The 288358-nt window shown below is 46.3% G+C and overlaps 3 protein-coding genes across 15 annotated transcripts; 2 read left to right on the top strand and 1 right to left on the bottom strand.

Annotated features, from left to right (window-relative positions):
• Nucleotides 1-34241: 34241 nt before the first annotated feature.
• MKI67 (marker of proliferation Ki-67) lies at nt 34242-62349 on the top strand. 6 transcript variants are annotated; one of them, XM_054503963.2, is made up of 15 exons: nt 34242-34583; nt 34935-35109; nt 37481-37559; nt 37655-37770; nt 41204-41270; nt 43974-44019; nt 44499-45578; nt 46929-47104; nt 48087-48399; nt 48490-48608; nt 48719-48890; nt 50235-50390; nt 51341-58179; nt 59051-59494; nt 61476-62349. In XM_054503963.2, exons 2-15 carry the CDS (start codon nt 35018-35020, stop codon nt 61539-61541), a joined length of 9765 nt encoding a protein of 3254 aa, XP_054359938.1. In that variant the 5' UTR covers nt 34242-34583; nt 34935-35017; the 3' UTR covers nt 61542-62349. The 6 variants fall into 6 exon arrangements, with proteins under 6 accessions (XP_054359938.1, XP_054359940.1, XP_063526470.1 ...); XM_054503965.2 differs by lacking the exon at nt 44499-45578 and having other exon boundaries at nt 34243-34583; XM_063670399.1 differs by lacking the exons at nt 37481-37559; nt 37655-37770 and having other exon boundaries at nt 34357-34583; nt 34935-34970.
• Nucleotides 62350-70384: 8035 nt separating this feature from the next.
• On the bottom strand, nt 70385-257644 carry PTPRE (protein tyrosine phosphatase receptor type E). Of its 7 annotated transcripts, XR_008504941.2 has the most exons (23): nt 191038-191227; nt 181624-181646; nt 121795-121910; nt 115296-115395; nt 114948-115021; nt 113122-113258; nt 105944-106034; nt 99677-99753; nt 98978-99014; nt 97502-97599; nt 94532-94651; nt 92424-92587; nt 90876-91011; nt 90275-90424; nt 89824-89917; nt 88526-88602; nt 87280-87414; nt 84007-84132; nt 82952-83118; nt 81055-81190; nt 77815-77923; nt 72488-72783; nt 70385-70486 (listed from the first exon to the last, which is right to left on the bottom strand). XR_008504941.2 is itself a non-coding variant. In XM_054503953.2 (22 exons), exons 1-21 carry the CDS (start codon nt 191071-191073, stop codon nt 77849-77851), a joined length of 2169 nt encoding a protein of 722 aa, XP_054359928.2. In that variant the 5' UTR covers nt 191074-191227; the 3' UTR covers nt 74907-76377; nt 77815-77848. The 7 variants fall into 7 exon arrangements, 6 of the variants coding, with proteins under 6 accessions (XP_054359928.2, XP_054359935.1, XP_063526467.1 ...); XM_054503953.2 differs by lacking the exons at nt 70385-70486; nt 72488-72783 and adding an exon at nt 74907-76377; XM_054503960.2 differs by lacking the exons at nt 70385-70486; nt 72488-72783; nt 191038-191227 and adding an exon at nt 257303-257644 and having other exon boundaries at nt 74907-77923.
• CLRN3 (clarin 3) lies at nt 257640-286670 on the top strand. 2 transcript variants are annotated; one of them, XM_054435818.2, is made up of 4 exons: nt 257640-260905; nt 271723-271972; nt 280659-280838; nt 286089-286670. In XM_054435818.2, the coding sequence occupies exons 2-4, from the start codon at nt 271744-271746 to the stop codon at nt 286358-286360; spliced, it is 681 nt and encodes a 226-aa protein (XP_054291793.1). In that variant the 5' UTR covers nt 257640-260905; nt 271723-271743; the 3' UTR covers nt 286361-286670. The 2 variants fall into 2 exon arrangements, with proteins under 2 accessions (XP_054291793.1, XP_054291794.1); XM_054435819.2 differs by lacking the exon at nt 257640-260905 and having other exon boundaries at nt 271588-271972.
• Nucleotides 286671-288358: the final 1688 nt, after the last annotated feature.

The raw sequence follows: 288358 nt of genomic DNA, 5'->3' as shown, positions 1-288358 counted from the left end.
TCTGACCTTACCAGTGAGACTTCCTAATACATTTATTCTTGGTTCTGCCTGGCTCAATGCTCTGTCTTCCAGATGTCTGGCTTCTTGTCACCCTTATGCCTCCTTGGCATTGACCCAAGTGTCTCTCTCTTGTCCTGCCTCCCAGCAGCTAGGTGTACACAATTGGCCTCCCTCTCACTGTTCTCCTGCACAGCCCCTGCCCCTCACCCGCTACTAGCCTTGCCTGCAAGAGTTGCTGGAGCAGCACAGCTCATGGTTCAAAGTCCCAGGGGTGGTGCCCACAAGAGGCAGGCTTTGTGATGAAATCACCAAAGGTTAAACATAAGCACACCAGGATGTGGGAAGACAGGCTGAGCATGGGGAGGGAGTAACGTTCCAGGAGAAGAGCATTATAGTCGAATTAGGAAGAAAAGGGTCATACATAAATTAAAAGCATAAATTACAGACTCAGGGTGAAATAAATGGAAAGGGCAGCAGCTTTTCATGAAGACACTAAGGCCCAAGAACTAAGAATTTGCGAAAAGTCATGCAGCTCATAAATCTAAGAGCAGGTATTAGCAACCATTGGCCTAAGGATGGGGCAGGAGCATTTCTGAACAGGTACAACTGTGAAGGATGCACATTTTCAGGCTAAAAGCAAAACAACATAAAACAAAACAAAAGGCTGGGTGTGAAAATGAGACACATGAAAGAAAAAATTATTAAGCTGGACTTTATTAAAATTAAAGAACTTCTGCTCTGCAAAAGACACTAACAAGTGAATGAGAAGACAAGCCACAGACATGGAGGAAATACTTGCAAAACGCATATCTGATAAGGAACTGGTATCCAAAATATACAAAGAACTCGTGAAACTCAACAATAAGAGAATAACAACCCAATTTAAAAAACGGGCAAAAGGCCTGAATAAACACTTCTCTAAAGAAGATTTACAAGTGAGAAATAAGTATACGAAAAGCTGCTTAACATCTTCTGTCATTAGAGAACTGAGACTTAACACAATAATGAGACAGCATACACTCTTATTAGATGGCTAAAATCCAAACACCGACAACACCAAATGCTAGTGAGGATGTGGAGCAACAGGAACTCTCATTCATGGCTGATGAGGATGCAAAATGGTACAGCCACTTTGAAGACAGTTTGGCAGTTTCTTGTAAAACAAAAACATAGTCTCCCCATACAACCCAGCAATCACAATCCTTGGTATTTCCTCAAATTAGGTGAAAAACTTATGTCCACACAAAAACCTAGAGGTGAAAATTTACAACAGCTTTATTAATAATTGCCAAAACTTGAAAGCAGCCAAGATGTCCTTCAATAGGTGAATAGATAAATACCATGGTACATCCATACAATGAAATATAAGTCAGTGATAAGAAGAAATGAGATACCAAGCCACAGGAAGACATGAAGAAATCTTAGATGCATATCGCTAAGTGAAAGAAGCAGATACGAAAACCATACAACAGGGACAGAGATTTATCAAAAGGAATATTTAGAGAGCAAAAAAGTATTCCTGAGAATTAAAAATACTATAACAGAGGTTAAAAAATCAACAAAAAGATTGGAACCAAAAAAAAAAAAAAATCAAGGCGATCTCCCAGACACCCAAAAGAAAAAGAAATTGATAATAGGAAAGAAAGGACAAGCAAATGAAAGATTCAGCCCAGGAGGTCAAATATCCAAATCACAGGAGTGTCCAGAAAGAAAGAGTAGTGAAGACCAAGAGGAGCAAATTAACTCATAAAATCATCCTAGAAAACACCCCAGATCATGAAATTCTAGCTTAAAGGGCCTCACAAGCAGCCTGAATGCAATTGATGAAAGTAGGCCCATGGAAATGCACACTATGGTGAAAACTCAGAGCTCTCAGGACAAGCAGAAGACCCCTCCAACTTCCAGAGAGGACAAAGGCAAACGAAAAACAGGCCACAGGTAAGGATCAGGGATCAGGGATCAGGCTGGCTTCAGGCCTCTTGACAACAAAACCAGGAGCCAAAAAACAAGGGACTGAAGCCTCCGAAATTCTAAAGGAAAATGATTTCCTAACTAGGAACAGAGCAGGTGTAAGGTAGAATCATGGCATTTTCCGACAAGCATGTTTTTTGTTTGTTTGTTTGTTTGTTTTTAGGCGGAGTTTCACTCTTGTTGCCTAGGCTGGAGTGCAATGGCGTGATCTCGACTCACTGCAATCTCCACCTCTTAGGCTCAAGCAATTCTCCTGTCTCAGCCTCCTAAGTAGCTGGGATCACAGGCGCCCACTACCATGCCCGGCTAATTTATTTTATTTTTAGTAGAGACAGGGTCTCGCCATATTGGCCAGGCTGGTCTCAAACTCCCGACCTCAGGTGATCCGCCTGCCTCAGCCTCCCAAAGTGCTGGGATTACAGGCATGAGCCAGTGCACCCGGCCCAGACACGCATGTTCTTTAAACTCCTTCCCATGCACTGCTTCTTAGGAGATGGCCAGTGGGGGTGCTCAATAGCAAACCAAGAAAGAAGAACACTTCTCAGGAATGCAGGCCCTCTAGGGTCAAGCACCAGAAAGAGAAGAGAATCCCAGGGCAATGGTTGGGAGAAGCCAGGCCCCAGGAGGCACAGGGTCTGGGAAGCAAAGGGTGCAGGCCGGATGCCCCATCAGAAGCTCTGGGAGAGGCTTCCTCAAGTACATATCTTGAAGGTCAAGACAAATGACTCTGTGATGAATGCATAAAACTGAGCAACGGGAAAAAAAATTAAAGAAAATTGACTCCAGGAAAAAAAAAATAAATGTTCGATCAAGTAAATGGTAAGTATCATTTACTACATGGCTTAGCTTCAAACAGCATTTACATAGCTGTAATAATGTACACTGTTGTAGTCAAAATCACAATATAAGTACATGAGAAGCATGCATGGATAGGAAGGGCGTGAGTGGGGGTTGTGGGGGGTGACAGGGAGGAACCCGGTGTGCTTTATCATCTCCCCAGTGGGAAGGGTGCTCAACAACGAGACAGCAAGAAGGACTGCACCAACGCAGAATCTGTCGCTGCACCGCTGGTTAGCTAAAAGGATCCAAAGCAGTTGCCTCTTGGGAAAGGAATAACAGCAGGTGGGCTGAACAGGGTTGCTCTGAGTTGCGGAGGTGTGTGATTTGTAACAAGCCTTCTAAACCTATTTTGTTTTTTAAATCAGTTGTATGTACAGCTTTGATTTTAAAAGAAAACAAAAGTTAAACTGTTGTTCCATGAACTCTTAGTTGGGTAACCACCAGCAAGGGGATATTTATGATACTGATTATAGACCTCTAGGAAGGAATGTTCCTTAGTTTTTAGTTTTTTTTTTTTGGTGGGGGAGAACTTTTAAGTTCAGGGGTACAAGCACAGGTTTGCTATATAGGGAAATTTGTGTCATGGGAGTTTGAGGTACAGATTATTTCATCACCCAGGTATTAAGCCTAGTACCTATTAGTTATTTCTCCCGACCCTCTGCCTCCACCCTCTGAAAGGCCCTAGTGTGTGTTTTTCCCCCTATGTGTCTGTGTGTTCTCATCATTTAGCTCCCACTTATAAGTGAGAATATGCAGGATTTGGCTTTCTGTTCCTGCATTAGTTTGCTAAGGATAATGGCTTCCAGCTCCATCCATGTCCCTGTAAAGGACATGATCTCATTCTTTTTTATGGCTAAATAGTATTCCATGGTATATATGTACCACATTTTCCTTATCCAGTCTGTCATTGATGGGCATTTAGATTGATTCCATGTCTTTGCAATGGTGAATAGTGCTGCAGTGAACATTCATGTGCATGTGTATTTATCATAGAATGATTTCTATTCCTTTGGGTATGTAGCCAGTAATGGGATTGCTGGGTCGAATGGTATTTCTGTCTTTAGGTCTTTGAGGAATCACCACACCGTCTTCCACAATGGCTGAACTCATTTACACTCCCACACCAACAGCATATAAGTGTTCCTTTTCTCCACAACCTTGCCAGCATCTGTTATTTTTTTACTTTATAGTAATACTCATTCTGACTGGTGTGAGATGGTATCTCATTGTGATTTTCATTTGCGTTTCTCTAATGATCAGTGATGTTGAGCTTTTTTTATATGATTGTTGGCCACAAATATATCCTCTTTTGAAAGTATCTGTTTGTGGTTTTCTGAAGATAAAATGAGATGATCTATGGAGTTTAGAGGTGCCTCACACATTTATTTGCACTCAATATTCTTTTTTTTTTTCCCGACAGCTTCCAGGTGGAGCAACGGCTGAGGAGGCTGCTCTGCTCAGGTCACCTCTGGGCTGCCCACGATGACTGCAGGGAACGGTGAAAGAGCCTCAGGCACATAGAGAACCCCCTCCACCCCCCATCCAGCTTAGCTCAAGCCAAGGTCACCAACTGTAAGCTCCACAACATTTTACCAACAAAAGGCCCAGAGATTTCTCCCTCCATGGACACAGCTTCACTGGGAGACGGGTATGAATTCCCTCTAAAATAAAAGGATGTAGGCTGGTTTACTAACAAAGCCGCTCCGCTGGTTCCCGATGGACCAGGAAGTCTTTGGGACGAAGCATCTCCGGAGCTTATCGCTTCTACTACAGTAAGGGCACTGCGGCTGCCTTTCAGGGCTGAGGAGCCCAGAGCAGACCTTTCTCCTTCCCCTTGGTCTTGAGCCACTTCCCAGAGCCTCTCCAGAGCCTCCCCAGGCAGAAGCCCACCATCTGGATAGGCTGAGGCAGGACAAACGAACCGAGAACAGAGAAGAGAAGAGGGAGCCCATTTCTCTCTTGTAGGAGCTACTTCCTTGGGAATTTCTGTTAAAGACTTTCCTGAAGTTTAGAAGTGACCATTGAAGCTGAAATAATTATCAAAAAAAAACTTACTAAGGGCCAGGCACAGTGGCTCATGCCTATAATCCTAGCCTTTTGGGAGGCCCAGATGGGCAGATCGCTTGAACCCAGGAGTTCAAGACCAGACTAGGCAACATGGTGAAAACTTGTCTCCAAGAAACACAAAAATTAGCTGGGTGTGGCGGAGTGCGCCCATAGTCCCAGCTGCTTGGGAGGCTGAGGTGGGAGGATCCATTGAGCCCAAGATGTTGAGGCCACAGTGACTCATGATTGTGCCACTGCACTCCAGCCTGGGAAACACAGCAAAATCCTGTCAAAAAAAAAAAAACTTAAAAAGAAATTTTATCTCCTCCCAGAAATAAATAAAATTGAGCTAAGCTTCATTTGCCCTTTTTCTTTTGCAGTTCGGAACATTTTGTTGGACTATGATATACTTAACAGGAACATGCACAAATCACAAAAACTCAGCTCAGTGAATTTCTACAAAGTGAATCCATTCTGGCGCCAGGCACCCAAACCAAGATCAGAACTTCACCCGCTGCCTCATGCCCTTCCCAGCAAACCTTCCACCCAAGGTAAACGCTTGCAAGGAGCCTCATGGATGTGTTCTTTGTATCTGACTCCTTTTCCTCAATGTTACGTCTCTACATAGTTTATTCATTCTCACCAAGTGACATTCCATTGTCTACTGTTGACATATATTTGGAGGGTTTCTTGCAGTTGGCTATGACAAATACACTGCCTTCATTTGCCTTTTGTGAATAACATTGACGGGAGAGGATTTTGAAGTAGGAGAACGGGTAAAACGGATGAAAACAGGCATGCATATTAAATGTACATGCAGGTATCAATTAGCCTCCATTTACCTACCTGGCTTAAGATGCAGAATTTGAGGGAAGAAAGGAATCACAGGCCATTATGAGAAGTAAATCAGATAAAGTTAAAAAAAAAAAAAACTATTTAAAATGGCCTTCAAAGAATGTCTAGGACATGTACACTGCATTGTCTTTTCACTAAACTGTGACTAATTAAAAATAATTATTCGAGGCCGGGAGCAGTGGCTCACGCCTGTAATCCCAGCACTTTGGGAGGCCGAGGCAGGTGGATCACGAGGTCAGGAGTTCAAGAGCAGCCTGACCAACATGGTGAAACCCCATCTCTACTAAAAACACAAAAACAAAAAAAAATTAGCCGGGCATGGTGGCACACGCCTGTAATCCCAGCTACTCAGGAGACTGAGGCAGGAGAATCGCTTGAACACAGGAGGCGGAGGTTGCAGTGAGCCGAGATCGCACCATTGCACTCCAGCCTGGGTGACAGAGTGAGACTCCATCTCAAAAAAAGAATAATAATAATAATTATTATTATTATTCAAAACACGGTGCTAGTCAAAGACATCCTCTGCGGCTTTGCAGATCCCTTTCTGTCCAGATGAAAGTAATAAATAGTCTTTGAGGCTAGTTTGGCCAGACTAGTCTGAAGAACATCATTCCCCAGCACATGGGACGGGTTTTATAAAACACTCCCGTGGTCAACTGGGCTTGGAAACATTAGGTTCACCAATGTATTCATTTACTGCAGAGCCTCTTAGAGATTCATATACAGTGCTCATGGACACTGTGTGCAAGTCTTCAGGCAGGAAATATGCTATACAGTGTTTCCCAAGTCATCTCACCTGAGGACCTCTTTTCAAATGGAGCATCTTTTTTTTTTTTTGAAGACAGAGTCTCGTTCTGTTGCCCAGGCTGGAGTGCAATTGTGTGCTCTTGGCTCACTGCAATCTCCACCTCCCAGGTTCAAGTGATTGTCATGCCTCAGCCTCCTAAGTAGCTGGGATATTACAGGCACACGCCAGCTAATTTTTGTATTTTTAGTAGAGACAGGGTTTTACCATGTTGGCCAGGGTGGTCTCAAACTCCTGGCATCATGTGATCCTCCAGACTCGGCCTCCCAAAATGTTGGAATTACAGGCATAAGTCCCCGTCCCCAGCCAAATGGAGCATCTTTTGAGACTCTATGCCACAGAACACACCCGGAGAAATAGTGTCTGGATTCACTCACTCATGCCCCAAGCTTTCAGTGCATGCTAGATACAGCCAATACCAACGTAAGCATGACACCATCCCCAATCTTAAGAAGATCATGAATTAATAAAGTCTAGGGCCTCCTAAAGGAGGACAAGAAAAGAAAAAGACATTAGAATGTCCTGAGGGCCTAATATGTACTAGGACTCAGCTAGCCATTGCATTAGTATGGTGGGACTGTCATAACAAAACACAACAGACGGGGCGGGGCGGGGGAGCTTAAACAACAGGAATTTATTTCCTCTCAGTTTTAGAGGCTGGAAGTCCTAGATCAGGGTGTTGGCAGGGCTGGTTTCTTCTAAGGCCTCTCTCCTTGGCTTGTAGATGGCCGTTCTCTGCCTGTGTCTGCACAGGTCTTCTCTCTGTATCTGCCTGTCTCCTGATCTTTTCTTATCAGGACACCACTCAGATTGGATTAGGGCCCACCCTAATAACCTCATTTTACCTTAACTACCTCTTTAAAGACCTATCTCCAAATACAGTCATATTCCGAGGTACTGGGTGTTAGGAAGTCAACATAGGAATTCTGGGGTATGAGGATGCAATTCAACCAATAACAGGAATTTTATCTCATGCAATACACAAAATCAACCCCAATGTCACTATTCCTATTGCTCTTTCATAGCTCAGAGAAGGTTAGCACCACTATGATAAGAAGGTGGAAAAGGAACATAAACGTCTCCCCAAAGCCCAATTTCTCAGCCTTCACAGCTAGTGCTCACTTGAGAAGATGCATTTCTATGCACAAAGATGATTTTATGGATGTTATGCAAAATATGAAAAAAAAACCCTGAATGCTTGTCACTTTTGTAACAATTTAGAAATAAACCCAATTCTTCACACTTCTAATTGTACAGGAGTCATTGATGGTTAACGAGTCCTTTCAAATGTCCGATCAGATAGTGTCACTTTTTAGAACACATGAAATAATTTGGTCATTATTCCTAAGTACCCAATTACAAAAGGACATTGCTGACGTCTCAAAATGAATATTTCCAAAATTTTGATAATGAGGTTACTTTAAACATCAAGCACCAAGTGAGCTGTTCCAAGCTTCTAGGAGCCCAGAACACATAAAGGACACAGCAGGCTCTCCACTGCCGCCATTTCACTGAGTCTGTTCCTGTGGACCCCACACTATGAACAGCCGCAGCAAACTTCCCAGGCTGGAGCCTCTGGCTTCTCCCCTAGTCACGCGTGTCCCTGCCAACAGCATGGGCCTCCCAGCAATGAGTTCATGTCTTCCCACACCATCCCGAACCACTGGACAACACCCCTTGAAAAGGCGTTGGTGAAGCCCCATTCAGCCATCTAAAGCAAAGAGGCAGCAGCAGCCCCTTCACTCTCAACAGACAGGTGTCTCTTTAGACACAGAGATGTCGCAGAGAGGAAGTCTGGCCAATAGAATTACAGACAAAGCTTCAGGTCCCCTGCTCTGCCGCAGACTGGCAGACTAGTCACGTGGCATGGACCAAACCACCTCCCTCTCGGAGGCTCGGATCCCCATCTGTGAATGGAGATGATTGTCAGGAAGGTTCATAAGATAGAAGACAAAGTGTAAGGAGTGTCGGGCCAGGCTCATGACAGTAGGAGACACTGCTGTGAATACCACCGTTATTAGCTAAACTGCAATGGGAAATAAAGCTTCAGTCTTTGATAACTGCCCAGAGGCAAGTGTGGTCTCGGTGGGGTGCTGAGAGAAGGGCATGAGGGCAGGCTAGTGTGTACAGCCAGCAGGGGTGCTTTAAGTGAGGACTTGCCTGCTGCAGAAGGCTTCACCTGTCAGGCTGGAAGCTCGGCCCTAAGGCAGCCATAGGGATACAGCTCCAGATCCCAACCCATCAGTCTCAGTCCAGGCAGGGACTCAGCTCACGCCATGGAGGCACCTCAGGCACCAGGCAGGCCAGCCCTGGAGCCTCCACCGCCTTGTAGCCAAGAGACCTGCCAAGAGTTGAGACATCTGCAAAATGAAACAAAGCAAAGCAAAACAAAACTTGGGCGAGTGACCGTTAAAACAAAACAAGCACCTGGGGTCTGGGGACGCCTAGAGAGGAGAGAAGAAACCGGTGACTTAGATGTTCAGAGTGAGGACTCCAGAATCAAAGCCGTCGGGTTCACAACCCGGCTCTGAAGCATCCAATCTGCCTGGCCCGGCCAAGGAAGCATTCTCACCTCTCTGACCTCTGGATTCCTCCTTGGCAAGGTGGGATCCGGACCAGGTGAGACGGGCACCTGGGGTGCAACATTTAAGGAGGCGCCCACTCTTGGGGTTGTGCGGGTGGAGAGCCAGCCCTGAGAGTGAGCGCTTCCTTAAATTCTGGACCTCAGGTTCCCTGCTAGCCTCACCCTGGTCCTGGCCTGTTTGGGAAGAGCTTGGGGCACAGGGTGGTTGAGTAGGACTAGGAGAAACCTGCAAAGCTCAGCAGAGTGCCTGAGATACGGGCTCGCCACCCATTAAGCTCCTGAAAACAGACTCCAGCCTCCTGCAGACCTCTCCCAGTCCAATCCTCTCCAGAGTTTACCTGAAGAACGTTTCTAGCAGCCCGGAACTAGAACTTCACCGAAACCGGGTTCCTTCCTCCCCACACCCGCTGTTCCATCTCCCAGGGGTGGTGGCGGAGCTCCCAAGGCGGCTGTGGACAGCGGGCGCCCCCGGGACGCGCAGGGCCACGCGCTCGAGGCCCCTCCGTGCGCCCCGCAGGCTCCGTGCCCCCGGACAACTCCAGCTGCCCGGTTCATCCTTTTCAGCACGCAGCCTGAGATCAAACGGACCAGAGATGAATGCCTAAAACACAGAGTGGCTGATTGGGCAGATATGTCTTAAGTTTCCAAATTAATAAATATATCGTTGTAGGCTAAAGTTTCCAAATAATAACAATACTAACAATAGTAAGCTAATAGAAAGGAATGGCTCAACAGGGTAACGCTGGCCCACGGGCGTCCAGAAATAGTTGAAAGGCGTTTGTCCCACAACGTTTGGTAAGCGAACACTGCACCGCACACTCGCTGGTTCTGGGCTCCCAGGTGACCGCTGTTTCCGTTCCCACCAATCCCGTCCCGCTGCGCCTCGCCTGTGCCCGCTGCGAGTGGGATTCGCCATTCCCAGACTCCAGGCAGCATCCAGGAACGCGCCGCGCGGGCCGCGTCACCATCGCCTCGGGCCCGCGCATCCTTGGGAAACGGCCTCGGGAGCGCGCTGTGGGGGGTGCAGGGTGGAGTCCCCTCCCCCTTCCCCTCCACCTTCCGGGGACGCAAGGGCGCGGGGGCCCTGATCCACCGACAGGTGGCGCTATGGGCCCAGCCACTCCGCTCCAGGGCCGCGTGGGCTCCGCTCCTGTGACCGACATGCGGGGGCGCTGCGGGGCGCGGGCTGGTGGCGCGGGCCGGGGACACAGGCTGGGGGCGCTCCAGGTGGGGCGGGCTGGGGCCGCCGCGGGGGGCGCTGCGAGGGGCGCGGGCTGGGGGCACTGCTGAGGGGTCGCTGCGGAGGGGGCACTGCGGGGACCCGGGCGGGGGGCGCGGGCTGGGGGTGCGGGCAGGAACGCGGGCCGTGGGCGCTTCGGAAGGGGCGCTTCGGAAGGGGTGCTGCGGGGACGCGGGCTGGGGCAGCTGCGGAGGGGGCGCGGGCGCCCGAGCCTCCTCTGTGGGCTCCGTCGGCGGCAGCTGACGGTGGAGTCTGGGCCTGGGAGGGTGACCTGATCCTTTGCTCTTTCAAGAGAAGCCAGAAAGCTAGATTTTTGTTTGAAATGTTGGCAATTGATGTACTTTAAATGTTAAGGGAAGTTCCTTTTCTAAGAGGGGTCGGGCTGTCACCGGAGGCGGGGTCGTCCTGTCTGTGCGGGAAGCCGGCAGGTGACACTACAACGCTGAGGCCGCCCAGAGCCAGAGGCCTTGAAGCTGTCGGGACCCAGGAACTCCCCAGGACGGGGTCCCCAGGCGTAGGGCGCGCCCTGGCCACCAGGGCCTGGCACCTCTCCCTGCCAGCTCCACCCCTGTCACAGAACCCCATGCCCGCCACGACTGACTTCCTAATGTTCTTCATGGCTGAAACACTTAATTGTAAAACCTTGTTCTGGTGCAAAATTTTAAACGTATACAGAAGTAGAAAGAATCACAAACTGGCCGGGCGTGGTGGCTCACGCCTGTAATCCCAGCACTTTGGAAGGCGGAGGCGGGCGGATTACTCGAGGTTGAAAGTTCGAGACCAGCCAACATGGTGAAACCCCGTCTCTACTAAAAATACAAAAATTAGCTGGGCGTGGTGGCACGGTCCTGCAATCCCAGCTACTGGGGAGGCGGAGGCAGGAGAATCCTTGAACCCAGGAGGCGGAGGTTGCGGTGAGCCGAGATCACGTCACTGCACCCCAGCCTAGACCACAGAGAGAGACTCCATCTCAAAAAAAAAAAAAAAAAGAAAATACACAAACCCCGTGTACCCATCAGCTAGCTTCAGAGATTGATGTTCATAGCTAGGTGTCACCTATTAACCCCCACCCCCAGGACACTTAACCACACTGTACCCCACCCCTGTGGGGTTATTTTGGAGCAAATGTGAGAAATCATCTCTCTTCCTCCATAAATATTCCAGGGTGTGTCACTAACAGATAAAGACTCTTTTTAATATAACAATGCCATTGCCACACTAATAATACAATCATCACACCAAAAAGTATTTCCTGGATGCCATCAAATTTCAATGTTCAAATTTCTCTAACTGCTTCATAAAAGTGTAGTTAACAGTTGATTTTTCCAATTCAGGTCCCAATAAGCCCCATAAATTGTATCTGGTTGTTTTTTAAAGTTTCTTTAATTAAGGTAAAAAATGTATGCATAGTAAAATGAACAGATCTGAAGTGTATGGTTCTGAGAGTTGTGGCAAATGTGAACCACCTGTGTGATCAACACATCAATCAAAATATGAAAATTTCTATCACCTCTGAAAATTCCCTCCCCTCTCCCCATGAACCCAGCCCAGAGGAAACTGCTGATCTGGTTTCCATTATCATAGAATACTTTTGCCTGTTTTGGAAATTCACATAAATAGAATCAAACAATATATTCTTTTATCTGCCACACTTCTTTCACCCCATATAATGTTTTTGAGATTCATCCACAGTGTTGCACATACCAATATTATGTGTATGTAATTTTTGTTCATTCCTTTGTAGTATTTCACCATCTGAATGTCATGCAATTTATATTGTAATTTATTCTGTTAGGAAATATCCTGTTGATGGCTATTTGGATTGTTCCCAAGTTTTGGATATAGTGAGTAAAGTTGCTTATCCAAGTCTCTTGTGGCAACATGCCTTCATTTTCTCTTCAGCAAATTCCTCATAGTGGAATTGCTGGATCAGAGGGAAGATGTCTATTTAACTTTGTAAGAAACTGCCTAGAGTTTTCACAGCACAGTTTTACCATTAATGTTCCCACCAGCCAAATATGAGAGTTCCACCCGCCCCACCTCGTCCCCATTTGCTCTTTGCCATCTATTTTGTCTGAGCCATCTAGGTGGGTGTGACTTTTCTAATTGTGGGTTTAAATGGCATTTCCCTGATGTGATGGGAATGAGTTCTGTTTTTATTTCTCTGAAAGTGCCTTTGTTTCACCCTTATTTTAACAAGACATGTTTTTTGGTGCATTTTCACGCTGTTGATAAAGACACACCTGAGACTCAGTAATTTATAAAGAAAAAGAGGTTTAATGGACTCAGTTCCACATGGCTGGAGGCCTCACAATCATGGCAGAAGGCGGAAGGCAAAAGGCACTCTTGCATGGCAGCAGGCAAGAGAGAATTGAGAACCAAGTGAAAGGGGTTTCCCCTTATAAAACCATCAGATCTGGTGAGACTTAATCACTACCACGAGAACAGTATGGAGGAAACCACCCCCATGATTCAAGTACCTCCCACCGGGTCCCTCCCACAATATGTGGGAATTATGGGAGCTACAATTCAAGATGAGATTTGGGTGGAGACACAGCCTAACCGTATCCCTTTTATATGAAAATCCAGGTGGGCAGATTTTTCTCTCAGCAGCTGTTCCCTGCAGAGTCTCCTTGCAGAGCCTTTCCTTGGACTTTCCAAATCCAGCCCTTGGCTAAGGACTGACAGCATCTCTCAGGCAGACCACTGCCTGCCCCTACCCTGTGTAGCTTCCTCCCACACAGCCTCACCCACAAACCCACCTTTCTCCACTGCCACAAGCTCCGATCTCAGCCTTCTTAGAGCGGAGAGGCCATTCCTCTCCATGTGGTCGCACCTCCCTGCACCCTAACTGAAATCTGGGAGTGAGGGGAACGTGGAGCTCAGGTCATGTGCCTCCCATCTCTCAAGGATGGCAGCCTTGCGCTGGCTGTAGCAGAATACCGGAAAAGATCTGCCTAAGGTATGTTGTCCATTTTTAAAGTTGGTGGTGGGAGGAAAGTGAGTCTAAGTCCTTTGATCTGCTTTAAAATATGTTGGTTCTTGGCCAGGCGTGGTGGCTCATGCCTGTAATCCCAACACTTTGGGAGGCCAAGGTGGGCAGATCACTTGAGGTCAGGAGTTCAAGACCAACGTGGCCAACATGGTGAAACCTCGTCTCTACTAAAAATACAAAAATTAGCTGGGCACGGTGGCAGGTGCCTGTAATCCCAGCTACTCGGGAGGTTGAGGCAGAAGGATTGCTTGAACCCAGGAGGCAGAGGTTGCAGTGAGCTGAGATTGTGCCACTGCACTCTATCCTGGGCGACAGAGCGAGACTCCATCTTAAAATAACATTAAAAAGTTGGTTCCCTTGCCCTCTTTTTTTTAATTTTTTTAATTATTATTATACTTTAAGTTTTAGGGTACATGTGCACAACGTGCAGGTTTGTTACATATGTATACATGTGCCATGCTGGTGTGCTGCACCCATTAACTCATCATTTAGCATTAGGTATATCTCCTAATGCTATCCCTCCCCCTCCTCCAACCCCACAACAGTCCCCAGAGTGTGATGTTCCCCTTCCTGTGTCCATGTGTTCTCATTGTTCAATTCCCATCTATGAGTGAGAACATGCGGTGTTTGGTTTTTTTCCTTGTGATAGTTTACTGAGAATGATGATTTCCAGTTTCATCCATGTCCCTACAAAGGACATGAACTCATTTTTTATGGCTGCATAGTATTCCATGGTGTATATGTGCCACATTTTCTTAATCCAGTCTATCATTGTTGGACATCTGGGTTGCTTCCAAGTCTTCGCGATTGTGAATAGTGCCACAATAAACATACGTGTGCATGTGTCTTTATAGCAGCATGATTTATAGTCCTTTGGGTATATACCCAGTAATGGGATGGTTGGGTCAAATGGTATTTCTAGTTCTAGATCCCTGAGAAATCGCCACACTGACTTCCACAATGGTTGAACTAGTTTACAGTCCCACCAACAGTGTAAAAGTGTTCCTATTTCTCCACATCCTCTCCAGCACCTGTTGTTTCCTGACTTTTTAATGATTGCCATTTCTAACTGGTGTGAGATGGTATCTCATTGTGGTTTTAATTTGCATTTCTCTGATGGCCAGTGATGATGAGCATTTTTTCATGTGTCTTTTGGCTGCATAAATGTCTTCTTTTGAGAAGTGTCTGCTCATATCCTTTGCCCATTTTTTGATGGGGTTGTTTGTTTTTTTCTTGTAAATTTGTTTGAGTTCATTGTAGATTCTGGGTATTAGCCCTTTGTCAGATGAGTAGGTTGAGAAAATTTTTTGTTTCCTTGCAGTGTTTTGAAGAAATCACATTCTTCATCCTGTAGAGTCACCACATTCTGGATTTTGTTTACTACACCCCACTAGTGAAGTTTCCCAGTTTCTCTCTTCCCCGTGGTTCTTGTAAACTGGCAGATCCTTCAGGGTGATTTTTTTTCCAGACTACTCAGAGGCCAAGGTGGACACTTCCTGCAGGGTGCATGCCACGCTCTGTCTCCTTTTGTGCTGTGAGCAGCCTTTGAGTTATACAATTGCCTAGATTTATTTTTTCATTAAGGCTGTACATAGTTATGATATTCTACGTCCATTTTCCTTCTCCATTCATTTACTCAATACATCTATAGAGAGAAACTCCCTGAGGATCAACTGTGTGATTACACTGGAGTCCAGTCCCAACAGCATGGGCAGATGAAAGCTTGGTCCTGTCCCTTTTTTTTTTTGCCTAAATGGCTGGTTTCCTTTTATATTAGTCCATTCTTGCATTGCTATAAAGAAATATCTGAAACTGAGTAATTTATACAGAAAAAAGGTTTAATTGACTCATGGTTCTGCTGGCTATACAGGAAGCATAGTGGCTTCTGCTTCTGGGGAGGCCTCAGGAAGCTTCCAGTCATGGCAGAAGGTAAAGGTGCAGCAAGGCAGTTCACATGGCTGAAGTAGGAAGAAGAGAGAAGGGTGAGGCCCCACGCACTGTTAAACAACCAGATTTCAGGAGGGCTCACTACGCAATGATAGCACCAAGAGGGATGGCGTTCAACCATAAGAAGCTGCCCCAAGATCCAATCACTCCCCACCAGGTGCCACCTCCAACATGGGGGATGATAATTCAACATGAGATTTGGGCGGGGACACAGATCCAAACCATATCACCTTGCATGGTTCAAAGATATTTAATGAGCTTCTCTTCCTCCCTTCTTTCTTCCATTCTTCCTTTTTGAAAAGTATAATTGTGAATTTGAGGAATTTAAACATATTTGATGTGTTTCAAATTATGACAGACATTATTTTTACTGGAGATCACAGCTTCCCAATGTTAGGCGGAGGAGGGTCTCTTCAGATTGGCTCCTGGGTCCTTCAGACATGATCACAGTAGGTTTTTATTTTTGTTTTCTTAGAGCATCCTTGCCTGTTGATGTGACAAAAAGCTCCAGGGTCATCCCGTAGGTTTCTTGCTCCAGATCTGGAATCCACCATTTCTACAAGGAAACTTAACTCCTTTTAATGGAAAATGGTTTTCAAGGTCATAATCTAGGACGTAAGGACACTCATAACTATCGGGTAAATTCAAGGCCTCTTCAGTGGATATATAAGGAAATCGGTTTTGTTTTAAATTTTGAAAGATGATACACCATGAGTTCATCCTGACATTCTCAGTACAGAATTTACTGAATGCCATGAGGAGTCAGACTCCATTTTTGATGTTTGATGTTTGATTGCTGGTGGCTTTAAAGCCTCACCCTTCCCTCTCCCCACTCCCCAACCCCACATCTGGGCAAACTGATAAGAAAGCTTCAGCTTCTTCCTCAATCCACAGAGGCCCTGCCACCAGCTCTTAACAGGCCCCAGCCCTAACCACAAGCCAGATCCTTCCCTGCTCTCTCAGGCCATTTCACACCCTCTTGGGAGGCCTGTCTGTCCCCTCAAAGAGCTCAATTATGTGAGTAATAACCCTTCCCATACCCTCTGGGTGGATGTGTGGCACCATCAGTCCTGATACCCAAACCAAATTTTGGGTGGGGACCCCCTTCTGCTTTTGCACAGTGGCCGCAAAACACAACTTTTTGACTTTATATTCCTTTTTTCTTAGGCTAAAAAAATCCTATTCCTAGTGATGTTCAAATAATCACTTATTTGCCTCATCCTATCATAATATATAGGTTCAGAAAAACATCAATATCACTACCAATACAATTCTTGGAAACTGATTAATCTTGGTTTTCAGTTCATTTTATCCTCAGAGAATGTCTATCTAGAGAAGTACCCTTACATTGGTGTGTTTAAAATAACTAAATTATTCCTCTCTACGCAGCTATATTGCTGCATGATACACAGTTGCATTTTAATTTCTACTTTTAGGGTTTCTTCTTTTTGTCTTTATTGATTTAATTGGTTTTATATTGATGTAAATATTCATAAGGCTCAAAAGTCAAGTCTATCAAAGAAGACAGTTCAGAGAAACTGGGCTTCTATCCCTATGCCCTCCCTTCTCCATATTTACATTGTATGGTTTATCTTCCTGTAGCTTCTTTTTAATAAAAGCAGATGCGCATATATACTCATAAGCCCATACTTTACGTAAATTTCGATGTCATGTTTTGTTTCAGTGCCTTTCTCTAAAGTTGGAGAGTTGAGATCTATGCCCTGGTTCCCTTTTGTCCAGGTGGTTAATCTGTGTGCGGGCAGGTGCGCTGATGCAGAACCCCCTGTGGCTGGAGCAGGTCTTCACCAGTGTCAGGGCACATCCAGGTTGATTCCTCTTCTGGAGGCTTCACAATACCTGCTCTAGGAGTGGCTCATCCAGTCACAAAGCTCACCTCCTCTCTCTCCTCCAGGAAGAATTCCAGTGTAAGAAACAGCAGAATCAACAGCCCTGAGGCACAAGGAGCTTGGAACCTTCCAGGAAGGAAGAAGCCCAGGGGGCTGAGCACAGGGACTGGATCAAGAGATCAAAAGAGGCCAGGAGGCAGGAAGGCCACGGCCTCAGAGAGCCAGGCAGGAGTTCAGATGCTATTCTAAAAGCTACTGGGATTGTGTTTTTGGCCAGGCACTGTGGCTCACACCTGTAATCCCAGCACTTTGGGAGGCCAAGGCAGGCAGATCACTTGACATCAGGAGTTTGAGACCAGCCTGGCCAACATGGTGAAACCCTGTCTCTACTAAAAAATACAAAAATTAGCCAGGTGTGGTGGCGCACACCTGTAGTCTCAGCTACTTGAGAGGCTGAGGCAGGAGAATTGCTTGAACCTGGGAGGCGGAGGTTGCAGTGAGCCGAGATTGCACCACTGCACACTGCACTCCAGGCTGGGCAACAGAGTGATACTCTGTCTCCAAAAGATGAATACATAAATAAAATAAAAGCAATTGGAAGCCTCTGAATGGAGTAAGCTTGGAAGCAACATGGCCTGGTGTGGATTTGCAGGCATTCACTGAGTCTATGCTGACTGTACAGAGGCACCTACGTTGGGGTGCCAGACATCAGTAGGACCACATCCCAGCCTCTTCAGAGGTGAGACACACAGAATGAGGAAGCACTAACAGAATTCAAGGCAGATCAAAGGTGCGGGTCCATAAGTGCTTTAAAAAATTTGCCTGGATAGAGGCAACATCCCAGACACTTGAGTCTTTCTTTCATTTATTTATTTATTTATTTTTGAGATGGAGGTTTTTTTTTGCACTCAGTCACCCAGGCTGGAGTGCAGTGGCGTGATCTCGGCTCACTGCAAGCTCTGACTCCCAAGTTCACACTATTCTCCTGCCTCAGCCTCCTGAGTAGCTAGGACTACAGGCGTGCGCCACCACACCTGGTTAATTTTTGTATTTTTAGTAGAGACAGGGTTTCACCATGTTGGCCAGGCTAGTCTCAAACTCCTGATGTCAAGTGATCTGCCCGCCTTGGCCTCCCAAAATACTGGGATTACAGGTATGAGCCACCTTGCCTGGCCAAAAACACAATTTTTAGTAGAGACGGGGTTTCATCTTGTTAGCCAGGATGGTCTGGATCTCCTGACCTCATGATCCGCCTGCCTCGGTCTCCCAAAGTGCTGGGATTACAGACGTGAGCCACACTTGAGTCTTTCAATGGAAAAAAAAATGATACTATGGTTCCTTATTGGTGAAAGAGAAAAACATAGCTTAAACATAGAAGATGGCAATTTAAGAATATACATAACAATTTTACATGTACACATCCTCTGACTTAATAGATTAACAGCTATGAGTTGACCATGCGTATTTCCCAAAGCCTGCCAGATGGCATGTACAGGGTAGTTGGTTTTGTTTTGTTTTATTTTTTTGTTTGTCTGCGTTTTTTTGTTGTTGTTTGTTTCGGTTTTGGTTTGTTTATTTTTTTAAGCACAATTTTATTAAGGTCTAATTGGAATACAGAAAGCTTTGTATGTGTTCAAAGTGTAAAATTTAATAAAGTTGAATGCTCTTGAAACCATCACCAGAATCAAGAGAGTGTTTAGGACCAAACGTAATTTTTAAAATAATGCTTATACTTACAAAGTTTTATTTCTTTTTTTTCCCCACCCTCTGTGTATGATTGTTTAAATCAAGCCAAAATTTTAAAATTGATTTGATTAAAAAAAAATCTTGGAATGGAAAAAGAAGTAGATAACTTTAAACCTAATTGGCTATAGGCGTCTTCAGAGGACAGTGTATTTACCTGAATCTCTCCTCACTGGGCACCACCGGCTACTTAGGGCTGCTATGAGAATGAAGAGAGGAGGCCTTGAATGGCTCTCAGCTCTTTGTGGAAATATGAAAATGGGAGGACAAGTCCCCCTCTTTGTGATTTGGGAAGGTTTCCTCTTCTCTTGCCTTCCTGCTTGGTGGTGGTAATAACCCTGTGTCTGTATAACAGGCACAGTTACTAACAGTGCTGCTGTCAGCCTCTTAACGCGTGTCCCTCCAGAGGCCTGAGAAGGGGTCCCCCACTGTGTGGTCTAGGCCCTGAAACCTTGCCTCATCCTCCCAACCCCATCCCCTACCTTGTTCCTCCCGCCCAAAGCATTCCAAGCTCTTGTTCACCTTGGCACTTTTACACTGTTTGAACTTCATCACTGGAAAGTTCTCCCCACCCTCCTACTTGAGTGAGTGATTTATTTCCATTCTTCAGATTTTAGTGAAATGCCACCTCACATGTGCACAGCTGTAGCCTCTACTGGAGAGGCTGAGGCTGTAGGATCCCTTGAGCCCAGAGAATTTTGAGTTCGGCCTGGGTAAAAAAACAAGATGCCATTTATAAAAATAAAATAAGGCCAGGTACGGTGTCTCATGCCTACAATCCATTCCAGCACTTTGGGAAGCTGAGGCAGGTGGATCATTCGAGGTTAGGAGTTCAAGACCAGCCTGGCCAACATGGTGAATCCCCATCTCTACTAAAAATGCAAAAATTAGCCAGGTGTCATGGCGTGTGCCTATAATCCCACCTACTTGGGAGACTGAGGCAGGAGAATCGCCTGAACCCAGGAGGCAGAGGTTGCAATGAGCCGAGATCACACCACTGCGCTCCAGCCTGGGCAACAGAGTAACATTCTGTCTCAAAAAACTAAAAACAAAAAATAGCAACAAAATGAATGTCAAATCAGATGAACCCATTAATGAAAACTTGTCTTTCTTAACATACAACATCAGGAATGAATTTTGAGTTTGTTTCTCCCACCAGACTCAGTTCCCCAAGGGCAAGGATCATCTTGTTCCTACGTATGCGGGGCCAGGTTTGGTGTTCGGCATATAAGACATGATCAGTACTCGGCATTCTGGTAACTAACTGTCCAGCAGAAATGTGAGCTGGAGACTTGGGTTTGAAACCAGTAGATGGAACTGGTTCCTAACCAAGGGCCATATTGCCCCCCAGGAGAGATTTGCAAGGACAGTAGATTTTTTTCTTTGTCAGGATGAGGTAGAGGCTGGCCACTGTCTTCAGTGAGCAGAGGTCAGGGATGCTAAGTGCCCGGCAGTGAATAAGACTCTGCCCCCCACAGTGAGGCACTGTTTGGTGGGAAATGTCAATAACGCAGAGGTTAAGAAGCACTGATGTATAATGACCCCCTGCCAAACAATTTCTCAGTTCTATTAAGACAGTCTCTCTTTTGCTGACATGTTCTGTTACCTGAAAATTAAATTATCTCCCTGGGTTTTAAAAAGCTGTTCATTTTCTCTAGCTTCCTTTCTCTTGGAAAACAACAACACATTTTGGTCTCAAATGGTAATCATTTTAGTTATTATACAGTGACACTTTTGTATATTTCTATTCAAGATTTTATAATTTAGAAACCAATTTCGAAGTGTTTGGTCAGGTGACATGGTTAGGAGGAGACATTCTTCTAATCCCAAGATTTTTATAGAGAAGAGATTATACAGTTTCCTCAAACTTTTCTTTGAGATGGAGTTTTGCTCTTGTTGCCAGGCTGGAGTGCAGTGGCATGATCTTGGCTCACTGCAACCTTCCCTCCCGGGTTCAAGCAATTCTCCTGCCTCAGCCTCCCCAGTAGCTGGGATTACAGGCACCCACCACCACACCCCACTAATTTTGTATTTTTAGTAGAGACAGGGTTTCACCATGTTGGCCAGACTGGTCTCGAACTCCTGACCTCAGGTGATCCATCCGCCTCGGCCTCCCAAAGTGCTGGGATTACAGGTGTGAGCCACTGCGCCAGCCCATCCTGTGATTTTAAAAGTTTGAGGAAACTGGCCAGGCATGGTGGCTCACACCTGTAATTCCAGCACTTTGGGAGGCCAAGGCAGGTGTATCATCTGAGGTCAGGAGTTTGAGACCAGTCTGGCCAACATGGTTAAACCCTGTCTCTACTAAAAATACAAAAAATTAGCCTGGTATGGTGGTGGGCACCTATAATCCCAGCTCCTAAGGAGGCTGATGCAGGAGAATCGTGTGAACCCAGGAGGTGGAGGTTGCAGTGAGCCAAGATCGCAGCATTACACTCAGCCCCGATGACAGTGCAAGACTCTGTCACAAAAAAAAAAAAAAAAAAAAAAAAAAAAAAAAAAAAAAAAAAAAAAAAATCACAGGATGGAACAGGAACATCAAAGATCCAAGGAATCTTACTATAAACTCTTAATGAATTTAGTGTGGTCTTAGGAATTTTCTCTTCTGGTGGAACTGCTACTGTTATCTCTTTGTGAAAGGAGGAGATTAATCTAGGTAACACTTTCTTGTACCTAACAGAATAGTAACTTAAAAGTTAGGAGACTATAGAGGCTGTCAGTGTGGGTTTAAACAACAATCGCAAGCTACCATACAAGGGCATTTACCGGGTGCCGGGACAAGAAGGACATGAATAACTCATTTATTTGAACAATATTTTGAGGCATTAATTGATCCTGTTTTTTGTAAAAGGAGATACTAAGGCACAGTTAAGTGCTAGCATAAAACACAGCACTTGTAGAGATAACTTAAACTTTAAACCCACAGTGGTTTTGAGGACAAAAGCAGAAAATATTAACAATAATTTCTCTTTCTCCACATTTACCTCAAGTACTCCTTGTCTGTCATTTAGCATAGCTGTTTTCATAAAAGGCAATTCAATTTTGTACTTTTTGTATTTTATTGTGTTTTTTTAAGTACTCTTAGTTTTTAATGTTTAAGAAGTTACTGATAAAATATTTACAAAAGTCATTTGCACAGTGAAAAATCACTTACATTGCCCAATAAGTTACTCATTTATATCATTATATTTACTGTTCAAACATACTAGTCAATGTTTTTTTTTTTTAGGCCTGGCGCAGTGGCTCATGCCTCTAATCCCAGCACTCTGGGAGGCCAAGGCAGGCGGATCACCTGAGATAAGGAGTTCTAGACTAGCTTGTCCAACATGGTGAAACCCCGTCTCTACTAAAAATACAGAAAAAAAAAAAAATCAGCCAGGCATGGTAGCGGGTGCATGTAATTCCAGCTACTCGGGAGGCTGAGACAGGAGAATCACTTGAACCCAGGAGGCAGAGGTTGTAGTAAGCCGAGATTGCGCCATTGCACTCCAGGCTGGGCGACGCAAGTGAAACTCCGTCCCAAAAAACAAAAAAAATCTAGTGAATTTTGTTTTTTTTAGTTTGAAAAATTCATGCAAGGGTAGGCGCGGTGGCTCACCCCTGTAATCCCAGCACTTTGGGAGGCCAAGGTGGGCAGATCACCTGAGGTCGGGAGTTCAAAATCAGCCTGACCAACGTGGAGAAACCCTGTCTCTACTAAAAAAATACAAAATTAGCTAGGCATGGTGGCACATGCCTGTAATCCCAGCTACTCAGGAGGCCGAGGCAGGAGAATCTCTTGAACCCTGGAGGCAGAAGTTGCAGTGAGCCAAGATCATGCCATTGCACTCCAGCCTGGGCAATAAGAGTGAAACTCCATCTTGAAAGAAAAAAAGAAAGAAAGAAAAAGAAAAATTCATGTATTTGGTTTAGAAGGTGCAATAACCAGACAAAAATCTCCATTCGTTTGAAATAAGGGGAGTGGAATGTGACATCTGCAGCCAGCTTCCCTTAGTGACACATCAACATTGCAAAATGCAGATGAAAGAGCAGGGCTTTTGAAAGCCCACTTTTAAAGCTTTTCCTTTCACTTTCCGCCTATTGATTAGTTAGCAGTTGTTCTCTTCTTTCTACTTGTAGGCCATATTATTTCATTTCCACTCCACAAATCCAACATAGTTAATTGGGTTTGATATTAATGAGCCTGTGTAGCTAAAACATGGAAATATAATAACTATTGTTGATTGATCTTTCAGGTAGGTAAAAGCTAATTTTGCAAACAATTAATGTCATATTGTGATTTATCATAAACCGTTGAAACAGTTCAACAGTGATCCATCTTTAATGTTGATGAATGTTAACAGGTTTCAGGTTGTAATTCTCAATACATTTTCCAAATGGAATGGCATATAGACCTAGAATTTGTCAGAAAGAAATAATTTTTCCTCTAGACTCTTAGAATCAGTGTTTGGAGTCTTGCAAATTAAAACGACAAAAAAAAAAAACTGGCCTGGCACTGTGGCTCACACCTGTAATCCTAGCACTTTGGGAGAAGGAGGTGGGTGGATTGCTTGAGCCCGGAAGATGGAGACCAGCCTGGGCCATATGGTGAATCCCTGTCTCTGGAAAAAAAAAAAAAGCAAAAATTAGCCCAGCATGATGGTGTGCACCTATAGTCCCAGTTACTTAGGAGGCTGAGCTTGGGCCCAGAAGGTTAAGGTTGCAGTGAGCTGAAATCTCACCACTGCACTCCACTCTGGGTGACAGAGTGAGATCCTGACTCAAAAAATAAAATAAATGACAAAAACCAGATTAACAAGAGATTAACAAGAGAAAAGACAAAGTGTATTCATTTTGTTTGTTAATATCCATTCTCAGAAGAGCACAAAGAAAGTAGCCAATAGCTGAAGATAGGGGCTTATCTGTAAACTCCATAGTCTGATAATGGGGTGAGGATAGGGCATAATTCAGACAAAGCTTCTGTCTGCATTTCTTGATTCTCAAATGTTTTCAGCTCAAAAAAATTTTATGCCACTGTGGTATAATTTGGATCCATTCAAAAAATGAGAAATTGGGCTTAAATATCAAATTCAAGGATTCGAGTACAGATAACCAGGCCAAAGAAGTGATCTGGTCCTAAAAGAACTTACTTTGTGGAGAAGGCTGAATGTAAAACTCTGCATGAGTCTTACAGTTTAATTATCAGGAAGCAAACACTCATGTAACTAAACCAAGTCATGAAATAAAACCAAGTCCAGAGGCTTCTTCCATCCTGTCTTCTAACCACGACTTCTTTCTCTCATCACAGAATCTGTCACTGTGGCTTTTATAACATGATAAAAAATACTTTGAGTTTTTTTTTGTTTTTTTTTTTTCTTTTTTTTTGAGACAGAGTCTCACTCTGTCACCCAGGCTGGAGTGCAGTGGTGCAATCTTGGCTTACTGCAAGCTCCGCCTCCCGGGTTCATGCCATTCTCCTGCCTCAGCCTCCTAGGTAGCTGGGACTACAGGTGCCCGCCACCATGCCCGGCTTTTTGTATTTTTAGTAGAGATGGGGTTTCACCGTGTTAGCCAGGATGGTCTCGATCTCCTAACCTTGTGATCCACCCATCTTGGCCTCCCAAAGTGCTGGGATTGCAGGCGTGAGCCACCACGCAGGGCCTTAACTTTTTTAAAAATTATTATTATTATTATTATTATTATTTTATTTATTTATTTATTTTTGAGTCTCACTCTGTCACCCAGGCTGGAGTGCAGTGGCATGATCTCGGCTCACTGAAACTTTCTCCTCCTGGGTTCAAGCAATTCTCCTGCCTCAGCCTTGTGGAGGAATAGTTAAATATTAAATGTGAACTCATTTGGATGTGGACAGAAACAATGGTCACCAAGTCTTGGAACAGGTTGTGTGAGCCCCTTAAGACGTTCATCCAGCACTGTTTCAGAGAAATCCCTGTTTCAATCTATTCCTATATGTTAGTTATTGAAAAACAATAGATAATTGCAAAAACAAGTTGACCTTTTTGTGTTCCTTGAGCCCCGTCACGAAGGGCCCTCGTAACTGGACCTCATGCCAAACAACTCGTTACAAAAAGAGCTAGGGTCTTAGACTGCGCAGAAGCTTCATGAGACCCCTCCTTGTCTGCATGGACGAGTGGTCGACTTTGGATCCCAAGATGTTGCTTCCCAGTTTGGTGGTGAATCCTCCACAGTCTGGTGAGTGTAAGTATCTTTTCCCTTCTCCTCTTCTCATTGCAATTTGCTTATTATAACAATATCCTTATTATATTGATTTTCTTATTCTATCATTTCCTTATTATATCTGCATTGCCATTTACATGGGGTAAAGCTTGTTTACCCTTAAAAGTATTGTGTGTGTGCCTTTTCTTCTCCCCTCATGCGTTTCCTGCACAGAACATTAGCCTCCCCAGTAGCTGGGACTACAGACGCCCGCCACCACAGCTGGCTAATTTTTGTATTTTTAGTAGAGACGAGGTTTCACCATGTTGGCCAGGCTGGTCTCAAACTCCTGACCTCAAGTGATCCTCCTGCCTCAGCCTCCCAAACTGCTGGGATTACAGATGTGAGCCACCGTGCCCAGCCTGAGTTTTATTTTTAAATATGAATCTTTGAACACTATATTTTGTCTCACATTACTAAACTTCATAAAAATTAAATAGTAAAGTATGTAATTATGTCTGATGTCTCTAGTCCTTATGAGAATCATAAAACATTGATTGTAGTTGTCATTTGTTTACATTAACTATTTGATTGAAATAATATACCTGCCAGGTGCAGTGGCTCATGCCTGTAATCCCAACACTTTGGGAGGCCAAGGATAGGAGGATCACTTGAGGCCCAGGGCTCAAGACCAGCCTGGGCAACACAGTGAGACTCCATCTCTTCAAAAAATTTAAAAATTAGCCAGTCATGATGGTGTGTATTTGTGGTCCCAGCTACTCAGAGGCTGAGGTGGGAGGATCACTTGAGCCCAGGAGTTTGAGGTTGCAGTGGGCTATGATTGTGCCAATGCACTCTGGCCTTGGCAACAGAGCAAGACCTTGTCTCTGAAAAAAAAAAAAAGAAAGAAAAATAAATAATATACATAATTATATAAAATTTTATCATTCTGGATGGACATTTCAATAGCTTCTAGTTGTTGAAATGTGTTGGCATTTGCTTTGTGATCAGATATGGCTGCAATTTTTACTAATCTGTGTGTTATGTGTTTGAAAAGAATGTGTATTCTACAACTGTTGGTTGCAGTCTTCAATCTATATATGTCCATTAGATTCAAATCTATATTAGTTTTATTTATTTATGATTTATATTTAGAAGGTACGAGTACTTTGTTTTCAACAAAATTTTTACAATGAATGTCGTTCATTTGAAAACATAACCTTTGTCTTACAAATCATAACTCTTTGTTATTTTTACTATTTGTTATTTTTACTATTTGTGACCGTGTTGCTGTGTGCTCTATCTGTCTGTCTGCTGTGAGAGGGATACTGGTATAAATAAGGCAGGCAACTTCCTGGGGTTTTAATATTCAAGGAACAGAAAGCTGGTTTGGGGTACAAGAAAAAGGCTCTGACAGTTTCTCGGGATCACATGTCCTGCATATAATAGGTATGGAAATGTCAAATGCACATCTTTACTCTGGAGAGCAGAAGATATGTAGAAACCTGGCAGCTGCCTTATGGTGAGGAAAGCTGTTGCTATTATACTTGCCTCTTTTACTGACTTTATAATAATAGATTGTCCCAGTGTTAAGTAATTGGTTTTGACCACTATTTTGTGTTGTTAAGACGTGCTTTCCTTCCAGGGGGCATAGCTGTTCCTGGAAACACTGTAAAATGGTTTTCTTAAATCATTAATAGTTGAGGAAATGTTGCCACTTGAATCTCCATCTCAGTAAAAGTGGGAATTGACATGGTGATGGTTGTACTGGATTAGAACCATGCCAGGCACCCAGGGTTTAATCTTCCTGGGTTGTATAAATAGAGCAGTTGTTTGTACTGCGATGCTTTGGGAGGCTTTTTTATTTATTTATTTATTTTTTGAGAAGCTTTGGGAGGCTTTGAGATTAAACTGCTGAAAAGGAATCTTGTTTGATTTCATGGCCGATGTTAAAATGGAAGAGTTGCTGTGTTCCTCATTGTAGCCCATGGAAGCTACTTACCAAACAGCCACATAAAGATAAACACATTTAGCTATAAAGAAAGAAAGAAAGAAAGAAAGAAAGAAAGAAAGAAAGAAAGAAAGAAAAAGGAGGTAGCAAAGTTTTTCACAGAATGTCTCATCCAGCAAAATATTTTGAGTACATATGACCTGTTATGCACATCTATTGAGGCATTCATATATGTGTAACTTTATACATTACTGTGATTATTATTACTACCATAATATCAAAGTATTTTTCAGGTAAAGTAAATGGACATTTAAATACTCAGCACATGGAACACTGAATTATTTCAAGCATTTCTTTTTTGAAGACACTTTCCTAGGAATTCAAACAATGATAACCCCTAATATAAGTAACTTTTGATACAAATACACCAATATCTGCTGAAGACTATCTGGGGTATTTAAATAAGGCCTGAAAGGCTGTGGTAGAAGAAATATTAAAAGCGAGATGGAGGCTGGGTGCGGGGGCTCACACATGTAATTTCAGCACTTTAGGAGGCCGAGGCAGGCAGATCACGAGGTCAGGAGTTCAAGACCAGCCTAGCCAACATGGTGAAACCCCATCTCTACTAAAACTACAAAAATTAGCTGGGCATGGTGGTTCACACCTGTAATCCCAGCTACTTGGGAGGCTGAAGCAGGAGAATCGCTTGAACCCAGGAGGCAGAGGTTGCAGTGAGCCAAGATCGTGCCTCTGCACTCCAGAATGGGGGACAAAGCGAGATTCCGTCTCAAAAAAAAAAAAAAAAGTGAGATGGGTAGATTGGTAGGATTGAGTGGGACCTTCACAAACAGGGATTTCCAAAAACATCTTGTAGATGGACTCCAGCTGTAGAAAGTGTTTCATCCATCCTTGTCACGATGAAAAAATAAGAACATGGATTAATATCAATGTTTCAGAAACTTAAATGTTCCACTTAAAGTTCATTATTTGGTGTTCTTTTTTTTTCTTGACATTATGTCAATACTATTTTTTTGGTGTTAAAATAGAAACATGATGATACCAGCTGTTTTTCTAATACATGTTTACTTGACAACACTAAATATGAACAGCCCTCTGTGATTTTATAAAATGCAGGAGCATTTTCTTTTTATATTAAATCCAGAACTTTAGGACCTGAGATGTTTAGAAGAGAGCCCAAGGGCACTAGGATTCTAGAACCTGGAGAGGAGGCAGGAGGTGAAGGCACCGATGGCCAAGTCCTGTCCTCCTGCCAGAGCTCCACTTGGGGATTGGTTGGTAGATGACCGAGGTCAACTGCTTTCATTTGATTTATTTTCTTTTTTTAAAATTTATTTTATTATTATTATACTTTAAGTTTTAGGGTTACATGTGCACAATGTGCAGGTTAGTTACATATGTATACATGTGCCATGCTGGTGTGCTGCACCCATTAACTCGTCATTTAGCATTAGGTATATCCCCTAATGCTATCCCTCCCCCCTCCCCCCACCCCACAACAGTCCCCAGAGTGTGATGTTCCCCTTCCTGTGTCCATGTGTTCTCATTGTTCAGTTCCCACCTATGAGTGAGAACATGCGGTGTTTGGTTTTTTGTCCTTGCGATAGTTTACTGTCATTTGATTTATTTTCAAACAGGAAAGGGAAAGATGAGAAGATATATTGTGTATCTTCTCACTGAACTCTAAAAAAATTGAGTACAATATTCATGGAATCACCTTATTTCAGGACTAGCCCAGCCAGAAATCTAGGCAGTAATCTGATGTTTATTCCCAATCATTTGGTTTTTATATGTAGGGATTGGGATGATCCTTTGCATTTACAGGCAATACGTTAATTCCTTTTCAAATATCTTCATTTAACACGGCTAACTGAAATGCTCAACACTCCAGCGAAGAAGAAACCACAAATGATGAACAAATGTCTTGTCACTCTTTCAGATTCAGAAATTTTGCTTGAAAAAAGTTTGAAGAAACTAATTTAGGAAAGAAACCTCTGCCAATAACTCTAGAGAGTTTGAATTGGTTGCCTTTACTCCTAACACTATGATGTTTTGGGGTGGGAACTAATAGATGGTATTTTTTCTTTACCATTGGTAGTATATCATTTACAACAGATGTTCCTGACTCAGGATAAAATGTAACTGGCAGCCAGTCACCCACCAGCCCCTGAGGAAAGGGCTCAACCTTGAGAACATCTGGCTGGCTTCAAAAAGATCATACAAATACAAGATGATGCTGAGGATAAGACAAGTGGTTTTGAGAGAGGAAAACCTTTAAAAATATTTGGAAGAGTCCTGAGGACCAATAAAATAAAGACACTGGAATACTTAATGGACACCAGAGAGCAATTTAACACTGAAATGAAAGCAACATGTTGCACCTGAACATTGAAAAAAGCCCATGTGTTAAGAGGAAGAAATATGCAATTCACTGCAATAAATATTGAACCTTTAAAAAAACAGAAGGAACATGAAAACTAAAGGACACTGGGCCACAGCAGATAAGGTGGTGGCAGCTATCCCATAATCATTGCATGATCTCCATGATTGTAGAATGTATATGCCACCTGAATTTATTCTTAGACCTTCTCTCAAAGATGTCTGCATTCAACACAGGCAATAACTGCAGGTAATAGTAAAGAATCCTTCAGGCATTATAGAGGAACAGACTAAGTGCGGGAAAAGGAAGAACTAGTCAAAATTGCTAATAAGGCTGGGTGCGGTGGCTCATGCCTGTAATCCCAGCACATTGGGAGGCTGAGGCAGGCCGATCACCTAAGGTCGGGATTTTGAGATCAGCCTGACCAATAGGATGAAACTCCATCTCTACCCAAAATACAAAAATTAGCTGGGCATGGTGGCATATGCCTATAGTCCCAGCTACTCAGGAGGGTGAGGCAGGAGAATTGCTTGAACCCAGGAGGTGGAGGTTGCAGTGAGCCGAGATTATGCCCGTTGCACTCCAGCCTGGGCAAAAGAGCGAGACTCCATCTCAACAGCAACAACAACAACAACAACAGAAACTGCTAATAAAAATTTTAACAAGAATATTTCAGGAAGTGAATGAGTTGTGTTCATCTTCAAATGTGTGAAAAATTATTCAGTGAAAAGATGGGCAGCTTAGTCTTATGTTGCTCTAGACACTATCACCGGGAGCATTGGGTAGAAATAGTAAAACAATCAGAGCGGTACATACAGGGAATGTGTATTCTGCAGTCAACATAATTGTTGGAGTTGTTAGAGAGGTTACTAGTGTGTGGAGAGAAGTATGACGAAAGTCCAGTAATGATGAGTTTTGTTTTGTTTTAGCAGAGATGACTAAGTGATAAGAAATTCATTTGATGCCTGTGTAATGGGGCATTTTGCTATAATGTAAGCTGTTATAATCAGATTTTTCTTGTTCATAAATTGGCAAAGCATCATATTGGATATCTTAGATTACTGACATCTTAAAAAATTAATCAGCCTAAAATTTTTAAATGCATTTCTTTTTGAGTTTACTTTTAGTTGAATTTTGAGATTTGTTTCAATCATTATTGGAATTTTGTAGGTGTCTTCTGATTTCCCTAGGGAATGCCTTTGTGTCCAAGAACAAGAAACATAACCAATAAAGAACAATACACCCCTAGTTTTCCTATATTAGTAGTAAACAATTTAAAGGAGATGAAAATGGAAAAAAGATCATGAAAAAAGCGAAACTCCGAAAATGGAGCTACAAAACCAACTTCTAGGTCCAAGATCAACGAAAGTAGAACACGGAAGTCTGGAAGGAACTATACATTGTCCCTGACTTACGTAACAGAGAATAAAGTTGGGAAGAAAAGTGTGGGCAACCTCCCCACAAGAGACCAGATTAAAAGCCAGGAAGAAGGCTGGGCACGGTGGTTCACGCCTGTAATCCCAGCACTTTGGGAGGCCGAGGCGGACGGATTGCTTGAGGTCAGGCATTCGAGACCAGCCGGGCCAACATGGTGAAAACCTGATTCTACTAAAATTACTATATATATATATATATAAAATAATATATATAGTTATGTATATAGTAATATATATAGTTATATATATAGTAATATATAGTTATATATAGTAATATATATAGTTATATATAGTAATATATATAGTTATATATAGTAATATATATAGTAATATATATAGTAATATATATAGTTATATATATAGTAATATACAGTAATTATATAGTATATATACTCTCTATATAATTGCTATATATAGTATGTATACTATATATAATTACTATATATACAGTATACTATATATATACACACACACTATATACTATATATAGAGACAGTATACTATATATATACACACACATATATACATATATATAGCGACGGTATACTTTATATATATATACACACATACATATATACACACATATTTTTTATATATATATATATATATAAAATATATTAGCCGTGCGTGGTGGCTCACTCCTGTAGTCCTAGCTACTCAGGAGGCCGAGGCAGGAGAATTGCTTGAACTTAGGAGCCAGAGGTTGCAGTGAGCCAAGATGGTGCCACTGCACTCCAGCCTGGGCAAGAGAGCGAGACTCAGTCTCAAAAAAAAAAAAAGTGAAACCTCATCTCCACTAAAAATACAAAAAAAAAAAAAAAAATAGCTGGGCTTAGCAGCGGACACCTGTAATCCCAGCTACTTGGGAGGCTGAGGCAGGAGAATCGCTTGAACCCGGGAGGCGGAGGTTGCAGTGAGCAGAGATTGCACCACTGCACTCCAGCCCCGGGGGACAGAGCAAGACTCCATCTCAAAAAAGAAAAACAACAACAACAACAGAAAAGAAGTAACTCAAAATGTTTCAAAGAAGTAACTCAAAATGTTTTTCTTTTCTTGCTTTCTTTCCTTCTTTCTTTTTCTTTCTTTCTCTTTCTTTCTTTCTTTTTCTTTTCTTTTCTTCTCTTTCTTTCTTTCCTTCATTCTTTCTTTCTGTCTCTCTCTCTTTTCTATTTTTTTTTTTGATGGAGTCTCGCTCTGTTGCCCAGGCTGAAGCGCAGTGGCGTGACCTTGGCTCACTGCAACCACTGCCTCCCGGGTTCAAGTGATTCTCCTGCCTCAGCCTCCCAAGTAGCTGGGACTACAGGCATGCGCCACTATGCCCGACTAATTTTCATATTTTTAGTAGAGATGGGGTTTCACCATATTGGTCAGTCTGGTCTTGAATTCCTGACCTCGTGATCCACCCACCTCGGCCTCCCAAAGTGCTGGGATTACAAGCATGAGCCCCTGCGCCTGGCCTAGCACCTTCTAGTTCTAATTAGGCTGCATCCATGAGGGTGGAAGAACTGTCTCTGGAAACAAGCAGTAATTAGGACGAGAAAAGTTGTATTTTATGGGGTTATGCAGTGGTGAGCTTTGTTTGATAGTTTAATGGGGGAAAACATGGAAACTCATGCCCCCTAAAACATTTATATAATAGTATCCCTGCATTGAATTTTTCTACATCAGACTTGGCCCATACAATTTAGAGTTGCTTTCCTATGCTTTTATGTTGCTTTCCCAGTTTCTCTATTTCCATCAGCAGCTGATATCTTTGTAGTTGCTCTAGAGCAGAGGGTTCAGTCTTTTCAATCTTGTGGTCCCTTTACACTCTTAAGAATTATTGAGAACCACCAGGAATTCTTGTTAATGCGGATGGGTTATATCTACTATATTTATATATTTTAAGTTAAGGCTAAGGAATTTAAAAATATTCATTTATTGATTCATTTTAAGATAGTGATGCACCTATTTCATGCTAACACCAATAACTTATTTTTATGGAAAACAACAACAACAAAATGAAAACAGCGCTTTAGTTCACATTTTTGTAAATCTCTGTAATACCTGGTTGAAACGGAGACACTGGGAGTCTCCTCACTGCTTCTGCATTTGCAGAACCACACCCCACACTCTTGGGAGCATGAGAATGAGAAGGGCAAGTAACACAGAGGGTCATTAGAGACGTGGTTTTGACCTCATGGACTCCCCTGAAAGGAATAGGAAGTTCTCAGAGGTCCCCTCCACACAGCGAGAACCCTTGCTCCTGATCAAGGGAGCCAAACTCCAAGGGTTGCTGGGGAGCTGGAGGAGGTGAGATGGGGCAGCGAGGAGGTTGTCACCAAAAGCGTGTTTAGGCTCCATTCACTTCACCCCAGGTGGCCTACTGAGCCCACATGGCCACCAGCGCAACTGAAGCAGACCCCGATAGAATCCTGTGTAGAATTATTTTAGGATTCACCCATCTTGGCATGCACAAGGCATTTCAACTGAAGAATGTTTTCTAATAACAAAACATTGTAAACCTAAATATGTGGCAATAGTAATGATTAAGTAAATTATGGTTTCCCGAAGCCCAGTACTCTGCAGCCATCAAACAGAGAGTAAAAGCGAGAATGTGTTTAGTGGAGATAGCCTCAGGATATTTAAAAGCAGAGAACACAAAGTATAGAATAGTGTTGTGTATGTTATGACCTTTCTTTCTGTGCTTTTGAAAAAGAGAATACACGTATAACAGGAAAAGACACACCAAACAACTTTATATAATTGGTTGTGTTTGTGTTTGGTAAGATGTATGCACTGAAGAGGAAGGTTTCGATTTTTTTTTTTTTTTTTTTGAGACAGGGCTTTGCTCTGTCTCCCAGACTGGAGTGCAGTGGCGCGATCTCAGCTCACTGCAGCCTCGACCGCCGGGGCTCAAGCGATCCTCCCACCTCAGCTGTCCCAGTAGCTAGAACTACAGGCGCGCCACCACGCCTGGCTAATTTTTTGTAGAGATGGGTTCTCTCCAGGTGGCCCAGGCTGGTTCTGAACTCCCGGGCTCAAGGGATCCTCCCGCTTCAGCTTCCCAAAGTGCGGGGATTACTGGCGTGAGCCACCGCGTCCCGCCTGTTTTTAATTTTTAGCAGTTTTAAATCTTCTGGCAACGAGTAACGTTATAGTGTCCCAGGTGTTTGGTCCTTTAAGAAAAGGATGGCAGGACGGGTTATCTCGGTGGGAGCGTGTTCCACTCTGCCCTCCGCCAGCCGCCCTTGCCGGGGATGCACCCAGGTATTTTCCTCCGGGTGAATGAATGGCTCGCCCGCGGACACGACAGCCCCGCCCCGGGAGCCCGGTTTCCCCGCCCACGCCCTGCGCGCCCTTCCTATTGGTCCCATGCCGCGCTTTCCCGTTCAATCGCAGCGCTTAGCGCCAGAATTTGAATCTTCGTTTTCGTTTGAATTGGGCGGGCGCGCCGGGCTGGAAGAAGGAAGTGGCGGGCTGACGCGGCGGACGGGCGGGAGGACTCGGCGGGCGCCGCTAGAGCCGGGCGCCCGGGGACGTAACCTGTAGGGCCACCGGGTCCCCGTCAGGGGCGGCGGCGGGAGCAGCGGGGACTGCAGGCCGGGGCGGAGCGAGCGCGGCCCCGCGGGCTGCGGCCCGGTGTGTGCGGGGCGTGGCGGGCGCAGCGTGGCGGGCGCAGCTTACCGGGCGGAGGTGAGCGTGGCGCCGGCTCCTCCTGCGGCGGACTTTGGGTGCGACTTGACGAGCGGTGGTTCGACAAGTGGCCTTGCGGGCCGGATCGTCCCAGGTGAGCTGCGCCCGGGACTCCTGGGAGCTGCCCGGGGTCGAGGGCTGAGGCGCGGGGACTCCCCGAGCTCTGCGGGGACGGGCAGGGGACAGACGCGCGGCCTGGGCCCGACTCCTCCTGGGCTCTGGCGAGGGCGTCTCGGTGGAAGCTCCCAGGAGGCGCAGGCGCTGGCGACAACACCCCAGCCGCGGGACTTTGGGGCGCTGGGGGCGCCGGGGGCTGCGGTCGGATTGTCCTGGGGTCCCCGCTGGCTAGCTGCGGTGTGCGCTTCTGTGGCCGGGGATAGGCGAATTGGGCACGCGGCCCTTCTTAGCTCCTTTGCTATCGGAGTAACCCGCACCTCTTTTGCAGTGGAAGAGTTGTAAATTTGCTTCTGCAAACCTTTTGGTACCTGGCCTTCCTCTACGGATTATACTCAGCTTACTGTTTAGAAAATGGGGCCCACGAGACGTCTGGTTACTATCAAAAGGAGCGGGGTCGACGGTCCCCACTTTCCCCTGAGCCTCAGCACCTGCTTGTTTGGAAGGTGAGCTTTGCGGGCGCGCGCGGACGTTTTAGCTTGAGAAAGGAAAATATCTTAGTCACAGTATATAGTCCAGAAACGCGCTCTAGGATTGGGCCCTGCCGTCACTTTTCCTTGGTGTCTCTCCGATTCGTTACTAAGTTGACATAGTTGTGTTTTGTTTGTTTTGTAAATATAAATTTGATGCTAGTTTGTATGTTTAAGTGGTTTTAAAAATCAAGCCAATTTAAAAAATCGGTTTGCTAATGTTGCGATAAAGAAAGATGTAGATGATCTTCATATGTCACTGGCTTCAGGCAGACGTCTGAAGACACTGTGCGCCCCCGGGTCCCTCCACAGTGGGCGTCACTGGCCACTGGGGACACAGAGAATGAAGGAAGGAAGCCATACACTTGCCTCGTGGCTCCTTGTGGCAATAGGAAAATGGGACAGAAAGTCTTCCTGCCTGGAATTTGAGAACGTTTCCTCTTATGTTGCTGTCCTGTTTGGTGGTGGTAATAACCCTGTCCCTGTATAACAGGTATAGTTGCTGACAGTGCCCCTATCAGCCTCTGACATGTGTCCCACTAGAGGCCTGAGAAGGGGGGTCACTTCCTGTGTGGTCTGGGCCCTGAATCCCATCCCGGCCTCACCCTGTCCTCCCAACCCCATCCCCTACCTTGCTCCTCCCGCCTAAGGCATTCCAAGCCTTTGTTCACCTTGGTACTTCTTACACACTTGGAAGTTTACGATGGGAAAGTTCTCCCCTTCCCCAAGCTTGTGTGATTTCCATCATTCAGGCATCAGGTGAAATGTCACCTCCGAGGAAGCCTTGCGTGAAAACTTGTATTTCCAACCCCACAGTTTCAGGGGTGAGTTGTGGGTTTGTCTCCCACTGGGCTGACCTCCCCAAAGGCAAAGACTGTCTTGTTACTCATGTGCACAGGGCCAGGGATGGTGTCTGGCATAGGGGGTGTGATCAATACCTAGCATTCTGGCAAGGGTCAGTAGAAACATGGGCTGGAGCCATGGATTTGCAATCTCTTGAGAGCAGTGGTTCTCACAGGAGGGTCATCTTTTCTTCCAGGAGTCATTTGAATTTCCGTGTCACAATATAGGAGGGGGGCATGCGCTGTCATTGCGGACGAGAGGTCAGGGTGGGCATCCTACCAGGCTCAGGGCAGCCCCCACAATACAGAAGCATCTGGCCCAAGATGCCAACAGTGCCAAAGCTCAGAAACACCCATCTACAGTCGTCCTCCTGCCAAACAAATTCTCAGTTGTAAGGGATAGTCTCTCCTTTGCTCAGATGTCCTGTTACCTTAAAATCAAATTATTTTACTGGGGTTAAGGAAGCTTTTCACTTTCCATAGATACCTTTCTCTTGAAAAGGAAAAATATAAACATTTCATCTCAAGTGGCAGTCCTTTTGCTTTTTATACAGTACTCCTTGCATATATTTTCATGCAAGATTTTATAATTTAGAAAATAATTCCTAAGTGTTTGGTCACATGACCTGGCTAGGAAGAGAGACTTAGACTCCAAAGGTTCGGATGGAGAACAGACAGGCCATTGCAGAGTTTGTTCAAATTTCTAAGATCACGGGCTAGAACAAGAACACTGAAGACTCCAGGAACCTACTAACAAACTCTTCTGATTATTAGTTTGTATAGGTTTAGGAATTGTCTCTTCCGCTACTTTGCCATGGTGTTAGCTTTCTGTGGAAAAACAAGTTGAATTTAGACTTTTGTGTGTGTTGCGTGCAAATTAGTATTTTTATTGTTTAGAGACTTGAATCCGTCAGTAAATTCAGTGTAGTTTTAAAACAACAATGAAAAGCTCACCCATAATGAACATTTACTATGTGCTAGGCAAATTAGTGACATGTACAACCATTTAATTGAACATCACATGATGTAGGTTCTAATGTAATCTCTTTATTGTATATGAAGAAACTGATGCACAGAAGTGCTAGCATCAAATAAGCACATTTGGGGATGATTAAACCTCTAAACATATTTAACATTACAAGCAAACGTTTTTGAAAAAGCACAGAGTATTAAAAATAGTCGTTTTCCAAAATTGATGTAAGTACTCCTTTATTTGTGTCTTTTAAGTATAGCTTTTCATATAAAAGGTAATTCAATTTGTATTCTAGTGTTTTCCCTTGTTTTCATGTACTCTCTGTTTTAAAGATCTAATAGTTACATGTTTAATACTTCCAAAAGTTCTTTGCAAAATGCAAGGTCATTTACGTTGCCCATTTTGTTTGTTACTCCTTTATGTCATATTTACAGATCAAACATTCTAGTCAAATTGTGTTTTATTTTGGGAAATTGAGGTAATGTTTTAAAAAGTTGCAACAACCAAAAAAACCTTCTTCTTTTGCATGAAGGGGTATTGAATGTGACATCCGTATCCAGCTTCCTGTTGTGTCCAAACAACATTGCAAAATTGAAATCAATGAGCAGGAGGTGAGTGGTTTTTTGGAAGATCTACTTTTAAAGCTTTTTAGTTCACTTTTAATCTGTTCATTAGTTGCATATTTTCCCCTTCTTTTCACTTGCAGGCAATATTACATAATTTCAGTTCCACAAATCCAACACAAGTAAATGGCTCTGTTATTGATGAGCCTGTACGGCTAAAACATGGAGATGTAATAACTATTATTGATCGTTCTTTCAGGTAGGTAAAAGCTGATTGGTCTAACAGTAAATGTCATCTTCTGATTAACCATAAACTAGTGTCATAGTCAACTGTCATTCTTCTTTAATGTTCATGGATGTCAAAGTATTTCAGATTTTCATTCTCAACACTAATCTTAATTTAAAAGGATATGGATCTAGGAAGATGACTAATTGGGACAAAATGTGACGGAATTCAAGGATTTGGGTGCAAATAATTATGCAGAGGGAGGTTGACCTTGTCCTAAAGGAGTTTGTTATTTTCTTCCAAGTGTTTTGAAACTGCATGAAATTTTTCTATTCTTTTTTATTTTAAAGCAAAATATACACAGAGAAAAAGGTACAAAACAAGATGGACAGGTCAATTTATCATGTGAACACCCTTTTGATCACCACCTATTATGGACTGATTTGTGCTCTCCCAAAATTCATATTTTGAATTCCTAACCCCTCGTACTTTAGGATGTAACTGTATTTGGAAAGAGGGCATTTAAAAAGGCAATGAAGGCTTTTTGAGGCCATTAGTATGGGCCCTAATCTGATGACTGGTGTCATGATAAGAGGAGATTAGGGAACATGTGAACAGAGGGAAGCCCATGAGAAGAGCGAGCGAGAAGGCAGCCATCTGCAAGTCAAGGAGAGAGGCGCAGAGAAATCCAATCCAGCTGACACCTCGTTCTTGGACTTCCAGCCTCCAGCACTGAGAAGGGCATGTCTGTCGTTCAAGGCATTCAGTCTGTGGGACTTTATTATGGTGGCCCTAGCAGACTAATACACCCTCAGCTCATGTAGAACATTTCCAGAAGCTTTTTTAAAATGCTGTTTTCTAATCACTACTTCATTCCCTCAGCAAGTAAACCACCGTTTTGGCTTTTAGGATATCGTAAACATCTCGAGTTTCACTACCTAAGCATGGATCTCTGAACACTATAGTTTTGTTTGTTCTTACAGAAGTCCTTAACAGTGATATAAGAATGTATACATTTGTGCCTGGCTTGTGCTTTTATGTGTGTGAGATTCATAGCATGTTGGACATCTCTGTAGTTAGTTTCTTCTCATGGCATAAGTATTTCACTGAAAAAAAATGTTTAATATATACAATAATATGCATAACTATACAGAATTCATTCATTCTTGATGGACGTTTGACTAATGTCAGTCTTTGAAATGTGTCAAGGTTTGCTTTATGAGCAGATATAGTTAATTATCTTACTAATCTGCCTTGCGTAAAATTGAAAACTGTGTATTCTACGGTGTCTTGTATATTATATATAATTATAATATATAATATTAATATATAATATATATTATATAGTATGTATATAATATATACTATATAATTTATAATATATATTATATATAATATATACTATATGTAATATATACTATATACTATATAATATATTATATATATATATACACACACACACATACACAGATACACACACTCCCATTAGATTCAAATCTTCTATAATCTTAGTAAATTTTCCCCTACTATTCTAAGAGATATGTTCAAATCACCTACTGGGGATTGTTTGATTTGTTTTTATCTCTATCAGTTTTTGCTTTGTGTATTTTGAGGCTGTACTATGGTGTACAAACTTAGAATGACGTCTTGTTGGTGCATGGAACTCTTTGTCATTTAGAGATGTCCTCTGTTTTTAGTAGTGCTTTCTTTTCTGCTTAACGTTTCCTTTGGATGATGAGTATGGCTAAACTAATTTCCTTTTGATTAGTGCTTGTGTAGTATAACTTTTTCCACCCCCTTAATTTTAACTTTTCATAATTGTTATGGTTTAAGTTGTCTCGGAACCTGTTGTCAGGTGAACTCTTGTGTTTAACTGGAATATCTTCTTGCTGGATTGATTCTTGTATAAAATGTCCTTTTTCTCTATGAATAACTTTTGTCTGAGATGATTTTATCTCATATTAGTACAGTACTCCAGTTCCCCTCTGCTTGCTGTTTGCGTGGTATATCTTTTCCCATGCTTTTATTTCAAAAGATTGTGTCTTTGAATCAAAATTGTGTCTCTTGTAGACAACATATTCGTTGGATCATTTAAAAATCCATTCCGCTAAATGGATCTCTGTTATTGTCTTCATTCGTATTAGCTGTTTTTTAATGCACCACTTAAATTCCCTGGTCATTTCTTTTACTGTGCTTCTTGGAAGTTTGCCTTCATTTTTAAAGAGTATTTTTATTGAATACAGACTTCTATGTAGGAAGTTTTCCTTTTTTCTTTTTTTTGTTTTTGTTTGTTTGTTTTTGAGACAGTCTTGCTCTGTCACCCAGGCTGGAGTGCAGTGGTGTGATCTTGGCTCACTGCAACCTCCGCCTTCCGGGTTCAAGTGATTCTTGTGCCTCAGCCTCCCAAGTAGCTGGGATTACAGGCACGCGCCACAACACCTGGCTAATTTTTGCAATTTTTAGTAGAGACGGCGTTTCACCATGATGGCCAGGCTGGTCTTGAACTCTTGGTCTCAAGTGATCCACCTGCTTCAGCCTCCCAAAGTGCTGAGATTACAGGCATGAGCCACTGCACCCGGCCTATAGGTAGGAAGCTTTTGATGTGTATTGGAGAGCTGAACTATTTTTCCAAAACAAGATATCCAAATTGAGATAAATTCAGATGATTAAAGACATCCAACAAAGATTAGAAAGTGAATCTTAGAAAGAGACTTGATTCCAAACTCTCTACCGTGAGAAACAGTTTCAGATATCTGACTGCTTCAGATCTTACTTAGGTTGCCTATAAATTCAAATCAGGTCATTTCACTTCGGCCAAAAAGTTTTCATTATGCATAATAAAGGATTGCTTCTATGACTTGATCACTGAGGTTTGCCAGGACAGTTATGTATCTTGCTAAATGTGATCTTCCTAAGATGTACCTATCTTGTTCAGATAAGAGTGAGTATGTGGGAAACTGAAGTGATCATAGTGTTCTAAAATATAGCTTTGTAGTTACCCTGTAGTGTAAGCGTAGCTTTTTATTTACCCTGAAGTATGTGACTTCACAACGTGAGAAAGATTCAGTTACCTACAGGCTTCCTGGCTGGCCTTCCAAGCCATCAGATGATTTCCACGGACTTAAACTGGAAGAAACTTGACTTTGCTCTCATGTGCATTAGCTTCCGTCATAGGAGGTGCTAGGGAATATTGTCAAATCATACCTGGGCTAGTTGTCAGTGATCAGAAGTTAATCTGGGTCCCCAGCCTCTGACAGTGGTGTTTCAAAACAAACTTGATGCAGCTAATCCTAGTTTTTAGTGTAAAAGCACTTTTCTAACTCTAAATTTATTTCTTTGTATAAGGTGATGTCTTGAACTAAACACAAAGTTTGTTCCTTGATCCTTGGACATTAAGTGGATATGGAGACTTCCGCCCCAGGGTATAAATTTTTAATCAGGATCTTTGTCGTTCTATAAACTGCAGGTATGAAAATGAAAGTCTTCATAATGGAAGGAAGTCAACTGAATTTCCAAGAAAAATACGTGAACAGGTGATAGAAAATATCCAAGTTTGGGCTGATTCTTTTTGATGATATGAAATCATTTATGTATGCTTTAATGATTTCTTACTTGAAATCAGTTACAAAGAGGGTGGTTACTGTTATAGTAGGAAAATGTAACTAAAGTATTAAAACAAGTTGAACTTAGACATATTAAAATAATCTAAAATGATATTTCCTCTTTATTGTTCAAAATCAGAGCACTAAGTTGGTCTTACACTTTTAGCCAAAAGTCTATTAGAGTATGTTACGAGATTTTTGCAAGCCCATGATTAGGATATCCCCAACACATAGAGCTAACATTTGGGAATTGCATTATCTGGTGGCTCATTTTGTCTCCCAGTCATTGTACTCATCCATCTTTATGTGTCTGAAATAATCATATTATGAAAATCATGAGTGCCAAAGATGCTTCTCTATTTTGATAGATAGACGACCCATGAAACAGGAAGAGGGATCCTGTGCTTTGTCTTGTGAGAGAATCCTATAGTTTGAGTGTATCAGTGTGGAACAGGTATTCTAATTGTACAGCTTATGAAAACATAATTGTCGACACGTGCTTCGAAATTTAGATAGTTTGAGTGTATCAGTGTGGAAGAGGTATTTTAGTTGTACAGCTTATTAAAACACAATTGTCGGCATGTGCTTGGAAATTTAGTGGGATTTAGGCTTAGGATAAGCCCTGAGAATTCATCTTTTTCCTACATTTTAGAGTGCTCCTAAAGCTGGTTTCAGATGAGCTCCTTGGAATATCTTGGCTTAGGAGAGTTATCTTAGGTGCACCTGAAATTAGCAGTAGGTACTCTTGAATTTCACCATTTTTGCCTTTTTTTTTTTTCCCTGAGACGGAGTCTCGCTTTGTCACCCAGGCTGGAGTGCAGTGGTGCGATCTTGGCTCACTGCAACCTCTGCCTCCCGGGTTCAAGCAATTCTCCTGCCTCAGCCTCCCGAGTAGCTGGGACTACAGGTGCATACCACCATGCCTGGCTAATTTTTGTATTTTTAGTAGAGACAGGGTTTCACCATATTGGCCAGGCTGGTCTCAAACTCCTGACCTCGTGATCTGCCCACCTGGGCCTCCCAAACTGCTGGGATTACAGGCTTGAGCCACCATGCCCAGCCCATTTCTGCCACTTAAGTACTGCTTCTTCCCTAGAGGAACAGCCTTAATGTTGAATCTGGTGGTCATCAGTTCCTGTGCTGGAAGCCAGTTTCTGAGGCATCCCACACTGTAGCCACCAGGCAACTTGCTAGTCTATGGGAGTAAATAAACCAAAAAGCCAGTTGAACTGTGGGTTAGATATGTGCCACTCAGCAGTCTAGGAACTGTTTGTTCTGTTACTGGTCTGTGATACAGTAAGTACTGAAATGGAGTATGTAGTAAATATGACAGCAATTCAACAGCAATTTTGTGGCTATTGAATATAATCATACAACAAAAGTGAGATTATATACTTTACATATTCATAATTTTATTAGTAGTTCATTTATATTGTTTAGTCATAAGATTCTTGTTCCACTTCAGATTGGAAATAACCATCCCTCATAGATAGTTTTAGAAGCAAGGTGTTATGTATCAAGAAACTTAAAATTGATTAAGGAAGTTAGATTCTTTGCCTTTGGTAATATTTTTTAGATATTTTCTTAATAATTCAGATGATAAGCTTTTCTTCCTTTGGGACATCAGACTTTTATAAAAGTTATATATGTATGTTATTCTTTAGTTCTTCCACCCTTTCGGAAACAATTCCATAAGAAGGAAAGTTAGGGTGCTGTCTCTGGGGAGCCAGGTGGGGGCGCTGCGCTTCCTCCCAGGCTGTGAGGTTGCAGAACCTGTGAATGTACCATGTGTGCCTGTGCCATGAATTTACTTAGGGTGATTCTAGGCTCTCAGATCCACCCTAAGTATCCACCAGCCAAGAGGGCACACATGCCAAGTGGAGCCTCAGTTCATCCACAGGTCCTATGGCCCATTTCTGAGAAAACTGATGACGCAGTCAGTAGTTCTGAGCTCATGGGGGGTTACAGATCTTCAGTATAGGTGATATTTAATATTGACTTTGGTTCTTCCACAATAGGATGTTAGGAAATAACTTTAAAGGAAGTTATAAAAATGCACCGAGGTTTGATTTTAGTAATTTCAAGCCTCGAGTTTGTTTCCTATTAATCACTCACTATTTTTTAACAAGTCAGCTAAGAAGTACTTTTATTCTGACCACTAGCTCCCAACTGACTTGAGCTCATTTCTCAAACAGTCTTTAAAAGTCGTATAGGAGTGGTTTGGTAAAGAAAACAATTTTTTATTGTTTTTATTTTTATTTTTTGAGACAGAGTCTCGCTTTATTGCCTAGGCTAGAGTGCAGTGGTGCAATCTCTGCTCACTGCAACCTCTGCCTCCTGGGTTCCAGCAATTCTCCTGCCTCGGCCACCTGAGCAGCTGGGACTACAGGCACCTGCCACCACATCCAGCTAATTTTTGTATTTTCAGTAGAGATGAGGTTTCATCATGTTGGCCAGGCTGTTCTCAAACTCCTGACCTCAAGTGATCTGCCCACCTTGGCCTCCCAAAGTGCTGGGATTACAGGCATGAGCCATTGAGCCCAGCCAGAAAACAATCAAGAATATTTTCACTGTTGTGACCGTCATCATTTAGAAAGGCCTGCAAATAACTGTTCTTATTTTCCCAACTTACAGGAGCCAGCACGTCGTGTCTCAAGATCTAGTTTCTCTTCTGACCCTGGTGAGTAGTGGTTGGGTTTTGTTCCAGAATCCTGAAAGATCAGGTCTTTGCAAAGCATATTGGCAAAGAAGGGGCAACAAGAATGCAAGTGCTAAATGTCTAGCCTGTCAGAAATGGAGGAGGTGTCATTTAACATGTCAACAACAGACAGATGCCTAACTTTCCCTTGGTGACTGATGGTGTGCTATGCTTAGGACAGACTCTAGATATGAGAAAATTGCCTGTTCAGCTGTCAACTCAGTTCTCAATAGTTAGCATGTGATATTTCTTACTGGTTATTGGAGCTGATATGATTTATATATTTGTATCATAATACTAGTATCATAAGACTTGCAAGTTTTAGGCATTAAATAATTTGTAGGCCAAGTAAAAGCTAGCTTATAAGACAACCTGAAACAATTAAAATATTGAATTCCACAAATGTTAATCATTGAGAAAATGTTGAACTTCTGTTTCTTATTTCATAATTCATTGCCAAGATGAGAAAGCTCAAGATTCCAAGGCCTATTCAAAAATCACTGAAGGAAAAGTTTCAGGAAGTCCTCAGGTACATATCAAGAATGTCAAAGAAGACAGTACCGCAGATGACTCAAAAGACAGTGTTGCTCAGGGAACACCTAATGTTCATTCCTCAGAACATGCTGGACGTAATAGCAGAAATACAGCTGATCCCATTTCTGGGGGTTTTAAAGAAATTTCCAGGGTTAAATTAGTGAGCCATTATGGCGAATTGAAGTCTGTTCCCACTACACAATGTCTTGACAATAGCAAAAAAAATGAATCTCCCTTTAGGAAGCTTTATGAGTCAATGAAGAAGGAGTTGGATGTAAAATCACAAAAAGAAAATGTTCTACAGTATCGTAGAAAATCTGGATTACAAACTGATTACGCAACAGAAAGAGAAAGTGCTGATGGTTTACCGGGGGAGACCCAACTGTTGGTCTCGTGTAAGTCAAGACTGAAATCTGGTGGAAGCAGCCACGCTATGGCAGAGCCTGCATCACCTGAACAAGAGCTTGACCAGAACAAGGGGAAAGGAAGAGATGTGGAGTCTGTTCAGACTCCCAGCAAGGCTGTGGGCGCCAGCTTTCCTTTCTATGAGCCGGCTAAAATGAAGACCCCTGTACAATATTCACAGCAACAAAATTCTCCACAAAAACATAAGAACAAAGACCTGTATACTGCTGGTAGAAGAGAATCTGTGAATCTGGGTAAAAGTGAAGGCTTCAAGGCTAGTGATAAAACTCTTACTCCCAGGAAGCTTTCAACTAGAAATCAAACACCAGCTAAAGTTGAAGATGCAGCTGACTCTGCCACTAAGCCAGAAAATCTCTCTTCCAAAACCAGAGGAAGTATTCCTACAGATGTGGAAGTTCTGCCTACAGAAACCGAAATTCACAATGAGCCATTTTTAACTCTGTGGCTCACTCAAGTTGAAAGGAAGATCCAAAAGGATACCCTCAACAAGCCTGAGAAATTGGGCACTACAGCTGGACAGATGTGCTCTGAGTTACCTGGTCTTAGTTCAGTTGATATCAACAACTTTGGTGATTCCATTAGTAAGTTTATTTAATTGTAAATTTATTTTTTTTAAAAGATGAACACCTTCTATGTAGCTGTGAGACCTTCATTCATTCAATAGTGATTAGCTTTGTGGAAGAGAATGTAAGCACATGAGGCATAGGGATAAGACAGACATGCACGCTGTTTTCGCTGATAGATGAATACTGAAGGCCTAGGTAATTATAACAAAGAATGACAGAGGAGATGGAGGTTGTCAGGGAAGCATGAAGCAGGGGTTATTGAAGGAGATAGGGTGGCCCCAAAAATATTTGATTCTCCTCCATCTATCACAAAATAGAAAAGAGAATAATCATAATTGCTTTTCACATGGAGTTTTATTCTGAACTGCAATCAACTGTATCATATGAGTTTGGTCATGTGGAATAAATCACTGGAAATCATTGAACATAGTGGTAGTTCTCAGGTGTTGATACTGTTTTCAGAGTGTCCTACAAACAATTTGCTGTAAACACTGGACTGTACCCATGAGTCTATATGCCAGGCAAATTTCCATGTGCTTGGCACACATGAACACTTGATCCTTGGTGCAGTAGCAGTGCCCGTGGCTAGGTTGTCTTTTTAGATCTATGTCACACATGAGGAAACGCACAACCCAAGGCCACCCAGGAAGTGGCAGAGATAGGACCTTTATAGCAGGTGTAGTAGCTCCTTGGGAGCTTCCTACACTCCTAGGGATTGGCTATTAGAAGAAAAGTTGTCCGGGCTACAGATGCAGTATTCGTACTCCAGGCTTTGTTTCTGCAGGTGGCCCATAGCGGTGGGGCATGAGGCTATCGATAAAATAAGGTTTGTAACATCAGTCTCAGTGTTCCACCAAGCCTCCTAGTGGGGAAGCATCACTTAGGCAAAGGATTTACATTAACTGGTGGCTCAGGAAAATGTGTGGCCGGGACTGGGCTCCTGTGAGTTGATTCAGAACCATCTGGAGGAGTTTTTACAGCTCATGCATTCTGGTCGCTGGGTGGCTCAGGATGAGGCCCAAGTGCATGTCTTTAGAGAGTTCTCTCTGGCTGCTGTCCCCCTACTCCAAGGTGAAAGCTGCTGCTGCGGACTCCTCCTTTCTATGTCCACACATAATGTTTCAACGTTTTAAAGAAAGCCTCTGTACTGTCCAGTGGGAACTTGACGTCTTAGTGGCCACTCCCGCAATCCTTTAGGAACTCCTAGTAGCTTAGCTTCACCAGGATTACAAGAATAGAGGCGTGCTGTAGGTAATGTGTTCGATGACTTTTCACTTGGTTCGTCTTTAATGCTAACATGAAATAAATCACTAATATTGGTATGTTTTTTCGTCACTCTTTCCACGTTTGTATTCGTTACTTTAGATGAGAGTGAGGGAATACCTTTGAAAAGAAGGCGTGTGTCCTTTGGTGGGCACCTAAGACCTGAATTATTTGATGAAAACTTGCCTCCTAATACACCTCTCAAAAGGGGAGAAGCCCCAACCAAAAGAAAGTCTCTGGTAGCGCACACTCCACCTGTCCTGAAGAAAATCATCAAGGTGAGTTGAACAAACAGCATTCCCATTCACGTCCAGTGGCTAACACACTGGGTACCTATTCCTTTCCAAATACTGACACAAGTAGAATTATGATGAAGACCTTTATTTATTGTTTAAAGAAACAAGTTTTTAAAAAGACGAAAGGAAAGCTCATTGATGTGGGCGCCAGCAAAGGAGCCCCTGGGTCCCTGACTGTGGTGCTGATGCGACCGAGTCGGGGGAGTCCTTGATGTTGTCCTTTTCGTGCAGAAGTTCCCAGACACCCACGCTTACAGCACTGCGTAATCACCTGCAGGCACCGTCAGAACAGCCAATTACAAAGATTCTGGATACATTACCACGTCGACCCATAAGGATTTTTTATTTTCTTTTAGAGTTACAAGGCTATAGTTAGGGCATTTACCTGGTGTAAAGGAAAATCAATGACACGTCTACCTTTTACACCTTCAGCTCTTTAGAACATTTGCTTACCTGTTCCTTTGCTGTGCTGTCCTTCCTGGGTTTTACACCCCTGGGAAGTCATGGCCCTATAGCTCATAACCTTCGTAATAGGGCCTGGGCGGTCTTCCTTTTCTTCTCTTCCCAACAGGAATGGAAAGTGATGTCTGGCTCCCTTTCCATTTTACACTGGATCCCAGGGGCAAGCGGTCCTCCTTCCATGTGGACTGCCGGGGGCTGGGTGCCCACGGCTGTTATTTACTGGGACTGAGATCAGACCCTGCTTGTCTTTCACTGATCAGGATGTTCCTTCCACCTTTCTACCTGAAATGACCTCACTTCAGACTTGGCTTGCTTCTCTTTCCTTTTCCTTAAATGACTGAGACAGTCTCACCTCTACCATAGTCTTCAAAGACAGTGGCTTAAGCATTTGATGCTTCAAGATTTAAACAGCTGAAATTCTTAACTGAGTAGGTTTTTATCAGTCATTCCAGAGATGTTACATCCTTGTTAAGGCTTCTTGTAAACAATTTTGTCTTGTCAGGAACAGCCTCAACCATCAGGAAAACAAGAGTCAACTTCAGAAATCCATGTGGAAGTGAAGGCAAAAAGCTTGGTTATAAGCCCTCCAGCTCCTAGTCCTAGGAGAACTCCAGTTGCCAGTGATCAACGTCGTACGTCCTGCAAAGCAGCCCCTGCTTCCAGCAGCAAATCTGAGACAGAGGTTCCCAGGAGAGGTGGGAGAAAGAGTGGCAACCTGCCTTCAAAGAGAGTGTCTATCAGCCGAAGTCAACATGATATTTTACAGATGATATGTTCCAAAAGAAGAAGTGGTGCTTCGGAAGCCAATCTGATTGGTTAGTCTGACATTAGAATACATATATTAAGGTGAATTTTTTCATGAATGCTAGTTTTTGAAAAGTTCCATCATCTTTTCCTTTTGACAGTTGCAAAATCGTGGGCAGATGTAGTAAAACTTGGTGCAAAACAAACACAAACTAAAGTCATAAAACATGGTCCTCAAAGGTCAATGAACAAAAGGCGAAGAAGACCTGCTACTCCAAAGGTAGGGGCCTCACTGAATGGCTGCTTTACACATACCGGTGTCATCGAAGCTTGCATTCAGTGTAGATTTATGCTTTAATGTCCTGTTTACCTCCTTCCTGTTTTCTACAGAAGCCTGTGGGCGAAGTTCACAGTCAATTTAGTACAGGCCATGCAAACTCTCCTTGTACCATAATAATAGGGAAAGCTCATACTGAAAAAGTACATGTACCTGCTCGACCCTACAGAATGCTCAACAACTTCGTTTCCAACCAAAAAATGGACTTTAAGGAAGATCTTTCAGGTAAAAACATAGCCTTAGATCTTATAAATCTTTTGACTCTACTGTTTTTTACTGTGTTAATGTTCGTTTTGCTAACTTTGTTTATCTGCTGTGAAAGAGATTATAAAATAAACGACTCAATCACCCTTCTGGGGTCTTAGTGTTCAGGGAAGATAAAGCTGGTTTGGCTTTCAAGGACAAGTCTCTACTAATTTTTGGGATCACATGTCCTGTATGAAATAGGTGTGGAAATATCAAATGCATGTCTTTACCCTGGAGAGCAGCGTATACATAGAAAGCTGGAAGGTGCTTTACAGTGAAGAGAGTTAACTTGTTATCTGCAGCTACACTAATAGTTTATCCCAGGTGTGGACCAGTTGTTTTTGAGCAATATTTTGCTTCTTCAGGATTTACTTTCTAGGTAGCTTAATTTTCTTTAAAGAAAGCCCTATGAGAAGATTCCCGTAAACAATTGATTGTTGAAGAAATGTTTCCACTCAATTCCCACTCTCAGTAAATTGTGGCCTGACTTGCGTAATTTAAAGTGGGGATGGCCGGCGCAGTGGCTCACGCCTGTAATCCCAACACTTCGGGAGGCTGAGGCCTCCTATCATTCCAAATGGAATGATAATGATATTAGATTTTCAAAAATATATATTATTACTTGACAGTACTAAAAATGGGCAGCTCTTTGTCATTTTCTAAAATGTGGGTACGTGTTATTTGTACTTAAAATGTAGAACTGAGCACTCAAGACTTTGAGAAGCATGAAGGCATTTGGCCTCTAGATCCTAGCAGGGAGGCCTATGGGTCTCAGGAGCCCATCACCAGCCTCTGTGCTCCAGAGCTCACGTGTGGGGTCTAGTTAGGAGGACCACAGAGGTCAGCTAACTTCATTTGTTTCCCTTCCAAGAAAAGCAAAGCAAAGAGCATAACAGATCTTCTCTTTGCTCTCTTTTTTACAAAATGAGTACATTATTAATGGAATCACCCTCTTTATGAGGCCTGTGTATCAGGAATTCAAGGGAGGAATCTACTGTTATTTCCCACCATTTGCATGTTACATGTGAAGGCTGGGATGGTTGTTTGCACGTTACATGTGAAGGCTGGGATGGTTGTTTGCACGTTACATGTGAAGGCTGGGATGGTTGTTTGCACGTTACATGTGGGCTGGGATGGTTGTTTGCACGTTACATGTGAAGGCTGGGATGGTTGTTTGCACGTTACATGTGAAGGCTGGGATGGTTGTTTGCACGTTACATGTGAAGGCTGGGATGGTTGTTTGCATGTTACATGTGAAGGCTGGGATGGTTGTTTGCACGTTAGCGATATGTCAATCACTTTTCAAATCTTTTCATTTAACAGGAATAGCTGAAATGTTCAAGACCCCAGTGAAGGAGCAACCACAGTTAACAAGCACGTGTCACGTCGCTGTTTCAAATTCAGAGAATTTGCTTGGAAAACAGTTTCAGGGAACTAATTCAGGAGAAGAACCTCTGCTCCCCACCTCAGAGAGTTTTGGTTGGTTTCCTTGTTTCCTAACACTGTGATGTTTTGGGATAGGAACATACAGTATTTTTTTTTTACAAGCAGTATGATATTACTTCTCTAAAACAAATGTTCCTGGCACAAAATACCATTTCCATCTCCTCTGTTCTAATTGAAAGGGAGATTTCAATCAGCAGTTGAACTAACATTGGCATTCATTGACTTACATAGAAAGAAAGACTCCGTTAATGTGTGTAAATGACCTGTGTACACTTTTGGTTTCTTTATTGTAAGTAACCAGGGTGACGTAGCAAAAAAATACAATGATGTCTCACCATATTTACATATAAATTACTCAAATTCAAAATTACTGCCAATTACAAAACAGAAAGATAACAGTTTGTATACTGTGCAATTATTCCTGCTAACCTTTTAGGTGGGAGCAGGCCCGGGGTAAGTGTGAGATGGGAGATGAGAATCTGTCTAATCTCTCATTTGGCACTGGTCACCGTGTTCCTGTCATAGAGGGAACAGCTTGCTCCCCTGAAGATGTTTGTGGTAGGTAAATATTTCCTGTGTAATATGGACCCTAACCACATAAAGATAATCCATGTTATTTTATTGGTGATTTAAGGCAAGAAACAGCTGTTTCTAATGTTTGAAGGAAAAAATGCCTACATTTACGTCAATGACACAGGGCATGGCAACCTTTGGAGGATCTTTCTTAAGCAATATTTTTACCTTCTGTGATCATTTCAGCATCTAACTTTGCTTAATGATGACTCCACTATAGCACCAAATAACATTATTCTTAATCGCGCATGGCTCTTATAAGACAGATTTATAGACACGTAAGTAGCCTCATGTCGTTCAGTGAATACGAAGCTAAATATTTAGTTTTTTACTATATTTTATGAGGCTGTAATACTCGATTGACATGAGACACTAATAGAATGTATTTATTGTGTATGTTTTTATTTCAGGAGTAAATGTGTTCTTCAGTGCACAGAATGCAGCAAAACAGCCATCTGATAAATGCTCTGCAAGCCCTCCCTTAAGACGGCAGTGTATTAGAGAAAATGGAAACATAGCAAAAACGCCCAGGAACACCTACAAAATTACTTCCGTGGAGACAAAAACTTCAGATACTGAGACAGAGCCTTCAAAAATAGTATCCAGTGCAAACAAGTCAAGAAGGTCTACAGAGTTCAGGAATATACAGAAGCCACCTGTGGAAAGTAAGAGTGAAGAAACAAATACAGACATTGTTGAGCGCATCCTAAAAAGAGGTCAGAAGGCAACACTGCTACAACAAAGGAGAGAAGGAGAGATGAAGGAAATAGAAAGACCTTTTGAGACATATAAGGAAAATATTGACTTAAAAGAAAATGATGAAAAGTTGAAAGCAATGAAGAGATCAAGAAGAACTTGGGGGCAGAAATGTGAACCAATGTCTGACCTGACAGACCTCAAGATCTTGCCTGATACAGAACTCACGAAAGACCCGGCACGTGGCCAGGATCTCCTCCAAACCCAAGATCATGCCAAGGCACCAAAGAGTGAGAAGGGCAAAATCACTAAAATGCCCTGCCAGTCATTACAACCAGAACCAATAAACACCCCAACACACATAAAACAACGGCTGAAGGCATCCCTGGGGAAAGCGGGTGTGAAAGAAGAGCTCCTAGCAGTCGGCAAGCTCACACAGACGTCAGGGGAAACCACGCACACGCACCGAGAGCCAGCAGGAGATGGCAAGAGCATCAGAACGTTTAAGGAGTCTCCAAAGCAGATCCTGGACCCAGCAGCCCGTGTAACTGGAATGAAGAAGTGGCCAAGAACGCCTAAGGAAGAGGCCCAGTCACTAGAAGACCTGGCTGGCTTCAAAGAGCTCTTCCAGACACCAGGTCCCGCTGAGGAATCAATGACTGATGAGAAAGCTACCAAAATAGCCTGCAAATCTCCACCACCAGAATCAGTGGACAATCCAACAAGCACAAAGCAACGGCCTAAGAGAAGTCTCAGGAAAGCAGACGTAGAGGAAGAATTCTTAGCACTCAGGAAACTAACACCATCAGCAGGGGAAGCCATGCACACGCCCAAACCAGCAGGAGGTGATGAGAAAGACATGAAAGCATTTATGGGAACTCCAGTGCAGAAACTGGACCTGGCAGGAACTTTACCTGGCAGCAAAAGACAGCTACAAACTCCTAAGGAAAAGGCCCAGGCTCTAGAAGACCTGGCTGGCTTTAAAGAGCTCTTCCAGACTCCTGGTCACACCAAGGAATTAGTGGCTGCTGGTAAAACCACTAAAATACCCTGCAAATCTCCACAGCCAGACCCAGTGGACACCCCAACAAGCACAAAGCAACGACCCAAGAGAAGTATCAGGAAAGCAGATGTAGAGGGAGAACTCTTAGCATTCAGGAAACTAACGCCATCAGCAGGCAAAGCTATGCACACGCCTACACCATCAGTAGGTGAAGAGAAAGACATCAACACATTTGTGGGAACTCCAGTGCAGAAACTGGACCTGACAGAGAACTTAACTGGCAGCAAGAGATGGCCACAAACTCCTAAGGAAAAAGCCCAGGCTCTGGAAGACCTGACTGGCTTTAAAGAGCTCTTCCAGACCCCTGGTCATACTGAGGAAGGTCATGCTGGCAAAACTACTAAAATGCCCTGCAAATCTTCTCCACCAGAATCAGCAGACACCCCAACAAGCACAAGAAGGCAGCCCAAGACACCTTTGGGGGAAAGGGATGTACAGAAAGAGCTCTCAGCCCTGAAGAAGCTCACACAGACATCAGGGGAAACCATACACACAGATAAAGTACCAGGAGGTGAGGATAAAAGCATCAGCGTGTTTAGGGAAACTGCAAAGCAGAAACTGGACCCAGCAGCAAGTATAACTGGCAGCAAGAGGCAGCCAAAAACTAAGGAAAAGACCCAACCCCTAGAAGACCTGGCCGGCTTGAAAGAGCTCTTCCAGACACCAATATGCACTGAGAAGCCCACGACTCATGAGAAAACTACCAAAATAGCCTGCATATCACAAACAGACCCAGTGGACACACCAACAAGCTCCAAGCCAAAGTCCAAGAGAAGTCTCAGGAAAGTGGATGTAGAAGAAGAATTCTTAGCACTCAGGAAACGAACACCATCAGCAGGCAAAGCCATGCACACACCCAAACCAGCAGTAAGTGGTGAGAAAAATATCTATGCATTTATGGGAACTCCAGTGCAGAAACTGGACGTGCCAGAAAACTTAACTGGCAGCAAGAGACGGCTACAAACTCCTAAGGAAAAGGCCCAGGCTCTAGAAGACCTGGCTGGCTTTAAAGAGCTCTTCCAGACACCAGGTCACACTGAGGAATCAATAACTAACGATAAAACTGCCAAAGTAGCCTGCAAATCTTCACAACCAGACCCAGACAAAAACCCAGCAAGCTCCAAGCGACGGCTCAAGACATCCCTGGGGAAAGTGGGCGTGAAAGAAGAGCTCCTAGCAGTTGGCAAGCTCACACAGACGTCAGGGGAGACTACACACACACACACACAGCCAACAGGAGATGGTAAGAGCATGGAAGCATTTACGGAGTCTCCAAAGCAGATCTTAGATTCAGCAGCAAGTCTAACTGGCAGCAAGAGGCAGCCGAGAACTCCTAAGGGAAAGTCTGAAGTCCCTGAAGACCTGGCCGGCTTCAACGAGCTCTTCCAGACACCAAGTCACACTAGGGAATCGATGACTAACGAAAAAACTACCAAAATATCCTACAGAGCTTCACAGCCAGACCCAGTGGACACCCCAACAAGCTCCAAGCCACAGCCCAAGAGAAGTCTCAGGAAAGCAGACACTGAAGAAGAATTTTTAGCATTTAGGAAACGAACGCCATCAGCAGGCAAAGCCATGCACACACCCAAACCAGCAGTAGGTGAAGAGAAAGACATCAACACATTTATGGGAACTCCAGTGCAGAAACTGGACCTGCCAGGAAATTTACCTGGCAGCAAGAGACGGCTACAAACTCGTAAGGAAAAGGCCCAGGCTCTAGAAGACCTGACTGGCTTCAGAGAGCTTTTCCAGACACCATGCACTGATAACCCCAAGACTGATGAGAAAACTACCAAAATACTCTGCAAATCTCCACAATCGGACCCAGTAGACACCCCAATAAGCACAAAGCAATGGCCCAAGAGAAGCCTCAAGAAAGCAGACATAGAGGAAGAATTTTTAGCACTCAGGAAACTAACACCATCAGCAGGCAAAGCCATGCACACGCCTAAAGCAGCAGTAGGTGAAGAGAAAGACATCAACACATTTGTGGCGACTCCAGTGCAGAAACTGGACCTGCTAGGAAATTTACCTGGCAGCAAGAGACGGCCACAAACTCCTAAAGAAAAGGCCAAGGCTCTAGAAGATCTGGCTGGCTTCAAAGAGCTCTTCCAGACACCAGGTCACACTGAGGAATCAATGACTGATGACAAAATCACAGAAGTATCCTGCAAATCTCCACAACCAGACCCAGTCAAAACCCCAACAAGCTCCAAGCGACGACTCAAGACATCCTTGGGGAAAGTAGGCGTGAAAGAAGAGGTCCTACCAGTCGGCAAGCTCACACAGACATCAGGGAAGACCACGCAGACACACAGAGAGACAGCAGGAGATGGAAAGAGCATCAAAGCGTTTAAGGAATCCGCAAAGCAGATGCCGGACCCAGCAAACTGTGGAACTGGGATGAAGAGGTGGCCAAGAACACCTAAGGAAGAGGCCCAATCACTAGAAGACCTGGCCGGCTTCAAAGAGCTCTTCCAGACACCAGACCACACTGAGGAATCAACAACTGATGACAAAACTACCAAAATAGCCTGCAAATCTCCACCACCAGAATCAATGGACACTCCAACAAGCACAAGGAGGCGGCCCAAAACGCCTTTGGGGAAAGGGGATATAGTGGAAGAGCTCTCAGCCCTGAAGAAGCTCACACAGACCACACACACAGACAAAGTACCAGGAGGTGAGGATAAAGGCATCAATGTGTTTAGGGAAACTGCAAAACAGAAACTGGACCCAGCAGCAAGTGTAACTGGTAGCAAGAGGCAGCCAAGAACTCCTAAGGGAAAAGCCCAACCCCTAGAAGACCTGGCCGGCTTGAAAGAGCTCTTCCAGACACCAATATGCACTGACAAGCCCACAACTCATGAGAAAACTACCAAAATGGCCTGCAGATCTCCACAACCAAACCCAGTGGACACCCCAACAATCTTCAAGCCACAGTCCAAGAGAAGTCTCAGGAAAGCAGACGTAGAGGAAGAAGTCTTAGCACTTAGGAAACGAACACCATCAGTAGGGAAAGCCATGGACATACCCAAACTAGCAGGAGGTGATGAGAAAAACATGAAAGCATCTATGGGAACTCCAGTGCAGAAATTGGACCTGCCGGGAAATTTACCCGGCAGCAAAAGACGGCCACAAACTCCTAAGGAAAAGGCCCAGCCTCTAGAAGACCTGACTGGCTTCAAAGAGCTCTTCCAGACACCAGGCACTGACAAGCCCACGACTGATGAGAAAACTACCAAAATAGCCTGTAAGTCTCCACAACCAGACCCAGTGGGCACCCCAGCAAGCACAAAGCAACGGCCCAAGAGAAGCCTCAGGAAAGCAGACGTAGAGGAAGAATTTTTAGCACTCAGGAAACGAACACCATCAGCAGGCAAAGCCATGGACACACCAAAACCATCAGTAAGTGATGAGAAAGATACCAACACATTTGTGGAAACTCCAGTGCAGAAACTGGACCTGCTAGGAAATTTACCTGGCAGCAAGAGACAGCCACAGACTTGTAAGGAAAAGGCTGAGGCTCTAGAGGACCTGGCTGGCTTCAAAGAACTCTTCCAGACACCAGGTCACACTGAGGAATCAATGACTGATGACAAAATCACAGAAGTATCCTGTAAATCTCCACAGCCAGAGTCATTCAAAACCTCAAGAAGCTCCAAGCAAAGGCTCAAGATATCCGTGGTGAAAGTGGACATGAAAGAAGAGCCCCTAGCAGTCAGCAAGCTCACACGGACGTCAGGGGAGACTACGCAAAAACACACAGAGTCAACAGGAGATAGTAAGAGCATCAAAGCATTTAAGGAGTCTCCAAAGCAGATCCTGGACCCAGCAGCAAGTGTAACTGGTAGCAGGAGGCAGCTGAGAACTCGTAAGGAAAAGGCCCGTGCTCTAGAAGACCTGGTTGACTTCAAAGAGCTCTTCTCAGCACCAGGTCACACTGAAGAGTCAATGACTGTTGACAAAAACACAAAAATTCCCTGCAAATCTCCCCCACCAGAACTAACAGACACTGCCACAAGCACAAAGAGATGCCCCAAGACACGTCTCAGGAAAGAAGTGAAAGAGAACCTCTCAGCAGTTGAGAGGCTCACGCAAACATCAGGGCAAAGCACACACACACACAAAGAACCAGCAAGTGGTGATGAAGACATCAAAGTATTTAAGCAACGTGCAAAGAAGAAACCGAACCCAGTAGAAGAGGAACCCAGCAGGAGAAAGCCAAGAGCGCCTAAGGAAAAGGCCCAACCCCTGGAAGACCTGGCTGGCTTCAAAGAGCTCTCTGAAACATCAGGTCACACTCGGGAATCACTGACTGCTGGCAAAGCCACTAAAATACCCTGCAAATCTCCCCCACTAGAAGTAGACACCACAGCAAGCACAAAGAGGCATCTCAGGACACGTGTGCAGAAGGTACAAGTAAAAGAAGAGCCTTCAGCAGTCAAGTTCACACAAACATCAGGGGAAACCATGGATGCAGACAAAGAACCAGCAGGTGAGGATAAAGGCATCAAAGCATTGAAGGAATCTGCAAAACAGACACCGGCTCCAGTAGCAAGTGTAACTGGCAGCAGGAGACGGCCAAGAGCACCCAGGGAAAATGCCCAAGCCATAGAAGACCTAGCTGGCTTCAAAGACCCAGCACCAGGTCACACTGAAGAATCAATGACTGATGACAAAACCACTAAAATACCCTGCAAATCATCACCAGAACTAGAAGACACCGCAACAAGCTCAAAGAGACGGCCCAGGACACGTGCCCAGAAAGTAGAAGTGAAGGAGGAGCTGTTAGCAGTCGGCAAGCTCACACAAACATCAGGGGAGACCATGCACACCGACGAAGAGCCGGTAGGTGAGGGCAAAGGCATGAAAGCATTTAAGCAACCTGCAAAGCAGAAGCTGGACGCAGAAGATGTAATTGGCAGCAGGAGACGGCCAAGAGCACCTAAGGAAAAGGCCCAACCTCTAGAAGTTCTGGCCAGCTTCCAAGAGCTCTCTCAAACACCAGGCCACACTGAGGAACTGGCAAATGGTGCTGCTGATAGCTTTACAAGCGCTCCAAAGCAAACACCCGACAGTGGAAAACCTCTAAAAATATCCAGAAGAGTTATTCGGGCCCCTAAAGTAGAACCCATGGGAGACCTGGTAAGCACCAGAGACCCTGTAAAATCACAAAGCAAAAGCAACACTTCCCTGCCCGCATTGCCCTTCAAGAGGGGAGGTGGCAAAGATGGAAGCGTCATGGGAACCAAGAGGCTGCGCTGCATGCCAGCGCCAGAGGAAATTGTGGAGGAGCTGCCAGCCAGCAAGAAGCAGAGGGCTGCTCCCAGGGCAAGAGGCAAATCACCTGAACCCGTGGTCATCATGAAGAGAAGTTTGAGGACTTCTGCAAAAAGAATTGAACCTGCAGAAGAGCTGAACAGCAACAACATGAAAACCAACAAAGAGGAACACAAATTACAAGACGTGGTCCCTGAAAATAAGGTGAGAGGAAGTATTACAGCATCACTCAATATCGTCTTGGATAGTTGTCAATTTCTGTGTTATGCTTTGCATGTAACCTGACGTTGTAAGTGGTTATGCTTTCCCCAAAGGGTTTCCTTTAACACTGAATCACTGCAGGCCATGGTAAAGAATCTTCTTGGGACCTATAGAGGGAATAGACTAATCTGGGAAAAGAACTAGTCAAACATGATTGATGCAAACTTAGAAGAGTTTCTCAAGAGCCAAATGAGTGATGTTCATCTTCAAATGTTTAAAAAATTGATCAGAGGATAGGTGGGTGGTTCAGTTCTATGTTCTGGATACTGTCACCAAGACGAGGACTGGGTAAAAATACTATCTATGTCACTATTTTAACTATCAGAACAATATCAATAAGGAATGTGTATTCTTGAGAAGGGGAAACTGTCCAGACTGTTAGACAGGCTCCCACTGCATCCACAGAAGTTTGGGGAAACTCCAGAAATGGCAATTTCCTATTCTGCCTTAGCAGTGATGGTTAAAGGAATAGGAATTCATTTACTCCCTGTAAATGAATGAAAACGGAGCTGCTTTCTATCATGTAAACTGTAAAAATTAGATTTGATATATATCTTGTTAGGCATTGTTATTGAAATTTATCCTGAATTCCTTATTTATAATTTGTCAGCAGAGACAGTCATTTCTCCATAGGAACAAAGTACCAAGGCATTACCTTGACTATCTTAGATGACAAGTCTCTTAGACAATTCATCAGTGTGTGATTTTCAAACGATTTCTCCTTTTAGTTTACTGTTGATTGTGCTCCCTGTTGAATTTTGAAGTTTGTTTTACTAATTATTGGAATTTTGTGGATGTCTTCTCATTTCTTTAGGGAATATCCCTGCGCTCCAGACGCCAAAATAAGACTGATGTAGAACAGCAAGTAACTGAGGTCTTTGTAGTAGCAGAAAGAATAGAAATAAACAGAAATGAAAAGAAGCCCATGAAGACCTCCCCAGAGATGGACATTCAGAATCCAGATGATGGAGCCCAGAAACCCATACCTAGAGACAAAGTCAGTGAGAACAAAAGGTGCTTGAGGTCTGTTAGACAGAATGAGAGCTCCCAGCCTAAGGTGGCAGAGGAGAGCAGAGGGCAGAAGAGTGTGAGGGTTCTCATGCAGAATCAGGAAGGGAAAGGAGAAGCAGGAAATTCAGACTCCATGTGTTTGAGATCAAGAAAGACAAAAAGCCAGTCTGCAGCAAGCACTTCGGAGAGCGAATCTGCACACAGAGTAACGCGGAGCGTCAAGAGGTGTGCAGAAAATCCAAAGAAGGTAAGCCATTTACTGTTTCCCTGTTTTAAAAGACACAAAATGTTTTGATGTATTTTTTGCCCAAGGTTGCAAAGGCAAACAAAAAGCATCTTCAACAGCACTCTGCCAGCTCCCAGTTACATTAATGGAAGGAGCATTATGCTAAGACATATATTTTGTCATTTTAGTTATATTTTGTGTCTGCTTTGGGAATTTCACTTCAAATAGCGAATTCACATTATGAAGACTTTCTTCAGAAAGAAAAGGAATTTGTCTAGTGGCTGATTTCTGACTGCTTATGATGTACCTCATCATACAATTGTAGGTAGATGTCTTCAGCCTTTCTGTAGTTCAAAATCACCTCTTGAAACAGGAAAATTCTTTTCCCAAAAAAAACTATTGAAACAGAAAAATTTCCAAGGAATTCTTTGGAAAGGTAGAAGGAACAGAGGTTGGGGTGTGCCTGAGACACATACTCACTATGTGAGAGTTCCTGATCAGTGGGGGTGCGTCTGCCCTCCAACCCTCCTCCGGCCAGAGACCATCTAAGCTAATGAACTTTAAGTGCTACTGAAATCACATCAAGTTTAGCCACTCATAATTACAAGCATGTGGACAAATCCATAAGAATGATTAGATTCAATTAGTGTTCTTCTGGGGAATACTTGGTTTAGCTAAAATAAAAATAGGTTGAATTGCTCCCTTTTTGTGAGTGGTATAAATTTAATTCTTAGCACACACAAAATTTGGACCTAAAACTACCATATTCTGAGTTCAGCAAACGAAACTCCTGTAGCAATAACCTCTTCAGATATAGAATTCTGGCAAGAACAGCTGTCCAGACAGACCCTCTTCGGCACAAACTAGGAAGCTTCAACTGCCAAGAAGAGGAAAGATTCCCAGGTGTCCCCAGTACCTGCTGCATAGCCAGGCAGCCAGTGGAGGGGGAGGGCTTGTGTGTCTGGATGGTGGACAGGAAGTCCTAGTGGGGAGATGCCCATAGACTGTTCCAGAGAGGGAAGAGGAGAGGCTCAAGAAGGACACTGATGCCCACACAGGTGTCCTAAGTCAGAGACTGTACTTCTGGGGCAGGCTGGAAGCAGAAGACACCTGACAGTGCCAGACAAGGTCCTAGAAACCACAGGCACACCAGGGACGCAACAGCTGATGTGGGTCAGCACATTCACCCGTCAAGTCTTAAAATAAAATGCAGGCTCCAGGCGCTTACCGAATTCACAGTCTGGAAGGTGCTGCTTCATCAGAATGAAACCAAAGAAGGGTGAAAGCGAATCTTTTAACTAGGTTGATTCCTAAACACAGAGCAACCAGGCCCAAGGCTGAGCCAGGCCTGGTGTGTTCTGCCGGGGGCGTTCCAGCCTCTTCTCACACACAAGCACCCAGGAGACGCCCAACACACACGTGCTCCTCTATTGCCGAGCTCTTCGGTGGGTGTCAGTAGTCCTAGAAAATGCATATATAAGATAGATTTTTTCCAGTAAGAAGCTTGTAGCCATGCTTTTCACCATGGTCCCTCCCCCTTAGCCAAGGGGTGAGAACTACTGCAAGAGTGAGGGCCAAGGCAGGTCCCCTGCATGTAAGTTGGGCATGGTTCTGCCTACGGGGGTTCCTTGGTTTAGGAGACCCAAAATACTTAATCCTGGTTGGATTCACTTTTTCTGAGTGACATTTTTTAGTTTGTGAAAATGTGTGCATTGATGAAGAGATTTTATTATGTATTAGCTTAAAAATGCATTAGGAACTTCTGTATGAAAAGATCACATTATTTAAGTGTAAAAAAACTGCATAATAAAAGCAGTTCAAGTCAAGAAAAACAACGTTAATGGAATATATTTTAAAACTTATTTCCAACCTCAAAATTAATTTTCTACAACTAAGGACCTGCATAATACCTAGTAAGCCTTTGGGGTTTTGCAGAGGAGGTCGATTATAAATATGGGTGTTTCAATTACTTAAGAGTTCAATTTTTTTTCTTTCCACACAGGCTGAGGACAATGTGTGCATCAAGAAAATAAGAACCAGAAGTCATAGGGACAGTGAAGATATTTAACAGAAAAATCGAACTGGGAAAAATAAAGTTAGTTTTGTGATAAGCTCTAGTGCAGTTTTTGTCATAAATTACAAGTGAATTCTGTAAGTAAGGCTGTCAGTCTGCTTAAAGGAAGAAAACTTTGGATTTGCTGGGTCTGAATCGGCTTCATAAACTCCACTGGGAGCACTGCTGGGCTCCTGGACTGAGAACAGTTGAACACTGGGGGCTTCTTGAAGGAGTTTGGGCCAAGGTTTGCCCTCAGCTTTGCAGAATGAAGCCTTGAGGTCTATCACCACCCACAGCTACCCTACAGCAGCCTTAACTGTGACCCTTGCCACACTGTGTCATTGTTTAAATGTTTGCCTATGTCCTCCAGGGCACGATGGCAGGAACAACTATCTTCATCTGTCCCAACACTGAGCAGGCACTCGGTAAACACGAATGAATGGGTGAGCGCACGGATGAATGGAGCTTACAAGATCTGTCTTTCCAATGGCCAGGGGGCATTTGGTCCCCACATTAAGGCTATTGGACATCTGCACAGGACAGTCCTATTTTTGATGTCCTTTCGTTTCTGAAGATAAAGTTGTGCTTTGGAGAATGACTTGTGAGCACATCTTTAGGGACCAAGAGTGACTTTCTGTAAGGAGTGACTCGTGGCTTGCCTTTGTCTCTTGGGAATACTTTTCTAACTAGGGTTGCTCTCACCTGAGACATTCTCCACCTGCGGAATCTCAGGGTCCCAGGCTACGGCACATCACGACCTCAAACTGGCTCCTAATCTCCAGCTTTCCTGTCATTGAAAGCTTCGGAAGTTTCTCTGCTCCCGCCTGTTTTCTTTCTGACTCTATCTGGCAGCCCGATGCCACCCAGTACAGGAAGTGACACCAGTACTCTGAAAAGCATCATCCTTGGAGAGACTGAGCACTCAGCGCCTTCAGCCACGATTTCAGGATCGCTTCTTTGTGAGCCGCTGCCTCCGAAATCTCCTTTGAAGTCCAGACATCTTTCTCCAGCTTCAGACCTGTAGACATAACTTGTTCATCTTCATTTACTTTCCACTTTGCCCCCTGTCCTCTCTGTGTTCCCCAAATCAGAGAATAGCCCACCACCCCCTCGGTCACCTGTCTGGATTCCTCCCCATTCACCCACCTTGCCAGATGCAGGTGAGAATGGTGCACCAGACAGGGTAGCTGTCCCCCAAAATGTGCCCCGTTCAGGCAGTGCCCCATCTCCACGCTTGTTTCCCCAGTGTCTGGCGGGGAGCCAGGTGACATCATAAATACTTGTTGAATGAATGCAGAAACCAGTGGTACTGACTTGTACTATATTGGCTGCCATGATAGCGTTCTAACAGCGTCATCCATGATCGTAAGGGAGAATGACATTCTGCTTGAGGGAGGGAATAGAAAGGGGCAGGGAGGGGACATCTGAGGGCTTCACATGGCTGCAAAGGGTACAGGGATTGCACCAGGGCAGAACAGGGGAGGGTGTTCAAGGAAGAGTGGCTCTTAGCAGAGGCACTGGAAGGTGTGAGGCATAAATGCTTCCTTCTAGGTAGGCCAACCTCAAAACTTTTAGTAGGAATGTTGCTATGATCAAGTTCTAACACTTTAGACTTAGTAATTATGAACCTCACAGAAAAATTTCATCCAGCCATATGCCTGTGGAGTGGAATATTCTGTTTAGTAGAAAAATCCTTTAGAGTTCAGCTCTAACCAGAAATCTTGCTGAAGTATGTCAAGCACCTTTTCTCACCCTGGTAAGTACAGTATTTCAAGAGCACGCTAAGGGTGGTTTTCATTTTACAGGGCTGTTGATGATGGATTAAAAATGTTCATTCAAGGGCTACCCCCGTGTTTAATAGATGAACACCACTTCTACACAACCCTCCTTGCTATGGGGGGAGGGAGATCTGACAAATACTGCCCATTCTCCTAGGCTGACTGGATTTGAGAACCAGTACCCACCCATTTCCACCATGTTATGGTAACTTCTCTGAGCTTCAGTTTCCAAGTGAATTTCCATGTGATAGGACATTCCCATTAGATAGAAGCTGTTTTTACTTTTTCGCCTCCCAGGGCCTGTGCAATCTGTTCCCCCAGCCTCTCCTGGGCTTTCTTACTCTAACTCTATACCTACCACCTCCTGCCTCCCTTAGGCAGGCACCTCCAACCACCACACACCCCCTGCTGTTTTCCCTGACTGGAACTTTCCCTCCTGCCCCACCAAGATCATTTCATCCAGTCCTGAGCTCAGGTTAAGGGAGGCTTCTTGCCTGTGGGCTCCCTCACCCCCATGCCTGTCCTCCAGGCCAGGGCAGATTCTTAGTTTGCCTGGAATTGTTCTTTACCTCTTTGTAGCACGTAGCATTGTGGAAACTAAGCCACTAATTTGAGTTTCTGGCTCCCCTCCTGGGGTTGTAAGTTTTGTTCATTCATGAGAGCTGACTGTATTTCCTGGTTACTGTATCCCAGTGACCCGCCACAGGAGATGTCCAACGAAGTGTGTGATGAAATGGTCTTAAAACCCATGGTATTTTTATTATAGGGAGAGTGGGGAAAGAAACTAAGTGTGGGTGGGGGAGACAGGCCAGTGTAAGAGAGACTGGTTCATTACGTTCCATTTTCATTTCTAGAAGGACTTGGCTGGATGGTCATTTTCTCTCTTGGCCAACAAGTCATTGAAGCTGCTTTGAGTTCTGCAGGAATGGCCTGCTGTATTCTGAGAATTACCTGCAACCGCAGCCGTGCCTGCTTTGTTGCAACAGAGGTGCTGAGTTGAGGGATGGGGATTTGACCCAGGGCAGCTCCAAGTCAGCAGATGAAAATACATGCCCTGACTTGCCTCTGGCAACCCTGATTTGACATGGATCCTGGGAGTGAATTTGTTGGCAAGTTCCAGGGGCAGGAGCCTGCGGTAGGTCAGTTAGTCCTGAAGAAGCCTTTCTGTCGGAGTGAGAGAAAAGTTTGCAGGTGGGTGCATCTACCATCTCGAGAGGCTGAGGAGGAAGGGAGGGAGAGCCGTGCTCAGTGGTCAGTCTGGTCAGAGAAGAGGGTTCAGGCTCCAGTCCACATCCTGGGCTGTCATCGAGAGTCAACATGGCAAACGGCGACTCCGTAAAGTAAACTGTAGCTACTTAACTAAATGATTTCATGTGGCTGGGATCCTGCTGTTTGCTGGGTTTGCTGGAAAAGTCCTCTAGATGAGCTGTAGGAATCTCCTGGCACTGTAGTTACAGCTGGAGAAACTGATTTCAGTGCTGTGCAGATGCTCCCAGACCCCCAAGGCATCTCCAGGACACAGTCACCAAACCCCCATCCTGGTATTCCTGGCATCGGGTGCCATGCAGGCACACAGCACTCCACAATTTGGGAATGTGGACTTCATTACTATTGCTCTTCATGAGGGAACAAATAATACCCATGATGTGTTGGCAGGAAACCCCTCCCGCAGTGCGCACAATGATTTCAGGAAGGAGGTTTGATCGGTTTGTTGTGTGTTGCCCTGCAAGGGCCCCAGTTAGCTTCCTGCTCATCACCCCATCTCAGGCAAGTCCCACATCTGTGATGTCAAACCCTGAGCTGGGTAATTGGACTTGGATACCTGCTTGACTCATATTTCCAGTGGAGTTCCTAAGGAGCATCCCCAACCCAACCTCCCAGGGGGAGCTCTCAACGCGACCTGAAGAACAAACAAAAACTGTGTTGACAGTACAGTCCCAGGCCTCCGTGACTGGACAGGCTCCCTGCGTGATACACCTGTGTATGTCACTACAGAAATACAGCTGGTGCAGGCCTGTCCACCTCTCTCACAGGTCAGAGTGTTCTAAAATCCATCCTGGCCCTTGTCTGTCTGCTTGGGGTTAGGACAGGTGCTCCTTTATCATTTGCAAAATGTATGTGATGTCTGGTATGCGTTCCACACCCTTGCAGAGTAAATTCCTAGACAGAGTTCAGACTTCGGAGTCAAATGCATAGGTGCAAATTCCAGCTTGTCTTATTTGCTGCTGTGTGAACTTGGACAGTCTTTTAACTTTGCTACAGTTTCCCATCTGTAAAATGAGGCTGTTCAGTACCTGAGCACATAGCATTGTTGAGAAGATTAAATGAGACAATATGTGTAAAACACTTAGCATTTTACCCAGAGCTTGGTAAGCATCAATACATGGTAATTATCATCATCATCATCAGATGAATATAATTACTAGATGCCTAAAACTCCAAGATATTTCTCTTGGCTCATAAATTCTTTATCACTAAGGATTTCTCTGTGGAGGTGAAGGAAGAATCTGGAACATAACAGGCCTGAATAACCAAGGGCAATGGCACACACCTGTAATCCCAGCACATTGGGAGGCCAAGGCTGGAGGATCGCTTGAGGCCAGGAATTCAAGATCAGCCTGGGCAACATAACGAGACCCCATCTCTACAAAAAAAAAAAAAAAGAAAAAATTAGCAGGCATTGTGGCACATACCTATAGTCCCAGCTACTTGGGAGGCTGATATGGGAGGATCGCTTGAGCTCAGGAGTTCAAGGCTGCAGTGAGTTATGACTGTATCACTGCATTCCAGCTTGGTCAACAGGGCAAGACCTTGTCTCAAAAAATAAAAATAAAAATCCTGAACAATATGTCTGCGTCTTCATCGAGCCCACATATTGAAAACTAGCCAGACTACCAACAAAGCAAAGAAACATTTAACTAAGAGTCGAGTAACCAAATTTCAGGGTTATCCAAACTGAATATGGCCTCTGCAGGAGAAAAGAATATGTGTGATGTGGCAGCTGCAATTTGATACCATATTAACAGTGTCTTTGTTTTTTTCTTTTTTTTTTATTTGAGACAGTCTCACTCTGTCGCACAGGTTGGAGTTTGGAGTGTAGTGGCACAATCTTGGCTCACTGAAACCTCTGCCTTCAAGGTTCAAGAAATTCTCCTGCCTCAGCCTCTGAGGAGCTGGGATTACAGGCATGTACCACACACATCTGGCTAATATTTGTCATTTTTTTTAGGAGAGACAGGGTTTCACCGTGTTGGCCAGGCTGGTCTTGAACTTCCGACCTCTGAGGAGCTGAGATTACAGGCATGCACCACACACACCTGGCTAATATTTGTAATTTTTTTTAGGAGAGACAGGGTTTCACCATGTTGGCCAGGCTGGTCTCCAACTCGCAACCTCAGTTGATCCACCTTGGCCTCCCAAAGTGCTGGCATTGCAGGCGTGAGCCACCATGCCCAGTCAACAGTGTCTTTAAATGACATCAGATCGCAGAACTTTGCTGAGCTCGGCCCAGACACAGGTCTGGCTAAAACAGGTGGTGCTGGGACCAGGCATGGCCAGGACATAGGGAAGCACATCCTTGGATAGAAAAGGTTCTGTGGATTTTAATCCAGGTTAGCAATTAGCAAACTTTTTCTGTCAAGGACTAGGCAGTAAATATGGCTTTGTAGGTCATACTGTCTGTTATGACTGACTCACTTCGGCTGTTAAAGCAGAGAAGCGGCTGTAAGCAACACACAAGCAAACTGGCGTGTCCAAAAAATGGCTTGTAAAAACAGGCTGTGGGTCTGGGCACGGTGGCTCACACCTGTAATCCCAGCACTTTGGGAAGCTGAGGCGGGTGGATCACTTGAGGCCAGGAGTTCAAGACCAGCCTGGCCAACATGGCAAAACCCAGTTTCTACTAAAAAAACAAAAATTATCCAGGCATGGTGGCAGGCCCCTGAAATCCCAGCAATTCAGAAGACTGAGGCAGGAGAATTGCTTGAACCTGGGAGGCGGAGGGTGCAGTCAGTCGAGATCACCCCACTGTACTCCAGCCTGGGTGACAGAGTGAGATTCCATCTCAAAACAAAACAAAACAAAACAACAACAACAACAAAAACCAGGCTGTGGGCCCATTTGGGCTGAGGACCTTAGTTTGCAAATCCCTGATCTAGAGAAATGAGTGATTTAACATATGTGCCTCCTAGGACATGTCACATTGAAATTAGCAGCCCCTTGCAATATAACGGGTCATGAGCGGAGGGTGCGTTTCACCTCGGGCTTTGGGGTCTCCCCGGACCCTGGAACCCCCACCCCCTCCCAGCCCCAGGACGGTGGAAGCTGAGAGGCCTGGCTTCCAATCCCAGCCCTGCCCCTTGCTGGCTGCATGACTTAGGCCCATTGCTTGGCCTTTCTGAGCCTCAGTTTCCCTGGCTGGGAGAGTGAAGATGGCAATTTCTTGCCTCATAGGGTTGTGAGGACAAAAGAAGAAAACTCGGGTGGATTGTGTAGCCTGGCCCCCATTCTTAGAAGGTCTCCACGTGGTGCCGTCTTCCTCTTACCCCAGCGTGGCCTCAGCTTTCGAGAGGCCTAGAACTCTGGGAAAGGAGCAGTCAGGACGGGACACGACTCCAGGCTTTTCTTGTTTCTTGTGTGGGGTCTGGGAAAGGAGAAGCGCAATTATATCCAAGGCCCCTTTTGGGCAGGGGTCTCAGATCCAGGCCAGGCTGATATGAACAGGGTGAGGCGGGTCAGGCCAGGCAGCACTGTCAATTTTGATGTTGGGAGAGAGGAGGGGCGTGATTGTGTATCAGCAAATTCCTAAATTTCCACCCTGACTCGAGAGATGCAGCTTGTGCTGAAGTGAGTCACTTTTTCCTCGGCCCCTCATCTGCCTGCTTGCTTCCATGTCCCCTAGTGCCAAAGACAACTATAGGAGCAACTTAGGGGAAAAGTTGCCTATATTTATATATAAGCATATATATTTATATATAAATATGATAACTATAGATATAATCTAATATAAATATATTATGTTTAATATAAATTAAATATATTTAATATAATGTATATAACTTAATATAAATATATTCATAACTATATAAAATATATAAATATATTAAATATTCACTAGGTTTTTGTCATTGGCAACCTAAGTTCTATATAAAAATAAATATTATTATATATGAATATGTATACATAAATATGTATATAAAATGTTATAAATATATATACATATTTATGTACAAATAATATATATATAATATATGTTTATATATATTTAGGTTGGCAATGATAAAAACTTAATGAAGAATATTTAGTGTAATAAAAACTAGTCTCGTGGTAGCTCTTTGTGTTTCAGAATCTAGCTGACTATTTGGCTCTGGGCCCGCCCTCTGTTACTCCGAGAAAGCATTGCTTTGGAAGTAACACAACACTAGGTGGCCCCTGAGGCTCCCTGAGCACAGTCTGATACCCCTCTCAGAAGCACCTCTGCCCCCTGCTCTGTACAGCCCACTTTGCTCGCCTGCCTCTTCCTTTGGATTCCAGGTTGGTTGGGGAAGCAATGGGCCATGTGAGTGCACCGTCTGTGCCTGCCTTCACCCACACGAGCCTGTTGGAAGATGAGAGCCATGCAGAAGACCGCTGAGGTACCCCGGCCCCCCAGCCCAGGCTAGTTGGGGTTACCCAACTACCAACCAGTCCCCAGACGTGAACGTGAATAAGCCCAGCCAGCATCACAGAGCTGCCTCGTCAATGTCTAGCTGACCCCAGATGCCACCTAAACAATTTGGGTTTCTCACGGCAGTTCTCTTCCTAACCTCTGTTCCCCTGGGTTCCTAAGAACTAAGGGATGTGCCCACCAATCAAAGCAAGAGGGAAACGGGCCTTGGATTTTAAGGCATTGCACTGCTGTGTCTTGAAAAGGGATATGGTTTAAAATCAGTCATTTAGGCCAGGCGCGGTGGCTCACACCTGTAATTCCAGCACTTTGGGCGGCCGAGGCAGGTGGATCATGAGGTCAGGAGATCGAGACCATCCTGGCCAACATGGTGAAACCCCATCTCTACTAAAAATATGAAAATTTGCCGGGCGTGGTGGCTGGCGCCTGTAGTCCCAGCTACTCAGGAGGCTGAGGCAGGAGAATCGCTTGGACCCGGGAGGCGGAGGTTGCAGTGAGCCGAGATCTTGCCACTGCACTCCAGCCTGGTGACTGAGCGAGACTCCATCTCAATAAATAAATAAATAAATAAATACATAAATAAATAATTAAAAATCAGTCACTTAAAGACGTATTCTAAGATGAGGCCCTCTTGCTCCATAAAACTGAAGGTCATATCCACCAAGAAGAGCAGATCTGACCTCAGCCCAGCCCTGTGACGCCACATTCCATTAGGGCACCTGGCAAGAGAGGTCGTCCCAGAATTCTAAAGAGGCAGGATGGCCCTAGTATTCAACCTTGGGCCACACAGATCTGCACGTCTTTCATCCCAGAGAGGAGAACCCAAAGTATGTCTCTCGGTTCATGATTCTGAGGATGAGGGAATTATGGAAGGCAACAAGTCCATTCATAAAACACACCACCCCCGCCCTGTCCCGGTTAATGACCGTGGGTGGTGGCTTGAGCATCAAAGTGGCCCATGATGTCTTGGTTTTGCTATCTGGTTATGCCATCTGGCTTTCTTGGTTTTCGTCCATTCATTTCCCTGGAGTCCTGGCCATGCTTTGCTTCTTACTAACCTTATGCAGAAGCCAAGGCAAGCGAGGATGAGGCATACTTGGAGTATTCCCACTGGAGTAACTTCTGCAACTAGAAGCTCTAGAGATGTGACTGCCATAGAGAGCCAAAGAAATGCAAGGTGCAGGGCAAGTGAGGGTCTTGGGAATTGCTGGAGATAATGGTGCTCTGTGCTTGTGGCAAGAGCAGTGAAGTGGTGAGACCAGTTTCTGAATGTAAACTTTTTATGACAATGGCTGTGAAGATGCCCAAAGTGGGCCGCTGTTGCCCATCACTGAGGTTTTGAGGCCGCTTTTTAGGGAGTAATGCTAGGCAATACAGCCCCTCCCTAACCAGGCTTGCAATGGATCGCATACCTGTTACATTTTGAGTGCCCAGGTTTCTGGTGGATTCTATTTTCCAGTCAGTGTTGGTTTCCAATGTGAAGCATCTTTGCTATAAATAGACTCTACTGAGAGCTGTGTGATTTGAAGAAACAATACATCATACCTGTAATTATATTATTTTACTTGAAATATTAGTAAACACAACATGAACTATGTCTATTTGAATCAATGTGGTACTGTTGAACATTCAAAACCTGAGTCTTAATACATAAAGTTAATTTCATTTATAAAATGCTCAAAAATAGGCAAAAATAAACTTGTTTAGGGATGCAAATACAGGTGGTAAAACTATTAAAAATCAAGGCTCTGTTTATAATTACAAAATGCAAGATACTGGCTATCAAGAGAATAGAAAGGTAGAGGATGTGTATTCCCCATGGGCAGTGTTGACCTCCTTGGGGGCAGGGAGTAGGTGTCCTCCGACATATTTATGCATCCTCAGAGCTTCCCCAGTGCTGAGCCTTTTCCTTAACAGGTGGATGGGTGCGTGGCACTTTTGTACTGATTCGTTTTGAATGCATACTGGCTACATGTGTAAACTTTCCTACGACAAGTGACCACAGAACTGAGAGGGTATTACTGACCTCCTCAAGCAAGAACCACACAAAAGAGACTCCTGACAGTGGGGTGGGACTGGGGTCCCTTTAACTGGAGCAATCACCTGCAGCCCTTTTTCTTGTACTACAAACCTCCGTAGCTCCATCACACCAAGCGATCGTGCTCTGTCTCCAGAGTATCAGCTCACTTGGTGTCTGGAGAGGAGGAGGATCAACATGATTCTCATGCTGAGGAAAGTTCTATTAAACTAGGAATTCTGCATCTTTGGAGTTGCCTTAAACCCACCTGCACATTTAAGTCAATTACATGGTGATTTTCTCTCTTTTTTTTTTTTTGGAAACAGAGTCTCACCCTGCCTCTCAGGCTGGAGTGACGTGGTGTGATCTCCACTCACTGCAAACTCTGCCTACCAGGTTCAAGCAATTCTCGTGCCTCAGTCTCCAGAGTAGCTGGGATTAGAAGCACTTGCAACCATGCCCGGTTAATTTTTGTATTTTTAGTAGAGACAAGGTTTTGCCATGTTTCCCAGTCTGTTCTCGAACCCCTGACCTGCCCAGCTCTGCCTTCCAAAATTCTGGGATTACAGGCGTGAGCCACTGTGCCTGGCCTTCTCAAGTATTTTTAATGTGCCACACTGTTGTTCAATAACAGCTCAAAGAAGGGCAAGGTATGCAGAGTGGCTGAATTTTGAGAGGCCACAGCAGCATAGGGGTGTCCTGGGTTGGAATTCTGTCTCTTTTACTACCTCCAACCATCTTTGGTCTAGTTTCATATCCTCCTGAAGCCTCTGTTTCTCAGCCCTTGAGGGGATGTTGTGCAGATAGTACCCATATAAAGGGCCCAGCACATAGGTGCTCATGGAACGAGAACTATTTGTGTATATGGCTTACTTTATAAGCCTAAAATACATATTTTGAAAATAAGAAAAGAGGAATGAAGTGAATATGTTGATTGTTACTACCATAGTTGTTATGGGCTAATTGTTATAATGTGCTCATTATGCTTTCATCTTCATAGTGATTACTGAAAAACCACTGGGATTTTCCATGCTTGTTCAGATATCCTCTCTAATCACAAGCATTAGTTCCCACTACACAAGGGCCCAAAGAACCAGTGTTGTGTTTGTTGGCCTCTGTTCTGAATGGCATCCGTTTGCATCTTTGAGGAAGGTTTTGCTCAGGAAAGGGTTATCAGTGAGGGCAGGATGCCCTAGGCAACCTTGGACAGGATTCAGTGGTTGGGAAAGGAGCGGCAGCCCCATACCTCAGCCACATGCTGGCCGCTCAGTGACACAAACCTCCAGGTGCACGGTCATTGGCAGACACTCCTGCAGGTGGCAATGCAGGCACCATCAGGATGACATCACTTTCATCCATGGGGTTTTCAGTTTATTTGGAAACAAAATTGCTGGCTCATAATATTACCACGGACAGAGTGGGGGTGTGTTACTTTCAGAAGGAGAGCACTGTCGTGTAACCTCAGCATCCAGAGCAGAGCCAAATGTGAAGCTCATACCTCGTTCCAGCCTCCGCCCGGGCCGCTGAGTGCTTATAGCAAAGGCTGCTGGTCCATATGCAAGAGGGAAGCAGGTCTTGGTTTCTAAGGCACAGACGGGCTCCTTTAGCCTAGAATTCTGGAGGGGAACCTGATCCTGTGAATTGTTTCTTGAAACTTTGTCTGATTCCTGGAAGAAGCCCAGAGTCTTATTTGAGATGAGACTAGTATGTTGCCACAATGTGCTGGGCGACAGGTGTCGAGGCATCACATGGTGCTGCTTCCTGGCAAGTGCATTAAATAGGCTCAGAGACACTCTGATAAAGGAACAGAAGGGGCATAGTTATAATAGGAAAAACAAAGGGTTAGTACACGCCTTTTCAAGAGATTGGCAATAAACAAAAATAATAATAATAAAAGATTGACAATAAACCAATGAGGAAAACTCAATTGGTGCAATGAGGAAAATGGATGAAATTATGAAGGATTCTTCACTGATGAAACACAAATAACCCATGTGTGAAAACATGCTCAACCCAATAGAACTCTGGGACATGCAAATTAACATGAAGTCTGATTTTTTTTTGTCTCTCAGGTGTGCAACGTCCCGGGTGAGTGACTTCTAGGGAGACAGCGCCATCATGCCATATTGGTGAGTTGGTGCCTTGGAAGGTCCTTTGGAGGTGACAATTTGATGGTTTCTACTTAAATTTAAAATGTGCCCTTTGACCTAGAAACTTCACTTCTAGGGAATTCTCCCATAGAACTAGTTTGCATGTCAGCAAACACACAAATGCAGAAGTATTCATTATACAGTTGAATTATAGAATTGCAGCATGTGGAAAGAAGTTAATGTCTGTCACTGGGGAGGTGGAGGTGACTCTCCAGACTTTGTTATATTTATACTGTGGAATGCCAAGCAGCCATTAAACAGAAGTAGGAAGCTGTGTACGTGCTGACATGTCCAGGCAGAATGTTGACCAAAGAGGGCCATCTGCAAAACTGCCCATATGTTGCAGATTTAGTCACTTCTAAGACACAGTACTTTCACATATTAACCTCCCTAACATCAGGATTATCACAAAATTGGTGGGATCTTACAGGAATAAATGGCAGTATTTTTGCTTTCTTAGCAGAACATAAAGTGATTTTGACAATGGTAGTCCTGGATTTGATGATATACCAGGAGTTTGACTGTTGTTCATAAAAGCAAACAATGTATATGTTTCTGTAACTATACAGATTTAAATCGCAGAGTGTTGTCTGTTTGGAGATGTACTCCAAAGTTATCAATGGATTGAGATGGGGAGAAGAGTTAGGAAAAGGGCTAAATGCTATTGGTGTGTTTCTGTTTGGTTTGAATGTTTGTAACAAACATGTCTCCCTATATTGCTGGTATTGCCCCGTCCTTTGAGACGAGGGGCAGTTGGCTCTGTTAGACTCAGGGCCAAGTGGGAGACCAGCTGTGGGCACTGAATGTGGAAGTGGCAATGTGAGCCCCGGCTGGGGCATGGCTGTTTTGGGCCCTGAAGCTGCCCTCCCAGCAACCCAGCAGATGGCCCAAGGGCCCCCTGGGATGCACATTGCTCCCGACTGACACACAGCTGCCACGCCCAATATGCAAGCCGTTAGAGGCCAAGCTTGGGAGCTCGGTGACCACAGCAGATGCCTTGATGTTGTGCGTCACTGTCCCTGGGTGTTCCTCTGATTTTGGCAACAGTAGGCCCACACGTGGGGCATGCATGTGCCAGGGAGCTGGCAGCCCTGGAACCAACTTTCCACCTGGTGGGCGAGAGCTGTGGGTCAGCGCTGCAGCATCCTGCTCCTTCATGCAGAAGATATGGGGAGGCCCCTCACACATCTCTGCAGAGTGGAGTTCCCAGTGTGGTCTCAGTAATGCTCCTCTGAGTGGCTGGCTGAGACACACACACTAATCGGTGCCATTGGCTACCTGCCTGTCTCTCCTGAGGTCCCTCAGCACTCAGTGTCCTATCTGTGTGTTTCTGTTGATAGGAGCTGTCTTTGAGGCTGGTCTGGCAAGTGTACTTTTGCAGACCTCAGCTCCTTCAGAGGCGTTGGGCTCAGGCAAGGCTATTTGGGTTCATTGGCCCCTGGTGGAGGCTCAGTTGGTGACTTCCTTGATGCCTCTTCCATACCCCCTTTTCCTTGGATCCCTCTACCCCTCCCCACTGTGTCCAGCTGTGCCTGCACCTTCATGTATCCAGGTCTGCTTACCCCAGGGGAAGGGCCAAGACCACATCCACAGCAGAGTGGATGCTGCTTGTCTAGGATGGAACGTTGGGACCCACAGACCCATAGAGAGAAACCAGTAACAAAAGGGCCCACAACAGCAAACACCATCTCACAGCAGGTGATTTTTTTTTTTTTTTTTTTTTTGCACAGGAATGAAATTGAGAGACTTAAAGACAAAAACACAGGCTGGTAGTCAAAGTAAAGGTTTATCCTTGCATCAGAATGGTTTAAATCTTGCAATTTGCATATACAAAGAATTCAGCAACATTCACTGGCGTTATAATCAGAGCAAGATCAAATTATAAATGTAATCAAAGAAAATATGATAGTTGAAACTGTAATAACATACATATATTATAAAGATTGCACATAAATTAAACACAACTTAGTTAAACAAACAAATGAAAAAGTATCAGTAATTATACACTTAAAAGAATAACATGGGGATGTCTCCAAATGCTGAAACACAGGTGTCAGGCTCATTTAAAAAAGTGTTTAAAAACACATAAAAATATCTTTTAAAACACTGGTATGCATTCTTCATTCATATAGCACATGGAGAGAAACCACAAAGGCAGTCACACAGTGACCAGATCACACACAGATCAGAATGGTCGTCTTCTAATCACTATTTGGCATTTGAACCCAACTGCATGCAACAAAGGAAAATGTGAAAGGAACAACCGTGTCGGCACTGGGCTGTTTGGGGCTGTTTTGTTATGTACAATGGACTTTCTTTGACTGAAGGAAAGAAGAGATGAACTTTCCAGGTTGCACAGAGAAGATTCTGAGTCCCCCAGGGATTGATTCCCCCGGCGTGAGGTGCTCCAAGGCCCAGGAGAATGTGTGAACTGGGGCCTTGGTAAAGGCCGTGAGGCTGTAATGACTTCCCCGCTAAAGGGCGAACGCTGCCCCGGACAGTGGAGGGGAGAGTCCTGCGTCCTGGGGAAAGTGGCTTCTCCTTTGTTCCTGGAATGGAAAAGGTTTGGGAACAGGCAGAACCCCTGCAGCGGACACCTGGGGTAAGTCTAAGGGGACAGGAAAAAAACATGAGCAGGGCCCTTTCCTGAGGGCACCCTGAAAAGGTCTACCTTAAAGGTACTTCTTGATACAAGAGATGCCAGTTAGACCATTAAAGGGCTTCAAGGATTCTGACAGAGGGCTCCTAGACATGAACCAAAGCCTGTGCCCCTCGACTTTGACTTCGAACTCTCAAATAAATGACCAGAGAAACGTCACCTTCATCGTAGCAAACTGGCTGTTTCTAGGGTTCAGGTGCTGAACAGAAGCTTACTTCCCTCTCTTCTCCTTCAGTCAAAAAAAGGCTTTGGGTTTGGAATTTTAATGGTGAAAACAAAAGGGACCTGGCGAGCCTCAAAAAGCTCCATTTTCCTCTTCCACCGAGATGCTGAATCATTGTACAGAGAAGCAGAGAGGAGCACATTCAGCAGTGTGCAGTCCAGGCGTGCAGCTGGCAAGGACGGCGGTCACAAAGTGTGCTTTCGTCCTTCCAGCTGGGCACCAAGTCTTGCCCTTGGATGGGGCTCAGAGCCTTGGAGTGGGCGAGAAGCTTGATTCCCTGTGAGCCTCTATCATTAGAACAATAATGTGTCCTGGGGTTGCATTTGCACACACCGTTAATGAATAGGGGACGAACGCTGCAACATGAGGGTGTGATCAGTTATCAGTGAAAATGTCAAATAAGGCCTTTATATAGCTTTTAGAAAACAAAACAAAAAGTACCAAAAATGCACGTGTTAAATGCTTTTAGTAGTAAGGTAAGCCAGATATCTTTTTGTTTATATTGTGCTCATCTGCTAGGTACCTAATGGCCATAGAAAGATAACTGCTATAAGATTCAATGTTGGTACATTCACACCCCATTCTTTTTTTTTTTTCCCCATCAGCCAATCTTATCTGGCAATGGGATCATTACTGTTATCCAGTGTCAATGGTCTCAGTAGTATTTCCATTCAAAAATAATTTAGCTTTTAGATTAAGGATTTCTCTTTTTCTTTTATTAAACATTGAAAGGTGGGACTTTAAAAAATGGTATAAATCTAGATTTTAAGGATTCTTTTCTTACAAACAATCTTAGCTTTTCACAAGAAATGTTTAAATACCAAAATGCTGCTCAGAAAATTTAAAGTTTAATTGCCTGTGGTTATTCTACTGTTTCTGTCCCAATGTGTGCTCCTCTGTACTATGTGTGTAAGACGCTCAGTTCATCTGAATGTTTGGATGGCAAGTTTTGTGTTGAGCCTCCAGGCATAGCACTGGACCAGCCCAGGCCTCTGTGGCAGAATGGGAGGGGAGAATGGGAGAGGCAGCTGGTTTGATTTTCTGAGGGTTGTCTGGGCCAAACAGACAGGCAGCTGGACAGCAAATGGTGCTTCGGGGTGCAACTCCGATGGCTGCTTTTGTTGTACCCAAGGGTCAACGGGACCACCCAGCATTTACATCTCTTCTCGTCCAGCCAAGACGGTGTAGACACAGTCTTGATGGTGTAGACACAGCATTTTAAAATATTACTTATAGTCACCAGCTACTCTAGTGTGTTTTAGACCTGGATTCAGGTTGTAAAGACTTCTTTGATCTTTAAAATGTAAAGATAAACCACATGGGCCGAAACTGAGAACTTTACAGAAGTCCCCATTTACATTGTATCATCACGAACAGTTTGCCTTTCAAAAAGCTGCTGTTCAGGGTTGTGAAATCAGTGTTAGGAAAGTGCATTTTGAACTGACTTCTGAGTCCTCAACTGTTTTCTTAACGTGAGCTTTGTGTTTAGTATCTTGCAGAGGCACACTTCGCATATTAAGATTACAACATTTAAAGGTGTGGAATGTGTGAAATTAAATGATATGAATCTAATGAAAAATTAAGATATTTACTAATATTAGCAGAAATATATATTTTATGGGATATTATTTGACCTTAATACATTATTCCAATTTTTAAAAAGCATATTTAAGATTTAACAACTTTATAGCAGGTGGCCTTTAAGGCATAACAAAATATATACAAAGAAATTAGGGAAGATATTAATGTCAACTATGAAATAAATTAACATGATTTTTACAAAATATACTGACCATTAAATTAAAAAATATTTTAAGGCAGGAATCTTCATTTGAAATTAGCATAATCAGAAAATATATCAATAAAATCTTGTACCACTTTGTAGCAGAATTCATACTGTTCCTGAAAAGACAAACAAGGACACATTAAAATGATATTCCCAAAAATATATTTGATTAATTTAATCAGGAGAAATACTCAAAAACAAGACATAAATAAGTGTGACTATTCATTAAAATACCATATACCTTTATGCACATCATAATTTAGTTTTTAGGAACATGCAGAATTCCAGATAAAGCTGTTTTCCTATGTAGAATGTGTCAGTTAGTGTACTAACATTTCAACTTAGTGTATTTAATGGGCTGAGTGAAATGTCTGCGGCTTTCACATTGAAACTGGAAAACAGCTATTTTTGAATTAAAAAAAAAAAAAAAAAAGAACCAAGCCAGGTGCAATGGCTCAATGTCTGTAACAAGAGCACTTTGAGAGGCTGAGGCAGGAGGATCACTTGAGCCCAGGAGTTCCAGACCAGCCTCGGCAATATGGTAAAACCTCATCTCTATCAAAAAAGATACAAAAATTAGCTGGGCATAGCGGTACACACCCATAGTCCCAGCTACTCAGGAAGCCAAGATGCGAGGATTCCTTGAGCCCAGGAGGCAGATTGCAGTGAGCCAAGATTGTGCCACTGCACCACTGCACTCCAGCCTAGGCGACAGAGTGAGACCCTGTCTCAAAAAAAAAAAAAAAAAAGAGAGAGAGAAAGAGAAAAAAAATCAGAGTACTAACATTGCCAGATAAATTTCATAAAGAAAGCAATCTATAAGTTAAATAAAATGCACATCTAGATTATTTTAAAGCCTACATTTACTGTATAAAAGGGACATTGTTTTATATATAGGCTGGTCCTCCCAGACCCCTGGGTGGGATATGTGAGCTTGGGGCGGGGACAGGGGCTTGGAAAGCCGGAGAGGCGAAGAGCTGTCCTCAGCACCTCCCTGGTTCTTTCCAACACATTCGACTTGGGCGCTTCTCAGCACACACTGAACAAATATCTAAATGCTTTTGGGTGGAAAGATGCCAAACAGCTAGCTTAGCCCTTCCTGAGTTCTGGTCTGGCCAGGAAGGGAAGGAGCTGAATTTTCCAGAGAAGGAAAAGGTGAGCCTGAAACTTTGCTCCTGAATTTGCATGAAGTTGTTGGAAGAGCCAAGACCAGATTGTAGGGTCCTCACTTCTGGCTACTAAGACACGCAGCTGATCACTCAGCCTTCAGAAGGAAAGGGAATTGAATTCTTAGAAGGAATTCTCAATAAATATACAGGCTGTCTTTAAAGAGGCAAACAGCTTAAAGCAGCATTGACTTCTCCAACTTAAAGCAACATCGACTGAATATCAAAGCTGGCTCAGGCTGGGATGGAAATGGAGATGATCACTAATTACTCTGCTTTCACAGCAAACACAGCAGCTAACTGCTGACCATCCCATGTAGTCTTGAGTACAAGTGATTGGGGCCAGTGATGGATGAAGTGTACTTTGGAGTGTGCTGGGATGATACAAGCCACACCTCAGGTCACAGACAGACATTTCTGGTCAAGCCACAGACTCCAGGAGAACAGATGTACTTGTGGCCTTTGAAATGTCAGTTCCAACCAAAGGCTACCTAGGATGCTGGAAGCAAGTCTTCCCTGAGTGCTCAGCAATTGGAAACTGGTTCTTGGGCCACTGTGCTCACCTGCAGGGCTAAATCAACCTGTGTGTCAGCAATCATCTCTTTTTTTTGTGCCTGTGTTTTTTTGCCAAAATCTCCCTGCCAAATGTTAGGTCTGGCAGCATAGAGTACTAGTTAAGCCCTTCCTTCTGGAATCAGATAGAGTTTGAATCTCATTCTGACACTTAATACCCGAAGATCTCAGGCAGGCTTCTCAACCGTCCTAACTGGAGGCACCTGCAGAACACTCCTTGTGAACAGAAGCAGGCACAAGGGCAAGCAGATGGTGAAGATGAAATGAGAAAGACATCTGTAAGGCACCTGGTTGCACTGCGCCCAACACCTGATGGTTATTTAGTGACTCACTTCTCCCTCATTCGTTTGCTGATTCACCACTTGCTCTGGAGCCCTCACCATGGGCTGGGCATTGGACTAGATCCTGACTCTGAAAGTCAGGCTACAAAGTGCTCTGTCAAGCTGTTACCAGGCAAGAGAGCACAGATGACAGCCACACAACATCTGAGGGCAGCTTCCCAGTCAGGGAGCATGGAGGGGCAAGCTGGGGTCAGGAAGAGCACAGCTGAGACGGGAGGATACCTGGATGCCAGATGCTCTCGAAGATAGAATATATTGGCCAGACCAGGCAGATTAATGAGAGCTGTGAGTCCCTAGAAAGACTAGGGGAGCTCTGTATGCTGCTGCTTAGAGAGATGGTCTTTGCTACAGGTCGTTGGGTGCGGATGGACAGACACACCCTCAGCTCAGGTGTCCTCACTCCTGCTGTGCCTTGCTGTGAGGGGGACGTGGAGGGGCCCCCTTCTTGCCTGTCTATGCACAGGGTGCTGTGTGAGCCAGGATTGTCAGCGTGGAGAGTGAGCAGGCAGAGAGGACAGGTCCGAAGTGGGAAGCTTTGGGGAAAAGGATGCGTTGTAACAGGCTTTAAAATTGTACTCGCTGGGTTAGCAGCAGGAGCCATAGTATTTGGTGAGGAGGAATCGCTTCTGAAAACCAGAAAGCAGGAGTCCTTGAAATGAAAGAGAATGTACGGGGAAAAGTACTAATACATTAGGGATTCCTGCAGCCCGTGGACAGTATCTTGAGGCTGAGTGAGACCCAGCCAGGGAAAACAAGCCACATGGACGAGTATAACATTGAAATGAGAAGGACCAGGATTTTAAATTTCAGTGCTGCTTTTGAACTTGATAAGAGTATGTTTTTCAGTGCACACAGGAATCTCGTAGAATAGTTCACTTTGACACAAAAGCTCCTATCCTCAGTGCGTCTCTCCAAGCGGTCTCAGACATTGAAACTGGTGGACAAGCCCCTCCTCCCAGGTCTGGCCCAGAAGACACCCATGTCAGAGACCCAAGGAAGGAGGGCTCTGCAGAGTTTTACTGTGAAACATTGCAGCTGGCTCTTTTCCTTGGGAATTTTACCTTCCCACCTCCCCCATGTACTTAAAGTCCTTTAATGAAACATATATCAAATACAACATGAAATAATTCTCCACTCTTCTGGTAACATCCTTATTCAGATTCTTACCAGGGTTTGCACCATATGTGGTCTCTGAAGTCGTAAACTCTTCACAGCTTGAAATACATCTAAAAGTCCCTCTGCTTTTACTCGTTCCAAAATGTTGCTGAGGGCTATGAATGTACCTGTTCGCCCAGCTCCGGCACTGCAGAGAAAAAGCACTTAATGCAGATCATCCAACTTGCACTTGGGGATGAGAAACAGAGAGGTGACAGCCAACCCCTGCATATCAGCACTGAAGCAACAATCGCTGAAAATGATCTGAATTTTTTTTTGATCATTTGTACATAGCACAACTTCTGAGCAAGATTTAGCAAATGTAAAATTCCTAAAACACCTCCTTAATTACAGTAGATCGATATTTTATAAAATAAGTCAGGACCAGTGACAAGTTTTTAAGCAAGTGTCACCATTTCCCCTCTTCCTGGTGTAGGGCAATGGTTCTCAAAATGTGATCCCTGGACCAGCAGCACGGTTGGCACCTGAGAACTTGTCAGAAATGCAAACTCTCCCAAGTTCAGGTCTAGGGAGGAGGTAATCCTGGCACACCCTCTCCTTACTGTGCCAGGGGTGTCTTCTGAAATGGGTGATGCTGAAAGGGAGAGGCGGTTTAAGGACATTCACAACCAGGAACAGTCAACTGACACTTCCCAGGAAGGCCGATTTGAGTCACCTCCATTTACCATGGTCATTTGCTGACAAACCCCACAAAAGCAGAGCCCAGGCCCTGGTAGGAGAGCCCAGGTGTACTGGGCTGGAGGAGGTGGGGTGGACCGGCCTCTTCCAGCAGGTCTTCTGGAGATGCCTGGCTGCCCTCCGCGCTCCATAATATCACGTGTGGGCTTATTCCAAGGCTCCTGTCCTGCCGCAATGATCAGTCCCGCATCTACCTTCCCACAAGTGGGATCTTGTTCACCTCTGCATCTCCAGTGCCCTATGGAACTCATTTCGAGTTTATCCTAAATGATTTCTTGGAAGGCGCCAGGAAAACCAAAAACCGAGGTGTGTGCTCCACCTACTGGCCAGGCCAGGAGTGCACCCCGGCGGGGTCCAGGCAGGGAGAGAGCTCTGCCAGCTATAAGGGGTGGGACAGTGGGTGGGGGTGAAAGGCAGTCACAAAGAGTGGGCGCCACCGGTGTGAGACAAGAAATGGAACTGCAGTTTTAGGAGCACATTAGCACCACCCAAGGATAGAAACGCCCCAAGCTCCTGCTTGGAAGAACCTTGCCAGGTGTCGAGGTCCCTGCCAGCAGAAGTGTGCAGCAGGATCAGAACCACAGAGGCACAGAAGGCAGGCAAGTGGGTGGCCCATGGGCTTGACCAGATTTGCATATCTGCCCCGGGCATGCTGTGTTTCACGCTTTCACCTGCGGACTAAGCAGTGTCCCACGTGCCCAGGGTGTCCCTCTGCCTTTGGGCCTGACTTGGGAGCCAGGCTGAGGCTGCAGGACCAGCGTGGCTACAATCCCAGTCGGGACTCCTCATATGGCCAGGAATCCCAGCCCAGGGGAGAGGGCGGGTGTAGGCACAGCAGCCCAGCCAGGCAGTCTCTCAAAATCCACCCAGGAACTTGAAGTCCAGGAGTGTGTTCCTCCGAGCCCCTGCCTGGCAATTTTTGATGACTTCAAAAGCACATGGAAATGTGTGTTTGAGTGGTTTCCCAACTCCTCCCTCCGAAGTGCATTCTGCATGTATGTTAAGATGACATGTATGCATCTTATGTATGAAACGATGACATGTATGTACTTAAGTCGTGTGTGCATGTGTGTAAGGAGAGGTAGAGAGGAGACTCTAGGGAATACCATGGCCAGGGGCAGCGACCAGGCTCTGCTGCCCACAGCTGCGGGTAATGGGGGTGTGCAGCCTGTGTCCACCCCACCTGGAGGGCTTCGGACTGGGGGCTCACCTGCAGTGCACGGTGATGGGGTGGTTGCCCGTCTGCTGCTGCTGCTTCTGCACGGCTGCGATGAGGTCAATCATGCCTTTGCCCTCGGCCGGGATCCCAATCTCAGGCCAGCCGTGGAAGTGAAACTGGCGCACTACTCGGACCTGCTCCTCCTGGCGGGCCTGGGGCTGCAGGCAGGAGAGGGGGTCTCAGCGCCGCCTGCCTGCCGGGGAACAGACCCCAGCCCCATCTGCCCTCTCAGGGATTGGCCAAGGCTGGGAGCCCTCCCTGAGCCTTCTGTGCTGCCAGCGTCCCCACCGAGGCAGCCTGAAGGAGAAGGCTGAAACCTGCTTGCCCTAAAGAAGAAGGCAGGTGGCTGGCTGTGCTTCCCTCTGCAAGGGAGAGCAAGCCGTCCAGAGGACATCCCCTGGATCCCTGTGAGGACCGCCCAACCCCTACGGGATCCTTGGCAGCTCTGCTGGAGAGAAGGCAATCACTTTCTCAAGAAACCAGGGCCCCGCATTTCCCTTCAGAGCTCAAGTGAGCAGCATCTGAGTCTGGTGGCCGGGGTGGCTCTGTGGCTGGCATGGAGGAGACAGTGGCAGGTGCATTTTGTGGTACTGACTGTTTGGAGCTCAGCATCAAGTCCTGTGTACAAATGAGTCATCCTACCTATGGCTGACCCCGAGTTCTCATTCTTTGCCAAGGAGAGAGGATGAGCAGAACCAAGGACTCAGTGGAAATGGGGACAGTTGGGGGGCTCTGAGAAGGCACCTGGAGGAGGGCCCCAGAGAGGCCCCTGTGGCTTCGTTAGTCCCCTTTGTTCTTCCTCCCCCAGCTAATGGCTAATATAATTCTCCTGAGAGATAAATGGGAGGTGGGCGGCCAGGGAGATGGGAATTGTACAGGAGGCCTGCCACTGTCTCTGAAACCCACTGGCCATTCATAGCCGATGGGACTAGGTGAAGGAACAGGACAGGTGCAGGGCCACATTCTGGTTCAATGACAAGCAGAACCCGGAGGGAGGGCGTGGTTCACTAAATTCACAAGCCTTTAAAGAGCTAGTTCAACAATACCTGATTGAGAGTGACCAGGAAGTCTCGTATACTGATGGCTTCTGAAAGGGTATCATTCTTTATCTCAATCGTTATTTCTCCATGAGTAACTGAGCCCTCGGTTGGCCAATACTGGTAGCATTTATCCTTAGGGGATAAAATAAAAATTTAAGTCTTGTAATAAATAATTTGCAGCTGGCGATTTTGAGTTTATAACGCAGAATTGTTCTCAAACCAGTTAATGTATTTCATCTGACCAAAAAAAAAAAAACGTGAATATGAATATAAATGCCTATTAATGCTTGTTGACCCAGGGAACAGAAGAGAGTCTAGAAACAGACACACATATATATGAAACCTTAACATATGGCAGAAAGGAGAGATTCTTCAATAAATGGGGCTGGAAAAGCTGGTTTTCTACCTGAGGAAAATGAAATTGGATCCCTGACTCATACCCTACTAGGGTTGATGTGAGTGCCCCCAGCTCTTCCTAGAACTGGGCAGTGTACACCCTGCACTTCCAAGTGTAGTGGACTTGAACCTTAATAAAAATAAACCCAGATGGATTAAGGTTTAAGGTAAAAAACAAAACTGCGAAACTCTTGGAAGAAGAAATATCTTTTCACTTTGAGGTACACAAGGATTACTAGACAAGAGCCCAAACAGCTAACCAATCATGATGCAACAATTTGAAACATTGGATTACAGTAACATTCACTTCTCTTCATCAACAAACATCATTAAAAGAGTGAAAAGACAGGCCACAGATTGCAATAAGATGTTTGCAATACATAAAACCAATAAAGAATTAGTATCAAGATTATGTAAAGAGCTCCTATAAATCAATAAGAAAGGACAAATAACCCCATAGAAAAATCAGTGAAAGGCAGCAACAGGCATTTGACACAAGAGGAAATATGTCATCCACAAATATATGAAGTGATGGGGTTGACTTTGTAGGAATCAGAACGACGCAAATCAGAGCCACAAAAAGAAAATATTTACACAATAATTACACAATGAACGATATTTTGTTAATTTTCAATTAACAATAATTAAGACACCTTGAGAATATCATGCTAGGTATGTAGATGAATGATATCTCTTATACATTGCTGATGTCCACTTTGGAAAACAATTAGGAATTATCTTGCAAATTCAAACTTCCACATACTCTTCAATAGGGCATTTTGGCTCTTTGATACGTCTTAGTCCTAGTGCAGCATAAGACATGTACAAGAATATACAGGTAGGGAGAACACAGGGACACAGGAAGGAGAACAACACACACTAGGGCCAGTTGGCAGGTGGAGGGTGAGGGGAGGGAGAGCATTAGGACAAATAGCTAATGCATACAGGGCTTAAAACCTAGATAATGGGTTGACAGGTGCAGCAAACCACCATGCACATGTATACCTATGTAACAAAACTATACATTCTGCACTTGTATCCAGAACTTCAAGTTTTAAAAAAAGAATGTACAGGTAGCACTGTTTGTAAAACAATGAAATGAAACCAACTCAAGTGCCCATGACAGGAGAAGGAATACCTGAGCTAATGCAGGATATAGTTTGTGCGGTGGAGTATAATGAAATAATGATGACGAATGAACCACAGCATAAGCATCAACATAGAAGAATATCAAAAGCACAATTCTGAGTGGAAGAAGTGTCAGAAGACAACATGCTGTAATGATGCTCTTTCTATAAAGTTCAAACACAAGTAAAACTAAACAACAGTCTCTGTAGGTATAAACAGATGTGATTTTAAAAGATTTTTTAAAAAGCAAAGAACATATCCACTAGGATGGCTTTAATCAAAAAGACAATGACAATGTTGGTGAGGACATGGAGAAATTAGAACCTTATATATTGCTGGTGGGAATTTAAAATGGGGCAGCTACCGAGGAAAACAGTCTGGCAGGTCCTCAAAAATGTTAAACAGTAAGTTTATGACATAGAGTTATGACGTGACCTAGCAATTCCCCTCCTAATATATACACTCCTAGGTGTATACCCAAGGGAAGTGAAAAAGCATGTCGGTACAAAAACTACCACCTGAATGTTCAAGCAGCATTTTTTTTTTTTTTTTTTTTTTTGAGACGGAATCTCGTTCTGTCCCCCAGGCTGGAGTGCAATGGCGTGATCTCAGCTCAATGCAACCTCTGCCTCCCAGGTTCAAGCGATTCTCCCTGCCTCAGCCTCCCAAGTAGCTGGGATTGCAGGTTCCTGCCACCATGCCCAGCTAATTTTTGTATTTTTAGTAGAGACGGGGTTTCGCCATGTTGGCCAGGCTGGCCACGAATTCCTGACCTCAGGTGATCTGCCCGCCTTGGACTCCCAAAGGGCTGGGATTACAGGTGTGAGCCACCACACCCAGCCAAGCAGCATTATTTATAATAGCTCCAAAGCGGAAACAACCTAAATGTCCATCAACTGATGAATGGATACACAGCATGTGGTATATCCACACAAGCGAATACTATTTGCCAGTAAAAAAGAATGATTTACTGATTCATGCTACAACATAGATGAACCTTGAAAGCATGATGCTAAGTGAAAGAACCCAATCACAAAAGACCACATACTGTATGATTCCATTTATAATAATGTCCAGAATAGACAAACCCATAGTCAGGAAGCAGATTAGTTGTTGCTAGGGGTTAGGGGAAGGAAGGAACGGGGAGTGACTGTTAATGGTACAAGGTTTCCTTTTGGGTTGATGAAAATGATCACAGATTAGATACTGGTGATGGTTGCACAACTTTGTGAATATACTACAATTCACTGAATTGTATCCTTTAAAAAGATGAATTGCATGAATTATAGGTGAATTATATCACAATAAAGCTGTTCCTTTTTAGAGCAAAGAAATAAAACCACAAATGCACAGCAGTAGTTATGTCTTGGGGGAGCACCCAGATAGATGTACATTGTTGGTAAACCTTGGGTTTACTGTTGTCTTCGTGTCTTGAAAAAAGTTGATAAATGTCTTTTTCTTCAACAGATTATGATCTTGGCCAATACCAAATGGCAGAATTTCAGGGCAGGTTAAATAACATGTAGGCTAAGAATAAAGGGCAGCGGGTAGCTATGGTTAAACCTCACTCCCAAAAAGGGAAAGGGTGAAATGAAACCTTTTTCATTTCCAATCTCTCTTCCTCCCTAGTGGTCCTGGCTTGGTCTCACCCATGTGTTTGCACTGATGGCAGGTGGGACATTTATAATGAACGGCGACAGTGCCTCAGGTGCACGGGCTGCCCCTGGATGGACCAGGCTGGGCGGCACTCCTCACCTGCTCTCTCTCCTGCACCTCTGTCAGCATCACAATAGTGTGGGATTTCCATTCCCAGATCATCCTCCAGAAGTCCTCAACCGTGTGTGCCAGTGGCCCCTGGGTGGCGATGAAATAGTCCTTCTGTCGGTAGCCCTTCAAATGGAGGCGCAGAGGTTAGAGCCTGACTTCCTTCCATCCTGGCTCCATTACCTGCTCCCTAAGTTTAGGACAGCCTAAGGCCTAATGAGGAAAACTCTCTCATCCTCCATGGTCTGCACCAGACCCCAGTTGGCACGAGCACTCAGGCACACACCTGACAAGCAGGTCAAGAAGCTCGCTTATCTGAAACCATAATGGCCACCGTCAGCCCCTGAGGTCATCAACAAATGGGTACTATGAACTGGTAGTTGCCTGCGGCCACCTGAACAGCACCTGGTGGCTTAGATTCTAACATGTTTCTGTGTGTTTCAGCTAGATCAGCATGGAGCCCACCAGATTCTGGTACGATTTTCTCATCTGCAAATGGCAATATTCACACATACTTGGCTGCCATTCCCCCTTTTGCCCTTCTGCGAACTCCACTGTGCATGAGGACAGCCTCTGTCTGTGTGCCCTGAACACATAATTGTATTGTCCACGTGGGTACATATTGCAGAAATCACACAAGAGAAAGAGCACAGAGGCGGTGGATATATAATTGGTGTGTAACAGATACGTAAAAGAAAAATAACAATGTATTAAAAGCAGAATGAAAAAAGAGCCAATTACTTAGCAGCGAGTCTATGTCCTTCTATTTCCGAAGTCCATTTTTTTTTTTTTTTTGAGAGGGGGTCTCGCTCTCGCTCTGTTGCCCAGGCTGGAGTACAGTGGCATGATCTCGGCTCACTGCAACCTCAGCCTCCCGGATTCAAGCAATTCTCCTGCCTCAGCTTCCCGAGTAACTGGGATTACAGGCACCTGCCACCATGCCCAGCTAATTTTTGTATTTTTAGTAGAGACGGGTTTTGCCATATTGGCCAGGCTGGTTTCAAACTCCTGACCCCAAGTGATCTGCCCGCCTTAGCTTCCCAAAGTGTTGGGATTACAGGTGTGAGCCATCGTGGCTTGCCACTTTTTTTTTAAGCAAGTAATTCTGCTAACAAAAATGGTTGAGTTTCTGGAAACATGTCAATTCTTTCTCATTGTGCAAGCAAGCTAATCAAGTCTGTGGTCACGTGTGAAGAAAACACATCTGCATAAACACAACCCAGGCCAGCATACGTACGTCTATGAAGGATGCGTTGATGTAGTCTGTGTATTCTTGACCCCTTTTCATGGAAAGGATCACTCGGTTGAAGTCATCTGCAAAGCATTATCTTCCTTTAGTTATTACAAAAAGGGTCCCACCTTGCTAACTTTAATCCACTGCTACAAGCTTGCAAAATATAGATCCTATTAATAAAATCACTAGGTAAAGCCAACTCTTTGAAAAGTTTACATTATGAAAGAGGATAATTAAAATGGCCTAGGGGTATTTTTCTTTTTGAAGGAAAACTCTGAAAACAACCCAATTATCATTTTCATTTTTCAGGAATCGATATATTACATACCAAAATACAAGCACTAAAAATATCACACTGAAGGATTAAATGGAATGTGGCCAGGCGAGCAATCTAGGGTGGCCAGCAGGACACTGGGGCCCCAGAAAACCAGGGGCCAGAGTCTGAAGATGGCAGGGCCCCTGGGAGCTCTACTTGCCTGCAGTGCTCGGGGAGACCCTGCTGCAGCAGGCCTGCTCACAGCTGTTTCCAGATGGTGTTTGTTGAGCTGTGACTCCATCGAGGACACGTCTATAATGAGGCACACCCTCCTCCCAAGCGGGGCATCTCCCACCTCCCTCCCTGATTCCTCGGATCCCTGTGGAGTCTGCTTTTGGGCCTGGTTTCTCAGGTTTCTCTGGTTTCTCTTTTTCCCACTTGGTGAGCCTCCCGACTCCCACCCCCTGCCCCCTGCATGTGGCCCTGTCTTCTTGCCAGCTTTGCCTCCACTCCTCCCACGTCTGCCAGGTCCTCCTTCCCTCTCCCATGACCTGGGTGGCAGACCAGTGTCCTGACTCCACCCCGGGCCCATTTCTTGTCCTCCTTAAGTCCACAGCCTTTTCCTAGATGGCCTCAGCTGGGTGGCTCAGGGCCCTCTGTGTAAGGGGGAGGCAGGCCTCTGCCCAGTCTTGGGGAGATAAGGAATGAGACAAGGAATCCCAAGTCATGCCTGCTGCAAATCTCCAGCTTCTGCGAAGCCCTCTCCTGCAATCCAGCCTCGGCTGCCCTCCCGCACCTGCAAGCTCATATGCCAAGCAGCTTGCCTGAGACCCATGCAGGACTGTTTGGGTCAGCTGGTGCTTCACACATGTCTTTTCTACCTGACACTTGATACAGCACACAGAAGCCCTTAGCCTGAGGCCAGAGGACACCCTGCTTTTGACCCTGGTGCACAGGGGTAAGTGGTCAATGGCTTCTCCAGGATGAAAGCCTCTGGCACCAGCCCCGCCCCAGCCCTGCCCAAGCCATGCCACGGGTGCCTTACACGGGATGATCTGGATGACCCTGGCCTTTTTCATGTTTGCCGGCAAGTTGCCCGTCCTCATGTTCTCCTTCATGATCCGGACATTTGTCAATTTCTGCAGCAAAGGACATAATGACGCAGTTAAACCTCTGATGCTCCTGAGCACATTGCTCAGCCGAGGACTAGCGCTGCTGGCAAGGACACCTGCTCAAAGGAAACATTGCTCTCCACCCCAGGAAGCCTCCTTAGCACTGGGAAATAGAAACGTGTGCCCGGCAGGGCTGCTGTGAGGCTCTGAAAGCCACATGATCCTTCTTCCCTTGTAAATCACGGCTCAGGTATTGCCCCTGCTTTTTCTGAGGTCAGTTAAGGGGCAAGTGATTGAAAGAGGCTTCCTTTAAATGGTCACCTGTTTTCCTCGTGCCCTTGGCTGCTTACACCAGGATGGAGAGGAGGGTCAGCTGTTACTTACCCTGAACTCCTCCTCCAGCCCGATCTTGTCAAAGTGGGTGGTGGTGCCGTGCATGGTCTGCAGGTGCTTCTCCAGGGAGGACACGTCCAGCTCTGTGTCCCCGTAGAGGTAGTACTCGAGTAAGGCTTGGTAGATGAACGTGTACTGCATCTGCAGAGAGGCCAGGGGTGCCCACACCCTCAACTCTGCCCTGCAGTCTTGGCCCACGTGGAGCTTGGCAGACCAAAGGGGGCGGCTCTATTCTTTTTCTCGTTTTGCCAACATAAGGAGGTGTGGGGCAAGGGTCAGAGTACCGGCCACGGATAATGACCATTTATGCCCTTGAGTAAGGAGAACGGTAGCAGCAGAGCCTCACATTGGTGAGCATGCCACGCACTGTGTACATGCGCCGTTTGGGGGAGTAGGATTGCCCCATCTCACATGAGGATACAAGGGAAAGATGAGGACAAGGGAGTCCCTGAGGTCTCACGCGTGGGCAGGGAGGGAAGCCAGGCCAGGCCTAGGCTGGTTCCCACGTGCCAGGGCCCTGCACACCTGTGTGGCGAAGGCATCAGGTTTGCTTTGGGAAGCTAGACCAGGGCAAGCGGAAGGCATGACTCACATCCGTTTGAACCATCTGAGGGCGCTGATTACGGATTCGAGACACAAATTCAAACACATCCACCTTCTGTTCCGCGTGCATCATGGCCATCATGGCATCGATCACAATGAAGGTGCCCGTCCGGCCCACGCCCGCGCTTTGGGGAAAGAGAAAGATGCTGCGTTGTGAGTCACACTTCTCCCGAAGTAAATGACAGGCCCCGAAGGTGCCTGCGCACCCAGGTCACTGGATGCAACTTTTTTTTTTTTTTTTTTTGGTTAATTAGGAGCAAAGCCACAGTGCGGCCACCAGAGAGAGCTGTGGTCTCAGTAAAGTGATCTCAGGCGGGTCCTCTGATAGCCACCGACACTCTACTAAGAGGCTCATTAACAGCTGGTGCAGTAAGCCTCGGATTAGGCTGTGCGGAGAATTTTTCTCATTTACCAAACAGTGTCTTCTTCTTATATGTGTGATTGGCATCCTAGATCTGCCCCCCTGGGAGCAGAGGGACCTCAGATCAACTATGCAACAGCTCTGGTATCCAGCCTCCCTCTCTGTCGAACCGGGCAAACCAAGTCACCTGACTCGGGGCATTAAGTGAGGTGGCATCTGTCAGATTACTGTTATCTGACCCTGCAAATTCCTCCCAGTATGAGCTACACTGGAGGGTGGGTGGGGTGGGGTCCAGCGTCTGCTTGGCCCCAGCAAGGGAGTGTTGCTCAGACTTGGGGAAAGCCCGTTCTGCGGGGGTTCCCGGACGGCTTCTCCTGAACACCTGCATGACAGGTGCAGAGCGCCTGCATCACTGCGTGCAGGTGGCTTTTGTCCCTGGCAGTGCTGTGATACTCGGAATGAACCTGTCTGTAACAGATGGAAACTTAGTATCTAATCAAAGTGATACCCTGGTGAGGCCAATCACTGCCAGGAACAAGTGGGGCTCTCTGTGGACAGGGGGCTGTGGTGTGGCCTTGGCTGTACATTTGAGTAATTTTTCATGTTGTGCAAAGCCCATCCAGATGCCAGTCACAGGCTCCTCCCAGGCTGTCCTTCCCATCACCGGTGAGGAAACCAAGGCTGAAGTGGCAGCTGGCGAGGGGCAGCCTGGTCCTCGGACCCTGGTCTCCAGGACAGCGTGCTCTGGAAGACTCTGCTGTGGGGGCCCGTCTGAGCCGTGGTGTGCTCTTCCATAAGGACTTGTGTGTTGTTGGGGGGCTTCCTGTAGAAACCAGGGGGCTTTCCCTGGTTTCCATCTTGGTTCCCAGAGGTGACTTGGGATTCCCAGGGAGAGGTGAGAGTGGCCAAGCAGACCCACCCAGAACTCCATTCCCACCATCGACCGGAGCCTCTTGGCTTTGGTGGGTTTTATCGACTGGGATGAAGAGGGGGCTTTCTGAGCGTTCTCCTGTAGGGTTCTTGGGGCCTGGCTCAGTCACTGACATTTGTGTTCACATCAGCCCTGCCCAAACCTCTGCCCACCCTGATATGGGTGCCCTGGCATTGCCCATGAGGGTGAGTCCTCCTACTGTGGCCTGCCCTTGAGGGTCCCACCCCGTGGCCCCCCCAGCGTACCTACAGTGGACCACGATGGGTCCAGCGTGCACGGGGTTGAGCGTCTTTACTTTCTTGAGGAACTTCAGCATCCCAATGGGGGTAAAAGGCACTCCGAAGTCGGGCCAGCTGGTGAAGTGCAGCTGTGAGACCAGCCTGGGGGCTTTGCAGCCGTCGGGGAGCTGCTGCGGGGGACGCGGGGAGACGAGAGTGGGTGAAACAATCCTCCCCCTGCTCCCCCAGCATCTCATTCTGAGGACACCGTGGGCTCCCCAGTGCTGGGGCTGCAATGGGGGAGGGGCCCATCCACAGGGGGCCTGCCCGAGCGAGACAGCCTGGCCCTTACCCCTGCCGGCTCTGAACATGTGCTGCTTTTGGGGCCACAGAACAGGGCCCGCAGCAACCGTCTATGCCCAGGTCAGGCAGGGCCCAAGCAGCCAGACACACCCCCAAAGTTGGTCTGTGTGCTCACAGAACCCCGTGCAAGTGGGGCGGCCATGGTCCGTTTTGCCTGGACAGTCCCACCTCAGGCCTGTGGTGCTGAGTAATCACCAACAGCACATCCTTCCTTGTGCAAAGCTGTCTTACATTTGGGAGGACAGATGATGCAGTCGGCCTGCTCTTTGGAGACTCCCAGACCTGCCCTCAGAGCCTCGCTCAGCTTTCGGACCCAGAGCCCATGAGTTTAATTCCCTTGCCCAGATCATGGAAGGTGATACACAGTGTATTTGGAAGTAGATGCGTGTGCATGTGTGTGCACATGTATGCATGTGTATGTGTGCACATGTGTGCATGTATGTGTGGGTGAATGTGTGTGCACACGTGTGAATGTGGGTGCACATGTATGCATGTGTTTGTGTGCACGTGTGTGCATGTATGTGGGTGAATGTGTGTGCGCACGTGTGAATGTGGGTGCACATGTATGCATGTGTTTGTGTGCATGTGTGTGTGAATGTGTGTGGGTGTGTGTGCATGTGTGCATGTGTGGATGTGTGTGAATGTGCATGCATGTGTGCACCCATGTGCGTGTATGTGTGTGCATGTGTGCACGTGTGTGTGTGAATGTGTGTGGATGTATGTGTGTGAATGTGCATGTGTGGGTGTGTGTGCACATGTGAATGTGTGCATGTGTGCATGTGTGGGTGCGTGTGTGTGCATTTGTAGGTGCATCTGTGTGCACATGTGTGCCTGTGCGTGAATGTGTGTGCATGTGTGCATGTGTGTGCATGTGAATATGTGTGGGTGTGTGTGCACATGTGTGAATGTGTGCATGTGTGCATGTGTGAGGGGTGCATGCATGTGTACAGTTGCGTGTGTGTGTGCATGTGTGTGCCTGTGTGTGGGTGTATGTACGTGTGTGCATGTGTGTGCCTGTGTGTGGGTGTGTGTGCATGTGTGCATGTGTGTGCCTGTGTGTGGGAGTATGTGTGTGTGTGGATGTGCGTGCCTGTGTGCGCCTGTGTGCACATTTCTGGGAGAGATGCGAGCAGGGGATAGGATAAGAATGATCAACTCATCCTTTTCCTTTTTTGCTGCTTGGAACCTCAGACACTTATTTTGTGACCTAATTATGCCAATCACTCCATCTTTAAATCCTGACAAAATGGTCTTCTGTCTTTTCTCTATGGTTTTAAACTTTCTTCCATATCTTGATTTCATCTTCTTTGTATACAGATATTTTTACTGATCTCTCTCTTAAACCTTTTGGGGTGGTGGAACTAGCAGACCCAAGTGTGGAAAATAACGAGGAGATTTCAGACACAATTCGGAAAGTGTTAGGAAAAAACCCCGTCTCCCAGTCAGTGTGTGAAATGTCACTGTGCTACTGAGGGAGGACCTCACCCTCAGTCCCCTCCAATGACTGGTCTTCCTAAGGGAGAGGCCCAGAGGAGTCGCTGGGAATTAGGAGCCCCCAGCACTGCCTGCAGACCCTTGTGCACCGGCCTCTGGTGTCTTGGCCCACTTGCATGTCTGCCCATCACAGCCTGGCCACTGCACCCTCTCAGCCAGGGCTGCAACAGTGCCGGGCTGGGAGCAAAGCACTTCAAAAATGCCAAAGGGTGTTAACTCTAGGCATCACGCTCTCTGAGAATGATCTTTCTGGAAGGTCAGCAACTAGAGATGCTTACTGGCTGTATGCAGAACTTCCGGATGGTGTAGTCGACCAAAACCACGCAGTCCTCCACGCACACCCGGATGTTTCCATAGGTCCAGCAGCCTTGGTCAGGCCAGTACTGATGGCACTTTTCCTGCACGGAACAATTTAATAGAAGCAAATAGATTTGTGGGTGCAATGCATCATGACATCCCCCCACCCAACTACAGAAGGCCTCACACACACCACCTGGAGTCACACAGCTCCCACAGCTGAGAAACAAGTTCACGTGTGTCGACCTCTTGAATGGGGAAACTGAGGCTGCATAACTGGTGAAAGGCAGCCTTGAGACTATGACTAGGATGCCCCAAGGCTTTCTGATGTAGACACCAACAATGTCTCATTTCTTCATTCATTCATGAATCCCATACATGTTATTAACTGACCATCAACCAGTTATGCTGAGCCTGTAGCCTTCAGAGCTGGGCACCGAACTCCAAATGACCCTCAGGCCAGAGGGCAAGGATGGTGCTCCCCCCAGACATGTCCCACTGGATTCAGCAAATTGTGTTTTTACTGCTCAGTTCACTAAGGACAAAGTTAATGTGCACCACTGCCAGTCTGCCATTCAAGAGTGATGAACCTATGATTGGTCTAATCTTCATTTTTCTCTAGCAGGGAAGAGGCTGCCATGGAGTCTGCGGAAGAGGGTGCATTGCTACAGACAGGCCCATTTCTTTACCTTCCCAACCTCTGAAGCAACAATGACCCAAAATACATGTTCCAAGAGCCCTTTCATTTTGCAGCACCGCCCGCAGCACCTGCCGGTGGTGTCCTCCATCACTTCACGAGTGAACGAGGACCCACCTCAAGGGGGAAGAGATCTACTTCATCTGCCAGAGAAACATCTCTGGAATGGAACAAGCCTGCCAATCGTCAGAGAATGTATCCAGAGAATGGCCCCTGAGCAGCACAGCTCGTGGTCAAGCCTCCAGGATTAACAGTCTTATGAAACAAACAGCATGACGGCTACAGACAACTTCCCCTCCCTACACCTGGCTCCGGGCGGGGCTGCGGGTCACAGGCCATCTCTGATGCAGCCCAGGGGAATTGCAAATGCCTACATGTCCCGGTTTGGGTGAGTCTTGGCCCTATGGGGAGCCCTGGGGACCCTCCTGAGCTTCCCACCTTGAAAGGCTCTCCGCCGGTAGGAACTGAGAATGTGTCTCAGCCTCTCAAGGGCTCAGTGTTGGTGGCTGGTTTTATACCCCCTCCCTCTGCCTCCCTCCCACCCGATCATGAGATGCCAGGGCAGCTGTGTTTTGCAATGCAGAGCCCAGGATGTGGAAGCCAAGGAAACCACAACAGAAGTGTGAGCAATTAAGAAAAAGGGAACTCTATTGAGAAATGATTTCATCTGAATTGGTGAGAATGAGGACGTGGCAGCAGCCCAGCACTGAGTCACAGGAATGGAAAAATCCAGCAGGAGGCTATGGAGGAAGATGGAGAGAAAATGCCAGTGACACTTTCAGCAGAATGACTGAAAGAGGGAAGTGAGGGCGTCCTTGAGCCCCACTGCTTCTGTGCTGGTCTCATGCTTGGAGCACCAGCCCCAGGAAGACGGGTCCCTATGGGCCGCGGGTCACAGGGGACCCTGAGGCTCCTGGTGAAGGGTCAGCCTCCTTTTCCCTCGCGTGGGTGTCCTCCTCTGTGGCCGCTACAGCGCAGGCAGAGTGAAGAGTCCTGGGCTGAGAATCCCCTGCTTCCCTCTGTCACTCTTCCCCATGACAAAGCATGACAAGGGCAAGATTTGCAAGGGCAAAGGGGTGGCCCTCCGCAGCCCTGTTTCAGCTCCCCCCAGAGCAGAACGAAAGCCCCCATCCTATTCCTGACCAGAAACGGTGGCTGGAGGCTGCTTCCTGTGTTTTGGGTGGCAATTAGTAAGCTGGCACTGTGGGGACCAGAGCACCTCCCAGCCTTCCCTTCCTGTGGGCTCCTGCCACCCATCTTCTGCCCCAGCTGAGCTCCCCAAGGCCTGGTACTCCCATCTAAAAATGGCAGCCCTTCCCCACAGTCCTCGCTACAATGCCTGGGAACTGCTGGGGCCAGGCCAGCAGACGACTGAGGAGCTCAGGACACAGCAGGCCCTGAGAAGGGCTGGGCAGGACACACGGCTCCCACTGAACAGGGCCTTCATGCCAGAACACGCCAGAAGCACAGCCTCCTAACTTCGCCCCACCTGTGGCAAGTGTCCCTCAGGCTCCCAGTTCTTCTTTCATTCTGGAGAGTGAGCTCATTGCCTATGGCATGGCTCCCTGCCTGTCACTCAACCCCGCCCCTGCACCCAGGCTCCCCACAGCCCCCACTCACTTCTCAGCCCTGAATTTGAGCCCCTATTCCTTGCACCTGGGACAGAGCTGGCCCAGCACAGCAGATGCTAATGAGTACTTGTTACATTAGGAAACGAATCAGTTCAACTTTTCTTCTTTGTCAATGATTCAAATTCTTATAACGTACATGCATCCTTTTTTGAATTAGAAACAGCTAATTAAATATATTCGGATGACAAATCAACATTTCTTCAATATACCACGTTTTTCAAATGCATTTCTCTAGTCTGGATAATAAGCATGAAATCATGTTCATTTCTAGTCTGAGGTCTGCCGCATGACATGCTCAACATCCTAAAACTAACTTCTAAGATTCATGTCTCCCATCAGGCAGGCAGAGCCGTGGGGCCGGCCGGGGGCCACTCTTACTTGGGAAAAAAAGGAAACTCTTGTGTCATTGTGTTATCACAGATTAGATAACAGTGAGATGCTGGAGACACAGGGGATTTGTTTCGTGACAAAAATGCTGTAAGCCACTGAATGTGTTTGGGTTTTTTCTGCAGTGATAGTGGGAGGAAGGGAGGGAAGTAGGAAAAGGAAGTGGTAAGAACATCCCCAGCCCGGCAGCAGCAGCTGAAAGGAAGTGATACCAGGGCCAGATGCCTGGAACTCACCTCTTTCCTTTCTTTCAAGTTCGTTAACATGACAATGGTCGCAGACTTTTGCTCCCAGACCATTCTCCAGAAGTCGTTAACCGTTTCCTGTTTGGGGCCTGTGTGTAGAGGACAATTCCGAAGTCAAAAGGCATGAAGGGAAGTCCCTTTGGGGTCTCAGCCCTGGCACCCTGGCCGTTGGCCCCTGGACAGCTGTTCACTCCCTTCTCGGGCTTGTTGGGGACACACACGTCATGCCCTGAAGCGTTCCGGAACCGGTAGGGGCTGCCTGTCCTGCCACTCACCCACTCCAGCTAGGAACTCCTCAGTGGGCAAGATAATTGGGCCCTGGTTGAGTTATGACGTTCACAGGTAAGAAGCAGGGTTCAGATGAGGGCTGGGTCTACAGCCAAGTGTGGGAGAGCTGGTAAAAGCCTTGGGAGAGGCAGAGACTGGCCAGCCTCACCCTGCATTCCCAATCCCCTCCTCTTTGCCAAAATCTTACTCTCAGCATGGTGCTGTGCATTACGATATGAGCTAAAGTCTCTCGGGAGGGGGAGCTGAACAACAGACAAAGTGTCACTAGGAGAAAGTCCTCTGCCCCTATCCGCTTCCTGTCTGAGCTGAGGCTATTTTGCAGCCCCGAGCTAAGCGCTACGTGCTGAGGGGGATGGGCTGGGAGATAAGGAAGCCCCTGGCCCTGCTGCTGTCCTGCCCTGGGCTGGCTCCCTGTGGGTGTCTGCTGGCAAGAGAGAAACACATGCTTTCATCTGCTTCAGCCAGGATCGTCAGGTTTCCTGAGGTTTCCAGCTGGGCACATTCCTGATGGCCTCTGCGTGCACACATGTGTGTCCTTTTTTCTTAGAGATCCTGCATTTGTAACAACTTCCCAGGTGATTTTGATGTACGCTGAATTTCAGAGCTCATTGCCCTAAAGACTCCTGCCTGTCCTAAGAGTGAGGAAGTCTGAGGAATCTGGTTTCAGCTCCACTGATATCTAACTGCACGCGCACCAGGTCCTGCAGATGACCACCTCTGGTGGAACGGAGTGATGCTGGATTCAGTACGCAACACACAAGGTTGAGCCCTGTGCAAGGTGAAGGGCGCGTTTTCACGGCTGAAGTATCTTCTTAGTTACGGCCTTGATCTGAAAAGCTATTCACCCCACTCCCCCCCCCAAACTTGGGGGCCATGTAGGGCTCAGCCAGCTGAGAGAAATTCAAGGTTATCTGATGCAAGTATTAACATGCTGGAATGGCAGCAGGGGCCACTGCATGCCCTGTGTTCACACCGTATAGGTGTGGGAATAAGTAAGTGTGTGTTTCTCTGTCTACACATATCTGTTGTGTGAATGGATATCTAACATGTCTGTTAGGTGTAAACACACACACACAAATCCAGTATAAGTCCTTGGTCTTGTTGGCATACAGAGAAGGAAATAAGAGCTACTCACATCATTTTACCAAAAATACATTCAGAAATTAATAAAAAGCTTACCTTGAGCTGCTATGAATTTATTCTTCTCTTTGTAACCCTAGAAAAAATAACATCAGATTTATAGTTTTTCAGAATTATCTTTGCTGAAAGGATTTGTTGTTGTTGCTGTTAGGAAAGCAATACATATTCACCATGGAAAATTTACAAAACACAGGAAAAGGCTAAGAAGAAAAGAAAGCTCACCAGCAATTCCAGAAATAACAAATCCTATTTAATACATCCCCTCTCTAGTCTGTTTTTCTGCCAAACCTTTCCCAGACTCACCCACAAGCAGACATGCAGACATTTCTGTCCTCTAATTGGGTGAACATGTACAATTTATTTTATGTTGTATTTTTAATGAGACTTTTATAATTGATATTAAATGATCTTTTAAAGATCAATACAAATGGAGTTCTAATAGTCCACTGCACATGGTTTTACCACAATCTGTTTAACTGCCCATGCTCCCTGTTCTATTTGGTCAGGAATATACATAATGCTGTAGTGAACATCCTCTGTGCTCATCTCTGTCTCTTGAAATCAAATTCCCAGATGCTGATGCTAGCTTGTAAAGCACGGGCGGTTCTGTGCCCTTTGTGCTTATGGCCAAACTGCCCAGAAGGGTTGTGACAATTTATACTCCGGGCACCAGACAAGAAAGTGCTTACTGCTCATGCCCAGCTGGGCCAGGGGAACAAGAAACCTCTGCCCACTTACATCTATGTAGGAAGCATTGATGTAGTCCGAACAGGGAATTCCATCCACTTGGCTCAGAATCACCCTAGAATGGTCATCTGGAAAAAACCCAAACAAAGCCAAGATCTTACAACCAGGAATCACAGTGCTGTCTCTTCCAGAAATCACAGTGCTGTCTCTTCATCTGCAGTGTCAGCTCCTGGGATGGGCAAAAGCAGCTTCCCAGCGACACCAGGGGTGGCAGAGATGTTCTTCCTCAACATTCCCATGGAAAACACTAGTGTCCCGAGAGAGAATGCACCTGCTTTGGTGAACACTGACTGTCTCAGCTGTGGGACGACGACAAGGGTAGGATTTCAGCATCCAGGACGGGGGCTGCTGGGTCATTACATAGCAAGAACGGCAGAACGTGCCAGGCCCCTGGCAGTGCAAGGGCTGTATTTTATGAACCCTGCACTGGGCCCCAGTATTGCCAAGTGTGGGTGCACTTAAAAGAGCCCCAGGACAGGAGAACTGGGTCCATTCTCCCAGGCTTCCCAGGGAAATGAGCACCAGCCCCACGAGGATAAGTGGATGTGGGGGTCTAGGACTGGGGACTCTGACCCTCAGTCCCACCACCAGAGTCTGCCCCAGAGCTGGAAGGCGAGCACAGTGAGGAGTGCCTGGTAGATCCAGCCTGTTGCACAAGCAGTTTTCCCGGGTAGAAGGCTGACCGTGGAGTGCTCTGTGTGGGGTGTGTGTGTGCGTCTGGATGTTTGTGGTGTGACTGGTGTACTGTGTGAGCCTGATGTGTGTGGTGTGTATACTGGTGCAAGCATGTTGTGTGTTGTGTCTGTTTGTGGTATCTGTGAGTATGTAAGCGTGGTGTGTGCTGTGTGTATTTTTGTGGTATGAGTGGTGTAGTGTGTGTATGATGTGTGTGTGGTGTATACTTTGCTATGAGTGTGCTGTGTGTGGTGTATAGTGTGTGACATAGTGTGTGTGGTGTGTGTGTAGTGAGTGGTGTGTGTGTGTATTGTGTGTGTGGTGTGTGTGGGTGTGTATGTGTGTAATGTATGTGTGGTGTGTGTGTGGTGTGTATGGTGCATGTGTGAAGTGTGTGGTGTATGTGTGGTGTGCATGTGTGTAGTGTGTGCTGTGTGAATGTGTGCATGTGGGTTTGGTGTGTATGTGTAGTGTGTGTGTGTGTAGTGTGTGGTATGTGTGTGGTGTGTGTGTGGTGTGTGTGATATGTGTGGAGGTGGAGTGTGTGGTGTGTGTGTGGAGTGTGTGTGTGTGTATGTGCGGTGGGTGTGTAGTGTGTATGTCGTGTGTGTGTATGTAGTGTGTGTGTAGTGTGTATGTGTGTGTGTTATGTGTGGTGGGTGTGTAGTGTGTACGTCGTGTGTGTATGTCGTGTGTGTGTCATGTGTGTGTATGTCATGTGTGTATGTCGTGTGTGTATGTAGTGTATGTGTGTATGTCATGTGTGTGTGCATGTCGTGTGTGTATGTCGTGTGTGTATGTCGTGTGTATTGTGTGTATGTAGTGTGTGTCATGTGTGTGCATGTCATGTGCATGTCGTGTGTGTATGTAGTGTCTGTGTGTGTAGTGTGTGTGTAGTGTGTATGTAGTGTGTGTATGTCGTGTGTGTATGTTGTGTATGTCATGTGTGTGTCGTGTGTATGCAGTGTGTGTATGTAGTGTGTGTATGTCACATGTGTATGTCATGTGTGTGTTTATGTCGTGTGTGTATGTAGTGTGTGTGTCATGTGTGTATGTCGTGTATGTGTATGTTGTATGTGTGTATGTAGTGTGTGTGTAGTGTGTGTATGTAGTGTGTGTGTATGTCGTGTGTGTGTATGTCGTGTGTCTGTGTAGTGTGTGTGTAGTGTGTGTGTGTATGTCGTGTGTGGGTGTATGTAGTGTGTGTATGTAGTGTATGTGTATGTAGTGTGTGTAGTGTGTGTATATGTCGTGTGTGTAGTGTGTGTGGTGTGTGTGTAGTGTGTGTGTATGTCGTGTGTGTGTATGTCGTGTGTGTGTCGTGTGTGTATGTCGTGTGTGTATGTAGTGTATGTGTGTATGTCATGTGGATGTGGTGTGTGTGTATGTTGTGTGTGTATGTAGTGTGTGTGTAGTGTGTATGTATGTCGTGTGTGTATGTAGTGTATGTGTGTCGTGTGTGTGTCGTGTGTGTATGTAGTGTGTGTGTGTCGTGTGTGTGTATGTCGTGTGTGTGTCATATGTGTGTATGTAGTGTGTGTATGTAGTGTGTGTATGTAGTGTGTGTGTAGTGTGTGTAGTGTGTGTATGTCGCATGTGTATGTCATGTGTGTGTATGTCGTGTGTGTATGTAGTGTGTATGTCGTGTGTGTATGTAGTGTGTGTGTATTTAGTGTGTGTAGTGTGTGTGTATGTCGTGTGTGTCGTGTGTATGTAGTGTGTGTATGTCGTGTGTGTGTATGTCGTGTGTGTGTAGTGTGTGTGTATGTCATGTGTGGGTGTATGTAGTGTGTGTATGTCGTGTGTGTGTATGTAGTGTGTGTAGTGTGTGTGTATGTCGTGTGTGTGTGTAGTGTGTATGTCGTGTGTGTGTAGTGTGTGTGGTGTGTGTGTGTAGTGTGTGTGTGTAGTGTGTGTATGTAGTGTGTGTGTATGTCTTGTGTGTGTATGTAGTGTGTGTATGTCGTCTGTCTGTGTGTGTGTGTAGTGTGTGTGTACACACACATCACGGCTCCATCATGACTTTTGTGGGTCACAGTCACTTCTGCCTTCGCAGCTTCCTCCATAGAACTATTAAGAAGGTTGTCTTAGGACTGGGTTGGTCGCCAGTGAAAAGATGCACTCCAGAATGGGTTTTGCACATTTTGTTTGTGATTTGAAGAGAAATGAAGACGTTTCCATGGGCCTCTAAAAGTGCCGTGGGCCTGGCCCTGCTCCTCCTGTGACCTTTCCCAGGAACGTCTGGCTCGGCCAGGCTGGGACCAGGCTGGCTCTGAGGACGTTTCTGCTGCACTGGGCACAGAGTCTGGCGTGTGGTAGAAGCTTAGGGTCTCCTTCCTGACTCATTACTGAGTAACTCTAGGTCCTCTCCCTGCTTTCTCTGCTTAGTCTCTGATCAGGGTGGGTTGTGTTTGTGGTGTTTGTGGCGTTTGTGATGGGGAGCCGGGCAGCCCCCAGGTCATGCCGTGTTTGTCTCATCTTCATCTGGAAGGCTGCCAGGTGGGCCACGGGCTGGTGGCCTGGGACCCCCAATGGCTGAGCCAGCTCTGTCGGGCTGCCAGCAGAGAAAGGGTGGGTATAGCTCTCAGAGACAGTCACAGCCCACACAGGGTAGCTAGGGAGTCAGACCCCAAACTTACAGTCCTGCAGACCTTACTGTGACACCCTCCTGCTCAGGGACTGGCAATGCCCAGGCAGAAATAGCTCTGCTGAACACATATAACACTAGTTGAAAATAATTTGGAATGGTTTATGCTTTGAGGACAGCTATAGAAAAGCACAGGGTAAAATATAGCCTTCTGCTTAGATTTAGAATCTTGCAGTTTCTAAGAGCTTCCTGTCTTTTTATTCTAAAAAGTCACACTTCACATTCAAAACATTATTTCCTAAAATTATCAGCTGTTGGCACTTTTCCAGAAAAGAGGCCTAGCTTGCCATCTTTCTATAGTCTTTCTGTAGGCAAAAGTCAAGCCTGCCTGACATGCAAAGCACCTTGACCTCTGACCCCAGAGCTCCCCAGGGCCACATGCCTGCCCAGAGCCAAGGGCCATCTTATGACTCTGGTAAAAGACTGGGAAAGGCAGGGAAGGTGCCAGGGGCTGGGGAAGTTGGGTCCCTTCTCTCCTCTCCCCCAGGTGACTCTCAGTCCCACCCTAAGTGATACTAGGGGCTGTCACCCTGGGGGCGGGTGGAGCAGCCCTGAGAGCTCCCCGCCCAATGTCCCTTCAGCCTTAAGTCTTTCTGATGGCTAATGCCAGATGCCACCCCATTAATCCTTGCCAGGCCACAGCGTCTCCATGCCACCGTTCTGTAAACCCATCTTTCCACCCATGTGAGACATGCCACATCCTGGCAGAGTCCCCCAGCCCCGGGCAGCTGCGTGGGCCCTGGGGTTCCCATGGTGTGGTCCTCCTGCCAGGAGCAGGGGAAAGATCTTACGGGGGAATCTAGAAAAGCCCATTCTGAATCTAACTACACTTTCAGGCTTGGAGGAAACGCCAACTGACTCCCGTAGCACAACCTAGAGAACGCAGCTCAGAGAAGACTTGAGAACGCGGCTCAGAGAAGACTTGCAGTGGGTGGGCCCAGCCTCTTCCAGGTGGGGGACTCCCAGGTGAGGCCACTGCTCTGCCCTGGGCCATCACACCTTGAGGAGGGGACTGGGTGTAGGTAATGCCCACACTTGGCCATGATTCTGCTTCCACAGAGGTCCCAGCTAAATAGTCTTAATTAACAATGTGATGTTACCTTTAAGGGATGAAGGTTTAGTGATTGAGAGAGAAATGAGGAATTCAGGAATGTGCTTAGCACTGAGCGGTTTCTTAACACATATGGTTGGCAAATCAAGGCACAACTTAAAACCACTCAATTAAGGTAATAAATTAAGCATTGAAACTAATTTCTAAATATCCCAAATTTGACACAAATTATTCCAAAGATCTCAGACTTCCTCCTGCCACGGCCTTCCTTTCCTTTGAGCTGCTCAAGCCATGTAAGTTGCCCCCCACCCCTTTCTGTGATATCTTCTACCCATTGGCAACAAATCCTCTCCAAAGCGTGCAGAATCTAGCCATGTCTGCGCCACCACATGATCTCCTGACCCATCTTCCTGGTGTTGCCTTGGCCACCCCTACATATATGTGTTGAATGAAAGACTATTTGACGAATTTCTCCCAGTTTTCATTGGATCATGGGTTCACAGTGGGTTTTGTGAAAACCACATATCAATCCTACGCATGTAAAATAGGACAGAATTATTTCTAAAAAGTGCACAGTTTGGACAGAGCACAGATCGGACAGACCATAGCTGCTCTGACACACGGAGCAGATGAACTCAATTCTAGTCCTAACAATGCAGCAGGGAGCAGCATTCCGGGGCCCACATGGGCTGCCTTCCTCCCTCCCTCCGTCTGTGGATCAGGGGGAGGTTGCAGGTTCAGGATTTAAACCTGAACTTAGTGGAGCCCTTTGAGGATGCCATTATGTTAGCCTGATGGGCAAAGCATATGATGGGAGGGGCCCAGGTGAAGGATCTCGAACTGCACGCCCCGCCCCCTTGCTGCTGGGCCAGCTCTTTTTTGAGATGGAGTTTCGCTCTTGTTCCCCAGGCTGGAGTGCAATGGCGTGATCTTGGCTCATGGCAACCTCTGTCTCCCGGGTTCAAGAGATTCTCCTGCCTCAGCCTCCCACGTAGCTGGACTTACAGGTGTCCACCACCATGCCCGGCTAATATTTTGTATTTTTAGTAGAGATGGGGTTTCACCATCTTGGCCAGGCTGGTCTTGAACTCCTGACTTCAGGTGATCCACCTGCCTCAGCCTCCCAGAGTGCTGGGATTACAGACATGAGCCACAGCTCCCGGCCCGGGACAGCTCTTACAAAGGCGGTTCAGAACCTATGGGGTTTGTCTTGGCACGAAGACAGGCTGTGAAAGCTGCCCCCAGGTCACGACCCATCCAGCTGGAGCAGGTCACTGAGATGCACCCCTACACACATCTGTCTGCTCTCTGGCCCTGCCACCTCCTGGCACCCACGCTCCCCGGCCCATGCCCACTTGTACTGTTGGGGTTAAATCAGGTCGACTCAGAGCCTTCCTACAAAGCTGCTGCCCACCTACAAATTTTGTATTCTGTTATTTTTGTCCTTGGTCCAGGACCCCAGACTGCCCTAGGGCTTTTTAGCTTGTGGCCACAAGCACTGAGCCTGAGGGAAGGGAGCTGCCCAGGGCCACTGTCAGGCCTAGACTGGGTGCCAGGCCTGAGTTCCACAGGAGGGGCCCTGGCTGCTGGCATCCATGGCCATGAAGCAGCACCCTTACCTGCTGGGCCCCAGGCAGCCCAGGTCTCAACAGTAAGCACAGGCTTGGCAGCCAGACCCACGAGCAACCAAGGTGCCTAGGGCCTGTGCAGGGAGATGGGCACATAGAGAGGAACATTCTGGAGTCCTAGGTGCAAATGCTGAGCAGTTAGACTGATTTGGGGCCTCTGAGCACCGGGAATGGCCTGCAGTCATGGGGAGCTGCAAGGCAAAGCTGAGTTTAGTGCAAACACCATCGATCATGCAAAACATAAAATAAAATCTTACTGGGAAGGATGTTGGGATATCTGTTTTTTTCTCTGTTTTCTTCTTTATTTGCCAGTTCAAAAGTTCCTTGTATGTGTCCAGATGGCAATGACTGGAAGAAAATGTAGCGTTAGTATGAAATGTGATGGACTCAAGCACCATGCTCATGTCAGTTTCCCTACTGAGCACAGGAATTACGAAAACACGTGGAGCAAACTACCTGCTGTCCATAGTCCGTCTCTGCCTCAGACCTTGTACCAGGCACAGGGCACAGAATGAAGAAGACACAGACCCTGGCTTTCCCCAGGGTGCTCTTTCTTGTGGGGTGAACAGTGGTGTGGCCAAAGTGATGGTCTCATCAGCCAGACCCTATGAGGCATGAAGGCGGAGACTTGCCTTTGCATTTCCATGGTATCTCAGGGTCCATGGGCCCTGGCCTAGAGCAGGCACCTATGATTTGGTAAGAACTGACTATGACAGAGCTGTGAACCAGGACATGGAGGAGTGAGGACAGGCATGCGGAGGGTTTACAGCGGGATGCTGTGACTTTGGGGCTGAAGGATGAATAGAGCGGTCCTGGGAGGCGAGAGGTGGGAAGCAGCCTTAGATACAGTCCTGATCTTGCTTAAGACTCCAGGCGTGCTCTGTGGACCAGTGGCATGGGCATGACTGAGAGGGTGCTTGTTAGAAATGCAGACGCTCTGGCCGCCCCCTAGACCCACAGAATCAGCACGAACATTACCATGATCCCCAGGGCTTCAGTGCACACGTCTTTGGGAAGCACCACGCTAACCAACTCCTTTGTCCCAGTCAGGGAAGTCAGGTGTGAAAGGAATGTGGCGGGGCCCCTATCCCCTCTGAGCAGCATAGCCGAGTGTGAACTCTGGTGGCCTGAATTCTAGTTCTTTCTGCCGTCTGCAGTCACCACCTCTGATTCCTGATCACCTCTACCTGTCTGCTGCGTCTGCTCGCTGCTCAGGTGAGCTCCCCACAATGCACAGTGTGAAGAGCCTCTTGAGGCCCTGAGTCCTGTCCTTTGACATTACACCCGATCAGTGGCTGGACCAGGGGCCACTGGGATTCCAGTAACATGCATCAATATGCAATGAGTGCCTCAGTGCGCCAGGTACGGTGGAAGGAGCCGGGTCATCTGCCCCAGCCTTCGCAACTCACCTATTATTAGATGATACTAGGACGGTCCCCATTTTAATGGGTGAGGAAACTGAAAGCCAAAGCGAGCTGTTATAGATTTGTCCAGGGTCACCCAGCAAGCAAGGGGCAGGAGCCTGGAGCAGTGCCCAGGCTACCAGGAGGATGCTCACTTCTTCAAATGTGGGAGAATGTGAGGGGTCCCGCTTCAACTACCCAGGAGAGCGGAGCAGGCCTCACTGCGTAGCTTTGGATCCAAGCCATGCAGGCCTGGGCCTGCTCACAACGCAGAGCAGGGCCTGACCTGCTGCCCACAGGTGTCCTGAGTCTTCCTCTCCCCAGGGCAGGAAGCTTCTCCAATTGCAGACTCAGATCTGACCAGCCGGAGCTCATGGTGGGGCACTGTAGGCCACCCTCTTGCCTCTGCTTTGGGGCCACCAAACCCCATGGCCACAGGATGAGGCCCTTCCAGGCCATGGGGTTTGTTGGTCCCAAAGCAGAGGCAAGAGGGTGGCCTATGTGGAGGGACCTGCCTGGCGGCACTGTGGCAAGGGCGATGGGTGGTTCTTGGCCTCATCCCCAGCCACCAGCACCTACGCCGCCTGTAGTTCCTGATTCTTCATCAGGGCTGTCTTAATACTGACCTTCTTGACCTAATCTAAGCCTGACATCTGTGGTAAAATTCTAGAGCCTTCTCTTTTTCTACCCGCAAAAGCTTTTTTTGGCCCCAGCACTGAAAATACATAGGAGGCGTGATACCGGATGGTGCGTACATGATACTGTGCATTTGTCAAAACCCACAGAATGCACAACACACAAACCCTGACGTGTGGACTTCAGCTAGTAACAACGAACAGTGTTGGTCCATCAGTTGCAGCAGTTGAAGCACACAAATGCAGGAAGTTAATAATAGGAGAGGCTGCTCACAGGGGAGGAAGGGGGCATATGGGAACTCTGTACTTTCTGTGCAATTATTCTGTATAGCTAAAACTGCTCTAAAATAAAGTCTGTTAAAAGATAAATTAGGCCAGGTGTGGTGGCTCACACCTGTAATCCCAGCACTTTGGAAGTCGAGGTGGGTAGATCACCTGAGGTCAGGAGTTCAAGACCAGCCTGGCCAACATGGTGAAACCCCGTCTCTACTAAAAATACAAAAATTAGCTGGGCATGGTGGTGGGCGCCTGTAATCTCAGCTACTTGGGAGGCTGAGGCAGGAAAATCGCTTGAACCTAGAAGGCGGAGTTTGCCGTGAGCCAAGATTTCACCACTGTACTCCAGCCTGGGTGACAGAGCGAGACTCTCTCTCTCAAAAAAAAAAAAAAAAAAAAAAAAAAGAGTAAGTTAAAAGAAATTGAGAAGGCTCCCTGGAGGGATTGGACGGCGAGGATGGACCAAGCTCTGACACCCCACAGCTGCGTGTTCCCGGCAGCTGCAGAAATCCAGACCATGGAGATGGGGCGTAGCCACCCAGATGCACAGAGGGTCAAAGTTGAAGTGGTGAGGGGCGCCGTGCCCTGTGCACCGCACACATATGTATCCTGGATCCAAGCACCCAGAATAACCACCCACATGGACTCTGCAGCCCTTTCTCTGGCTGTCAGTCTACTGGGGTCTCAAATCTCTGAGCTGCTCAGGTGGCCCAGGGGAAAGGAGAGCACCTGGAGGGTCTGCACACCTGGGTGAGCCCTGCAGTGCCTTGCTTGGGGCTTGGTCATACTAAGTGGCCAATAAATATCGTGTGATTGGCTGTCCCATTATGTAAATTGTCCAAATGGTTTGTGGTTTGTCTGTTTGAGGTGAGATTTCATTTCTTTCTTTTTTTTTAACATTTTTATTTTTGAGACAAGGTCTCACTCTTACCTAGGCTGGAGTGCAGTGGCGCGATCTCGACTCACCACAACCTCCGCCTCCCGAGTTCAAGTGATTCTCCCACCTCAGCCTCCTGAGTAGCTGGGATTACAGGTGCACGCCACCACGCCTAGCTAATTTTTGTAGCTTTTTGGTAGAGATGGGGTTTCACCATGTTGGACAGGCTGGTCTGGAACTCCTGGGCTCGAGTGATCTGCCCACCTCGGCCTCTCAAAGTGCTGAGAGTACAGGCGTGAGCCACCACACCCGGCCTAGAGATTTCATTTCAATGAACTCATGAGCCATGTTCCTTTCTCTCTCCGCTCAGTAGTGCTGGGCAGGCAGCAGGAGAGTGTATAAGAAGCTAGGTGTGGGCAGCTCTGCGAGAGGCCCCAGCTGCTCTATGGAGCTCCAGGGAATGGTTCTGGTTTGTTGGTTGTGCTGGAAGCTTTGCGGTTGACACCTCCCTCTGCATTTTTACAGAACTTATCAGTGTGTTAATCCTAGGCACTTGGATTGACATAACTTGCTAGGAGGGAGGTAGGGACGAGCCTGTCTGGAGCAGGGCATTTTCCTTGGCTCAGTGGTGCTCACTTTCGAGGACTTACTCTGGGGCCTAGGAACAGACTTTCCTAGGATGGTGTTCTACCAGTGCAGGGTGGAGATTGCAGAGTGCATTCTCGTAAGGACTCTGTTGCATGTCCAGGTTATCCAACCTCATGTCCATGTTATCACAATCCTATGGGGGGCAGGGAGTATCCTCATTTCACAGGTGAGGAAACAGGCAGAGGTTAATTGCCCAAGCTCTCTGAGCTGGGACAAACACTCAGGCCGACTCCAGCATTCACTGTACTGATACCAAATACCAAATCCTTTTCATCCCCACCAAGTTTGCCTGCACTTTGAATTGGCAATGCACACATGTCAAAACTCAACTGGATTGGCCACTTTGAGACTCTGGTGTCTCCCTTTCATGACTTTGGGGAGAGGAGCTCAGGTCAGACGGCAAGAGAAAAGAAAGATGGGGCTGGGAGCATGTCCCTCTGAGGACCCAAGAGAGAGCTGGCCATGGCAGGCTCCAGTGCTCTCAGAGGATGGGTGCTGCATGAACGTGGACTCAGGACATGGCCAGACCTTCACTGGACAGATGAGCAAAAAAGCACAGCCTGGGCAACACAGTGGGACCCCATCTCTACAAAAAAAGTAAAAAAGCCAGCGGGCATGGTGGCACATGCCTGTAGTCCCAGCTACTTGGGAGGGTGAGGTGGGAGGATCACTTGAGCTGGAAGGTGGAGGCTGCAGTGAGCTGTGATCAGGCCTCTGCACTCCAGCCTGGGAGACACAGCGAGACCCCATCTCAAACAAACAAATAAAACAAAACAGTGACAAAAAAGCAGCTCCCCCAGGGTTCCCCAGACACAGGATCAGGCTCCGTGATCCTGACTTTGGGTCCAGTGTTCTTCCCCTCCACCAGGTCTCTACCCTGCTTGTCACTGAGCACAGGGACTCCAATGTTCAGCCAAGGGCCACCCAGTGGCAGAAGAGAATGGGGACTTCTTCTGGGTGCAAAATTTAATGGGGTGCCCCCAAAATTCAGAAACCAGGGGAAGTAATATTCGAATGCAATATTTTTAAATGTCCAAATCAAGGCACAAAATCTATGATGACCAAAATATGAAACTTTTAACTAATGGCAGGGTGAGTAGCTGTGTGGTGACAAGCCGTATGTATCAGGGCCCAGGGCAGCAGGGAAAATCAGTCAGCCCAAGCCTGTCTTCCTTTATGGTTGTGTTATTTTCTTCACCAGGGACTGCCTGCATTCATTTTGATATTTTATTTGTTACCTTTCCTGTGGTGCTGATAATTTTGATATTTTAAGTGTGTTAAAATATAATTTATCCCACTACTGAGCTTTTGGTGCTGTCTTAAATTTTGTGCCTGGGGTGAGTGTCTCACCTGCCCCACCCTATTCCCAGACTCCCTCCCTGGGAGTCACCCCCACTTTTGAGCTGGTTCTGACTCAGACACCCCCATCAGCAAGCCCAGCCCCTGTCATTTGGGGAAACAAAAGTGCAAGGGGAAATGGGATGAGAAGGGTGGGAGAGGGGATCTGCTAGCTGAAAACTTGGATAGTTATTTTGAAAATGAGAACTAAGGTCTGTTGTCAGGCTGAGACATTGCAACACAATAGTGCTTCAAGCTGTCTTTCAATATGACCTAATTTCTCCAGAAAAGGGGACACATTTGGAAACAATAAAAAGGAAGCAAGATAAAGGCAGAGGAGGCTTGCACTAGAAAACAAGCAGTGTACAGTTTACATGGGCCACCACCTTCCCATGCCTTCACACGTTGCTTCTGGGTAAAGTCTCATGTCTGCAGCAGAGTTCATGCCATCTTCAGATATAACAACTGCACAACACTGTTGTTTACAAAATCCATTGTCTGAGCCTCCCATTCCAACTTCAAGGTAATCAAGACAGGTCCATCTCCATTGCCCCTTCCTAGGTGGTGGAAGACAGCTTCAAGGAGATTAACTGATGTGCCAGGGCCAGCACGCAACAGGCATAGCCAGGACCAGTCAGCAATCCTGCTGAAAACGTATCCCCTTTAAGATCAACACTCAGCACAGCCACATGCAAGAAGGTGAAGATGCATAAAATTCAAAACACGACCAAGGATAAATACTGAATAGCAAAACCAAGACAACACTTCCTCATGTCTGTTTGTCTACTTCTCTATCTGCCCATCCATCCATCCATCCATCCATCCATCCATCCATCCATCCATCCATCCATCCACCCTCCCACTCATCCATCCATCCATCCATCCGCCCTCCCACTCCATCCATCCATCCATCCATCCATCCATCCGCCCTCCCACTCCATCCATCCATCCATCCATCCATCTGCCCTCCCACTCATCCATCCATCCATGCATCCATCCATCCATCCATCTGCCCTCCCCCTCATCCATCCATCATCTATCCCTCCATCCATCTGCCCTCCCACTCCATCCATCCATCCATCCATCCATCCATCTGCCCTCCCACTCATCCATCCATCATCCATCCACCCATCCATCCATCCATCCATCCATCCATCCATCCGCCCTCCCACTCCATCCATCCATCCATCCATCCACCCTCCCACTCATCCATCCATCCATGCATCCATCCATCCATCCATCCACCCTCCCACTCCATCCATCCATCCATCCATCCATCCGCCCTCCCACTCATCCATCCATCCATGCATCCATCCATCCATCCATCCGCCCTCCCCCTCATCCATCCATCATCCATCCCTCCATCCATCTGCCCTCCCACTCCATCCATCCATCCATCCATCCATCTGCCCTCCCACTCATCCATCCATCATCCATCCACCCATCCATCCATCCATCCATCCATCTGCCCTCCCACTTATCCATCCATCTATCCATCTGCCCTCCCACTCCATCCATCCATCCATCCATCCATCCATCCATCCATCCATCCATCTGCCCTCCCACTCATCCATCCATCATCCATCCACCCATCCATCCATCCATCCATCCACCCATCCATCCATCCATCCATCCATCCATCCATCCATCCGCCCTCCCACTCATCCATCCATCCATCCATGCATCCATCCATCCATCCATCCATCTGCCCTCCCACTCATCCATCCATCCATCCACCCACCCACCTATGTTGATACACAAGCAGATATAGCTAGTGTTCCCTCAAGGCAGCTCACAGCTGCTTCATTAATGCCGAGATAGTGGTTCAGAAGAGGAACATCGCCTGCTCTGATTAGGTGCTCCAGCTCTCAGAAGCCATGAAAGGATGGTTTGGGGCTCTGTTGCTTTCCCCATGATATTGTCATACCGTGCTGCCCTCAGGCCCTAGCCTTCTACGTTATCAAGATAACAGTGTTTCTGTCACAGTTGATTTTAGAACTTGACACTCAGAGGGTGGGAGGTGGAAGGAGGCTTCACAAATCTCTAACTCTACTGTCTCACCTTATAAATGAGGAAATAAGCACTGGTGAAGGGCATTCCACCACAAACCAGGTTTCCTCCCACGCCCATTCATGGGACAGTGTCATAACCGAGGCAAGGGTTCTGAGTCTTTGGGATAATTCATCCTGAACTCTAACACTGGATTTCACAGGTCTCCACCACAGGGCACCCAGCAGAGGGCCCCTCCCCACACTCACGTTGAACTCCTCCCGAAACTGCTTGCAGTCATCAGCGGATCTGATACGGATCTCCTCCTCCAGATGCTCCACGGGGATAGGAAAGTACTTCTTGGGCCCTGAGGGCGACCTGCTGAGCAGCATCACCCTTTGCTGCTCTGTGGGATCAAAAGAAACATGGGGGCCATTTAGCCACATTCCTGGATAGGCGACTGAGTAACCAAGCTGACCAACAACATTCCTGAAGAAATGACCAGGCTGGAGCTGGAACAGTTCTCTCAAATCGCATAGCTGGGCTAAGCCGGGTCCCGAGCAGCTGTATCCAAACACTCGCCTCCTGTGAGGCATCCACATCATTTACAAGTGATGGGCGTCCCTCTGCCCAGTGTCACCTGCTCTCCCCCATCGGAGACACCCTGTCCCCCTCCCGAGGCCACTCATCCACCCACCCTCCCGCCTCTCCTTCCCTCCAGCCCCTGCTCCTTCCAAAAAGGATTCAAGACGGCCTCACTCTCCAGCTCAGCTTTCCAGGTTTGGAAATAAAGAGTAATTACGGCTTCTGGGAGCAAACTCAGAGTGGTCTCTCTCAGCCTTTTCTTCTTCCTAACAAATATTCCTGGTTCCTCAAACCCCATAAGCTCCAAGGGAAAACCACCCTTGTCTGGGGAGGGTGACAAGGGGCATTGAGAAGGAGAAGTACGCGTTATAAGGGAGTTCTTGGACACATTCCTTCCCCAAGTTCAGAGTGAGAGGCAAGAACAGTCATGGGCATGTGTTTCTCTTCCTGGAGAATGAACTGATATTGACAAGGTCAACATGATAACCCAGCTGTCACACTTGCAAAAGGGCCTGTCCCCACCTGCAGAGCCATTCTGAAGCCCAGACAAAAACTTCACCCAAGACTCATTCCTCCAAGTGACAGACGGGATCAGAATGAGTGACGCTGAGCTTCCCTGCTACTCACCAGCCGCACCCTCTTCCCTCCCGTTCCTGCTATTGAAACATTCAGGGCAGGGAACTGGGGACTGGAACAAGGGCAGGAATATAGCACCTGAGGCCACATTATCATCTAACCAGGTCTCGGGTCCCGCGAGTGCTGGGAGGCTACATTTCAGCTGGGTCCTTGCTGCTGATATTCTTTTAATTATCTAAGGGTCCGTTTTAAGAGTCTATTTTAGTCTGACAGCACATGTGTTCCCCCAAACCATAGAACTGACTACAGTTAGGTAGGAAGCTGACTCCAGGAAGTTGTAGTCACTGGGGTGTGAAGCAATATTTTTGTGGCCTCTGCCTTACACACGTTTCTCAGTCATCTCATCTCGATGTATGGAGAGAAAAACAATGTTCCTTTGTAAGTAGCGACAACAAGTTAGAAACTGTACTTTGGATGGAAAAGTTAGAAATGCTCCCAGCTGACTCTGATGCTCTGTAAACATGAAGCACTTTAGGAGAGCGAGTCCCTTTTTCCAGCTTGATCCTAAAGCAGCACAAACCCAGTTGAATAGTTTCTGAGCCAGACAGTCTTATCTGAGAACGATTGTAAGGCCTCACTGAAAAGTGTTACATGTCAACACCCTGTGAAAACGACAGGATATGAACAGTCTCTCTAAAAAAAGCCACAAACAAAAATGTCTCAAACGTCCGTGTCACACCAGAGAGAAAAATGATCCTTAAAGTTTTGAAATAGTGAAATTTTAAATGACAGCATCATACCAGGTAGAGTGAGATGAAAGTGGCAAGGCACACCTCAAAATTTACTTTGAACGTCAAAGAGAGAAAGCACCTCAGTGTCTGCTAAAAAAGAACACATTTTCCCCCAAGCCCCAGCCAGAGAGGAGCTTCTGTACCTTGCTCCTCCAAGATTCCGTTGGGCATCTTCTTGTCGCTGGCGCTGACCACAGCTTTCCTCTGCTTCCTGAACCTTAGAGACACAGGACGTGTTAGGTTTCCACACTTCTAGGGTCCCCAAGAGCCAACAGCCCTCGGCACAGTGATACCCACCAGGTGAGCCGGGAAAAGCTACTCCTGTTGCTCATGGCTGAGCCGCACTAAGGCCTGGCCTCTGTGTGTCTCCCAGACCCGGCCACCCAGCCTCCCAGCTGCCCTCTGCTGCACAGCCCACGCCCACAGCATCAGAAGGCTCATTTCCTCCTCTGAGCTGGTTGGGGCAAGTGAGTGCCCCGGGACACTCCTACCTGAAGAAGTAGGCGGTGAGAAGGAGCACGAGGAGGAGCAGCAGCAGCGGCAGTAGCAGCCAGGCCAGCAGCGGCTGGGAGGCGCCTGGGTCCGGAGGGCCTGCAGGAGAAGCAGACAGACCCTAACGCCTGACCTCACTTCACAGTTTGCAAAAGAGTCCCCCTCCATGAGCCCTTCTTCCTGGACACCAGAACCCCACACTATAGTTTGCAAAGTGTATCCATCATCCTGAAAAGGCCCCATGAGGTAACAGAGAAGAGGCTTTGGTTGTTGCTGTTGACTCAGAGAAAGAATCCGGGACTGAGGAGTGGGTGAGGTGACTTGTCCAAGATCCCTGGGGCAGGCATGACAGGGGTGAGTTCCCCAGACCCCCACACGGCCTGGCTGCCTGGGTCTCCTGCTAAGAAGCTGGAGAAGGGTGAAGGGGCCGGTGTCCATTGCAGGGTCCTAGGACAGTGCGGGAGGCTGACTCGGTGTAGCTCAGCTCTTAGGGCCCCCTGGGCTTGGGCAGGAGCTCAGGCACAGGGAGGCAGCCTGGCCCTGGGGCTGGGCAGAGGCTTGTGGCCCCGGCGCACTGTGATCCCACCTTGCAGAGCCTCCAGGTCCGGATTCCACCTGTCAGAGGCCGAGTGCCCAGCCACCACCGGCCTCTTACTCTGTCCTTTGTACCTGACAGGTTGACCTTCCTCATCCAGAAGGAGACCCACAGCCCCAGGCCCAGCTCAGTGGCTTTGTTGCTGCTCAGGACCTGCCCCTGGCTCATCAGCCCAAATTCCAAGGGGCACTGGTGGCCTCGCTGCCACCTTTGGACCCCACCCAGTCTCCCAACGTCGGACTTTGTTCCTGCTCCTCCCCGGCCGGCCACACAGCCCCCTCCTCACCAAAATGTTCCCACTCCTCGAGGACAATCTCAAAGGCCCCCACCTCCAAGAAGCCCACTGGACTCCTCTCTTGTGGACCCAGAGGGGCCCTGGATGCCTCAAAGCGCAAACTTCACTCTGCCATGAGTGAACAGGCCCTCAGCGTGACTGCTTTGGCTCCCAGGTTTCTGGGGAAGCCCCTCGAAGGCAACGATTGGGCTTCCAACTCTTTAAGTTCCCAGAAGCACCAATCACTTGCCCCGAGCCCAGCGCAGGCTCCATGCGCTTCCTCCTGAGGGCTGGCATGGCCTCCCGAGGGTGCTCCGGGCACTGGGAGGGCTCTGCAGCCCCAGAGGCTCCGCTCACCTCACACCCCTCATCTGGATTTTAAAAGGTACCCTCATGCCTTCTGCCTTGCACCCTAGGTTATAAACTCCCCAGGGAAGGTGTGGCTCTTCCTCCCTCATCCTCCACCCTCCCAGGCCTGGCACTGACTCTGGCACCCTATGAGTGGTCCACGCCATCGTTTCTAATAAATGATGAAGTTTTAGGGACGTGGGTGACCATTAGATGTTGAAGTTCACAGGGGAAACAGCTGGTCTGTGATGAGGAGGTGGCCCCAGCCATGAGAGAGGGCACTGTTCACCTGGCCCACCCAATAAGTGCCCACCTTCCAGGTGGTGTCCGTGCCTCCCCCATCTGGCTAGCAGTGTCAGTAGCCTGGCAGCCTGGCTGTCCTCTGCAGCTCCCATACTCAGGTGTCTGTGACCCTGGCCCAGAGGAGCCGGTTCTGGCCCCACACAAGGTTGGGTTGGTGCCAGGCTGAGTGGCTGGTTGTGGCTGCCACAGTCCCCTGCCTTTGACCTCCAACCTGCCCACAGCAGAGCTTCCCTGGGGAAGTGAGCTGGCCTGAGGCTTCCACACTTGCAGCTCCAGAGAGCACCCCTCTCCACTCTGCCAGGGCCTTGGAGCAACTCTGACAGGCTGAGTGGGAAGACCCCTGACACGGAGGGAGGGGCAGCATGGAGCCCAGCCCCATGGAGGGCCTGGCTGCTGCTCGCACTCCGGACTCAGACAGAAAGCGTGGGCCTCGGTCCCCCTCCTCCCTCCCGAATGTACGCAGGTACATCTGCCCTCATCTCCTGGGGCCCCAGGCAATGAAACTTCCCACTTCTGCATCACACAGAGGTCAGGCTCTGGGCTCAGCTTCTGCAGAGATGGTGACTACAAAGTATAGTCCAGGCCAACTCATGGGGTCCTCTCATCAGAGAGAGAAAGGAGGGAACACCTGGGCCCCACCAGCCCTCTGTGGGTCCCGCCTCCACGTTCCTGCCTGGAGTGAAGGCTGCAGTCACAGACATGGATGCTTCCATAGAAGATGGGGCTGAACCACCCAAGCCCAGAAAGGGGCCGTGCACACGGGCAGAAGGGATGGGTCACAGGGCCAGTGGCTTCCCCAGCTCTGGTCCTGGTGTTTCTTAGTAGCTGCCTCTGTTCAGGAGGCCAGAGATCAGGATCAGAAACCCAAAGGCCTTCGGGGGCAGGTGAGAACATCCCTGGGTGGCGTGGGGAGGCCAGGTGGGGGCAGGAGTGGGGACTCCCCATGTCCTGCCTGCAGGGATGGCTACTTCTGAGTTCCAGCCCACTGGGGCCAAGCACAAGGGGTGCCCACAGTGCCTAGTTCTTCCCACTTTCCTAAAGAAGAAATTCATATTTTTATGTAAACATTTTCTGATTTTTAAATATTGGTAAGAAATTCAATTTAAAAACAATTTTTTTAAATGGTGTGGACCAGGAAGAAAACAAAAATATGTCCTCTGGGCACCAATGTGGTCCAGCCAGGAGTCAGGGAGGCATCTGAGAAGAAATTCCTGTCACAGTCTATTTTCATTTCATGCTGTTGGGCTCTGACGGGGTGGGACAGAGGTCAGGGTGGCCAGTCTTCAGGGTGGTCATCCTGAAGCAGCCTTCTTCCTGTATGACTGTCTAGCTATTGCCCAAAGTGAAGTGTGTGTACGTTCACACCGATTTTATACATATGTACACTTGCAACTTGTGTGTGTGTGTGTGCATGTTTGCTTACATAGAATCTGATCCTGAAAGCTGAAAACCTTAGGCTTGAATGTGACTTTGGAGCAGACAAAGAGAATGGCAACCTTGGCTGGAGTGTGGTCACCCAGCACCCTCTGCTCAGGAAGCCGATCCCGAGCTCTGGCCAAGAGCCGGGGTCTTCCAGGGACTACTTCAGTTCTGCCGCAGGGCACAGCTGCTCTCACTGTGCCCCCCGTCTTATCTCCATCCCTCTTCTCCTCTCCTGCCTTCGTTCCAAGCCCTCCTTCCCCAGGGGCCCTAGAGGCGGAGCAAGTCCATCCTGGAAAGATGTGGCTCACTCAAGGACAGGTATGCAGACAATGGTTGAAGGTCCCAACTCACTCCGGCCTAAAATTTTCAATGTTCAGGAACCTGTTCTCTTTCCCAGAGTTAAACACAATTAAGATTTCAAAGCGTATCTTTCCTGACATTTTCTTCTATAAATTTACGTTCATAAATATGCAGGTTTGGGAAATAAATAGACCATACTACTCTCGTTTCATCTAAAGCTTCACGAATTGTAAAAAGTATCGTTATTTTAAAAAAGAACCACTAAGAAAGAAAAAAAATGATACGGATTATAATTGTGAAGTGCTACCAATTTTAAGACACGTCCCCATATAGCCACATTAAATATGAAAGAAACAGATGAAATGCACCGCGGGGCAGTTCTCCAGCTTGCTTTTCTGGTACGGCTGTCTGTCTTGGAGAGTTTCCATGTCAGCCCAGATAAGCTTCCTCATTCTGTTTAATAGCTGCTTGGATTCCACTTTTTGGATAGACCAAAATAGGATGGACATTTAAGTTGTTTCCAACTTTTCTGCTATTACCTACAATTCTGCAACACACACACACATATATATATATATATCTTTGTGTCTCGCAAGTGTTTCTGTAGGACAGCTTCTGTGTTAGCCTGTACGCCTGTTACATTTTAACACAATCGCCAAGTTGGCAGCCCCAAGTTTCCAACTTCTACATTCATACATAGAGGAGGTCTCCAACTCCCCCAGGACACAGATGAGTATCAGTCTGTGACCTGTTAGGAACTGGGCCACACAGCAGGAGGTGAGTGGCAGGTGAGCAGGCATTACTGCCTGAGTGCCGCTCCCTGTCAGATCAGCAGCGGCATTAGATTCTTACAGGAGCCTGAGCCCTATAGTGAACTGCACATGCCAGGGATCTAGGCTGCCCGCTCCTTAAGAGAACCTGATGCCTGGTGATCTGTCACTGTCTCCCATCACCCCCAGAGGGGCTGTCTAGTTGCAGGAACACAAGCTCAGGGCTCCCACTGATTCTACATGATGGTGAGTTGTATAATTATTTCATTATATGTTACAATGTAATCATAATAGAAATAAAGTACAAAAGAAATATAATGCACTTGAATCATCCCCAAACCACCCCCCACCCCAATTCCACAGAAAAGCTGTCTTCCATTAAACTGGTCCCTGGTGCCACAAAGGTTGCGGAATGCTGCCCGTAGTGTGCAACGGAGCCAATTTCTCTTCTCTGGGATATTGTTGCCAACCCTTCTCATTTTGGTCCATCTGATAGGTAAAATGATAATGTCATTTTAACCTGCATTTCTCTAATTTCTAGAGAGTTGAGCATCTTTTCATGATTAGTGAAACATAATTAGATATTGATATTCTGCCTGGTCATATTCTCTACTCATTTTTCTACTGTGTTCTTTTACATATTATTTTTTATATATAACATTTTATTATATAATTTGTAAACATTTACCTTCAATTCCTTCTGTAAAAGAATTTGTCTGCATGAGTACTGAATATATTTTGTTCAATGAAAAAATGAAACAGCTTCCTGTTATTTTGGCACACTGTGGCAACGTGTTATCATCTGAAATGGTCCTTCATACTTCTTCCAGGGATCGGATGAAGATTTAAAGGGCACTTCACAGGGTCAGGTTCCCCTCCACAATTCTAGGCCAAAGGAGCCTGTCTGCGCCTTATAACCCCAGGCCCATTTCCCTTTTGCTTGTGGACCAGCAGCCTTGCTAAGCACACAGAGGCCCTGGCAGAGGCTGGACCAAGGTGTGAGTTTCACATTTAGTTCTGCTCTGGGTACTGAGGTCACATGACAGTGTTCTCCTCCTGCAAGTAACACCCCATGTCTATGGCAATATGTAAGCACAGTAATTTTGTTTTCAAATAAACTGAAAAGCCTCAGATGTGGAGTGGACGTCATCCTGCCGGTGCCCACAGTGCCACCCGAGGGACTGTCTGCAGAGCTCAGGCAGATTCTTGCCCACTGTTGCACAAACAGATGTTCTGCCATTGTGGTTCCTGGATGTGAGGGTACATCCGGGCAGTTGGTCAGATGTTTCTAAGTGACCAGTCAATTAACGTTGGGAAGAAAAGGCGGGATTGTGGGTTGAAATAACTCACTGAACCACCAGTGACCTGCCCTTGAAGGGCTGGTTTGCAAAGAGGCAAGTTTATATTTGCTGGCAGCTTCTGGTCTCTCGTTTTTGGGGTTTTGGATTTCTCTGAGGTTTCAACATGAAGAGGAAAAAGACAGGTGGGCGCTTAGAACTGCTCTCCTCGCTAGAGGTTCTGTCACCAGAAATCTTTCCTCTTTCCTCCTCCTGGGGCCAGTGGTACTTTTGCAGGACATTTGTCCAGGGTTAGAAAATCATGTGGGGCCCTTGATGTGACTTTGTTCACAAGCCCCTACCCCCACTTCCCTCTTGCTCTTTTCTGCATAATGCCTAGACATCACAGTTCACTCGTGAACCCTTCAGCAGGCATGTCAAAAGGCAAGGACTCTTCTTTTTAAAAATAAAACTAACCATGACGCCAATATCTGACCTAAAATATTAAGAATAATTCTTTTTTTTTGTTGTTGTTGTTGTTGAGACGGCATCTCTGTCTGTTGCCAGGTGAGAGTGCAGTGGTGCAATCTCAGCTCACTGCAACCTCCACCTCCCGGGTTGAGGTGATTCTCCTGCCTCAGCCTCCCGAGTGGCTGGGACTACAGGTGCCCACCACCACGCCCAGCTAATTTTTGTATTTTTAGTAGAGACAGGGTTTCACCATGTCGGCCAAGATGGTCTCGATCTCTTGACCTCATGATCTGCCCACCTCGGCCTCCCAAAGTGCTGGGATTACAGGTATGAGCCACCGCACCCCGCCTAAGAATAATTCTTTAGTTCATATCATTAACTGTCACATCGCCTCATCCATGTATGTTCATGGTTGGTTTTCTGCACAAGGGGATTTTGGGGGATTTTTAACCCTTTTGCACTCCTGCCTCCAGCCAAGGCTGACCCTGACTCTCAGCTGGGGTTGTAGATGGGTCACCTCCAGAACACTAAGCTTTGCTGAACAACCAAATGCTAAACTAGCTTATTTAGCCTGCCTGTTTTTAGAGGCACAAACTAGTAAAAGCACACTAAGAAATTCAGCCACACCATTCTTCTATTACCCTAAGCCCCTTTATCACCCTCTGAATGGTCCCAGGAGCTTAGGAAGAGGCAGTAGGGGAGGCAGCCAAGGAAAGGGAACGGGGGATGGGTCCTTACCTGAGGTCGTGGTGGTCTCGTTGTTGTCAGCAGTGGTCTCGTTGCCCCTGAGAGCCCTGGCGAGCGGCAAGCTAAAACCCACCAGCAGGAGTGGACACAACGGCTCCATGGTGGACCTGCAGAGAGGCAGGGACAGGCTCAGAGGTCATCCAGCAGCAGCTGTGGGACCCTCCGGTGCCAGGCAGTGATGATGAGGAGAAGAGCCAACTTCATTTCAGGGCTTCCTCTGAGCCAAGAACTTTGCCTGTCACTTTTACGGATCATCTCACTGAGGCTTCTCAACACCAGGGGGATATAGTCACTGACTGCGGACATTCACTTAAAGGAGGGAACCAGGACTCAGAGGACCTGTTTGGTTGATGGTTAGTGGGGGCAGATCAGGGACTGGAACCCAGGGTGATCTCATCCCAGACCCCTGCCCTCCCCGGAACCACTTAGCAGAAATCACATCTGGGTGACCTAGCCTGGCGTCCTGGACCTTCTACCATCCACCCTCCACTCGCCCTGCTAACTCTACCCCTCCCATTCAAGCCCTGTTCTCTGGCCACACTGTCCTCTTCACACCCAGCAAGACACTGCTTTTCAATCTGTTTCTTCATCCCCCTTCACTCTGCCTGGGAAACCTCGATCCTTTCAGGGCCTAGTTCATGCAGCCTCATCACCCAGCTGCAGCCAGCACTCTCTGTTCTTCGCTGCTCCAGCACACTCAGTCTGACTCCAGCACACTCGGTCTAGCTCCTACACGCCTGGTCCGGCTCCAGCACGCTCTGCCTGGCTCCAGCTTGACCCTTGTATCTGACCATGGCCATGTCTAGACTCTCAGATGAAGTGGAGGTAAGCTGCCTCTGCGAGGATGGGGCCACGGTCCGCTCATCTTGACAGAGCCAGTTGAGTACCCTGGGATGTAGGTGAGTATTTATTGGGGGTAGGGGGTGGGAATGCCCAGGGGCAGACCCGGATTGTAAAGTGGCTCAGCACAGAAAAAGTCTCTTTCATGCTGAGGACCCGTGGGCCATCACCTCAGATCTTCACCTGGCACTCCATTTTGCCAAAACATCAGAGCATCACTAAATGTGGCAGTGACTGCTTGGTGCTGTGGAAACCCCTCACTAGAGGCTCACTGGCAGGTGCAGGTGGGCAGTGGCACCTGCTGAGTGGGATTTGCTGTTGACAATGCAGACATGCAGTGGAGGTGTGGACCCCCCCACTCCCCACCCCCTGAACCCTGTCCAAGGTCAGCCTGTCCCCACCAGCAGCCCTCTCCTGCCTGAGGCCTCCCTCAGGGATGCAAATGGACCCATTTCAGAACTGAGGCCAAGAAACATCCATTGCCTGGCTGCTCACATGTTAAACACTAATGCTTGTAATTAGAGAAGACATCTGAATGAGCATGAAAAATCGTAATTGTGTTTCAGTAATCACCACTATTAAGATGAAACCATTATGAGGATATTATAACAATTAGCCCAGAACAACGACGATGGTGGCAATCAGCACTTTTACTTCTTCCCTCTTTTTTTTATTTCCAAAACACACATTTTAGATTTGTAAAATGAGCCATATACACAAATAATTCCATGAGCACCTACTATGTGCTGGGTATTTTATATCTGTATTATCCACACAATAACCCCACAGGGCTGAGAAACAGAGGTTCCGGAAGGATAGAGAACTGGCCTAAAGTCAGGCTGGAGGATATGGAGGAACTTTGATTTGAACCTAGGAACCCTGGAGACAGAAGCCCTCACCCCCGCTGCATGCTGCCCTGGCCCTTCCACGACAGGCAGCTCTGCCCACGGAGGCACACACTGTTTTTAAAAATCTGTTATTGCACACTGCCACAATACTTTTAATATACTTGAGTAAATTACAGAGTGATTGGGGAGTATTAATTGGTTTAATACAATTCCAGAGATGAAGAATTCCTAGTTGAAACATTTTCTTATCTCATGCATTAATTTAATAACCCTCCTCTCCAAATGCTCAGTGATCTAAGAGTAGGCCGAGACCCTTGAGAAAGACAAAGATCATTTTGTTCATCTATTAGACACTGAGGTCCAGAAGTGCTCAGGGGAGCCACAGGTGATTTTCCTGACATGACCAGCAGTAGGCGACAACCTGCAGAATTCAAAGCCTGTCCACCGGCTGGAGCCCGGGTCTGTCCTCGTTTTTTATATGTGTATATATATATACACACACACACACACATATATATATACACACACACATATAAATATACACATATAAATATATACACACACATATATATATACACATATATATATAATTATACTTTAAGTTCTAGGGTACATGTGCACAATGTGCAGGTTTGTTACATATGTATACATGTGCCATGTTGGTGTGCTGCACCCATTAACTCGTCATTTACATTAGGTATATCTCCTAAGGCTATCCCTCCCCCCTCCCCACCCCATGACAGGCCCCGGTGTGTGATGTTCCCCACCCTGTGTCCAAGTGTTCTCATTGTTCAATTCCCACCTATGAGTGAGAACATGTGGTGTTTGGTTTTCTATCCTTGTGATAGTTTGCTGAGAATGATGGTTTCTAGCTTCATCCATGTCCCTACAAAGGACATGAACTCATTCTTTTTTATGGCTGCATAGTATTCCATGGTGTATATGTGCCACATTTTCTTAATCCAGTCTATCAATGTTGGACATTTGGGTTGGTTCCAAGTCTTTGCTATTGTGAATAGTGCCGCAATAAACATATGTGTGCATGTGTCTTTATAGCAGTATGATTTATAATCCTTTGGGTATATACCCAGTAATGGGATGGCTGGGTCAAATGGTATTTCTAGTTCTAGATCCTTAAGGAATCACCACACTGTCTTCCACAATGGTTTTAAGACCAATGACAACTTGCCAGTCCCTGGCCATTCACTCTCAGTGGGCTTGCATAAGTGACCTGGTGAGCACAGACATGAATTGGTCCAAATGGTGCTTGAAACAATGATTAAAACCATGCAGGCCCAGATGCGCTGGCTCATGCCTGTAATCCCAGCACTTTGGGAAGCTGAGGCGGGTGGATCATGAGGTCAGGAGTTCAAGACCAGCCTGCCCAAAAAACCCTGTTTCTACTAAAAATACAAAAAAAAAAAAAAAATTAGCCGGGCATGGTGGCAGGCGCCTATAATCCCAGCCACTCAGGAGGCTGAGGCAGAGAATTGCTTGAACCCAGGAGGCGGAGCTTGCAGTGAGCCAAGATGGCACCACTGCACTCCAGCCTCGGCAACAGAGCGAGACTCGTCTAAAAAAAAAAAACAAGCAAAACAACAACAACTACAACAAAAAAAACCATGCAGAATTTTAAGGATTTGTATTTCATCAATTTCTGTTGTGAGCCTACCAAATGCTGAGTATGTAGAGCACAAATTGCATGTGATTTCTAGAACTGAGATGAGAAAAGGAGTTTATTTATGATAAAGCAGGTTGTATATTTAATCCCCTCAACAGTCAACCCGCTATCTATTTCATTATAAATCTGTCTTTTTATTCCATCTGATGTCTTTTTAATATTCTTCACTGGGCAAGTCCTTGGGTCAGGCAGCCAGGTAGGCCCCGGAGATGCAAAGAATATAGTCTTGTTTCAGCCCTAAAGTGGCTCATTGAGAAGGAAGGACAAGCAGAAGGACAGCCACCCTGATCCCCCCCTCCCATGCTCTGGAGACAAGGCCACAGTGCCAAGGAGCAAAGGTGAGGGAGCAATGATTCCTCTAGGCAGTTAATGAAACCTTCCCCAGAAATGCAGTGAGTGAGTCATCCAGGATGGAAGGCAGAGGGAGATGCAGGCCAGGGGACAGAGAAGCGAAGGGAGCCCAGACAGGACCCACTGTCCAGGCAGTTCACAGTTCTCTGGCACATGAGAGAAGCTGAGTGAGGAGGAAAAGTCTGAAGAGGAATTGGGTAGGTCCTCAATGCCATGCTAGAGTTTGGCTTGGTCCTAAGAGCTAATTTTCCATTAACAATCTACATTATTAGAGTCTCTGGGGGCACTAAGGAAAGATGCCCACTCCTGTGCCCAACTCCAGATGGAAGAAATCCGAGTATCTGGGGAATAATGGCTTTATATAGACTGAAGTTCGAAAACCCTGGCTACGAGCCATGAGCCGCTATGAAAGTTTCCAAAGGGAGCCCTGGATGCCACGCATCAGCTCCTGACACAGAGTAGCCTTTGCGGCCGGAGAGTGGTCCAGGAGCCCGAGCATCACCTGGGAGCATGTGAGGAATGCAGAGTCTCAGGACCGTCCCAGACCTCCCACCTTTTACAAAGATTCCTGGGTGGTTCCTCTGCTCATTAACATTTGAGATGTATTGGTCTAAGCAATGGATTAAGAAAGACCAAGCCGGAGGCAACGGGAATGGAAAGGAGGGAGGGAGTTTAGAAGGATTTCAAAGGTAGGGTCCCTCACAGTGGTGGTCAGTGGGATGTGGGTGATAAGTGGGGCAACAAAGGTATTGGGGTTTCCATCTTGGGAGCTGGGTTGGGAGGGAGCATCATTCATTAGCTGAGACAAGGAGAATGGGGGCTCTAGGGTGGGGATAAGGATTATTTTTAGCTGAAGGCATAAAGCAATAATATAAGCTCCCAGTTACTGAGCTCCTATGAAGCAGGATAAGCTACCTGAGGTTCTGAGATAAACGACCTCATCAACCCTCACCGAAATCCTATGAGCAATGTCCTGTTGTTACTGAAGATGAAAGGTTGCATTAGAGAGGACAGTGGAACATTCCTGGGGAGACTGTCTGGGGTCAGATGTCTGGGGAGTTGCATCTGGGGTCTGGGGCCTTGTCAGAAGGGGAGGTGGGCTGCAAGTGCAGCGTGTGGGGGAGGCACTCCTTGTGGGGGCTATTGGGGAGGAAGGCCAGGGTCAAGGTGACGAGCTGCAGGAAGTCACTGCACTAGGGCCCGAGGAAGGGAGCTGGGCAGGAGACTCGGAAAAGGTGGCTGGGCTGTGGGGAGGGCAGGAGGCAGGTCGAGGTATACAACCAAGGGTAGGAAAGGGAATTTCCTGATCCCCGTCCACTTCCCAACATCCCTGCCCCCTCTTTTGGAGTGGTCCCCTCTCTCTCCTCACCCTTTGCTTGACCCCACCAGATTTTGAGGTTGAGCGACCTGAGATGGAGTCTTTCCTGGGATCACACTGTCTGGCCCTGCGTAAGGTGATTTGGGTTTTGGATGTCTCAACCAGCCCAGGAGACCCCAGAGGGTAGGGGCTGTCTTGTGTCCCCATTTCCCAGTCCCTGACTTCCTCCCCGGCACCTCAATAATTGGAGCTTTCAGGGCATTTGAGGGCAAGGGGCCATCCCTGGGCCAGTGACTCTGAGCAGGAGCTGCCCAGCTGACCCCTCTGGCCCTACCAAACCCGAAAGTGCCCTTTCCAGCTGGCCCACGATGTCCAGCAGTGGACTAACCCACACTGCCCCCTGCAGCTCCAAGAGGGTAGTGTTTTCTCTCTGCAGTCCAAACCCATCACCTACATGGTCAAAACCTGCAGCTGTTTTGCTTTCAACTAAGAAACAGATGAGGATTCTTCTTAAGGAAGCAGGAGACAATGATTTGGGAGCCATACTCAGGTTTCAAAGCCACCGCACTTAAAGAGAGCCCCTGGAATTGTTCCCATGTAATTTCTCATCCAAACCAGGACTTCTTGGATAGTAAAAGAGGGGGCTATAATGATTCGAAATATATGCTTCTCTAAAACATTTATTGACCAATGATTTGATTTTACTAAGCTGGGAGACTATTAAGTAGTTCTATTTACAAAATATTTTTAAAAATTAATCTTTCTGAAAACAAAATAACATATTATATATATATATATATATTTTTTTTTTTTAAGAAAACTTTTTTTGGATGCTCAGGCTGACAGATTGCTTTGGGCTCAGGAGTTTGAGACCAGCCTGGGCAATATGGCAAAACTCTGTCTCTACAAAAAATACAAAAAATTAGCTGGGCGTGGTGATGCATGCCTGTGGTCCCAGCTACTTGCGGGACTGAAGTGGGAGGATCACTTGAGCTTGGGAAGCGGAGGTTGCAATGAGCCGCGATCATGCCACTGCACTCCAGCCTGGACAACAGAGCCAGACCTTGTTTCAACAACAACAACAAGAGCAACAACAAATAAAAATAAAATAAAAGAAAAAAACCTTTTTGTAGTGATTATCTGAACATAAAATGAGAACGTAAAATAATACTACTTCTCGGCACACATTCACAGGCTCTGATCAATTTCTTAGCTTTATCTGTTCTTAATATGTTTCATTCAATATATTTTTCAATGTTCTTATTCATGTTTTAATTTTTAAAATAAAATTGCCTGCATTTTTTTCAGATTAGCATTTTGTGAGCTCTTATCATTTAATTCACTTTATTGCTTCCTTGTTTTTGTAGAAATAAGTTTTAGTGTCTTCCTGTTCATAACCTTATTTGTTTGTTTGAGGCAGAGTCTCACTCTGTTGCCCAGACTGGAGTGCAGTGGTGTCATCATGGCTCACTGCAGTTTCAACCTCCTGGGCTCAAGGGATCCTCCCATCTCAGCCTCCCAAGTAGCTGGGACTACAGGGGTGCACCACCATGACTGGCAAAATTTAAGACTTTTTTTTTTTTGTAAACATGGGGGGGCGTCTCACTATGTTGCCCAGGCTAGTCTCAAACTCCTAGACTCAAGCAATCTTCCTGCCCTGACCTCCCAAAGTGCTGGGATTACAGGTGTGAGCCACCACCACGCTCAGCCATAACCTTTGTTTTCAATAATTGTAACTCTATAAAAGTTTCAAAAGCCACGAGTTCTGTGTGTGTGTGTGGTGGCGGGGTGGGGAGGGGAGGGTTTTGGGTACTCCATTTATTGACTCCTCCCATAATATATTTCCAACTAGTTTGGAACTAAACTAAACTCACACTTAGGGCCTTGTTTGCAGAAAGATTCACCATCTTTTTAGGACACTTAGGTTTATTTACAAAATAATTCTTTGAAGGCCTGAACATTTCTAGAATCTGATTGATGATGAACAGGAGAGAGAAAGTGCATACTACAGAGCTGCAGTGTTTTAAAAATTCAACATCAGCCTAATTACCATGAATTTGCAGTTTAGTTACTCTGTGTACATGTAACTATTTATAAATTTTGACATCAACAGCTTCTATTTTAACTGATGAGATGTCCAATTTGGACACAATTATAAATGCTGTGAGGCTGGGTGCAGTGGCTTATGCCTATACTCCCAGCACTTTGGGAGGCCGAGGCAGGCAGATCACTTGAGGTCAGGAGTTCGAGACCATCCTGGCCAACATGGCGAAACCCTGTCTCTACTAAAAATACAAAAATTAGATGGGTGATGTGGTGCACGCCTGTAATCCCAGCTGCTCAGGAGGGTGAGGCAGGAGAATCGCTTGAACCTGGGAGGCGGAGGTTGCAATGAGCCGAGATTGTGCCACTGCACTCTAGCCTGGGTGACAGAGCAAGACTTCATCTTGAATAAATAAATAAGTAAATAAATGATGTGTACACCATAATCAATTCCAAGTACAATACATTTACTACAAATGCCGAGCTTTACCCAAACTTATATAATCATATTCATAATTCCCCCACAAATAATTTTATCATGATGCTGATGCTTCCACTTCATTTCCTGTGACATTAGTAATTAAGTCAAGGCTTTGCCTTTGACAGGAGGAACATCCAAGTTGTATTGGGATTCCATGAAATGAATAAAAAAATAAATAAAACTGCTATGGGAACGGACTGATTTTGTTTGAAAATTCCTGCTTGAAAATGACACTGATGTAACACTGGCATCATCTGATGGTTCGTGAAATTCTTCTACCCTTGGGAGCACTAACAGCTATCACTTCACCTTCTGTAAGCACACAGTGAAACCTGGAATTGAAGATGAGCAAAATTAGCTGAGAATAGTCATTTGATCTAAGTGAAAAGTCATGCTTTGTTAGCAGTTTGCAAAGCACCTTCAATTTATCATCGTCAGGTGCAGGGTTCTTCAAGCAGCCGCTTAGTGAATACTGATGATCTCTTAGTAGCTTTTTATTTTTTCCTGGCTTCTACGTGGTCAGTGATACCATTACAGCCCTCGAGGTAGTCAGTAAATGTTTATAAGTATTTTGTATAAATTACAAATTATACCAACATTATCATCAACTTTCTGGAAAAAAAAATCAGCGCTTGATATGCCTTTTCTAATTATTCCTGACCCACAAGTTTAAGGCAAATTCAGAAAGTTCCACTGAAACATAATTTAAATAGAGTTGCAGAGTCACACCATACAATAAATGCCCAAGCCCATAGAAGAAGAGAGTTCAGACTATTTTTTACAAGTTGTATTGATTTCCTGCAAACACTTCAAAATCCCCTACCCTGTAATTTCTCATGTTTCCCATAGATGCTGACGACCATGGCATCTCACAGGCCATGGTGTCAGCCGCAGCTCAACTGGCTGGTGCCACAAGTGGCCAGCAGGAGCCCCAGCCCTGAAGCCTCCTCCCACCACACTGGGAGGTCAATGGGAGTTGGTTCTAACCCACTCCTCTCCAAGGGCGCTTTTTATCTTCTAACCTGCCTGTTATCCTTGAAAGGTGTTACTGACATTGTGTTAGGAAAGGGTGGTGAAGACAGAGAAGACAGTGGCTGTCGTCTTCCGGATTTAGTCACCATTAAAGAGAGTCTGTTCCCTACACGGGTGTCTCCATCCTATGAAGAGAGCATAGCAGAAGCTGGGAGGCACAAGTGGACAGCCTACAGAACCTTCCTGGATTGTGTTAATGCAAGTATCATTTCAACATTAAAAGTTTAATAAAACCAAACACCACATATTCTCACTCATAGGTGGGAATTGAACAATGAGAACACATGGACACAGGAAGGGGAACATCACACTTCGGGGACTGTTGTGGGGTGGGGGGAGGGGGGAGAAAAAAATAAACAAATAAATAAATAAATAAATAAATAAAAGAAATGACATTCATAAAAAAAAAGAAACAAATCAGTGTACATTAACTTGGAAAATTAAAGTAAAATAAATGAATATTTAATTAAAAAAAAAAGTTTAATTTTCAGCCAGGCATGGTGGCTTATGCCTGTAATCCTAGCACTTTGGGAGGCCAAGGTGGGTGGATTACCTGAGATCAGGAGTTCAAGACCACTGTGGCCAATATGGTATAACCCCATCTCTACTAAAAATACAAAAATTAGCCAGACGTGGTGGCAGGCGCCTGTAATCCCAGCTACTCAGGAGGCTGAGGCAGGAGAACTGCTTGAACCCAGGAGGCGGAGGTTGCAGTGAGCCGAGATTGTGCCACTGCACTCCAGCCTGGGTGATAGAAAGAGACTCTGTTTCAAAAAAATAAAGGTTTAATTTTCAATTGCTCTAAGATGAAAAATATGGAGCAAATGTGAAAGTGGACAGGACACAGGGACAACAAGCAGAAAATAGGGCTGTCTCCCTTGAAGAGGGAAATACAGCCCCCTGGAAAGAATGCAGAGAGACGGGGTGGCGTGGTTGGAACTGAGCCCTGGGGCCCTCCAAGATTTAGATCTCTGACCCCTCTGTCATGAGACCTGCTCATATTTTTCCTTCTCTCAACAAAACACATCTTGATTCTCCCCTTACTCAGTCTCATCCACATTTTGCTGCCCTGAAGATTCACACCTGAGCCAGGCAAGGAATGCAGCCTTGCTCAGGTCCGACCGATGGCTGCACCTGCCCGTCATCTGGCAGAGTCACACTCACAGGTACTTCATGGTCCCCAAAGGCCATTGCTCACTCAGAAGAGATGTGCTTTATCAGAGGCTACCTGGCAGGGCCGTGGTTAACATCAATATGGGAAACAGAACCACTGCCCAAAACACCCTGGGCAGGAAAACAGCAGGGCCCACACAACATGGCTCCATCCATCTGCCCTTGGGGTTCAGCAGTAATGGTGTGAAACAATGGAAGTGTTGGGAATGTTGGAAACAGCACAGCCCTCCCGCTGTCTCCCACTGAGAAGAGGGCACCCGGAGCTGAGGCCTGCAGCCCCTCCACGGAGCCTCCGCTCAGGGGTGTGGCTGACAGAGGAGATGCTGGCCAGCTGCGCTCCAGGCCTTGCTGAGTGCAGCCCACCCTGGATCAGACCTCCAAAAGGGATGATGGCTGGACTAAACTTTTGTGGGTAGGTTTATGCTACACTTTTGATTTCAAAGAAATCCATTCAGCTGCCAGTTGAGGGAGACTGTAGACTCACGAGTACCTGCTGGTTGGCTTATATATTCATCCATGCATTCATTCAGCATTGGTTACTAAGAGTTGACTGCCAGGATGTGGAGGGACAACTAAACAAGACAAACACTGCCCTTGGCCCCTCCTCCCACTTCCCTACTTCCAAAGCTTGCGATTCAGCCAGAGAGAGAAAAGACTTCAATAACTAGAATGCAACTGCCATGTGTTAGGCAGGGGAAGCACACAATGTGGTAGGGGCGCCCTGCAGGGTGCTTGCCCCTGTCTAGAGGAGTCTGGAGGGCTGCCTGGGGAGAAAGGGAGTCAGCCGGTCCAAAGAGGCTGGGGAGGTGAGGGAGGCCTGCAGGGAACAGAGAGCACAGGGCCCTGGGAACCCACAGAACCTGAATAGGACGTGGGCGACCAGGAGTCTCCCCTGGCAATGCCAGCGCTCAGTGTTCAGAGATGTCCGGGAAGACCTTTCTGGCAGGATTATCCATGCATGCGGCACTGCTCAAAGCAGAGGCCAGCTCTCATGCAGGTCTCTACCCTGGTGTCTTCTCAGAGCTGCCACAGAGGAGGTGCTCCACGGGTGTTTTTAAAGGAATCGCCATGAAGAAATAAGGTGTTGGGGACTGACACGTGGATTCTCTCCAGCACATCAACTCATGGCGCTTTCTGAAGGGCCCGGGCCACGGAGCCTGAAGACCCAGCTGCTTCGACGTCTCTCTCTGCCTCTCTTTCTCATTAACTCTCATCCTCTCTCTCTCTCTCTCTTTCCCCTCCCTCCACCCCCAGAGGAGGGCCTTTTCCCGAACGCTTAACCTCTCTGCGCCTGCTTCCCAATTAGTGAAGCAAGAGAATCCCACGAAATCATAAATGAGTGAGTCTTGTAAACTGTAACTCATCAGGCATGGGCTGGTTATTATAACAGCATGGCCCCATTGTTCGCCGGGGCAGCAGCCATGCTGTGGGAAACTGCAAACTCAGCAAAGTGAACGAGTGGTGTTTGCTGAGTGGACACAGTCTCTGCCACCACGTCTTCCTGGGAGGGCCTCGGAGGGGTGAGGGAAGCCCACATGGGGAGCCTCTGCCGTTTCCAGAAAGGAGCCTGCAATTCCGGAGCCTGCATCTCCACTGGGATCTGTGCCTGTGTCTGCCCCCTGGGTGTTTCTTTGAGGTTTTTCATCCTCCTGTGATGGTTGGTGGGGGGATGGAGATAAGTGTCCTGTCCCCACCCCCAGAAGAGCAATCTCTCTACAAAACTCTTTCAGAAGCAGCCTGGGTGGATCTGACTGCTGAGGCATTGATGCCCAGGAGCTGTCTGTACAGGCAGGTGGGTGGAGGAAGCTGGCGGCCCCTAAGACCCCAGCCCTGGTGATGCCCACTGTGGGGACCTTAGGCAGGCCTGAGCTTACGGTCCGTCTCAGCTCCACTTGGACACATGCCGTCTCTTCCTCATCCTCCTTTTCTTGAAAGGTTTGTTATTCAGCTGGAAAATAGATGTTTTTCAGCAGATTTTTTCTATTCAGAAATAGACTAAAGCTTCTGCTGGAGTCTGGCATTATCCCAGAGAAAGGAGACCCACGGGCCTTCAGCAGTGCACCACCCGCAGGGAAGTCATCCAGTTTGGGCACGTTGACTCGGTTCTCCCACCGTGTCCTTCTCAACTGCTGTAACTGAGGTCAGGGAGAAGGCCCTGGGCGGTGTCTGGGCTGAGAGGGTCAATTGTGCCGCCTGCTTCAGATGCCTCATGGGCTGGTGACTCTTCTGGTCTTTGGTGCTGACACCCACAGGCCTGGCTCACAGTGGGTGCTGGGTCAGCGCTGGTGGAGAACAATAGTGCCGAGCCAGGACCCACCCATGTGTTAGAGAAAGGCAGCAGCTTGGAAACCTGTAGGTGGGTCTCCCATCCACTAAGTCACCAAGAACTAGGAGCCCGCAGCAGGCTGGGAGGATTCTTGAGATTCTCTGCCCCCGGCTGGGGCCCTGAGCCCCCACGAGGCTTCCGCCTGGGGCATCTGATGACTCACATGGACCACAGCACAGCGGCCCAGTGAGCTGGGAGTTAGGAGCTGGAGGATGAAAGCCACCCACGCTTATCTGCCTCTGAGGAGTCTGCAATCAAGAGGGAGGATGCCCCCATAAGGTAAATAACCACAAGACGGGGCATGTGGGGCAAAAGGCAACTGCAAAGTGGAGACAAATCCCAGCGGGAGGCCTCTGGGGGGACCCTAAGCACACGAGGCTTCCGCCTGGGGCATCTGATGACTCACATGGACCACAGCACAGCGGCCCAGTGAGCTGGGAGTTAGGAGCTGGAGGATAAAAGCCACCCACTCTTATCTGCCTCTGAGGAGTCTGCAATCAAGAGGGAGGATGCTCCCATAAGGTAAATAACCACAAGACAAGGCATGTGGGGCAAAAGGCAACTGCAAAGTGGAGACAAATCCCAGCGGGAGGCCTCTGGGGGGACCCTAAGCAGAGACGAGCAGGATAGCGCTCTGGGAGGAGGCCAGCTGAGGCCAGCGGGGACAGCATTCAGGACAAGGGCCAGACGTCTGGGGTGGCCAGGGCTGGGCCGGGGCAGGGTGGAAGCGAGTGGCCGTGGGTGGGGACTGGGCTGCATCCCAGAGGGTCTCAAGGCCCCTCTAGGGATGGAGGCTTCTTCCTGGGGGCAGATCCTCAATCCTGGCCTTCGCTTCGTGTTCTGGGAATGAAGGCATCAGAACCCAAGAGCCAAGGAACCCTGGGCCCCAGCGGGCTGCTCAGCTGTGCCTGACGGGGTGGGGTCTCAGGGACAGAATGGGGCCGCCCCTTCTGCTGGGCGCTGAGGGCGAGCCTCCTGCAGCAAGGCAGTGGCCTTCTGCAACCTGTCCACATGAGGGGGCTGGGCCACAGCCAGGTGTGCTGTGCACCATCTCACCTTTGCCCCATTTTTCCTAAGAAATGCAGATTCTGTGACCTTCAGAGGCAGCTGGAGAAAGAAAAGATGGAGGAGATCACAGCCCAGCAATTCCAGCCTGGGGCGGGCAGCGGGCTCAATGATATACTTCAGGTCTTAATCCCCTAGTGTGGCTGTGTGTGACCCGAGGCCCTTCTGACTGCCAGGAGTGAGGCCACCTGAGGTCGCAGAAGGGACTGGGCAGGAGACAGGCGCAGGGTGATCCAGATCCCATATTTAATAGATGGTAAGGAGGCCTCCTCACTTCTCCCTGAGCCTGACAAACATGGCTAATCTTTGTCTCCTTTGGAGAAAGTTCTGTGAATAATATGTCTGACACACGCTGGTGAAGTACAGTGTTCTCCAGATATCCAGTGGTCTGCACCATCAGTGTCCCGGGCTCGCTGCCTCTGGAGACTCCCACGCCCCCAGCCAAAGTCGGGACCCTCCCCTGAAGCCTCTGCCATGACCTGTCCTGCGTTGGGGAGGTGGAGACCCTCAGCGTGCAGGTGTCCCACCTCGCTGTGCTTCTCAGCTTCTTTGTTTCTGCCCAAAATACAGGCTCCTGAGTAGCCTCCTGTGGGTGTCCTGGGACTGTCACCTGCCTTCTCTCAGCCAGGTGGGCTCAAATGTCAGGGGCGGCATCTCTGGTCCAGATTGGGGTCTCTCTTGGTTCATTTATCCAGGATCTTTTGGCAGAAAGAGAAAGACCAAGGATTATCCCCTTTCAGGAGAGCTCAGCCTGCTTTTTCGGGCTCTTCAAAGTCTATCCATCCATGCACGGAGAAATAACATGAATGCTGGTGTGGAAATGATGCCGGATACCTTTCCAAATGCTCCACGGCCCACTCTTCCAGTATCTATCCTGGTCATGCAGGCGCTGACCCATGTGTTTCTGGGTTAGGAAGGAAAGCAAAGGCCAGGAGGCGGAGGCTGACCCCTTTATCTTCTGATAAACCTGAGAGCAGAACAGCCTCAACAAGGACGATTACAGCAGGGAAATGGCGTTCCTGGCCAGTGGACAAGCACCTCCTTTAACCTACAGTTCAGAGCCCCACGTTGACTTGCATCCTGTGGGGTGCTGGTCAGTAGGGGCTGAATTCTGGGGTGCTGGGCATCCCTCCACCATGCAGGCCCCACAAAAGCAGCCGAGGAGGGAGAGTGCTCGGAAGCAGACAGCCACACAGACCACTGGGCTCCATCAGGCCTCTCACCGCAGGAAGCACAGGCCAGCAACGCCAGAGTTAATTTCTCAGAATAATTGCTAATAATACAAATCAACCTCTCTGGGCACTGAGTACATACCAGGCCCTGTGCTAAGCGCTTCTAACCTAAGTGTCACCTCATTGCCTGCTAATACCCACTCTAGGAAACAGGGACTATTATAAGTCCTGCCCACAGACATGAAAACCACAGCTGTGGGTTGACCCTGTCTGCATCTGTATCTAATACTGCACCTGTTTTCTATGAAATCAGGGCAACCTGACTCATAGGGCAAAATGATTATTTGTTATACATGGAGAAAAACAAAGGCTCAAATTAAAAAAAAGTATGTTTTCTGAAGGAGAAACAAAATCCAGACATTTTTCAACCTTCAAGTGTGAATATACTTACATGGATGAAAGATTTAAAGAATAATAATAAAAAACCCTTAATGGTAAAATTTGTCAACTCAGCATGTTTCAGATGTAGCCACAGTGAGCTGGCCTCTTTGGAGACAGCTTTGCTTGTTAAAGAGAAAAGGATGCAGAGGGCTTGCTTTTTATCTCAGTTGGTAAAGGTTGGAACTGAATGTTTTGAACAAAAGTAGTTGCCCATGTCTAAATGTAAAATCACTGAAACACTACTAAAAGACTGGCAAAGAAATCCAGTGTTAAGAGAGAAAAAGTGGGAGGGGAAACAGGCAGAGAGAAATAAGGATGAGAGGCTTGGTGGTGTCCCTGGTCTGGCTGTCACTGCAGGGACCTGAATGGGCCCACAGTGTCCTCCAGGGGTCTCGGCAGGGGACCAGCCATGCTCTGGACAAGGCCGAGCTGACCCACTGGAAGTGGGCGTTGTTCTGTATCTTCCTTCACTGAAGACAGATTGGGGAAAGGTCAGGTGCCAGCCGGGTGGAAAGGAGGAAGGGATAAAGAAATACTGCTTTGTGCTGGCTGGCAAGGGTGCAGGGGGCCTCTTGCCAGACCCTTCTCTGACAGTAGCCCAGAGAGGCAGTTCCCCTTTGCCTTGGAACACAGATGGGTGAGGACAGGGAGGTCAGAGATGGTGAGGCATCTGCCCACCGCACCTGGCTGGCCAACCAGAGAGGCGCTGGGGGTTTGAGGGAGGAAGTGCTGTGTTCTTTCTTCTGCAGCCTGGGGCCCACCTGGGCCGTGCAGGGTCAGGCCGCACAGCCACCCACCATGCATGCATGCTTGGCCTGCCAGGGATGGGTTGTTTTGGGGTTTCTGGAAATACATGGGAGACTCTCGGGGTGCTGGAAAGTGAATTCTGAGCACACCCTGGGAGATTGTACCTCCAGAAGTACCTGGCTCTGGTGGCCAAAGAAAGGCAGCCATGGACACAAATATTTATCTCCCTCCCCATATAAACATGTCCCCTGCCGCCTATACACACAAGCCAGGTGTGTTCAGAGGCATCTGAGGTCCCTGGGGAACAGACAGTGCCCCGGGAAAGGGGGTGACCCAGGAGGCTGCTGGGAGCTGGGGAGGGGCTGCTTCCCTGGGTCCCCTGGAGCAGGTCCTGGTGGAAAAGTCCAGCCCGACATGTAGGGCTCTGCGGGCAGTGCTGCCCTCAGACCCGAATCCAGTGCAGGCAGGGAGGCCCCAGGGTTTGGGGAGTTCCTGGGGGGATGAAGAGTGGCACTGGGCTCCCTCCACATAGGGCTGTGTGGAGAAGCCGCAGGGTCTGGGAGGAACTCAGGATGAGGGCACAGAGTCCAGCTCTGACGCCCAGGCCTACTCCTGACTGTGTGGGTGACTGTGGAGGTGATGTCTGCAGTTTACTTGTCTGTAAAGTGGGGCAATAAAATCTATCGCTATTTCCATACTCAAACGACCACGTCCTGACCTCACCTCTCCAGTGGGAGGCCTGCAATCTGCAGATGGGGTTTCCTTGAGTGAAGAATAAGCTCCAGCAAAGCTAAGACAGAGAAGCTGAAGCTGTGGGTCCTCACTTGGGAGTCACAGCACTGACCCCATTCCCTGATGCTGGCAGAGTAACAGCCAGCGGCAATTTGTCATAAAAGAATTTTAAAAATCCATTATGTCTAAGAGTTAACAATGCTTCGTAATTCATTTCAGTGCTTTTTTCTTTTTCTTTTTCTTTTTTTTTTTTTTTTTTGAGACAGGATCTCATTCTGTCACCCAGGCTGGAGTGCAGTGGCATGATCATGGCTCACTGCAGCCTCAAACTCCTGGGCTTAAGCCATCCTCCCACCTCAGCCTCCTGAGTAGCTGGAACTACAGTTATGCACCATCATGCTTGCCTAATTTCATTTATATTTTTTGTAGAGATGGGGTCTTGCTATATTGCCCAGGCTGATCCCAAACTCCTGGCCTTGGGTGATCCTCCCGTCTTGGCCTCCAAAAGTGCTGGAAATATAGGTGTGAGCCACTGCTCAATGCTTTCTTATATAAACACTGCAGAAGCCCCAAGTGCACACCTGTGGATTATACACTAAACTTTATTTTATCAAAGAATTTTTTAAAAAGCAAAAGAAATTTTAAAGCTGTAGGAAGTCCCCTGATGGGCTTCCTCCTGGGGCTCCCTGCCTGGCTGGGACTGGGCAGGTCCAGATGCTGAGGGGGTGGGACCAGCACAGGCACAGGGTCTGCCGGAGGACGCAACAGCACTCCACCCAGGCCAAGGACCGGTAAGAACGCTGGCGAGTCAGGAAGTCTGTTAAAAGTCTGTTAAGGGATAATTTCAATTTCCTGTGTGCCAAACTCTAATTCTCTAATTTGCATAATTCCAATTATGCATAGTGTCCTCTTGAAAATGAATAAAAAGTAAAGAGTTTATTCTGTGAGAATTAAGTCTATCTGGATTCCAATAAAGACAACAGACCCACAGATAACTGGAGACACAAGGAAGCTTCTCGAAAGCACATTTTCTCAGACCCTAAAGCCATACTTGAATTCATTTAATCAACAACCAACAAGCCCACTGGCTAATTACCCATTTAAAGAATGTGAACCTTACAATAATAGCTGGGGCCAAATAAGACAGAATGAACTATATATAGCTAGACTTTTACTGGATACATTTCCTCCCTATAGAGGAAAATTATCCTTCTTGTCTTGAAAGAACAAAGCAAGGAAGCCCTTGAAAACCTTAAAGTGATGATTCTTCGTTCCTGAATGGGGGTCACATAAAACCAAAGATGAAAGACAAAGGTTTCCTTACCTAATCTCAAATTTGAGAACAATGTACAATGTCTCACAATTCCTCATGAGTTTCAAAGATTACCAATAATTAATTTTTCCTATCCTTGTAGTAGCTGATTGTCATTTCAAATAAGACATACCACTAATACCACCAGTACCAAGATACCAGTTGAATCCTTTACTCATTAAAAATTGCCACCTAAGCAGTGACAAGATAATTGTGTTTGGGATAGTCTTTGGATGTTACCAAGACCAAATTATTATTACAGAGTAGACTATTTATGATCACGAAAGCGTGCTCTGAAGACAGCAAGGTTAACCGCCACAGACAAAAGTGAACTACAATTCACAGATACCAAGGACACTGCTCTCAATACTTTTGCAGTCTTGTTACTTTTTCCCTTAGAAACTGCCGTGGCTCTAATGGAAAGCACCATCGATTTATATAGAGCAGTTCCCCGCTTATCTGTGCGGGATACAGTCCAAGAGCCCCTGAAGCCACGGATATACTATACTATGCTTTTTCCTATACATACTATGTATATATACTATCCTTTTTCCTATACATGCTATGTATATATACTATCCTTTTTCCTATATAGTGTATATATACTATGCTTTTTCCTATACATACATACCTACATAAAGTTTATTTTATAAATCAAGCACAGTAAGAGACTAACAACAATAATAAAATAGAACAATTCTAACAATACACTGTCATGGAAGTCACGTGAACATGGTCTCTCTCTTCTCTCTCAAAATATCTTGTTCACTCTCCTCATGTATTTTGGGCCACAGTTGACTGTGGGTAACTGAAATTGTGGAAGTGGAACCACGGATGGGGGCCACTGCAGCAAATGCAGATGGCGCTCTCTACTCCCTGGGAGAGGCAGTCAGAGTCATTTTCATTGCCTTCATGATTGTTTTTTCACATTAATGAAGATGTTCAGCTGCCACAGCCTGTCAAAATTACTATAATTCCAAGGGTGACTTTGGAGCAGCGATAGCAGTTTCTTTCCAATCGACCGTCATCTCCCGGCCCTTGTTCACAGGACTCCGCTCCGGCATCGCACCCACCTCCAGCGCCCCTCCCAGGCCCCTGTGCCTGCCTGGGAAGCCCTGCTAGCCGTCTCCGCTGGCCATGATGGCTGGCCGTCCACTGCGCCGTGTGCCTCCCTGTCTGCTTTTCTCTCTGAACTTGAACATGAGCTCCTGTGAGTCAGGGCCCTCTCATGGTCTTGCACTTTCTGGAGGGGCCTCTGGAGGGGCAGGGCGGAGTCCAGAGCAGCAGCACCCAGTGAAACTGTGGGAGGGTGACCAGGAGGAGCACAGGGAAGTGTGTGCCTCCCTCTCACTCGGGGAGTCAGCACGGGGCAGGGCAGGCCCTGGGCCGTCGATTCCGAACCTGCCGGGCACCTCCTGTTCTGGACCCGAGCTTCACAAAACGCCTAGAGAATGCCCAGTGGGGCCTTGGGATTCCCCCTGCAGGGACAGGAAGGTTGTGAGAGGAACAGCTCCCACTTTCACAAGGCCTGGGGGCAGCCCTGGCCCTGCCCTGTTTCCTCGCTGGGCATCATCTCAGGTCCTGTCTGAGTGCTTCTCAGGGAACAGGTGCCAGGTGCACCTGGGGACTCAGTGCTGCCGATTCAGGAGGGGCCTGTGGTCCCGTGACCGGCTGTGATGAGACTCTGGGGCACAGTCTCACAGCAGGCGCTGTCTCTGAGTGACTGGCAAGTGAGCAGAACAGGAGGTGGGAAATTTCATGACCATTCATTGGCTTGGGGGCATTCTATGCTCTGGAGGCCAAGGACAGTAGCTTCACCTTCTCACCAGGGCTCTGATTGTGCTAATTTTGGGAACAGACTGTGTTTTCTGAGTCCTCACGCCCTGGGGAGCATGGCGGTACTCCGCGGGCCTGGATGCTGAAGGCAACCTGAGGCTGCACAGTTGTGCTTCAGAGTCCATTAAATCCCACCTGGCTCATTTCAGCGAATATCCCCAAGTGTGCGAGGGTTTGCTCAGTGCTAAGGAGGCTCGCAGGAGGTCGGGGAGCACACCCCTGCCCCAGGAGGTCACAGTCCCTTCAGAGGCCTGTGTGGCACCTGGAGAATGAATGCCCTCTGCCACTTCAGATGCAGGGTTTAGCCTGATGTGCAAAATTCTCTCTCATTGAGTTTACTACCAACCCACCTGAAAAAAAGACACTCAGCCAGGCGCGGTGGCTCGTGTCTGTAGTCCCAGCACTTTGGGAAGCCAAGGCAGGTGGATCACGAGGTCAGGAGATTGAGACCATCCTGGCTAACACGGTGAAACCCCATCTCTACTAAAAACACAAAAAAATTAGCCGGGTGTGGTGGTGGGCGCCTGTAGTCCCAGCTCGGGAGGCTGAGGCAGATGGCATGAACCTGGGAGGCAGAGCTTGCAGTGAGCTGAGATTGCGCCACTGCACTCCAGCCTGGGTGACAGAGCGAGACTCCATCTCAAAAAAAAAAAAAGACACTGTACCCACAGGGCTGAGCTATGGCTGAACCACCCCTATCAAATCACGCCGCTTCCTCTAAATTCCATCACCCAAAATGGGGCCCCACACTGGAAACCCACTGCCCGCTCAGGATGCAGCTGGATGGCAGTACTGTGAGCTCATCTGGGTTAGAACTTGTCTGAGGTGGGCTCTGGATTATCCCACCACTGGGACACCAGGAGGGCAGTGAGCAGAAGAGTAAGGACCAGTATCTCCCAGCAGGGCTGCCCAGAGAAACCAGAAGCTACCGGTCATTTCCTTAATGTCAAAACCGAGCTGTTTTTCTTTTCTTTTTAAAAAATATAAACCAAGAAGAGAATACGTTCAGGGTTATCTAGTTACTCTTGTTCTAAAACCCAAATACTGAGCCACAGTAAGACTCAGCAGTTGTTTGTCTTTTTGTTGAAATATCCTTAAACAGGTGTCTGTTATTGGAAACCAAATAACAGCCATTCAGTGAAAAACTGATTATATTTGTAACCTGATCATACACCTGAACTCAGCGTCATAATATTAATCAGCAAATCAAAGTCAAGTAAAAAATGGATTTGTGTTAGTACAGATGTACCACTTGAGACAGAAACAAAGTTAGAGCTGTTCAAATGGACAATGCGTATCTCATTTACATCCATATGTACAACATTGGGCTGCTTAAATTCTGACACTTTAATAAGAAGGTTCACTGTGGAAAAGTGTGGGTTTATTAATTATTCTTGCTTTGAGCACAATTACTCTGCCTCCGATCTGACAATCACGACACAGCCCTGTGTCCAGCGTGCATGTGCACACACACACACACACGCGCGTGCACACACACAGCCTCCACCCTCTGGCAAAGCCTTTGAGGAGTCCAAGGAACAAATGTCAACCAACCTGAGGGACCCTGGGCATTTCTGAGATCATATAATAACAACCACTGTACCGGGACCATTACTCTGGGCTTGGGCAAAGCCAGGCCGTCCACCCCAACCATCCTCACTGCCCAGAGGAGAGGGGCAGGGGTCCTCTGGGAGAGGCACCGTGGGTGCTGTGTGCCCAACACCTCTCACAGGACCCTGTCTGGCACCCCCTCCCATCCCACTCACAGCCTGGCTTCAGGCTGGGCTCCCCGCCAAACAGAGGCCTGGGGAGAACCTTAATGCACATGGTGGATGCTCAGGAGGCAGCTGATGAACACGTGCTTAGATGAATGAATGAATGAATGAATGAATGGATGGACGGGCTGACATAGGACACACCACCAGAGAGCCCCGGAATGGCAAACCCGTGTTCAGGGTTCCCATTCCCTTTGTGCCAGCTCTGGCTACTCAAGGCAGATCCCACAAAGGACCCTGGACTCTGAGTATTTTAGAGAAACAAGAAAAGCCTGGAGCCAGGTCCAGTCCTGACTGCTCCTTTCCCAGAGTTCTAGGCCTCTTGGTGGCTGAGGCCACGCTGGGGTGAGAGGAAGGCAGTGACCCCACAAAAACAGCACCGCGTGGAGATCTTCTGAGTGCTGGGCGTCAGGCTACACAATCCACCTGCGTTTTCTTGTCTCGTCCTCACAACCTTATGAGGCAGGAACTGCCATCTTCACTCCCCCAGCTGGGGGAAACTGAGGCTCAGAAAGGCGAAGCAATGGGCCCAAGTCATGCAGCCAGCAAGGGGCAGGGCTGGGATTGGAAGTCAGGCCTCTCAGCTTCCCAAGTCCTGATGGAACCGCTGCACGATCCTGTCTGGGGCTGGGAGGGGAGAGGGGGCCCAGGGACCAGGGGAGACCCCAATGCCTGGGGTGAAAGAATACACCCTCAGCTTACGACCTATTAGAGTCCTTAATTTCAATGTGGATGCACCCTCGGCTCATGACCCACTGGAGTCCTTGATTTCAATGTGGTGTTTCCCTGGTGCAGTGTGCACATTAGTCATTTCTGTAGAAATGCGCTGAAACACTGTGTATCTGTGTGTCTATCTGTATGTGCTGTGTGAGTGTGTGTGTGTGTATGAGAGAGAGAGACAGAGACACAGAGAGTGTGAGAGATTGGGACTGGAGTGGCTTGGAGGGTTGGAGAGCCCAGGGCTCAGTACTCCCCACTAGGCTGAGAAGCCCCCATTTTCTGGCTGTCTTGGTTTTCAACTCTTGAGGTTTCCTGAGGGTGCTGATCTGGGAGAACTGGTCAGGAGCAGCTTTAGGCTTCGGCAGAGGAGAGTGAGGGTCCCTGGTCGCAGAGGAGACGGAGGCTGTGGGGAGGCGGCCTCTCCTCCCTCCGAGTCTCTCTCAGGCCCCCTCCACTGGGAACAGCTGTTGGCCAGGGCCTGGGCCAACACCGCCTCCTGCTCTAGGAATAGCAGGAAACATCTGCATCGTCAAAGCCTCATGAATATAGATTTTGGCTGGGTCAGTAAGACCTATTTTGATTGGACCACAAGACAGGAAATTTAACAGTCAGGATGACAGAGATCTGCTAGATGATGGTAACGTGTGTGAGATGCAGTTGGAGCTGCTGTGCAGATGTGGTCCATCCAGCCCCTGGAGGTCCAGTGCCTGTGACCAGCACTGCCAGGAGCAGCATCCGGCAGCTGGGAGGGAGCCTCTGGCCCAGCTGGAGTCAAGAAGGAACGTGCTGTGCGATTTAGACGTGAGGTTTCGGAGGACGCCGGGTCTCAGAAGTCACTCTCATGCCCCCCGCCCCAAAGCTCCTACCACCTCCAGAACAGGCACCCCTCTCAGTTGCTCTGGGAATTTCCACTCTCAGCCTGGGCTGCTGGGTTCTGCAGGGCAGGCACTGGATCTGTTGTGGGCATGAGAAGCCCAGCGAGTTTGTGACAGACCCTCCTGTGTCACGGCCCCTGCGGGCTCCTGCCGGGTACTTTATCCCTCACTTGTCCCTGCGTGTGGTGTGAAGCATGCAGGACGCCCGAGTGGAGTCTGAGTGGAGCCCCGAGAAGGTCGTCTTGTGGAAGGACGCCCAGTGGGTGTCTGAGCCAGGTTGGGGGAGGAGGCCCACCCACCTCCTGTGCCACAGCCTCCAGCCTGACCCCTCTAACTGCCCCCTGCAGCTTTCAGAGTGAAAGCCTCTGTACCTCTAAAAGCCTCGGTGCACAGAGAATTTTTAGGGCAGTGAAGCCCCTTGGATACTACATTGGCGGGTCCCGGTCACCGGAAATCTGTCCAAACCCACAGAATGTGGCCACTGAGGCTGAGCGTGGCGTAGAGTATGGACTCTGGGTGACTGCGTTGTCCCAGAGTAGGTCATCCAATTACCAAATTTCCCATCCCAGTTCAGGATGTTGATGGTGGGGGAGGCTGTGCCTGTGTGGGGAGGGCATATGGAAATTCTGTACCTTCCACTCCATTTTGCTGTCACCCTGAAACTCCTCTAAAAAATATCTATGAGAGAGAAAAAAAATCCTCACCCTATCCTACTGCCCTTGGAGTTGAACCCAGACTCCTCTTTGAGGCCAGCTCGGGCACCAGCCCTCACAATGTGCCCACTGGCCCCTCCAGCAAGCATGCCAGGCCTCTTATCTCCCATTTCTGTAGCTCCCAGCTCTTCTTAATGTTCTTAATGCCCACCCCACTTGCCCCGCCAAACTCTTTTGATCCATTCCGCTCTGAGCCATGCCAACCTCTCCAGGGACCAGCACCTCTCAGCCACCTGGGTGCTGTTCCCAGGCCACCGAACTGCCCTCTTTTCACTGCCATCAACCTGGCCCACGCTGCTCACTGGACGCTGGGCTGTCTCCTCCTGGCATTCTGACCCCTCAGCTCTGCAGTCTGACTTGCATACAGCAGGTGTTCAATGAGTATACATGACGAGGTCTGCCTCACACTTTCCTAGATGTGCCTCATCTTCCACCCACATTTCCTAAACCCTTCTAAGGTAAAGGAGGAGTGGGAGGGACCTCACAGAACCCCTGAGTATTTGGTCTGGGGCAGAGGGAGCCAAGGCCAGGGCGGCACCGGCTCCACAGCAGCCACAGGTCTCCCCGGCAGGAAGGCAGGAAGCTGCTGTGCTTTGGCCACTTTGGGCTAAACAAGGTGAGTCTGTTCCTCTCACCTGTGAGAAAAGGCAAGTCATACCAACAAATCCAAAGCAGTAGCATGACTGGGGCCACTGGGTGGGCAACGATTTGGTGGGATGAGACCTTTCTGCCTGTCCCTGTGGTCCCCTCTGAGCTGGGCCAATCTCCCAGGGACCGACACGTCTCGGCCACCTGGGTGCTGTTCCCAGGCCACCGAACTGCCCTCTGCTCACTGCCATCAGCCTGGCCCACGCTGTTCCCCGGACCCTGAGCTGTCTCCTCACCAGCCTGGGCAACATAGCAAGGCTCCATCTCGAAAAAAGTAAATAAAAAAAATTTGGCCAGGCATAGTGGCACTGGTCTAAAAAAATAGACATGCTTTTAGAGTAGTTTTAGGTTCTCACCACTTGGATGGCTGGCAGTGAAGGATGTTTCTCCACCTGGGGGCTAGGGGTCCCTAGTTAACATAAGGGTAAAAATTTACTGTAACAGAAGCTGCAAATTGGGTCCCGCTGACTAAATGTGACCTGCATTACTGGGTTTGAAAGTTTTACATTTTTTGAAAAGCTGTAATTACATAGAGTTAAGTGCATGGGCCTTAAGCCTATGGTGTGATGAGTTTGGGCAAATGTCTGCTGCAGACCCCCATATGGTCCACGCCCTAGTCCCCTGGAGGAACATCTGTCACTATCCTAGACACTTCCTTCCTGTCCCTTTTCAGTCTACCAAAAAGTCCCCTCCTGCAACCCCAGGAAGCCCACACCATTCTGATCTCCACCTTCAGAGCAGATGGCTTTGCCTGCCCTTGAACTTCCTCTAAGTGGAACCACGCAGCTCATGTCCTAATGCCTCTCTAGTGCCACAGGCTTCAAGGCCCATCCACTTTCTCATGGGCACCTCAGCCCATTCCTTTGGACTGCAGAACAGCATACAGTCATGTGATTGTGCTGCCATCTGCTCTCCAGCTCTCCCCTTTTATTTATTAGTTTTAGAGACAGAGTCTTGCTCTGTCCCCCAGGTTGCAGCACAGTTGCAAGATCATATCTCACTGTAACCTCGAATTCCTGGGCCCAAGTAAGTAGCTGGGACTACAGGCATGTGGCACCATGCCTGGCCAATTTTTAATTATAAGATGAGGTCAGCTGGGCGTGGTAGCTCACGTAATCCCAGCACTTTGGGAGGCTGAGGCGGGTGGATCACTAGGTCAGGAGATCTAGACCATCCTGGCTAACACGGTGAAACCCCATCTCTACTAAAAATACAAAAAATTAGCTGGGCATGGTGGTGGATGCCTGTAGTCCCAGCTACTCAGGAGGCTGAGGCAGGAGAATAGCGTGAACCCAGGAGGCAGAGCTTGCAGTGAGCCGAGATCACGCCACTGCACTTCAGCCTGGGCGACAGAGCGAGACTCCATCTCAAAAAAAAGGGCTTCCTATGTTGTCCAGGCTGGTCTTGAACTCCTGAGCTTAAGCGATTCTTCTGCCTTGGCCTCCCAAAGTGCTGGGATTGTAGGTGTGAGCCACCAGGCCTGGCTGCATTCTCCTCTTGATACACATTTGAGTTGTTTCAGTTAGTTTGCTCTTATAAACAAAGCTGCTATGAATGCTTGGGTACAGGTCTTTTTGTGGACACATTTCTTCATGTATTTGGGGTCAATGACCACAAGTGGAATTTCTGGGTTGGAAGAGGAAGTATGTATGTTTACAAAGGTTTTAAATTAGTTTGAAATATTTAAAACCAGGGGAGTCCGCATGAAAGTCTGGAGATCTGTCTTCTCTCGGGAAGACCTGGTGTGGCATGTACTCTTGTGCGGCCCTCTGGGCTGGTCCCTGAGCTTGCAGAGCGTCAAGGTGGCCCCCACCCCATCCCATTCCCAGCCACGTCACCTCCACTGTCTCCTTCCTCCCAGCCTGGGGCTGCAGTTCCACAAATGGACTTCCAGCCACAGGGTTTGGGTTTACAGCAGCTCGTCAAATGCAGAGGGCTCCGCTGACCATCCCCAGTGCCCTCACTGGGAGCGCCAACAAGCCAAGGTGAAGTTGGGGTTGAGACGGGGGAAGGGGGTTTGCTGATTTTTTTTCTTCCTGACTCAAAGCAACAAGTTTTAGTAAATTCCAAGTGAAATGCTTCCTTTTCCAGGCCCCCACTATTCAAAGTTTTGGGAGGATTTTTAATTTGGTTCAGTCTTCCTTAATACGCTGCAGATACACAGATTTTAATCTTCTTTTATTAAAAATAAATCCGCCCTCCTCGCTTGGGTCTCTTGTGTAAATATCTAATTAGGGCAAAAGCTTGGCCCAGCCCAACAGGGGTGTGTCGACGTCCCCCTCGACACATGCCGTTTGAAGGAAGAGACTTCAAAGAATTGCCCCCATCTTCTGAAGAATGTTAATTGGGCCAAACAGTGTGCATGCATTATTTATAACTGCTCCTCCGGTTGTTTGGGAGAACATTTGACCCCAAATTGCAACTAAGGAGAGAACGCTCCATATTTTATAACTCAGAGAAGCTGCTTCACAACCTCCCTGGACACCCCAGCTGTGAGGGGATGCACCCTCTGCCAGTGCCTGGAGGGGACCTGTGGGGCTGGGGTCCCTGCCAAAGCCCTGGTCCTCATCAGACTTGTTAGGGTGGTACATCTCCTGCTTTGCCAGCCAGTCTGGGGGCAAGATTAGCTTCCCACCAACCTCCGGCCTGAATGCTGCCAGATCCAACGCCAAGGGATGTCCCAGGCAGAGCTGATTACAGCCCACAGACATTATGTACTGAGTGATTTCACAGCCCCTCGTCTTACACTCAGCCAGTCTGGGAAGGAGGATCGAATCCTCGTCTAGAGAAGAGATGACCATGACCCAGAGAGGACAGGCAATTTAGCCTGAGGCACACATCAAGAGAATGGCAGAGGTAGGGGCACATCAGGTCTTGTCTAAGTCTGTGGTAGCCTCCTGCACACACACATGCATGCATTTCACTACTTACTGGCACCTACTTGCATTCAAATGTGAACACAACAAACACAGCCCTGCCTTCGGGAAACTCCCTCTACACACTGTCTTAGTCAGCCCAGCTGCCATAATAAAATATCTTAGACTGGGTAAACAACAGAAGCTTCTCACAGTTCTGAAAGCTGAGAAGTCCAGGATGAAGGTGCCAGCGGATGTGGTGTCTGGGGAGGGCCCTCTGCCTATTCAGAGACCTTTTTGCTGTGTCCTCAGCAAATAGGTCCCCTGGAGCCTATTTTGTAAGGGCACTAATCCCATTCAAGAGGGCTCCACGTTCATGACCTAATCACCTCCCAAGGCCCCGCCTCCTCAACCCAGCACATTGGTGATCAGATTTCAGCATATAAATCTAGGGGGAACACAGACATTCAGATCATAGCACATCCCTCCTCTGTCTACCATGCGACCGTTTAAAGGATTGCTTTTCTCAGCAGGTGCTGCCCCTTAAAGCTGCTGTCCATCAAACTCCTTTCTACTAGCAGCCCCCAGTGGTGCTCCAAGATAGGATTCTCCCTCCATTTCTAGATTATCCCAACAGGTTTCCTAACAGATCCCCCCGGCTATTTGTTTTGACCGCACACATTGAGAGCTGCAGGGCAACTTTATGTTTCCTCTACTCACGACTTCGGAGAACACTCTCTTTGCCACCCTCAACCCGGCTAACTGATGAGTTTCCATTTGGTAAGGCTACACACTTGAAGTAATACAGTTCCAGTGTTACATTTTTCTTTACTGACACTCTGTTGGTAAACTACAATCAACACCATGTAATTATAGAAAATTATAATGCAGCACAACAGTAACCCAAAAAGCTACCCTTTGGGAGTATTTTATTAAATAGATACTCTTCTCTTTAATAGAAAATTCATGCCAATTTCATAACGTGGCTTGCTCTTGCAGTGGGAAGCATTATGGTGCTCATGAATTTTTAAAGAAATGCTGATTTTAGTGACCAAGAGCCAGTAATAGAAATATGTTTATTTGTTTAACAAATATTTACTGAGTGTCTTCTGGACACAGAGCAGGGAAGGAGGCCTTGTTTAATTAACATGATTCAACAACCTTGCTGCCTTCAAGGGATTTCTAGTCTAACTGGGAGACCACACTCCCCTGAAAAAGACTTCAGTGGGTTCAAGGTAGGGTTGTGGGGAGTGGCTGGTGCCAACCTTTTGAAAATTTGCTGGAATTCTTGTATATGATATAGGTGTCCTAGGTGCTGAATATGCCACCGGAGCTAGTCCCCATCTTTGCTCTTGTGAAGCTCCTGAGGACAGGAAATGATGCCTCACCCATGCCTAGCAAGCAGCAGGTGCACCTTAATGACTCCTGAGCTGAGCAGAAACCCAGGCGTTCAACAGCACAGCTGTTAGGACAAAGCTGATGGCATGAGCCTCTCTCCCAAGGCTGGGGGGTGCCTCGCTGCCATGGTGAGGAGCTTCATCTGGGGCTTCTCAGCAAAGCAAGGGTAGCAGGTGACACTGGATATTTACTAGCTCAGCTCATGGGGAGGATGGGCCAGACCTCACAGGCACAGGGCAAGGAGAAGTCTGGTTTATTGGCCAGGAAGTTGCTGGACTCTTGAATGACCACAAGGTCAGATCTATCCTGGAGCATTTTATTGCCCTAAAATCACCCTTGAGTTGCAAGGGTGAGTTGCATTGGGAGGCTCCAGGGAGCGGCCAGCACTCTGAAAAGAGCCCCAACACAGGAGACAGGTGGACCTGGGTTCACACCCAGGCTCGCAATCTTGTCACCCTGAGCCAGGAGACAGGTGGACCTGGGTTCACACCCGGGCTCTCTATCTTGTCACCCTGGGCATGTCACTGGTCTCTTAGAGATTTTTCCCTTCTCTGATCTTGGGACAGTTTCCGCCGTTAGGATGGGTGAGGACACAGGTGGACTCTCTGGCCCAGGTTCTTCTCTGAGCTGGTGGGAAGGGGACAGTGACAGCCACATTCCAGGTGTTTAGGCCACCGCCTGTGAACTGGCACGTGTGAGGCACCCACAGTTGCTGAGCTTGGCTGGGCACCAGCCATGGCACCCTCCTGGGGTGGAGGGGGGAGCCCCTAGGATGCTCACAGCCCAATAGGACAGATAGAGGAAGCACAGAGTGACAGGAGTGTCCTAAAAGGAATTTCTAGTGAAATGGTGTTATAACTTTGCATTTTATGGGCTCAACTTAGCACCTGAATTTGGAAGCATTAGGGATCGGGTCGGGGTACGGGGCGCTTCTGCGCATGCGCTAAACTTGAAGCCCGGGTGCTATACCAGAGGTGACCAGCAGGCGGCACCGTCGGGTAAGCCACAGGAACGTCTACCGCGCACCCGCCTGGTGCGCCCAGGCCATGCCCAGAACCTTCCTAACTCGCGCCTCCTCCGGGGTCCCCCAGTCACCTCAACCAGTATCCTTGCAGGATCACTCTAGAAACGTGGTTTCTGGTACCTGCACTCCCTTAAATAACCACTTCACCGATGCCCAAACATCTCTTCTTAAATAGTTTTTCCTCTCCATTCACTCGCCGTGTTACAGTGATTAATTAGGAAGTAGCATTGTAAGATTCATCTGAATTCCCAACAGTCATCCTCACACCCATGTCCCAGCCTGGAATTTTACAATCTGTGGGTCTGTTATCTCTACCCCAGCCAAGAAATTTAACACCCAAATGGACTTTCCTTACCTAGAATGAGAGAGAGAATTACCCATCAAACCGCATGCCATGTTCAGGAAATTGGCTTTCTTCCCACGGAATCGATTCTTCCATACATATTAAAAGTAATTATTCTGGAGACTATAACTCAAAGTATGTATAAATGAAGTGTCATGTTTAGGACAGGGGTGGCAATTCAGGAAGACGGGTGGCTCCTGGGACACGAACCTTCTGCCTGCCTTCCGCTTAATGGATGGGTTACCAGCTGTTTAACGAACCAGGGTTTAAGGCTGGGAGCAGTGGCTCACGCCTGTAATCCCAGCACTTTGGGAGGCCGAGACAGGAGGATCACGAAGTCAGGACATCAAGACCATCCTGGCTAACACGGTGAAACCCCGTCTCTACTAAAAATACAAAAAATTAGCCGGGCATGGTGGCGGGCGCCTGTAGTCCCAGCTACTCAGGAGGCTGAGGCAGGAGAATGGTGTGAACCTGAGAGGCAGAGCTTGTAGTGAGCCGAGATCACGCCACTGCCCTCCAGCCTGGGCGACACAGCGAGACTCCATCTCAAAAAAAAAAAAAAAAGAAAGAAAAGAAAAGAAACAGGGTTTGACGTTTGTGGCTGGGGATCTAAAGTTGAGAGGAGAAGGAAGTAGGAGAGAGAAAAAGGCAGAGAGCACTGGGCTGGGGACTGCATAGTCTCTTCCCTGACATGGTGGTGATGGGATCTGTGCCCCGGCAAAGGGAGGAGTTCTCGTATTTCTCAGGCAAGAAAAAATTTCAATTCCCCAAGCCAAGCTATTCTCTGCTGTCTTTAGCAAAGGCCGGGCATACCTCAACCACCGGGCTTCAGAGTCCCTGGGCTCTGCCATTTTCTGTGTGTGGGCGCTCATGTACATTTGGCAACCTATAAAATGGGAAGTAATATCTGGTGTGAGAACAGAGGGGCTACAAACCGCCCCCAACCAGCTATCCAGGCTGGAAGGGCTGGGGACAAGTAGGCCTGGTTTTCGGCCAGCAAAGGGCCTGGCACCCAGGGGCTGCCCAGAAGGACTTGAGGGATGAATAAGTGAGTGAGTGAATGAATGAATGGCCCTCATCACTGTAAGATGTTCTATAAATAGGGCGACCACCTGCCACTGTTAGTTCCAGACCATCTCAGCTCATGGTCATTGCTCAGTGTAATTATCAGTCTTGCCTGCTTTCTCTCATAAAGGTCAGGGCTTGGACAGTGACTCAAATGTCCCCCTGACTCCTGGCCATGGAGGGGGGTGAGGCCACCACTCGGAAACAAGAGAGAAATTTTGTTGTCTTCATATGAAACGAGACTACAATAATGTGCTAAATAAATTTCCTCCATATCATTGGTGATATTTAAACAATGAAGGAGTTGGGAAAGCCCAAGTTTTAAAACCTAAATGACTGAATTCTTTTCAGCATCTTTCAGGGCATAGCTATTGTCCTAGCAGTACAGGCGCTGCAAAGAGCCTGGGCCACAAGTTCAGGACGACCTGAGCTCCAGGCCACCAGCCGTGTAGCTCTGGGCCAGCTCTTTCTGGCTCAGAGTAAAACAGGCACAATAGTGACCTCGCTGCACCTCGGGGGAAACTCCATAGGGAAGAAGCATGCCCTTGGCACTGGCTGGCACACAGGGGGCCTTTGCAAATGTCAGCTCCATGCCCTGAAGCAGAGACCAAGTCTCACAGAAGCTGCCGCACCCTTCAGCTCTCCCTGAGTTGTTCACGAACACAAGAAAACATCCCTGATTTCTCAGGAATTAACAGAACATCAAGCTCACCTGCCGTTGATGTTTTACCCTTTTCTGGAATGTAAACAAACACTTTAAAATATGTCGGCTCAAAGGCAACCAAACGAGAAGGCAACAAAATCCATTTTATTTCTCTTATTATACACTGACGTTCCCGAGCAGGAGATGGAAATCTAAAGGGGACCCCAATTTTCAGTCCCAAAGATATAAACCTCCAGAATGTGCAGGCTGCTGGACAGTGAGACCCCGCCTGGATGCTGCAGCTCCCGGCTGCCAGGAGAAAAGGTGCTTCTGTGGCTTGCGGTGACAGCCAGAACCATGTTGGAGGTGACACTGTAGCCGGCCGGGCCTCCAGGACTGAGTTTCCAAGCAACCCCTGACTGACAAGGTGCACTCCTGGTAAGATCTGCAGGAAACAAAGTAACCCAGCCCCAGCCAGACCAGAGACTCCTCTCTCTGTCTCTCTGTCACTTCTGGGGCTTAGCACTGGGCGCTGAATTCATGTAGGTTTGTTGATTGACTGACTGGCTGCATTCATCAGTGACGGGAGGAGCAGGGGCCCTGGCAGGATGAGGACAGAGGCTGGACGCCTGGAGGCTTTGGTGCATTTATTCAGCTGATGTGCTTCTGAGAAAGGGCTGGCAGCTCTATGCCCGTGCTCCTGTGTCTCCTACATCTTACGTCCTTGAGTCCTGGCCGGAATTAGCACAGTAGATTCTGGGAGGATGTGACTTGCAGGAGTTGAGAAAGACCAGGTGTGTCGGGCTCCTTCCTGTACCAAAAGCAAAGGCGGGATGCTCCACTAGCCCAGGCTGGCTGTCTCCCAGGAAATACCACCCCCAACTCCAGAGTCCCCTGACCTACTAGAATAAAGGGGATATTGATCAACTGGGTTTAGAAACCCGGGACTGGCTCTTTGACATTATCCCTGGCTACTGAAACTTTTGCTAAGAATCTCTAGGATTTCTCCCTCTTGATGGGAGGCTTTTTCAGGTCCAGAGAGAGCTCAGCATCCCAGGGACTTTATCTCGCCTTCCAGAAGCTCCGGGAGAAGGCCAGAGGTGCAGCGTGAATGCCCTGAGGCTGCAAAGGCACCTGGAGGGAGGGAGGGAATGAGGGAGAGAGGGAGGGAGGGTGAAAGGGAGGGAGGGAGGCGAGGGCAGATGAGCCAGCAGGGCTGCAGAGAGAGATGGTGGATGCACTGTCTCCCTTGGGCAGTTTTCCCAGGGGCTTGTACCCTGGGCAGGGGACTCTGCAGACAGGCACACGTGGTGTGGAGCCTCCTGTGCCTCCCCAGTGGTGAGAGATGCCTTCTTCCTGGAGGAAGCTGACTACCAGCCCCAGTGCAACCCCTGTAAGCAGCAGGGGTGATGAGAAGCTTGGGGTTCCATCTCTAAGTCAGTATTGGGATGTAGGAGGGTTTATCAATGTAGGAACAAGATGTGTGAGGCAGACCTTTCAGAGACAGTCATGTACAGAAGCCAAGCAAGTTGCACAGATGAGCAAAAGTCAAGATGCGGATGCTGATCAGGGCATGATGTCCTCATGGCACTTTCTCTGCAGAGCACATCTGATCCCACAGCAGCTCTCTGAGACAGTACAAGACTCTTATGGTGCCTGCCTTCCAGCTGTGCACACTGAGGATCAGAGAGGTTAAGTAATCTGCCTAAGGCTGCTTAGCTGGTAAAACAGCAGAGCCTGAATTCAAATCCCAGCAGTCTGAAAGCAACCACACTTCAGAAACCCACATCTCCAGGCTCACAGGACGTGGAAATTATTCTGAAACATTGTAAGATTTTATCAGGACAAGTATGGGAAGCTCTATTGAAACAGACAAACATCCCCTTTCAGGATAAATGGACACACATTTTGTAACTTGCAAAAATCCATTGGAAATATTTACTTTAACTCCTCCCCCTACCCAAATAATATCCATGGATTATTTTGGCACTAACAGAGGTTAACACTGTGTGGTTTGTGGATTCTAAACATCTCCACTCAGAACTTAATTTTAATTCTGGCCTACCTGGAAAAACCCTTGCGTCATTAAAATAGGTGCTTCATAAATATTTGTTCAAGGAGTGAATGAACTAGCCAGAAGGTTTATGAAAAAAGGTTGGAGTTGAGCAGTATTTTTCCCCAACCCAGGTCTCTATAAACACTCAGCCACATCCCCTCAAATATTTATCAGTGTAGAGCCACAGAACTGTATGCCTTTTGAGAGAGAACCCCTTGCTTGGTTACTTAAAAAAAAAGAGAGAAACCTCAAAGTAAATAAATGTCACAATCTTCTAGAAAATCAGGTAACAGGAAAATAGGAAATAGGTAGTGAGAATTTGCGTTTATTCAATTGTGCTTAGCAATGTTCAGGTCAAATAAGAGTTGACCTGACTAGGAGCCACGGAGTTGTACTTGAGCTGTATCAAACTCTGGTGTCGCTTTTGAGCAAAGAGTATCATTTTATTTGAAATTCAATGACAATGGGGAGGTTGGAAGGAGGAGAGAGAATACTTTATGGCAGAGCCATGACAGAAATACTTTTCTTCTGGTAAAAAAGAGTCTTTTGTGGGACTTTACACCATCTCTGGGGTGCAGGAAAGTCCCCTTCATTCACCCAGACTATGCTTTCTCTATTCTTTTATCCCCCCAAATGTTTATGGGTCTCCTTGCTGCTGTACCCCAGGTCTGGCAGAGTCAGGCAAACAAAGAAAAAACATGATCCCTGCACTCAGACGTCTTCCAGCTGCACGTGGTGAAGTTTGCAATAAACATGGAACTCTGTATCAACATAGCGTAAGTATAGTTTGATCTCTCATTTTTAGTTGGAAACCAAGTAAAACACAATTTAGCAAGCATGAAAGACTATAAACCTCCTGGACTCTATTTAGTTCAGACAGGAAACAGACCTAAATTAAGCAATGATTTTCAAGTCAACGTTAAGTACCTGAGAGGCACCTACAAGTTGATCAGGTGATTAGGTGTACAATTCCTGTGCTCAGGTTGAACCTTGTCTTGAAAATCTGCTTCCCTGCTCTTCTGTGAAATATCCAGGGACCCTGATGGTGCCAACGCCAATTGAGGTCAGAACTTCAGAGGGAAAGTGGATGCACCAGGTTGGTTTTGGGAAACTCAGTGGTGTCAGTCATGCCTCAAGACCTTCAGTGGGAATGGGTCATCAGCCAGCTGCAAACAATGCAGTACTGGGGGTTGACAGTCCCCCAAATTCATGACCACCTGGAACCTCAGAATGTGACCTTATTTAGAAATAGGGTCATTGCAGATGTAGTTAGTTAAGATGAGGTCATCATGGATTAGGGTGGACCATAAATCCAACGACTGGTGTCTTTATAAGAAGAGGAGGTGGCACATACATGTATACTGAGAGGAAGGCCACATGAAGTTGGAGGTGGAAGCTGGAGGGAGGCAACCACAAGCCGGGAAATGCCAGGGACTGCAGGAGCCAATGGACGCTGGAGGAGGGAAGGAAGAATCTCTCCCAGAGCCTTCAAAGGGAGCACGGCCCTGCTGATGCCTTGGCTTCAGACTTGCAGCCTCCGGAACTGTGGGACCACACACCTCTATTGTTTTAGCCATTAAATTTCCAGTAATTTTCTACAGCAGCCGCAGGAAACTCAAACAGGCCGAGCTATGAACAATGTGAAGAGGCTTCTCAAATGCTGCTTCTAGTTCCGTGTCTGTCCACCTTCCCCTCCACTGGCCATGGATCCTTCCAGATCCTTCTAGACCCTGCTTCCCCCTCATCTCTCACATCCACTCCTCACCAAGTCCTGCCACAGTCCTCTCTCAGCCCACCTTCGCACCTTTCCCTTCTTTCTCTTCAGCCCTGAAGCTCAAGGCCTTCCTCACCTCGCTGGGCAGCTGAGAGGATTAAGGGAGAAAGAATGGGGAATGGTGCCCAGGACGACTCCTGGATCACACTGAGGAGTCAGTAATGGCTGCCCAGCTGCTGGCTCATGGCTGGCCTGCCCAGCGTCTTCCATCTGCCCCACATCCCATCACCAGACTGAGGGTCCTTGGGCACCCCCCATCTGTCACCTGCTCAGGGACGCCCAGAGGCGTCCAGCAGCAGTTCTCACACTCTGCTATTCTCTTAGCACCTTCACAAGCCTTATCATATCACTCACCCATTTTTTTAAACATCAAATACATTATGTTAAAACTCTTTGTCATTAGTATAAGTAGGAGGCCGAGTATCACCAGTGAAGATGGGGAAGACAGACTATGAATTTCTTGGCTGGCCCTGTGTAAGGCTCTTGGGTTAGAGCCTGTTCTCTCTTTATTAAAAAGGTAGATAAGCAAGGATTAGATGGGTGTTAAGGCCACACCAGCACCAAGCTGAGCCTTTCTCTCTGGGTATGCAGAAGGATGGAAGAGAACAAAGAGAGGAAGGAGTCTCTCCCTTTATGATGCAATGTTTTTCACCACTATGCTCAGTCTCTATCTAGAATCATCTGAGGACTTTTGTGCATCAGAAGACAGTGTCAGCAAAGTGAAAAGATGACCTACAGAATGTGAAAACATATTTTCAAATGATTTATCTCGTAAGGACGTAGTAGCCAGAATACAAAAGTACTCTTACAACTCAACAACAAAAAGACAAATAACCCAAAAAACAGGCCAAGGACTTGAATAGACGCTTCTCCAAAGAAGTCATTCAAACAGCCAGAAAGTGCGTGAAAAGATGCCCACCATCACTATTCATTAAAGAAATGCAAACCCAAACCATAATCACACACCCCTTCACACCTTTTAGGATGGCTATAATTTAGAAAAAAATAAAAGGAAGCCCAGTGTTGGCACGGATGTAGAAGAATTAGAACCCCCAGACATTGCTGGTAAGAATTCAAATGGTGCAGCCACCACGGAAAGATTTAATGGTTCCTTAAAATTTAACCATAGAATGATGTTTAAATTCCACTCCTAGGTATATATCCAAAATAACTGAAAATACATTCAAAGAAAAACTCATCCATGACTATTGTAATAGCACATAATTCATCACAGCCAAAAGGCAGAAACCAACCTAAGTTCATCCACTGATGAACGAGTAAACAAAACATAGTAACTCAATGAGATGATTCAGCCTAAAAAGGAAGGAAATATTGATACATGCTACAGAACAGGTGAACTTCAAAACAAATTGCTACATGAAAGAAACCAGACACAAAAGGTCCCATACTGGATGGTTATGGAAAATATCCAGAATATGTAAATCAATACAGATGGACAGCTGATTGGCGGTTGCCAGGATGGGAGAAGGGGGAAATGGAGATTGATTGCTTAGTGGGTTCAGGTTTCATTTTGGATGATGAAAATATGTTGTATCTAAGTAGAGGTGATGGCTGCCCAACACTGTGAATGTCCAAAATGGTGAATTTTATGTTATGTGAATTTTATCTCAATAAAGATAAATCACCCCAGGACCAACATGAACTGCGCCTCGGGATGAAGGGCACCCTCCTCAGCCTGGCATCCAAGATCCCCATGGAGAATGACTCTTGAAAGATGATCATAAGGGTAGTATCATCGTTATTAACACATAACATTTGTTGCACTCAGCACATTTTGCCCTTTCTAAGTCCTTTACATCATTGACCCATTTAATCCCCCCAACAATAAGATGTTAGGACCATTATCACCCTCATTTTACATAGAAGGAAACTGAGGCACCCACTCATGTGTAAATTGTCCTACAGCTAAGTAGATGACATGGCTTCCTCTCTGTGGTCCTGGCAGATGCTCTGGGGTGGGAATGGGTGGGGTGTTGCCAACGGGGTGATATAAATGGGAGCATCCCAATGGGCATCCATGAGGCCCCCGCAAAGGCTTCCAATTGCTAAACTTTGTTCCTTTCTGTATTAATCATTTCTCTTGATTAAACACTAGTCCTACAGTCTGCGGGCCCCATTGTGCTAAATTACATGGTGAGCATGTATTGCAAATTACACTCATTATTAGAAGTTGCACGGCAACATTTATACTAATTAAGTTGGGGCGCATTTCTTTAGTTCTAATTTTAAAACACTGGCAGAACTCCAGAGCCTGATGTCCGCGCGTGAACTGCCACAACGCATGGCGCAAAATGTCCTCTGAATTTTCTAGCTATTCAGGATTATTTCACACTTAAAAACTGCTCACGGATATTTTTATGCTACTTTCTTTTTTTTCTTTTTCCTTTTTGTTAAACAGTATCACCGGGATGAATGTAACAGAGTATAGTTTTAAAGTAAGAGTTACACAGCATGATTCTAAAAGAATCAACAGTGCTATTATTTTTAATGTATTGGAAAACATTTTTTAACATCTCTTTTCCCAAAATACAGCTGACTTAAATCTTTTTTCCCAATGAAATAAAAAATGACAACCACTCAGTGTGATTAGGAGAACACAGAGAAGGAAACAGCCGCAACAGCAGCAGCTACACTCTATGGGGCCCACTCATGTGCAGGCGTGTGCTGAGTGGTTTATAAGAATCATCTCAGCTATGTCTCTCATCACCAACAAGGAAGATACTACCTTACAGCAGTCAAGTCATCTCCCGAGGTCAGGAAGGAAGTGACAAGCCAGGATTTGAACCCAGTGTCTGAGCCATAGCCCACTCTGCTCTTCAGGACTGTAAATGGTCTATCTGTGCATGCACATCTGCAGAGGCACAAAACCCAACGTCCATAAGACATATGACTCCCAGGCCGGGCACGGTGGCTCATGCCTGTAATCCCAGCATCTTGGGAAGCCAAGGCAGGAGGATCACTTGAGCCAGGATTTCAAGACTCGCCTGGGTGACAAAGTGAGACACCATCTTTACAAAAATTAAAAATAATTAGTCCGGTATGGTGGTGCATGCCTGTGGTCCCAGCTACGTGAGAGGCTGAGGTGGGAAGATTGCTTAAGCCCAGGAGGTCAAGAGCCGTGATCGCACCACTGCACTCCAGCCTGGGTAACATAGCAAGACCCTGTCTCAAAAAAAATAAATAAATAAATAAAGATATATGACTCCCAAACACTGCAAAGCCAATTGATATTGGATCATTCATCAGATCATTTTCAGCCATTCAGACATGGCTGCCTGAGCCTGCACCATGTGCCACGCAGGGCTCCAGCAGCCAGGAGCAGGCCCTGGCCTTTCCTGTATCCATCCTTCTGGTATCACTGACTTTTCCTGCCTACATACGCACTGCTGCATCTTCCTTCCTTGGCACCTGTTCTGATTGGTAGGGCCCCTGGAATTAGATGGAGGGTGCTCCCCACTACTGACTTCCTCCTGAACAGCAGTGTCTTCCCTGCCCCCTCCCTAGGCAGCTCCCCGGCAAATGACCATCTTTATACAAACTCCCCGGAAATAATTTTGTCCTCGCCCACTTCTTCCTGATGGCCTTGTTCCCCCTCGATGCCCTCAGCACCCTCAGGTCAGAGCAGAAATAAACAGGCAGGAACAGTCCAGGGTCAGCTGAAAACGCACATACTCATGCTGACAGCTTCGCTCTTCCCTCCACAGACATATAGGCTCTGGCTGTCAGCGGGGGCGATGGCTGAGACCGTGGCTGCCCTGGGGGTCCCCACGACTGGGGCTCACAGTCTTGCCTCGGCACGGCCTGGATCTGTGCTCCCGAGGCAGTGGCTGTGCTCTACCAAGTATGAGCAGAGCCAGCGACAGAACAGCCCTCCAGCCTACAGAGATCAGGCAAGAGGGAACACTGCCATCTCCCCTGCTGCTGCCAACGGTCATGGGGTTTACTGATGAGGGACGGGAGAGAGGAGAAACCAGGTGAGCCCACAGCCTTCTCAACCCATAGGGCCCCGGTGATGTTTCCAGTGCCCCTTACTCCAGATGACAGCGTGCTCTCTTAAGTTTGCCCAGCTAACATGTGGCTGGTTTCCACAGCTCCTAATACTAAGAACCTTCCCATACGTTATCTCCCAGAACATGTCATCATCCCATGGGAGACCCCTAGGTCAGAAAAGGGAGGGCATAATCCTTAATATTCCTCTATGAGGAGTTTCCTCCAGGAACAGGGGACCTGAGCACCTGCCAGCCCCTGCCTGTGCACTGTACTGGGGGTCGGCCTGGGGTTTTGAAGTAGGAGGCACTCTTGGGGACGAGGGCAGGCCACTGAACCACACAGCAGCACTGAACAGCCCCGAAGAAGCAATTCTGGGAGTGGAAGGATTTAAATTTCCATTAAAATGGGCGTCTGACAAAATGTCCACAATCCCCCAGTGCATGACTGAGATAAAATACTATGCAAGGAAAGTTCCGGCACCCTAGCCGTGCCCACACTTTACTTACTATCAGCCTTTCTCCAGCACACTGACACCAAGTGCTCAGTGTGAAAGCAGATCCAAAGCTGAAGACTTCCTGAGAACTTCCCACTTCTATAAATGCATTCCTTCCCTGGTTTCCACGTGATGTCCCACACATAGTACACACACACACATGCATACACACATGCACACACACACACACACACACACACACTCAGATCTCTCTGCACACAGAGTAACTGGGATGGAACATAAGTTGATTAGAAGGTAATGGAAACCCTTTCACATTATAGGTAAAACATGATTAGTTGTTTTAGCCTAGCTTCTCTTGACTATATGAAATAGTCTCTCTCTCTCTTGACTATATGAAATAGTCAAATATTCTCTCTTAGAGTGAACAAAATACAGCAAATGTTGAGAGTGAACTGCAGCCACTCATGATGGCACATGCAGAGTTCAGATGAATAAAGACTCTCCTACTATCCATGACTCTGAATGGAGAGAGCATGGCCCTGGAGTGGTAGCTTCCTGTCCATGGGCACGGTCACCTACTGAGACATGAGGTGTCTGAACACTGCTGAGCCCTTCTGGGCAGTTGCCCAAGTGAGTAAGGCTTGGTGGAATTCTTGCGGTGCCAGGGACGACTCTTCCTCTGAGTGCAGTGCAAGAGCTTGTAGGGCCTCCTTCACTTTGTAGGAAAGAAACCAAGGTTCGGGGATAAACTGATTTAAACGAAGCACCACATAGAATGAAATCTAATATTTATTCTCAGCAGGAAGTCTGTTCTCATCATAAGTATCAAAACCAATTCATAGGTGAGCTATAATATATCTGAGCTTACCCACATGGGAGCATTAGCAATTTAAAAACAATTTGAGCATTTATCAAATATACAGTCTCTGAGAACTTAGGCTATTCATTCAATAGTATATGCTCTTAAACTATAAGCAGTATGCTTCTAAAAAAAGAGAGAGAGAGAAAAGAAACGCAGCTAGAGAAAATCTCCCCTCCAATTTTGTGTTGTGACATTTCAAATCATTGGTTAGTCAGCTTCCATATAAAATATTTCCCAAAATGTCTCTAACATTTTCATGTTAGTTGAAGGGTGCGGGTCCAAAATTCTAAGGGTGTTATGTTTGCTTAAAGAAAATTTAGCTCTTTTATTTTAGGTGAAAGAGGGATTACTTATACGTTAAGTATCAAGTTAATGAAGAAGAAGACATAAAACAGGCAGAAAAGCATTTGAACCAAACTGTTACCCCACCAACTAATGGACGTTACATTTTAGAAACGGGGAGAGAGGCTCAAGCAGAGCTGACAAGGAATAGAACTGCTGTGACGTTCCTAAATTATCAACCAGTAACAACATTCAATACTAAATTAAAGACTCATGGAAAATGCATTTTTTCCTCACAATCTAAACCAGCAACAGAAGGAACATTCTGGGGATCCCTTTCCGCGTCTGCGCTGTGCATCCATGGATACTTACAGAGCACCGCGTTCTCAGTAGCCCCTAGGTGATCAATTCGTTCAGACCCATGTCCACTGCACTGGAGTCTCCTGGGCTGATAATCTGAACATTTCCAAGCAGGCTACTGATGCGAAAGGCAATACATTATTTACTGAGTATTCCCTTTGTAATTTTCCTTCTGAGGCTCGCGGCTGCTGGCACTCACACTATGTCACCAGAAACCAGAGCAAAGATCCAGCAGGGAGAAATTTACAGGAGAGACCGCTCATCTCAAGTTGAAATAAATGCTTAAAAATAAATGTATAATTCACAGCAGCAGAGTGAATTTGTTTTAAGTTCATAATCAGTCAGTAAGAAAGGCGGCATATAATCCAGTGTAGCTGCTGAGAACTGTGCAACCTGTGTGCTCCGTGATGCAGTCAGCAGTCCCAGCTGGGTGAGCAGAATGCTTCTGTGCACTGAGCTCAGAGAGGAACAGAAGGCGAGAGCACCCTGCTCCCAGGACGAGTTGGATTCACAGCCCACAGGGAGGAAGAAAGGACAATGAGCAACGTCGATCATGATTTCCCCCCGTGGTTTACATTTAGTTTTAAAATAAAAGTCATTGCTGATGATACACTTTCCGAGGATCCTTGCAAAGCAAAACTAAATTGAACTACAACATGAAGTGAAGAAAACACAAAAGGGCTCTTGAGCACATGTATGGTTAGTGCCTTTCTGCAAACACAGCCTAGGGCTTCTTTTTAATTGTAGTAATAACATTTAACATGAGATTTACCTTTTAACAAAAAAGTGTACAATGCAGTCTCGGTGACTATAGGCATGATGTGGCACAGCAGAGCTCTCGGACTTGTTCATCTCTTGTAACTGAAACTTTAAACCCGTTGAACACCAAATTCCCATTTCCCTCTCTCTCAGCGTAAAGAACAATGCTAATGCTATTTCAGGCACGGTGCTGCTTTGAAGAAATACCTTCTCATATCGAAGATCTCTTTGCCCCCTTCTACAGCACTTCCTAAAACAAAAAGGGAAATGGACCCTCAAGTTCTACTCCGTTCTGTTATCTGAAAAACTGAGGCTCCTGCAGCAGCCCAGCCTCACCAAGTTCTCCTTCTCTGTGACAAAGGGGAATATTTTTTCACATAGCTTCTTTTTTTTCACATTCTATGGGTTGACCAGTCTCCCTGGGAATATGGCGACTTCATAAAGAAGTGCCCTTCCCAGTGACGCGGTCGTTAGTGCAGGTCTTACAAAGGTGCACCAGTAGCTCCAACACAATTTTGAGTCCTTCAGAAAGAACAGGGACATAAACGCACCAACGCAGCACGTCATGTCGGGAGGATGGTTTGCTGCCACGTCTTTTCCTCTAAAAGACGATTACACTTCCTATGTGCAGCGCCAGGCACTCACTTTCATTCATCCCAAGAATTTGATGTTAAGTACCGTTTACAGAGCACTTTCTATGTGCCAAGGACTGTGCTAGACACTTATATACTCCATTTCATTCAATTCACTATTATTTCTGCCTCCCATAAAGAAAAAATCCAGACAGAAATGGAAAGCCTTTAAAAGATGGAGGCACAGATCGACAGCATTCCCAGAGATGTGTTCTAAGTGGCAAAGACAGTGACCAGGCTTTCACAGCGACTGGAACAGCAGCCTGGGTGGAATGCCCTTGCTACTTCAGCCTCAGCTTCCCCAGTCGCTGCTTTGCTTTCTTTGGTGACTTTGATGATGACATTAGTTGTCTGCAAATCCATTTATTTTCTGAAAACTCCCCTTCTCGTTCATTTTCTGTTGAAAAGGAATTTCTGAAACAATCATTGAAAACCATCTCTACTGCAGACAGCCAGCGCTACTGACTGCAACAGGATTTGAGATCTCTTTTATTCCCAAAGGGGGCCATTATTTCCACTGGTTGTCATGGTGATGGTGCAGTATTGCTGCTGTGTGTTCAACTGCTTCCCATTGCAGTCATACCACACACTTAAATCAAGTCATGTGTTTCACGTGGTACTGGCTATATAAAACTTAGTGAATCGAACTCTTAGCTTCATCTCACACTGATGACGAATGGGGACAGATGGAAGGGTCCGTGTGTGCCAGTGTAAATGTGACGGAAGCAGCGGGACTTAAAAACAGAAAGATCATCTTAAAATACATTAATTTACTCTCCTTCATTAAGCAATTTAAGGACAGAATTCGTATTATTATCAATAACTTGAGAAATGGTTTTGAAAAAGCAGAAGTAATATGCCTAGAAATGAGAAACTATATTTTTTTGTTGTTAGTTCACATTCATTTGAACTTTTGCCGTATTCATTTTTGAATATGCTTCGTTCTCCTATTTGTATATGTCCTTTCTTGTCTCTTATTTGTAACTAGTACACATAGCCACAAATACATGTACATGTACTTACATTAATTCCTAAGGTCTCTGATTTGTGAACTCTGGCTTTTAAATATACATGAATGTTATGGATTCTGCTTTTCAGTCTTCAGTGCCCTGGCTTCCTGAAGGATGTACTATTCAAGTGCTGAACTGAACTTGAACTCCACGATGCTGGTCCTCTGAGGCTGCAGCCCCTGAGTCCAGGTTGGGGGAGGATGTTGATACCTCACAGCCAGCAGCAGCAGAGGGACTTGGGAGATTACCTTGAACACAGAGTCCCCTTTGGAGCATGAGGACCCCATAACTTTTCCTTGTGGGCAAACTCAGAGTGTACCTGGGTGTTCAGGGCCAGTTAGTGGTCAGCTGTCTTTAGCTTTCATTTCAAATGCTTGTAAGAGCTGGGTTTGATTCCTGGGAAGAGCATTGATCAAAAGGGGAGAAATAAGCTGGATTGTACTTCAGAGGCTGCTGTTTGAAAAAGACAGATGATTTATGGGAGCCAAACTTCAAGGAAATGTTAAATCTAAGTTCGGCCCAAATTCATTAAGTTAACCTGATTTTGACTGTTGCACTGTGTTCTTTTTTTTCTATTTGTTTTTTGCTTTGCATGTTTTAATTTTTTCTTTCTTTTTTTTTTTTTTTTTTTTTTTTTTTTTTGCCATGACACTGTAAGATTGGCCTGGTTTGAGGCTGAGAAGGTTTGTTGTTTCTGAATTAAAAAGAAAACTCTTTCCACGTAGGAAAGAATGTTGTGGGGCCTCCAAAACTCAGGCTGCCACAATGAACAGACATGCTTCTTACACACCCACTTCAAAAAGAAATGAGAGTTGCAACATTCACAGGAACTCCCAATAGCCGGGACATGACGGCCCTGCTTCTGTGAACTCGGAGCCTGCATGTGCCTGGATCCAGCCATTGGTGCACCTCTCAGCCTCCTCCTTCATTGGAAAGAAGAGTTTTCATGAGCTCAGCTGCTGACATGAAACAAGGCTGGAGGCTGAAGCTGAATGCCGGGAGGCATACTAGCTGGATGGGAAGGGGCTGGCATGGGTTCCAGTGAGGTGCCACAGTCCTAAAAACTGGGGAAGCTGCAGGGGCATACATTCTGAAGGGAAGTCTCAGGTTGGAGGTTTTACTGTAAGGAATGAGCAATTGGAATCAACTTTAACAGGGCACGTACACAGTATGATTGTGGAAAAATGGCACCACTGCCTTCTTTCTCACCCTGTTTGCTGGTATGCAACATGCAACCACTCACGTCCCAAACCCTCTCTTAGGTGTTTATTTCTATGGTGGAAAGTGATTTTGACGGGGCAGGTTTCGAGATCTTCCTTGCAATCTACTATTGCCTGAATGGGCGTCTTTAGCCCTTTAAACTGCCTTTGGTGAAACATAGGTAAAGTTACATGTTGCCAAGCAACAGAAGCTTCCGACATTGCATGTCCTTCTTAGAGAAGCTCTCTCCCTTCCAAATAATTAGACATCAGTCACTGCTCCACGTCCACACTGGGAATAACACAGGAGACTCAACATCATCCTGAAATGAAAAGTGAATCACACTGATTCCTGGCAACAAGATGTCCATGACATGAATTTTCCCTTAGAAACCAGGCTCTTTAAGACCAAGGCTGGCATCTAAGACATGAGCATGTAGGCTAGATGGCTTGCTGAACCCTCAGAGAAAGCCCCCCTCCATTTCACGCTAATGCACACTTTATAAATAGAGGTCAAATCCATTTAGCTCAAGGTGGTCTGGAATATTTTGCGTGTGTGTGTGTGCGCTTGTGTAGAGTTGGTATAAACATGGACAGAATGCTAAATGAGGCACCTAAGAATGATTAGTTTGTGGCCTGACAATTTTCCTCTGACACTCAGCAAATTCATCATAACTGCAAGCAATGCTTGCTTTAGCCATCTTGCTATCCCATCCAGAAGAATTAATCAAATGTTGCAGCATCGTTGGAAAACAAGTTTTCATATCGGTGTTTAAACAACCTATTGCATGATGGTGCTGATGAAATCACAGAAAGGCTTGGATGCTATCCAATTCTAAACCCCACCATCAGGGTCTGGACAGTCAGCTAAGCCCCAGCTGGGTAATTTTGCGGTGCTATTCTGGATCCACAGATCCAGATCCCACTCCTCCTCCTAGCTTTCCTTGGCTTCTGGATACGTTTAGTAAGAAGCAAAGCACATAACCATCTCCAGGGAAGCGGATGGAAGAAAACCAAGAAGACCAGGTAGCATGGGCCACTTGACACTTGAGCCACCTCCCACTATGAGGAACCAGGTGGGTCGGTTTATCTCACAAGCGGACATGGTGCCCTTCATAATTCCCTCATCCTCAGAACTCACTGGGAGACACACTTTGGGTTCTCCTCTCTGAGAACAAAGATGTGTGGATCTGTGAAGCCTGAGTTTGAATGCCGGGGCCTCCTGGCTCTCAGGAGTGGTGGGGGTTGAGCCTCTCTTGCCAGCTGCTGACCTTCTGCCCTGATGGAATAGGCACCACCATGGGACTGGGCTGAGGTCAGATTTACTTTGTTTGGTGGGCAACACCTACAGGTTTATTGACTGGGAAGGCCTCACCTTAGAACGCATCTCCCAGTGACTGTTTCAAAACCAAATCCCTTTTCAAGACACAGAAGTTCAATATTAGTAGGTGGCTTGGATTGGTTGGCATATCCCTTAGCTTTTAGGAATCCTAGGGATGGGGGGTTGTGGAGAGAACTACTATCAGAAACCCAAAGTGAACTGAAATGTGCAGTCTTGGCCCAGTTTGGGGCCAGTGCAGACCTGGAATGAGGCTCTCCCCTACGTTCCAGCGGGGAGTCAGGAGGACAAACAGCCCCTGAGACATCTGGCTGCATGGCCACAAAATAAAACAAAACAAATGTGGCCACATCAGTGAAAGAAATCACTGAAGCCAGTCTGGTGTTGGACAGAGAAAAATCACTGAAAATTGACTGAGACAGTTGGAGGTGTTAGTTGACTTCATGTATTTATTTATATCCAGCTTGCTCCTAAAAGGATACAAAGTCACATAAAGACTATTCATTCATGCACCTAAAATTCACTGGGTGCCTCTCTCATGCCAGCACTTGTGCAAGGGGACAGAGGGACGGAATCCCCATCCTATGGGGCCAGCGTTCTTGCGGGTGAGGGAATGGGTAAATACCACAGTTCCAAATACTGGTAAGTGCTTTAATGACAATATAAAGTAAAATGGGGGTACAGAAAGTAACTTGGGACTGGAAGTTGTATAGGTAGCATCAGATAGAGTGGGCAGGGAAGGCCTTTCCAGAAACTAATGATGGAATCAGAGAAGAGAGCTCTGGCTGTGCTCCCCTGGAAAAGAAAGTCCTTCGCCAGTCACCATGGGGAGGACGCTGCAGGGCTCTGACCCTCACTTCTTGTACTCAGGGTGGGCTTCGGGGATGCGAGAGCAGAGCAGTGCTCAGGCCCTCACTCAGAAGAGAGCCCCTCATGCTTGCGGTTTAATGCTCTGTAACTGCTACCTTCATCTGTCATAAGAATTTTATCTCTGAACTTGTGTTTTGTGAGGGAACTCTGGTGGGGCAATGGGACGTGTGCCGGGGTACGGCCCCTCAACTCACACCGGGCCCACCTTCTGCTCCACCCCGCTGGGTTCTTGACTGTCCACTTCCTGCCCTGACCAGCAACTGAGACTCCCCCTACTCCTCAACAGGTAGGATGGGGGCTGGATGGATGCCCTCTACCTGCCCAGTTGAAGGCAGTGAGAGTATCCTAGTGCCTGGGGGAATGTGACATTAAATAGAAGGTAACACACACACACACACACCACTATGAAAGGTCCAGAGAGAGAACACGAAGAAAGGAAAAAGCTTTTTTTCCTGCCTTTCGAACGAGTGACCCCGGGTTTTAAGTAGCCAGCCCTGTTTGTGCTAAGTGCTGCCCCAGGCTCTGTGAGGAATGCAAAGATACAACTGTCTTCTCCCTACTCCCCTCCTTCCACGCCTGTTCGTCCACTCATTCACACATCCATCAGCAAAGCAGGTTCCTGAGACCCGATGCACACTGGGTAAGCCCTGGGGATCCCAGGACAATGGGCTCCCTCGCCCCCTCCAGGAGCTGAGACCCTGGCCCCCCACCCCCATCTGTGACAGTCAGGCATGGCTTCCACATCAACTGTTTTCTGTCCCTCTGCGGTGGCACCACCACGCATTAGCTTCAAGTTATGTGTCACACATCATATAAATTATGGATAAAGTAGAAAATGGGAGTTAGAGAAAACATGCACTCTCTGATCGCTCGAACTGTCAGGCCGTTCTCTGAACTTGACTTTTCATTTCTCAAGATTAGTAGTTCATTTCCTTTTAACCACGTCTTCAAAGAAAACCCTTTCCTGGGGATTTAAGAAACTTAGAAGAGGAGCCCCCGGGTTGCTGTGACACCCCTGATGTAGTTCTCTGTCTTTCATAGACCTGAATATGCAATTTCAGTGAGTCTATTTCCTCAACCCTCTGCTCATTTTCAATCAGGACCCTAGATTCTGTGACCAGGGGCAACTTCAAACTTTTTCAAATATCCCAGGCACACTGTGATATACACAGCAGACACATTTAAAAAAATGCACTACAGCCTCACTGAAATAAAACAATTCTTATTTATTTTTTAGCTTTATGATGAATTTCAGAAAGGGGCTACATGTTCTGGAGAAAAATGAAGACTCCCACTTGCACGGTTATTACAAATGCCTGGGCACGCACTTGGCTTTCTGACCACATATTTGGGTTTCTGAAGAGGTATTTGGATTTGTTGCATGATACTTAGTTTTCTGAATGGGGACTTGGATTCTAACCAGGTATTTGGGCTCCTGATGCTGTGTTTGGATTTTAGACCTGGTACCTAGGTTTCTAGAGCAGGTGTCTGGCTTTCTGATACAGGTGCATCAGCAAAAGGAGCGGCTCCAGGCCTGCGGTCTGACCCTGAGGGTAACCTGGGTGTTTCCTGAGTGCCCCTAGGCCCAGGAGCGCTGGCGAGCAGCAGCCCTGTACAGGGGACCTCTTCTCCAGGGAAGCTCGGCTTCAGGAAGCCCTGAGCTGAGGCCCAAGATGTTGGATTAAGAGCAGATCATCCCCAAAGGAAAGAGACCCCCAGCTGCCACCCCCTGTATTTTCAGTGTGCTATGAATTTTGTGCTAGAACTTTTAAGTTTCCTCTGAGGGCCCAACCTGGATGGCGAGAACCCTAGAGCCTTGTAGAGGTGGCTCCACTGGGCAGCTAGGGAGACGGATGTCCTTAGAAGAGGGGTGACCTGCTGACCCCCACGTGGTTGCTTAGCACAGACACTCGGCACCTGAGCCTCACAGGCCCCACCTCTGCTCCTTTTCTGGTCATGTTGTTTTCCCCACGACTGACTCCCGAATGCCCCACCTGCCCCTCCAGCCTCCCTTTCTCACCCCTCTGATTTGCACCCCTCCTGCTGCCTCCTTGCTAGCTGTGTTTCCCATCCTCTAGGTTCTTGGGTTCTACTGGGTAAAATCTGATCCGGGGGGCCCCGAGGTGCTGGGCACGGGGATGAGCTTCAGCTGCTCACCTGGCGGGCTCACTGCTCTGTGCTCAGGCCAGGCAGGAGGGACTCACTGTAAAGACAGGGCAGCCTGTGCTTCACAGTCATCTTGAAGGAGTGGTGTTGAGGGGCCCAGGAGAGGGAACAGTTTGGTAAGGGATGGGGCCCAAGACAGGAGCTAAATAGCTCTGGTGGCCACAAGTACCTCTGGTGCTATTTTAATAAAGATTATGGATCAGAAAGGACTGCCAGATCCCTGCTGGACGGACAGAGGCCAGTCGGAATAATCAGAGTGGACAGGGGTGAGACCCTGTGAACACCGTAGGGAAACACATGATATTACTAGGCTTCTCATTAGGAAACCTGCCACGGGACTTCCCAAATGGATTGGATTTGTATTACCCTCAGAAAATCTTTCAAGAAATTGCACAACTTTGGAAAATATTTTTATAGAAGAAAGAAATGTTTTTGAAAGCTGAATGAGACAGGCTCCTTTTCTAGAGAGCATTCCAGTCATGATGGCGTCATGATTGCCGTGTCTTAAGAGCCTGGGTCAGGTTAAATGCCTTCTCTTAAGTGATATTAACATTTCTCCTTGTCTCAAACACTGAGAACCACATTACTCAGCTGGTATCAGAATGAATTTTTTAAAGGAAAATGACTTAATTCTCAGCTCAGCAGGCGGAAAACATACAGCCGTGGGTAGTGAATCACTCATTAAAAATTAAGTCAATCCGCCCACACGGGAAACAGCATAACAGAATGTCGGTGTTGGCTTCAGATTGGAAGGAAGCCAAAAACAGGTTTTGAAAATAGTGATGCCTTTGAATTTGATCTTGCTCAAATAGTCTACTTTTGGGATTTCTAACTTCATCCCGGTGACATCCACTTTCCAGTGTGTCTTCTGTTGAGAACTCCCCTAAGAGGGGAACAGAGTGATATCGAGGGTTTCCATGGTTTCTGACGAGATGAAGTGATTCACCTTCCCAGTGAATCACTTCTTCTAGTAACATAAACCATCACGTGGCCCCCGGAACCATTTGCCAGAACGGCCCTCAGAACAGTGGGAAAAATACCTTTGTTTTATTAACTAACATTTCTGTTTGAGTTTTAAAATCAAAGCCCACGGATTCTCAGCTTTTCCTTCCTGAATAGAAGCAACATTATAAAAAGGAAAAGACCATATTTCAAATAAAAATTTTCCATTAATAAAATGCTTTTTAAAAAATTATTATTATTTTTAAAATTTATTTATTTATTTATTTATATTATTATTATTATTCTACTTTAGGTTTTATGTTACATGTGCGCAATGTGCAGGTAAGTTACATATGTATACATGTGCCATGCTGGTGCGCTGCACCCACTAACTCGTCATCTAGCATTAGGTATATCTCCCAATGCTATCCCTCCCCCCTCCCCCCACCCCACAACATGAAGAGACACTTCTCGAAAGAAGACATTTATGCAGCCAAAAAACACATGAAAAAATGCTCACCATCACTGGCCATCAGAGAAATGCAAATCAAAACCACAATGAGATACCATCTCACACCAGTTAGAATGGCAGTCATTAAAAAGTCAGGAAACAACAGGTGCTGGAGAGGATGTGGAGAAATAGGAACACTTTTACACTGTTGGTGGGACTGTAAACTAGTTCAACCCTTGTGGAAGTCAGTGTGGCGATTCCTCAGGGATCTAGAACTAGAAATTCCATTCGACCCAGCCATCCCATTACTGGGTATATACCCAAAGGACTATAAATCATGCTGCTATAAAGACACATGCACACGTATGTTTACTGCGGCATTATTCACAACAGCAAAGACTTGGAACCAACCCAAATGTCCAACAATGATAGACTGGATTAAGAAAATGTGGCACATATACACCATGGAATACTATGCAGCCATAAAAAATGATGAGTTCATGTCCTTTGTAGGGACATGGATGAAATTGGAAATCATCATTCTCAGTAAACTATCGCAAGAACAAAAAACCAAACACCGAATATTCTCACTCATAGGTGGGAATTGAACAATGAGAACACATGGACACAGGAAGGGGAATAAAATGCTTTTTTAAAATATGTTCTTGCTTCTTTCGGAGAGCAGTGAGAGAGCAAAAACAAATGAGTGAGGCAGGAGGAGGAAGCCCCCAGGCCAGTGCTGCTTTCTCATAGGAAGATGACAAAACATTCACCCCAAAACGTGCAGACACATCCTGCAAGACAAGGGGATGAGTGCGGCTGGTCCCAGTCATGGCCGACACCTGCAGTAGTTACTTTTTGGGGATTTCTGTTGCTAACTCCAAATCCAGACCAGCACCACCCCAGAGCATAGAACTCTAGGTCTTGAAGATGTCTTTAAACAATTCTCACCCAGCTCTTTATGTTTTAGACCAAGAAGGTGTGACTCAGAGTGATGAAGTGACAAGTCTAAGTCACTCCGCTTCTTTTCTTTTCTTTCTTTTTTTTTTTTTTTTTTTTTGAGATGGAGTCGTGCTCTGTCACCCAGGCTGGAGTGCAATGGTGCAGTCTCGGCTCGCTGCAACCTCTGCCTCCTGGGTTCAAGCGATTCTCCTTCCTCTGCCTCCTGAGTAACCGAGATTACGGGCACATGCCACCATGCCTGGCTAATTTTTGTATTTTTTAGTGGAGATGAGGTTTCACCATACTGGCCAGGCTGCTCTTGAACTCCTGACCTCAAGTGATCCAACCACCTCAGCCTCCCAAAGTGCTGGGATTACAGGGGTCATTCAACTTTCCAGAACTAAAATCTTTCTAATCAATAATTTTGCTAGGCTCCTGGGCAAAACACACATTTATACTTAGTAGAGAAAGGACTCAAACATTGGCTCTCTAAGCAATATTTCCTGAAATTAGAACTAGAATCAACCACTTCATTTTTCAATATCTTGCACAATTATAAGCTTGCAAGAGATACCTGATAAAGCTGATAAACCCTCAGTGAGCGAATGAACAAATTATTGGCTGTGCTGAAAGGAAACGTGCCAAGTGTGTGAAAAGAGATTAGAAAGCTGGATTTGGTCAGCAGATAACATGCAGAAATAATTGGGAACTCTGGCCAAGATCAACTCAAGTGATCATAAAACTGTTCCAAAATATAATTATCAACCAGCAAACCGTTTGCAGAATCCACAGGATATGTTCTTATTTGTTAATGTTCTCTGTCACTTGCATAACTGTCAAATAATATTTTTCATAACGGAAAAGTTTTTCTTCTGGCAGGTCTGAACGTCACCTTTGGTGGTGGTAATGAGAGCTGACTGTTTTTTCAGTTGGAGAGGAGCACCGTTTCAGTCCGAGAGAGCACCGCCGGGGACTGGCACTTCCTTTCCACTGTCCTACAACTCACTTATCCAGCCTGCCTGGGTCTCTGTTTTCCCCTCTTTAAGGGAGAGGTGACAAGGCATGCCTGGACTGCTGCCTCTGCGTGTTTAGGGGGCCCACTTGAGATCACGAATTTGAGCATGCTTTGTAAATAAGTGCTCCATATGTATGTGTCTTATCAGAAATGCAATTTTTGTTTAAGCATGAGGCACGTAAGTTATCTGGAAAAACAGGAAATAGAGCAAATCCTGTTTTTCTAAATAATAATTTCACAAACATGAGATTTAAAAAAATTCATTTCTCAGCAGCAACATGGTAACATGATAGCTTTAAATATATAATATGTATATGTAAAATATAATATATATAGCTTTAAGAAGCTATCTATATGTATATGTTATAGCACTTGAACATGAAATCTGCACCATTTCTGATAGCAGATGAATCTTGGTAGAGTTGTTTGAAATCAGTTAAATACTATCAACACATTTTTTAAAAGTTGTTAGAACTGAATCAGCCCTCACCATAAAATAAACACAAATCCAGTTTTTGTTTTTTTTGCTTTTGCTCATTTCTATTCAAAACAAGGAGAAAAGCTACTCAGAAAATCTATTATATGACATGTTTTTGTTCAGTAGTTCCACAGAGATCCTTCCTTTATTACCATTTTAAATAATTTTTACCAAACTCTGCAACATAATAAGCAGTTTTAAAAAATGTTATTGTAGATTCGAGAGTATGTGTGCAGGTTTGTTACATGGGTACATTGCACAATGCTGGGCTTTGAGCTTCTATCGAACCTATCACCCCAATAGTGAACATAGTACCTAATAGAGAGTTTTTCAACACTTGCTCTCCTCCCTTCCTCCTTCCCTTTGGAGTTCCCCGCATCTGTTGTTTCCATCTTTATGTTCATGTGTATAAGCAGCTTTAAAAAGTCACCGCAGGCCAGGTAAGGTGGTTCATGCCTGTAATCCCAGCACTTTGGGAGACCGAGGTGGGCGGATCACCTGAGGTCAGGAGTTCGAGACCAGCCTGGCCAATATGGCAAAACCCATTTCTAGTAAAAACACAAAAATTAGCTGGGCATGGTGACAGGTGCCTGTAATCCCAGCTACTCGGGAGGTGGAGGTAGGAGAATCGCTTGAACCCGGGAGGCAAAGTTTGCAGTGAGCCCAGGTTGTGCCAATGAACTCCAGCCTGAGTGATAGAGCAAGACTCAGTCTCAAAAAAAAAAAAAGAAAAAAAGTCACTGCAAATGGTTGTTTTTGAGCAGAATGTGATCTCCTTTCCTGTTGCTCAGTCCACAGGGGGCCACCCCCAGGGGATGGTGCTGCAGTTGAGGGTGAGTTCCTATATCAGGTAGGACTGGTCCACTCACAGCCCTTGCATTTGGCACCAGACCTCATCCTTATGCACCGCTGGGTCTGAGAAATCTCTCTGTAACTCACACACCCAAAAGCGTTTATACATTTCTTGTCTTCTTTCTCCTAATATGAATGATGCCACCCCTTAGGCAGTTGGCACGCATCTGCACCCAACAATATCGCAACATGAACTGCACAGGCAGGAAACCCTTACACACGGAGTGCCGGCCCTGGCCTCAGGAGCCTGAAGACAAGCTCCTTGAAGACCTGCTCATTGGCCTGCAGTCCAGGTCCCTCACGCTTGCTCTGTGTGTCACTTTTAATTAAAATGCCACTTCACAAATCTAGTTGTTAAGAAAAATGAAGAGGGCAGTTTTGATTACAAAGATAGAAAATGTCTAATTTACAATGGGTGGGATTTTCCCATGTCATCGAGCCGGCCTATGTCCCCAGCAATTGTTAGGGACTGTTTTTCTAAAAAAGTGAACCTCACCTTGGATTCTTGGCTGTCTGACAACCTACCAGGCCCAAACAGACAATGCCTCCGTGCCATCCCCAGTGCACTGTCGACCGAGGCGTGGTGGACTGGAAATGGTTTCCTGAAGCACAGATCCCAGATTTCCTGCACAGAGCTGGATAAAGGTAACTAAGAGGCTTGCCAAATTTTCATTTAACGACGCCTTCCTGGTAATATTCTTTAGCCTGATTTTTAGGTACTTTAGAAATTATATTAGAAGCAACCATGACATAAGACCAAAGAGACAAGTAAGGCCCCTCTGAGCTCCCCGTTACCTCTTGTCTTCCTGGGAAGAGGCTGGGAAACCATCCTGGCCTTGGAGAATCCATGTTTCCCTGACAGCTGAGAAAGGATTTCTAGAAGAATTCCAACTCTGAACTGGGTCCGCTGTGAACACGGTGACGAGACATGAGTTTATATAGGAAATCTGTGTTCCTGTTTCCTCTTAGGGGAAACTGTGACTGATTAACGTCCATGCCTTTGCTCTGTGACAAAGGATTACCTACTAGGCTCTTTTAGGAGGCACTTCTTGAAAGAATGTGGAAACTTTCCCGGGGGGAGGGAGGAATGGAAATGGAAATAAATGAAGGATTAATCTGTTTGTCATGTCAGATCCAAAGGCATTCTTCCAACTTACTGTCAACTTCTAATTCAGTCACCAGGAGAATAATTTGTCACTGTGGCTTGGAAAGAAACCCGTGGAATCCATTGGTGTTCATAAAAAACCCAAGTATATGATGAAGAAGGGAAATAGGAATCACGTGTCTTAGAAAGTTTTAATTTTGTATGTGCTCTGCCCACCAGGCTTCTCACTTCTTTCTGGGATTCTGAAGGCCGGCTCGGGGCATATAGCTCCTGCACTGCTGGAAACATCACCCCAGCGGATGCAGCCAGAATCAGGCTTGGAGTGGTCCCTCTGCCTGTCAGAACCCCGAACTTTATTTTAAAATGAACAGATTTTTTTTTTCCTGTCATGGTAGCCATTCAAATCAACATCAAGAAACACAAATGAGTCAGAGGAGAAAAAATCACACTTCTTAAAAGTGACAGAGGAGGAAACAGAGATTACTAAAGAAGAACAAGCGAGTGAAGGGAAGCCTAAGTACATTTTAAAATTGAAACTCACAGTTGCTGAATATTCACACGTTAATTTTGTTTTCTTTTATTCCTTGGGTATTTCCATGAACCAAACTGAAATAGTCAAGTTACAGAATCATTTAATTTTACTGACTAGTGGATACCCTTAGGTATAACAATATAAGACCTCAAAGAGTCTGGAGAAAATATTTAAACCTTAATGATACGTCTTTTATAAATTCTTAATTCTGAAATTCCATTGCATTAAATACTATGCGAGAGACCCACAGAGTTGCAAGCATTCTCCAGTTGAAGGAACTTTGGTCATATTGGATCACTGATATGAACTACAGTGTTATTTTCACAAATCTATTGTTAAAGACAAACAAAAAGGAAAGGAAAGCATGGGAACGGGTGACTCCACTCAAGAGACCCTTCCTAATTCAGCTTAACAGGAAAAAAGACTTGACTCATTTATTTGGATGTCAATTTTTTTTTTAATTTTTTGAGACAGAGTCTTGCTCTTTCACCCAGGCTGGAGTGCAGTGGCGTGATCTTGGCTCACTGCAACCTCCACCACCCAGGTTTAAGCAATTCTCATGCCTCAGCCTCTCAAGTAGCTGGGATTACAGGCGCCCGCCACCACACTCAGCTAATTTCTGTATTTTTAGTAGATACAAGGTTTCACCATGTTGGCCAGGCTGGTCTTGAACTCCTGGCCTCAGGTGATTCTCCCACCTCGGCCTCCCAAAGTGCTGGGATTACAGGTGTGAGCCACCGCACCCAGCCTAGATGTCAACTACTAATATAGTTTTTTTAAGTGAAAAATTGGATTACTGCTAGTAAAGGGAACTCCTTTTGATACCCACTATAGTACCAGCACATATGTTACAATCCAGTTAAATGCCTTCCTTAAAAGTTGGGAACAGTTGCCATGATTCTGTGATGATGATCATAATAAGAGTAGCAGTGATAACCACAGCTAGCTTTTATTTATTTTTATTTTTATTTTTTGAGACAGGGTCTCACTCTGTCATGGAGGCTGGAGTGCAGTGGCGAAATCTTGGCTCACTGCAACCTCCACCTCCCAGACTCAAGCAATTCTCCTGCCTCAGCCTCCCAAGTAGCTGGGATTACAGGTGCGTGCCACTACCACCCGGCTAATTTTTGTATTTTTAGTAGAGACGGGGTTTCACCATGTTGGCCAGGCCGGTCTTGAACTCCTGATCTCAAATGATCCACCTGCCTTGGCCTCCCAAAGTGCTGGGATTACAGGCGTGAGCCACAGCGCCCAGCCCATAGCTAGCTTTTATTAAATGCTTACTTTGGGTCATCTCACTGAAATGTCACATCACATCCTAGGAAGCGATGGATGGATGAGAGAAAAGAAAAGGCTTGCACGGGCTGATGTGTTCATCCAGCACGTGTGACTAGGCTCCTCTGCAGTCAGCTGGCCAGTGTGGGCAGTGGCTGTGGCACCATCTCCAGCCTTAGTGGGCTTAGCCGCCCTGCCCAAGGTGGACTATCTTTTTAGTTCTAACTGACTCAAAAGCACGTCTCTGAATCCCACAAGTGCGCAACAAGTTCCTTTCCATTAATAGACATCCTGAAGCTCTGCACACGTCTCAAATGCTTAGTAGTGAAAATGCAACGGGCTAATAGATCAGTCTGGTATTCTACCTTGGCAGCTGTGATAGTCCGTCTTCATGATGCTGATAAAGACATACCCAAGACCTGGCAATTTACAAAAGAAAGAGGCCTACTGGACTCACAGTTCCACATGGCTGGGGAGGCCTCACAATCATGGCTGAAGGTGAAAGGCATGTCTCACATGGCGCAGACAAGAGAAGAGAATGAGGAAGTAACTAAAGTGGAAACTCCTTAAGAAACCATCAGATCTCATGAGACTTATTCACTACCATGAGAACAGTATGGGGGAAACCACCCCCATGATTCAATTATCTCCCACCAGGTCCCTCCCACAACATGTGGGAATTAGGGGAGTACAATTCAAGATGAGATTTGCATGGGGACACAGAGCCAAACCATATCAGTGGCCCAGTGGGCAGGTCCCAAACGAAGGCAGCAGACAAGGCAGCACAGATAGGAGACCTAGGCTTCGAAAGCCCTTTCCTCGTGTCAAGAGAATGATTTCTGGAGTCAGAAGTACCCTTAATCTAGGAACTCAGGATCTTCCTGAAGCAGAGCTTTACTTTCCCAGAGAAATGGAGGCAGGGCCGGGTGTGGTGGCTCATGCTTGTAATCCCAGCACTTTGGGAGGCTGAGGCAGGCAGATCACCTGAGGTCGGGAGTTCGAGGCCAGCCTGACCAACATGCAGAAACCCCGTCTCTATTAAAAATACAAAATTAGCTAGATGTGGTGGTGCTTGTCTGTAATCCCAGCTACTCGGGAGGCTGAGCCAGGAGAATTGCTTGAACCCGGGAGGCAGAGGTTGCAGTGAGCCGAGATCACGCCATCACACTTCAGCCTGGGTAACAAGAGTGAAACTCTGTCTCAAAAAAAGAAAAGAAAAGAAAAGAAAGAAATGGAGGCAAAGGAAGGATGGGGCCAGGAAAAGGGAGGTGCCCCCTGAAGCTGCTCTGGCTGCCAACTACCCATGGTGGATGCAGGGAGGACAGGAAGTCAGCTCCTGGACACATGTTCAGTGACCTTTGGGTGGGGCACCCACTTCTGAATCTCTTGCCGGTTTTGAGACAATGCAGGGAGGTGGAGGAGCCCCGGAGGCACCTGTCACAGGATCACTCAGCTGCGGGAGCTGCTGACTCACTGATGGGGAGCAGGTCAACTTGCTGGGAGGAATAGGAAATTTTGGAAGTGGCAGAAGGCAAAACGGGGTGCGGAGGGGCCAGTACTGAGTGGAGAGACAAGGGGTGCAAAGGTCATGCACTTGTAACAAATCATAATCTGAGCCCTGTATTTCAAAAGGAGCTGTATCTGCGGGGTCTGACACTCAAATATTTCATTCTAGCGTGGTAGGCACATTTGCATTCGATAAAGCACGAGGCTCCATTGCTTTTGAGGAAAGCCACATTTAATAAGCGTTCGAACCAGTATCGACCAGCCAACACCCCTTGTATAGGATTCTGAGGCTATAAGGGATTGTAGATTTCATATAGTTAATCCTCCATCCCATAATATGATTCCAGTAACGATCTTTCTCTTTGATCCCGCCGCTGACATTTACCCAAGAAGAGTTCCCCATTCAGAATCAACAACGTCTTATAATGATGCAATGGAGAACATGGACAACAAAATTAACTTAGTAGATGGCAAATGAAGGCATCCCTCTTCTCTAGCTTAATCAATCATTACTTTTGTTTAACATTCCTTACCAAGAAAGAAAGAAACAATCCACACAGTCAAAATGCGTTTGATCACACCAAGAATGATCATAAGCATTTATGCCCAGATGGAACAGTGCCACAAAGGGCACCCTGCCTAAAAAAGAGGGCCAGCCAGGGCACAATAATTGATCCATTGACCTGAAAATGATTCCAGAATGGAGTCAGTGCCTTTCAAACAAGGCAATACATTTAGGAAATACAGCTTCCTGGTGGCTGGTATCATGGTGCCCGCTGAAAGCAAGCACACCCAGAAGTCCATGTGCCACTAGCCCGCACGCTGCAGACACTGTGAAAGCTCTTAGATTTTCTTCCTTCGATTTGTTTAGGAAACTTAACAGCATTAAATTGATTAAGTAGACTGCAAAAGGGCTCTGTTGTTTAAAGTTTCCTTTTTCTAAGGACATCAAGGCCATGGAATTTTGCCATTGCCTGGACCCAAAAGGCATAAAATTATGCGACACCCCTGACACTGCTTTTACTGAGTGTGCAATCCGGGGAAGCTCCTTTTCAGCAGTTTTCTCCAGAGCAGATCAATTTAAGAAGCAGTTACCATCAATGCAATTATGTGCCCCTGAGCTCCTGAACACTGGTTGGATGTGTGCCATTGAGATAAGGCTAGGCCCTTTTAAAAGCAACGACACGTCAGTGAAAGGAAAGCATGTAGAAATTGTGTCCTCAACAATACATTTCAGGAGACCAAGCAGCTGAGCCAAATTTCACACACACACACACACACACGCACACACACACACGAATGATATAACAAAAAGGTGTGATATGAGCCTGTTCAAGCAAGGTAAGGCATAAAATTCAAGTATAACACGCTGACCATATGGCCTTCTTTCTCAAGAAGACAATGCTCTTCTAATAATTAAATCCCACATATTATTTTAAGCTATTTATCTGTACATCAGAAATAATTTTTAAAAAGTTTTGTACTCACCGAGGGAGAGTGAAGGCTATAGTCTGAAAAAGAAAGAAGAAAAAAAAAGTTAGTTTTCTGGTTAACAGGAGTTGGCTGCTAATTCTAGCCATTTCCTTCTGTACAGCACTAGTCAACTATCCCATTTTTACTTAATTGTTCAGGGTCTTCTGGAGACCTCTTTATCTAGATGATACTTGTTTTGGCTGCAATCATCAGCTTTTAACCATGTGCTGCCCCAAACTTTAAAACAACCTCTAATGGTCAGTTGATGGTGGGGTGTGGCCACTGACCTAGCCCCCATGATGCTCCATCAGTCAGCTGCTTCTGCTGTGGCCTATAGGGTTCCCTCCCCTTGAAGTAGTTTCTTTAGCCCATCCTCCCCGCAAAAGAGCCTTTTACAACCCGGTCTGGGGCAGCTCCCTTTCTCCAGCTTTCTAGCTTAATCATTATCTAGCCTGATCATTCCCATTAATTAATTAATTATTATTATTATATTTTTGAGATGGAGTCTTGCTCTGTCGCCCAGGCTGGAGTGCAATGGAGTGATCTCAGCTCACTGCAACCTTCACCTCCCAGTTCAAGCGATTCTCCTGCCTCAGCCTCCTGAGTAGCCAGGACTACAGGTATTTGCCACCATGCCCTGCTAATTTTTATATTTTTAGTAGAGACGAGGTTTCACCATGTTGGCCAGGCTGGTCTTGAACTCCTGGCCCCAAGTGATCTGCTCGCCTTGGGCTCCCAAAGTGCTGGGATTACAGGCATGAGCCTCCATGCCCAGGCTCCCATTAAATTAACTCTCATGTTATTATTTTTTTTTAAAAAACAGTTTTATTGAGACATAATTTTCATACCATAAAGTTCACTTGTTTAAAGTGTACAGTTCAATCGTTTTTAGTATATTCACCCAACTTGAAACTATCAATGTAATCTAATATTAGAACATTTTCATCATTCAAAAAGAAACCCCACACCCACTATTAGCTCACTAGCTCCCAAGCTCCATCCTGTCCCCAGCCCCTGGCAACACCAATCTACTTTCTGTCTTTATGGATTGGCCTATTCTGAGTATTTCATATAAATGGACTCACACTATATATGGCCTTCTGTGACTGGGTTCTTTCACTTATAATAGCATTATGTTTTTGAGACTTATCCCTATTGTAGCATGTACCAGTACTTCATTTCTTTTAATGGCTGAATAATATTCCATTGCATGGCTATACCACATTTTGTTGACCCATTCTTCAGTGGATGAATTTAACTCGCTTGTTCTGTTCTGAGTGGTCAGCATGGCAGCCTCACATTGGGATTATTGATTAGGCTGCTATCTACCTGTGAATGAGACCTTGCTCAGTCGTCACTGCATGTCTGCACTGGTGAAGGGTGGAAGCATGTTTTGATTGTTACTATTTTTAAATGGTGAATGCAGTACATGATGTTTTCCACTAAAATAGACTACTTGCTATCTTAGTCCCGACAAAACTAGGTATCTTAAATCAAATCAAATAAAGACTCTACAGCACACAATTAAAAGTTGTTATAAATTGTTATATTTAAAAAAATTGTTTAAATGTATATTGTTATACATTTAAAAGCTGATCCATGAGATGTGTTTGAAACCCAAGAAGCAGAAAAAATACTTGTGGTTACTAAGGAATTTTAAGTCTATTTGGGCAAACCTACACCTCAAATTATTCTTAATGGTGAAAGACTTAATACTTCTCCCCAGTACTGGGAACAAAGCAAGGATTTGTCCCACTCCTATTTAACATTATCCTGGAAATCATAGCCAATGCACTAAGTTAGGAAAAAGAATTAAAAGACATAAGCATTGAAAAGAAAAAAAATAAAACTTTATTCTCAGATGACATAATAGTCTACAGGCGATATATGAGTTAAGGTCACAAGGTGCAAAGTTACTAATACAGAAAATAAAGATTTGTATATACTAACAACAATTATAAATGAAATGTAAAAGACAGTCTATATAATGCCAAAGCATCTACTGGGGCAGCTATATAAAACAACTGGGGAAAATCTGTTGAGTAACATATTAAAGAACAGAGGGTTTCCAGGGTGCAGTGGAACCCAGTATAACATAGAGCATGATGGCAGGGAATTGAGAGGGCATCGGTTTTTGGGCAAGAAATGATTACTTGAGGATCACTGCACATAGAGGAACTGCTTTTTTGTAGGAATAACTTATTACAAGAGTCCATCCTTTCCACTCCCCAAAATGAACCAGAAATGATGCTAAAAAGAGTGACTCATGATGTTTGACTGGGGCCAAGCAAGGGGAGAAGCCAGGAATGGAAGTTATACCTCCAATATCTCAAGAGGATTGATAGAAATGATCAATCTTCCAATGCAATGTTGATTCCTTTTAATGTAAAATAAAACCCATTCCTATGCAGAAGTTTCTGGAGCAGGGCTGCAGACAGTGGCAGCAGGCTTGAGTCAAACCAGACTAAAACCACATGGGAAAAGACCAATTTTGGTAGAACCTGTTGGCACTTTGCCAATGGTTGCACGATTGACAACCTCAATCAAACATAAATCATAGTTTGAAATTAAACTTGCAGCTAATTTTTACAAAATAAGGCAAGAATACACTGAACTCTTGCCTTATTGTGCAGTGGTGCAATCATGGCTCACTGCAGCCTCAACCTCCTGGACTCAAGCAGTCCTCTTGCCTCAGCCTCCCAAGTAGCTGGGACTACAGGTGTGCACTACCACATTCTGCTAATTTTAGTACTACAAATAGATCATGTAATTTATTGGTCTGTGGCTCACACATGATAGTAGGAAACCACAACTATCAGTTTCTTAAAGAATTAGAGCAAAAACCAATCATAATGTTCTCTAAAGTAAACCTTTACCAAGTGAAGACTTCCATTGGGCCAACACTGTGATGCTGACGGCTGCTGTAATATTGAGCCATAAGTTCGAAACTGTGAAAGAGGCACATTTAAAAGCTGGGGGTTGGGAAGGTTGGTTTGAGCAGACAGATCCACGAAGTGGGGTCAGTGAGAAGCTGACACAACATCCTTCCACTCACGGGAAAGCTTCCTGTTGTTCTCTTGAACATTGTCGTCCTCCAGCAAGGGGAAGGAGAGATGAGCTTAGATTTCTCGGGCTGTGGAGTGCCTTGGGCGCTGCTTATGGTGTCTCTCCCACATCTAACAACTATCCTAGTAGGTAAGGCAAGACCCACTTTATTATTTTTAAATTTTTATTTGTTTATTTATTTTTTGAGATGGAGTCTCGCTCTGTAACCCAGGCTGGAGTGCAGTAGCGGGATCTTGGCTCACTGCAGCCCCCGCCTCCTGGGTTCAAGTGATTCTCCTGCCTCAGCCTCCTGAGTAGCTGGGATTACAGGCACGCACCACCACACCTGGCTAACTTCTGTATATTTAGTAGAGATGGAGTTTCAGCATGTTAGCCAGGCTGGTCTCCAACTCCTGACCTAAAGTGATCCACCCTCCTCAGCCTCCCAGAGGGCTGGGATTACAGGTGTGAGTCACCAAGCCCGGTCGGCGAGACCCACTTTAAAGATGAGGACACTGAGGCTTGGTGAGGCTCTAGGCTCGCATCACAGAGTGAGGAGACAGGGCAGCGGTGATGCCGGCCTGGGGCTGCTGAGCCCACTCCTGGCTAGGCCTCCCAGAGGAAGCCATCCTACATTGCAATGTACATTTGTCTGCTTGTTTTATTTTATTTTTTTTCTTAAATTGAGACAGGGTCCCACTGTATAGTCCAGGCTGGAGTGCAGTGGCACGATCATATCTCACTGTAGCCTTGACCTCCTGGGCTCAAGCAGTCTTTCTGCCTCAGCCACCCCCCGAATAGCTGGGACTACAGGTGTGCACCACCATGTCCCACTAATTCTGTATTTTTTGTAGAGACAGGGTCTCCTGATGTTGCCCAGACTGGTCTCGAACTCCTGGGCTCAAGCGACCCAGCCACCTTGGCCTCCCAAAGTGCTGGCATTACAGGCGTGAGCCACTATGCCCAGTCTTGTCTGCTTGTTCTTTTTGTTTTTGTTTTGTTTTGCTTCTTTTGTCTATATCTCCTTCCTCCCAGTGAAGCTGTAATTCCTTTAGTGTAGGAATGGTGTAGGAAAGGCATTCTGCGGATGGCAATAATGATACCGGATTATTCCTTAAAATCCTTTCCAGTCCTAGAGAGTGCTCCATTATGTTCTCTCCTCCAGAAAGGACAGCTCTGGGATGGCCATATATTTACTGTGGAAGAAGTGGGTCTTTGGAAGTAGCCTGCCCCACAGAGGCCTGGACAAGCCTGGCCACAGAGTTGGAGCTTTGGCTGGAGCTTTGGCTGGTGAGTCCCTGGAGCTCACAGCTGCAGCCACTCTACTTCCAGGGAACAGAGGCAGGGAGGAAGCCGACAAGGCCCTGGGAAAAAGACAGGGTGACAACATCGGAACAGGGGAAATCCACCCTTAGGAAAGGGGGCAGGGGCAGGCAAGGTCAGGCCAGTGAGGGCGCCCACAGGAAGTGGCCGGGCTGCTGGGTTGGGTCCTGATTACTCACAAGATATGGAAAGACCGAGCGACGTTATTGTGCATCCTAGCCCTGCAAAGAAGAAAATAAAACTACAGCATTTAGAATCAGTCCCTTGGAACTATTCCATTTAAGGGAAACATTCAAATTACTTCTGAGATGAACAGGACTGGCCAATCTTTCCAAACTCAGACAAAAGGAAAATGCCTTTTACACACAACCTTGGCCTGAAGCATCATAAGCATTCGAGTGGGCAGAATGTAGGTTGCTAAGCGGGTGGGTAGCATGCGTATCTCCAAGCTAGTCTTTTAAATGAGTGGCAACCTTGAAAAATTTTTTGGAAGTGCATTTACATTTTATTTTAACATGTTTACTTACATGTTTCTATGTGTATATCTAAAATGTGAACTTTTCATGATGCATTACAATTTTATAAAGAAAGAATACAAGAAGAAAACTCCACTTCATGCAGTTAAGTGCCAGAGATACTGACCTTGAAGCAGTCTTACTGTGAACGACCAGCCCCCGGAGCCAAGTTCCTCAATCCTGGCTGCCTTCTCTTGGACTCCAGTTTTTCCCTAAAGACACTGAGTTGTCCTGATCAATTAGAGCACTGGGGTAGCAAGAACTGTCATTCACCCTCAATCACAGTAACACTCAAGCACCACGACTATGACCATTACTTTAGATGGACTGGTCAAAGAGCAGGATCATTACTCCAAATGAAAAAATAACAGAGACCTCATCACTTGAATTAAGTGCAGTGGGAATGGACAGAACTGCAGCCATGGCCCCTGCGGCTGTCTCTGCATTCTATCGGACAACTTCATTCTGCTTCCAGTGGGTAATTCAAATGATGGAAGAAAGCAAAACGTTTCTGAATCATCTAGGCTTCAGATTCGCACTGATGTCATACTCACAGCTTCCTTGTTTACCTTCCAGGCAACAGTAAAGCTGTTAATGTCTATATTTTCTAATGCATGAAAGACAGGACAGAAGGAGCTACTGAACCCAGGGGAGGGAGCCCTCCCTGACATGAAGGAGTTTAGTAGAATCTTATCTGCCTACCCCACAGCCTTAAACCACCTTGAAAAGGAGATGAAATCTTTAAAACAATGTTGCTAAGCCTGGGGGAAAAAAAAGACCCATTTTTCTCAACCATCGTTTTTGCCAGTCTATGACAGATGAGCAGGACTTCTAAATATTTGGCAACTTTTAGAAATTATTCATGGGCAGCTGCTCAGCACAGATCCACGTGCATCCCTGCCTGCCTCTTAAACTCCCTCCTCCCCCGACCAAGGCACACACTCTCTAATTATTCCACGGTTGAGGCACCCTCTTTGGATTAGGAAACATGCAAATTAGAAAGCCAGACAAATCCTCCTTTGCAAGTACGAGTGTCTGCTGGTTTGCATACTGCCTCGTCTGGCTATGCCATTATTATCAGCATCAAATTTGGAAACATGGCAATTTGATTCCAGGCTCCCTTCTGAGGTGTAGGGGTGCCCTCCAAGTCCCAGAGGGGAGAGCTATGAATTTGTTCACCTCTTGGTGCTGGGCATGGACACTTCTCAGATAGTGACAGTCACTGTCATGTTTTTTAAAAAAATCTTTGCCCGATGAGTAGCTTCTTGGCAGGGGCTCTAGTGTTTGAGGACAGGGATGGATAGTGTTAACAGCCACCAAGAGAAGACCCTTGCAGAAGAAACAGCCACTGTAAGGACAGGAACTTCATGCCAGACTCCCCGCTAAGCACCCAACAGGGATCACCGCATCCTCTCAATACTCATATGAGGAGTTTGCTATTAGACCCACTTTGCAGAGGGGGAACTGAGGCTCAGAGATATAGGGTAGCTTGCCACAAGGACTCCCCACACTGGGCAGTGCAGTGGGACTCCAGAGGAGCAGTCCTCGAAAACAAGGCCTGTTTTACTCCCCTCTACCTGCCTCACTCCTCCAATTGGGCTCGGACTCTGAAATGTACTCAGGACACGCTTGCTGGGTGCCTGATGCTAATGGTAACTGAACACGCTAAAGATGTTTTTCTTGAGCTAATTCCTTCAGTGAGCCCCAGAGAAGATGATTGATCTCTAATACTCAGATATGTTAAATCAGTGTTTGCAGGTTTTCTTTTTTAGCGTGCCAATTGGAAACACACCTGCCTTTCACCAGGTGACCCTAGGTCTGCGATGAGGCTAAGCATGTGTGTGAAGGGCCTGGTTGGTGATGATCTTGACACTCAGCTGTCCACGGTAACCTGTGGCCAGAGGCCAGGGCAAAGCAATATTCACTAAGGCAGAATGGATGAGCTCTGGCATTAAATAATTATTCAGAAAGATCATTTTATTATGAAATAATAATAATTATTATTCACGAATAAGGGAAATAGCATGTTTGCTGATGAGATTGGCATGGATAAGAAGAGTAGCATGTGCTGGTAAACAGCCCTCTGGATTGCTTAACAGGTTTGGAAGCTCACAGGAAGAGCATCAAGTCAGGCAGACACCACGGTGATCCACCTTCTAGAGGCCGCTCACTCACACAACCATGTCTCATGGGCCTCCAACACAGCACAGTCTCCCTGCTTCCCTCATGCTGCTCCCTGCCCCACAAAGCCTCAGTCTCACCCAAACCCACTAGACGCCAGGTGATCCAGTAGGTCAAGTCCTACTCTCTCCTTGACATCTTTTCTGAGCCCTCTGGGCTGCCCTGGTTGTATCCCTCCTGGTGCCTAGCTGTTCCCTGCCCGCCCCTTCCATCTTTATGTGTCTTCACATCTCTACACCAACACCGTACAGTAGGACCCTGGATTAACATTAAGGATGTTTTCTGCCATTTCAGCTGCCCTATGAGGTGGGGAGGTATGATCCACATTTTACAGATGACGAAGGCAGGTGCAGACCCTCCCCAAAGACAGAGCATCCATGGCTAATTTGGTGATTTCTGAATAGAAACCCTGTTATCTCTAGCTTGAACATCTTTAGTATATGAAAAGTTCTGCGCATGTACCAGAAACTCAAAAAATACTAATTGAATGAGTACATCAATATGCTGAACCAGCCATTTAACATTAGTGAGCATCTACTATGTGCTATTTCTGTGCCAATTGCTTAGGATTTAGAGATTAAAAAAAATACATGGACAGAACCTCAACCTCCTTACCCTAAAAGAAGTCCAGAGGACAGACTTATAAACAGATCATTGAAATGCAGGGGTGAGCAGTGCTAGGTCATGGCAAGCCCAGGCGCCATGAAAGATGGAAGCAGAACACTAACCTGTGTTTGGCCAAAGTTAGGTCATCTTTCTCAAGAAGAAAATTCCCAGGAAGAACACATGAACAAAAGCAAGGAAGCCAGAGAGTGTATGGAACATTCTGGAAATGGCAAATAAGTTGGATTCTGGCTTTGACCTTGGAACAAGTCACAACAGTTTTGAGCCTAAGTTTCTTCATCTGTGAAATAGAGATAATAAAATTTCCTGCTGGGTTAGTAAAGGAGGTAAGGACCCGACACAGAACTCAGTATAAGGCCTGGACCCAATAAATCACTGCTGTGAGCCTGGGATGTGTGGTGGGCAGATCCCGGAATGCTGCAGAGACCTTTGGCTTTGGGCTGAAGCCACAAGGGGGCTGCAGAAGTCTGCAAGTCTGGACGTTCCCATTCTGCTCTCTGCAAAGAAGGTCACTGTGATGGCTGCAGAGAAGAATAAGGGACAGGACCATGTTAAGTGTGGACTGTGGATTCCTGACTAATGAGGCCACACCTGTGGTCCAGATGCAGGATGAAAACGTGTTCTCAAGGGCAGTGGTGGGCGGCCGGGGAGGGGGCAGCTATTTAACGATGGAGGAAGCAGAGCTCACAAGCTTTGGAGACATGTGAGAAGTGGGGAAAAGGGAAGGAAGCTAAGCGTGACCGTGGGCTTGGCTTGGGGGCCTGGGTGAAGCGTTGCCATTGACAGAGGTGGGGTTCAGGCGCAGAGCTATCAGAAAGTGATGCATCCTTCACAGGCATGCAGAGGATATTACCGAGAGACTAAGAAAATACATTAGCATGAGAAAAGGGGAGACCCATCCTGAAAACAGATCAATTTTTTTTTTCAGGAATATGGTACTCAGAGCAGAGATGTTTGTTAGATATTCCTCAGGAAGACTTTGAAAACTAGGAAAGCTGATGAATGAAAAATCTGCCCATCAACTAGCCACTTTGCTGAAACATTTGTAAATATTACTGTTTTAATGATCCTCCACCCCACAACAACTGGCTGATCTGAACCATTTAAACTAGTTCATAAATAAGAATCCCTATAAAATGCACAAAAAAGAGGCTAGCTTGAAAACAAATGAGAGATAACAGAGAAGATTCTAGGTATCTGTTATATTGTCTTGAAGAGGAAAAGCTACATGTCTCCATTTAAAATAGAGCTCATAATAAAAGGTAAGCTGTCAGGGGATTCACAAATCACTGTGCTCCTAACAGAAATGTGTCTAGGCTTGATACACATTGCTGAGGACAAGCACCTATTTTTTCCCCACCACTGAAAAAGTTCTGTGAACCAGTAATGAATCCCTCCTCCACATAAAAGAACACTGCAGTATTCATTTAGAAACAAAAACAGCATTATAGCAAAAATATGCAGCGCTCCATTCTGGAACAATATACTGCAACAAAAGTGTAATGTTTGACAGGCATTCTGTTTTGTCTACCTAGAAAGGTCAGCTCTCCTCTTCCACTACTAAGCAGTGCATCCATCATTCTCAAGGAAAATTATTTTCTTTCTTTACAACTCAAGGAATCATCCCAAAGTGTATGTGCTCGAGCCGCTGCACCACACAGCCAGACAGTCCCAGGCCTCTGTGTGATGTGGAGACATTAAAGGCCGGCGGTAGAGGGAGCTGATGTGTGTCTGCTCATACCTGCAGAACCCCAGGCCTCCCACCTGCCACCTGCATGGCTGCTGGTCTCTCCTGTAATCCATAGTCCAAGGGAGGGAGAAGCAGCAGCGTGTGCTCTCCAGCCAGATCCCTGCCCACTGGGTGACCTTGGGCAGCCCCTCCACCTCTCTGTGCTTCAATGGTCACTACACATGAGGTCACCAATACTTGCTGATGATCCATAGCGTCATGGTAATGATCCAGTGAGAGAATGTTGGGTGGAGGAGCTTGGAAACAGAGGAGGGTAAAGCCCAGGTAAGGACAGAAAGGCTACTGTTCGCACACTGGGGTTGGCCCTGGGTGGGGCCACATCTAGCACTGCCTTGCTACCTAATAATCACATTTATGAGGACAAATGGTCCTTGGGGCACGTGCTAGACACTGTACATACAGGATCCTGTCTGATCCTCACGGCCACCCTGAAGTAACATGTGTGAAGTCACATGGTCAATAAGAGGTTGAGCCAGAAATCAAATCCAGCCAGATCTGACTCCAAATCCCATGTTCTATGCCACTGGGCAATAATGTCCTCAACATTAGGAAAACCCTGGGCCCTTGGTGCCTGGGCCGGGAATTGCTTCCTGGGAGAGAAGCCGGGTGTGGGGGAGCAGTCCCCAGGCAGTGGTCGGGGAAGTGGTCACTGCCCAGCCGACCACAGATAGGACACTGACAAGGATTCCTCCTCCCCCATGTTACCCTCATGGTCAGGCAGCATCATGGCTTCAAAGCGCACAGTTTATCTGATGTGCCCCTGCCTGGGATGCTGAAATCCATCTTCCCGCCCAGCCCCAAACTCATCTAAGAGTCACGAGCAAATTGAAGAAAAGTTTCTGCTGGGCTTCTATAAACTAGGCTGGGTCTCTGAAAAGGTAAAAGCTCTGGAAGTTGAATTTAGGAAAACTGCATGAAGTTCAATGCTGTGCCTGAATCTGCCAGGAGGTCTGAGGTCTGAAAGTGCTAAGGGAAAGCTCTCCTGGTACCCATAGCCATCCCAGCAGGAACCACTGACTGGCCTGAGGGAGCCACCCACGTGGCTGGCCGGGATCTGTAGCCAATGGAGAGTTAAGAGTCTCCTTCTAGAGCTGCCAAGATTCTAATAAACCTCCTTCTGTTCAAACTAAACTGCAAATCGCACACACTGTAGACTTTCCCCAGGAACTGCCTTGTGAGGGGCAAGCGCTCACTGCAGGCCGGGATGGGCACACATCTGATCTTCCTTACTCCAGTGCCCATTCTCTAAAGGAACTGGAATGCGCTAGTACCTGCAAGGACAGCAAGGCCGGGGCACCGTGCACGGGGCTCTCGAATCTCAGGACGGCACCGAGTGAAAACACTGGGCAGGCTTCATCTCACCGACTCCTCCATACAGTGCGGAGAGCTGAGAAGGGCCCTCCCTGCCTTCCAGAGGAGGAAGCAGAAGCATTGAGAACATGGAGACGCCCTCCAGGGGGTGCCAATCCCCACCCTACCCCAGGTCTCTTACCGTAAGACCCGCGTTCCCAACAGCTCCCTGATACTTCGTCTTGGGCTGGACTCCCTATGCCCACTGGGGTCCTTTTTTGCGATGTGAATGTTTGAAGTGAACCATTTGTTCAAATGTGCCAGCCCCAGTGTGAGTGTCACATTAGCCTTGTATGGACACTTGACAACATGAAGCTCTCAGTCAGGTCATATGGAGACTCCCGATCTAACTTTCAGTTCAGTGAGACTTACAGGCAGGGTCTCTGCATGGGACAAAGGACACAGAGACCTCTGCCGCTATGTGTAGACAGTGAGCACCTTCCTGGCTCTGCCACAGATATGGGACAGGATAATGACTGCAGCTGATTTTGCTACATCAATTAATTTTAATGACATAGAAGCTTATCCAACCATGAGTCCCAGATAAATTTAACCTGGAGGGATGGTTTATTTTTGAAATGACTAAACATTCAAAACATAATTGAAATGAAATGACCTTTCCTCAGTAAATGATTCCTATGATATGAATAAGAATATGATCCACCTAAAATCTTCCATAGTAACAAGGGGAAAATATCAGGTGATCTTTTTTGTGAGCGCAGCCATGATGGAAACTTGAGTGTCCATTAGTCAGCTTAAGTCATTGTAGGATTAACAAAAGAACAGTCCAAACTGTCAGTTTTCAGAGTTTGATATAATAAAATAGGAGTTTTGTAGGAGGTTTGTAGGCATCATTTCATCTGTGGCTCTACTATGTAATCCACTGTTCAGCAGATATTTATCGAATGTCTACTGTGTAGGTGCTTCAGGATACATGAAAAAATGCAACAGATGAGTTATCAATGGTGTGAGGGGAAGGTCTGTACCTGGGGACAGGTAATGAGGGAGGAGAGCTCAGCTGGCCTTACAGGACAAGAAGCCAGTCCTGGGGTGGGTAGAGGGTGGGAGGACATTCTAGGCTTGGAGCTCTGATTCCAACTAATTCTGCAAATACAACCCTTTCATCCGCAAAGCTGTGCTTACACTGAAAAGACCTTACCGTCCTTCCATTGGATTGGCTAGCTTCTGAGACTTAGGGTGCTCTTGGGTGGCAGCTGGGTTCCTGGAGGCCCTGGAGGCTCCCAAGGACCTCATCATTGTGGGGTGCCCCCCACCCAAGTTCCCTCCCTCTTGTGTCTCCCAGCTGCAATATGGGAGTGTGGGCTGGACTTCCAGGCCACTGGGGGCCTGGGAAAACCCCTTGGTTACTGGCTCTTTTTTATGCGTGTGTGTAAGTACTTATATGAAAAACAAAAAAAGAACTCAGCTTCAACATTTTGAACATTCAGCTTGAGGTTACAAAAGAATCCAAATTCTGGAATTTCTGTGCAAAGGGAGAGAGGAGGAGACAGCTTTGCCTCCCCAGCACCAGAGTTTCTGAAGAGCTCGTGACTCAGGGTCCCCACGGCCAGCAGCCTGAGGAGCAAAACCACGGATGCTCCAGAACCAACAGGCTCTTTCATGAAGTGCCGGAGGCACGTGCCAGCATCTCACACAGAATTCACGTTCACCATGATTCTCCAGATGTATAATTTTGTAATAGAAAAGACCCCCAGTCTGACCGTCTCCTTTACATGTGATATGACAAGAACACACACAAAGCTCATGTCTGCATCATGCCCCCCCGCCCCTTTTTTTTTTCTTTTTAGGCAGAGTATCGCTCTGTTGCCAGGGTGGAGTGCAGTGACCCAATCTCGGCTCACTGAAACCTCTGCCTCCCAAGTTCAAGCAATTCTTGTGCCTCAGCCCCTCGAGTAGCTGGGATTACAGGTGTGCACCACCATGCCCAGCTAATTTTTGTATTTTTAGCACAGAGAGGGTTTCACCATATTGGCCAGGCTAGTCTGGGACTCTTGGCCTCAAGTGATCTGCCGGTCTCAGCCTCCCAAAGTGCTGGGATTACAAGTCTAAGCTGCCACACCTGGCCCATCCCCTTTATCCTCATGACGACCCTGCAAAGCCACAAGGATGTCTTCACAGCCCCTGCCCTCTCCACGTCCCGAGCCCAGCAACAGCACTGTGCAGAGTGAATGGAGGATTCCCTTTGTCACTCCAGGCTTGCCCTTTCCATTTACGTTCTTATTATAAGATGTCCAGTAAAAAGAGACGGTGAAAGAAATGGAGCAACAGAATGCAATTCCAGCTCCATGGTGTTCGCCTTCCGAATTTAGTGTTGCACTATCATATCCTCAGATTAGTATTTTTTAAAGGATTGATACATACTATGGAAATAGAAAGGGGAATTCTCCATCTTTTGGGGGTGAAAACCATTGTTGGAAACCGTGACTGAATCATTTAGGCTCGCAAAATAAAGTTGTCTTAGAATGTAACACCAGGAAAGTGTTTATATTTCCTGAAAAACTAGGGACATTCTTTGAATCAGACTAGAACAATATAAGCCATTGTGTTTCATTTTTGCCTTGTCAGCCAGGAAGCTTAAAACAGAACTTAACGCACAATCACAATCACTTCTTATCTCCAGGGAAAGGGAGCTGGCATTTATACTATGGTCTGCTCATGCAAAGTGCTGCCACAACATATTTTTAAACTTAGTGCTCACAACTACCCAGTTATTATTATTCTGACTTCACGGATTAGAAGCCCAGAGTTGAAAGAAGTCAGGAGTTCAGTTATTTGACAAGTGAGCGGTGAAGACAGCATCCATACCTTAATCCACCTGAATTAGGAACCATCCTGATACAACGCTCCTTCCACAAATTGCCTCAAACCTTTCTGTGTGGGAATGAGCATGAATTGCTCAGAAAGAATGATCTGCAGAATGGAGGCTGGAGAGGCCGCCGGCCCTGGGCTCTGTCTGACTGCTCCCAGGACATTGGAGGCAGAACTCGCCAGATGGCCTCAATGGGGAAGCCTTTTTGTTGCATAGACCCTGGGGCTGGAAGGCAGTGATCTATTTGGATTGCTGTGTCTTCACTGGACATCAGGTTTCACACGGTGGCCCTTGTACAAGAGGTCTTGTGAAAGTCACCTTCCTCTCCCCTCACCAAACCGAACAGCAACTTCCTCTCTTCATTGTCCTGACTTGTTTACTCAAGCCTGGAGTGCAGATGACTTCAGCATTCAGATAACTTTCCAACAACATAGGAACCAAATTATCCTGTTGAATTCATAGATATGCCACATTTAAATGACATTTACATGGCAGCAGTGCCTTCCTGAACACACACAGGATGTGAGCTGGCCACCATGTGAACTTGCCTTTTGAGGGCTGACTGCTAAGACAACTCTGTGACCTATATCCAGGGACACACACACACACACTCACACACACACACTCACACACATCTATAGAGCAACCTGGGAGGCATTCAAAACCAAGTCATTTAGATTCATTGAACAGCTATGCAAGGCCTTGCACATAGTAGGTATTCAATAAACATAAAAATACTTTGATATAATCTATGATCCAGCTTATGTAAAGTTCAAAAGCAGGCGAAACGAATCTATGATGTCAGAAGTGGGGACAATGGTTACCCCTGGAAGGGAGGCATGAAGGGACTGGAAGAGCAATAAGGGGATTGGGCTGGGGGAATGGGCCTGTCACATTCCTTGATCTGGGTGCTGGCTCACTTGAAAGTTCAGAGCTCTGTGTGCTTATGACTGGTGCAGACTTTTCTGTAAGGATGTTGCATTTTAATATAATTTGTGTGTTAGTCTATTTTCATACTGCTATGAAGAAATACCCAAGACTGGGTAATTTATAAAGAAAAAGAGGTTTAATGGACTCACAGTTCCACATGGCTGGGAAGGCCTCACAATCATGGTGGAAGGTGAAGGAGGAGCAAAGGCACATCTTTATATGGCAGCAGGCAAGAGAGTGTGTACAGGGCCACTGCCCTTTATAAAACCATCAGAGCTCGTGAGAATTTATTCACTATCACGAGAACAGCACAGGAAAAACCCGCTGCCATGATTCAATTACCTCCCACAGGGTCCCTCCCATGACACGTGGGGATTATGGGAGCTGCAAGTCAAGATGAGATTTGGGTGGGGACACAGCCAAACCATAGCAATTTGTAAAATCATAGCTTGAGCTACTATTTTGGAGTGGAGTGGGTATTGCTTTTTACTCTGCATGAATAAGCAAACAAATTCATTAATTTAATTTGTCTAAAAACTCAATTAAAAAATACAGTCAACTGAGAAACACTGAGCATGTCATCTGCCCTTAGCAGTCTTCACACTGGGCGACAGATGACCATGAGCATGGAGAGACTTACTGGATGGCAAAGAGCAGGACGATTGGCCTGACTTTGCCCTTGAAGTGTTTGTTTGTTTGCCACAAAATGCTTTATCTCTTACAGAGCAAGCCTTTGTATCTGTTGGCATAAACTTTATCTGAAAATAATTTTCTGATTTTAATCACTTTTTTCAAAAGAATTAAGAATCTCAATTTTATCACCTAAATCTTTTCAAGGTATTGGTCATATGGATGACCTTGAGACTTCCATCGCAGGAGGGACTGCTTTTCATGGCCATGACAAGGGTGTCGTGGTCAAAAAATGTGGCTTTGGGTTCTGACAGGTATTGGTCCAGGCCTCAGCTGCACCTCTTGCCATCAGAGCAGCCTGGGCAGTTACCTCAACTCTCTGAGCCATGGGTTTTCTATTTACAAAATGAGAGTAAGTCCATCTTAACCTTGGGGTGGCGGACAGTTTGACCAACTTACCTTGCTTTGCCCAGGATCATCCCTGTTTTAAAACTAAAATCCCCCATCCCAGCAAACCCCTCAGTCCCTGGCTAAGTAGGTGGCTGGTCACCCTGTGGCTGCATGGGGTGTATGTGGTAATGTCTACAATGCACACTTCATGGTGTCTGCCACATATCACAGGCTCAATAAATGCTGATTTTTATCATGGCCACAACCTTCCCCAAAATGTTTCCCTCTGTGTGTATTTTGGCTGTAATATCTGCCAATATGTGATATCTGAGAAACTTCCCGTCTTTCCTTCAGCTTATTGACCCATTTTAAAAGATAAATGATCAGTAACTGTCAGGCAATTCCTAGCAAGATGTTGTGTCCAGAGAGCTCCACACCTGCTGAGGGGGATGGACACTGGCCTCAGGGGTAGGGGGTCCCAGAGGTAGAAAACCACACCGACCTCAGATGCAGCATCTGACCTCTTTGAGCTTTCACTTCCTCATGGATGAAATGAGGATAAACATGCCTGTCCTCTCTTTAGGGTTGCCCTGAGGCTTAATGAAGTTCTGGTAGATCCACACTTACTGTGTTCACTTCCTTGTACAGTGAGTGTGGGAGTCATGACTGTGCTCAGCTGGGAGCACCCATAGCCCACTATCAGGACCTGCAACTTTGCAGAGGCATTCGTGGCCCCCAGGGGACCTCGGACTGAAGGCCAGGAGGAGGTCAGGCAAAGGGCCAGTGTGGCAGAAGATGGGAAAATGCACGTGTCCAGGTGTCCAGGGTTATGGCTGCAGTACCAGTGAATTTGGTGTGCAGTGTCCTGCTCCAGGAAGTGGAGACTGGCTGGACCCTGAGCCAGCAAATCTCTGATGCTGTCCAGCAGGAGCTGGGCAGATATGAGGTCCACAGGCTCAGACCCTCACTGCACCCAGAAGGGGCTCCACACTCAGCACAAATTAAGCCAGTGTTATCCTCTAACATCTGGCCACTAAAATACATTTATATTCATTGTTCAACATAAAGTGTAAGAGCAATTCAAAATGAGATAATTTATATGTTTATGTTTTAATATCAACTACAAAAGGAATACAAAGGTAGATCATGACTTCTTCCTAAGTTAAGGAAACTTAAAAGGCTTTTGCTTAGGGGCGAACCCTTACCTTCCACTGCAGACACTGGCAAGGAATCAAAAGAAGAACATGGCTTATAATAAAACCCCCAAACTCCAGGTGGAACGGATGTATATAGGATCCAGGCTTTTTTTCACATTTCCAGAGGGATGTAAATCAATTTAAATACTTAAAATAGCCACAGAAAGAAAAAAAAAGATTGAGCTATATTGGTTACCATGGGAATTCCGAATTGAAGAACTTCTTTTGTCTTTTAAAGATCCTTGCCATTCTTGTGACATTTAGAATGATAAAATTAAGGGAGTCAGCATCTATTTCCTGCCATTTGATAATTATAAAAATATGGTTATGGAAGTTCAAATTAAAGATGCTTCTTAAGAAGTAAAAAAGTCAACTTGTAATAGTGACGTACTTATCAAGGAATTGGACTGAATTTTAGAAGTCAAGTGCAAGATCTTCAAAGGTTTCTGAGAAATTGGGAAAAAGGATGCTTAAAACCAAAATGCCTTCATACCATCTCAGTGGGAGAATAAAAGAAAGGCTGATGGCGCGGTCCCTGTCCTTCATGGAGACAGCTGCTTCCGTGGGGTCCAGGGAACTCCCTGACCTTCCGGCAGCAGAACGCCAACACCAGGAGCCTGCTGATGAGCCTAGCTTCTGACAACTAGACAACTGGCTGCAAGCGCTTACTGAAAATTAAACAGTTCATGGGATTCACTGGTGCAGAGAGATTTTTTTCAAAACCGTTACTTAAACAGAGTTTGTATTCCCCAAAGTCATATTCCCAAATATCACCAACCTGTGTCTCATCGAGAAAGAGTAATTGCCAGGTAACGCGAGTGCCCTTTGAATGTGAAAAGAGTTTCGGAGACAGTGAGACTTATGAATAAAGAAGTAAATCTTTCCCTTACGATTGAGAATTGTCCACAGTTAGCCAAAGGCAAAAAAAAAAAAAAAAAAGGAACTAAGAACTTCATTAATTCTTAAAGACGGCTAGAAACACATTATGAACATCACACTCTGGGGACTGTTGTGGGGTTGGGGGAGGGGGGAGGGATAGCATTAGGAGATATACCTAATGCTAAATGACGGGTTAATGGGTGCAGCACACCAGCATGGCACATGTATACATATGTAACTAACCTGCACATTGTGCACATGTACCCTAAAACTTAAAGTATAATAATAATAAAAAAAAGAAACACATTATGAAAATATATTCCTAGAAGTTTAAATTTGATAAAAGCAAAGGAGGTCGGGTATGGTGGCTCATGCCTGTAATCCCAGCACTTTGGGAGGCCGAGGTGGGCAGATCACCTGAGGTCAGGAGTTTGAGACCAGCCTGGCCAACATGTTGAAACCCCATCTCTACTAAAAATTCAAAAACTAGCTGGGCGTGGTGGTGGGCGCCTGTAATCCCACCTACTCCGGAGGCTGAGGCAGGAGAATTGCTGGAGCCCGGGAGGCAGAGGTTGCAGTGAGCCAAGATCATGCCAATGCACTCCAGCCTGGGCAACAGAGCAAGACTCTGTCCCAAAAATAAATAAATAAATAAACAAATAAAATGAAAGCAAAGGATACCCTGCCAGCTGGGCAGGGGCGATAGACTGCAGTTATGCTGGGTTCAACTTCAAGAGCAATCATCTTTGCAAGGAGTGGTCTCAACAGGAAAGAGGCTGAACATCAGATGGAAGATTTTAAAACCTGGGGGCCAGCACTAATCCTGTGGCTCACTTTAAGAAAGTATTAATAAAACTGAACTCCTTCTCCATGAAGGAGAAACCATCTTTTTTATCTCAGGCACAGAGGGGCAAATTAGCTCTGCAAATGGGCTGAAGACCACTGCCTCGGCCCACTGCGGACTCTCTATGCAGAACTTCTGCCCCAAGGGCCATGGGCTTTCCAGACAGGGACACTGAGCTGTGCTCAGCACCAGGATGGTGTGCTGGTTGTCTCACATTGCTAGAGACTATCCCCAGCCCTGTGGCTTCCACACATGTGTGCACGTGTGTGCGCACGCATGCATGCACACACACACACACACACACACTCTCTACCCCCCAGGTGAGATTGGAGGAAACAGGCTCGCCTACAGTGCTTCCCCACAACTCCAGGATTGGAGACACTTTCCCCGCCCACTTTCGATGTCTCAACTCAGCTTTGCCTGTACACACTGTAAAGACACCTCTGTTATTTATCAAAGACAAAGCATAATCATTTAAAAACCACTTTCTGGGCATCTACTACGTGTTCAGCTTTGAAGACACCAGGATGCATCCACCCAGAAGCCAGTTAATCACACGTTCACATTAACAAAGGATGTAAATTACATACAGTCCTTTGAGAAGATGAAACCTGACCCAGAGCAACAGTCAGGGAAGGCATCCTGTAGGGAGTGGCCTTGGCTGACAGGAGAGGGAGGAATGGGAGTTAGTGAGATGCAGGGGTGCTGGGGGAACATGCCAGATGCTTCTGCTGGTCTGTGTGTGGTGTGGAGAATGGGTCCATACAGTTGCAGGCCCTCAGCTGTGACCACTCAACCCAGCCCTCTCTTGGGTGGGAGCAGGACCCTAGGATATCATGGGTTACCTGCATTTCCATAGGCCCCGGGGGGACCGAGCTGCCTCAGTGTCTGGCCTCCACAGGCCTGCTCCTCAGAGGCACATCTTTCCTGCAGCCTCAGCCACTGTTTCTCAGCCCGAGATGCCTAGTCAAGGCCTTCAGACCCAGGTTTCCACCTCCACATACGAATCCAAGGGCACCCCAACTTGGGACCTCCAGAGCCCCCAGCCCAGCTCTCCTCTCTCCCAGCCCCTGGTTCCTGGGATGCAAGATCCTTCCTGTGCACCTGGGCATGACCTAAGCCCAGGATTTCTCCACCTCAGCACCGCGGACATTGTGGGGGCTGGGGACTGCCTGCACTGTAGGCTGTTCCGCTGCATCCCTGGCCTCTGCCCACTAACTGCCAATGACACTTCTCCCTCCTTGGCCATAACAATCCAACCTGTCTCCAGATACTGCTGATGTCCTGGGTGTTGGGGAGGGCACAGTCGCCCCGCTGAGGGCCTCCGGCTTAGACTCCTGCTCCCCTGAGCTCCCTCGGCTTCATTGAGGCCCCTGTGGTGCAAGTGCCGATGCAGAACTGAGCGGGAGGCCTGACCCCGCCCTCCAGAGCCTGTGTCACCAGGGCACACTCCATCGACCCCTCCCCGTTCAGATGCAGGATGGTCTCTGCTTCCCCGGGGAGGTCTGTGTCCAGCGGAGCAGCTGCGGGTGCACAGAGCACTGGCCCTACGGTCGCTGTCCTGCAGCTGAGCCACCAGAACAAGGGACTTTGCCCTTTGAGCCTCGGTCACCTGGCCTGCCTCATGGGGCCTTGAGAGTTACAAGAAAGGAGCCCTGTGGCCTGGCATGTGCTGCACTCACGTGCTGCCTTCCCGCAGGTTCAGGGAGTGGTACCTGGGGCTGCCCCTCCATTAGGGGCTAGAGCCACGTGTCCAGGCAGCAGGGACCTCTGCAGCCTCTTCCTCACCCCCCATGGGCACCCAGCACCACGGGCTGCTTCTCCCTCAACCTCTGGGCCCTGGCAAAGAGGAAGAACAGAACACTTAGTGTGCTTCCCTTTGTTATTTAGAGCTTAAGAAAACAGGTAATAAATTCCTGTTGTTTGATGAAATTAAAACAGCCCAGTAATACCCAGAGAAAGATGGAGTCTCTCTCCTACCCTGAAGCCAGAAACTCCTGAGTGGTAACTGCAGGCCGCGCATCCTGCAGAACCAATTTCATATCTTCTTTCACTCACTCATCCATTCACTCATTCATTCATTCCACAGGCACTCGGGGAGTACCCCCCGGGGTGCCTAGCCCGGCTAGTCCTGGCAGCAGAGAATGAGCAAGACAACCTGGGTTCTCAGTGCTGCCTGCAGTCTTGCAGGGGAAACAGGAATAAATACACCAAGGTACAAATAAATATGTGACTACCAAGTGCAGTGACAGGTAGGAAGGGACAGACAAGACACTGAGGAGAGTCACACAGTAAAGGACAGCCAGTCCCAGCGGCCTGCTTTCTCTCGCTGAGGCTGGAGCGCTTAGGCACAGGTGTCACCCAGCAGCCTAAGGCGGGGCCCACTCTTGTGAAGAAGTGAAGAAGGCTGTGCCTGCCAGCATCAGTTCATTCTCAAGTTCCAGGCCACCCCAGGGGCCTCCTGGGGGCCCTCCTTCCCTGTCCTGTTGCGTCTTGCTGGAGAGAAGAGCCCAGGCCACTGTGTGTGTTTATCATAGCCTCTCCCACCCCCACCCTGCCCCAGAGAGAAGCTTCTAGAGAAGGCTTTTCAATTCTCCGTGCTGGGTGCCTCACAACACCTCCCCAACAAGCCCACACTGTTCTCATCCTGCCTCCCGCCAACCCTGCTCCAAAAAGGGGACGCTGTCACCAACAACCATAGGAAATAATTAGACTGCAGCTGGGATATTTTGCTGAATGTTAATCGTTTTCATTTGTGTGGGCTGAAATAAGTAGTTCTATGCCCCAGGAGAAGGCCACATACATGCTGGACACGTGTGGCTGAGAAAGACCCCTCGCAAAGCCCTGGCTCTGCCCAGAGAAGCCCATTCCTTGGCATCGTCTGAATGCACACTAACAGCAGAGAGGAAGGGTGAGTGGGAACTACTTGTTTCTGTATTTTTTTTTTTTTTTTTTTTTTGACGGAGTCTCGGTCTTTGGCCCAGGCTGGACTGCTGTGGTGCTATCTCGGCTCACCGCAAGCTCCGCCTTCCGGGTTCACGCCATTCTCCTGCCTCAGCCTCCTGAGTAGCTGGGACTACAGGTGCCCGCCACCGTGCCTGGCTAATTTTTTTTGTATTTTTAGTAGAGACGGGGTTTCACCGTGTTAGTCAGGATGGTCTCGATCTCCTGACCTCGCGATCCGCCCGCCTTGGCCTCCCAAAGTGCTGGGATTACAGGCTTAAGCCACCGTGCCCGGCTGTTTCTGTATTTTTTATAAAGCCTCACGTATTTGGACTAATGGCTAAATGTTCATAAATCAGCAAGATCTGGGCTATGGCAAGTTTACACATTTATTGAGCTAGGAGGTCCAAGATGACTCAGACCAACTCCTGGGGCTGTTGAAAGATGGAGCAGCCCAAGTGCTCAGGCTCGCAGAGGACCAGGTAAAGCTGCAGGGAACGGTCAGACTGGACTCAGGGGAGGCACGGCTGCCAGAGCTGACTGCTGAGGGGCAAGAAGGAATCCACCAGACTTAAGTGCACAGGACACAGAAGTGATCAAAGGGCCCAAGGCCAGAAGAATTTGACAAAGGATCTTTCAAATGAACAAATAAGAAATCTTTGCTGTTAACCATACAGGGGTTTTTCTGCTGCTATGCATTTTTTTGAACTCTCTCTCTGGAATCTAACTCAGCGCTCACTTGCTGGGTGTCTGCAGTATGAAAGCACAGCACAGGCAGCAGGGAGAAAGGTCTGCTGTCACACACACAGCCAGCCTCGTCCTTCAGCGTCCACCCCAGATGCCACCATCTGATCATTCAGCAACAGGATCTCCAGTCCCTGGGCCACCCACATGCCAGCAAGCATGCCCAAGCTGGAGGGATCGGTCTCCTTTCTGACCTGCGTCTGCCATTCACTTATTTTCCCACGTCTTTTATTACTTCCCATCTTACATAGTAATAATCTGCATCTGTCCTAGCTTCCCCAAGGAATTACACTCTCCAAGAGGACAGGCACTAGCTTTGATATCGTCACATCTCTTACAGCACTACAGAGAGTATCAGTAAATCTCCCTTTGAATGAATTAATAATAAAGGTAAGAGCTCCCATTGATGCCCTGCCAAGCACTGTGCTAGAAGCTTCATAATATCTCATGGACCCTCACAAGCAGCCTGCAAGGTGGGTCTTATTATTTGCACTTTACAGTCAGGGAAAGGAGAATTAAAGAGACAAGGAGACAATCCTAAGTCACCCTGCTGGGAAGTAGCTGACCCAGGATCATACTGGGGAAGGTCTGACTCCAGAGCTGTGCCCTCAACACTATGGAGGAAGTGCTTAAAGCTGGTTGAAAAGTGTGTGGCTTTGGACACAACATCTTCCCCACAATGGACTTCAGCTTTAAATTTGCCTGGCAATCATTTTCTTTGCAAATTCAGAAAGGTTACCTTCTGTCAAACTTATTTCAACAATTATTACAAACATAAATTGATGAATCTGAATTATTGGGGATGTATATTTACACATTAAAAACACAACAAAAAAGTAATTCAAGAAAATGCCCAAGAAGGCATAAGAAAGGCATATGCTATCATCTTGAGGCAGGACTTATTTCTGGTAAATGGGTTCAGTAGGAGGCTATTGAGTGAATTACCAAATGAATGAATGTACAAATGAATGAATGAGTGAATGCATGAACTGGGTAAACTTTTAGGGAACTCTTGCACTGTTTTTCTCCACTCCCCTCAAGTCCCAACTTGTCGTTAACCTGGATTTCTGTTTAAAAAAAGAAAATAGGCAATTTCAGCCGGGCGTAGTGGCTCACGCCTATAATCCCAGCACTTTGGGAGGCTAAGGTGGGCCGATCACCTGAGGTTGGGAGATCGAGACCAGCCTGACCAACATGGAGAAACCCCATCTCTACTAAAAATACAAAATTAGCCAGGTGTGGTGGCACATGCCTGTAATCCCAGCTATTCGGGAGGCCAAGATGGGAGAACCGCTTGAACCCAGAAGGAGGAGGTTGCAGTGAGCCGAGATCATGCAATTGCACTCCAGCCTGGGCAACAAGAGTGAAACTGCATCTCAGAAAAAAAAAGGCAATTTGAATAGAATTATATCTATTGAAGAAAATAAATCAATAATTAATAATCTTCTAAAACAGAAAGGACCAGGCACAGATGAGTCCTGGTGAATTCTACCAAATATTTAAGAAAGAAATTAAATCAATTTTCTATGGTCTCTTCCAAAAGATACACGCATAGGGAACACTCATTGTATGAGGCCCATATTACCCTCAATACCAAAACCAAAGGCATTCCAAGAAAAAAAACAACACTATTGACCAATATCTCTCATGAACATAGCTGCAAAATCTTCAACAAAATATTAGCAAATCAAATCCAAAATGTATAAAAATAAGTATTTACCATAACCAAGTGGGATTTATCCCATGTATAAAATGTTGATTCAAATTTGAAAATCAATTAATATAATCCATCACATCAACAGGCTAAAGAAGAAAAATCACATGATTATATCAACAGATGCAAAAAAAAGCATGTGACAAAAATTCAAAACTGATTCATGATGAAAACTCTCAATAAACAAGGAATAGAAGGAAATTTCCTCAAGTCGATAAAGGACAGCTGTGAAAAACCTACAGCTAATGTCATACATTAATGGTAAGAAACTAGACATTTTCCCACTAAGATCAGGAACAAGGCAAGGATGTCCTCTCTTGACACTCCTTTCTGATATCATATGGGAGGTCATGGTTATTGCAAAGAGACAAGAAAATAAAATAAAAGGTACACAGGTTAAGAAGTAAAAAATGCAAATACTTTTGTTCACAGATTACATGATTATCTATGTAACAAATCTGAAAGAATAAAAACAAAACAAAACAAAACAAAACAAAACCTCTTGGAACTAGTAGGTAACTATAGTAAGGTTTCAGGGTATAAAGTTAATACAAAAAAGTTAGTCACTTTTCTGTATGCCAGAAGTGAACAAGTGGAATTTAAAATTAAAAACACAACCCTATTTATATTAGCACCCCTAAATATGAAATACCTAGGCATAAATCTAACAAAATATGTACAAGATCTATATTAAAACTCTGATGAAAGAAATCAAATAACAACTAAATAAATGGAGAGACATTCCATGTTCACGGATAAACAAATTTAAAATTGTCAGGATGTCAGTTCTTTCACTTGATCTACAGATCCAGTGCAATCCGAGTCAAAAGCTCCACCAAGTTATTTTGTGGATGTCAACAAACTGATACTAAAGTTTATATGGAGAGGCAAAAGACTCACAATAGCCAACGCAATATTGAAGGAGAAGAACAGAGTTGGAGGACTGACACTACCTGATCCAAGACTTAACTATAAAGCTTCAGTAAAACAATCAACAAATACATCATTGGAACAGAATGGAGAGCCTTTCTGATATCATATGGGAAGTCATGGCTATTGCAATGAGACAAGAAAATAAAAGGTATACAGATTAAGAAGTAAAAATGCAAATATTTTTGTTCACAGATTACATGATTATCTATGTAACAAATCTGAAGGAAAAAATCCAACAGAATGGAAGAGAAATAGACCCACATGAATACGGTCAACTATGTTTAACAAAGGAGTGAAGGCAATACAAAGGCAGAAAGACTGATGGTCTTTTCAACATATGGTGCTGGGACAACTGTAAATCCATATACAAAAAATGAATCTACACACAGGCTTTCTACCCTTCACAAAAAATTAACTCAAAATAGATCATAGAACTAAATGTAAAATGCAAAATTATAAAACTCTAGAAAATAACAGAAAAAAATCTAGATGACCTTGGATAAGGGGATGACTTTTTAGATACAATACCAAAAACATGACCCATAGAAGAAAGAATTGATACATTGAACCTCATAACAATTAAAAACTTCCTGCTCTGCAGAAGACACTGTCAAGGTAATGAGAAGACAAGCCACAGACTGCAGAGAAAACATTTGCAAAGAACATATCTGATAAAGGATATCAGTTTTTGGATATCAATAATGTCCAAAAACTCTTAAAACTCAACTATAAGAAAATAAACAATCCCATTAAAAAAACAGGCAAAGACCAGAACAGACACCTCAACAAAGAAAACATATGGATAGAAAATAAGCATACATAAAGATGCTCATCATCATCTGTCTTAAGGGAATTGCAAATTAAAGCAACAATATGACACCACTACCCACCTATCGTAATAGCCAAAATCCAGAACACTGACAACACCAAATGCTGGTGAGGATTTAGAGCAACAAGAACTCTCATTTATTGCTTCAAATGCAAAATTGTACAGCTGCTTTGGAAGATAGTTTAGTGGTTTCTTACAAAACTAAACACACTTAACATATGATCCAGAAATTGCACTCCTTGGCATTTGCCCAAATGAGGTGAAAACTTATGTCCACACAAAAACCCACATATGTATGTATATAGCAGCTTTATTCTTAATTGCCCAAACTTGGAAGCAACCAAGATGTCTGTATTAGTCAGGATTCTTCAGAGAAACAAAAATCAATACAATGAATATATAGACATATGAGAGGGGATTTATTAGGGAGATTGGTTCACACAATTGTGGTGGCTGAGGAGTCCCTTGAAAGGCAGTTTGCAAGGTGGAGTCCCTGAGATGCTGGCAGTGTGGCTTCTCATCTAGTCCACTTGGACTCAAATGCTAATCTCCTCTGGAAATACCCTCAGACAACACCCCAAAATAATGTTTTACCAGGTTTTTAGATATTCTTTAATATAGTCGACTCCTAAAATTAACCATCACAAGCCCAACCCTTGTCAACTTGGCACCTACATATATGCATCTCCTGAAATCATACTTAATTTCCAAATAAGATAATAACAAGGTAATAGTTTCACCTGACATGATGCAACTATCCTGCATACAACCAAAAACACATTAATCCTTGATATGGTTTGGATTTGTGTCCTGCCCAAATCTCATGTCAAATTGAAGGAGGGGCTTGGTAGGAGGTGACTGGATGATGGGATGGATTTCCCCCTTGCTGTTGTCATGAGAGTGAGTGAGTTCTCACGAGATCTGATGGTTTAAATGTGTGTGACACTTCCCCCTTCTCTCTCTCTTTCCTGCCACCATGTGAAGAAGGTTCTTGCTTCCCCTTCGTCTTCCTCCATGATTGTAAGTTTCCTGAGGCTTCCCAGTCATGCTTCCTGTTAAGCCTGCAGAACTGTTAGTCAATTAAACCTCTTTTCTTCATAAGTTACCCAGTCTCAGGTAGTTTTTTATAGTAGTGTGAAAACGGATGAATACAATTCCTTCTTCAGAAAAAGTCCTTGCGTGATGTTTACTCTTCTCCTTACATCCCATGACTTAAATACTATGATACAAAATTAACACTTAAGTACTAATATAAGTTCAGAAAATCTTGTTACATGATAAAAGAATAAGAGAGGAATGAAAACAAAGATCTTTGCTTACTATATGCATCTATACACATGGATGTATTCTTAACAAAATAGGGAGGAAATACTCATAACAGTCTGTTTCTGTAACTGGTTACATGGGCATAGCTGGTATTGATAAACTGCCATCTTCTACTACCCATTCTGTATGCCCTTTGCCTTCAATAAGCACCTCACTGGTCATGATTTTATGCGTGTATGTATATATGTATGTATGTATGTGTGTACACATGTATTTATTCTCTGCATCATATGATAGTCATGGTTCTTTACCTGGTGGAGTTACCTAAACCTTCATTCCTGAAGAGTCTGGGCTATTACTTGTCCTGCCTAGATTGGTTTGTTGTAACTTCCAATTGATTTTAATCACAGGGCATGGTAGTACTAAGAGGCACCCTAGGGGATCTTCTGTATTCCAGAAGAATCTTCCTTGCCTCCACTATGAAGTAGTAGTCCAATTTCCCATTGATAGTCTGGATCAGTCAACTCAGCCAACACTGTAGCTCCCTGCTTAGCCTGTTGACTCAGAGGCATGAGGAACCCCAAGTGGCCAAGTGGCATCCTTATCTTCTGGTTGAGTGGAATCATTGTTGTGTCTCCTGGCGGAAGCACTCCTTACTCTGGAACTGAGACCTCTAGGCCAGCAGAGCTCACAGTCATGGGAACGGGAAGCAAAAATTTTGCTAGTGGGTCACTAGGAGTAATGGTGAGTAGTGCCATTTCCATTCCTGCCCCTTGATTCCTGGACCTGTGAATCCTGGCTATAGGAGAAAGAACATCATATATTGGACACTGATTTAGAGCAAATACAACCTTCTGAAGAACCTTGCCTCAGCCCTGCAAGGCACTGTCACCTAGCTGGTGCTGTAACTGTGACTTCAAAATGCCATTTCACCGTTCTACCAAACTGGCTGCCTCAAGGTGAGAAGAACATGGTAAGACTAGTGAATTCCACAAGCATGAGCCCACTGCTGCACTTCTTTGGCTTTGGGTGAATTCCTTGGTCAGAAGCAATGCTGTGCAGAATGCCATGATGGTTGATAAGGCAATCTATGAGTCCACAGATGGTAGCTGTGGAAGAAGCATATCCATATCCAGAGTGTCTATTCCAGTAAGGAAAAAACACTGCCCCTTTCACAATGAAGGCGCTCCATTGTAATCAGCTGGTCAGTAGGAGGCTGGCAGATCACCCCAAAGAATGGTGCCGTACTGGGGACTCCATGTTGATCTCTGCAGCAGTCAGAGTGGTCACTCAGTGGTGGCTGTAGCCAGGTTGGCATTGGTGAATAGAAGTCCATGTTGTTGAGCCCATGAATAGCCTCCATCCCTGCCACAATGACCACTTGGATCACAAGCCCATGACAGGGGTGGCTGGGGAAAGAGGCTGACAAGTATTCACAGAACAGGTCATTTTCTACCCCTGATTATTTAAGTCCTCCTCTGCTGAGGTCACCCTTTTGTAGGCATTGATATGGAACACAAATATCACTTCCTTTGCCAGCTCAGAGCAGTCTATCCACATACCTCATCCTCAAATTTCTTTGTCACCAATTTTCTAATCATGTTCCTTCCAAGTCCCTGACCTTCTGGCCAAACCACTGGCTATAGCCCATGAATCAGTATATAATTGCACATGTGGCCATTTCTCCTTCCAAGTAAAGTGCACAACCAGGTGCATTGCCCAGTATTTTGCCCATTGAGAAGATTTTCCTTCACCACTGTCATTCAGGGACATCCCAGAAAGGGGCTATAGTGCTGCAGCTGTCCACTTCCTGGTGGTGCCTACATATCATGCAGAACCATCTACAAACCAGGTCCTGGTCTTCTCTTCCTCTGGCAAATGACCATCGGGTGCAGGATGAGAGAGAGAAGGCAGCATAGCAGGAGTAGGAACCATAGGTGTTTGGGCCACTTCTTCATGTAACTTACTTATGCCTCCAGGACCTTTTCTGGCCCAATCACATATGTACACCACTTCCATTTGATCATAGTGTGCTGCTGTGCATGCCCAACTTTATGGTTTGGTGGGTCAGATCACACCCAGTTCACGATGAGCAGTTCAGATTGCATGGTAACTTGGTGGCCCATAATCAAGTGTTTCGTTTCTACTAAGATATAGCAGCAGGCCAAGAGCTGTCTCTCAAAAGGATAGCAGTTACCTGCAAGTAGTGGCAGAGCCTTTCTCAAAAATCCTAAGAGCCTTCACTGTGATTTACTTATAGGGGCCTGCCAAAGGCTCCAAACATCATCCCTATCAGCCACTGACACTTCAAGCACCATTGGGTCTGCTGGGTCATATGGCCCAAGGGGAAGAGCAGCTTGCCCAGCAGCCTGGATCTATTGCAGAGCCTTCTCGTGTTCTGACCCACTCAAAACTAGCAGCTTTTCAGGTCACTTGGTAGATGGGCTGGAGTAACACACCCAAAGGAGAAATGTGTTGCTTACAAAATCCAAATAGTTTCACTAGGCACTTTTTTAATTGTAGGAGTGGCCAGATACAACAACTTATCCTTCACTTCAGAAGGGATATCTTGACATGCCCCATACCACTGGACCCCTAGAAATTTCACTGAGGTAGGAGGCACCTCAATTTTGCTCAATTTATTTCCCATTCTCTGACATATGAATGTGTTACTTATAAGTCCAGAGTGGTTGCTACTTCATGCTCTCTAGGCCCAATCAGCATATTGTCATTATGAGAAATAAACTTACCCAACCAAACCCAAAGAATGGACTCAGAGACCCACAGAATAGCAAAAGTGAGACTTTTAATGACAGTCTTGCAAGACTGAGTGTCTGATAAGCAGGCACACCCAGCACAGTTTTAACAAGCACTTTATCCCCTAGTGTGCAGGTCCCTCCCCTGGTTCCCTATAGGCTGAGTACTATGGGTTTACAATCTTCCTGGACATCGCCTATTGATTGTTGGGTAGGGGCTTTAGGTATTTTTTATTAGGGTTGTCTTGCTGCATTTTGTTGCAGCCCACAATGCATTGCAATCCTTGTTAGCTCAGGGACTCTCTAAGTATTCGACTTATGACCTAAGTAGCTGGGCAGGCTGATAAGAATAGACAAAGAGAGCTCTTTTGCAGGCTAATAAACTTTCATCTTAGACTAAACTTTTTTTGGTTTGGGTGAGGGCAACTAAGGGCTGGGGGGGCGGGGTGGGCACAACAAGCAGGCATTGGCTATCTAAGCAGGGGCGTACTACATCCTGTTTCTTCTGTAGTTTTGCTGACCTAAGCTGATTTAAGGCACTTTGTCTTGGAAATGGATCACTGTATACATAAGTTCCTTCAGTCATCAATATAGTGGACCAGTGTGATATCTTATTGAAGGGAAAAGTGATCAAGATTCCTGAAAACACAATTGTGACATAGGCTAGAGAACTGATATACCCCTGAGGTGGGAGAGTGAAGGTATATTGCTAGCCTTGACAGCTGAAGGCAAACTGTTTCAGGTGGGCCTTCTGGACAAGGATGGAGAAAAAGGCATTTGCCAGATCAATAGCGCACACCAGGTATCAGGAGATGTGTTAATTTCCTCAAGCAATGAAATCACAACTGGTACAGCTGCTGCAACTGGAGTCATCACTTGGTTAAGCTTATCATAATTCACTGTCATTCTCCAAGAGCTATCTGTCTTCTGCACAGGCCAAATAGGAGAGTTGAATGGAGATCTGGTGGGAATCACCACTCCTGCATCTTTCAGGTCCTTGATGGTGGCACTAATCTCTGCAGTCCCTCCAGGTCATATTTTTGATTTACTATTTTTTATAGGTAGAGATAGCACTAATAGCTTCCATTTACCCTTTTCCATCATAATTGCCTTCACTCTACAGGTCAGGGAGCCAATGTGAGGATTCTCCCAGCTGCTGAGTATGTCTACTCCAATTATGCATCTGGAACTGGGGGAATGACCATTGGATGGGGTCAGGGACCCCCTGAGTCCACTGTTAATTGGATCTGAGATAAAACTCTATTGATCACCTGACCTCCATAAGCCCCACTCTAACTGGTGGGCCATGTTGACATTTCAGGTCTCCTGGAATCAATGTCAGTTCAGAGCCAGTGTCCAGTAGTTCCCAAATTGTCTATTTATTTCCCTCTCCTCAGCACACAGTTACCATGGTAAAAGGCCATAGATCCCTTTAGGGAAAGATGGGAGAAAGATGAACAGTATACATTCTTTGTAGTCTACCAGAGTCCTTCCTGGAGAGAACCCAGCCTCTCCTTCACCCAAGGGGTTCTGGGTCTATAAACTGGCTCAAGTCTGGGAATTCATTGAGGAGCCACGACTCTCAGTTTTCATGATTTGAGTTGGACTTTTGTGCAGTTGAACTGAAAGTTTTATGCTTATACCGATCAGGTTAAGAATTTAGTAGGCTTCCTATCTATTTCACTTTGTTTTTTTTTTTTTATTTTTTATTTTTGAGATGGAGTCTCACTCTGTCGCCCAGGCTGGAGTGCAGTGGCGCAATCTCAGCTCACTGCAAGCTCCGCCTCCCAGGTTCACGCCATTCTCCTGCCTCAGCCTCCCAAGTAGCTGGGACTATAGGTGCCCACCACCATGCCCGGCTAATTTTTTTGTATTTTTAGTACAGATGGGGTTTCACCGTGTTAGCCAGGATGGTCTCGATCTCCTGACCTAGTGATCTGCCCGCCTCAGCCTCCCAAAGTGCTGGGATTACAGGCTTGAGCCACTGTGCCCCGCCCTATTTCACTTTTAGAAACACCATGATTAACTAGCCAGTGTCATAGATCTACACGAGTCAGACCATTTTGATTGTTGCTTTGCCTCTGCTGTACCTTACAGTAACTACATCCACCTTGCTTTTGACAGTTGAGTGCTGCCACTTGGCCCCTGCCACCCCAGGATCCAATTATTCCCATAGCATTTAAGTTTCCTAATTGAGTGACTGAGGTTCCCACTGTAAAGTCCAGCCTACAGAGAAGAGCAATCGCGGAGCTCTTCAGGGATGCTGGTGCTCCCCCCAAAAATCTGTTTCTCAAGGTATTGGTGAAAGGCCTGTCTTCTGGACCCTCCTAGTGTGTGGGAGTTGGTTTTAAGTGACAAATCCACTCTAGCATTCCAGCCTCCCTAAGCCTCTGGATCCCTTCCTTTAAAGTAAATCAAAGGAGATCAGGCATCTCCAACTCAGTCATGGTGGACCATCTTTTGACCCACATTTCAGCCAACCAATGAAACAAACTGAGCCCCTCCCCAAATTCCCTGCACTGCAGCATTAACTGTAGAATCTCTGCTCAGTGGGTCCATATCAATAAATTCAGTTGGCTCCCTTTATGTCTCTGTTAGCCCACACCCTTAATATCCATTCCCACACATGTTCCCCGGATTTCTGCTTGTATAAATTAGAAAACCAAACTAGTTCTTTTGGAGTGTAACCACCTCCTCATGGGGCACGCTGTGTACCTCACCTGTAGGGGCTGCTGGGACTTGAGTCTAGTTACAGTAGGTCTAGAAGCAAAGAGGGTTGGTGGGGGCGGGTCCAGAGAGATTCAGCACTGTCTTGCCTGGCAACTGGCTCAGGGGAGGCTGTGAGTCCCATCAGAGTTAATCCCCTCAGGCAGAGCTGGGATTTATTTCTGGGATAGGGGAGGTCACTTTTAGCAAACAAGACTCATCAGAATTTCGGAGCTCAATGTCTCTAGCCTCATCAAGGTCTCCCCACGTTTCCCCATCCCAAATTTCTGCAAAGCTGAGACTCAGCTTTCGCGGTAATTCAGTCAATTGAGGGACAAAGGCTTGTGTTTGATTTTCGGCAATTTCAGCCCTGTGGCTACGGGAGAGAAGATTCTGACCCAGGGCACACGTAGAAACTGAGATCATTTATGTGAATACTGGAGCTCACGCCTTTCTCTCATCACTTGGTCCAGCCGTGCTAGGAGCAACCAATGAACATAGTATATTCTTTGGTTTTCCTCAAATGTTCAAATGTATCAGGTATAAAGTCTCTAAATTATTTGCCTTTTATAAGTGGTGAATTAGGAGTATGGATGTATTTATTTTGCATATTTACAAACAATAAGCACATGAGCTATCAGTGCACTCTGCGCCATTAGAAGTACAGTCTCCAGCACTTTTAGTTCTAAACAGGTTAGAGAGCCAATTCCAGAAACTCCAAAACCAAAAATTAAAATTGTTTCCTCTAGAACCACTCCTGGTACCAAAATCTGTATTGGCCAGGGTTCTCCAGAGAGACAGAACTAATAGAATATGCATAGCTAGATAGACACATGGGAAGGGATTTACTTGGGGGTTGGCTCAACCCTTCTAATTAGGGCTGGCTGAGAAGTCCCACAACAGGCCATCTTCAAGCTGAAGACCCTGGCACACTAGCAGCATGGTTCAGTCCAGGTCTGAAGGCTGCAGAACCAGCAAAGGTGTTGGTGAAATTCCCGGTCAGTGGCCAAATGCCTGAGAACCAGGGGATGGATTGGGGGTGGGGCACTGGTGTAAGTCCTGGAGTCCAAAGGCTGACAAGCCTGGAATTGTCCAGGGTCAGGAGAGGCAGGGTGTATCCCAGTTCCAGCAGACAGATCGACACAGTCACCTTTCCTGTTTTTGTCGTGTCTGGGTCCCCAGCAGATCGGATGTTGCTAACCCACACTGAGGGTGAACCTTCTCCACCTAATTCACTCAGGCTCAAATGCTAAATTCCTCTGGAAGGACACACTCCAAAATACTACGCTACCAAGTTTTTAGGTATTCCTTAATCCTGTCGAGTTGGCACCTCAAATTAACCATCACAATGTAGGTGACCAGCTAAATAAACTGTGGTACATCCAGACAATAAAATGTTATTCAGTGCTAAAAGGAAATGAGCTATCAACCCATGAAAAGCCTGGGAAGAACCTTAAATGCATATTATTAAGTGAAAGGAGCCAATTTGAAAAAGCTACATATTACATGATTCCAACCACATGACATTCTAGAAAAGGCAAAACTATGGAGACAGTAAAAAAATCAGTGGTTGCCGGGTTCACACGGAGGGAGAATAAATGGATGGATCACAGAGGATGCTTAGGGCAGTAAAACTATTCTATATGACACGGCCATAGTGGATACATGTCATATATCTGTCCAAATGCATAGAATGTACAACACCAAGAGTGAGCCCCAACACAGACTATGGACTCTGGGTGATGATGACATGTAGGATATTGAGAGTGGGGAGGCTCTGTGTGTGTAGGGTTAAGGGGCATATGGGAAATCTCTCTACCTTCCACTCAATTTTGCTGTGAATTTAAAACTGCCCTAAAATAAAATCTCTCTTAAACAAAAAAAAGGAGGGGTGATGGTGTGTGCACATCCCCAAGCTCAGGACTCTGTGCTGGTCTTCTAAGCCTAGGCTCACCCTTCCCCATCTACTCTCCTGGGGGCCAACAGAGTGGCCCAACACACATCTAAGCATCTACAGGGCTCAAAACCTTCAGCAGCTCTTCACCCCTCCTAGGAGAAAACCCAAACCCTTGGGCATGGCGTGGGGCATCCTTTACGGTGTGGCTCCCATTTAGCTGATGGGCCTCTCCCATCTCACTTCGCATGCTGTCACATGAGAAGGGATTTACTGGGGGGTTGGCTCAACCCCTCTAATTAGGGTGGGCTGAGAAGTCCCACAACAGGCCTCAGTTTCCCCACTCCCTGACCTACTTCCCTGTACTCCAGAGACTTTGAACTTTGCCCATTACACAGGTCCAGGACAATGTCAGTTTGGCTTGTAGACTGAATTTTAAGTCCGAGATTTTTCTTGAGCTCATGTGCTCCAGTCCAGATTCTTTCCATAAAAGAACATGACAGGGATGCCCTGGCAACCTGCAGATCCCTCGGGTGGTCATGGTGTGGTCCAGGGAAAGAAGGCCTCCTTTAGCATATGGGAGAATAGCCAGGCACAGGAAAGTTATGTAAGAGCATATCTTTTTAAAAGCATACCTTTCAAACATTGTGAAAATTTGTCCAAAGACAAGGTAAAATGTCAGAAGCATCAGAGGATGTAAGCATTAAGAGATAAATAAAATGTAAACCCATGGGACAAACCTGAATTCTTTAGAACAAGAGACAGACTTCTAACACACAGCATACGGGAGAATGGGCCTCAGGGTATGGCAACACCTCAACACTATTTCCTAACAGTTGAAGAACAGTCCAGGGGAGGTTTTCCTAGGAGAGGAGCTTTCGAATGCACGTGAATCTGGCTCATTTTAGATGCAGATACCTCTGAGAATTTTTATTTATTTTGTTTTAACATCTACACTTATTTAATTTTCCAAAACTAAAATATAACCTCTTTTCCAATCACTAAATAAATGTGATCACTGTATTATAAAAACAATTGAACAATGCACAAGAGTATTTTTTTTAAAGTCAAACTGAAGTGCTATAACATTTTCGTGGCTGTCCCATGGCGTAAACCCTTCTCTGTGCCTATGCAATTTTACACAAAGAACACAAAGAACACTATAAATGATATTTAGAAACATATAGCTTTTTTTTTTTCTGAGACAAGGTCTCATTCTGTCATCTAAGCTGGAGTGTAGTGGCACAATCTTGGTGGCCTTGCCCTCCTGAGCTCGAGGGATCCTCTTGCCTCAGCCTCCCCAGTAGCTAGGACTACAGGCACAAGCCATCATATCTGGCTTTATTTTTTAGCAGAGCCAGGGTCTCACGATGTTGCCCAGGTTGGTCTCGAACTCCTGGGCTCAAGTGATCCTCCCACCTCAGCCTTTCAGAGTGCTGGGATTACAGGAACGAGCTGCCGTGTCCTGTGATTCCTTGTTTCTTCTCTTCCTACTCCTCCCCTTTTCTGTACCCACTTTCACTCTATGCCTCTATGCAGTCTTTGTGACCTGCAGTGTGTCTGCACACACCTTTGTCCCTGTACCCACAATTACAGATGAGCAAGCGTGCACAGGTGCAATGTGCAAGTGCATCTTGCTCTTCTCTCTTACCAATGCAGGGTGGAAATCCCTCCCTGCCAGCCTGTGAGGTCTGATGAATACCTCCCAGGGGCTGCAGACTACTCCATGATGCAGATGCAGAATCAATCTCTTTTCAAACTTTCCCTGTTGACAGGCCTTGCCATTATAAATTTAGTGTTTTATTTTTTGCTGCAATAAACATCCTTGTGCATATATCCTTACTTATTGGCCCCAAAATGAAGGCAGAGAGTTCTTTTTCTTCCTAGGCCCTTGAGCAGGATCGGCCACATAGTAAGTTATCAATATCAGTGAAATGGTATATACACGAATAGCCATTCATTCTCCAAGCATTTTGATGTGTGTTTTCTCTTTGTACTTGGGCCCTGCTGCAGAGTTGCAAATGAAGTAAATAAATAATTTAATTTCATGTGTAAATTAAATAGAGGCATATATTTATTTTGAATTATTAGAGGATTTCAATGCATTTTATGCATTTATCCTTTAATGTAAATATGGAATCATTGGAAGAATTGTAATTTCATTTATACCACTCTCTTTATCCCAGGGACAATATTCCCAATGGATAGCACAATATCTCCACATCTTTGGGACAGAGAATCAAAAAAAGAAAATCTCTTTGAAGCAGGATAAGCAAAGTGTAAGAAATAAAGCTTTTTGTTGTGGGTTTGCTCAGAATGTGCAAAGTTTGTGGAAGCTCTGTAAACTAGACATCTGACAATAGAAGCCCTCCAAGAGCAACTTGACAATTTCATTTTAAAGGTCATCTGGTGACCTCCCTGAGTTGTTTCTGTCTCAGAATTGTGAAGAAAAGCAAATATATTCCTAGAATAACAGTGAGAAAAGAGAAGGCCCCTCTTTCTCCTGTCAGCACTGAACTGTCTGCCTGATTCCCCCCCTCATACACCTGCTGTTGAAGGAGCCCCATCCCTTTCCTCACTCTGAAAGGAAGATTCAGAAGGAAGTCATGCAGCCTGCACCCCTCGCTGGCCTCAGCCAGAAACAAACTCCCAGGTGCTTCTCTGACAGGCACTTCCTGACCCCACAGCATCTGACTTTCTTCTCCAGCCACCTCCTATGCTCTGCTGTGCTCCTCCTGGATCTACTCCTGGCCCATCTTCACCTCGAGGTGCCAGATGCAGCCACACACCAATGCCTCTCAGAGGCCCACAGAGAGCTCTGTAGGGGATACTCCATGGAGTCATAGTAGGTCAAAGGCAGAACATCCCGAAAAGGTGATTTACAACCTTTTCTTCATGAGCTACAATATGCACGACCAGAAGAGAACTCCATGATGTCAGCGACCCCACAGGGGTTAGCAATGATGAAGGATAAAACAGAGAATGTATTTCTGTGTCCATTTGCCTCAGAACAAGCAGAGGAGGAGAGAGGGGTGATGAATCTTGAGGAGGAAAACATATCACTGAGAAAAACCAAATGACCTGTTGGCCCGCCCTTTGGAGCCTTGAAAGGAAGAAAGCCCTGCTCAGCCCAAACATCTCACACTCACAGGCCTCTCTGAATACCCTGGGGACATATGACCTACTTCCCTGAGAACATGTCGTAACAGTGAGTCTTTGGATCACTGCCAAACCCCATTCCTGTGGAGGAAGGTGACACACACTCCATACATCAGCTTCCTTTGAAGCATGGCATTCATTGTTCATGACATTTGTTCTGAGACAGGGGCCTCCTCAAAGGAGAGCCCAGAGCAGACAGCGAGACACAGGTGTCCATGGGCAAGGAGCCCAAAGTCTGGCTGGCATGTTGCCTTGGGCTTCAGGTATGAGGTCAGGCACAGAGGCCTTTTCTCCTCTACCTGCTTGCCCTGGAAGCTTCTCCACATTGAGTTGCCAGTTCCTCAAGTCACCCCTCTCACCCCCATGTATGCATGTTGCTACAGCAGCACAACTAAGCAGGGAATGATCTTAAAGACTGTCTAATCCCAGATCCATATTCACTCTTTAGTCCAATAACTTTGAAAACCAACCAGGTACTGGGCACTGCACTAAGCTCTGGATGTGCAGGGGAAGGGTGAGGAAGCTGGAGGGTCTTTCCTGAGGTCCAATGAAGGAGATAGGCTTATAAACAGATCCATGCCACAAGGCACTCCTGGCCCATGACAGTTACAACGATTCATCCTTAGCCTTCTCTTCCTTTCCCCCATCACTTTGATAGAAGGTGCCACCATCCCCCCAGCTGTCCAGCCCACTGGGGGTCATTCTAGATGCCGCCCTCTTTTTCCCCACACATCTAAAGAACAGTCACTGATTCCTGATCTTCAGGCTTTCTAAAAATGTGTGGAATCTGCCCACTCTCTCCATCTCATTGCCACCTATCTAATTTTATGCCACTATCTTCTTTCACTGTAACAACCCCCTAGCTAGTCTCTTGCTTCTAGTCTTGTACCTACACCAGCCTGTTATCCACATGGAGCCAGAGAGATCTTTCAATATACAGTTCCATTTGTCACTCTCCTGCTCAATCTCCTCAAATGACCTTCTATTATGTGCAAACTCCTTATAGGGCCTTCATGATCCAGTTTCTGCCTACTTTTCTGACCTCACTGACCTATCCATCCATCTGTCCATCCACCCAACCACCCACCCATCCATCCACTTATCCATCCATCCATCCATCCATCCATCCATCCATCCATCCATCCACCCAGCCATCCACTTATCCATCCATCTGTCCATCCATCCATCCACTTATCCATGCATGCATCCATCCATTCATCCATCCATCCATCCACATATCCATCCATCTGTGCATCGTCCATACATCCATCCGTCCATCGCCCATACATCCATCCACCCACCCACCCATCATTTAGCCATTCAATCAATATTTATCAAGTACCTCCCAGAGGTGCTCATCCATCTCTGACTATCATGCTGCATGTGACACAACAGCTGTGGTCTTACTCTTAATTCTCACTCCCACTTTATACCCCAGCTCTGGTCCCCGGATTCTTATCAGGCCCTCTGTGCCTTAATATTCCCTGAACTTCAGTCCTTCTAGCAGCAGGACTGTGATTTGCTGCCACTCTCCACCCTGGCCCAAAGTCAAAGCTTGGCCATTGGCTGACTCACATCCCTGACAGGAGCAACTTCATGTGCCCTTAGGTTGTGTCATGCATAAATGCCCCACTTGTTGGGACAACCCTATTGCTTCTAATTAGACTTCCCAGCCCCAATGCCCACAGGAACTACTTCCTCCTCCTTCCAGCCAGAGTCCACAGCCAGGTCAACCCACACACACTCACACACCATGCCCAATACTGCCACCTCAGCAGTAGGCACAGTCACTCCAGTCTGGCTGTCCAGCTCGTGAGGAACAGGCCTCCCTAGCTCTGTTCTGAGACTAGCAAATCTGAGGCTAGCAAGGTCTGGAATTAAGAGAGTTTGGAGAAGACCAACAAAATCCCCTTGGGAAGTGCTGACCAACTGCAGAATAAAGTGGCGGAGTCTCTCCAATACCATCTGCCTGAGCAAATGAAATCAGAGTCACCTCAGCTGCCCTGGAAGCCTCCTGTGCATTCCAGGTAGCAGAACTTCTGGGGCTTGGGGTGTTGGTGGGTGGAGCTTCCCCATGACCACCCCATTGTCTCACTATGGGTGAGGCCTTCACCGACCTTCCCTCAACCTAGACTCAGAGGCAGGCCAGGAGGTCCCAGCAGGTAGCCGTCTCCCTCCTGCATGGGAGAAGATGACGGGAAAGTTCTCTCATGCACAGACAAAGAGCTGCAGGAACTCATGGAGCCCCAATGCCCTCCAGGCTGGTGGCAAAGACACTCTAGGAGAGGATTAGCAACCTACTCCTCAACTCGAGGGTTACAGGGCGTGTGAGAGACTGGCAGCCAGGCAAGTTTGGGGGTTCCTTATAAATAATTTTAAAAGTCATCTTGAAACAGTCCAGATTTTTAGAGATGAACAAATACCACTGTGACGCTCAGAAAAACAAATTTATGAAAAGTTGCTATCGACAAGAGCACTTTTCACTCTGAACTACACATTTAGGAATGATTTCCTTATATGACCTCTGGAGTTTAAACAGTCTTACTGTTTTCATTAGACAGGATGTGTGGATGTCTGGCAGAGCTGGGAAGAGAAGAATAAAACATATGAAAAAAAATGTTGGTGTTTCCATCAGATCAAAGAGATAAGAAAGTCACGGGTTTCCTGGCCCATGTGATTAAAATTGCTTCCAAGTCTCGACAGTGCCATGGTTTTATGATGACAGATGCGGCCCTGAAATTCCTGCTCTTGTATGAGTTTTTTAAATTGTGGTAATGTACATGTAAAATGAAATTGACCATTTTAACCCTTTTTGAGTGTACAGTTCACGGGCATTAAGTGCATTTACACTGCTGTGCAGCCATCAGCACTACCCAGCCCCAGTACTTCCTCCTTTTCCCAAACTGAAACTCTGTCCCTCTTAAACATAACCCTCCATCCCTCTCTCTCCGGCCCCTGACACCCACCATTCAACTTTCTGTCTCTACAAACTTGACTACTCTAGGGACCTCACATGAGTGGAATCATACAGTATTTGTCTGTGTGTGACTGGCTTATTCCACTCAGTATGTCTTCCAGATTCATCCATGTTGCAGCAAATGAGAGGAGCTCCTTCCTTTTTAAAATGGAACAGCATTCCATTGCATGTATGACCACATTTTGGTTATTCATTCATCCCTTGATGGACATTTTGTAGGATTTGGTTTTTAACCTAAAGACAAAGGATCAAGTCGAGTGCCCACAAAGGCATAGCTTTGTTAGTTGATTTGATTTTTAAATCAAGGATGTTGTACAATTTAAAGAAAAACATACTTTAAAAATTTCATTTTAGACAGGTTGATGGACAGCACCCAAACCTCTGATCACCTTTCCTCAACATTCTTCCGTTTCTGATAGTGATTAGGGCCTCAGTTTGCTAGCAGATGGAGCCAGATTCCTTGGTTCGCTGTGCTTAAACCATCTTCCTGGATATCATACCTCTCCTTCTCTTTCTCTTCTCATTTCTCTGACATGGTGGTTTCCAGCTTCCTTCCACGGCAAGTGACACTCGAAATGCTCTTGATTGGACTATAGGAGGCTTGGCCTGCATTTCAGGGGAGGCTGACCTATTTTTTTTTCTCTCTGTGAGATAAAAAGACATTCAGCTCTGCAGATAAACATCAATACTTTGCCTGTTTTCTTTGCCTTTTCCCTTACTGGTGACACAGTCTGGGCTACACTGATGAGATCAAGGGTTGCCCAACTTCTCACTGTTGGCTCTGCCCTGGGCCCAGCCCTCACCTGTCCCCTACTCTGCAAATCAGAGTAAGGGCTTCAGGGCTTGTGGCCACAAACCAAGGAAGCCTGGATGTACAGATCGAGCCTTCAGGAGCATCAGTGGGAGCTTTAGTGAGATGGAGGGGGTGGGAGTTGTATTGTAGAAAGAGCAGGGGAATGGAGATCTGGAAGTAAATAAAAAACCAAGAATGGTTATTTCTTTCATCAATCAAGGTGGAAAACTGGCTGTCCAGAAACCAAGTGCAGCTAGGAAATGGCTCCTATTTAGCCTACCTGGTGTAAGATTTGTTTACATTCATTGTTTATATTTTTAAATTGTAGCATTTCACACAAAAATCTAGGTGCTCAGCTTCTCTTGAAAAAGCAGAAGATGTGCTCCTGTGAGCCCACAGCAGGCTGAGCCTGAGCAGGGCACCCCTGTGGCCAGGATAGGTGTTGCTCCCCTCAGCTCAGACCCACCTGGCTCCCCTGGCTCATGTATGATGACATCTGCCTGACTCTTGCATTTGTAACACCTCCTGGGGCTACTGTGTCAGGGCCCAGAACAGAATGGAGCCTCAATAAATAGGTGTTGCTCCCACAATTGCTAAATGGCAGCTGTTCAGCAGTGCTGACATGGGGAAGGAGTAGGCAGAGGGGAAGTTTAATCTGAAGCTCTTGATTCTAACATTTGGAGAAATAGCCCTGCCAGCCCAGTGGCACTGACCTTGACCTCAGATGCCACAGGGCCTCTACCTTCCACCGGGCAGGGAAGACTCACTCCACTGCTCTTCCCCATCCCAGGCGGCCTGCACGTGGTTAGCACATCATTCTCCAGGACACAGCACATCTGGGACAACGCCCTGCCCTGCCAGCTTGGTGCCTCCCGCCCTGCTTGCTATTCTGCTTTGCATGGACTCACTGGGTGAACCTTTCTTGTCTTCAAGCATTTTCTGGACACTACCTGCCTGAGTGCACTGAGGGTGCAGATGAGAAGGTACAACCCTGCCTGCAGGAAAGTCACAGTCTCTTAGGGGACACAGACAAATGAATGGGGTCGCAGCACCTTGGGACGAGTGTCAAGGCAGACAACAGGCAGCTGGGTGCAATAGTGTAAGCCTGTAATCCCTACTACTCGGGAGGCTGAGGTGGGAGGATAGCTTGAGACTGTGAGTTTAAGGCTAGCTTGGGCAACAGAGCAAGACCCTGTCTCAAGAAACGACAGACAATAGGCCTAGCACTTTACTCTGTCTCTTGACACTAAGACATCCATCTGGGACTCAGCTGTGTGTTCAGTGCCTGGCACCAAGCCTGCCCAGCAGCAGAGGTGCAGCAACACCTGATGAAGGAAGGAATGTGCCGGGTGCAGGGCAAGCAGGGGGACTCTGCCAGTGCAGGACAGAAAAGAAGTCCCTGGGGGCTTCCCAGAGGAAGGCAACTTGAATGAGAAGTGCATGCAGGGGGAGCAGCCCGGTGCACAGGTGCAGCTCATCAGGAAGGCTGTGAGCCTGCAGTGCCTCAGGAATGGTGGGATGTGAGCTGTCCTAGGTTGGCTGGGCTCTGGTAGAACCCTCGTTCACTGGGCTAGGCAGACTGGATTACTGTATGAGGGAGACAAGGAGCTTCTGGGGTGTTTATTCAAGGAAATGCCAAAGTCAGAGCAGAGTTTAGAGAGAAGTCCTGGGATGGGTGTATAGGATGGGCAAGAACCTCGGCTGGGTGAAGCTGTCAGCCACCTCAGGCAGCTGGCATCCTCTTGCCTCTTCCTGTCTCCTGCCTCCACCTGCTCACATCTGCCTGCACCTGCCCGCACCTGGCTCCTCTTACCTCCTCTTGCCTCCTCCTGCCTCTACCTGCATCCACCTGCCCACATCTGTCTGTACCTGCCCACACCTGCCTCTTCCTCTCTATTCCTGCCTCCACCTGCCCACATCTGCCTGCACCTGCCCTCACCTGCTTCCTCCTGCCTCCACCTGCCTCTACCTGCCCACATCTGCCTGCACCTGCCCTCACCTGCTTCTTCCTGTCTCCTCCTACCTCCACGTGCCCACATCTGCCTGCACCTGCCCTCACCTGCCTCCTCCTGTCTCTCCTTCCAGAGCCTATCTCTTCCTTCTGCTCATCTTGGCCCTGCCCCTGCTGGACTCAGCTTGGGCCCCCTCTCCCTAAAAGCTCTACCCCGAAGCCTTGGCTCATCCTGACCATGTGGAAGAGCAACCCAACTCCTTGGGTTTGGGTTGCTCTTTCGATTTCTGTGTATCAGAGCTAGACTGGAACATGTTTTTTTTCTCCATGCATCCTCCAGCACACCTGCACCAAACTGGCCCTTCAGATTTGTGCCCAAATTGCTAATGACAGTGAAGAATCCTGTGTTTGGGCCTCTGCCTTGTTTTTATTCTGGAATAACTAGACTTAAAATGTGAGATCCCTGTTTGAAAAGTCACATACTGCATTCATCTTCCAAAGATGAAATCTAATATGCACTCGTGTTTGTTACAGCAGAATGGGAAGTTTGCTACAGCAGAACAGGAAGTTTTAAAAGTAAAGCATGATGAAAAACCAGAGGATTCCAAGATGAATTCTTTAACTGCTGGAATGTTTCCCTTTTATTAGTAAGAAGAAAAATTTCTCAAGTCATGTTACTGAAAAAGCTATAACATGAACCACAAATGATTTCACTTGCTGAAACATCTGGAAAAGGATTTCAATGGCATGTTATGCTATTTAAATGTAATGAATGATGAGGATTAGTTCATATTCTTTGTTCAGAAAGGCATTCATAAAATTTTTTTCAAGGGGAGGGAAAAATGTATCTGTAGTGGCCAGCTTTGCACTCTGGGTTCCCTGCGTTCTTCAGCGAAGATCTGGTAACACACATCCAAATTTACTCCAACACAGAGTGCCCTGCTTCAGCGAAGATCTGGTAACACACATCCAAATTTATTCCAACGCAGAGCGCCCTGGGATTGTCAGGGTCCAGGCAGGGTCAGAGAAGAGAGACCTGGGTCCTGAGGATGAAGATATTGTCTCCTGGCAATCTCTGCTCTAAGAAAGGTGACTGGCACTGCTGCTATTTAACCAATTCCAGGTAGTTACAATAGCATTGATACTAATTTTATCAATTTACACACTCCCTATCTGTAGCAAAAAAAAAAATATATTAAGAAGTAATATCGATGTGAAATATGCCTTAAAGCTATAAAAAGTAATATCAATTCTAAAAATGTTTTGAATTGAAGAAAATACAAACTTATTTTTCAAAAAAAAGTCAATTTTTGTTTATTCTGTCTCCCGAAAATCGCCCAAGCTAGCCTTGAACTCACAGGCTCAAGCGATCCTCCCACCTCAGCCTCCTAAGTAGCAGGAATCACAGGCTCACACCACTGCACCCAGCTGCCTGTTGTTTGCCTTGACCCTCGTCCCAAGGTGCTGGGACAGGGTGAGCTGAGCCCACCCTGTCAGCTCACTTGTCTGTGTCTCCTAGGAGACTATAACTTTTTTTCTAATTGTTGACTCTATCCAACAATTAGAGTCCTGACTGATCAGTGAGAGCTCCCTGATTGGAAACAAAGAGTGTTTCAGTGACACAGCACACTCCCCCTAATTAAGGGGCTACTATGCTGGCTCCTTCACAATGATTATCTCATTCAGTGATCTTTTTTATTTCTGTCAACTCCTTTCACAGGAAAGAAACTGGGTCCCCAGTACACAAGAGATTTTCCACACAGTCGTGGCAGCACTTGGCAAGAGGCTAGGTCTCCTGTGACATTTAAGCCACATCACACCCTAATTGACTACCATCCTGAAATATAAGGGAATAAACATTTTCCTTCTTTCTTTTTTTAAAAAATGTGTGAGAGTGTTACCTACTTGAATTATTCTTACACCTTTATTAATATATCCAGGTCACAGGCCACAGAGTTTACACACATGCATGTACACACACACACACACACACCTTACAAGTAGCTTATTTTACTTTTATTTTTTTGAGACAGAGTCTCGCTCTGCTGCCCAGGCTTGAGGGCAGTGGTGTGATCTCAGCTCACTGCAACCTCAGCCTCCTGGGTTCAAGCGATCCTCCCACTTCAGCCTCCCAAGTAGCTGTAATTACAGGCACCTGCCACCACACCCACCTAATTTTTGTATTTTTAGTAGAGATGGGGTTTCACCATGTTGGCCAGGCCGGTCTCAAACTCCTGACCTCAAGTGATCTGCCTGCCTTGACCTCCCAAAGTGCTGGGATTACAGGCATGAGCCACCACGCCCAGCCACAAGTAGCTTATTTTAAAAAGTATAAGCAAAAAAATTCCTCCTTTTCCCTACTGAGATATTGATTCTACCTGGATCAGAAACAACCCCCCTGTTTCTTCACATGTAAAATGCCATCCCTGGTGTGGGTAATCACTAGAACCTCCTTCCAGCTCAGAAAATTCAGGATTCATATTATCAATTCCACTCATGGTTTAATTTGGGCAAGTGTGGAGTTGCAAATCACCTGATTTTCAACAATTCCAGTATGAGTGGATGGTACAGAGTACTGGAGAGGAATTTTAATCAAGTGACTCATGAAGAGATGCCCTTTTTTTCTTCCTAGGGGAGGAAGAGATGCAGATTTATAAAAAGGCATTATCATGTGAATAAATACAAGTTAAGCCACATTCTTGAAGCCTTGATGCCATTAATAAAATGATGCAGCTAGGTCACTGGCATCAACACCTTCACCTTGCATTGATTTATTGTCCAGGCATTTTCAGGAGTGAGAATCTCAGAGTTAGGTCTGCAGGGAATGGGACTGCCTATGGAGTGAGAAGGACTGAGATTGGGGGTGTTGTAGAGTCTCAGATCTCAACATCCGTATTGATTCCTAGACAGGCCACCTTCACTGCAGCAAGAGTCTTTAATAAGGCCCTTTAGAGAGCAACAGCAACAAACAGCCATGTTTAAACTAAATTAGAATTAGAAATCCTCAGCTACTTGCCAACTAGACCATCCTCCAGAGGACGATGGTACTAAATATTCAGTGAGTCAGGATGGGAGGTTCTGGTGGGGGGTGGGTCACAACATCCACGAGCCCCGGGTTTCAGCCTCTTCAATAGAGTTACTACCATTAGAATAATTCATGACACCTCTCAGCCCCACGGACTCTCTGTAAAATGGGACAACACTTCCCTTATGGGATTACTGCAAGGGGGAAGCCGGGGATGCTGGAAGGCTTCGTGATTCTAGAGCCAGATTCTCTAGAGCCAGGAGAGCCCAGGGCACCACCTTCTGCCCCTATCTGAAGACCCCTGTGGAGTGGGCTGTCACTTCCAGACAGAAGCGGGTTGAAGCCCTGGAAATTCTGTGTCAGAAAGAAAGGCAAGGACCAGCGGTCCAGGCAAGCCCAGACATAGAAAATACACACTATTAATTAATACCATAACATCTATTCATAACATCTATAACATAAACAGCTCAAATTATGTCAAGTTTCAAAATATGTTTTTATTAAAAAAACCAGCCCCCAAATCCATACCCATTTATGAAACATGACATAACTTTTGCTGTGGGGTTGCCTCTCACATGCTGTGGTGAATGATGTTTGTAGCTAGTGATTTTGTCTTTTTAAAGTGTAAGATAGAAAATGGCACTGTCCCCCTTTACAAGATGACATCAACCCCTGGGATATCTTACAAATGGAGGGTGACTTCCAGATTTTAATAAGAAATGAAAGTTGTATCCCATTTGATGAATGAAGGGCTAGGCCACAGCTTGGAGACGCAGAGACAGTTTTCCCTATGCAGAATGCTTTGTTGTGAAAGGAGAGTGCATCCCAGAAGCTGCATGTCTGAGCTCAGAGGCAATCGTCACCTGCACATTAGGAAAGCACCTGGGGTGAGAGCAGAGGGAAGAAGGCCTCGATGGCAGACCCAGAGAAATCTCTGTATTTGCTTCACAGTTAGAGGAAGGAATCATGCAGCTCTGAGGCTTAGTCTAAATGTTTGACCCCTTTGCGTCACCCCTTCCAGAAGCTTCTACCTTATGGTGGACTTGAAATGGAGGGGTCCCTGTGAATGTCTGGGTTTGTAGCAGTGCTTGATGTGCCTGGGCACTGAGGGGACATGGCAGCCCTCAGGGAGGGACTGTTCAGAGACTGATGCCCCCAGCACAACCCCGGGAAGAAACCGGAAGCATCATCAAGCCAGGGTGCTCCGCAGAACAGGTCAGAGAACGTGCCCTTGGGTGGAGACGGGGTCCTGCCAGGGAGATGAGAGGCTCCCTGGGGGAAGACAGGGGAGCAAAGGATGGAGTTGCAGGGCCCAGATGCCGCTCAGGCTGGGAGGAGCTGAGTCACAAACAGCTGTCCACAGAGTGGCCAGCTGCGTGGAGACACAGTGGACATCCATCACCAGGCTGGGAAAGGACAAGAAGGATCGGTTGCCCCTGGTAATGGGATTCAAGCCTGGGATGTGGGTTGGGCTGAAATGATCTCACACGCCCACCAGCGCTAGAGCCTGAGATGCCCCGGAGTTGATTTTGGTCACAAAAGCTCTGCTTACTCCTGGCGCAACTGCATCCTGCCGCCAGCAAAGGCCACGTTTGCACCACGGGAGCTGGGAGCCCCAGCAGCCTTGGCAGTGGGAGGGGCAGGGAGGGGGCTAAGGAAGGAGCAGGGTGGATCCCGGAGCCCACACCCGACAGACTCAGAGGGGACTGCTGGGGGAGACAGCACTGTCAGTCACACGTCCTGGTGCCAGCCTCTCCATGGAAACGGGAGGAGAGAAGGGCAAACACAGATGGGAGCACCTGCTAAGAAAAGGGTTTCCAAATGCCACAGAGGTATGTAGAGGCACGGACAGGGATTGGGGAGGAGAGAGTGGGGGCTGTGCTCATAGCAGGGGCCCCAAAGGTCAGCAGCCCTTTCTTCACAGGCTTAAAAATGGAGGCTCCCAGGGGGTGCTGCCCCGAGAGCTGGAGCCTTAAGGGAACCCACCTCCTGAGGCCGTGGCTCACGGATGACTACCGTCCCATGACTAGAAGGGTCATTCCTTCCTTCCAGCAAGCTCCCACGCACGTATGCTGACCACCTCCCAGGTGTAGACAGTGCCCAGAGCCCCCAGGCACAGAGCGGGGAAGGCTCGGCCCCTGCTTCCTGGCGCTCCACAACCTCAGCAGAGCAGGCCAGTGGGGTGGCGGCGAGCTTCTCCCCCTTCCCCATGGAAACGAGCATGGGGTTGAGGGCTGGGAGACTGGATTCTAACTTCCTGTCCAGTGTCCACGTGTCCAGTGTGGAAGCCCCATCATCCCCCAAAGACTTGACTTATCCTTGGGGATGGGTGCGGCATTCTGGGAAACTCAAACCATCACCAAGCTTTCTATGAAGTACTTAGGTTTTCCAACGTAGAGAGGTAGCCCAGCTCAATTTGAGGACAGCGTCTTATTTACTGAAAGGCAGATCTCAAAGGCATGTCCCAAAAGGCAGGGAGTCTGACTCTCTCTTCAAAGCAAATAAATATTCTAACACACGAAGGACAAGAATATCACCTTAATACAACAAGGTTCACATTCAGGCTCTCAATGGTGAAGCAATACAATGAACACCAGTGAGGTGCGAACTCCTCTGCAGACATGGCTGGTGCTCTGCAACTTCAGTGAACACCCCTATAGTGCAAAGAAAAAAGGGAAATCAAACTTCATCTTTTTTTCCAAGATTGTCCTCTGCAAAGAACCTTCATTTCAGAAAGCCGGAAGTTTTCAAAACAACTATGAGAAGGAAAGATGAGTGAGTTACAATCACCAGAGGTAGGTGTGTGTGTGTGTGTGCGGGGGGCAGGCGGATAATGTATGTTTACAGGAGTTGTTCAGCAAGTGTCTGTGCTTCATAGGTTACAAAGTATTTTCTTTGATATGACTTCATTAAATCTCAAATCAGGTTTATCATACCATTAGGGAAATCGAGGTTTAAGGAAACCACAGGACTTTAGTAGGGGCCTGGAAAGAGAAAATTCAAACCAGTCCTTATAACTCCAAACTCCAAGCTCTTCCACTCCGCCACTGGGGTGGATTTGTCAATCCCAGCTAAGAGAGGTCACCCTGAACAACTGCATGGAGGAAAATAATGATGTATGTTTAGCATAACTTTCTCTGTTAAATGCCAGGGAGCCTTAGATACATTCTTGATATCGTAATTAAATAGCTTTTTAATATTAATTTGTGATTATGTTTGCAAGGAAAGTCCTAGGAACCTTAAAATATGCTATACATCTGAGCACATTTTTATCGCACATCAGAATTCTCGCAGAGTTTAATTGGGCCCATGGTGTAAACAGTTCCTCATTTTCATCCAGAATGCGTGGCATGCTGTTATGTTTTCAGGAAAGAGAAAATTATCTTAATTTATGTAAAGAGTATTCCTAAAGATATGTATAATGTAGTCCACGAGGATTAAACACCAAATGTGTAAATATCACAAAATTATCTCAGCACATATTGTCTCTGAAATGGAAACAACTTTCTTTGCTGCAAACAGTCACTCAGGAGAGCCTTGAATTTTGTTATTTTGCTGTTTATGTGTGTATGGAGGGGGTGGTAGGTAGAATCCAAAAATGTCCCCCAAGATTTCCAGTCCTGTTTTTTTCCATCAAGCAGTAATCCAGGTACCGTTGTGAAGGGACTTTGCAGATGGGATTATGTTTGCTAAACGGCTGACTGTAAGTAGGGAGATTATCCTGGATCATCCGGGTGCACCCTGTGTTACCACATGAGCCCTTAAAGGCAGACGAGGAGCAGGAGAGCCAGAGAGATGAGGGAAAAAGGGGGTCAGAGAGACTGGGAGCACGTGGCTGGCTTTAAAGATGGAGGAAGAAGCCACCCGCTAAAGCATCGGGACAGCCTCTAGCTCTGAGGACCTCCCCCAGCCCACAGCCTGCGTGGAAGCTGAGACCTCAGTCCTACAACCTCAAGGAACTGCATTCTGCCAACACCTGAATGAGTTTGGGAGTGAATTCATCCTGAGCCTCTGGAAAGGCACATGACCCTGCAGCCCGTCAACTTCGTCAAGTGAGACGATGAGCAGAGAACCAGCTGGGCCAGGCCAGGCCCAGGCTTCTCTGATGGTGAGCCACTGAATGAGTGGTACTTTGTCACTGCTGCATGAGGAATCTGAGCAGGGAGTGGTGAGTGGGAGGGTGGCATGAGCACACACGGCTGCAAAAGCGCACAGGCGCCCTTCTCCACCCTCCTGTCTCTGTCGCTGCAGGGAACGCAGAGTAAAAAACTGCAGCTGCAATGATGGGCCTGCGTGCCATGTGCAAAAGCCTGGAGAGAAACTCCGTGCAGCCCTTCTTCGCCACTGTTCTTATCATTCCACCTGTGTATGTCTTCATTTCCCCAGAAGAACTGTACACATATGGAGGGGAACAATCTTTTTTTATAGCTCCTATACCCCAAAACATAAGCACTTAACACAAGTTTGCATATATTTGGCCACAATAGGCCAAATATAAAATTTAGGACATCCATTTATCAATAAAGCTCATTCTAAAGCAACAATATTAATAATTAACATGGCAGAGTTCTTCAATGCGGCATGTTAATTTTCAGTATAGACTTTGCGTGTAATTTGCTTTTTCAATGTTTTTTTCTTTTTGATTCGAGGAGGACAATCGTAAGTTGAATTCAAATAAAAATAATACAGAACCACTTTCTGTGCCCTATATTCCTTCTTATATTCCTTAATAGAAGCACTGCAAAATAAAATTAATATATTCATCATAAATAAGCTTTATGGTTCCAAGAAATGTTAACCATTGAAGACGGCATTGAAACTTGACTCTAAGAATGAGTGATGACTAAGTCAAAACTTGGCTGACCATATAAAAGGGTCCACAAAAGGCTTTTAAAAATATCCCAAATAGTTAAAAACCATTTTTGCTAGGAGATGAGTCCCTACTGGGAAGCTTCGATGAAAAAAATAGAGATTAAGGCAGAAAAATATATCAAGCCCATGGTGTTGTGGAGATAAACAGTAATAAAATGTGCATGATAAACGATGATAAAATACACAATCAGACTTTTGTCCTGCATTAAGAAAAAAACTCCTAATTCCTAAGGTGGAGTGGAGTCATTTTTCTGGAATATGTTAGTTCACATTTTCCCCACAGCCTAGGATTCCTTCCATTTGGATAACGACGCAAAGAGGGTGGTAGAGTTTCAGAAATTAGAGTAGAGAAATGGCTTTCTGCTCCTGGGAAGGGGGCATAGGGAATGCCACACTTGACATTTGGAAATCCCTCTTCATATATGAAAAACAGAAAGAAAGAAAGATGGGGTGGGAAATATTCTATCACAGGCCAGCTTCTGCCTTGAGGTGGACTTTGAGCAAAGTAGACGTGTCATGAGAAAAGGCAAAAATGTAAAGAACATTTTAAAGTCAGTGTGTCTTTCAAAGGTTCTTAATCTCTTTTGGAATATGAATCCTTTGGGTCATTTAGGGAAACTTATCATCAGAATAGTGCTTTTAATTGCATACAATAAAACATATAGTATTAACAACCCAATTTTAAAAATAGGCAAAAGATTTGAACAGATACTATTAAAGGAGATAAACAACTTTATATACAAATAAGGGCCTGAAAAGATACTGGACACTGGGAGTCACTAGGGAAATGCAAATTAAAACTGACATGAAATACTACTACTCACCTCTAAGGATGGCAAAAACTTACAAAGGAAAAAACAACCGGCGGGCCAGGCACGATGGCTCATGCCTGCAATCCCAGCACTTTGGAAGGCCGAGGCAGGCGGATCACGAGGTCAGGAGATTGAGACCATCCTGACCAACACCGTGAAACCCCGTCCCCACTAAAAATACAAAAATTAGCTGAGTGTGGTGGCACGTGCTTGTAATCCCAGCTACTTGAGGGGCTGAGGCAGGAGAATCGCTTGAACCCGGGAGGCTGAAGTTGCAGTGAGCTGATATCGCGCCACTGCACTCTAGCCTGGCAACAGAGTGAGACTCCATCTCAAAAAAAAAAAGTAAATAAATAAAAAATAAATAACTGGCAATAGCAAATGTTGGCAAAGATGCAGAGCAACTGCTGGTGGAAAAGCAATGGTGAACCCATGACAGGAAGTAGTTGGGAAGTTTCTTATAAAGTTAAACACACTTAACATGTGAGCCAGCAATCCCACCCTATCTACTTATCCATGTGAAACAAAAACCTAGGTTTACGCAAAAAGCTATGTGCACATGTTACAGCCATTTTATTCATTAAGCGCCCCAAACTGAAGACAACCCAAATGTCCCCCAACTGGGAAATGGATAAACAAACTGTGCTACATGCATACAACAGAATGCTACTCAGCCATAGAATGGAATGAACTATTGATACACACAAGGATGTTTCTTAAATCCATGTGCTAAGTGAAAGAAGCCAGACTCAAAAGGCTATAAATAATTCCATATATATTACATTCTAGAAAAGGCAAGATTACAAAGATGGAGAACAAGATCAGTGGATACCAGGGGTAGGGGTGGGGTTACAGGGTCTGACATAAAGGTGCGTGATGACAGATTTTTTTTGGGGGGGCGGGATGGTAATATGTGCATGTCTTGATAGTGTTACTGGTTACACAACTCTGCATTTGTCAAAACTCATGGAGCTGTACCCCAAAATGAGTGACCTTTACTCCACGCATGTAATTAAAAAAATAAATTCTAAAAACAATGCTTGTGTTTTTTTTTCGTTTTGTTTTTTTTTTTTTTTTTTGAGATGGAATCTCCCTCTGTTGTCCAGGCTAGAGTGCAATGGTGTGATCTCGGCTCTCTGCAACCTTCACCTCACCTCCTGGGTTCAAGGGATTCTCCTGCCTTAGCCTCCCAAGTAGCTTGGATTACAGGCACACACCACCACATCTGGTTAATTTTTATAGTTTTAGAAGAGATGGGGTTTTGCCATGTTGGCCAGTCTGGTCTCCAACTCCTGACCTCAAGTGATCCGCCTGCCTCAGCCTCCCAAAGTGCTAGGATTACAGGCGTGAGCCACCACACCAGGCCTAAAAACAAGTTTTAAAGGTACAGAGGATATGTAGGATTACTAAAGAAGCCAATTACATGGAAATAAAAGTGCAAATGTTTTCTGCACCTAGATTTGCAGGCCTTCTGAACTCTATCCACAAACTCTCAAGAGAACCCACCCACTGCAGCCTATGGCTCCCAACTCTCCTGCCTGCGCCCAACAGGGAACTGGGGATCCGTGTTCCAGGGGACCCTCTGGAAACGTCACACTCAGTTAGCAGATACTTGAGGGCGGTAACTATGGTTTTCAGATCTTTGTGTCCCCTGTACCTGGACCAGGTAAAGACTTGATAAATACCTGTAGTTGTTAAATAAATGAAATGTTTATCTTTGCTGATCTCTTAAAAATAAATCAGTTTTACCTACTTGCCGTGCAACTCACACTTCCAAGTAATTTGCTTAAAATACTTTATTATATTAATATTAAGGATTTATATAATAATTCAGATGTATTAAGGGATATGTAAGTTTACCATTTACACAGCATACATCATGGAAGACATTAACCTGAAACATTACAGTTGACTGAACCTAATTACATAAGCCGCTGTGAATGCAAAGTACCCCCTAATTTTATTTTACAATGCATATTAAACTCATTCCCCCAAATACTATGGTTTCATGTTGTAGCTTGAAATGTAAACCAGTCCAATGTTTAATTTTGCTTTTAAGATTAAGTAGCATGTGTGTAATTTAAAAGTGACTTGAAACAGCAAGCAGTGTCATTGGGCTTACAATTAATGAGGTGTTGTCTATTGCAAACAAATTGAATACATAAAGCTGTTAACAACAACCTCTGTACTTAACAGACATTTGCTTTCTGTAGCTACACAGCTAATCTTTGTTTTCCCATGTGAAAGGCAACTGACCATGGCCTTCGCCTCTGACATGTTGTCAGTGTTTTGTTCAGCTACGAATATTGGGCTGAATGAAGATTGATATAAAAATGAATGCTATGATGTTTTTCTAAGTGACTTCATCAATGAGGCCTCATCTACCAGTGTGCTTTCCAAGATGTTATTTGGAAGGTAGATATAAATTTCCAAGTAAACACCTCCAAGTTTGTACCCACAGTACGATGTTTGTTCACTCAATCAGCATTGTAGATGAGTGCAGGATTCCAGATAAGCCTATGAGTCTAACCCAGCACAGCTAATCTGTCATCCGTCCAGGAGACATGGGTCTAGGTGCATGGAATTAAGCCATTAAAGCTATGCAAAAGGGGAAATGAATTGGCACTGAGCACTTCCAAAAGAAGGAAGGATACATCAATTCAACCGATGGTCCCTGTACATTTGAAAACAGTAAAAGAATTACATATCTGCACTAAGTTTCCTAGTATTTCCTTCCCACTCAGGAATTCCAAGCTCTAAGGAAAAAAACACAGGCCTGTTGATAGCAAACAAGATTTACTGAAAGAGGGAGCAGTACAGGAAACAAGGGCACAGAGATGACCAGATAAACAAAACAAAAACTCATCAGAGAACGTTTCTGTGTTAAATTAAAGGAATTTTAAAGTCTGTTTGGATGCTGCGTGAGACGGGCTGGTCAGATAAGCGTAAACAGTGAACACTGATGATGGGAGGTTTGTGAGTCATCCAATTTACCCCTCTTGAAGTTTTGCTTTAACTATAAATCTGACGGTTACCACTAAAGCAATTTACAATCTTGAAGAAAAAAAGCAAATCAGGATTCTTATCTCCAGGAAATCAATATTCTCTCTAATAGTTTTTGAAGAGTGAATCAATTCTGTTAGCCAAAAAACGATGATGATTTCTGTGTTTTATACTTAAATGCAATATGAAGTATGGAAAAAGCTGTTTAAAAGAAATAAAGCCATCATGCTTTCAACAATACTGTACAATAATAATAAATAACGAGTCATTCATTAAAACGCACCAGGTAAATAGGTATTAGTATTCTCTTTTAAAAGTACAATCAAATCAAGAAAGTGATTCCCTTTCACTGATACAACTAAACTACCCACTCAAAAATGTTACTTTCTGAGTTTATTTCAGCTACGTATTTTACTCAAAGATGTGACAACCTCCAAATCACTGTCTGCAATTCCAGAAGGTGGCACAAAACTAGCTGCCCTGATTCCCAGGCGGCACCTCCTCTAGGAGGCTCCTCTCCACCAGGAGGGGAACTGTCCAGGTCTGCAGAGACGCCCTGGGTTGGGGAGACAAACTGGGGCTTGATCCCAGCTCTGCTACCCTCTGGTTACATGGCCCTGAACAACTTAGTTTCCATCTCTGAGCTTGGTTTTGCTAACCATAATATGGGCCCACATCTTACATACATTAAAACTGAGAAAACTCAACCCTGCTAAGTGGCTCCACCGTTACCTGCTATGCCCTCTCATGGGGAGTGTCTTGCCACATTGAGTAGGATTCTGGTGTTTAAAGGAATACAAGCCAGTACTTCATCTGGCATCAGCCAATGATAGTTGTGTGTTCCAATGCTGGAGGAAAAAGTAGCCGAGTTAGACATATTGAGAAATACGCTACTGTTCAACATGCTATCTCCCTAATGGTGAGGGAGAACCCAACCCCCAGTGGGGGGCCATCCAGTGTACCTGCCTGCCATCGTCACTCTCCAGTGTACCTGCCTGCCATCGTCACTCTTGGGTTAAGAGAGACCCGGCGTGGTCGCTCATGCTTGTAATCCTAGGACTTTGGGAGGCTGAAGCTGGCAGATCACGAGGTCAGGAGTTTGAGACCGTCCTGGTCAACACAGTGAAACCCCATCTGTACTAAAAATACAAAAATTAGTCAGGTGTGGTGGCGTGTGCCTGTAATCCCACCTACTCGGGAGGCTGAGGCAGCAGAATCACTTGAACCCGGGAGGCAGAGGTTGCAGTGAGCCGAGATCACACTATTGCACTCCAGCCTGGGCGACAGAGCAAGACTCTATCTTAAAAAAAAAAAAAAAAAGAGAGAGAGCGAACTCTCTTTCCCTGGGTCTCTCGCTTCCCCTCTTCCCCTCCGGTCTTTGATTGTGACAGCAGCTTCCCAATTCATCCCCTGTCTGGTTCTCCTCTGCTAGGCCACCATGACAATTTTGGACACACAGAGCCCGTCGCTAGACCTGTTGGAGCAGAGTTTACACCTCTCAGGCTTGCTCCCCACGCCCACCCCAGCCAGCCTCCCAGCCTCCCATCCTCCTCTCCCGGCATGTTGTTATCCAGGGAATGTGAAAGCAACTCTAGGAAACCGAAAAACATACCTCCGCTATATATAGTCTGAAAGCTCCTCACAGAAGAAAAACAAAAATGTTGGAGGTGAATGTCCAAATGTGCTTTGCTGCAGAAGAACTCACAGCTCCTGCTTCTTTGCTCATTCAGATCCTGCCATTCTTAGTTTTAAAATATGCTCATATTAAAACAGCCTTGCTGGTAAGAATAAAATCATACAAGCTCTTTAAAATTTTCAACAATCTGTACTCCTTGCAAAAGACAGTTGATTACAGTGGAGATTAAAAATGAAGGAAAAAAAACCCTCATTGTTTTTTCATTCTGCATGAGAGGCTGCAAGCAGCTTTCTATAAAGTAACATTTCCTCACCATGAGCAAAAGGGGAAACTTAAACACTAGCTACTCTGCCTTGAGAAAACACAATAGACTCCTAATCTTGAAAGAAATGGTTAAGAAGTGACCTATTTGTTCTCTAAAAAGATTAGCTGCTTCACAAAAGGATTAGCTATGGACTTCTGAAAGGTATTAAGCTTACCCAGTGTACATAAAGCACAATTCCAATTAACATAACTTTTCAGGAATATGTTAATACTGTAATACCAGGTATACTTGTAGCCAAAAATGACACTTGAGCTCAGTATAGACAGGGTGACCTTTTGTCCTTTGTGGGCTGGTGAGGTGCCCTTTACGTATCGGTTGCTGCTCCAAAGTGCTCCACCTCCCAGGGGAGGTCCTTTCTGTCCACTCACATTCCCTCCCCGTGCAGTTAGGGTTTGTCAGGGGGTGACACAGACTCCGACCATCAATCCTACCCAAGATGTTGGTCTTTTGGGTGATAGCCCCAGGGATGCTTTGGAACTGTTGCAGAGGCCACAGCTGGAAGGGCCTAGCAGGCTCAGTGGCCGTGGACCACAGGCCACATTCTTACTAAAAGCTTCCTGTGGCCTGGCCTTGACCATCGTTTGGGCTGCTAGCTTCCTGGGCTCTTCCCTGTTTTCTGAGCCTCGTTCTCCAGCTTCACCACTGATTCTGAGAACTCTGCGGTAGCCATCTGCCAAGCTCCCTTTCTCACTAAGTTAACCAGTCAGATTTGCCAGGATGTTGCTGGGAGCCCACAACTAATCCACCGGGGGTCATAAAAGAATGAGGATCCCTCACCCATGCATACTGTTTGGAAAGAGCCAGCCATTCTTTCCTGAAGGAATAAGGCTAAATCAGGTGACCAACAGGATGTCAAAGAAACAGCAGAATATGGCTTCCCACGCTAGGTCCTAAAGACACTGTAATGTCTTTCTTGCTTTCTCCTGGATCACTTCCTCTGGGGGAAGCCAGCTCCCAGATCATCAGGACACAGACATAGTCCTGTGGATGGGTCCACCTGGCAAGGACCGAAGGCCTCCTGTCCATGGCCAATATCCTCCAGCCATGGAAGTGGATCTTCCAGCCCGAGCCAAGCCCTCAGGTGTGCTGGCTTCAGGCAGGTGAGATGGGGCAAAATTGCCAACCTTGCCCTAGAGCTCAGAAAACAAGACTGTGCTGAAGATTGAGTTAGCATAGTTCATAGGAACAGCCTCTGCAGTACCTGGGAATGTGCATTTCCAAGTATCCCAGGGAGGTCCACATGCCTCTGCTTAAAATAGAGCTGGTACCAATGTCTGAGGTTTTCTTGCTTTGCTTATTCATTACAATGTCTGCTTTCTAGAAAGCTTAGCTACTTCAATGCTCCTTAACTTCTAGATTTTAAAATTATACATTACTGAGAGTTTGCAGAAAAGATACAAATGTCAAGTTATATGGGTCAATTTTTCTATATTCTGCAGCCCAGTGGGACCTTATTGAACATAAAACTGGGTTATCCCAGTTAATCTTGTAAGTTTTTATTATTGGGTCATCAGATATTCCTTGAGTACAGTGAGGGAAGTTGGGTGGAGGGGAACACATTGACTGTTACCTGATGGTAAAAATCCTGCTGACAATCCCATGTTTGCCTGATCTTGTGTCTTAAAAACAGCTCACCTGGCCAGATGCGGTGGCTCATGCCTGTGGTCCCAGCACTTTGGGAGGCCGAGGTGTAGGTGTAGGATCTTGAGATCAGGAATTCGAGACCAGCCTGGCCAACATGGCAAAACGCTGTCTCTACTAAAAATACAAAAATTAGCCGGGCACGGTGGTGGGCACCTGTAGTCCCAGCTACTCGAGAGGCTGAGGCACAAGAATCACTTGAATCTGGGAGGTGAAGGTTGCAATGAGCCGAGATCGCACCATTGCACTCCAGCCTGGGCGACAGAGGGAGACTCTGTTTCAGAACAACAACAACAACAAACAAGCTCACCCACCTTTGCTTGCCCTCCCTGCTGAAAACAGTCACGCCTGTCACCCTGTAACTTGTCCCTATTTTGAGCACAAACTCTTTCTCTACAAAAAAGCTTAAGAGTTTGTTCTCTTGTGTTCCTTTCATTTGTTCAGCCACTCAGTTTCCCAGAGACATCTTCTGCCATGCACCATGGTTAAGTTTATTTGTATGCATCTTGACACAGCATTTAAACCTCCACCAAATGCACGCTGGACTCATCATGGATATTTTCCAGCTTAAGCCTTCTGTGGGGACATCACCCCGCAAAACCCAGACCAGACATGGAAAAGTAGCACTCCAACACTCCCTGGATCTGTTCTGATCCCTCAGGGGCATCAGCTTCCACCAACCAGACATCAGGCAGTGGGAAATGAACGCAAGATCCTGACAGAGATACCCAGAAGGAAACTGTATGTGGTTTGAATCCTATGTTAAAGGAAGATTGTGTCTCCACACTGGGCTGGATGATATCTTGATAGAATTTCTGTCAAAACAAAAGCTCTCCTTGGAGCCTTTAAAAATAATTCAAAACTTTGGGAGGCTGAGGCAGGTGGATCATGAGGTCAGGAGTTCGAGACCAGCCTGACCAACATGGTGAAACCCAGTCCTTATTAAAAATACAAAAATTAGCCAAGCATGGTGGCAGGTGCCTGTAATCCCAGCTATTCAGGAGGCTGAGGCAGGAGAATCACTTGAACCTGGGAGGCAGAGATTGCAGTGAGCTGAGTTCGCGCCACTGCACTTCAGCCTGGGCAACAGAGCAAAATTCTGTCTCCAAAAAAAAAAAAAAAAAAAAAAATTCAAACTGGTTTTCACATCAGGAGCAAATAGGCAAGTGATTCCATTATGAGGTTCTTCCCAGACTTGTAGCACTCGCTCTGGATAGCCAGGACTCCTGGGGCCAGGTCAGGGTGTCCCCAGCATTCTGTCTGCTTCTGGGAAGGCTGCCCCACCCCTCACCTGATAAGGTGATTGGATTATCTCTTTGAAATTGGGCAACAACAGGGAGAAAACACTGGACATTTCTTGGACTTGCTTTGCTATTACTCATGTCAAAAGAATGGCATGCCAGCCGCTGTGCCGGGCTGAGCACCAGCTCTCCAGGCCTCTGCCTGGGACAGGAGTGCGGGGTGGGAATGCCGCCAGAGGCTCAAGTTAGCCACAGCTGCCCACAGAGCTGCCACTGTTGCCACTAAGGGCTGGGGCTGGGGTCAGAGCAGTCCCTCCGCCAATGCTGAGGTCACTAGCTGAAGGCCTGAGGGAGGCCGAGCTTGGCTGTGTCTGGGGTTCTGGAAGACGAGGTCCTAAGAGGTGAAGCTGAGGATGGGAAAAGCCAGAGAGGGCAGAGGGGGAGGGAAGATGGGAGCAGGAGGGAGCCAGAGAAAGGAACCTGGGCAGAAATGGCCCAACAGAAGCCACTGTGCCTGGGGCTCTCTGTCCACCCACCTTGGCATAGAGTTCAGTCCCCTCTCTTGTTGTGGCTGGGAACAGAGTGGCAGGAACACACATCTCTTACGGGCTCAGTGGAACTCTTTAGAAGAAGGCCTAGCAAAAGTGGTATCATGTGTGGCGGCTGGGGTTCTGTGGAGCAGAGAGCTGGGCAACCACTTTGTCCTAAGCACCCATGTGGATGGCAGGCCCCTAATGAATACACATGGCCCCGGCCCACCTGGAAGAGAAAAGCACAGCTCCCGGCATGAGGTCTTCTCAATCCCACACGGACAATACAAGGACCTCAGAGCGGCCCTCGATGGCCCCCTGGCCCCCTTGCCCCACGGAGTCTCCAGAGCAGGGCTGAGCTCTGCACAGCCATCCCCTTAGGGGACTGCCTCCCACAGGACCCCCAGATTCAGATTAGGTATCTGGCTGCAAAGAATGCAAGGGCACCTATGGGTTTTGTTCACCATTGGAGTCTCAGCACCGGAAGGCCTTCCATTCACGTGTTGAATGAACTTGAGACAGTGAATGAATGAATGGAACTGTATAAATGACCATGTTTGGTGGCTCCTGTGGCTTCAGGGCTGCTGGGAGTGATCTCCGTCAGCTCAGCTGCCTGACATCCCAACATCAGCAACTTGTTCATTTAGTTAGCCTTTCTCCAGTAGCCTTCTTTCAAAAAGCAGCTCTTAAAATTGGACTTCATGAATTCACTAAAAACCTGTCATGGATTAGTCTATTCAATTGCTTTCCTTTAGCAATTTCCTCCAGCAATTTCACTTCCTGCAAGAGCAAAGTTCCTGCCCAGCACAGGGCGTCAGACTCAGCATCGATGCCTCCCTTCCACAGGCTCCCTGAGCCACAGCACCCTGTCCATTCCTCCTGGACTCCCCTTCTGCCCTCCGCATTGAAGGAAGTCCTGACCTCATTCTGGGACCTTGCAGAAGACCCTGGCATTCTCCACCCTGGCCACACTTGGAATTTCCTGGGGGAGCTTTGTAAAAAATGCAGCTGCCCTGGCCTCACTGTAGAACTTGGAGCCAATCCTGAGAGCAGGGTCCAAGCAGGAGGCTCTTGGGAAACTCCCCTGTGACTCTGAGGCACAGCCCTGCTGGGGAACAGCTCAGTGAGCCTCTCCTGGCCCCCAGCTCTGTGCCCCCAGCTCAGTCCCTATAGACCTCCACATCCCTGGCATCACCTCCCCCAGTTCAAGATGGAGCTCAAGTCCCTCCTGTGATTCTAAAGCCCTTCCCAGGCGGGTCCAGGTGTCTACCCCAGCCTTCCATCTGACTGCTCCCTGAGTGAGCCTGGAGGCCACGGGACGCCTCTTCCCACACCATCCCCAGCAGCCGTGTGGCCCCTGCTCCCACACATAGGCATCACTCCTCCATCTTGGGGATTATTGGTCTCAATCCCTTTTCAAATCCCTGCCCTGCTGCTGCCCTGTCTGGGCCTCCAGTTCCTTCTGTCAAAAATGCACTGATTGCTGCCCTCACCTGGTTTTGCAGCTGTGAGCGCTGACCAAGTTAACATGTCCAAGTGCTTAGAGCAGAACCTGGCTGGCACTCAGCAAGTGCACCTTCAACACCGGTGATCGCTGGTATTATCGTAACGAGTATTTCATTTATTGCCCTGGACCCCCACTAAAAATAGGACCCTTGCCAAAGGAGCTGTGTTTCCACCTCTGGCCCCTGGGAAGACACAGGGCCCAAGCCTGGATTATCAGAACAGAGCAAGCCCCAGACACCGAGGAAGCTTTGAGGTTGGGCCAGTTATCCAAGCCTGGCTCATCAGAGCCAAGGAGACTCACATCTGGGTTGATCTGTAGGGAAATGCTGTCTCCCTTCACAGGGAAGACAGAATGTGAGTTTGCTGGAGGCCCCACAGGACTGAGTCTGTCAGAGCACATATGAGAGGGAGCCAGGGCCTTGGTGGCAACATCTGGCCATGTGGATCCAGTTGTACCTGAGCTTTCAGTTCTGTAAGTCAACGCCCCTATGAACTTGACTGAACTTGAGTCATATTTCCATCTCATGCATCCCTAAGGTCTCTGACTGATATGGAGCCCACTCCCCCGAGTGTGTGGGGCGGCATCACACAGCTGCATTTGCACTGAAACATCCTGGAGAGACCAGGGAAGTCCATGAAAGAAGAAGGGTTGCTCCAGGCTCAGGTACGGCGCCTCTGTAGTAGACTTACCCATAAACGCACTCTGGGTGGACTATAGCTGAGTCAGCCATGGGGGTTGGTCCCTCTGCCCTGCCACTGGGACTCCCCCACCTAGGAGCGTTGAAGAAGCAGGGGAGGGTGTCGTGGCCACGTGGGCTGTCACACGCCCACCAGCAATCTGGGAACTCGTACCCTGGCTGGGGTCAGGGAGCAAAGTGGACCCTCAGCCAGACCCAAAGCAGAGGCAGCAAGAGACCCCTCATGCTCCAAGGGGCTGCCCCTTCCCAGTGGAACTCAAGGTGCTCTTCTCATGGAGGCTTTCCAGCCTTCACAAATGCCTTGTGTCATTTGTTACTAGAGGCTGAGCTCAGGGTAACCAGCTATCAATTGCTTCCCAGGCTCCATGCACTTTCTTACCATTAGCTAAGCCCATTGCATTCAAACAGTTGAGTAATTCCCACCCAACATCATTCTAGCCACAAACTCGCAGCAGTTACCCTGAGAGAGCATGGCCACACTTCCTGCCTGCTAGGGCTAAAAATGGACACAGCACGCCGAGCCTGGCTGCTCCAATTTCCAAGATGCCAAGCCACTAAAGAAAGCATAACCTCCTTAAATCATTTACAAATTACTACTACACTGAAAAGGAAAAAAAAAATCCATTGCTAAGTAAAATAACCACGATTGACGTCACTGATTTCTACCCAGCACTGCCCATTCATTCAGGATGTGTATTTTGACATAACCAGTAATAAATAATTTGTAAACAAAAGCATGCTGCACATAAGATGTTTCCACACGGTACTGCCTTCTCAAGCATCTCCTGGAAGTAATTTGCCAGGCGGAAACCACACCCAGAGGACTAGGGCCAAGCAGATAAAAGAGGGATGCACAGTAATGGAGTCATAGCTTCTCGCCTTCAGATCCTACTAAAGGTTGGAATGCACTTCTGTCTAAACAGATGAATAACCAGGGCTTTCTTCTTATGGATGCAGATGAGGGGCCTCCGTTTCCTGAGGCCCAGCACCATAAGCCGCCTTGCAGGCACAGGAAGGAGGGATAAGGGGTCAGTCCACTAGAGGCAGCACAGAACAGAACAGGAAGAAGGCAGCCCACGGGTGGCAGGAGCAGGCAGCGTGCCCCTGGGCAAGTCTCCCTTTCCTCATCTGCAGCTGGCCTCCAGCTCTGACTCTAAATAGGGAGATCAAATTGCTCGCCAAACTTCTCAAATTGCTAACATCTAAAGCACAAGGGTATAATTTAACTTCGGTTTTTGGTGAACTGAAAGACTTGGACAAAAAATATATTTCTAGTTATATTCAAACATATGAGAAAGGTTTTTGATAAAATCACCAGAAATGACAGAAATTTTCTTTTTTTATTTGAAGACAATGCATTTAAGGGCTGGTCCTTTAGTGTGCAATGAAGTCCATTTCCTGGGCACATCAATGGAGCCAAATCTGCCTCAGTCCTAGGCACTGCCCAGCACAGAATGGTACCTGGGTAAGGTCTGATGTGTAAAATAAAGGTACAAAATGAATTTTTGCATCTTCAAGATACAACTACAACTCCTATAATAGACTTGTCCATAAATGCACCCTGGGTTTCTGAGAACCATGACTTTGAGATGTGTTCCAGTCCAAGGAGGCCTCAGTTAAACTTCCCTTTTCCCTGAAGGGAAGATAATTCTTGCACTTCCCAGTCAGGCCAGTTCTTTGCAATTTTGCAAAAAGGCTCTTTCATACTCCTTGAGAAATACACATCCACGCTCAACAGCCGTGGCTCTTCCTCGCGGGCAGGCCCTGCCTTTGCTCTTGCTGTCATTGTGTGTCTGTCCTCCGACTCTGCCAAAGTGACAACTGCCAGGATGCTGACTGGGCAGGGGTTGCCCAACAGCCATGAAGCCAGCCCTGGGACTTGGTTTGCATGAACAGCCAAGATTCTTTCAGCCTTTTCCCCAAACTCCTTCAATCATTTTCATTTCTTCCATATAGATTTCCTCTTTTTTTTTTTTTTTTTTTTTTTTTTTGAGATGGAGTCTTGCTCTGTCGCCCAGGCTGGAGTACGGTGGTGCGATCTCGGCTCACTGCAAGCTCCGCCTCCTGGGTTCATGCCATTCTCCTGCCTCAGCTTCCTGAGTAGCTGGGACTACAGGTGCCCACCACCACACTGGGCTATTTTTTTGAGTTTTTAGTAGAGATGGGGTTTCACCGTGTTAGCCAGGATGATCTGACCTCCTGATCTGGCCACCTCGGCCTCCCAAAGTGATAATATTACAGGCATGAGCCACTGCACCAGGCCGATTTTCTCCTTTTTTAAAGGAAGTTTAAAGGGGTTGCTCCAAGCCAGCCTGAGGTCTTTAGATAAGAGTCATGGGAGCCAGAGAGAGAGCAGGGTGACTCCTGTTTGTCCCCATCAGAAGCTGAGGGTCACCTCATGGAGCTTCTCGAGATCATTCCCACCTACTTTGTAAGTGGGAGCAGGAGACATCACCCCCTGTGAGCCAACTTCTCTGATGACAACAACCATCATATGGCTTTTTTTTTTGAGATGGTGTCTCACTCTGTCACCCAGGCTGAGTGCAGTGGTGTGATCTCAGCTCCCTGCAACCTCTGCATCATGGATTCGAGCAATTCTCCTGTCTCAGCCTCCCAAGTAGCTGGGATTACAGGCGTGTGCCAGTGTGCTCAGCTAATTTTTGTATTTTTAGTAGAGACGGGGTTTCACTATGTTGGCCCAGCTAGTTGTGAACTCCTGACCTCATATGATTCACCTACCTTGGCCTCACAAAATGCTGGGATTACAGGTGTGAGCCACCGTGCCCAACCTACATGGCATTTTATTAGGAATATTGTCTAGACCCTAAGAATGTACAGTGTAACCCAATTTTCAAAATAAAAAAAATTTTTTGAGATAGGGTCTCGCTCTGTCACCAAGGCTGGAGTACAGTGGCATGATCATGGCAGCCTCGACCTCCTGGGCTTAAGTGATCCTCCTGCCTTAGCCCCCGGAGCAGCTGGGACTACAGGCATGCACCATCATGCCTGGCTAATATTTTTTAGAGACAGTATCCCTATGTTGCCCAGACTGGTCTCAAACTCCTAGCCTCAAGCAATCCTCCAACCTCAGCTTCCCAAAGTGTTGGGATTACAGGCATAAGCCACTGCACCTGGCCCTGTAAGCCAAATTTAACAGAAAGATGACAGTTTAGCACAGTGAAGCACAAACATTGGCACCATCAGTTTCATGCTGAAAAACTCTCTTCGCTTCCCTTTGGACGGACCCTCCCTGCTGGAATCAGCTGCTTGGATTCCACATGTTGGAGCGGCTTCTCCCTCTGGCACCCTCAAACTCAGCTCACACCCTGGGTGCATCATCATCTCGTAAGCCTGTGTCTGGTCCGGATGCATCCAGTCACCCTGGCCGAAAACTGCGGGACCTTGGTTCTCACTCTCATCCTCTCACCACATGGTCATGTTGCCTGTAAATCCAACCTGCTGAGTCGGTTTCCCCCATCACCTCCATTCTGGCTTACCACACGCAGCCAGCAGGGGGCCCCTTCTCAAACTCACAGCTGAGCATGCTGCTGGGCTCTGTGGGGCTGGCCAGGCCGCACAAAGGGGACACACCTGGAACCTGTGAGCCTCAGGATCGGGGGAGGGGTGTTAGGAAAGACTCGCTGAAACTATAAAAATGACTCTGTGCACACATGCGTTTTTCTGGAGAACGAGTCCATAGTCTTCCCTAGAATCTCAAAGGGGGTCATAATTTAAGACAGGGTAAGAACTGCTGGTCCATCACACAGAATCCAGACTCCTGGATGGCATACAAATGTTTGGGTGATCCTAAAACTTTCCACCTTTTTTGTCCCATCCCCTCTGTCCCTGGGCTCCACCTCCATGCAGACACCTGCTCTTCCCCAGACAGGACACACCGCTTCCCACTGCCAGGCAAGCACATGGTAGCCCCTCTGTCTGGAATGCTCAATCCCTGTCAGCTGCCTAGGAAATGGCCCAGTAAACCAAGCCTGCTTGTATTAGTCTGTTTTCATACTGCTATAAAGAACTGCCTAAGACTTTCATAAAGGAAAGAGGCTTAATTGACTCACAGTTCAGCATGGCTGGGGAGGCCTCAGGAAACTGACAATCATGGTGGAAGGGGAAGCAAGGCACCTTCTTCAAAAGGTGACAGGAAGGAGAAGTGCACAGTGAAGGGGGAAGAGCCCCTTATAAAACCATCAGATCTCATGAGAACTCATTCACTATAATGAGAACAGCATGGGGGAAACCACCCTCATGATCTAATCACCTCCTACGAGGTCCCTCCCCCAACATGTGCGGATTACTATTTGGATTACAATTCAAGATGAGATTTGGGTGGGGACACAGAGCCAGACCACGTCACTGCTCTACCTGGGGAGGCCCTTGCATGTCTCCGCTCCTCCACAAGAGCATCCAGCATCACATTTAACACTCCCTGGAAGTGAGTTCTGTCTTCCCATGGACATGGAGCATCCACAGGATGTCACAAGCCATCGTGCCTTTTTATTTTCCCTGTAACTCCAGCACTAAGCACAGTGCTTGTACGTACGGATGCTCCTGGGCTTACAGTGAGGTCATATCCTGATGAACCCCTTGTAAGTAGAATATATCATAAGTTTAAAATGTACCCAATACCCAATAAACCCATTGTAAGGTTGAGAAACTATAATAAAACCATCATAAGTTATAGATCCTCTATATACTGTAGGTAGTCAGTAAAGGTTTAATACTTCCATTTGTTCCTTCTAAATGATATTACAGACTCTTACATACTATTTACATTTGATGAAAACCAAAAAATATCCTTTGAAAGAATTTTGTTGGCTAGCTAAGAATAGACCTGGCTTGGCACAACACAGTACAAAATTATTAAATTTCTGGCTCTTGCATTTTTATATTACTTTGGGCCCAAATCTGGACTTTGCGCAAAATAATTTAAATGGACAGACTGATAGTATCTCCAATAGATGACTGAACTTTAGCTGATGTTTGCAACCTTGGCAAAAAGTAATTTATTGAATTACTGATGCACTGAATGAAGGGCTGCTATGAGCTTAGGAAAACAGAGTGCTTAGTCAACAGCAGTTCAAAATTAAGGACGAGGTTACTGGTTCAGAGGACTTTTTCGTCCAGTACTTAAATGTCCAACTGTTTATGAAACTAAGGTTGCTTTCAGAAAGAGGAAAACCATACTGGAAAAAAGTGTTAATCACAAGGAAAAATTTTACTAGTAACAATGTAAGTTTTCGGATGATTTGAAATAATGTAGCTGGAAACAGAAGTTTCTTTTTTTGATAAGTAGACTTCCTAGTGCAACTAAGATTGTACAGGAGTTTTATTTTTACATATTTAAGATGCTAAAATGTGTTATTCTCTTTGGAAGAGCATTTACATGCTTTCTATTCATTAAAGTAAGTACCCGAAGGCAACGTTTTGTTGGCCTGAATTGAGTTACTATAAATCCTTGAATTTAATAAAAATCCACAATATTCAGGCTTTTTATTAATTCGTACTGATTTCCTCCCCAGGAATTTTAAGAGAGCTTCTGCTTCAGAGATTCAGAGTGTTTGGGTCTGAATATTAGCTCCACACCCTGACACGAGGATATGTCACCCCTGTGCTCTCTGAAATTGTCCTGGGTCATTCCTTGGTCCTTATCTCGTGCCCAGCAAGCAGGGCTCACATTCCAGGTTGAAAGGGAACTTCCAGGTCTCCTCAGTTGACAACCATTGGAAGATAAAAGCTCACCATCTGAGAAGTGCTTTCTCTCCTACGTCTAGAACAGTGGGAAAGCGCCCTGAAGAGAGGAAGGATTTGGAAAGAAACACCGACATCTGTAGGAAATATTCTGTGCTGAAAACCAACCTCTTAGTTGAATTCACTAGCAGGTCTCTCTGGAATCTAGAAAACAAGCTGGAGCATTCCGTAAGGAGGATTTACTTTGTCTTCCCCAGAGGAGGCTGGAGGCCTTCCCACCTCCAAAGATCCATCCCATGTTACCTCAGTAACAACCTAGCCTTTTTCTGAAAGTGTGTTTTGTAACAAGTGGATGGGGTTAGAAGAGTTAACAGTAGAGCCTGTCCTGAGAAGAATGATGGTGTCAGAAAAACAGGCCACCGGTGTCCGCAAAGCCTGTATTTCCACCTGTGCTGTGTGTGTCAGTCTGTTCTTGTGTTGCAATAAAGGAATACCTGAGGCTGGGTAATTTATAAGGAAATGAGGTTTAATTGGCTTATGGTTCTGCAGGCTGTGCACAAAGCATAATGCTGGCACCTGCTTCAGGTGAGGCTCAGGAAGCTTCCAATCAAGGCAGAGGAGGGAGGGAGCCAGCATGCCACACAGTGAGAGCGGGAACAAGAGAGAGAGTGGGTGGGGGGGTGCCACACTTTTTAAAATGACCAGATGTCATGTGAACTAACTCAGCAAGAACTCACTCATCACTAAAGGGATGGCACTAGTAATCATAAGGGACCTGCCCCCATGATCCAATACCTCCTACCAGGCCCTACCTCCAATGCTGGGGACCACATTTCAACATGCGATTTGGAGGGGACACACAGCCAAACCATATACTGTGTTTCCAACAACAAAATAAAAAGCTTTATCCGATGATAAGGATTTCAGACCAAAAGGCTGGTGGATGAGGTGGGGGCAGGGTAGAGAGGAGAGCCCCAGGGTCGGACATCAAATCGTGGAAGTAGGCGTCCACCTCTGAGGCCAGCCTCTTTATAAACTGGAGAAGAAAGGAAGGCTGGAGCTCCCCAGAGTTTCACTGGGAACCTGCCTGGACAGGAGCTTCCATTTTGTCTGGGCTGTGCTTGGTGGGTGCGTTTCTGACCTCAGAGCGCCCTTGCACATGTTAGCCGAGGAGTTGGGGTCAAGCCTGCGGACAGCAAACCAGTCTGCACCACAGACCTATGAAAGCCCTACTGTGGAGACACAGCCTGAAAAATAGACACAGACTGAAAAATGCCAAGTCCTTCTGGAGTGAGAGGACGTCAAAATAAAAGGACTTAGTACAGAGGTCATTTAAAATAATACACTGTAATCAAGTAGCTACGTGATAGGACATTTAAAAATCTCAGTTGAGAAGAAAGATGGAACTAATTTTCTCTCTAGTACAAAACTGGTGACTAATGTTCAGCTGGAAATGTCCAAACAGATTTAGGGACATTAATAACCAAAAATTATGTTTGTGCATCTATTGAATAGAAATTAAGTGACTTGCCTTGAGGACAAAGTCACTGTGGCAGAGGAGAAGTCAGGGCTCACATCATCTCAGGCCTTTGATTCCGGTCCCCTGGGCCCTTGCCTTGTGTGAGACCGCTGGCCCTTTGGTGAGCATGGGGCCAGGCCTCTGCGTACCACCTCCACCGATCCCCATGCAGCTCCCTTGGTGGCATCATGCTCCCCACCGTAAAGACTTGGGCTCACACTGGGCCAGGGGAAGTCCCTTGCCTTGTCCAGAGCCTCAGTCTCATGGGCCCCCATCTGATCCCAGTCATTCTGCTCCTAAGTCCTTTCCCTGAGCCCCAGGCTGTGTCACCCACCTCCCCTTGAAAATAAAGCCCCATAGCTTCCACTTGCTGCTGGTATTCAGACAGAGTAAAATCATGGCAGGGAGGGCCTCCGCCGTTTGGACTCCTCCACTGCTACCTGGACAGGCTCCTACTCAGTTCTATTACCTTCATCCATCCATCTCTCCACGTCACATACATGCGTAGAGTGAGCTCTGAGCTCCAGGCATTGTGGGACTGGCTGTCCATCCCTGGGAGCTGATGACAGAGTCATGTACCTGCCCAGGGCGCTCACAGCCAAATGCTATTGCTCCCGTGCTAGCCCTTCCATTGGATCAAATGTAGTGTAGCCAGCACCCAGACCTGGGATCCAAACAAGTTTTCCTATCAATTCTTTACTCTCCACCCAACAAACACTAACATCAAAGCACCTGCCCAAAACACGTTTGGTTTTTAGCACATAACTAAGAATCATTTTTTTTCTTCAAACATTTCCGTACTCCCTGCTGGATTTTATATTTGTTTTTGGGAGAAAGATTTCTCTGCCCCTTTTGTTACTTGTTACAATACACATAATGGACTGGATTAACTGAACATTCTTGATTGCATTTGAAAGATATTTTTAAAAACAGATGCCCTTTTAAAATATTTTATCTGGCCTCTATTTCATCGGGAATCAATATAAAAGGATATGTTTATTTTTCTGAAATATATTGTTAAGAATTTTTATTTTGTAAGCTCAACCAAAGCCTCTGAAGTATTCGTATAGTTGAAAGAAAGATGTGGGGCCCACATTTCTGGCTGTGAGCAGGGTGTTGTTAACAGTTCAAAGGCTGGGCACCACATCAAAACTCCCCACATGGAACACCTGGACAGGGCGGACCATGATGGGTATGACTGGGAGAACAGCAGCCAGAGCCCAGGGAAGAAAAGGAGGCTGGCTTTGTAATCCCCAAACCAGGGGTCTCCTAGCCCACATCCAGCAGCGACCGGCCCGGCAACTGCTCATCTGTGTCTGCTCAAGGATTGGTAACATTTGACCAACTCTTATTGCCTCAGGTATGGCTGATCTAAAATCCCAGCCATCTAAAATATCATCCAGCACTCTGCTTTTGGTGAAAAAAAAAAAATCCTAGTGACAAAATAATGAGAAGTTAATCCTCCAAAATAAACTCTTGATATGTCTAGGGCCAGTACTTAAAATTGGCAGCACGCTACATGTACCCACAGGCCTCTCCTCACTCTCTCTAGATTTGGTGTCCAGAGCAGAGAGACACGTGGCCCAAGTGCTGAGTCAAGAAACAGGAGGCCTCCCTGCCTGGGATCCAGCCTTGTACAGAGTCAGCAGCCCTTCCTGCCCAGTGGTGGGGAGGGGTGAAATCGGACGGAAGCACAGCAGCTGTGAGGGGCTCAGAGATGGCCCAGGACAGCCCCTTTCTTTGGATAAGCAAAGTGAAGTTCTGAGAGTTTCTAGGTTAGGCCACAGCTTCATAGCTTTACATTCTGGTCTAGAAGCTGCTCTCTTACCCTGATTCCAGACACTTGATTCTAGGCCACACTGCTTCTCAGGAGTGGGTTTCGTTTGCTTTTGCAGTGCCTCACACCCAGCCTGGTTTAATTCAGGCCACGAGCCTGGTTAATGTGCACGGCAAGTTGCATTTCTGCCTCATCGATCACTGGAGTCAATGGTGCATATTGAAGAATGAATGCCTTCATGGTAAGTGATAACATTATGGGATTAAAATACTTAATCACGCAAAATTTACATAATAATCATTTAGATTGCCATGCAAAAAATAAAGTTATCTAGCATGCCACACCATACTGATTTGACCTACCAATCTGGATGATGCACAAAAGGTATCCATCTATTCGTATGGTTTTTGGCTTGGTTCATGTATTCATTCAAACTTCATTGATTCTTTTTTTTTCCATGACAGGGTCTTTCTCTGTCAACCAGGCTGGAGTGCAGTTGTGTGAACATGGCTCACTGCAGCCCTGACCTCCCAGGCTCAGATGTTTCTCCCACCTCAGCCTCCTGAGTAGCTGGGACTACAGGTGTGCACCACCACGCCCATCTAATTTTTTTGTGTTTTGGGTACAGAGTTCCACCATGTTGCCCATGCTGGTCTGGAATTCCTGGCCTCAAGTGATCTGCGTGCTTCAGCCTCCCAAAGTGCTGGGATTACAAGTGTGAACCATTGCACCTGGCCTCAAACTTTACTGATTCTTACATGTGCAATGCACAGCATTAGATGTTGTAGGGGAAAGATAACCACAGTTTACTGCATACCAGCCATGTGGCCTGTCAATTATATGTATCCTATGTCCCCCCTCACAGCAGCAGCCCTGGGAAGTAGCGATGATGACTCCCATTCCAGAGAAGAGAGCACTGAAGCCTGCTCTCTTTTGAGTCATTTAGCCAAGGTCACACCGAGTCAGAACTTGACCGACTGAACCCAAAGTACACGCTCTCAGAGACACACCCTCCACCCTTAAAGCACTGGCTGCCTAGTGGAGGAGATAAACTACTTGAGCAAGTGAACTGGAAATAAAAATCAAGTCCAGTAAGTGCTTTAGGACAGGCACAAATAACGTTCTATGGAACCAAGAGTAAGAGAGATTCCTCTCAGGTAGGGGGGAGAGGAAGGCTTTGTGGAGACTGAGACTTTTGAGGTGGGCCCTGAGGTACGGGTAGGAGTTCCTAAGATGAAGATAAAGGGGAAGGAGACTGAGAGCAGGGAGCTGAGTCTTGGGATCTGGAAAGCTTTGGGAGCTTCATGGAAGACAAAGCCATTGGTTCAGTAGGAAAAAAGCCAAAAGAAAAACTAGAGATGTTCTTAGAACTGCAGTTTTTTTCCCAAGTGATATTCAAATATTAAGAAGGCCAATCTTTACCCTAATGGATACATTCATTCCTGCTTTGGCAACAGAACTTCCGTAAGGGTGACTCAAACATTATAAATGAAAAAGACTTGTCTAGCAAGGGAATACAGGGCAGCTTCGATCCTGTTCCCTCCCTGCTCCCAAGCCTGCCTCCCTGGGAGGTCACTTGGGGTGTCTCTGGTCCAAGCCGGCAGTCATTTTAGCAGGTGAGTCTAGCATCTCCAGAAGGGCTGGCCACATGACCCCTGGATGGACCATGCCCATCCACATCAGCAAAAATGTGTGGCTGCCTACCAACCATACAACATCCACGCAACAGACACACACTTGCTCCATCAGCACATGAGCTTCGGGAAGGTCTCACTTCCAAGTTATTTATCCATGGACACTAGTCCTCAAGGCTCCACTGGCAGGCACATGGCTGGGCACTGGAGATACAGTATTGCCCTGTCTTCAAAGAAACTATAGTCTGGCATATATTTCAGAAGCAACATGGAGGCTGGTGGAATTGGATGGATAAAGGCAACACTGGGAAAGTACTGGAAGGGGAGGGAGATCACAAGTTTGATTTTGACACATTGAGTCAAGGGGCATTTGATATGCCAGGGAGAAATGTCAACTGGGCAGCTGCGGAGGAGAACTGCAGAGGAGTGGCTGGGCCTAGAAACACACCTCTGGCGTTCAGGGAGGGAACATTGATCAGCGGTGCACCTTAGACTAGGCTAATGGTGGTGCAGATGGAGCACAGTGGACCCACTGAGGCACAGCTGGGAGAAGCATACTTTCACCAATTGAAACTGATGCATCTACCATCACCCCCACTGTGACTGCATCTTCTCTTGGGGTTCGGGGGCAAGATTTGCACACACAGCCACCTCTCCTCTCAGGGTCAATGAGGTACATGCACAGCTGCGTCTACTCTCAGGGGCATTGGTTTGCACACATGCATCCCTGGAGAAGAGGGGGCTCCCATCAGGGCACAGTGCTTCAGGACCTCCTCCAGGCTTCCGTGGAGGTGGTGGTGCTGAGGAGGTGGTGGTGCTGACACAGGAAGCGCATCTCTCTCGGCCAGCTGTCTCCCACAGAAATGAGAGGTGGCCTCTGTATGGCTTTCTGCATTATCCTCACTTTGTGTCCACCCAGGGCCTCCAAGAAGCATCACACATAAAGACAGTAACGCCCTCATCCACTTCCCTCAACTGGTTTGACTGGAACTGATGAGGGAGTGTGTGACTAAGTCCCAAGCCATCTGGACACATCCAGTGACCTGACCTTTTACAGAGACAAACCTAGCTCCTAGCTCTTGTCCACATGGGAACGATCTGTTGGGGCAGGGAGGGGGTGGTGGTGACTCACAGGCATCACCAACATCAATGAACAAAAATCTTGGCCCCCAAGGTCACGTTCAGGGGCAGAGCCTTGTCTGGGAAGGGCTGGGCGGTGCGTCAGGCCTCTCTCACTGACAGCACAGCCCCCACCTCTTGGGCCTGCTCCACTTCGCCTCTGACCTTTTGCTCCCCAAATGCCAAGAGCCTGTGCTTGGAAAGTACAGACCCTAACCCTGTTCACACCACAGAGCTCTGCCCATACCATGCTGGCTGAGTGACCGTGGTGGTCAGACGCTTGCCCCAGCCACTGGCCCCCACCATTTCATGCCCTCCTCTGGCCTAGCATCCCAGTTTTGGAAACACCCCTCCACACCCCCCCTCCCCACCCACATACACACAGTTTAAATGGACAAGAGTTGTTAGTGTGCAGAGGCAGAACTTCATCCATCTTTGGGACACAAAGACCTCCAGATGCCCTGGATCAAGGGGTACCTGGGGCCAAACGCAGAACTGACCGGACATGGACACAGTAATTTCTGGATCACGCGATCACTCTTTGCTGTTGTTTATTCAACTCACCCATACGCTCATTCACTCTAAAATACAAGCAGAGAGCTATATTCTTTCTTTGAGTTTCCTGGATTGAAACTCTGATGGAATGGTCACAACTCAAGACAAATCAGTATCATAATTCTGCAAGTATAATTGCCTAACCTTTCTGGAAAGGTTTGCATGCCTGGAAGGAATTTAGGTCAGGTCCAGCGCGGTCTCCATCCGGCTTGGCTCTGCCTCCCCATCCTGTGGGTTGCCCGGCCTTCCCCAGATGGTCCCGGGAGCGCTCAGAATTGGCACCGCGCTGGCCTCTGTGCCCAGGAGCCCTGTGAGGTCATCGACCCTGCAAATCGCGGCAGTCCAGCCTGGACCACCTGCCAGGGTCTCCCCGCCGCATCTACGACCCCCCGCGGCTGCTGCATCCCGCTCCGCCTGCCTCCCTGGGAAGGCGCGGGCGCCCGCCCGGCTGCGGGGCAGCATCCTGGCAGCGCGCCGGCCCCTCCCGGAGTTGGCACAACTCGAACCACTTTCTTCAAAGGCTCCAGCCTCCAGTCTCGAGTGGGCGCAGCCCCCCACGCGCGGCCTGCACCCCCTCTCTGTGTCGCCCGCTTTCACGTACGCCGCCCTGCCGCCGGCCCCCGCGCACTGTCGCCACCCGCAGACACGCGCGCCCTCCTCCTGTTTACCGAGAGGGAGCGTGAGCACTGCCACTGTGGTCGCCAAGTTGGGCTGGGGACTCCGGGTGAGGGGACGGGCCAGAGGCCGGGGTCGGGGGTCGTGCGGTCCCCAGCCGCTGGTACTGGGCGCGCCGCGGGGGCGGCGGGGACAGGGTCGGGACTCTGAGCCCCAGAGCGGCCCCTCCCTCCCGCGGCAGCGGCCGAGGCAGCGTCCCCGGCCTGCTTGGGCCTCCCGGGGCGCACCGTCCCCCACAGGGGCGCAGGGTCCCTGCCCTCACGCGCGCGCTCACCTCGGGGGGGCCGGTCCGGTCGCGCAGATCGCGCTGCAGCGGCGGCTCCGCATCTCCCGGGCGCCCGCCCGCCGCCCTCCGGGGCGCCCAGCTGTCACCGCCGGGCGCGAAGAAGGGTCGCGAGGACGCGCAGAGGCCGTGGGTTCCTGAAGCCGCTCGCGCCGGCTCCTGCCGCCCGCCGTCCGCAGCCTAGCAGGAAATTTGTCCGGCCGGCCGGGTCCCGCCGCCGCCTCGGCTCCAGCTCCGGCTGCGGCTCCGCGGCGGGGGCGGGGGCCTGGGCGCTGCGAGGAGCGGGGGCGACGCCTGGTGCCCAGCGCGGGGAGCGCATCCAGGGCGCCCGCCCCACCTGCGAGGCGGGTATGGCCCTGAGGCCCTGCCCTGGGAGCCCCCAGGCACTGTGGGCATCCGTTTACCCAAGGCTGGTGCCCCTTTCGGGGAGGCCTGGCCCAGCCACTCCGCCAGGACCCGGGTGCGTAGACAGACGGTCAAGGTATGGCAGGCACTCACACCTGGCGGAGAGCAAAGGCAAGGCCCTGCCTCTCCCTGCCCTATCCCTGTGCACCAGGAAGTGGCCTGGCTAGGGACTCGCCCTGGTCTTGCAGCAGGTATGGGACGCGCAGGGCACCCCGTGCACTTCTGGTGCGAGGAAGCTGGGAGAGCTGTGAGGTCGCTGGGCCTGGTGCCCTCCTCTGGAAAGAGGAGGGGATAAGGCGCCTGTTTGGGGGTTGTAGAAGAGGGCTTGCTTGTCCCGAAGGCAGCATCTGTCAAAGTTAAAAACGCACAAAGAGAAAGAAGAGCGACAGAGCCAGACACTGGGCCTGCTGCTGTCTAGCCGACTTCTTCCAGGGAATTTCACTCAAGCTATTTAGGGAGCTTTCAGAGAAAAGGCAGTTCCCTGGGAGGAGCAGAAAAGACACTGGTGGCATCTTGGTTCTGAATCTTTGTGCCGTGCCCTCTGGGTGGGGACACGGCCCAGCCCTCATGAGGGAAGCTGCATTCTGTGGTAGGGGCCCAGCTCATTAGGCTTATGAATGAATGAATGAACGAATGAATGGGGAGAAAGTGGCACTTAGGGTGTCTTACCCCACGTTGCACCGATTGCCAGCCGACGACTCTTAGCATACTTGAGGCCTGTTTAGACAGAGCTACAGACCCCAAAGGCTGCAGAGCAATGGGCGCCTCCTGGCAGAGGCCACCCGTAAGTGATTTGCCCAGAGTGGGACTTCTGCTCCACAGGGGCCAGAGAGCTGCGAAACCAGTGGAGAACTTGAGCTCCACCTTCCTGCCCTGCCCTGCCCATTTCTGTCCCTGGGGGCCTTGTCTAGCCCCAAAGCTTTAAACACCATCCGTATGGGAATGACTCTAAACAGCACCACTCTGGGGCCCTCTCCTCCAAGCTCAGCTCCTGGCTGTCTCCTGCTGTCTCATACCTGCCTCTTGCTCTTACTTAGTTTCTCTGCAGTCGTCCCTGTCCCTGCCTCCATGTCCCACCTCCAGTCCACCTCCCAGAGGGCCCAAGTCCACTTCCCACCGGCTTCTCCATGCATCTTGCCCTTTCTTCTCACTGCCTGCACCCCTCCAAAGCCTGCAGTGGCTCCCCAGCTTTCGACCCACACTCCCAGATGATCCATTCTTCACACTTGGTCCCAGGCACCTCACAAAGTGTAAACCGGGTCCTGCTAGCCCCCTGCTTAAAAGCCTCCATGAAGATTAAAACCCAAACTCCTGAGAGGCTCTGCCTGACTCCCCTGGCTGCTCTGAGCCTCTCACCCCTGCCCGCTGGGCTCCAACCACGGCTCCTTTCTCTCAGTGCCAGAGCCAAGCGCCTTCCTGCCTGGGGCTCCTCCAACCAGTGCACCCGGTTCCTTCTTACTGGTGGCTTCTGGAAGATCGCCCTGCACCCATCTCTTCTGCCACTCTCTTCCACATCCTCCATCACAGTTTGGAATTACTTGTGGGTTTATTTGCTCCTTTTGTGTCTGTCATGCCCTGTTCCCCTACCCCCAGGGCTGTAAGCTCCAGCAGCCTAGGCTCTGTTGATTTCCATGGTTCTCAGACTCAAGCTCCTAAAGCAACCTCAGTAGCCGGGAGGTGCTCAGTGAAGGCGTCTGGGCTGTCAGAGCAGAGGAGGATGGGCCCCAGCCAGCAGCAGCAGACAGCCTGGTCACCTCGGAGCCCAGCAGGGTGGGTGGCTCCCTCCTGAGTGCACCTCCAAGGAACAGCCCAGGTTGAGGTGGGGCCAGGTAGCCCATGACATCACCAGGCTTTGGGTTTTTCTGCTGTTGTGGTCTGCAGAGTCAGGCTTATGTACATGAAGGCCATAATTACAAAGCTCTGCTAAGCACCGTTTTGCTTGTTAACGCTGCAGGGCTGAGGAGGCAGAGACTGTGAGCTAAGAAGACAGAAACAAGTTGCCTTTGTCAGACATCTGCTATTGGAAAGTGAACAGCCTTGGTAACATGATGGGGAGGCAGATGGCTCTTCTTTCCTCATAATATCTTCTCTGCTGGACCCCAAAAATTCTCAACTCTTTCTAAAGTCTACAGACATTCATCATTGTCGCACAGAAGTGTGTTGTCAGAAGTGTTTGTGCCAGGGCCCTGTTGATTACCACAGGGAAGCCCGTCATCCTTCTTTACCATCTTCATTTTGCCTCTCGTAGGCTCGAGGTCCCTGTTGACATCAGAGTCAATTCCCCTATCCTCCTCCCAGGCTTTGAGGAGCTCATCTGCCTCTTGCCCTCCTGAATACCTCACCACTCATCTTTTAGGGCCCTTCTTGAGTCCACGGAGTCCTCTTCAGCTCCCTGGCACACTGGCTGTCTGATCCTGTCTCAGGCCCGTCCGTGGCTGGCCTCCTGCCCACTCTCCCCAGGCCTCCCCTACACCCAACCATTTAGCCCCTTCCCTCTAAAACACAGCTTGAGGCAGTGCTCCTGCGATTATTGATATTAACTGCAATTACTTGTCTTGTCTTCTATTTTACTTGAGGACTGGGCCTTTGGGTTTCTCTGCAGAAACTCAGATACTGCCCATCATGCTTAGAGGGCCCAATAGATGTCAATTAAAATTAAAATGCTGAGGCCAGGAATACTGTCTAGGAGGATAAGCAAAAAAAAAAAAAAAAAAAAAAAAAAGGCAAAATCAACGTGTGGAAAGCAAATAAGAAGTTGCTTTTAAACATCATACAGAAACATTCTCATAAAGTTATTCAACCTTAGGAGGAAAAAAAGCAGGTCTTGATCATTGATTGGCTGTGGGGCAGGGCAAGGAAGGAAAAACTGAGTGATATGGTTTGGTGGCATCCCCACCCAAGTCTCATCTTGAATTGTAGTTCCCGTAGTCCTCATGTGTTGTGGGAGGGACCCTATGGGAGGCAATTGAATCATGGGGGCAGGTTTTTCCCATACTGTTCCTCATGATAGTGAGTAACTCTCACGAGATCTGATGGCTTTATAAAGGGCAGTTCTCTTTATAAAGGGAACATGCTCTCTTGCCTGCTGCCGTGTAAGATGTGTCTTTGCTCCTCCTTTGTCTTCTGCCATGATTGTGAGGCCTTCCCAGCCACATGGAACTGTGAGTCCATTCCCAGCCACATGGAACTGTGAGTCTTCTTTCCTTTGTAAATTACCCAGTCTCAGGTATGTCTTAACGGACTAATACACTGAGACAACACCAGAGTCCTTCAGTGATTTTGTTTAGGACCTGTTCCCACCAAGAGGTAACTTTTAGTAACCACAGTCAGGATGGTTATTCTGATCTCTAGGATGTACTAGATTGAATAACGAATAGGTTCAGAACTATCTATTTTTACATTACCCAACTATTCTTCCCTCTCCTCCTCTTTTTCCAAGTTATGCCCAAGTGTTAACAATTACTGAAATCAAGAGGACAGATCTTTTTGCTGGAAGATTCCTCTACTTACCCAGAAAAAACAATAATTAGGCCCTCCCCTAGATCCTTACCACATTTGAACTCTTCATTTTTTTCTTGAATTGCTTTTCACTGATGAAGAGTACACATGCATTGTATAGATCTTAAGGGATATGCCAATGAGTAAAGACAAATGTATAAACTAGTGAAATACATAACCATCTCAAGACAGTAAACATTTCCATCATTCTAGAAAGTTATTTGATGTCTCGTCCCCCAATAGAATCTCCCCACTCTTGCCAAAGATGGTCATTATTCTGAAATCTATCACCATAGGTAGTGTTATCTGCTCTGTATCTTCATATAAATGGAATCACGTAGTATCTTATTTCTAATTTCTTTTAGGCAGCAAACTCTTTTTGAGATTCATCCTTTATTGCTTATTATCAGTAGTTTTGGTGATGTACCTTTTCCTCTAGTTGATTTTAAAATCTTCTCCTTATCACTGTTTTCAAGAAATTTGATTAAAATGTGTCTCAGTGTTGTTTTATTTTATTTTAGGTATTTATTCATTGAGGTGGGGTCTTTTACTGTCACCCAGGCTAGAGTGCAGTGGTGTGATCATAGGTCACTGCAATCTTGAACTCCTGGGCTCAAGAAGTCCTCCTGCCTCAGCATCCTGAGTAGGTGGGACTACAGGCATGCACCACCATGACTAGCTAATTTTTAATGTTTTTTTTTTGTAGAGACAAAATTGCCCAGGCTGGTCCTGAACCCCCAGGCTCAAGCTATCCTCCCACCTTGGCCTCCCAAAGTGCTGAGATTATAGGCATAAACCACTGCACCTGCCATTGATATGGTTTTCCTTGTGTCTATTTTCTTGGGATTACTTGAGTTTCTTATTTTATAAATTTGTAGTTTTCATCAAATTTAGGAAATTTTCAGCTATTATTTCATTAAAAATATTTTCCCCTTCCTGTCCTTCTTGGACTGCAATGGATGTACATGGTATCTCCAAATATTGTCTCACAAGGTTACTGAGGCTTTTAACATTTTTAAGCCTTTTTTCTTGTAGGTGTTTTAGTTTAGATGGTTTCTATTGCCAAGTTTTAATATTGACTGATCTTTTCTTCTGCAATGCTTAATCTTCTGTTAAGTTCATCCAGTGATTTATTTTTTATTTCTGTTATGTATTTTTAGGTAATAGACTTTTCATTTGGTTATTTTAAAAATAATTTTTATTTCTCTAATGAGGTCCTCATATGGTTATTTATTATATTCATGTTTTCTTTTAAATCTTTGGATATATTTAAAATAGCACTTCTAGGCCACTTAATTATTCCCAGTTGTTTGCTTTTCTTTTTTCTTCATTTTTTTTTGAAACAGGGTTTCACTGTATTGCCCAGGCTGGAGTGCCATGGCACGATCTCGATTCACTGCAACCTCTGCTTCCCAGACTCAAGTGATTCTCCAACCAGCCTCTGGAGTAACTGGTACTACAGGCATAATAAACTGTCATGCCTGGCTAATTTTTTTTTTGTATTTTTTGTTTAAACAACATTTGGCCATGTTACCTGGGCCAGTCTCGAACTGTTGAGTTCACAATGATCTGCCCTCCTCAGCTTCCCAAAGTGCTGGGTTTGCAGACGTGAGCCACTGCATGTCCCAGCTGTTTTCTAACACAAAATGCTACAAGAATAGCCTTGTTCATATGTCATTTCACACATATGAGGGTATGATTGAATCTTAACTTCTTGGCCACCGAGTACAGGTGAACAAATATCGTTATGTATGTGTGTGTAATTGTTTTGGGAACAGTTATCACATTGTCAAATGCATAAGGATGAGGGCAGGTGACCATTCCATACACAGTGGCAAAAGTCATTTATTATTTCTCTTCTTCTATGATTAAGAAAAATTGATTCAGTTTACAAAATAAACTGATGTCTGTAAATTAGAGTTGTTTCCATTGGAAGGCCAAATAATAAAATAATCCAGCACCTTCCGTGGCCTGCTTCAGATGATTTCATAATGCATTGAATACCCGTGTGTTCCTCACTCAAAAAATCATAGGACTCTCAGAAATATCTACACTTTGGCAAAAGGATATTTTTCCTTGAACTTGAGAAATTATAAGACCTATGACATAATTTCTTTATTCCTCACAGTGAAATTCATGTCAATAATCCACAGAACACTATCACTGGTGGGATGATTTATTAATCACCTTGTTTCTACCTGGTATGTAATTTCAGTTTGCTCTTGGAATTGAGGAAAAAGTTGGTAATGTGACATAATACAGCACTGAGGAAAGCTCTCCTAAAAATGTGATACAGATGTTTATTTCTTAGCGGTTACTAAAGCACAATAGAAATTTAGTTTTCAAATATTTCATTTCCTAAAGCATGGCAGTGTTAAGAAAGGTTTTTACATATAAAAAAAATTGCCTTTAATGGAAAAGTGTGATCATCTTGAGGCAATTTTTCTACTTAAATGATCCCAAAGTACATATAAACTGCATACGTTTTATGATGAAAGTATACATGTACATGAATTCATAGTTAAAAATAGTAAAATAAATCTTGTTATATATTCTGGAACTTCATGTGCTGTAAGGTGCATATTTGTAATTTTTAAAAAATCACTGATGTGTAGTAAGCTTCATGAAAAGTAGAAGAAATCAGCGGCCTCAAACTGTAGTTAAAAACAAAACAAAACAAAAAACAGTTTCCCCAGTGCATTCCAGCAACGCAGAAGGTCATCTTCTTTCTTTGTATCAGCTAGGCCAGCATTTTCCAAAGTAAGATTCTATTGGGAGTGGTATATGTGGAGGGATGTCAGAGATGATTGTAGATAGTACAAGGATGGCCACTTCTCATTTAATATATAAATTGCATATTTATTTTCATGTATATTAGAAAAATATTGAGACATCACTCAAGATTTTATTACAGCTAAGCTAATGTAGATAGTGTCATGGTCAATTAATTTATAAAAAATTAATTTAGAGAAAATTATTAAGGAAATAACATTAGAGGTGATAGTCATAGATGGCAAAAATTGCAACAGTGGAACTGAAATGACTGAGTTATGCGAAATCCTGAGCTAGGGCCACCTCCCAGCCTCTGGTAGTGACCTGCATTTTGGTCTTTCTCTCCTCCTTTCTGTGAGGGCTTCGTGTTCTAGATGTTTTCAACTTGAAGAGGCCTCTTTATCACAGGCTCTGACATCACCTTCCTCTTATGCACACCCAGACTCAGTCTGCCCTAGCCCATCCCTTATAAAGTTCCTGTTCCTGGACAGAGTCTCAGGCTGCCTCTTACTCTGAGCAGAGGGACAAGATAGTCCCCATTGCCATGCCCTGTGCAATTACCAAGCCTAGTTAGAAAAGGTCCTTGACTGCATGGAGATTCTGATTAGCCAAGAGCTGATGGAAGCAAGACCACCGATTCTGCCTCCCTAAACTCAGAATGAATGAGCAGTAATCCTAATTACAACACAACAAGACCTCTCCCTGCTTCTGTTCAGCTCTAGGTGTGTGGGTATGTGGCAGCATTAGAGCAAGTCAAATGCTGAGAGATTTCTGGGGGAGAGGCATACAATTATTTCTTGTAATAAACTTGAAACTGGGAGGATGAAAGTTCTGAATGAGGATCCAAGTCCATGAACTTGGGAGCAGAGCCAAGAGGAACACAACCCAGAGATGGAGAAAGAGCAAAATGATGTCCTGGAGACCTTCTTGGAAGCCCTGCATCATGTCACATGAGAGGTTTCCCTTACCCCAAACTTCTGTGAGCTTAAGCCAATCTGACTTACATGTTTTGTCAAAGATCTGTATACTTTTTTCCCTCTTGGATGTATTTAGAAAAAAAAAAAATGATAGAAAACCATCCAGTCAAAGAGTGACCCATGGAGAAGCTAAGATAAATTAGCCCCAGGTAAGGTAAGAAGGATGTCAGGGGAACTCACTAATCATGGATTCGTGTAAACCAATAATTGGATAGAACTGCTCATGATAAACTAAGCAAGATGAAAAGAAATACCCTGGGATCTACCCAAACATAGCAGAAGAAAAGAAAGGGTAAACACACCTCGGGCTGGAAAAACATCCAATCCAATGGGTGGAAGCAGTTTCCTCCACATGTATTATGCTGTGTAAGAACTTACTTATAATAAGAAAGATTCAATTACACAAGGCACTAATAATGAGATATAAAACAACAGAGATAAGTTAATAGAAACAAATTGAGACTCCAAGCCATATAACTCAAGATTTAATACATAAGTTAGAAAAAATTTTAGCTAAGAAAGAGTTATCATTGTGGAAGAAAATCACAGTGAATAGACCGCAAAAATATGAAGGGAATAAAGCAATTAGAAGAGGGTGAATAGTGGATATGAAGGTCAAAGATCACCCAACACAAGAATAACTGGTTTGTCTTCAGGTAAAATTTCAACAAGTGGAACACATAATTTAGAAATATGACACAGAAAAATGTTTCTGTAATAAACTGAATATGCAAATTGAAAAGAGAAACTACATGAAAGGAGAATAAAATGAATCAGAATAATCTAAACAAAATTTAGGTGGGTATGGCTGCACTTTACAAACAGACTCTTATAACCATGCTATCAGAGTAACTCAGTCACATACACAGAGAAAAAATATGGCTGGCCTCAGACTTTTCAACAGCTACGTTCAGTGCAAAAAGGCAATAAAGTGGTAGCTACAAAATTCTAAGGGCAAGAAAGTGTGGCAGCCATGTGGTCATTCAGGGAAGGCTGACTACCTCCTTGGATTATGATGGAGTAAGAAGGGCCCCCTATAGTCTTATAAAATTAATAAGACAGAAGATGATATATAAAGGAATGGTTTCTATAATAGACCTTGGACATCAGGCAGCACAGGGCCATGATTCCTGAGATAAAAGAAACAAATGAAGTCAGACTGACAATTGCCCCAGGAGGTTTTCAAGGAGGAAATTTCCAGGCTATGGTGCAGAAGGGGAAACCAAAGAAGCCAATGGTCTTCTGGAGTTGAATAGAAAGAAACCAAGGTTTGAGGAGGCCAGAGTGCTAGGATTGGTGGTGAGTGCTGGAAAGGAGAGAGCTGCAGAGGGAAGCGTAGAAATCTAGAGGGATCCCTGGAATCATTAATTGAGTGCTGAGGCACACACCTCAGAGGAAGCTATGGAGACCGGGAAGGGAGCCATGGCAAAGCCGAGTGACAAACAATTCCTGGAGCTTACAAAGGACTGGAAAGAATGATCTCTTAATAGAGAATCCAGAAAGAGACCCACACAGATATGATCATCTGATTTTCAAAGAAGATGCCAAGGCAGTTCATCAGGGAAGGGATAATCTTTTCAAGAAACCAAGCTGGGACAACACCCTAGCCACATGCCTAAAAATGAACCTCAGCCCTTACCTCATATCATATACAAAAATTGACTCGAAATAGACCATAACCTTAAATATAAGACCTAAATGCATAAAATTTCTAGAACAAAACATAGGAAAATAAATATTTGTGCTCTTGGGTTAGGCAAAAATTTCTTAAATATAACATTTAAACCATATTCCATAAAATGAAAAAATTGGTAAGTTAGACTTCACCAAATTTAAAAAATTTTGCTCTTCAATGATGCTGTTAAGGAAATGAAAAAACAACCCAGATACTGGGACAAAATGGTTGCAAGACATATAACTAATAAATATATGATATATATAAAACATGTATCTAATAAATATTGTATCTTGAGGATAAAATATAAAGAATTCTTACAACTCAACAAAAAGAAGACAAATCAATAAGAAAATGGACAAAAGATGTAAACAGAGGCTTCACCAAAGAAAGTATATGAATGGCAAACAAACACATACAAAGATGTCCAACATCATTAGTATTAGCAAAATGCAAATTAAAAACCACAGTGAGATACCAGTAAACACTCATTATAATGCCAAATTTTGAAGGACTTATAATAGCAAGTGCTGGTGAGGATATGGAGCAACTGAAACTATCATACATCTCTTGTGGGAATGCACAGTAGAACAGCCACTTGAGAAATCAGTCTGTCAGTTTCTTATAATGCTAAATATACACTTACCATGTTCCAGTAATATCTCTCTTATTTATTTATGCAAGAAAAAGGAATCAGATATCCACATGTGTATTTGTACTTGAATGCATAACAGCTAGCTATTCTTAACAAATATAATATATTGATGTAACTTGAGTCTACCAAAATGTCCATCAACTGCTGAGTGGATAAACAAATGTGTGTATCTATATCTAGATGAATCTAAAAAATAAAGTCAGATACAGAAGACTACTTATTATAATATACCATTTTTATGAAATTCTAGAAAAGCCAAAAGTATAGTGACAGAAAAGCAAACCATAGAATTGTAACTTAAAGCAATATTACATATAAAATAGCAAACATTTTCCAGTGCTATAGAAAAAAGGGCTTTCTCATACATTTATGGTGGGATTATGAATTGCAAGCCAGTTGGGGGCCAATTTATATTTAATATAATAAGTCTAAAAATGTCTATCTGAGTCAGTAATTCTCCTGAGATTCATTTTAAGGATTTAGTTAATGATCTGTATTTAAGCAAATTTATATAAGCAAAAAATTTCATAATATCCAAAATGGCCAAAATAAAACATTGTTAAATAAGTGATGGTAAATCCATTAAACAAAATAGCCTAGAGTGACAAAAAATGTTGTAAACGTTTATAAACATTGATTATAAATTGTCTACAAATAAAATTTCAATAAAACCCTAAGAGTAGATATATTTTAAGATCACATTCTTTGATTAAAATTATAGAAAACTAGAAACAAATAACCAAAATAGAAATAATGCTATCATACAATTACCTTACAAACTTTGTCCTCAACAAACAGGAAATAAAAAATGCAATTTCAAGATGTTAAATGCCAATTTACATATGTAAAAACCTATGGAACCTAGCCAAAGAGATATATATATATATATATATAAAGAGAAAAATATTCATGGTTTTAAATATTTTATTAATACAAAAACAAAATAATTAAGAAAATAAAATATTCACTTCAGAAAATTGGAAGAGGAAAAACGAAATAAAAGACAGCAACAGAATAGCAGCAAAGATAAAATTTAATATTAGAAAAAAAACCAGGAAATGAAACAGATATGCAGTAAGGAGCAGAGAAGACAATAGAAATTCTAGTTCTAGTAATTTCCTGAGTTCTCATTGTCACCTCACCTTGGGTAATGCAAAATAATCCTATATCTTTAAAAAAAAATCACTTTTCTGTTTCACACAAACTTGAGTTGGTTTTTACATGTAAATAGCCTTAATAACTTTGGAGTTGGGATACCAGATCCAGAAAGTATAAAGTATAAGACTGAAATATTTGGTTACATAGACATTTTTAACTTGAGCCAGCAAAATGGCGACACATATGTTTAAAATGTATAAATGTATAAATATGATTGAAATGCAAATAAAATGAATAAATATATTCAATGAATATATTTCAGTATACATATATATATCCACAAGATACACAGAACTGACAAGGGTTTACTATCTTTTCTGTACAAAAAATCATAAATAAAAAACCTCTCTATATAATAAATGAGCCAACATCATAAACAGAAAACTATGTCAGTAAAAATACACATGGATAATAAGCTTATTAGAATATAGTAACTCTGACATGTAAAAATCAAATAATGCCAACAAGCTACTTCTTGTCTCCCAGCTTGTGAAAGATTAAAAATACTAGCAATACTATGCTGTGGGGAAGCTGTGGAAATTGGGGACTCTAATGCAAAATGCTGTTGGTAGGAATTTAAATTGGGACACACTTTCAGCTGGTGTACACATATTTTTGGTTGACTCAACAATTCTCCTTCTCAGAATTTATCTCAAGGAAATACCTAGAAAGGTTAGCAAGGTCGAACATAAAAGGAGTATCACCACATCATGGGTACAGCAGTGAAAAGCTGGAAACAACCTGAATGTCCACCAAAAGAGTTTGTAGAAATAATTTGTGGTTGCTTTGTACAATGGTAAATGTGATCTATTGACATGAAAGGATTGCCATGGCAAGTTATTGAAATTTTTATGAAGCAGATTATAAAATAGAACATAGAGTAGGACTCAATTTTATTATAAATGTGTGCATGGTGCTACACCAGATGTTTGTCTCCTCTGAAACTCATATTGGTGAGTTTCAGTGTGGCAGTATGGAAAGTTGCCACTTTTACGAATCAATGGAGTTATGAGGGCCCTGCCCTCATGAATGTATTAATTCTTTCATGGACTAATGGACTAATGGATCAATGGGTTTTCTCTGGAGTGGGACTGGTGGCTTTATAAGAAGAGGAAGAGAGACCTGAGGTAGCACTGTCAGCCCACTTGCTGTCTGACCACCATGATGCCCTGTGCCACCTCAGGACTCAGAGTCCTCACAAGCATGAAGGCCCTCACCAGATGCAGCCCCTTGACCTTGGACTCCTCATCCTTTAGAACCTTAAGAAATAAATTTCTATTCTTTATAAATCACCCAGCCTCAAGTATTCAGTTATAGCAGCAGGAAGCTAAGACATAAAGCTATCGGTATGAAAGTCTTTGCCCAACTATGAACACAATTACTTCTTCTAGGATAAATTATTTATTATATTTACTTTCTTCTTTGTTCTTGCCCGTTACATTTGAATACATTTTTGTAATAGGCCTATGTAATACAAAATACAATAACAAATACAAAATTATTTTCCTCAGTAGGAACAGGGCAAGAAGGAACTAACTACTAAAATTCTGTCCCACCCTATAAGAGTGTGGTCAAAATAAATAGACTTAAATGGAAAAAAGAGTAAGTTTTCCCAATAATATACATGTTTTGAAGATGTAGGAAAGTGTGCACCTTCACTGTATTAAGGGCATGGTGGGTGACTGGTATCTTTTTCTAATGAGCAGCTGGGCAATGTGTAGCAACAGCTTCAGTAACATTCACAGACTTTGACTCACTTCTAGAAGTCTAAGCAAGGAAATAATCAGAGATATGGACAAAGGTTTATGCATAAGGATGTTCATGCATTGTTCTTCCTTAATCATAATTTTAAAATAGAAACAACATAAGTGTCCACAGTAGTAGAGTATGTGTGTACGTATCTCCAATAATTTATTGAACAAATGTTTGCTGAGTGTCTTCTCTGGGCCAGGCTCTTTGACAGTCCCTGGAATCCAGTGGTATACAAAACAAACATGTCCACCTCCTGGAGCATGTCATCTAGTTACAATAACGGAAAAGACAGATGATCAGCCAATTCCACAAATAAGTTAGGTGTTAATGAAGAAAAGTAGAGGATGAAGTAATTGCGTTTTTTTGCCATTAAAAGTAAATGTAACTTTCAATGGCAAAAACCACAATTACATTTGCACCAACTTAATACGATATTACTAAATAATCAAAGAATACAGTAAAAAGAGGTATGGAAAACATGCTAGGAATGTCTATTTATCATCTCAAGAAATGATCTTTTTGCCAAATGGGAGAGTTTTTCTAAAGTCCAGAAATGACCATTTATAAACTATTTACCACTCAACAGAGTGGATACAGCTATAATGACCAAAAGCAAGAATGTTCAGAACCACCTCTATCAGAGTACCAAAAGGTGATAAAGATGAAACTTCTCAAGATATAATTTAAATAATACACAAATATGATCAAGAGGAAATTTGAAAGCCATACCTCTCTGATAAAGTCTAAAAATAGAGAGGTATAAAGCATAAGGAGGTGTAAGCTTTTCTCTTTCCACTCCACGATACATTTGACAAAGGCTTACCCTCCTTAGGATTCCTCTTGAAACAATTATAAGAGTTAAATCACTAACCAGTAAAGAAACTGAGCAATGTATAGCAAAAACTTCAGAAAAATCCACAGACTTCATCAAACTTCTAGAAGTTTAAGCAAGGAAGTAAGTGGAGATATGAAAAAAGGTTTATGCTTAAAGATATTTGGGTGTTGTTCTTTCTCAGTCATAATTGTGAAATTGAAACAACATAAATGTCCACAATAGTGAAGTATATGTTTACATATTTCCAATAATTCTTGGAGGAGTTGGGGTTTCATGTTGTTGTCTGCTAGACTTAGGAACGCTTTGGGAATACAGATCCTCCACGCCCTATTATTTAGGAATTCTACTCCTGTCGTGATATGGTAGGCTAAACTTGCTTCCGTGACACTTGGCCAAGGATTACAAATTAATTGCATGATTGAGGAAGTCCCTGGGAAGACCACGCCCACCCCTTGTTCATGCTGGTTGGCTGTAACCATAGCAGCCTCTTACTCCAGATCAAAGTTCAGCTACTGTTAATTTTATGGCCATGTTCAGAGTTCAATGTCTATTAGCATAACCCTTCCTCAGGAAGAGTGAGATTTTATATTTGACAACAAAGTGTTAGACTCCATTTCTAAATACTAGACTTCCAAAGATAAGGTCCAAAAGTGTTGTAAGAAGATATTCATTTTTTTGTCCTAGAGAACTTATTTTCCTGTGAAAATGCCTACCACAAAGAAGACATTGATGTTCTTATCAAGCTTTTTCACCAGCCTTGGGTCCTTCATTGTAATTTGCTCTATTCTTGGGACACAAGCATGGATCACCAGTACAATTGCTGTTAGAGACTCTGCTTCAAATGGGACCATTTTCATCGCTTACGGACTTTTTCGTGGGGAGAGTAATCAAGAATTGAGTCACGGACTTGCAGAACCAAAGAAAAAGTTTGCAGGTAAATGATAAACTAATTTGAATGGATATAGTGAGATTGAATTAAGGTTTGTGTCATTCTATATTTGGGCCAAATAACCATTCAAAAACAATTTCTTTGTAAGTTTTGGGTTAGGCTGAAGATACAAGCCTAACTCATAATTTTGGAAATTTGCCATGTCATTATTTGAGCTTCCTCGGTTCTGCTTGTGTCTATTAATACAATAGTCTATATCATTCTAGCAGTGGCTGTATTTAAATAATACCTACCAAGTTGACTGACAAGTAAATAAGTAAAAATATGTGGCAGCAATATGGCATTGAATAGCCAGTAGGAACACATGTTTTAACTGTATTGACTGGGTTTTTAGTTGGAGCCACAACCTCTGTCTAGAACTTCACAAGTGGCATCTATGCAGGAAAGAGTAAAATGGAAAATTTATTATCTCTATTTCTCAAGTTCATTTTTTAACTGATTTTAATTTACCTCCAAAATATCTAATGGTTGGAAATTATATTAAATTTCCATTAATTTATTAGTTGTATATTTGACAGGAATTCCTAAACTTTTTTTTCTGATTTCTTGTATAATAATGCCCACCTCTGAATAGAGGAAAATTAAAAGTTCATTGAGAATAATAAGTTGATTTAGCTACTTATTTGACTTTTGAGGTTTGATACCTACCTTCATGTTTTCTGAATTTAAAAACATTTGTAAATTATGTAACACATTAAATGGACTTTGTTTTGAACAATGTTGTATGCAAGTATTATACAGGCATTATTGGGTATCATACAGTCATTACCTTTTGACTTATAAATATGCATCATTTTCTACCTTATACACATGTAATGTTTAGTCCTTGTGTAATGCATGAAGAAGTTTGAGTCCTAGACACTAGCTCTAAGTTCTAGCTCTAGTGTGTTTATGACTTGGTTAATGAAACTATTTTCTTAAATCCAAAGCAACCTGGTTATGTTCCAAGTTACACATTTGTCATTTAGATGTTAGCAAAAGCAGCGTCTCCCCTGGCATTGCCATAGACTTTCAGGGACATCTCCTCTGGTGTCAACCTCAGCTTCCCATAAGGATGGGGAACATTGGCTTTACAGCAACTTTCAAAGACTCAGTCATGCTTTCAGTTATGTGAATAGCATTTTCAAAACCAAAAAGTGCCCTGAAGCCTCAGACACATTTAAGAAATTTTAAGTAAGAGACAAAACCTACAAGTTTTTTTGGTTTCCATATGGCATCTGTTTGGAACCAGTTGATTTCCAATTTGAGACAAATGGCTTCAAAGAAAGCATCAACTATCTCTATGCACGGAGACTCAGAGGAGGCCAGGATGGGTCAGGACCTGGCTCTAAAGCCCTGTGTGTATGCAGGTGAGCATGGTGATGTCAGGGGACCAGAGCAGGCACTTGTCAAGGAGAGCCCTGAAAGGGCCCAGGGCCAGGTAGGTGTGGCAGCCCAGGTGGGAGCACAGCCAGGCAGAGTATTTGCCTTCCCTTTGCTGGATCTCTACTTTCAGTCTTTGTTATGGGGGAGCCACATTCTGACCTTCCCCAAGTCACTGCCCAACCTCCTGGTGCTGAAGAAGGTGAACCACCACCCAATTAATGAAGGGGCTGCACTGTCACTCTGGTTGACACCTAAGGACCTCTCAGAGCCTAGGGGGTCTTCATTGCCAATGACTGTAATAATCGTTGGGCTTGAACACCTGTAAGCAGTTCTCTCAGACAGGAGAAAGTCATGTTACTGGAATCTTCAACTTGCGGTGTTCAGCTGCTAACGATCCGGGGATGCTTCCCCTGGGAGCAGCCCTGCAGTGTGCACAGTGAGACGTGGGTGCTCTCCTGTGGTTTCTCATGGCCACCCGGGGCTTCTTTCAAATCAGAAACCAACCATTGGCAGTACAATCAAATCTGTATAAATGCCCCTTTCTTGCCCAGCAGTGGTGGACTGACTATTCCAATTGAGAATTTAACCATAGCAGCTTCTTGGCTAGGGCGAGGTCACATCAAGAGTCCCCCAAGAGTAATAATTATTGCAAAGCTCTGCTATATTTCTGCATGGTATTTATCATATTGAGCCAATTTTGACTGTAGATTTGAAATGAAATAGCAGAAGGAAGCAATGACAGCTGATTTCAAAGTGCCAAAATAATTCAGCCAACATTGGTCAATCTGTTGGGAAAATCATCCTTCAGACCTGGTAAGGAAATCCTCCAGTGTGTAACTGGAGGGTGCGGGTAGCTCAGGCTGACTGGCTGCATCCTAGTTTGCCCAACATCCAGATGAAAAGTGACAGGTCCTGTATGTCCACCTGTGAGCAGGTTGTCTTTGCTACTCCCAAAGTCCTGGAGATCTAATTTCTGTTCCAAAAAACTTCCCTGAGCAGCTGCTGCTTGTATAAGGGGCTCAGGATACTGAAAGGAATTGCACGTGGTTCTTGGCCTTGGAGGGCTCACCACTCAGTGTGAGATGAAGACCCCTCCTCAGCTAAAATCAGTGCCCTGCACTCACTGCTGGAGCATGGTATGTGCAGGTCTGCATGGAAGCAAGGGAGTTGGGGGAAATGCATGTCTGCAAAGCCCCGTTGGAGGACAGAATCCTGAAAAATGAGCTGCTAGGAGGTGTAAGCTCACACTGTGGCCACCCACCTATTTCTCGGTTCTGGATCTTGGGTGCCATGTAAAAAGAAGTCATTCCTTTAACTCTGTGTTTTGAAAATGTGGTCAGGGTCCCGGAAGCACAATGTGCTCTGTTTCCTCACACTGGCAATCATGGCAAAACAAGTCATTCACATTTAGGACATGGAATTCCTGTGAATGTCATTTCAAATATTACTCAGCCTATGCACTGACCAGAACATATTTTTTACAGAATCATTTTGACAGGAAACGTTTTTACGATAGTTTTTTTGTTGTTGTTGTTGTTTTGTTTTGTTTTTTCATCACCCAGGCTGCTTCACACCCAGACTGGAGTGCAGTGGTGCCATCTTGGCTCACTGCAATTTCCACCTCTTGAGTTCAAGCAATTCTCGTGCCTCAGCCTCCCTAGTAGCTGGGATTACAGGAATGCACTACCATACCCAGCTAATTTTTGTATTTTTAATAGAGACAGGGTTTCACCATGTTGGCCAGGCTGGTCTCAAACTCCTGACCTCAAGTGATCTGCCCACCTCGGCCTCCCAAAGTGCTGGAATTACAGGCATGAACCACTACACCCGGCAAGATTTTTCTTTTCTTTTTTGAGACAGCGTCTTGCTTTGTCGCCCAGTCTGGAGTGCAGTGGTGCGATCATAGCTCACTGCAGGCTCTACCTTCTGGGCTCAAGAGATCTTCCTGCCTCAGCTTCTGGTGTAGCTGGGATCACAGGCACGCACCACCACACCCAGCCACTTTTCTTATGTTTTGTAGAGACAGGGTGTCACCAGCCCAGGCTGGACTTTATTATGAGAGATATTTCTCCTCATGTGACACTGCACTCTTTGTTCTCAGTTCCAAGAACAGTGTGGTTTGCAGACATGTGGGACTTTGAGCAGTCACGTTTCCTACAGCGGAAGGTAGAATCACCTGGGATGCAGGTGCAGCATCCCCACCCTGGACCAAATGAATAGCAATCTCCGCGGGATGAGGCCCTGACCTGCTCGTTTTTTAAAAATCTTCCCAGGTGATCCTAATTCAGTGTTGACAACAACCAGCTCCCACCAAGGCCAGGCACTAGATTGACAGGCATCGCTGTACTGGGTATTGTTTTTTAAGTCCTTTGGATGTGGCCTGCTTGAAATTAAATGAATTTATTGGCAAAAGCTCTGGACAGCCTTGCAAAGGAAGCAAGGCAGACTGAGGGAAAGCTCGGCTCCTGGCTGGCCTTTCAGTGCTGTGTCCGAGTCAGGATCCACTGCAGCTGGCGGGAGTCTCTCCCAATCTGGCACTCCCCCGCCCACTAGTCTCTTTTCTCCACCAACCTCCATGTGTTCTCGGGGAGCTCAACATTGCACCATTAGCCCAGGCTAAAAATAATTAGAAAAATAAACCTGCTGCAGAAACTAATGAATTGCAAAGAGAAGAACAAATGAAGTTTATTTCTCCAGAATTCATAAAGATCCCCCACCTTACTACCTACTTACCCTGTCCACATAAGGAGATTCTCCTGGAGAGCAGGTTCATCATCTGCCCCCAGAGATATAACCACACTGTGATGGGGAGAGTAGACAGGACAAACAGTGTGCCCTCCCAAGCTCAGGCCACTTCTCCCCAAGGAACCCTGGCAACTTTCTGAGAGGCTGGGGCACCAGCCTGGGCTCCCTGGGAGAGCTACCAGGCCACACTTGGAGATCTGTTGATAGAATGACTCCTCCCATGGGCACTGGGAGCTGCCCTGTTCAGGCTCCCTGGTGACCAGGTGCTTATGGAGAGAGTCACAGTAATTCCCACTCATCCACTCACAAAGCCACGGGCTCTCCCTTGATGTCCGAGGACTTATAGAAAACCAGAACTCAAAAGGCAGATGGTAAGTGGGGCCTGAAGGGTTACATTTTCCTGCGTGGGGAGCCCGGATGTCCAGATGGCTCTCATGGGCACCCATTATCCACTGCCCAGCAGCATGTTTCTGCCTCCCAGCTGCGGGATCTGCAGGCCAGGCGCTCTTCTCTTTGGCCACGTTGTTCTTGGCTCTTTCCTGGGGCAATTAGTGCCAATTGTGAGGTGGCTTTCCTGATTCACACGCTTGCCCCCTAAAAGGAAGAAAAAGAACGGAATGTGTTTGCTAATTTTGTAGGCAGAGAGCAGCTGTCAGATGCTATGGAAGTTTATTGTTATTTCATTCTTGGTAACTTTCCCTGAATTTTCAGCTTGTATTGTCTAAGTTCTGAGCCAGGAGCTGGAGCGGAGATACAGCTGTCAGACCTGTGTGGCAGGAAATTCAGAAAGCCGGAAGATAATTTTAAAATGCAGCAGTTAGAATCAAGATGAATTGCCACCTTAATACGTAGAAAATATGAGTCAACAGGCCCCAAATGACTCCCTTTTGAAAAATCACATTATTAGATCTTACCAAAAGTCACAAACAAAACTAAATTCAATTGTCACTTTCTAATTTACTCTGGAAAAAAAAAAAAAAAAAAGGGAATGTGAACCATTTACCAGTGAATACCCAAAAACAGCTTTTACTAAGTGTGTAAAGCAGAAAAATACTGCAAGCCACTGCAGGGGCCTTGGACACAGCTCCTTTTTTGCTAAGGAGTGAGTTCATTTAGTCCCCAGCAACCTTTGGGATAGATCCTGGAGTTTCCCCTTTAGCATCCAGGAGGAGCTGGCGAGTGTGGAATGGGAAGCGATTCCCTCTTATGGTGACTCATCTGCAGCCTCTGACCTGTCCCCCTGAACAGGTGTGTCCTACGTGCTGTAGCTTTTTTTCCTTCTCTCCTCCAGTGTCACCCTCTATTACTTTCAAAACAAGTGTGTGCTAAATTGTAGCACTATTAATCCCCCAACGGCTGCACCTCTGCAGTGAGCAATAGGCAGAGGCAAGAAATTTCACCTCATGTCAGGGATGGAAAAGGTCCCAGCCCAGGTGGCCACATCCCACTTACCCAGAAGGCAGGCCCAGCAGGCCCCACCCATTCCCGTCCAGGCAACAGGCAGTGGCTGGCGTGACCCAGGCCCCACTAGAGCCCTTCCCTGGGATGCATAGCCCAAGACTATGCTGAGAATTTCACCACGCTCTATGGGTTACTAGCAGAAATTGCAAAATAGTCCAGTCACTATTGAGCACAAGTAGGCTGTACCTGTGCGAGCTGGACTTTGCTCACAGTCCCCAGTTCCACTTGAGGAGCAGGGTGGTGAATTCATCATCCTCATGCCACTGAGCTGAGGCTTGCCCAGTCTTCTCCTGGTTTTCTCCCTTCTCCCATGGGTTTTCAAGGGACATGCGGCCATGCCAACCGCTGTGAGGCATATCCACATTGCGCTCCTCCTGCCCTTTTCTCTCTCCTCCCCTTTTCTTTCCTGCACTTTTTCACTCTCCCTTGCAGCCAGAGCCCTTGGGTTACCTGTCATTGCTGCTTCTGGGGCTTCTCCCACTCCTGGTCTAGGAGGCTCCACCCCGAGACCTGCACCACTCGGGATGAGGGTCTTTACCACAGGACCCTTTTGCCAGCAGCCCCTGAGGCTGTGTCTCGGACACCCAATTGCAAGCTGCTGGCCACATCTCCTTCATGCCTACTCTGTTCAATGGGAGGAAACTTTTCTTCCTCATAGAACCCTGCTGATTAAAGAGCCAAAAAAGAAAACAATAGTGAACGAATAGAATTAAGAGGTTCAAAAATGGAGTGATGACGTCCTCCTGTCCAAGGGGAGTGTTGGGTCTCATTGGGAGCCCCGTGTCTATCTGGCCATGTGTGGTGGCCTCTAATCCCAGCACTTTGGGAGGCCAAGGAGGGAGGATCACTTGAGCTCAGGAATTGGAGACCAGCCTGGGCAACATAGTGAGATCCTGTCCCTACAGAAAATTTTTTAAAAGGCCGGGCATGGTGGCTCACGCCTGTAATCCCAGCACTTTGGTAGGCCAAGGCTGGCAGATCACCTGAGGTTAGGAGTTCGAGACCAGCCTGACCAACATGGATAAACCTCATCTCTACTAAAAATACAAAATTAGCCGGGCGTGGTGGTGCATGCCTGTAATCCCAGCTACTTGGAAGGCTGAGGAAGGACAATCGCTTGAACCCGGGAGGCAGAGGTTGGGGTGAGCCGAGATCGCACCATTGCACTCCAACCTGGGCGACAAGAGCGAAACTCCAACTCAAAAAAAAAAATTTAAAAAATTGGCTGAGCGTGGTCGTGGTGGCACATCCTGTAGTTCCAGCTACTCTGGAGGCTGAGGCAGGAGGACTCTTTGCTTGAACTTGGGAGATCAAGACTGCAGTGAGCGATGATCTTGCCACTGCACTCCAGTCTGGGTGACAGAGCAAGACTCTGTCTCCAAAAACAGAAGAAAAAGAGAGAAAGAGAAATAGAGTCAGAATAAAGTATGTGCAGGGGGCCAGGCTGGCAGGGACTTTGTAGTCACATCCAGCAGAGAATACTCCAGAAACGTGGGCTGTTAATCATGTTGGGATTTATATCCCTCCTCAAATATTTGGAAAGGCTGCCAGGCAGGAAAGGAGCAAGTGAATTTTGTATGATTCCCAAAGGAGAATTAGGACCCCTGGGTTTAAGTTGTGGAGATGCAGATTTGGGCTCAGCATAATAAGGAATTTTTAAATCATTACAGCAATGCAGGGAGGGAAAGGGGAGGGGACTTGGTGACCCCTCCCTTGGGTGCCCACAGCACCCTGGGGTCTCCTGCCTCCCATTCTGAATTCTTTGAAACACTCTGGTTCCATTAGGAACTCCTTGACCTTCGACCTGTGGGCATACGCTGAGGGAATACCACCCCTAGGCCCAGAAACCAGAGATCCTACCTGGCCTTTTCACTTTCTGTTCTTTAAAGCTGCTCAAGATAAAGATGTGAGGTCTCCAAGGCTCTCTCCCTGGAGACCAGAGAAACCAGAATGGAAAGAAAGAGCCTTTCACTTGTTTTTACCCACCTGTTCCCAGTGATGTTGCTGTGGCCTTACTGTGACTCAGAACTCTTTCTCCCTAATCACTTTCTCCCATGTCCTGGTGACTTTCGTGGAACATCCCTGTAAACACTATTTAATGTGCTGGCCTCCTCCACAGGGCCTCACACACCGTGACAGCCCTTGGCTGTGCTGGGCTTACATGTAAGTGCAGCCCTGTGGTGCCTGGGCCTTGCGTCCTCCACAAAACAGCAGGTGGAGGAGATGGCTAGTGGCGGTCAGAAGCCCGAGAAAGGCAAAACCAGGAACCCAGGACTGACAGCCAGGGTACCTTTGCTTCATTTTATAAGAGTGTCCTTCCATGCCTGGAGCTCCTCTGCACTTAAGAAATATGCAAATTTCATCCAATGCTGTTAGGATTCAGAAGAGTTCTCCCTGCAAAGCAGAGGCAAGGCTCACTCATGGGCGAATTCCCAGCCGTCCCCAGCGTTGGAGCCCTCTGGGCATCTGGTCCTCTCTGGCCCCAGGGAAGTGGAGTCTGAAGTAGGACCCACAACTCAATTTGCACCAACGGAAGTCATTTTCTTATGTCAGCCTTCGGCTTCCACTTTCCTGGTCACCTTTCTTAGGCTTTTCTCTGCTGATGCCACCCCTGACTCATGGAATTACCCCAGACGCCACAGGGCTTGTGGGATTCTCACAGTGCACAGGTTTTCAGGGTGACCTACCCTGTGAGTGCCTCCAAGTGGAAGCCGAGTTAGTGCTCAGAGCAACAGGGGCACTGATGAAACTGTGAAAATCACCTTGGCAAGGATGGAGCCTGAGCTCAGTAATGGGAAGGCTGTCCAGCCCTGCTGCCAGTATCCAGGAAGGTAAACTCTTTCCTAGGGGACTGCAAAATCAGGACAAATATCCAGTTATCTGTAGTGTTACGGTTATACCCATCCAACCACTGATTCAACAACCAGCCTCCAGTGGGGAATGCGGGTCTTGTTCTTGCATGACTTGGAGGCTCCTGATATCTCTAACTGACATCCAACAACTGCTAACTCAAGTAACTAAGAGGGTAGGGTGGGGAGGAATGCCAGGCCAGAGCTGGTATTTGCATTATGTGCTATGCACTCACAAAACATTGTTTCAGTTTTAGAGATACTGAATAATTCTTCCCAAAAAACTCTGCATTCGGTGACTATCCTGTTCCTGGTCCTGAGTTTGATCACATCGCTGCTGAGCTCTGGGTTTACCTTCTACAACAGCATCAGCAACCCTTACCAGACGTTCCTGGGGCCGATGGGGGTGTACACCTGGAACGGGCTCAGCGGTGAGTGGCCTTGTGAGACTCGGTGCTCTGCAGAGAACTGCATCCCGCTTGTCCCCATGTCTCTGCCTCTCATACATGCATGAACATACACAGTCACGTTTACGCCAAGGAAACTATGAGGACCTCCCATGAGCTGAGGGCTGGGGTTTATTTTGTCAGTCCAAAGTGTTTATGAAGCATCTCTGGAAATAGAATTCTGTTTTAAATGCACTGTTGAGGAGGCGTGTAACAAGCCAGCCTTTGCTTTTGAGACTCTAACATAAGAAGTCAAAATGCACAAAAGTCAACAAAATATTGACCGGGCTCCTGCCATGTGTTGAACTCCAAACTAGGCTCTGTGTGTCATATAGAAGCACACACACGTGCACACACATACACATGCACACACACGCACACACACACGTGCATACACGCACACATGAACACACCGGCACACACTTCCTTCTCTTTCCTCCTCCACATGACAAGAGTCCACTTGGTCTCCACACATGACATCTCTGCATGGTCGTGCCACAGAGCCACAGATAATGGCACATAAGAGAATCTGGGGGCAATACTTTTTTGTGGGTTACCTGTGAGCCTGGGGTGTTGCTGGGTGGTGTTGCTTGGTTATTTTGTTTGTTTCATGGGTGTGGTGCTGGGAGGACGGAGCCCAGATGGGAAGTGGGTCCCAGCTTTGACTCACAGTCTTCTGGCTTTCACTGGGTTTTTCCAGGGCTCTGCAGCCACCCATCTGCCCAGAGCAGGGCTGGGGAAGTACCTCTTTGCCCTGCCCAGCTGCCTTCAGGGCCTTTTGCTCCCACCGGGCAGTCAGGTTTCTCCTGTTCTTTCCCTCTCTCCACCATTGAAACTGGACCTTGGGAATGAAGCCTGTCCTAGGGAAATGATTTCTGAGGTGGCTTCATGTAAGCTCCAGGTGTGCATTTTAACACAGGCCTGAAATTTTGAAGCACAGGAAGGAGGCTCTGGATATCAGACATGTCAGGAAGCCTCAGAGGAGGGGCTGAGGGCAGCATCATCCTGTCCCTCTGTTGAGTGTCATCCTTACCACGAGGCAGGCGCAGGTGGCTGGAGAAGGCCAGCATCTCCATGCCATGGAGTAGAGGTGTGCTGAGGAATATGAACAACTGGCTCTCCAGTGGGGACAAACAAAAACAGAAAAAAGCCCTGGTGATTGGAATGGTGTAAACACAGCCATATGGCCATTTTCAAACACCCAATGTGAGATCACTGACGTGGAGTTGAGATGTACAAACTGGCCCCAGCACAGCACAGGTAGGACAGTGAGGGATGCTTTTTAAAATGGAAAAGCATTAAGCCAGGACTACAGGTGGACAAGGGTCACATTACATTCTCACACCTCAGCTCTGAGGATTTGGGGTCAGGCTGGTTTAACCACATTCATATATTACTGGCTCTTTCTTTCTGTGCTTTTATTACTTGGGGGTAAAAACAAATGAATCCCCCAATTTAATGGGCAGCCACTATGGATGAGGCACAAAAGTCCTGTAGAATGAATATCACTGCTTCCCGTTCTTATAGCAGAGCTGAGTGTCAGAGGTTAAGGGACTTTGTTACAAAATCAGATACACTCACCTGAATGCCAGAGGCCCTTGCCTAAGCTACTTGTATGATGATGATTCACTCCAGTCAATCAAACCAAGGTAAACCAATTGGTACTTATGCCCAGGGTAAAGAGATAGATTATTTGTACTTTTGCTCATGTAACTAAGAAAGTACGAGAAGCAGTGGCTTCAGGCACAGCTCGAGTCAGGGTCTCGGCCCGTGTCGTCAGGACTGTTTCCTGCCATTGCTCCATCTGTTGAAATCCCCAGCATTGACTCCATCATTCATTAATGGGCCGGATCAATCCTCTTGAAGATAAGATGACTGCTGGCCACTCTGGGCTCATTGCTGATGGTGGCAGCCCCAGGAGAAAAAAACTTATTTCCTCCAAATTCAGAGAAAGTCCTGGGCTACTTTGCACTGGTTTGCCCTTCTCCCATCCCTTGACCAATCTCTGTAGCTGGCAGGGTTCAATTCCCCAAGCCATCCACTGACTGGCCAAGGCTACCTGCCCATCCTGGAGCTGAGGCTGGAGTCGGCCCTTCCCCAGCCACAGGGGTGAGTGGGGAAGGAAGCCTGCGTTCCTGGAGGGAAAACAGGCGCCAGGACCAGAGTGGAGGGCCAGGTGTGGCGCCAGCCGAACAACAGGGGCTCAGCATTGCTGTGTCTACAGCCTTCAGGGTTCAAAGTCTGCCACCTTTTCCACTAGGCTGTGGCTTCCACATCTCTGCTCCTCCGCAGCAAAGTATGGGCTGGCTTTGCATATAGCAGAGGCCTCATGCATGTTTGTGAAGGAAGACATGAAAAACAGGGACCAGACAGCCTTCCTGTAGCCCTGCCTACTCCTATCCACAAAGAATTGTTGGACGGAGAGGGAACTCCTGCCACCTTCCTTTCCTGGCTCGGGAGCAAGTTCTAACACACAGAGGGAGGCTGTGAGGTGGGCAGAAAACAACCTGAGAGGTTGATGTGTAAGCAGCAGATTGCGTTCTGATGCCTGCCTGGGAGAAGCCTCAGCACAGCTTAGCTTCCTCTAAATGCCCCTTGAGGCCTCTTGACCCTAACGCTTTGATAGGCCTGACTTTTGCCCAAAGTAGCCCTTTGGGGGTTCCTGATTTTCTTCACAGGAGCTTTGAGGGTTGGAGAACTTACTGAAACTCTCAGTTTCCAGGAGGCTCAGACTGCAGAAGGGCTTGTATACAGAGATGTCTTAATTCTTGCCTTGGGTCATGGCCGTGGGACAGCATGATCAGACTGACTTCTGGGAGTCCTGGGGCCAGAAGGAAGTGCTCCAAACTCCTAGGGGCTGGTTCTGAACAACCTCTGCTTGGCCAGCAGATGTTGGGTAGGGAAGGAAGTGGGTTTCCTGGCTTGTTTCTGATAGAAAGAAGCAGGTTCTGCTTTGAGGAGACAAACAGCAGTCTCACTTCCTAGGTTCCCGTGACCTCTGACCTCAGCCTACCCTTTGCACCACACTGACCTGATGAGGCTGCATCCTGGCCTCAGGGGATAAAATTGTCGACTGCGAGAAGCTTGGAGCCAGAGAGAACTTTGCAGACATTTGTGTCTCATCTGAGGAACCCAGAGAGTGGAAACTGATCAGGAGGTCCCAGGGCCCGATGGTCACAGGCCAGGACAGAAGCCAGGATCCGTGAGCCTTCCGAAGCTCCTCATCTACCCCGGGGCTTCCTCCAGACCCTGTAAATCCTTCTGTCCCAGAGGCTGGAGAAGCCTGGCAGGTAGAGGCTCTGGGCATCTTGTCACTAAAGGGGACTCAGGTTTGCATTTTGTGTCTGTGTGTCGGCCCCTCCCCATTCAAATCAAAGTTCTAGGCAGTCTGCTCTGGAAAAAAGCATTTAGCCTATATTCATCCTGCCCCTTTATGATTAAGCTTTTATAAGGAACTTCACAAGAGGAAAATGAAAGATAATTAAGGCTGTGAGGCACCTGGAGAGCTTCAGAGGGCCAGGGCTTCTGTGCGGACAAATTATTAAGAAATAAAACCATTACGTTGAGGATGAAGGTCTGTCATCAAGGAGTGTTTAAAACATTCTCCTCATACAAAACCTCTCTAATTAAGGCCTTTTGAAGGACCATTTGGAAGGTTTCCCTGGGTGTGCGTTATAGCAGGATACATTTGTTGTCCACTGAGTTCCGGGTATGTGGCGGCAGACAGAGTCTCAAAGGGCTTCCGTGGCCAGGATCCCCTGGCGGCCCCCTGTGCGTATCAGGCCTCACTGGGTGAGCCTGTTCACCGGCCTCATCACAGGTCCTGGAACATAGGCATCGTTATCCTCCAAAACCTTTCTTTTAACAGCTTTATTGACACATGAGTCACACACCATATAATTCACCCATTAAAGTATACAATTCCATGGTTTTTTGTATGTTTTCAGACATGTGCAAGCCTTACCACTGCCAATTTTAGAATATTTCGATCATCTTGAAAAGAAACCCCATGCCCTTTAGCTATCACCCCCTCCCAGCCCACTTCCAGCACTAGGCAACCGCAAAATCCCTAATCTACATTTTTTTTGTCTCTAGCTCATTCCCTTTGGAAGATGAGGAATGAGGCTCAGAAAGGCTACATGACTTGTCCAAGTTCACCTAGCTGGGATTTCCAATCCTGCTCTCTCTGATTCCAGAACTACATTCTTTTAACTAGACAAAAGTGGCTCTCCCAAGTCTATACTGAAGAATGTTCTTTAGGGCCGGGCACAGTGGCTCACACTCAGCACTTTTGGAGGCCGAGGCAGGTGGATCACTTGAGTCCAGGAGTTTGAGACTAGCCTGGGCAACATAGAAAAAGCTGGTCTCCATAAAAAATTAGCCAAGCATAGTGGCATGTGCCTGTAGTCTCAGCTAGTCAGGAGGCTGAGGTGGTAGGATCAATGGAGCCCGGGAGGTGGAGGTTCAGTAAGCTGAGATCATGCCACTGCACTTCAGAGCCCAGGGGAGAGTGAGACCCTATCTCAAAACAAACAAAAAAGAATGTTTTCTAGTGGAGGATATTGTGAAGAATAAAAAAGGGAAGACAGAAACATACAATAAGTTCTCTTCTCTAATGAGTTTTGTAAGGAGATCCCTCCTGATTAGACACTCTTGCCAGTGGCATCATATGCCATGAGATTCAAGCTCCTGGGATGGCATTTGTGGCTCTCAGGGCAGCCCAGTCTTGGTACCCAGTTCTTAAGACCCTGGGACCTCTCCCCAGCAGCTGAGCTTGTATCTCACAGTCCCAGGTGCTCCAGGCCCACTGCCCACCCAGGGTCTCTGTTAAGGCGGCTTCTTCCATCTGTGATGCCCTGTCCTTCCTCAGCTCTTCCCAGACCTCCTTATACAGCTTCTCTCTGAACTGTCCTATTCACTCATTCATTCAGCACACTACTGCATTCACCACCTAGGAAGTGCACTGTTTGGTAGACCAGTTGCACAACTACTTCTGAAAGCGTTTGAGTCAGCACATTCGCTGTTGGTCCTACACAGCCCTGCACAATCTTTAGTGTTCTATGCCTAGACATCTAGTTTGTGTCTTACAATTTTGTACCTTCTCCCTAGTGCTTAAAAGAGTGTAAACTCCCGTGTAGATATGGAATACATTCCCATATATATGTGTTTCATAAAGATAAGTGACATTAAAAACTGTATCACCATGCCATGCATGAAACTCCATTTTCTTTTCAGCATCCTTCGTTTTTGTGACCATGATACTGTTTGTGGCGAACACGCAGTCCAACCAACTCTCTGAAGAGTTGTTCCACATGCTTTACCCGGCAACCGCCAGTAAAGGAACGACCCACAGTTATGGATACTCGTTCTGGCTCATACTGCTCGTCATTCTTCTAAATATAGTCACTGTAACCATCATCATTTTCTACCAGAAGGCCAGATACCAGCGGAAGCAGGAGCAGAGAAAGCCAATGGAATATGCTCCAAGGGACGGAATTTTATTCTGAATTCTCTTTCATCTCATTTTGGTGTTGCATCTATTTTACATCAGCCCTGAGTAGTAACTGGTTAGCTTCTCTGGACAATTCAGCATGGTAACGTGACTGTCATTTGTGACAGCGTTCGTGTTTCGTGACACTGTATTCTTCATTGATGCTGTACTCCTGGAAAGTTTTTCCCACAAGGTTGGGGAAAATGAATGAGAAATGTCACTGATCTGTGTGGTATTCAAAGCAGTAGTATCATGATGAGTATAACGACCCTTCTGACCTGGTCTCACGATCTGAAATAATAAAAGGCTGTGTCATGTTTCTTTTCTTTGAGTATCTCAAAGCACTTCAGTGCCTATGATCTCATTTCCCTCAGGAGAGACCAGGTATTTTTATTCTACTCTATGCATGAAGACTTCTGGGAACAGAGGGTTTCAGAACTCACCTTTCCAGGACCAAGTGCTGGAGGCAAAGAGAGACTTTGGAGTAAATGACTTGGTTCTCTGGACCCTCAGTCACTGGCATATTCAAACCCAACGGTGGGTAAAGGTGATTATTGTGATCCTCAAACACATTTTTGATATTCCAAGATGGGGCTTTGGTCAGAAAGAGAATAGAAATGAGAAGATCAGAGAAAGAAAAAATGATAGCCCTGTGGTCTATATGCTAAAGAGGCTAAACATTATATTTTTGGTTTAATAGGATTGTGGTGAATTCAGTCAAAATGGAAATGAAATATTGCTAGCAACCACCATGTCAACCAACAGCCTTAGTTTCTGTGGTGTAGACCGGGGTGTGGCAGGTGTGATGGGAGTGTGTCATCCATCAGCAGGCTCCTGCCCAGCCAGAGACTGAGGGAGAAATGGGTTAGAACACCGTGGCTTGCAGGCATTCATTCCTTGAGTCAGAGACAGGGCAAACGTGGAACACGGGCATGGGGTAGGGTAGCGCTTTGAGAATAGATTGGATGAAACTGGTTTCTGGTTTCATGAGAAGCCAGTGGGCAACCAGGAAAAATTTTTAAAGGCAACAGAATGGATTTGACCCTCTTTACAGTAGAATATTTTCCCAGAAAATCACTTTGAGAATCTTTTGAGCTTGACTATTTCACGAGTTACCCAGGTTGAACACTGATAGGGTTCTGAAATGACCACCTTGCGTGTCTTGATGGGACCATGGCCAAAAGGAGCAGAATTCCCTGGGTGTGATTTGCAGAGCAGCATCTCTTTGGGTAGAAGAATATCTCATTTATGAAGCTATCAGGGATTAATGACCTTCTTACTCATTATTTTTTAACACTGTCTTAGAAAGAATATTTTTCATTTAAGAAATACATGTAGGGTATCTGCGATGTGGCTAGCACAGTGCTCACCAGGATATCTGCCCCCATGGAGCTACTGTTGGACAGTCAAGACAGGTATTCAGAAAGCAATTGCTAAACACCATTTAAAAGAGGTACTTAGTCACAAATTGTGCTCATTCTTTGAAAGGTCAGTTCTCTGTCACATCCTTCCCTAAAGCCCTACTTATTCAAAGTTACTCTTAATATTAACTTTGAATATATTTCTAAAAATCTGATCAACAGTGAACATTTTCTAAATTCCTTGGATCTAGAAACACATTCTTTGAAAGTTTGCATTTTATATCAGATTTTAATAATGTGAACAATTAATGAAGAGGAAACAGCTATAGATAACAAACCCACAGAAACAATTGCTAAATAGGCATTCACATCATGTGCTCGTGTGAATGATTGTGTTTTGTGGAAAAAGCGCTGCATTTATTCACCTCAGCATTTGAGCAGAGCTCAATTTCCTTAGGGGGAAAATTTTTTCTTAATACTTATATCACAAATGACCTTTAAAACATGGGAAGCAGGTAAATGGAACTATGTTTCACAATTTGGGAGACGAAGAGAATGGTTTCCTTAATGTGTTTTAAGGCAGAAGATAATGAAACTGCACATGCAAAGTCTGTAGAAACAACTTTAATGCTATTCACAAACACAGGTGGGTG

The sequence above is a fragment of the Pongo pygmaeus genome, chromosome 8 (genome assembly GCF_028885625.2).
Source record: "Pongo pygmaeus isolate AG05252 chromosome 8, NHGRI_mPonPyg2-v2.0_pri, whole genome shotgun sequence".
NCBI lineage: Eukaryota > Metazoa > Chordata > Mammalia > Primates > Hominidae > Pongo > Pongo pygmaeus.
Note: the sequence above shows the minus strand (reverse complement) of the source record. Positions and strands in the feature narration are given on the sequence as shown.

What these genes read in the sequence shown, in the direction of transcription:
- CLRN3 (XM_054435818.2), top strand. Translation starts at nt 271,744, where the DNA reads ATGCCTACCACAAAGAAGACATTGATGTTCTTATCAAGCTTTTTCACC. An exon ending in ACCAAAGAAAAAGTTTGCAG is followed by an intron (nt 271,973 to 280,658) that starts GTAAATGATAAA and finishes ACATTGTTTCAG; the next exon opens with TTTTAGAGATACTGAATAAT. An exon ending in CACCTGGAACGGGCTCAGCG is followed by an intron (nt 280,839 to 286,088) that starts GTGAGTGGCCTT and finishes TTTTCTTTTCAG; the next exon opens with CATCCTTCGTTTTTGTGACC.
- PTPRE (XM_054503952.2), bottom strand. Translation starts at nt 191,073, where the DNA reads ATGCAGGTGGCAGGTGGGAGGCCTGGGGTTCTGCAG. An exon ending in CTCAGATGGTTCAAACGGAT is followed by an intron (nt 90,425 to 90,875) that starts GTGAGTCATGCC and finishes GCCTCTCTGCAG; the next exon opens with ATGCAGTACACGTTCATCTA. An exon ending in TCAACGCATCCTTCATAGAC is followed by an intron (nt 87,415 to 88,525) that starts GTACGTATGCTG and finishes CTCCATTTGAAG; the next exon opens with GGCTACCGACAGAAGGACTA.
- MKI67 (XM_054503963.2), top strand. Translation starts at nt 35,018, where the DNA reads ATGGGGCCCACGAGACGTCTGGTTACTATCAAAAGGAGCGGGGTCGAC. An exon ending in AGCACCTGCTTGTTTGGAAG is followed by an intron (nt 35,110 to 37,480) that starts GTGAGCTTTGCG and finishes TTTTGCATGAAG; the next exon opens with GGGTATTGAATGTGACATCC. An exon ending in GAAGACCTGCTACTCCAAAG is followed by an intron (nt 48,609 to 48,718) that starts GTAGGGGCCTCA and finishes TGTTTTCTACAG; the next exon opens with AAGCCTGTGGGCGAAGTTCA.